This window comes from Bos javanicus, chromosome 10, assembly GCF_032452875.1.
Source record: "Bos javanicus breed banteng chromosome 10, ARS-OSU_banteng_1.0, whole genome shotgun sequence".
NCBI lineage: Eukaryota > Metazoa > Chordata > Mammalia > Artiodactyla > Bovidae > Bos > Bos javanicus.
The window spans coordinates 34,580,134-34,856,844 of record NC_083877.1 but is presented as its reverse complement, the minus strand read 5'-3'; the positions used below and the strand labels follow the sequence as shown (position 1 = coordinate 34,856,844).

At 41.6% G+C, this 276,711-nt stretch overlaps 1 long non-coding RNA gene across 1 annotated transcript; it reads left to right on the top strand.

Moving 5' to 3' along the window:
• The first annotated feature begins 43,934 nt into the window (after positions 1 to 43,934).
• LOC133255415 (uncharacterized) lies at positions 43,935 to 163,564 on the top strand. The gene is made up of 3 exons (XR_009738935.1): positions 43,935 to 44,293; positions 155,620 to 155,745; positions 163,512 to 163,564. It is a non-coding gene; the product is annotated as an uncharacterized LOC133255415 (long non-coding RNA).
• Positions 163,565 to 276,711: the final 113,147 nt, after the last annotated feature.

Sequence of the window (276,711 nt, the reverse complement as noted above, 5' to 3'; positions counted from 1 at the left end):
GCATAGTGGGAAAAAACAATCCTTTTCAAAATGCAATAGTCTGTACAAATTCAGAAGGATCAATAAACCATTGTTTTAAAGTTTGCAATAAAAAGCACTAGGACAAGACAGTATGATTGAATGAGGAAGGTGGGGATAGAGGCAAGACCTCTCTGTGTATATCTATCTGTACAGATTTGGTCTTGTAATCATGTAAATGCATCATCTTTACAAAAGATAAAAATTCAGTAATATGCCATCTGAAGAGGAAGACATGTTTTAGATTTGACTATATACAAAAAGATTCCAAGTGTTAAATGATGCTATGAATTAAGTAAAAATTAAATGAAAATATTTGTAATGTATATATGACCAAGGAGATATTAATATATATTCATAATCTTTTCAACTCAAAGAAAACTGTGCGTAATCCAGCAGAAAAGTAGACACAAGACACAAAAGATAATTTACATATAAAATAATACAAATGACCATTTAATCAAAGGAAAAATCAAAGACCAATCTCACTAGTGACAGAATAAATAGAAATCAGTTTATCAATTTGGCAAGGATTAAGAAGAAAGATAACACACAGTGATGGTATTGTAATAAGAAGGATGATTTTATAGTAAACAGTGAAAAAGCCAATGACAAAAATGTTTCTATTTTGCAATAAAAAATACATGCCTATATATTTGGAACAAAACACCTGTACAGAAATATATTAGGATGTCAATAATAGTTATATCCTGTTGGCCATGAATAATTTATATTTTTTGCTTTTAATTTTAATGTATTTTTCAAAATTTCCATGACAAACATGTACTATTTTTATAAACAGAAAATGTCATTAAATAATAATGTGAGATAAGAATCTAACTTCCCCTGAGTCCGGATTTCCTCATACTCTCATACCTCCTCCTCTTCATAAAATTCAAATTAAACTTTATTTCCTGGGGCTGTCCTCACTAAAGAAAACTCTTAAATATTTTTGTTTAAATGATTTTTAGTTTTTAAAATTAGTATTTATTTTAAATTATTTTGCAATTAGTTATAATAATGGAACAGAAGTATTTCCCCTGTTTTTATTGTGCAGCATGGTTTTAGCTGCATTATGAATTCTTTAGTTCAGACTGGGCCCCTGTCCTTTGAACAAACATGTTTGGACCTCTCAGCAATGAATTTAAAAAGAAACTTTTGGGATACAACCCATTGGTGAGTAGCTGGTGCTTCCAGTTCCTGTACTTTGAATTTCTGTTCCTTTATTGTTCTTTAAAATTCAACAGGTGACTTTGAAGGTGTCTTCTTGTCTTCAGTATGAGACTGGACACTGCCCTGGAGGGACAAGTGTACACATGCTAGACAAATGGATCATTTCCTGCCCTTCCTAGAGTATGCACTAGGCAGTCAACAAATGCCAGTAGAACAAACTGGAAAAGACTCTTGGTTTGGAGGCAGGTAGAGCATCAGGTAGTTGCAGAGAGGAGAGCCCATGCTGACAGGTTACATTCCAGCAGTTTCCAGGTGAGGGCCGGGCATTGTCTTTCTGGTCCCTTCACCTGGATCCAACAAGCAGATTGCATTTCGCTTCCATGGAGAAAGGCGGGGAGCTCAACTCTCCAGTTTCCCCTTAGTCCTGTTTGGTTTCTCTCACAAGCGCACATTGAGACATTGAACTCCTGATCCAGGGATGGGCTGCTGCCTGAACTCTAGGTATGTGTCTCAGATTTGATCCTTCAAGGACACATCCCTCCCAAAATTAGTTGGCTTTTCGATGGAACATCCCTCAATTTCAAAGCCCCTTCTCTTTCTCTGTCAAATTGTTCTTTCTAAAACTTAACAATTAGAATTTAGCTAGCAATAACATAAAATTTAATTTTTATGATGTTTTGAGGGATACTCAGCTCTCAATTTACCTATACTTTATATTGAGGAGATTGACTCTGTCCTCTTAATAAAACTGAGCCATAAAAACCTCTACATCTTCCAAAAGTCAGAACCACAGAATTCTGCAGGAAACATTCCCAAGGAGCAGGGGGACTCCCAGGAGAAGGCGATCTTTGCCTTCCCTGGCTGAGTAGTGAGAAAGGGGCATGGGCATTAGTGGAAATCATAAATATCTATGTTATGGAGAGTCTTGCTTGTTGGCTGGGCCACAGTGAAAGGGTCTGTGTGCTAGTGCCTAATAATGGCTAACAGACATTTCTTTAAACATTTTATTTTTCTAGACAGAAACCATCAATATGCTGGTCATCAATATACTGACAGGCTTTGCCTCTGCCCATGTTCTGGCTGATATTGATAGGTAGGCAGAGTAGGATGAGGTGGGTGGGGCAGGCTTACTGGATCCAGTACAGCCTGACCTCCTCATGGTGGTGTCTGCTCTTACTCTATTAGTTGAAACCTTTTTGGGATATGAGTCCTTTTGCTTCTGTAGTATAAGGAGCTCTGATTAATGTCCCTCCAATGAGCTTGTTTGTCTCTTTATAAATAATCTCAGCCCTCAGTTATTTCGTCCATAGGTTAAACCTTGTGGGCTTATCTATCTCAATTTGGACTTCTTCCTGGGGTTTGGCAACATCCCCCTTTGCAAGTCTTCTTCAGATCACTTTCAGGGGTCTCTTGTTGTCTCTCCCACATTGCTAATTAAAATGCACAAGGAAATCTAAAGTGAGCAAGCACTGACCTTGGGACACCCTGCTGAGCACCTCTTACTGAAGACTTGTCTGACAAATTCACCTTTCCTTCATAATCTTTTGTTCATATTCAAGCCATGTAACTTGCTTTCCCTGCCAACTGAACCATGTTAGCAATTAAAATTTCATGAGTTGCTATATGAAATACTGCAACTTGGGTCCAAAAATGCAGCATCTGCTGTGTTTCTTTTCTCCTATCATATGGTTACCCTTTCTAAAACAAAAAAACACAAGATATCATGTTGTTTTGCATTCTTTGTCCTTAAGCAAGTTTTTTTGGTTATTTCTTGAGAATTCCACTGCCCTGGATATATCTACAAATCATATTTTAAACCGTCACTACCCTTACTTCGTTAATTACAGACCTACAAGTGCTGCTTAATTTCAGGATAAATGTTCAGATCTTTCAGTTCTGACTCCTTCCACCCCTCTATAAATTCAGAGAAATAATGAAACCTTTCACTGGTTTCTTACCCAGGTCTTTGAACATCCCAAACTACTTATTACCTGTGCCCTTTGATTTGTAAATGTTCAGGTTGTCCAACCACTGCTTTTTGTGTTATTTTCCATCAGCTCTATTTGTAGAGTCTTTGAAGTAATACCATGGTATCCAATTTCTTTTATTTAGAAAAGTCTTTATCCGAGAGCAGTGGTTTTGAGCTAGGGCTGCACATGAGACTCCAGGGTGGAAACTTAAAAACACAGGTGCCCAGCTACACTCCTCACAAGGTCTTCTGAGTGGGTAGGTTTGGGGTGGACTTTGGGTGTCTGCATGTTTTTAAAAGCTCCTTAGTTGAATTTTAAGGGCCCCTGGTTGAGATCCACATTCCAGAGTGAGGCCCAGTTCTGTAGGGTCTAGATGAGGCCCTGGTCCTTGGACCCGGATCCTGGACTCTGCCTTCTATCACTGGAGGAGGGTCCGTGTGAGCCGGAACATGGGTGTGAGTCCGTGTGAGTGGGTGTGGGGGGAAGGTGAAGGGCAGATAGGAAAGGACGGCTTTCTAGGTGGAGAGAAGAACAGGATGAATGACATGAAGGCTGGGAAGCAGGAGCTGGCTGGTGGTGAGGGAGGAGCTGGCCGAGATGGACCTGAGTGGGGGCTGCCTGATGGGGAGCAGTGGCTGTCCAGGCTGGATGTAGGTCAGGGCCTTGACTTCATGTCGGAAGCAGCAATGGAGGCCAGGCCTGTGCTATTGCCAGGAAAGAGGCTGCAAATCCTAATGATGTCACCTGCAGAAATAAAGCCAAGTCCAGTCTTTATTCTTGTCATTATTTCCAGGACATATTATAACACCCAGAACTTTCTGAAGCCATTAAGAATGCACTTTGCTTTTCATGCCCTTTCTTAAGGGGATTATAATACTGACGACTTCTTTCAGCCATTTTGCCCAGTGGCCTGGCTCCTGTTACTGTGATCCCCTGGGCCACTGAACTTTGCCCCAGGACCCCTTTTTTACCTTCCGGCCAAGGCAACCAACGATGGCAAACTGCAGGCAAAGGTCCCTGTGCAGCACAGGGTCTCAGCCACTGCCTAGTTTATTTTTGTTGAGTTTATAGGTTCCCTTTATAAGATGAGGAAGGACAGGATAAGAAATGAGGAGCTCATTTGTATTTTAATCTTTCCCCAAATGTACTTGGACAGACATTACTATCTACATTTTATGGCCAAGAACACTGAAACTTGAAAGAGGTTAAGTTACTTGCCTGCAGTCACAAAATAGTAAGTGGTGGAACGAGGGTGGAGAAACCAAGTCTCTCTGGCCCCAGACCCATGCTTTTCCCATTACACCACTTCAGCCGGTCTTGGTCTTGGTCGGAGTCTTGGCCAGGGGCTGTGGAGGCACGCCTGGTGAGGTTAAACTTTATTTGCATTTTTAATCAGACAGGAGTCTAATGGCATGTCTAGGCTTATTGGAGGATTGGGGGCAGATTTCAAGCAGCGTAAGTGCAAGTAGTGTCTGGGAGGTTGATAATGAGGCAAGAAGAATTGGGGCGGTTGTAAGACCAACTTCGCCTGCTTTGCATTTTTGCCCAGAGCTGCGGTAGCACCTGGGGCTGTTGTTCAAGCAGAAATAGCAGCACTCCCTTGGAGTTCCTAGCATCTGCTCTCTCCAATCTCATCTTCCTGCTTGGCAGAGGAGGAGAGGGAGGCAGTTGCAGCTCTGGAGATGTTTTTGAGTTGTCCCAGGTAATCCTTCTCTCGGGATATTTCTGGCTAGTACTTCCCTTTCTCAGCACTTCGGAGAACAACAAAGGGATGGATGAGCTCAGAGCAGTGTTGTGTCTGACAGTGTTGTCTGGCCTACCAGGTGTTGTGAAACAGTCTTCTAATAAATCTCCGAGCTGCTGGAATAGGATCTCCATGCAGGTGGGGTAGACCTAATATAGTGCCTGACACAGAGAGAATGCTTTTGAAATATTTGTTGAATAAACACAGGTGTTCTAGTTCCACATGGGCTTTTCTTCAATGGTTCTACATCAAAGAGCTATCTCTAGTTCTATAGGCAGAATAGAGAGGATCTAGATCCATTATGGGCTTCCCTCGTGGCTCAGACAGTAGGGAATCCACCTGCAATTCAGGAGACCTGGGTTCGATCCCTGGGTCAGGAAGATCCCCTGGAGAAGGGAATGGTAACCCACTCCAGTATTCTTGCTTGGAGAGTCCCATGAACAGAGGAGACTGACGGGTTAGACACAACTGAGAGACTAACACTTTCACTTTCAAATCCATTATACCACTCTTCTTTTCCACTGTTAGCTTTCTTATTTTACCACATGATCACTTGAGGGTCCCTTTGTCACTTTGAGTTCTCAAACCAATTCCTTTGGTATATTCTTGCATTTTAATCATGCGATAGAAAAAAGTGAGGTAAAAAGGAAGGAGGGGTGGTCAGCATCCCTTGGTGACTTTTGAGAACAAAAAATCTCAGGCCCTATCTGCTTTGAGGAACTCCTCACCTGTGGCCAGGCTAGGGCACCCTTGGTTGGAAAGGGCAGGGCAGGGGCAGAATCCCCCTCACTGAAGGCTGGGCATAAAGAAGATGAAGACAGGGCTTATCTCTCCTTGGAGTTCAAGTGTCTCCTACAGACAGGCTGTAGTCTGGGGAGTGTGGAGTAGTGGTAGGGATGGTGTGTTGCCATTTGCTCTTTAAAACCTTCAAATTATTCATTCCAGGTGTTTGAACTATTTGGGGAGTGGGGGTCAAAACCTGGGAAAATGAGAATGTTTGATCTTTATTTAGACCTAGAAAATGGGGCTTGGTGGTGGAAGGGGGTCAGAGCCTCTGAACTTCTTTGGTGCAGTTGGGCTGTGTTGAAAGTGAGAGAAAATGCACAGGGGATTACTTAACCACGAAACATAATTTGGCCTCACAATTAGTTTATAAGGTAAAGCCTTATATTTAAAGAGCACACCCCTTCCTCAGTATTAGGGCTAGGTTACTCTTTCCTATTGCCTAGAGATTCTGAGTGGTATCCTCTGAAGTGAGTTTCTTTTATTGGAATTCTTTTAATCTAATGCTTGTGATAAAAGACTATAGGGTTTTGAGGTGGGCATTATTAAGTGAATTCCTTCTCACTGAGTTGTCAAAGACAGCCAAAGAAATCAGAAGTCTTCAAGAGTTAAGTTGTTAGCTCAGAAAAACCAAGCAGAGCAAAGCAAACCAAGGGAAAGCAAAGGCAAGCAGACCCAAAGCACAGCTCTGATACTTACTCACTGTGGAATGGAATTCCAGAGGGCCACACAGTACCTTAAAATGTAAACTAATACTAAATTCCACTCTACATCAAGCTTGCCAAGTGGTCACTTTATTCTCGAAATATCCAGTGCTGGGAAACTCACCATCTTTTATCTAAAAATCAGTATGACCATGAGATAGAATTTTTACTCAATAAATCAAAGTTTGACTGTTTTCCTGGCTTTTCCTCACAAATTTACCAATTGATCATCTAATTTCTTTCGGGCTTGACAGTTCTGTAAGTAACATGTTTGTGAACCATGTATATTTTTATCATTCTGTATTCTGATGCTTTTACTAAATGTATTTGTGAACACTTGCCTATGTCACAATATATTTTTCAGAAATGTGCATTGTAATGACTGCAGAGAGTTCCATATTATTATTATTTGTATTGCCCTCTTAGTTTTTAAAATTATACTGTCACAACAGCAAATTCTGATTTCATCTCTTGTTATTTCCTTAGGTTATTTTAGACTTGAGACTACTGCATCAAAGTGTGTGAAAATGAGAAATCCTAACATCCTAAAACATTTAGGATTTTAATGTATATTGTGTTTCACATGCTGCTTCAAGGACATAGAGGTTTGTGTGCAGAAAGTTTAGTTGAGTACCCTCAACATTTGTGAGAGGGCCAGCAGAAGGAAGAGGAAAGGCAGAGGAAGCAGTGGGGCTGTAGTGCACTTTGATAATGACCTCAGCTCATCCTGGGGAGCTCTGGAACTTGGGGATCCCTTTAGAATTGTCTCAGATTGAGGCGAGTGGGCCAAGCCTTTGTGCCATTATGTTGACCACTTATTGGCTACAGGTTGACTCTTGTGGGTGGGGTTGTTCTTAGGTGAGGTCTCTCCCTTTAGCCAAGGGCAATTCCTAGAGAAGGACTCAATTGCAGGCTGAGGGTAGCTAGCAGTCTTGGCAGCTGGGGGATGAGTCCTCAGAACTGAAGGGGAGAATCTGGTGGTGCAACACAGCATCCACCGAAGTTATCCCTTGCACTTTCTGCACACCTGGTTTCTTCTAAAAAAAATTCATCCTACCTGGGAATAGAGCCCATAGGATTCTGGTTAGCCTCTTTTCCTTGGGAAATGTACAAGAGAAATTTTAATGGGTCAAACTACAGCTCTTAACCATAGAGCTGTTCTCAGCACACCTGAGGTTCATCGAATCCTTTCTCTACAACCCACTGCTGATTCTCTTCCTCCCTCGCTAGCAGGTCTGCTGGCTCAGGGCACATACCGTGTGGGCGACCCAGATACTCATCTTTGAAGGAGCTGAGCCCCTGGTCATTGTGCTCTTTTCTCAAGCATGACTACCGCTGTTACTTATTTATCATTACAGTTGGTTAGGAGGTTAGCAAGAGATGCCACATAGGTCTTTCTTGGTGCCATGCGTACTCCTCTCCTTCCCAGTGTGTGGCAACAGCCCAACCTTCTTCTGATGGCCAGAGTCAATTACCCCTGCAAGGATGATGCTGATGCATTTTTCTGCTTGTTGAACTCTTGTTACAAGAGGTCCAAAGTGCGACTGTAGCTTAAAGTTTAATGGATTCTTGCAGTGACCATGGTGGGAGTATTTCTGTTCTTGGAATCAGAATCTCTAGCTCTGTAGAGCCCAGAGTTTTGGAGTTGAAAGAAAGAAATTCCCTCGGTAACTCATTGGATGGGATGGTAAGTGGGATTACCCCTACTGCTATCCACATCGTGTGTTCTATATAGAGAGGACACAGTTCTATACAATTCACATTGATTAGGGGGTTCACTGCATTCTGCAGCATGACACCATATCCTTAAGTATTACCTCTAATGTGGTGCTTCAGTGATTTGTTGTTCAGTTGCTAAGTCATGTCCAAATCTTTGCAACTCCATGGACTGTAGCATGCCAGGCTTCCCTGTTCTTCCTATTTGCTTAAATTCCTGTCCATTGAGCCTGTGATGCTATCTAACCATCTCATCCTATGCCACCCTTTTCTCCTTTTGCCTTCAGTAGCTTCTTCAAATGACTATTCTTTCACTCTGTAAAGTCAAGAGCTTCTCATACTGTGGTGCAGTATGAGACAAGATAGTGGAGCCCATGGTCCTGTGTTTAATACTATTTCTCCCTTGTTTTAGGTTCCTTAGTATGATGAGATACTATGTGGGATTCTGTGTTTGTGAACTAAACATGAGGTAAGCCCTTACACAGTGATGCCAGACAAGACTCTATGAGCAAGAAAGGAAAATCCATACAATGAGTATGTGTTGATTTCATTCAAGATGGATTATTGGCCCTTCCATAGAGAAAGTGGTTCAAAGTAATTAGTGCACCACAGAGTAGCTGGTTGATCTTCTTGAAGAATGGTTCTGTACCAGGGGCTTGGCAGTAATCTTTGTTTGTGCCAATCTGGTTACTTAGCAGCAGCAGGAGATAGGTCATCATTTTCATAAACAGGATTCCTGCTTATCCTCCATCCCTGCCATCGTGACCTCTTTGTTCAAATGTCTGTAAGACCAGCACGGGTGTGGCAAATGAGAGAGGCTGTTGACATCAACTGGCCAAGTTATTCCATCCACTTGACTGTAAAGTGCCTCTTCATGATGAGTGCTCTTTGGTGGACATTAACATGGGGTCCAGAGATCTCACATTTAACGTCCAGTTCCATGCTCTCTCCTAGACCTCTTGTCCCTCATCTTTTAATCTCTCTCCTTTCAGGCCACTAACCAATCAGCCGAGTTACTGACCACTGACCGTAAGTCTGTATGTATTTCACAAAGTGAGTGATTCTGTGCATCACCGGAAGCTCACTGGGAGAAAATCCCCTCTCTTCTCTCTCTCAGGGTCATTCTTGAGTAGGACTGAGAACACTGAAGTCCATTTCCGGTTTGCATCTATACATCAAGCTGACTCATTTGTTAACAACATTTGACATTTTTTCTCCTCCGTCAGCTGGACATCAGGAACCTCTGTGCAGCTAAATGTGGTGCACCAGAGGTGAATGGCTCTGTATCCACCAGTCTTCAAAGTACTGGGACATTTCCTTTTCCTCAGTTCATGATTATTGGAATAGATAGCCACGGACCCTTTGGAGAAGACTAAGGCCATCACTACCTTACACACCTGCTGAGCCATTGCAGGCTTGCTCCTTCTGAGTACTTTGGCCTCTCCTTCAGTCAGAAGGTGAGGCATCTGATAGCTGGTTTAGTTCTGGAAACTGGGCAAGGGAATCACAACTTTTTATTGGGTGATTGCCCTTAGCCTCCTGATCATTCAGTCTTGGACTATCCAGATTGAGAAACACTCTTGTTGACAGCCCATCTTTCCTGCTCTTAGGGATGCTATGTTCTATTAACCATTCCATTGCTCCCTGCATGTCTGATGTCCCTGGCTCCCACTCCAGTTTTTCTGCCCAGTACAATTATTGCATTCATTTTGTTTCTGACACTTAAGCGCTGTCACTTAGCCTCGATTGTGTTTATTATTTCCTTTGATCTCCATTGGTCTCTGGGGGCCCAGCCCTGTAATAGCACTGATACGGCCCAGCCTAGACAACAGCACCACTGAGCTGCTTCTTGCTACTGCTGCTCCTCCCAGCACATCCCTCATCACTGGCAGATGCAGTGTGGTCCCAGCCTGCCTCCTGCAGTATATAATCTGCTGGTTGTTTCCAGTTTCCATTGTCTGCCCCACCTCTTGTCTACCCCTTTGAGCCTTTGATTTCTTCTTCCATAATATATCCTCGTGGTCTGGCTTTCTAGTTTTACTTACTGTGAACCGTGCTTCCCAGGTGGTACTAGTGGTAAAGACCCTGCCTGCCAGTGCAGGAGACTTAAGAGATGGGGGTTTGATCTCTGGGTTGGGAAGATCCCCTGGAGGAGGGCATGGCAACCTACTCCAGTATTCTTGCCTGGAGAATGCCATGAACAGAGGAGCCTGGTGGACTAGAGTCCATAGGGTTGCAGAGTCAGACATGACTGAAGCAACTTAGCATGCACACATGTGAACCATTACTTTTTTCTAGTTTCCAAGAGCCATTCTAGCAAAATGTTAATAGCATCTGCGTGGGTGCTCATAAGACAGAGTGCTTTCATATGCAACGATCTCTCTCTCTTATTCACACTTATCTTCCACTCCCCTTGTTGAATGTTGTCTGGGACCTGTGGCCCTTTTGGGGTATGGTCTCTTTCCTCTCCTTGGAGGCCCAGCGGTTTCCTGGCTAGTTTCAATGTGACTTTCTGGTAGCCAGAACTAAAGAGATGTGCCTAGATCCTGAGGGACACCATGTCACTTTGCCAGATGGAGACCCTTGTATTTTTTTCAAGTAAGAGAAGGATGTTAGTTTTTCACAGGGATTGTGTATCAGGTCAATTGTGTATCTCCAGGAAAGTAAAGTTTTCTTTTTCATCTGTGCAATTAGCATCCTTTGTAACTCCAAGGGTACCACCCTTCGCTAATTTCCCTTCTGCAGTAGCAAGCTACATTTTAGCTGTGCCTTCCACTCTAACCTTAAATAGCCAAGGGCATCAATAAATCATTTTTTTAACCTTCCTCCCTTCTTACTCCATTCCTGGTACCTCCCTCCCTTAGGGTATGCACAGCTATTTGGAAATTCTTGGAAAATCGCTGCCAGCAGGCTGGCTGCTCCAAACAGTTATTGGTTTGTTGTCTATCCAGTAAATAGAAAACTTGGAAACATTTTAGAGAATTTCTCACCTTTTCTACCTTCCAGTGTCTGTAGCAAGGCCAGCCTGGGACTCTATGCCAGAATCTGAACACAGGAAATAAGCTTAGGAACCACCTAACTCTGTTGGTTCTTGGGCATTCTTGGGACGGGAGAATGTTTCTGTCTGGCCAAAAATACTGAACTGGCTGCAGGCCGTGGAGGGCAAGGCGAGGACAGCTCTCAAGACAGAAGCAAAACTGTACCCTGTGTTCCGGGTCTGCCGTTAAAACAAAACAGGAAAAGACACACATCTTTCAGCCCTGTGTTAATTCTAAGTGAAGATTAAATGCTGTAAAGGTCACACATTAATGAAGGAACTTTCTCCATGAGCTGCCAAGATGCGGTTGCCTTTCTGTTGAGAAAGTTAAAGTTCATTCTCTGGGATATTTAGGTGGCTACTCAGTTCAACAATGCAGTATCTTTCTTTCTTTTCCTTTATATTTGACCCTGTTGCCCTTAACCCAAGACAAGGCAAATTTCTCCTATTTCTGAGATTGTATCACACCTGGTTTACCAGAATGGCAGACTCTATTCTCTTTGGGAAGAGGTGGTATTTGGTTCCCTCAAATTGTTGACGGGACAAAAAAATTAGGATATCTGAAGGCCAGCTTTACTCTACAATTCTTTTTATCCGAGCAACACTTTGAATCAATATTTTCTGGGAGAAGTAACATGTCCTGTTCACAAAAGACATATCAGAGACTATTTGACCAGAAAAGGCCATTCCATTTTAGAATGAGGATGTTGGTTCTCTCTTGTTTAGAGGGCTTTCTATTCCCATAAGATTTTCAGTTAAGCCTTAGCTGGAATGCAGTGGAATCAGCCCAAATCCTCAGCAAGCCCCAATGAAAAATGTCTCTAGGGACCTGTAATAATCATGTAAAGGATGCAGAGCCATAGACCTATGAGTTTTCTCCCAAGAGCTTTGCTGATATTGAGTGAGGAAGGGTCCTGCTGTAGCTGATTCATTATGAAAAGTGAAGGAAACAATGGAGGACCCCAAACCAACACTCTCTGCAAATCTTTACCAATGAGAAGTTCTTGGGGAAGGGAAGAATGTCTTTTCTAGTTTTAGAGTGAGTATAACAGATAATCCTCACCGATCCTTATTTGCCTAACTACTGCATCCTATCTGATCAAGGTATAGTTCTAGGCTACAAATCCCTAAACCTCCATGGATTGGACCATGCCCAGTGACTGCCAGTTGATATATTTAGATCTCATTGATTCTAAATTCCCAAAGGTTTTGAGGCTGCAGGTGAAACTCAGCAAGAACAAGACTCCTACAGCCCAGCTTTGGCCCAGATCAGGCCAGAGAACTGAAGTTCTTCTATTAATGAACAATTTTATCAGATTTCCTTTTTATCTCAGTTGTGCTTCTGACTCCACCTTTCCATGTGGGTTCCAGCAAGATGGAGAAGATTAGGGTTGGCTGATGCTTCAAGGCAAACATTACCTTTATTTGACTCTAGAAAAAAATCGATCTCTCCCTTCTCAACTGAGTAGCTGAGGTTAGGAAATATTCTAATTGAAGGAGAAAATGTTGTCACTGATCTCAAAATGTGGACTCTCCTCTCTGATTATTGCTTCTTAACTGCCATCTCTCCTTTGTCCCTACATACTCAGCCCACTTGTTTTCTTGTTTCATGAGTGTGTAAATTCTCTTCTGAAGTTGGAAAAACTCTGTAGAGGAACTGTTGCCTGTAGAGCTACTGTAGCCTATGCCAGTGTAAAAGCAGGCAAGGATCTGGGGCTGGGTTGGGTCAGCGTACATATTTATAACCAGGATGGTCAATAGCAGAGTGGCTAGAGGGACTTTGCAAATCTGAGCATGAGGAGAAAGGATAGCAAAAGTCAAAACTGGAGTGATATCTAATGTCAGGTTCACGGGTATGGCAAGACCTCACAGTGAAGATGAATTGTCAAAAGGATTAGGACGAGAAATCAAATGTAGGTCCCCAAAGGTGCAAGTAGGGAAGAACTGATGCTCTGAGGTCTAATTTCACATAACCTGGACTGTATATAACAGAGTCAGGCCTATTGGAAAGGGGGCCCGGCAGACAGGATTATGACTTCAATGCTTAGTCCCGAGCCTCTGCTTGATCTGGGAACTTCTTCCTGGATGCAGTGGACCCCCTTTGCCCTTTGGACTCTAGATTGTGGTCAGTGACTTCAATTTTATCTAATACCGTGGACTGCTTAAGCAGCCAGCTTTTTCTTAAGTGCTTTGTGTGTTAGTTGTATTTCCCTAATGGTGGCAATGGAGTTATGTTATCTTCTTTAGAATCTCTAGCGGAACCTAGCATCCTCCATGCTCAAATAACAGATAGCAGAACAGTTGAACTATGGCTTCATTACATCAGCCTGTGGTTCCCTGTGCTTATTTTTGCTGAGGGAAGTTACCCTCCCCCCATACACACATACCATGGTACCCACACTTATGAAGAACTGTGGAGAAATTCTGGATGTGGAGGAGCCAGGCCACTTGCTCAGGACTCACCTTATTTTCTAGGATGTGCCTTGAATGCTGTGCATGTAGGGTTTACTTGCTATGTGCCACCTGCCATACCATTGGCTTCCAGAAGCTCCTCTGAGGCTTGTTCACCCCAGTGATTGCCTTAGACCTTTGGACTTGTGCTCTCTTTGGGCCTCTAGGCCTGACCTCTGAGCTGGGAGTGCGTTCCTCTCCATCCCTTCAGCCTCTGACTTTGGATTTGTCTTCAGGACTTTGAGTAAGTACATCTTCTCCACGTAGTTTCCTTCGGCCAGTCTTTGCAGTCTGACGGCAGTCACTCTTCATCAGTGTTTCTCAAATGGTAATCTCTACTAGAACTAACTGAGAAACTGGAGAAATGCATGTTCCTGCCTGGTTCCCACCCTAGACCAGTGGAATCTCTGGGGTTGAGCCCAGAAATCTGCATTTTAGCAAGCCTCCAGGTGGGTTTTCATGCTGCTAAAGATTTCACTCATCCTTTGGTCAGTCCTGCTACTTCGGGATGACTCCTAGGTTTTGCCCCTCTGGCTTACCCTGTTCTTCAGCTGCCCAGGACCTGGCCTTGGAGTGCCCTTCTCTTGGTGTGTCAGACAGCCTGCTCCCCACCTGTAAGAAGGCTCCTAATCCTGTGGATACCGCTTTAGCTTGCTTCGCATCTCTGGTCCCACTCTATCCTCAGTCACCCTCTGGGGGAACCCACCTCAGGCTGGAATGTATGTCAGCTGCTCTTGGAGGGGCCAGTGCTGGACTGGAGTGGGAATGCATTAGCTTGTTTTCCTTCCACTAGAAAAGGGATGTTGACCATGTGACCTCCAACAAGGTAATTGGAAACAGACCACAGCCTCAGTCACGAACAGGAAAAATTTCTAGTGTCCATTTCCAAAACAGGAGTGAGGGAGCTGGGAAGGCATGGCCCCGTTGTTGAACAGGAGAGCAGATAAAACTATCATGGGCTTTTTCCTGCTTGGTTTTCTGCTTGTAAAAGGATGAGGAAATATAGAGATTATAAAAATATAAAGGCAAGTTTTGCCAGTGCTTCCATGAAAAGGCCTTTTCAGTCTTTAATTCTGATGGGATCTCAACACAGGAAGCAAGAGGCAAGGGGGGCCTGGGCCTCTCTGGGGATTTCCGGTTCAGCCCCCAGGTCAGAGGTGGGAGAACGGACCCCGGTCAGTTCCTGCTGCTGCTGATGGTGCAGCCAGGCTCTTCACTGGCTGGGGTGGTGGGGGAACGTGTGCCTCCGCGCCTGGGGTGCTCGTCATCTCTGTGTCGTGTGGCCTGGGAGGCAAGAGGGCATTAGGAGGTCTGTCAGCTGAAATCCCGGTGGAACTCCATGTTTCAGAAGCCTCCCCAAAGAGGATAGCTTTGGCGCTTTATTGCGGTGTTGTCAAATCCGAGGTTAATGCTCTCGGGAGCGTGGTCTGTCTTTTGTGTCTCTGCCTGTCTTCCTCCAGCCTGTGAAAGCAGTGCAGAGCTAGAAACTCGTTTCCAAAAAGGGCTTCTGAGAAAGTTTCCAGATGAGACTCTTTGCTCCCTGCTTGTTTACAAACTGGCTTATCAAAGGCTGCAAATGGAAAGGGGAAAACATACATATTCAGAACAATAGAGACAAATGGGGACAAATAAACCTGTGAGATCGGAGGGCCACTGGTCGTGAAGGAGCTCGCAGGATGGGGACGGCGGCCCGTGATGAGGGCCAGCTCTGGCTTCTCAGAGTGTGAAAGCCTGGCCCGCTTGTCCTGGAGCATTTGGGTCTTTTCTACCCATATGACAAGTAGCCTGGGGAAGGCTGTGACTTTAGCTTTGTATACCATGCAGAAACCTACCATGATTCATGCATATGGCTGGTCCTCAAAATATAATTGCTGAATACTTCCTATTGCCTTTTAATGGGCTTTGGGGTTCATTAACCAGCTCAGAACTATGCCTTCTTTGTTTCATTCATTCACTCATTTGGCAAACATGACATATTGGTTGATAGGCTTCCCTCGTCTTCCCTCCTTGCAGTGATGAGTCAGAAGTACCCCAAGGACAAGGTCTCCTGGCCTCTTCCCAAGGGGGTGGTTCCTTCAGGTTTGTGGGCTATCGTTCCTGTGCACAGAATGATCGAATATGTGCATGAATGGATATGCCTGACACAGAACTAGTTCTCTGTAGAGTATTGCCTTATTCCTCATGTTTTTGTGACCTTTGCCAAACATGCTGCCTGTTTTATAAGCAGCAAGTATCCATCTTTCTCTGTAAAGAAAGCTTTAAAAAACAACTAGCCTCAAGATGGTTTTTATCCCTACTGTACTAAGAGAACAAACCCCTCCATCTAGAGCATTTCCAGCTGTTTGGGGTTACTTGGCACCCCAAGTAACCCCAAAGGTTACTGTAGCAGAGAAAGGTCAGGGCTAGAGATGTATGGTTGGGGGTTTGTAGTGAGGGTAAAGTCACTAGACTGGTGAGATCACTAGGGGAATGACAGAGAAAGAAGAGAAAAGAGATCGACAGACCAGGGACTCTGTAACATTACGTGGCTGGGGAGACAGGGAGAAACAAGCAAAGGAGACCACGTACGAATGGCCAGAGAGGTAGGAAGAAAACCAGAGCTCTGTGTGTTCTGGAAGCCAGAGGAAGAAAGTATTTCAAGGATGAGCAAGTGGCCATCTGCAGAGTATGCTGCTGAGAGATGTAGAAAGATGAAGATGCCATGGTTCTAACCAAGCTAACTTCTTAGTGACCTTGGGAAGACCATTTTGGGTGGAGAACTGGAGGTGACAGCTCGATGGGAGTAGGCTCAAAGAGTTCATTAATAAAATGGAAGAAAGCAACTTCAAGGACCTCCTGCAGGGCAGAGTTCTCCATCCTGCTTGTATTACCTTCTCTTATGTTTTCTCTGAAATTTTCTATACATTTCTAGTTGATGGGACTATGGATCCAGCTCCGTGAGAAAGCTTGCCATCAAATTTTGGGATTGTAGCAGTTATTGCTGGAGAAGACAATGGCACCCCACTCCAGTACTCTTGCCTGGAAAATCCCATGGACGGAGGAGCCTGGTGGGCTACAGTACATGGGGTCACTAAGAGTCGGACACGACTGAGCGACTTCACTTTCACTTTTCACTTTCATGCATTGGAGAAGAAAATGGCAACCCACTCCAGTGTTCTTGCCTGGAGAATCTCAGGGATGGGGGAGCCTGGTGGGCTGCCGTCTATGGGGTCGCACATAGTCAGACACGACTGAAGCGACTTAGCAGCAGCAGCAGCAGCAGTTATTGCAAGGCTTTGAAAAGAAAGACTCAGCCTTTAGAAGGATACAACATGCTAACATAGGACGTTAGAAATCATCCAAATTGAGTCCCTGTATTTTACATAGAGGAGACTGAGGCCCAGACTGGGGAGGTAACACATCTAAGGTCACACAACTGCTTTGCCTCTCTTCTTCCACCCGAGCGCACCTGGCTGGTGAATATCTGAGCTTTTAGAAAAGGTTACTGGTGATAAAGTTTTTATTTTTACCATTTCCTTTGGACATACCTTTTGAAGCTATCAAATTCTCTTCATAAATAAATTAAGCTACTCAGATTGCAGTGTAGACCAGTTTTCCATGTAAAGGATTATGCCTACCAAGTTTCAAAAATCTGGGAAGACCCTCATCTGACAGCCCATTCCTTAAGAAATGAGGGAAATCCTGTGGCCTACAATGGGCTCCTATTCAGAAAACCCTGATCTCAGTCTTCCCGTCTTCCTTCTTGAGCTTTTCTGTGATGTCAGCGGAGTCCTTCGGCCAGCTTCCCTGGGTTTCTTCCTCCAGAGATGGCAGCTGGCTATCTGCCTCTTGCCAGTTGGTGCTGTCATCCTTGGAGGGGGCCCAGGTTGGACTATTTCATGTGATTAGAACTGCCTGGTGTTAAGGGTGTGCATTCAACGTGCATCACCTACTGGGCTCTGATCCAAAGGGAGCAAAAGAACTTGCCTCCTCCCGTGCAGAGTTACAGATGCTTTTTCTTTTAAATTGAGGTGTAATTGACATATAGCTGTAGTAGTTTTGGGTGTACAACATAGTGATTTTATATTTGTAAACATTGCAAAATGACCACCACAATAGGGCTAATTACCAAATCTGTTATAAACTGTTTGTTACACTTTTCTTGTGTTGAGAACTTTTAAGATGTACTCTCTTAGCAACTCTCAAAAATGCAATATGATTTTACTAACTATAGTCACCATACTGTACATTACGTCCCCATAACTTACTTATTTTATGACTGGGAATTTGTACCTCTTAACCCCTTTTACTCATTTTGTCCACCCCACAACCCACATTGCTCTGAAAACCACCAATATGTTCTCTGCATCTATAGATTTGCTTTTTTTGTTCATTTGTTTTGTTTTTAAATTCCACATTGAAGTGAAATCATACGATATTTGTCGTTGATTTATTTCATAGATTCTTAACTGAGTACAATAATGAGCCTTCAGGAGATCAGCCCTGGGATTTCTTTGGAAGGAATGATGCTAAAGCTGAAGCTCCAGTACTTTGGCCACCTCATGCGAAGAGTTGACTCACTGGAAAGGACTCTGATGCTGGGAGGGATTGGGGGCAAGAGGAGAAGGGGACAACAGAGGATGAGATGGCTGGATGGCATCACTGACTTGATGGACGTGAGTCTGGGTGAACTCCGGGGGTTGGTGATGGACAGGGAGGCCTGGTGTGCTGCGATTCATGGGGTCGCAAAGAGTCGGACACGACTGAGTGACTGAACTGAACTGAAAGGATCATGAACGGTAAGCTGAGGCCTGGCTGCTGAGTGCTGAAGGATGGGCAGTTGGGGAAGAGCTGTGTGGGCAGGGAGAGTTTCAGGGAGGACTGGTCCCTCTGCTGGGCTGCCTTCAATGGGGGAGGGGAAGAGGGTGAGGGAGAGGGGGAGAGGGAGGGAGGGAGAGGGACTCCTCGGCTCAGGCCTGGGTCTTTGAGGCCCTAGAACATAAAACAATGGCCTCTTCAGTAGAAACACCAAAGACAGTTGATGGCTGATGACTTGCTATACTTTAGCATGACAATCTTAGGACTTCAGTGTCAGAAAGCCCTGGAATGATGACTTGGGTCAGCCTAGTCCATTCTCTGCAGACGAGGACGCTGGGATGGCTCAGCTGTTTTGTGGCCTCAGTCACAGAGCTGCCAGCAGCAGGCCCAGAATTGCTGGGAGCCGGGGGACTCCCTGCATGGCTGCACCTGCATCCCTGGGTCATGGTGTCCTGGCACAGCTGCCCCTTGGGTAGAGCTCAGCAGAGAGTGGCCCTGGGCCAGGGGGGATATTTCTGGGGGCCTAGAATTCTCTAACTGAGAGTTAGGAGTCACTTTTTTGTAGGAACCTGCTCCCTGCCATGGTCTAACTCTGTCTTCTCTCTTTTTCCATTTTTTCATTAGATTCATTTCCATTATAGGTTATTACAAGATATTGGGTATAGTTCCCTGTGCTATACAGTAGGCCCTTGCTCTTTATATACTTTGTATATAGTAATACGTAGGTGTTACTCCTAAATCCCTTATTTATCCCTCCCTTACCCCCTTCTCCCTTTGGTAACCATAAGTTTGTTTTCTTTGTCTATGTGTCTGTTGCTATTTTGTAAATAAATTCATATGTATCCTATTTTAGATTCTACATATAAGTGATATCATATGGTATTTGTCTGAATTCACTTAGTATGATAATCTCTAGGTCCGTCCATGTTGCTGCAAATGGCATTATTTCATTCTTTTTTATGGGTAAGTAGATACATATCTCACATCTTCTTTATCCATTTATCTGTTGATGGACATTTCCATGTCTTGGCTATTGTAAATCATTCTGCAGTGAACATTGGGGTGCATGTTTCTTTTTGAATTAGAGTTTTCTCTGGATATAAGCCCAGGAGTGGGATTGCAGGATATATGATAACTATTTTTAGTTTTTTAAGGATGACTCTGTTTCCTCTTAATGAGTTTCATTTATCATCCTGAAGTAGCCTAACTGTTCTTTACATTTTTCATTCCTAACATTCCCCTTGGTAATGAACAGGAGATGCAAGCTATGGAAGGAGATCCCCTTATTAAGCAGAAAGCAGCTGTCACCTCCACACTTCTCTTTGCACAGAGGTCCTGGGATAGTGTCTCAGAGCCTCTGCCCTTTCACTTGTAGTTGAGGTGCCATCTGTGACAGGTGTTGGGGTGGAGAGGTTGGGAAGGGTCCTGCCTGTTATCTAATAGCAGGGGCATCTGAGCAGGCTGGCTGGACCCTGAGAGCTAGTTGTCATATAAAGGTGCCTGTGATGCATCAGCTCTCAGGGTGGTCAATGTATGTTCCATGACCACACAATGCTTGACTTTGGACATCCAGAGAAAAACAAGTGCCCTCTTTGTCTTTGAGTTGCTCTTCTGGGCCATAGGGGAGCCAGACGCACACAACAGAATTTATGCTGAGATGCAGTGATAGAGGCCAGGCTGTCCCTGGGCACAAGTATGAAGTCTGCAAACTGTCATCAGGTCCCTTTCTTTTTGGGTTCCTGGCCACTGGTATTCTGGTTCCCTGGTGCTCCTGTTCCTCCCTTCTCTTTCTGTTTCCCTTCCTAGTGAGGCAGTAGAGGTGAACGTTAGACATTCACACTCAGAAACAGGTGTGCAGACTCCACAGAGACATACCCCTGCCTCCATGCCCCAGTGCTGTTCACCAGAGAGGCCAGGTGGGCTTTGGCAGGGAGTGAAAGCTTCTGCAGCTGCAGACCCTCCAGTAATTGCCACAGGGATCCCTGCTGGACTGACACAGGGCCCAGGAGCAGGACCTTGTCTGAAGGGCAAAGGGTGTGTGCCCTGGAGAAGGCAGGAGTGGGAGACAGGGACCACAGACCTCTCAGTCCACAGGCTCCACATCGGCAAATGGGGAGGCCGGGACACTTAAGATGTAAGCAAGGCAAGACACTGAACTACTCAAGGGTTGTTTTCAGCCCCCTGTTAGAGTGGGAGGAAGAATATTAGGTATGAAAATGGTAGAAGGTTAGTGCTTGCTATACTGCACTTCCTTGGAGGTGAGCGTTTATGGAGGTGAGTGTTCATGGAGGGGAGTGCTCTTAGAGGTAAGCGCCCTTGGAGGTATGCGTTCATGGAGGTGAGTGCTCTTGGGCACTGCCTTCACAGCTGAGCTGAGACCTGCAGCTGTCCCCTTGCTGTCCTGTCTTACTCGTCTGATGACTTCCATTTGCTTTTCCATAAACAGTGTTCTGTGGTGTGAAGACACTCAGGCCAAGGCAAGGACATAGTCACTTCAGTGACTCTGCTCCCTGGGGCTCTCTGCTGAAATTTGGCATGAACTCCACCATCAAACTGTGATGTTATCACTTTCCCCAAAGCTGAGGCCACCTAGTTCTTGTGCTAATAGAAAGCTCCCTTCCTGAGCAATGGACTATCATTCAGAGAAAGCTTTAACTATGTGGTGGTTTTGAGTGCATTAAGATCGTGCTCTTAAAAGAGTGAGTGCACAGATGAGTGAGGAAAATCTGGAGGCAGGGGGAGAGGTTGAGGAGGAAAACCACAGTGGACTTGGGTTTCATAAGAGAGTACTTGTGAAAGTGACAGGGAGGGGGAAATTGGCCAGTCTTGCCACGGCCACATAGTTGAGATGTTACACAGGGTTTGGGTCATAGTGAAGGTATCTTCTCATGCACATGGAAACACGGCCTCACGTCTGTGCAGATGTTCTCAGTCCCCAAACACTCATCCACCTATCATGGGTGTGCATCTCATGCTCGATTTCATCCCCTCCTCTGTTCAGGGGTTGGATTTTCAACTGTTTCCCCGAACATTTCCTCACTTGATCTCTGTAACTCCTCCTCCTGTCATAGGAATGGCGGTTGATGATTTTATCTTTTTAATTGTATGTGCAATGACAGTGTAATTTTTAACATTCCATGATGGGTCTAAGAGATTTCCCCAGTGGCTGAGAGGTAAAGGACCCACCTACCAATGCAGGAAACATGGATTTGATCCCTGGGTCAGGAAGATCCCCTGGAGAATGAAATGGCAACCCAGCCAGTATTCTTGCCTGGGAAATGCCATGGACCAAGGAGTCTGGCTGGCTACAATCCATGGGGCTGCAAAGAGTCGGACATGACTTAGCGACTGATCATGCATGCATGCACGATGGATCTAATCTTGCTCCAGCACCCTTGCCTAGTTAGGTAGAAAAAAACCTATTTTCCTAGTGTTTAACTTGCCAGTTAAAGTACCTGAGACCATTTTGGTTGAACGGTGTCTTTCAGTTTAAATCAGTGCCCTTGAGTGGAACGGTTCTTTGAAGCAAATTCTCAGACTTTTAGATCTCTACTCCTACTTTTTTTTTCCTTGTCCAACAAGGTAGTGCTGGGGGCTCATGGGTGAGGGGAGGGCTTCAGATGCATGCCAGTGGACTTGCTGTGACCCTGGTCCTTTTGGCCCTCTGCAGCCAAGTAGGAGATGGTCTGGTCCTGGGTCCCTGTGCAGGGCCTGTTACTGCTGGTGGCCTTCCAGTATCGTGGAACCAGCGGCTGATGAAGCCCGGGTCTGGCTCTTTGCTACGTCATATTCTGTTGAGAGTCTAGCACCTTCCTTTCCCTCAGAGGCTTGCCTAGGACCTTCTCAGCAGATGGGATTTTCTCCAGAGCTTATCCTGCTCTCTCTGACTTCATTCCTTCCTTAGCCCCCATGTGCTACGTCCATGAGCTGTCATTAATCCTGGTGTTCTCCCACTTCGGAGCTATCTTTTGTGAAAAGGGAGGTGTAATGGGTTCAGCTGTGTCCCTGCTCCCACTGCCCCCACCCAGAAAGACATGTTGGAATCCTAACCCCCAGCACCTCAGAATGTGACCTTATTTGGCCTTTGGGTCTTTACAGAGGTAATTAAGTTAAATTGAGGTCATTAGCATAGGCCCTAATTCAGTATGACTGGTATCCTTATGAAATGGGATGAAAAAGTTGGAAATCTAAACACAGAGACACAGAGAGAGGGAAGAGGACGTGAAGATACAGGGAGAAGGCGGCATCTACGAGTCAAGGAGAGGGGTCTGGAACTGATCCTTGCCTCACAGTGCTCAGGAGGCACCAACACTGCCGACACCTTGACCTTGAACTTGTAGCTTCCAGAACTGTGAGATGATGCATTCCTGTTGTTTAAACTGCCCAGCGGGTGGTACTTTGTTACCGCAGCCCTGGAAAACTAATATAGGAGGAATTGACTTCTTTTTTTGGTTTTGTTTTGTTTTCATCCCTAATGAGTTAAGCAGTCCTCCAAATTCTAGTCGTCAATTCTCTGTCAGTATTGGTTGTTGACACTCACTGGTAGATCTACTTGGAAACTTTGAGGGCTGGGATGAGCTAGAGATTGATGCTATTCATATGTGTTGAGCAAAGTAATTTAGGATGGACTAGGAAGGACCAGGCTTCTCTATGAAAAAATTTATTTATCATTGTTTTGGCTTAGAATGATTTCCACTTAATCCAAGTTCTGCCTTAATCAGATCCGTGCTCTTATGTTTCTTAACCAGGCTGGCAGGACCACAGGCCTCAGTAGTTTGATCTCAGGTCCAAAGCAATGCTTCTCCAGGTTTTGGCAGCTAACCAGAGGGATACTAAGTGAAAATGTGACCCACATCACCCTCCCCATCATAAAGGGTGCTCAGGCCATTATGAAAGCCAGGGAAATATTGAAATGTGAACTTTGGAAACTCTCTGCCCAGGGATGCCTGCTTGATGCTGGTGTGATGACTGGGCCACTTCCAGGTATATCCAAGATGGAGCTCATTCTGCTTGGCCATCCGCTTCCACAAGAGCTGAGCTTAAGCTGTTTCTCTTCCCAGTGCTTCTGTGGCTTCTTGAGTTTTCTGAGTATTTCTCCTGAATCTTGCTGATGGAGGAAGTAACACTAAAAGAGTAGATAGAGACTCTTGATTCAAAAGAAAGAAAGGGTGGAAACTCAGAAAAGCAAATTTGGTGTCAGATGACATCTAAGCAATCATGTGCCCCCCCCCCCCCCCCACCTTGATTTTACTGATGCTGGGATGAAGTTCCAGATGTCAGGTGATTAGCCCTGTGTCACAGAGTAGGTCACTAAGTAAAGTATGTTCTGTCTGTAAAACGGGGGTGATAACAATGCCTCTGTCCTGACTACCCCATGAGCCTGTAGAGCTGGTCAAAGGAACACAGCTAAGCATCTTGTGAATTATAAAATTCTCTGCGAATATAAGCAAGCTATTTCCACACCCAAAAGGCAGGTGCCTAATCCACTAGATATTTCTCTCAGGATCAGCATAAAATGACCAGTTAAAAGAGCAGATTATCAGGAAAAAATATCAACTTGAAATAGAGCCAGTATGGGATCTGTGCCTCATGTGGTCTAGAAAAGTATTCAGTTACTGTTTCTTTGATTTACCTGTTTGTGGGAGTTGTGTTCTTGCTTTGTCATGTGATTAAGCCTTTCTAATTCCTCTTCTGTTCTTCAGTAGCAGCTATACAACTTGTAATCTATTTTTCTGTTGTTGCTGACCATATCAAGCTCACACAGTAGGAACTTAAGGTAAAACCTACAGGCAGTATAAATACCAGCAACAGAGCCTTCACTGGCAGTCCAGTGGTTAAGACTCTGTGCTTTCAATGCGGGGGACGTGGGTTCGATCCCTGTTTGGAGAACAAATATCCCGCCTGTCACATGGCCAAAAAAAATATTAGCAGTAAGCATAAAACCAAAGAAGTGAAACAATCCACCAAGATTTCGCAACAATGTTATCTTTTAGAAGGTTGATGGAAATTTAACAAGGTAGCCTCTGGTTTAGACTTGGTGCACACAAGCCTGGCTTTGACAACTTCTACAGTTTGTGCCTTCTCTGGCCTCTGTATCTTCACCTTCCAGGTCTGTCCTCTGCAAATCCATTAATCCTGTGGAATGGTCTGCATTATTTCCTCAAATTACACTGTGTATTCTAACCACCACCTTTGTTCAAATCATCAAACCACCACCTCAACCCGAGACCCCCTCTGCTGTGGTGGGTTTCATCAGTGCCTCTTTCTTTTTAAGGTCACAAAGGCTTCCTCCAGACCCCCTTCCAGGGGCCTCAGGCCTCTTTGGAGGATCTCTGCCTGTATCCTGCACGTGCCTTTAGCTTAGACTGCCTCGTGCTGTGCTGTAAGTTGTCTATTTGAACAGCTGTTAGGCTCAAATTGTAAAGAATCCGCCTGCAATGTGAGAAGACCCAGGTTCAACCCCTGGATAGGGAAGATCCCCTGGAGAAGGGAATGGCTACCGAATCCAGTATTCTTGCCTGGAGAATCTCATGAACAGAGGAGCCTAGTGGGCTACAGTCCATGGGGTTGCACAGAATCAGACATGGCTGAGCAACTAACACTTTCCCTTTCACATTTCCATAGACTACATGGCCCTTAGAACTGTCTTCTTACCTGTGTACCACAGGGTCTGGCACAGGTCCTGCACACATGTCAGGAGCACAGTCATTATTTATTACTGTTGATAAAAAGTCTGAACTAATAGTCTCCTTTGATAAGAAAGAGTAATGAGGGATAGACAGTTGCTATCTCTAGATAACTTCTAGAGAGCAACCTGATATATGACCAGTGTGAGCTAGGTGGAAGGGTTATGTGTGTGGGCCCTGGAATCCAATTGTAAGACCATTTTCTTTTGCTTCCAAACATGTGTAAGCATTAGTCAAAAACATTAAAAAATCATGTGCCCCTCCTCTTTAATAATAAAATTTCTTTCTTCCTAACGCAGCATTCAAGTTGTCACATTCACTGGCCCATGAATTTGAAATATCTTTTCACTTAGGCATTAGAAACAGACCTAGAGGAGAATATTGGACCCATTTAAAAGAGCTTGAAACAGCAGATATTTTTCTGAAAACCTGTTTTTAACCCAGCAAAAATGTTATGTCTTCCAAGGTAGTAAACATGTCTCTCACAAAGAGAATTTGTAAGTGGTTCTTTTATTGTTTGTTTTCCACCATTGTGACCAGAATCATATTTGAATACTATTATCCAATGAGGAATTTTCTTTTTTTAACATTTATTATTTTTATGTATTTATTTGGCTGCACCAAGTCTTCCTTGTGGACACGGGGTCTCTGATCTTCCTTGAGGTGTGAAGGATCTTTAGTTGCAGCATATGGGATCTAGTTCCCTGAGCTGGAATTGAACTTGGGACCCTGCCCTGGGAGTGCAGAAGCTTAGCCACTGGACCATAAGGGAAGTCCCAGGAATTTTCTTATGAGACAAAGTCTAAGCACTTAGGCCATGCTATGCTGAATTTTCTAAGGGAGCCCAAGTTTTCCAGGTATTTGAGGCTCAGGGAATCAGAAATAAGTATACTGATGGCATGAACTTATAAATTGTCCTTTCACAATCCAAATGCACCTTCTATTACATAAAATTTTCTTTTTTCTCAAGACCTTCGGGATCTAAATTAAATGGAAGAATTATACGCGATTCTTGAGTTCATTTGCCAGTCTTTATTTGATAATGCTGCCAGCTATACCTTATTTTAAATAGTATTGTGAGATACCTGATAGATGAAGTTAGACAAAGAACAGCATAGCTCCAGAAGAGGTAGCTGCCCATCACTGCTGCCCACTGGCAATAGGTGGATGCCCAGATAGGAATTCAGCTGCTGGTTGGCTTGCAGGATACACTGCAGAAAAATACCTGCCAGCTCTCCTGCATTCTGGGTGGCAAGTCAGTCTAGTCCAGATCCAGACATTTGGAAGAAGTGAACTTTTAGCTACAGTATAATGAAATTCAAAGTGTTTCACCCAGTAGCTCTTGAACAGCTATGAGCCCCTGACTGCTGCATTTACAGGTCAATTTAACAGGTGAGGAGAGATGGAGATGAATAAAACTGCTCTTAGGGAGGCTGTTCTGGTGGGATCCGTTCATTCTCCACCTAGACCCCATTTTGCTATCCCCCTGTGCAGGGGGCACATTCACATTTGTGCCTTAGCAAATGACAGATGATTTAACAATGGATCATAGGAATGGATCATGAGCCAGTTTACCTCTCAAATACCAAGAAGTCCTGCATAGAATATTTTCCCCCTCAATTTGTTTCTGGGATGAGATGCTCAAGAGTCAGTTTGTCTTGGTGGTCTAGAAGGCAGGGGGTCTTGTCTTGGCTCTAGGACTCATGTTGAAAGCAACGCTTCGGGTAGTCACTGTGCCGTCTGGACCTCACTTTCTCCATGTACAGAATGTGTTTGGCTTTGGAGGAGGCAGCGCATTTGGTCAAATGTAGCTGAGCTTGAACTGCTTTTGCCAGTGATTGGAGTTCTTAGTGATGCAGGGCTTCCAGTAGTTGAAACCTGCTGCTAATCACCCCTATTCAGAGACCCATCCACAAAGTGTCTGCATCCAAGGCTCTGTGAGAAATCTAGCAGCAGCCTAGGCCCTAGGGAAAGGTTTTCTTCTTTTTCTTAAAGCACATTTGAGTAAGGAACAATACTGCTCATTCTCTCTGCTCCTCCCACCTGGCCCAGGCAAGTGAGTGCTCTGTGTTTTACTCCCTGCCCCTTTCAGGCAGCTGGAAAACAGCTGAAAAAATGCAATAGCAGCTCTGCATGGAGTGGGATTGCCTTCGAGCTATCCCATGCTCAGGCCTGAAAAGCATTTTTAAAGCCAGTCATCTTTGGCAGGAACTGCTGAGATTAAGTATTGTTGGGAAATTTCTGATTTTAGTTTTGAGTCTTCCTCTCTTATGTTCCTCCCTTCAGGAAAGCAATGCAACCGGAGAAGCAAATTTGTTTACTTTCCTGAGGTTCTTCCATCTGTAGAGTGTTAGTGGCCTGTTTGTTATGCTCCTGGTTCACTGCCAGACAGAAGGGAGGAAATTGGAGGTATAGGTGGAAGGATTTAAAAAGACAATAATTCAGCCAAATAAAAGCCACATAATCAGGCCTGGCACCTATTGGACTAGAGTCTGGGCTTCCCAAGTGGCTCAGTGGTAAAGAACTCGCCTACCAATGCAGGAGATGCATATTCAATCTCTGGATTGGAAAGATCCCCTGGAGGAGGAAATAACAACCCACTCCAGTATTCTTGCCTGGGAAATCCCAAGGACAGAGGAGCCTGGTGGACTACAGTCCATGGGGTTGCAGAGTCAGACACGACTGAGTGATTGAGCGCACAAATTGTCTGTGGCATAGTGTTACTGAGCCAACAAGGGAAATTAGCATTCCATGTTCTCTTAATCAGCACATCTTATCACATTTCTGACCGATGACCTAGGTGAGCTCAGGTATTCTGATTTCCCCTAATTCTTAAAGCCTCTTTCTATGTTGCAGCTGAGTTCAGTGAAAGGATGGACGAGCATAAGCATTGCAGCCCCAAACATTGGAGCTCATGGAACTTTCTGGCCTCAGTTCAGAGTAACTGAGATTGCTATGACATTTGTGAAGCTGCGTGTGAACAGATCCTGCTGAACTCCTGTGTTTTCTTATAGGATGAAAACTCATTTAAGATAGGAAATAGGTCCCTATAGAAAATATGACTCTCAGAGCATATTTCCTAACTTCTGGGGTAGTGGTCTCTGGGCTTCTCATCTGTGTCAGAGAGGGAATGGTTTCCATCCTAGCTGTCACACTTGAGATAGTGGCACTTGTTAAATTTGAATCTGTTTGAGGCTGAGGCCTCATCAGTGGAGATATGGACAGTAGCCAGAGTCCCTCTCACTTTTACCCCCGTTTGCAACATGAGTTTTGGAGGCAATTCATGCATTGGTAAATGGATTGGGGACAGTGTTTTAAGAGTTTTAGAGTGAAAATTATCCTTGGAGGTGATTGTATCCAATTTCTCCACCTCCCTATGCAGAAATGTTTTCTTTAAGAGGCCTAAAAAAAAGGGTAATCTCTATTTAGAGTATTTAGATATTCTTTTAGGGTATTTAGATACCCTAAAAGAAAGGGTATCTTCTATTTGAAATCCATCAGCCCTTATTAGGGGCTTCAGCTAGAATGTGTCCATATGGCAGAATGTATATTGATGTCCAAGGAGTGCCATAACATGATAGGTTAAGATGTGTTTTAGACCCTTCTCTTTGCCTCTAGGCATTGAAGAACTCTCCCAGGATGTTGGTTCCTCTGTTTGTAGAATGATGTCATCATAATTTAGCTGCTTCATCAGTTCCCTTCTCCCCAAAAGGTTGGCTAACTGACATCTTTGTGGTGAATTAAAGTAAATTTTGATTGTGGTTGGCAGGTAGGAGTCACAAGGCTACCATGTTTGGTTGAACATTTTCTTTTTAACTAGGAGGATAGACAATATTGAGGAGGAGTTAGGACTTAACTAGCAGGGACTTCTGCTTGCGCTGTGAAAATAACTTAAGAGTTGTTGTGAGGCAAATCTAGGCCATAAATAATGCTTTTGTCTGTGAGCAAAATGGCAGCACGTTGAGGTGGTGATACAGTTCAAGGAATCCTAGACTTGCTGTCTGAAGGCATGGGTTCTTGGAATGAAGCTGTTCCTTATTAGCAAGTCACAACATCACTCAGGCTCTGTTTCCTCATCTGTCAAGTGTAGATAATAATACGTGCCTCAACCATTTCATGGATTTGTTCTGAAAATTAGAAAAGATATAGTGGAATTTCATCTTACATGAGGATTCTGAAGTCAGTACCTATGATGAAAACCAAATATAGCACAGTTTATCCTTATGACTAAGGAGATTCTGACACAGTATATTTCCCATCTTCAGGATGGGTCATGGTTTCTTGAGTTGAATATGAGATGAATCATAAAAGAAACTGCCTGGAACAGTGACTCTGAACTGCTGTGTTAAGCCCAGAGGTTGCTATATGAGGAAGAGCAAACTAAGGTGCTATATTTTTCCCGTTTGTCATTATATAATGCTGTTCTTTGTCTTTTGTTATAGGCTTTGTTTTAAAGTCCGTTTTGTCTGATATGAGTATTGCTACCCTGATTTCTTGTTATTTCCTTTTACATGAAATATCTTTTATTTCTTCACTTTCAGTCTGTATGTGTCTTTAGCCCTGAAGTGAGGCTCTGATAGGTAGCCTATTGAAGAGTCTATTTGCTTATCCAATCAGCGCCCCCTCCATGTCTTTTGATCAGAGTGTTTTGTTCCTTGACATTTAAAATAATTACATTTTATTAATTGTTTTCCAGTCATTTTTATAGTTCTTCTGGGTTCATTTCTTCTTCCTTTTGATTCTTTCTTTGTGGTTTGATGATTTTCCTTATTAGTATGCTTGTTTCTTTCTTTTTAGTTTTATTTTTTGTGTATTTATTGTACCACTTTTCATCTGTGGTTACCATGGGGTTTATATGTGTTGACCTATAATTATATCTATTTGTTTTAAACTAGTAGTCATTTAAGTTCAAACACATTCTAAAAGATCTACATTTTTTACTCCACGCATTTTGTGTTTTTGATGTCATATTTTACATTTTCATGTTTCTCTCTTAACTCTTATAGTTGCTTTTACAGTGTTTTCTTTTAATCTATGTACTGGTTTATTAAATGGTTTGTCCTCAGTCCTCACTATATATTTGCCTTTCCTAGTAGGATTTTCCCTTTCTTATAGCTTCTGCCTTCTTTGCCACTTAGAGGAGACCCTTCAACATTTCTTTAAGAGCAAGTTTAGTTTTGAGAAAGTGACGACTTTAGATTTTGCTTGTCTGAGGAGTGTCCTAGGTTACAGGGTTTTTCTTTCAGCACTTTGACTATGTCGTGCTATTCTCTTGTGGCCTGCAAAGTTTCTGCAGAGAAATCAGCAGATAACCTCATGGGGACTCCAACTCTTCGTTTTTCTCTTGCTGTCTTTAGAATTTTCGCTTAGTATTTAACTTTTGCCATTTTAATTATAATATGTCTTGGGGTGGGTCTGTCTGGGTTTGTCTTGTTTAAGAGCTTGTGTACTTCCTGTTCCTGGATATCTGTTTCCTTCTCTAGGTTGGGGAATTTTTCAGCCATCATTTTCTCAGATACATTTGTAATCTCCTCTTTCTCTTTCCTTCTGGGATCCCCACAATACGAATGTTGGTATGCCTGGGTATGTTGGTATGTTAATATTATTCTAGATGTCTCTTAAATTGCTTTTACTTTTTTGGTTTTTCTTTTTGCTGTTCTGATTGCGTGATTTCCATTATTCTATCTTCCAGATCACTTATCATTCTTCTGTATCACTTAGTCTGCTATTTATTCTTTCTGATGTGTTTTTTATTTCAGCTATTGCATCATTCATTGCTGATTGATCTTTTCTTATATTTTCTAATTACTTGTTAAAATATTCAGTTTATAGCAATCCTTTTCCCTAATTCAGTTAACATTTTTATTATTTTAGCAATGTTTTGAATTTTTTATCTGGTAAATTGTTTATTTCTATTTTTTTTTTCAAAAGTTTTCTCTTTTTCAGTTGAGAGTAGTATTTTGCCATTTTGTTTTGCTTAACTTTCTCCTCTCATATGAATTTAGTTATCTATTGTGGTCTTAAAGGTATGTTCTCATGTGGCAATGCCCCTGATGGACTGCCTATGTCCACTGCCTTTGGTGTGCACTTTTACCTATTGCCTTGGAAGGGGGTCAGGCTGGAGATGGAGAGGCTAGAGCAGCACCAGGTGTGAGGTGAGACCTCCATTATGCTCTGTGGCTGTCCTGCCCTATTAGGGATTGGGGCGGTCTGACTCCAAGTTGCTTGAGCAGAGTTGCTGAGGGTTGAGTCCAGGCTGGCTCTGTTCCCTCTAAGTGTGTGTTTTCCCTTTCCTTGCACCAGGATCTTTGCCTCAGAGGAATGGAGTGCTGATGCAAATAGGGCCCACATGTAGACAGAGACCTGATGAGCTACCCATGTTGGTGTCCATGGCACTGAGACACAGCCTCTGGTACAAGTCTCCTTTAACCCTCACAGCAGATCATGCCCCTGCCTCCTCTGCCTTGTTGTGGAACTGCCCTCGGGGCTGGCGGGGGCCTGCATGGACACTCAGCCTGTGTCAGGAGACCAGCTATGGCACAGAGGCCACCATCAGAGATCTGGATGGCTTCTGAGGCACTGTCTGACAAAGCACCAGCAGTGGCCATCACTGCCCCACCCAGGCTTTCCCTCAGGGCTGGGTCATCTCTGCACCCCCCACTTGAGTCTCTTCCTTAGTCACGGGTGCCCTGGATCCAGTGCCATGCTGTGGTATGGAGTGAGCAGGGCCAAAAAGCTCACTCAGCTTCCTGAGGGCCATTCGTGACCAGCAGTGGTGGACTCTCCAGGGGAGAGGGTCCTTCAAGCAGCCCCACTTGGAGTGCAGCCTCCAACATGCAGACCGTCAGGACTGCGGGCTGGAGCTTGGATGGCCGCCCAGCTCTCCTCAGTGTTTAGGCTTCCTGAACCAGGACACAGATCACGGGGAAGGCAGGGAGGCTTTTTCACTCTCCCATTTTCAGAAGAGTCAGGTTTCATTGCTTCCTTTATTTATTGCTGACTTATTTATAAAATCTTATGGGCTTCTGATCAGCCCCCGTTTTCTTCCTCTCCTTTCCTACTCCTTTTGCCCCTCTTTTCCTTTCTTCCCCCTCCCTCCTCTTTACACCTATTTCTTTGTCTCCCTTCCTGTTTCCTTCATTTCCTTGATAAGCTCCCTCCATCTGCTTTAATCATTAGATTAGGTGTAGACATTCAAGGTGCGAAGGGATTTCTTCCTTTGAAGGGGACATCTTTCCACAGTACCCTGTGGGGTCCCTGGGACTTCATCCCATCAGGCAAGTAAATACCACCCCCTTAAATGGAAAAGGCTTAGCGCTGAAAAGATGAGGAAGTTATAGGGAACTGAGACGTGGACATCAAACTAGGACCTCTTTTTTTTTTTTTTTTGGTTTTATTTATGCCCATTTTCTACCTGTGATGAGAAAGCAGGGTATAACCAGGACAAGCAGAACAGTAGTTGAACATAAACAACAGTAGAGAAACTTTTTTTTTTCCCCCATGGAACTAAAAGGTAGGCTGATGTTGAATTCTCTTTGCCTCTTGGCTTTGGCAGGGTAGGGAAGAGGGAAGCCCAGGTTAGGTGTTTCAGGATGTCCAACTCATTGCAGGAACATTTCTCTTGTTCTCTGACTCTGCTTACCTGTCTGTGAGCCAATCAGCTTTCCTTGAACTCTTCCTACTATATCCCCTATATGAACAACAATTCAGGATTTTCCACGACCCAGAGAATAACAGTTGGCGATAGAATTGGGAGGCAATTGCCAGGAATTTTTATTTGTAGAGAAATCTCTAGAGAACCTCTTCTCCATCTCCACCCTATTCCCATTCTGATTGGCCCAACATCCATGGAACCCAGTCCAAGAAAATGGGTGAGTCTGTCCCCCAAAGGCCTTATAACTTAGAGTAAGGGAAAGTCTGGAGCTGGACTTCCATCTCCCACGCTGCCATCTGGTACAGACTGGGTAGTGTCCCGTGAATGAAGCACCTGCAGCATGTCAGAATCGCTAGGACACTAATCCTGACATCACCTGGCACATGTAGAGCTGGGATCCCCTGAGCTGTGAGCTCATTCCCAAGGGCGGAAAGAGGTGGGTTATTTGTGTGTTTTCTGTCTATACATGGCTGCTCCAGGCCTGACCTTGTGGAGGCTTCTTGGCTTAGCGGGAGGTGATATCACTCAGCACTTCCTGCAGCTGCTATAGCGTGAGGAGTCCGCCCCAAGGCCCTAGAGAGGAACAGCCATTGAGAGCCAGTGTGTGTGGGCTTCGCAACCCGAAGATGACTCTGCTTGGGGAGGCAGGACAAAAGTGGCTTTCAGCATATCAAATGGGTGAACAGGGGTAGCCTGAGTGATAGAGAATCAATGTGACCCTGAAGCATGTCCACGTCTCCACCCTAACCCTCTGGGGTGCAGTCCACACCAGGCCAAGCCCAAAGTCTCTTTTGAATCCAAGTGGTCTACATGATCTGCTGAGTTGTTCTTACCAAAAAAATCCAATATTCCTCAATACTACCACTGAACTCAAGTTGTTTTTTAAAATTACGATCTTATAAATAGTGTACAAATTAAAGGTCTGATGTTCTAGGACTTCATTTTCCCCAGTTGATTATTGACAGAATCTCAGTGTGCAGAACACCTAGTTTACATTAAACACACAAACCAAAATAGAAGTACACTCAAACATATTTGACAAAGGCTGAAAAGCACCGCCTTTTGGACATTTGAACTGCACATCAGCATATTAGAGGATCAGAGAATCCTGCTGACATTTTAAAAGTCTAGTGTTTATCTGATGTATTTGACCATGCCACTTTCTGGCACATATGTTTCAGCTTATGGAATATAGCATTCCACAGTCTCTTCTCCAGGACATTCTGTCTTGGTGAGAAGACAAAGCTGCACATGGATATTCCTTTGGAGGCTTTTTTTCTCTTCTTACCTTAATTTCATATTCATTACATAGACATTCATAGGATCCATGTATTTCTTCACTCACTTCTGCATCATAGGGAAAATACACTAAGTGTTTCCTGAAGTGCAAGCCTTGAAGCATGCATGCTGGTGAACGAGGCTTGGTTCTTATCTCTGAGGACCTCATGATCCAGTTAAGAAATCAGGGGAACCATTGGAGATGAAGTAGTCAATGGTGTAGAACCTGGTGCTCAGGAGAGAGATCTTGCCTGGAGCCATAGGTCTGGGTGGTGTGAGCAAAGAGATGTGATCAAAACCATGGAGAGGGAGGAAAACATGTAGATGGGAAGAAGATTGGGACAAAGATGGAATCCCAGGGGTGGATAAAGGAAGAAGAATTTGTGAAACACGCAGGAGACAGAGGGTGGAAGGCAGCCTCCTTACCATTCGAGCAAGTCTGGGCTCTGAGCAATGGGATGGGGCGTTGGATTATCTCCCTGGGCAGGGAAAACATGGAGGATAGTTGGTGGTGTGTGGTTGTGTGTGTGTGTGTAAGGTGGTATAGTTAATGAGAGGTAATCTGGAGGATATTTCTACTTACAAATATAAACAAATATATTGAAGTCTGCACCAGAACACAGGGCAGTAGCTAACTGAACACCCTGACCAGAGAGGCTGCAAAGCTGGGTCTGCTCTGTGGATGCATGGAGCTCTTGGTCACAGCCTTGGGGGTGAGCTCCAGGGGAGAATGGGGAGGAAGAGGAGCCAAGAGAATTTGTCTTTGAAGGCAGGACTCATGAGGGTACCAAAATGTAACAAGTGTGACATAAACCGAAAATAGCACTGGGTAAAAAGGCAGCAGACAGGAGAGTCATCCATCTTTCCCTAACAAAAACCATTTTGAAGAACCACACACCAAAGCTTAACAATGCTGGGCATATGGCAAATGACAAATTAATACTATATTATCATCATAGTATTAAAGAGATCCATATTAGCTGTTCTTGAGGTGTAGACATCTTTCTTGGGGACAGAGGTGGCATGCAAATTCAATTTGGATGTTTTTGCAAAAGCAGGAGTAATTTGTGAATCTTCCTCGCAGTGTAACCTTCCCCGTCTCCTTTGACTTGGTTGCTGTGTAGAAATTAGTAGTGTTGATAAATAAGACCCCTTCCTTGGTAGATGTTTTAAAAGCAAACCAAAACTACAATAATACTGCCCCCAAACCCACCCCAAACCTTAAAATATCTCTAGCATCTCTAGCTGTATCATCATAGTCCTGTCTCATTGCCCAGGGATGACTGCGTGCTTTGTTGCAATTTTACCCTCCTGAATATTCAGATAGCTGGGCTTATATGAGACAGCTTTAGATAGAATTGATGAAATGACATCTTTTCTGGTTCTGGCAAGTTCTGAGAGACTAGTAAGGCTCTTGTACTCAGTGGGGCCCAGTTGTGCCTTTGTCTTCCTCCTGGAGCCAGGCAGTCCAGTCCCTGAGCTTGGGGGTCTTAGGTTGGTCTGGGCTCTGCTTCTCAGGATCTTTCCAGGAGTATGGGCTGACCCCCTGCAGTGGCAACCTCTAGTTGTCAGAGCAGCTAGCTGACAACTCAGCTGGATTAGACCTCAGTCCTCACTCTTTCCTGAACCCTACAGGGACTCAGATGAAGCTTTCCAAGTTGCCTTGGGAAACCTCCTTTCTTAGGTTTGAGGGGAGGGACCCCCCACCCACATGGAGTGAGGCAGGGCTCATGGCATGCCACAACTATCTCCAAAATCTCTCACTTCATCTCCAATAACCCTGACCTGTTTATATTTTCAGAGAGGGTGAAGGGTTAAAAAAAAGGATTATGCAACTAGTTTCAGAATACCTCCTTTGATCATTTTGCATTATGTTTGGAGTATATTCTATCCCTTGCCTCAGTACTTCATTCAGAACCTTCAGGAATCAAAATCTCCAACTCAACCAAAATCATCAGCCTGGAATTCCCTTCCTTCACCTTCTCCTAATGGGCACCCACTCATTCAGCCCTCAGATCTCAGGCCAAGCATCCCTTCCTCCATGCCTCTGTGACTCCTCACTATTATAAAACCTCCAGGTGTCAGTAACCTTTCTTTTGAGTGCTTATCACAGTTTCAGTCTGACCTTTGTATGGTTATTTGATTAGTGTTTGCCTACTCATCGCTGTATTGCTGGCAAGTAGTGGTGCTCGACAAATATTTCTGGAATGAATGGATGTCTGTATTACCCACCAGACTGTGATATCTGTTGAAATCCTTCCCTCAGACTTCAAGAGACCCTTGTAGTTGCTGCTGAATAACCTTTGTAAGTCCTAATCTACTCTCAGTGGCTTTCCGTAAGATAAGAACACTTCTTTTCTAGCTTCATTTCAGCGTTTGTTGAGTATGTATTACATCCTCGGCCAAATTTAGGGTTATGATCTGTACGTTTATTTCATTGGTCTTCAGAGCAACCCTATATGGTTGGCATTAACACCTTACTTTACAGGTGAGGAAGCTGAAGCTTAGAGAGGTTAAATGACTTGTCCAAGGCATTCGAGTAAGAAATTACAAATTTGAATTTGCCCCCAGGTTTGTCTGACACCAAATCTGTTGTATTTTTATTACTCTACTACTAGTATTTCATATGTCTATAGTTAGGGATGAAATAATGTGCTATGAACAGATGTAAGAGGTAACCATAAAGTGAACTACTGATTCTCATCTTTGAAACACAAAACCCAAGGAATGTCCAGGAGAACTCTTTTTCATGTTGGAGGGTGAATGCTGCCCATCTGTGTTCAAGCCGTTGACTCAGAGTTGAACTCCTGATTTTTCTGCATCAGGTTTTGCTGCTGTTGTTCAGTCACTCAGTCATGTCTGACTCTTTGTGATCCCATGAACTGCAGCATACCAGGCTTTCCTGTCCATCATTGTCTCCCAGAGTTTGCTCAAACTTGTGTCCATTGAGTCAGTGATGCCAACTATCTATAAGATATGCTATGCTAAGTCACTTCAGTCATGTCCGACTCTGTGCGACCCCATAGACGGCAGCCCACCGTTCCTGGGATTCTCCAGGCAAGAACACTGGAGTGGGCTGCCATTTCCTTCTCCAATGCATGAGAGTGAAAAGTGAAAGTGAAGTCGCTCAGTCGTGTCTGACTCTTAGCGACCCCATGGATTGCAGCCTAACAGGCTCCTCCATCCCTGGGATTTTCCAAGCAAGAGTACTGGAGTGGGCTGCCATTGCCTTCTCCAATCTATAAGATAGATATTTCTATATCTATAAGATCTATCTATAAGATAGATCCAACTATCTCATCCTCTGTCATCCCCTTCTCCTTCTGCCTTCAGTCTTTCTCAACATCAGGGTCTTTTCCAATGAATCAGCTCTTCACATCAGGTGGCCAAAGTATTGGAGTTTCAGCTTCAGCATCAGTCCTTCCAATGAATATTCAGGGTTGTTTTCCTTTAGGATTGACTGATTTGATCTCCTTGCTGTCCAAGTCTTCTCCAGCACAATTTGAAAGCATCAGTCCTTTGGTGCTCAGCCTTCTCTATGGTCCAGCTCTCACATCCATACATGACTACTGGAAAAACCATAGCTTTGACTCTACAGACCTTTGTTGGCAAAGTGATGTCTCTGCTTTTTAATACACTGTCTAGGCAGTGGCACCCCACTCCAGTACTCTTGCTTGGAAAATCCCATGGATGGAGTAGCCTGTTAGGCTGCAGTCCATGGGGTCGCTAGGAGTTGGACACTACTGAGGGACTTCACTTTGACTTTTCACTTCCATGCATTGGAGAAGGAAATGGCAACCCACTCCAATGTTCTTGCCTGGAGAATCCCAGGGACTGGGGAGCCTGGTGGGCTGCCATCTATGGGGTTGCACAGAGTCGGACACGACTGAAGTGACTTAGCAGCAACAGCAGCAGGTTGCTCATAGACAACCTAGGAGTGGTTGCTCCTTCCATCCAAGGAGCAAGCATCTTTTAATTTCATGACTGCAGTCACCATCCACAGTGATTTTGGAGCCCAAGGAAACAAACTCTGTCACTGTTTCCATTTTTCCCCCATCTATTTGTCATGAAGTGATGGAACCAGATGCCATAATCTTAATTTTTTGAATGTTGAGGAAAGTCTCAGAATTGACTGATTAGATTTTAACTGAGTATCAAGCAGATAGCAGTGTAGATGATTGAGTGCTGAAAATATCTGTAAAAAAAGAACATATTTTATTAGTGAATCATAGAATATTAAGGTGAAAGGATCCTCAGCTCTTATTTCATTGAACCATTTCAAGCATGAAGTGAGTAGTTGGATTCGGAGGTATTTAGGGCTTGTAAATTGTTCTAAACAGTTGTTCCCAGTTCTAAAGCATTTGTGAAAATGCTAAGTAATACAATTTTCTGCTTTGTGTACTATACATATGCTCAGTCCAGTGTGAACTCTTATACCCCACCATGGGGTTTAGCCATTGTTTGGACACTGGTGAGACTTATGTTCCTAGAAGCGGTCTTGGCCATATTACAGGCAACAGCTCCTCAAATCACTGTACAATTGTAGTCACACAGTTTGCTAGTTTCCTTGGTTGAAATGAATGACTGTACTTTCTAGTATTTAAAAATAAATTGTTACAAATTAAGCAGATGCTCTGGAAAAAAAAAAAAAAACCTGCCTGACTTTTACTAAAGTGTGGACATATCAGACCCACTAATGTGTGATTATTCACTGCATTGACACATCCCTGGACAACCTGCAACTTCTTAGATGAGCTTGATGGAAATTCATGCGTATGGAACTTACACCATAGTCAGGCAGAATTGCTCTCTTTTAAGCATGGAATTCTGTGTGGGTTTTATTTTTATTTCACCTAATCCTCACATCCTCACAATAGACTTTAAGGAGATATTAATGCCTTTTGACAAATGAGGATCCTGTGACCTAAGAACTAATTTACCCTAAATCGCATACCACTGAATGGCAGAATTTGGATTCAAGCTCAGGGTTTCTGGTCCAAAGTGTCGTTGGTCACTCATTCCTGTCCGAATCTTTGTGACTTGTTGGACTGTAGCCCACCAGGCTCCTCTGTCCATGGGATTCTTCGGGCAAGAATACTGGAGTGGGTTACCATTCCCTTCACCAAGGGATCTTCCAAACCCAGGGATTGAATCTGAGTCTCCTGCATTGCAGGCAGATTCTTCATCATCTGAGCCATCAGGGAAGATGAACTGAAATCTGGTCCAGAGTTCAGTTCAGTTGCTCAATTGTGTCTGACTCTTTGTGAGCCCATGGACTGCAGCACGCCAGGCTTCCCTGTCTGTTACCAACTCCCAGAGCTTACTCAAACTCATATCCATTAAGTCAGTGATGCTGTCCAACCATCTTATCCTTTGCACCCCCTTCTCCTCCTGCTTTCGATCTTTCCCAGCACCAGTGGCTTTTCCAATGAGTCAGTTCTTCGAATCAGCTGGCCAGAGTATTGGAGTTTCAGCTTCAGCATCCAATGAATATTCAGGACTGATTTCCTTTAGGATGGACTGATTGGATGTCCTTGTAGTCCAAGGGACTCTCAAGAGTCTTCTCTAGCACCACAGTTCAAAAGCATCAATTCTTTGGCACTCAGCTTTCTTTATAGTCCAATGGACTGGAATGGGTAAATTTAACTCAGATGACCATTATATCTACTACTGTGGGCAGGAATCCCTTAGAAGAAATGGTGCAGCCATCATAGTCAACAAAAGAGTCCGAAATGCAGTACTTGGATGCAATCTCAAAAATGACAGAATGATCTCTGTTCGTTTCCAAGGCAAACCATTCAATATCATGGTAATCCAAGTCTATGCCCTGACTGGTAATGCTGAAGAAGCTGAAGCTGAACAGTTCTATGAAGACCTACAAGACCTTCTAGAACTAACACCCAAAAAAGATGTCCTTTTCATTATAGGGGACTGGAATGCAAAAGTAGGAAGTCAAGAAACATCTGGAGTAACAGGCACATTTGTTCTTGGAGTACAGAATGAAGCAGGGCAAAGGCTAATAGAGTTCTGCCAAGAGAACACACTGATCATAGCAAACAGCCTCTTTCAATAACACAAGAAAAGACTACACATGGGCATCACCAGATGGTCAACACCGAAATCAGATTGATTATATTCTTTGCAGCCAAAGATGGAGAAGCTCTATACAGTCAGCAAAAACAAGACTGGGAGCTGACTGTGGCTCAGATCATAAACTCCTTATTGCCAAATTCAGACTGAAATTGAAGGAAGTGGAGGAAAACCACTAGACCATTCAGGTATGACCTAAATCAAATCCCTTATGACTATACAGTGGAAGTGAGAAATAGATTTAAGGGACTAGATCTGATAGAGTGCCTGATGAACTATGGATGGAGGTTCATGACATTGTACAGGAGACAGGGATCGAGACCATCCCCAAGAAAAAGAAATACAAAAACAAAATGGCTGTCTGAGGAGGCCTTACAAATAGCTGTGAAAAGAAGAGAAGCAAAAAGCAAAGGAGGAAAGGAAAGATATACCCATCTGAATGCAGAGTTCCAAAGAATAACAAGGAGACATAAGAAAGCCTTCCTCAGTGATCAATGCAAAGAAATAGAGGAAAACAATAGAATGGGAAAGACTAGAGATCTCTTCAAAAAAATCAGAGATACCAAGGGAACATTTCATGCAAAGATGGGCACAATAAAGGACAGAAATGATAAGGACCTAACAGAAGCAGAAGATATTAAGAAGAGGTGGCAAGAATATACAGAAGAACTGTACAAAAAAGATCTTCACGACCCAGATAATCATGATGGTGTGATCACTGACTTAGAGCCAGACATCCTGGAATGTGAAGTCAAGTGGGCCTTAGGAAACATCACTATGAACAAAGCTAGTGGAGGTGATGGAATGCCAGTTGAGCTATTCCAAATCCTGAAAGATGATGCTGTGAAAGTGCTGCACTCAATATGCCAGCAAATCTGGAAAACTCAGCAAAGGCCTGGAAAAGGTCAGTTTTCATTCCAATCCCAAAGAAAGGCAACGCCAAAGAATGCTCAAACTGCCACACAATTGCACTCATCTCACATGCTAGTAAAGTAATGCTTAAAATTCTCCAAACCAGGCTTCAGCCGTACATGAACTGTGAACTTCCAGATGTTCAAGCTGGTTTTAGAAAAGGCAGAAGAACCAGAGATCAAATTGCCAACATCTGCTGGATCATCAAAAAGATCAGGAAGTAACAGTTAGAACTGGACATGGAACAACAGACTGGTTCCAAATAGGAAAAGGAGTACGTCAAGGCTGTATATTGTCACCCTGCTTATTTAACTTATACGAATAGTGCATCTTGAGAAATGCTGGGCTGGAGGAAGCACAAGCTGGAATCAAGATTACTGGGAGAAATATCAATAACCTCAAATATGCAGATGACACCACTCTTATGGCAGAAAGTGAAGAGGAACTAAAAAGCCTCTTGATGAAAGTGAAAGAGGAGAGTGAAAAAACTGGCTTAAGTCTCAACACTCGGAAAATTAAGATCATGGCATCTGGTCCCATCATTTCATGGCAAATAGACGGAGAAACAGTGGAAACAGTAGCTGATTTTATTTTTCTGGGCTCCAAAACACTGTAGATGGTGATTGCAGCCATGAAATTAAGACTCTTACTCCTTGCAAGGAAAGTTATGACCAACCTAGACAGCATATTAAAAAGCAGAGACATTACTTTGCCAACAAAGGTCCATCTAGTCAAGGCTATGGTTTTTCCAGTGGTCATGTATGGATGTGAGAGTTGGACTGTGAAGAAAGCTGAGCGCTGAAGAATTGATGCTTTTGAACTGTGGTGTTGGAGAAGACTCTTGAGAGTCCCTTGGACTGCAACGATGTACAACCAGTCCATCCTAAAGGAGATCAGTCCTGGATGTTCACTGGAAGGACTGATGTTGAAGCTGAAATTCCAATACTTTGGCCACCTGATGCGAAGAGCTAACTCATTGGAAAAGACCCTGATGGGAAAGATTGAGGGCAGGAGGTGAAGGGGATGACAGAAGATGAGATGGTTGGATTGCATCACTGACTCGATGGACATGGGTTGGGTGAACTCCGGGAGTTGGTGATGGACAGGGAGGCCTGGCATGCTGCGATTCATGGGGTCACAAAGAGTCGGACACTGAACTGAACTGAACTCACATCCATACATGGCTACTGGGATAACCATAGTTTGACTAGATGGACCATTGTCAGCAAATGTCTCTGGTTTTTAATATTCTGTCTAGGTTGGTCATAGCTTTTCTTCCAAGGAGCAAGCATCTTTTAATTTCATGGCTGTAGTCACCATCTGCAGTGATTTTGGAGCCTCACCCCCCCCCCCCCAAATATGGTCCAAAGCTCCTGTCTTATTAATAGGTTAGACTGCTGAGAAATACAAATACCCTCTTGCATGAACACAGTTGGAGGTTCAGGGAAAGCTAGGCTCCTAGGGCTCCCTGCACAGGCTCAGTTCAATTCAACGTTCTGCCTTTGACTAACTGTGTGACCTTGGACATCTTACCTAACCTTTAGGTGTCTGCTGCAAACTGAGTCAAATAACAGAACCCATTTTATAGGGTTATTGTGAGGCTTAAATATATATAAACTGTATAGAACAGCACCAGACACATAATCGCCCCCAGTACATGTTAGCTATTTATGACCTACAGTTCTTTGCCCACTTCCTCTGAGCTCTCACTCTTCAACTACAGCAGGCCTGTGTCTCTGGGGTGAGAGCACATGAGAAACATTTTGTTCTTTGGTACATTCAACTTTCAAGGGAGCTGTGGCCTAGTTTATCACAGCACAGACCCGTTGTGTTTTGAAGGCAGGATTTTTGAGTGTTTTTGTGGTAAATTTTTTTCCTGCTTGTGTTTCATGTTGGCAATAAAAAAAAAAAAAGGCAAAACTAGTTTGCTTTTCTTCATTGTTGCCAGCTGATGATCAGGGTTGATGACTGCCAGGCAGACCGAGGGCCAGCCTCTTGTTTATTTTTAAAATCTCCATTTCACAAAAGCCAGTGGCTACTTTTCAGCTTCTTCACTGACTTTTCAGGAGATGATCTGCATTTATCCCAGGGCTACAGAGGGGTCTGTGCTCTCTTCAGGTTCCTGGACTCTGAGTTTCTTGTCTCTGTAATCTCCCTGCCTGGACTGTCTGGGCAGGTAGTGGGCACTCACGGGGTCTTTCTGGAATGAAGGAAGGAAGGAAGGAACCCACATTCAGGGCATCCCAAGCCTGTTTCTCCTGCTGCTGCTAAGTCGCTTCAGTCCTGTCCCACTCTGTGCGACCCCATGGACTGCAGCCCACCAGGCTTCTCCGTCCATGGGATTCTCCAGGCAAGAACACTGGAGTGGGTTGCCATTTCCTTCTCCAATGCATGAAAGTGACAAGTCAAAGTGAAGTCCCTCAGTTGTGTCTGACTCTTAGCAACCCTATAGACTGCAGCCTACCAGCCTCCTCTGTCCATGGGATTTTCCAGGCAACAGTACTGGAGTGGGATGCCATTGCCTTCTCCTCAGGGGGGCACAAATTTCTCTGGTCCAGAGCAGAGAGAGGTTCGGTGCTTTCTTGGCAATTTGTTTCATCACCAAAAGCAAGGATTTTGACAATGGAGGAATATCAAGAACTCCCAGTCTCACAGTTTCCTCAGTTCATTGCCAGTAACTTCTGAAAGAAGCCCAGTGGGTTAGTCCAGGGTACCTGCCTTCTTTACCTCTTGACCTCAGTGTGGATATTTTTACCAGGCAGCCTCTGGGGCTGTCTCTCCCCCTGCCCCCCATCTAGTGTCACCCCATGACCGAAATGACTGACTGCCTTCATTCTATCCTGTTACATCACCATGACTCATTTTTTCTTGAGAAATGGTGCTTGCTTAAAGCAAGTGCTAACTGGCCTGGGTTTAGAAGGGTCCTTCACTGGATTAAGCAAGTGATATTACTATCTTATTTATATTGCTTTCTCGTGGGTGGTTATTTAGTTTAGACTTTCTCTGAGGCAGGAATGGCTAAATTGTCTGCAAAGAACATTTTGTTTCCCAAATAGGAATTCCACGGCCACCACTTATCTCAGCAGGAACCATATATTTGTGACGACACAAACCAGATTCTTCTCAAACTGTGTAATTTTATTGGAATTTTTGCAGTTCCTACGGTAACTTAATACTGACGTTAGGTTTCTTTCCTTGATGATACCCTACAGTCTCCTCTTGGAGCTTGGATGCTGACAAGAGATGCTCAAGCTGGCTGAACAATATAGAATGAAAGTTTGTAAGTGGAGAAGGCCCCACCTAGATTAAGAAATACTGAGATGTATGTTTGAGTGGGATGGGAAAATGTCCCAAATGGTTATACATTGGATTCAGCTAGACCATTTGGATTACATTTATTTACATGGAGAATGATAATTAGGGGGAGTTTGGAACCCCATTTCAGCAGGCTCATGGGCTCATATTGTTGATCCACGTCAACAATATCTTGTTGATCCACAAGATTAAAAACCTCTGATCTGTCAGATGCTTATTTTACAGATAAAGAAACTGAGGGGAATTGATGTATTTACACAGTCAATAAGTGTCAGAGCCAGAATTAGAGTCTCATTGTGATATATTCTTCCTTTCCACCAACACTTGCTCAGGCAGGTCAGCACCCCCATCTACCCTCCATGTGGCTCTATTATCATTAACTGCTCTAAAGTACCCTGGGATACAGAGATCAGATAGAAACCATCTACATCTGGTGCAAGTTTTATTCAGGAGCCCATCCCTTCAGTTCTAATCAAGATTAGGTTCTTCTTGGCTAAAGGAAGCTGAGCTTGTCCTGATCTTTCCTTTTTCACTAGTCACTCCCCTCGACCTCACTCCCTTTCCCAGGACCCTGGTCCTCAGAGCCAGCCATATGGATCTATGGGATCAGCCGGGTCCAGCTGACTTCAGTGCTGGTTACAAGCCCAGGTCCAGGCAGAGGCAGAAGAGAACTTGGCTAGAGGGAAAGTGGGGGTTTGCACTCAGTGTTAACTGGGAAGACTGCTTCAAGCCATCCAAGCTCCAGAAAACTGTAGCAAAGCATAACAGAGCAGCTATACCCAGGTCAAGTGCTGGGAGCGGCAGGACACCCCCAGCCCCAACTGCATCTTTCCTGAGTGAGCTGTCAGACAGTGTTGCTAAAGACCTGGGCTTAAGTACCCAGCTGTGATGCCCTGGCAACTGGTTGGAGGGTGGAGGCCAGATGGCCAAGTTCTTGGGGGTAGAAGAGAGCCCCAGGCAAGGCCACCACGAAGGCCCAGGAGCTCTCATCCTTGGGATGGGATTTCTCTGCCTGCAGCTAGGGTTTCCAGGCACAGAAACTGATGTAGGTAATAGCATTTTGTCTTTAAAGAAGAAATGACTCCAACTTAAAAAACAAGTTTTAGTTTTGATTTTGTTTCAAAAACCAAAAACCTAGGTCTAAAAAGCTGCTCAGGCACAGACTAAACTTCTGTTTTTCTAGAAATTTTGGCTGCTCAAGTTATGAGTTTCAGATTTTATTTTTGGTCATAATCTAAATGTTTGAATAATAATAATAATGGTAGTGTTGATTGTGCTAGCGCATTTTATGATAATCTTGACAAAAATCAAGAAAAACAGCCCATATCCTCACAAAAATGTAATTTTATTTTGAAATACTCAAAGTCAGAAAGATCAAACGATTCCTCATGAGAAAGTGGCCAAGCTAGGCTTGAAGCCTCAGCTTGTTAGACAAGACAGCTATTCTTAGGACTCTTAAAATGCCCCCTGGCAGCCACCCACTGTTTGCCTTGAATGTTTAAGAGGAAGGGGGGCATCAATAAACTCACACAACGTTAGTATTTGGATTCAGAATGGTTAGAATTACATCATACCCTGCAGTCTCAATGTGTTTTTAATTTAGTTATCTCATTTGTCTTTTCTAACCAAGTCACTCTATCCTATTCCTATGCTAGAGAAGAGGATCAGACCAGATCAGTCACTCAGTCGTGTCCGACTCTTTGTGACCCCATGAATCGCAGCACGCCAGGCCTCCCTGTCCATCACCAACTCCCGGAGTTCACTCAGACTCATGTCCATCGAGTCAGTGATGCCATCCAGCCATCTCATCCTCTGTCGTCCCCTTCTCCTCCTGCCCCCAATCCCTCCCAGCATCAGAGTCTTTTCCAATGAGTCAACTCTTCGCATGAGGTGGCCAAAGTTTGAAAAAGCTGAAACTGGAGTTGCAGCTTTAGCATCATTCCTTCCAAAGAAATCCCAGGGCTGATCTCCTTCAGAATGGACTGGTTGGATCTCCTTGCAGTCCAAGGGACTCTCAAGAGTCTTCTCCAACACCACAGTTCAAAAGCATCAATTCTTTGGTGCTCAGCCTTCTTCACAGTCCAACTCTCACATCCATACAAGACCACAGGAAAAACCATAGCCTTAACCAGATGAACCTTTGTTGGCAAAGTAACGTCTCTGCTTTTGAATATGCTATCTAGGTTGGTCATAACTTTCCTTCCAAGGAGTAAGTGTCTCTTAATTTCATGGCTGCAGTCACCATCTGCAGTGATTTTGGAGCCCAGAAAAATAAAATCTGACACTGTTTACACTGTTTCCCCATCTGTTTCCCATGAAGTGATGGGACTGGATACCATGATCTTAGTTTTCTGAATGTTGAGCTTTAAGCCAACTTTTTCACTCTCCACTTTCACTTTCATCAAGAGGCTTTTGAGTTCCTCTTCACTTTCTGCCATAAGGGTGGTGTCATCTGCATATCTGAGGTTATTGATATTTCTCCTGGCAATCTTTATTCCAGCTTGTGTTTCTTCCAGTCCAGCGTTTCTCATGATGTACTCTGCATATAAGTTAAATAAACAGGGTGACAATATACAGCCTTGACGTACTCCTTTTCCTATTTGGAACCAGTCTGTTGTTCCATGTACAGTTCTAACTGTTGCTTCCTGACCTGCATACAAATTTCTCAAGAGGCAGATCAGGTGGTCTGGTATTCCCATCTCTTTCAGAATTTTCCACAGTTTATCGTGATCCACACAGTCAAAGGCTTTGGCATAGTCAATAAAGCAGAAATAGATGTTTTTCTGGAACTCTCTTGCTTTTTCCATGATCCAGCGGATGTTGGCAATTTGATCTCTAGTTCCTCTGCCTTTTCTAAAACCAGCTTGAACGTCAGGAAGTTCACGGTTCACATATTGCTGAAGCCTGGCTTGGAGAATTTTGAGCATTACTTTACTAGCATGTGAGATGAGTGCAATTGTGTGGTAGTTAGAGCATTCTTTGGCATTGCCTTTCTTTGGGATTGGAATGAAAACTGACCTTTTCAAGTCCTGTGGCCACTGCTGAGTTTTCCAAATTTGCTGGCATAGAGAAGAGGAAAGTTCCTTATTATTAGAAGCTCAAGAGGTGACTTGCCTGAGGCCACACTCAAGAGGCAGAGAATACACTCACATCTCACCACCAGCTCTTGGGTCTACTTCCCCCTCCATTATACCAAACTGTCCTTCCCTGTGATAAGCACCATGGAGCAAATTGTAGAAATTGACCAACAAGGGACCCCGCCTCCCTTGGTCCACACTCTTTACAATTCCATTTTGCTGCTCTTCATTAAGAAGTGGAAGGAAATTGGGTCATACTTGTAGTGATGTGGGTGAACCTTGTTGTTCAGTCGCTAGGTCAATTCCAGCTCTTTGTGACCCCATGAACTGCTACATGCCAGGCTTCCCTGTCCTTCAGAACCTAGAGTCTGTCATACAGAGTGAAGTAAGTCAGAAGGAGAAAAACAAATATCATTTATTACTGTATACATATATATATATATATGGAATCTAGAAAAATGGTACTGATGAGCCTATTTGTAAGGCAGGAATAGAGATGCAGGAAGAAGGAAATGGCAATCCACTCCAGTATTCTTGCCTGGGAAATCCCATGGACAGAGGAGCCTGGCGTGCTCTAGTACATGGGGTCACAAAGAGTTGGACACGACTTAGTGACTGAATAACAGCAACAAGCAGAGACACAGATGTAGAAAATGGACTTGTGGACATAAGCAGGGAAGGAAAGGGTGGGAAGGAGTGGGTGGGATGAATTGAATTGCATTTGCATGCAAGCAAATGGGTATTCCTTTAAGCATTTTGGGGTGGTTTGTGACACAGCCATGGATGACAGATGCACACTGACCACTGGCTTTGGTACTTTGAGACTGCAAAGTGACTAAGATACATGCTCTTCTTTTGGAGCTTGTCAATTTATGTTCCAATCTACTAATTTTGTTCATATCATTAATACGCAAGGAGTAATAGTTTTAGGACAGGCCAGGTGAAAATGACAATTGAGATGCATTGGGGAAAGGTGTCCATTTATTTTCCTGGACTACTTTGTTGACCGTCATCCTGATTTAGACTCTCCCCCTTGCCCTAACCCTGGCCATCATTCTAACACAACTCCTCCCCTACCCTATTCAACTGAAGCAATTTTTCATGACTGGTTGGACACAGAGCAGACAGGCAAAACACAAGATTATCTGGATACTAAGCTCTGAGTGTTTTCTTAGGTATCTGCATGCAGTGTGGGATAGGGAGGAAGCTGGGCCTGAGGTGAGGGAGAAGGTGATGCCAGATCCACTTCTTATTGTTAACCCACAGTGTGTTTTCAGACAGTCCCGTCATCACACAGAGCCCTGGGGGTGAAGATAAGCTGTTGAATTAAAGGTACTCCTTTGTAACATGAACCCAGCCCACCTTGCCCTACGAGCCTTGTGATTCTGAAAATCTCCAATGAAGGTTTCAGCCAGGCTCTCCCAGGTTGGCTGAGTACCACGGCCCTTGGCAGCTTGCTGGTGGCACCTCCTTGAGAAAGAAAAGCATGTCCTGAGTGGCAATGGGGTTTGCAGGCAGGTTATTTGAGAAATGTCCTTTTGGAAGAAATTGAAAGTGCCTCAAAAATGTAGATGGAAATCTGCCGCTGAGCCTGGCCTGCAGCACAGCTATACATGCTGTGCTGAAATACACACCTCCTTCCCTGCCAATCCCACAGTCAGATAGGAGGCCCCTCATTCTCTTCCTCAAAGGGAAATTTCTGAACACCAGGCCTGTTACTTTATTTCTGAATGTCATCATTTCCCAGTTATTTTGGTCCTGGGATTGTTTATTGAATGTTGATGGGTTATTACTGCCTCCTGTGTGGCCTCCAATGGCTTCCCACTCAGGGCCCCCAGTGCTGTGGCCTCCCAGGCCTGTCCTTGGCACATGCTGGTAAGGGAATTATGATTGAGGCCCTCAGGGCCTTCCCTCTAAAGTTGCCTTCAATTTTATCCAAACTGTGGCACATGCTGTCACCTCCCTGTAGGAGCTGGGAGCAGAAAATACCTTCAGGGGTTACAAGCAGGGTGATGCTGAAGCCATCAGAATGTATCTTATTTTAAAAAGGAGTCTTTGTAGCTGTTCCAAGATGATATCAAACCAAATATGATCTTCATACAATTGTGAACATTTTCCTTTATGAGTAATTCAGATCTCCTTGTTTCGAGGTGGGTCAGCGTCATATTCCTTCGTGTTCGGGATTGATGATGTAGGGCTGTCTTCTCATGTTGCTTACAAAGGCTACCAGGGACCCTCTGGTGGGAAGACAGACATCAGAGAATAGGTTTCTTTTTTTTCACCAGTGCTTTTCTGGGTCTCTGTGTTGCTTACATAGCTCTTGGAGTTGGGTGAATCCTGTTGGAAGGGCAATTAGTGACTCTAATAGTTAGGGAAGCTTTCCCTGAGTGTGGGTGAGCTTAGCAAGGAGAGAGAGCCTCACAGGTCCTGGTGTGGCGAGCACAAAGGTCCAGACTTTCGGTAGTTCTTGGTGCCATTTTCCAAACACTCTGCTCTTGTCTCCAAGCTTAGCCAATGAGCTCGGTTCACAGAGACTTGAGGTGGGGCACCCATCAAGGCCTCCATCCCTCCATCTCCACTTTCACTTCACTTTGACAAACGAGTCCACGAGAGAAGTGATGACGGAATGATGGCATTGGGGATAATGATGATGATGATAATGAGCCCTCTTGGCCGGTTATCACTTTATTACCACTCAGTTCCAAATCCATTGTTCATGGTCCTGCTTGTCCTATTGGAACATTTCTTCCTTTCTAGCTGCCAGAGAGCACTGGCTTTCTTCTCTCTTTTTGGCGTGCTATTTTTGGACTGCTCCTAAGACAGCATCTAGAAACCCACACGTACCTAGCTTCCAGCTCGTGGTTCCCCAGCTGACAGCATCTCATCAGGAGTGAGGTTGCCTTCTCGTGGTTTGCTGCCCTTCTGCCTGTTGACAGTTGGCAGTTGTGGTCAATAGCTTCCACCCCATCCATGGTCGGCAGCCATGCCCTCTCCAGTGAGGTCTGAACCTCAACTTTGGGGAAGGGTCTGCTCCTTCAAAATTCTTCTTTCCTTTGGTTCTGCAATATTGTGACTTATAAGAAGTAGATATTTGGCCATTCCAGGGATCAAAATATATTTCTCATATATATTTGGTCTTCACCCATCATTCCTGACTCACAGCTCCCCAAACCCTGATTTCTTGTCCTCAATTCCTGAAATGCTTCAGAGTTGTAAAGGTAATATGGGAGTCTTGTTATGCATGACAGGCCCATTTCAATAACTGGGTTTTTGGTAATAAGGTGACTTTCAGAAAGCACCTAAGGATGGAGGCTGTTTGCCAGGGGAACGCACATTGGCTAGAAGGTTGGAATTTTCAGTCCCATCCCCTGATTTCCAGCAGGGGAGGGTGACTGAAAGTTGAATTGATTGCCAATGGCCATGACTTGATCAGTCATGCCTGTGTAATGAAGTCTCCGTAAAAACCCGGAAGGACAGTATTAGGAAAATTTCGGCATCGGTAAACACATGGAGATGTGGGGCACCTGGAGAGGGCTCAGAGGCTCCACAATCTTTCCCCACACTTTGCCCTGCATGTCTCTTCCATCTGGCTGTTCTTGAGTTATATCCTTTTATGATAAACTGGTAATCTAGTAAGTAAAATGCTTCTGTGAGTTCTCTGAGCCACTCAAGCAAATTATTTGAACCTAAGGAGAGGGCTGTGGGGGCCTCTGAGTTATAGCTGGTAGGTCAGAAGCACAAGTGATAACCTGGACTTGTGATTGGGGTCTGAAGTGGTAGGGGTGGGGAACAGTCCTGTAGGACTAAGCCTTAACCTCTGAACTCTGATTATATCTCCATGTAGAGAGTGTCAGAATTGAGTGGAACGGTAGGACCACCAACTGGTGTCCGAGAATTACTTACTTGCTGGTATGGAGGAAACCGCTTCGCCCCACATTGGGACTGAGCCTCAGAATCCCTTTAGGTCCTCTCACTTACACCTGGGGTGTGGTTTACAGTTCTCTTTTATCCTCTTTTCATAGCTAATGCCCTGTAGATAGTTAATGATGGTTTATATTAGCCTTCTCTGTCATATTACCATGGGGTTTCTGTCTCCTGATGGGACTCTGACTGCTCCATCCTTTTACCAGATCACCTCATTGAATCCTAACAATGTCTTTCTAAGGCAAGTGTTCTCAAGAGTCCTGTTTCACCAGGGAGTAAACTAATGCCCAAATGGTAGTTTTCAGATTCCAACCTAAACTCCTGATTCCACAGTGAATGACCTGGTTCAACACAAATTCTTTTCATAATTTTTTGAGAAAATCCACAAGAAGTCCTGAGCCTGTCATTGTCCTGTCAGCCTCTTCTTCGTTACTTATAAAACTGGCACAATATTTGCCTCAGACCACACCAAGGGCCTCTGCAAAACCTTGGAGGAGAAGAGTTGCAAATGGTATTTATAATCCTGTTCAAGAGAATGAGTGAAAATAAAAACTTCTGAGCCGAGATACGAGGCTGCACCTGGCTCAGCATGTCTTTGTTCGAGTTTCCCACCCCAGTGGGTCTGAGTGAGCCTTCGGGGTCCCCTTTGGTGGCCACAACCTCCGGCCAAGTGGACATTTGAAGCTCTGAGAGGGACTCTTGAGTAGGAGCCTCGGGCTGTAATCTTGGAGTCCTGGTGTCTCCCACCACTCTTCACCCTTGTGTCACCGCGTCTCTCTTTGCATCTGGCCTTAAGTGAAATTCTCAGAGCTGCTGCTTTGCCCCTTCTGTTGGGTGAGAGACCCCTGGCCCACCTGTGCCTGAGTAGGCTGGCCGATGGGGCTGCACAGCCCCGGTACGGAGGAAGGAAGGGTAGGATTAAGGTCCACTGATGGCCCTCAGTGGGGGCTGGAAGGGGCATGTTCCCTGGCTTTTGCTTAAGAGGGAAACAAACTGAAAGGAAACCTGGACAGGGAAAGGATATGGGTTAAATCTAATCTTTTGATGAAAGAGATTAATTTTTTTTCCAAGAAGAAATTGAGTCTCTTTTGGAAGAAACAAGAGCATGAGGTTTATTTTCTCTCTAGGGAGACATTTGGAAGCTCAGTGTCTGTGTTTTCCTGGAGAGGAAGGGGGAACCTTGAAGCATTGTAGGGCTGAAGTCATTAAAAATACTTTCACCGTGTAATGTGCATTCTGAGAATGCTGGGCTTGTCTTTCAAGCATGCAGGGAGGGGCAGACGCTTCCCTCTCACTGTGGGGGCTCTGGCAGCAGGCTCCTAGGTGAGAATCCTACCCCTTGACAGGCAGGAGGCTGGTGTATTAGGAGCCTCTCCATTGGCTCCATGATTGGCTTTCAGGCACAGATGCAGAGCAGAACAGAGGCCTCACCTTAAGGTGCTGCCTCATCATCTACCAGTTACATCATTTCAGGTGAATTATTTTCATGTCTTTGAGTGTTGGCTTCCCCATCTTATGGGCTTCCCTGGTGGCTCAGATGGTGAAGAACCTGCCTGTAATGCAGGAGACCTGAGTTCAATCCCTGGATTGGGAAGACCCCCTGGAGAAGGGAGTGGCTACCCACTCCCGTATTCTTGGCTGGAGAATTCCATGGACAGAGGACCCTGGAGGGCTACAGTCCATGGGGTCACAAAGAGTTGGACATGATGAAGCTGAGTGACTATCACTTGCCCAATGTTATAGATTAGAAAACAGATACTCAGAGAAAGCATATCTTGCCCACCAAAGTCACACAAGTACTAAGATTTAGTCCATCTATAAGCATTTGATTCAAGTATTAAGGTCCTAACCATGTTGGAACACTGCCTATCTCAGGGCCTCCAGGAATTGAAGGACTATGTTCTAAGTAGGAGGTTAGATTACTTTCAAAAGAGACTTATGTCTCTAAAAAAGTCATAGAATTATTTGTAGTTCCTATTAGAACTAGAGGCTGAGCTCAAAGTAAAGGCTCAACTCAACCTGAAGTTTTTGTTTATTCTCCCAAAGCCACACAGGGCATTTCTTATGGATTTGCATACACTTTCCCTAGAATTTGGATATAGTACTTTCACAGCCCCTTTGTAGAATTCTAATGAATGAACGAAGGTCTGCACCATCTTTTAGAATCTTGACTTTCAAATCCTTTCACTGACCGTATTTTCACTGTTTTCTTCTTGGTCTTCAAGGAAATCATGCTCCTCCCTGCAACATGTCAGTATGTAATGTTTAGCTCTGTGTGTTGAAGAGATAGAATCCATGTATTTACCAAATTATATGGGTTTAATTATGTAATGCAGACATAGTGCAAATGTTTCTTGAAGGAATTTGTTCTAATCTCTAAAATTAGATCAAAGTGCACGCAGGCACAAATGCATATACTCACGTGGCTTGGCTTTGTTTCTCTGTCTCTAAGGCTTTCCTCTATTGATTGACCTAGGGAGGCCTGGAGTGCTGCGATTCATGGGGTCGCAAAGAGTCGGACACAACTGAGTGACTGAACTGAACTGAGTGTGTTCTGAGTGCTTTCCCTAAGGACAAGCACTATGACTTCGATTCCAAATCTGTACACTTGAACAACTAATGTGTATAGAGAAGTGGTTGGTTCATATTAATACTTGTTGACCTTGCAATGGAAAGTATCTTGGAATTTACCTAATCTAGCGTGACTCAAACTTGGTTGGTCCCAGAATTCTCTGCATATTCTTGGGCCTGAGTCAGAACTTTGGAGTCAGAATCTCCAGGGAAGCTGCCTGATAATCTGTATTTTGAACATGCCAAGTGATTTTTGTTACTACACAGGTTGAGGAAACTGATTTTCTCCACTATTACAAAGAGTATAAAAGTTTCTTCCACAGTATCAACAGTGATTCCTGTTTCATCTCTTTGCCTTTAAGAGAGACCAACTCATTTTAATCTATGGATGGATGGGTTTATTATAAGGACACAGAACATACTTTTGGGAATCCAGCAGTAGGCAATGAAGTACAGCCAGTTCTCAGAGAATGAAGGCTCTATGGTCTTTCATTTATGATGCCCTCGATTTTCTCTGTGCATCAAGTCCATTTTTCTTTTCCCACTGGCCAGATTTCCCATGACTTCAGCTTATCCATGGTCCTTAATACCCCCTTGACCCTGAGTCACCACACCCTCAGATCTGTGCCCAGGGTCCGATGGTTCAGTGTTTCTTTTTCCCAGTTCAATATTTCTGAGAGATCACTTACAGGCTAAGCTCAGAGTTCTGAGCCCGGTTATCGGAGATAGTGTTGCAGGCAATCCATGGATGCATTTAAAAATAACACTGCAGATATGGTTGGGGAAGGGCAAAATATGGTAATTTTGATATTTGATTTATATGACATTGGAAATGTATTTCTAGGTTGTAGATAACATTTGTTGAAAAACCTCATGGATTTAATTTTGCACTATTCGGGAGAAGTTTGAAACCAGTTTGCACTATGGCTTATTCAGTTGTAGACAAATACTCTTTGGAGTTGTGAAACTAGAGGTATGCAAATAGATAGCTGCATGTAATGAAAACAATATGAGAAAAATTTGAATGGTAATAAGATTTTGTGTAGTTACAGAGTTTACAGTTTCCACTCCAGTTTGACTTCAGCTTGGGGGGTTTAAAGGGCCCTTCCAGAATGTACCTGGAAGTTATGAGAAAGATCAGAGACGTAAAGGCAATAGTCCAGGTGAGACTTGCTTTTCATAATGTTCTCTGGTCTTTAGAGTGGATCAGAAGGCTTTCTAGCTCTTTTTTTAACTAATTAATGTATTCACCTGCTTCTGGTCTTGGTTGCTGCACTCAGGGTCTCTACTGTGTCATGTGGGATCTTTCCCTGGGGCGTGTGGGCCCAGTAGGTGCAGTGTGTAGGCTTAGTTTCTCTGTGGCATGTTGAATCTTAGTTCCCTGACCAGGGATTGAACCCACACCCCCCAAATTGCAAGGCAGATTATAAACCCTTGGATCACAAGTGAAGTTTCAGCATTCTAGTTCTTAAAGACCAAGTTAGAAATTCAGAATCAAGCCAATTTCTCTCTTTTGGTCCCAATTTTCCAGTCCAGATGGACTGCTTTCCCAAGGAAGAACTTAGTGCAATATGACTCCCTTTGAAACACTTCTGCTTTTTTGGTGGGGGTGGAGGGAGTGGCTTTCATGCACGTAATATGGCTGTCAGCTCAATCTCTCACTGAGTAAATGTTTAAATCAAAATAAACTTCTCTTCTGTCTGATCTCAGACTTACCATTGTTCTGGGAAATGTTGCAGAAGCTAAGACAATGTTCTCTCACTAAAAATAGCTGTGTCAGAAACTAAGAGTTTTGTCAAACACTTTTGGAGGTTTTGGCTCCAATAGTTCAAGTGACGTCTGGTGACAAGTTCATTTCAGTCCCCAAAGATAAAAATATCATTTAGAGGGAGAAAGAAGTGACTCTTTATATTATCATTCACATTCTAATTGCTCTTTATTTTCTGCCCTTTCCTTTTTGCATGTCCTCATACCTCTGGACTGCAGAGGCTTGAAAAGGAGGTCCATCTCAAAAGAGATGGATTTTCTTCTAGTTGAAGGTATGGTTGGCTGTTGTGGTTAAAGCTCACTATAATGAATTTTTGGATTTCTGAGGTTTTAAATTATATAGATCTGTTTTTAAATGTGGATATTTGAATCTGGATACTCTGTCAATCACTCTGGTATGCTTGTGAAGTTTACTAGTTTCTTACTGTCATGAGGGCTATGAAAGAAACATAAGGCAAAACTCTGGGTCCTTGTTTGGAGTACATTAAGGAACATAGATATTTAAAGAAGGAAAATTCTGTAATGGACAAATAGATTCACAAGGTTTCTTGAGGGAGTGATGAGATTATAAAGAAGTTTCACACACTCTCATTTATATGAAACCTATTGTTGGATATCTTTTTAATCAGGAAAGTACACATTAAATTTATAATACTTTCATTTAAAAATACCTGAAAATATTTTCTCTACCAAGATTTTTAGAGGTGTGGAGTATGAGAAAATGATCCAACTTTTTCTCAGGAGGTTAAATTGTTGTAACGAAATACAAGATTTGTGAAGACAAGACATGAGCCTGTCATGTTCTCTGCTGTTCCCTAAGGGCCAGCACAGTGTGTATTACCCAGTAGGTACTTGGTGAATACTTGATTAAATGAATTGTGTCCATGTGGACAGTGGCTGTGATGTGGTGATATGGGGGCCAGTTTGAACAAAGATACCAAGACGGCTTAGCTTGATTAGAAGAGATGATGGGGATTACAGAGGTGGTTAAAAGTAACATTGCATCGTTAGGGAAAGATCAGACGATAGACAGGTTTTTTTTTTTTTTTTTTTTAAAAGAGTGTATATCAAGACAGGCAAAGAGAGCCAAGAGTTTCTGAACAGGAAAATAATAATGAATACTTTTAGGAAAAATATCTTGCAGTTTATACAAAAGTGAGTTGGAAGGATCAAAGAGGACATTTGCTTCATTTGTGGGCTAGTGAGGCAGGGACCTAGGTGATGAAAGCTGAAATATACCTCAAAGCCATCCTAAAGGGCAGATGCTAGGACCTAGTGAGAAAAATTAAAGGGTTGAAAAAAGAAGTGGAAAGTAAAGTCTGGGAAACTAAAAGAGTGGGGTTAGTATTATATTAAAGGGAAGGGGACAATTAGAAAGAGGAGCTATTTTGCATAGATGAGCAATTTGGGAAAGAAAGGTGCCTGGATCAGTTCATGCCTGGAGCAGTGGCAGGATATACATATGCAATGGTTGGGTATATATTGGGTTGGCCAAAACATTTACTTGGGATTTTCCAGCATCTTATAGAAAAATTTAAATGTACCTTTTGGTCAATCGATATAACCTGACAGAAGTTGGAAGTCCGGGTCAAGTTTATAGATCCAAGGGGCATCAATGTGGTGGTGACAGATCAAGACATGTAAGGGTGGAGGGAGAAGAGCAGAAGTCAGGGATCCTAGGCATTAGCCTGAGGGCAATGGCTGGTCAGCCTGGATGAAATTCACCTAGTGGCTCCCTTGAGAGTAGGGTGCATTTCCTACTAATCTTTGCATCCCCAGCACAAAGTACCATGACTGGCTAAGAGTGGGAGTGCTCAGTAACTATTTGCTAAAAGAGTGCAATTCCTACCTATGCTGTATTAATCCATGGCAATCTGAGAAACTCAGCAGGACCCATGTCTGAAGTCCTCACCGAGGCTGTGATCAAGTTTAAAGCAGAGGACGCAATTTTCTTTTTAACAGCTTCGAGGATCCATTTGATCTCTCCTCCATGTGCCACTTTTTTTACTAAGTGAAAAAGAATAAACAAGACGTTAGCAAATCTCTGATTTGTACTGTGTTTTGGATATAAAAGAGCAAGTTAAACACTGTCATTTTTTTTCTTAAACAACAAAAAGAAAGAAACTCAACAGCAAACTTATTAAGGATTTACAGCATGCTAGGTGTTGGGTGGGCCCTAAAGAAACTCAGTCCTCCTGTCCAAGATGAGAATCTAAGTAGTAATAGGGTCTTTGAAAACCAGCTCCAACCCCATTCCTCAGGCTGTACCATTTGTGTCTCGTTGGCTGGCATCTTTTTTCCACTGTGGAGTGACAATATTGCATTAAATCAGCCTTTTAATTCATGGCCCTTAGTTGTGACCATTCCAAATGTGCACATGCGAGAATAAACCATAATATCACATCTCCAATAGATCATAATCATACCTACAGTCAAAGTACGTTAATTTGAAAACCTTCTGGACATAGTGATTTTTCTAGAAATATGCTCTGTCGCCTCAGACTCTTTGCAGCCACATGGATTGTAGCCTGCCAGGCTGCTCTGTGCATGGAATTTTCCATTTTCAGGAAAGAATTTTCTAGGCAAGAATACTGGAGTGGGTTGCCATTTCCTATTCCAGGGGATCTTCCTGACCCAGGGCTTGAACCCACATCTCTTGGATCTCTTGCATTGGCAGGTGGATTCTTTCCTGCTAGCTCCACCCGGGAAGTCTCCAGATGTGCATGTGTGAGAATAGCCCATAATATCACATCTCTAATAGATCATGATCATACCTACATTTAAATTACACTAATTAAAAAAAACCACGGAATGGTTCTTACAAATTGGAATTTCTTCAAACCCTTGCTTTATTAACTATCTATAATCCCGTCAAGTAGATCTTGACAAAGTCTTTGCTTATGGAATTTGTAAAGTCCAGAAGACCTGCCAGAGTATTTCCTTAGTTTTTCTTCTTTCTTTATTCCTTACCAGGCTTTGAGGGGAGCCTGTGAGTATAGGTTTTGTATGACAGCTGTCTTGGGTGGATGTGAAATTTTAAATGGTGTCTTTCTTTGCAGATAGGTTGGCAGACAGAATACACTGGCAAAATAGACAATTTCAGACTCTCAGCCTAGGGCAGGAAAGCCCGTTTTGAATTGCTTGTTCTTTCTTCCTTTAAGGGCTGGTATCTCAACATTCTACTAAGCACCCGATTAGTTGGGATGAATTTATTTGCCACTTCTTAAAGAGAGATTTTTGGTGTGAAAAGGTAAAATCAAGGAGTTTATTATTTTATTAAATGTTCTATTTTTTTCCCCCTTTGACAAGAGAGTAGATTCACAGTCCAAAATCCTTTGACAGTCTTGGTCTTGGCCTCTCTTCTTAGGGCTTGTTTGTCCTATTTGTCTCTGTGTTTATATTATCGTGGACACCCTGGCTTCATTCTTCCAAATAGCATGTGATACTTTCAGTTCAGACTTGGCCCCTGGCCCCTGGAGAGCTCAAATGCTCAGTGGCTATATAAAGAGGTGTATTAGGCAGTTGAAAGGGAAATGCTTCTTTGGGCCAGGGCTCTCCCTAAACATTATACATTGCTATCTTTTTCTTCTCTCCCTTTTCCCTGGCTAAACAAGCACCATGAGCTTCATTGGAGGACCTATATGATTACATGGCATATATTTGTGGTGTCGCTAAATTGGGGCATGATTAATGACTCATAGTACCTCAGGAGTTGGTTGCATCTGAAAAGCTAAGTTTCCTTTGTACATTCTACTTTGGAGGATAGAATGTGGGTAGATGCTGGAAAGTACCTATAGGGTATCATTCATTCACTCAAGGCATGTTTACTGGGTACCCACCTTTGGTCAGCTATCTAGGGATTCCAAATTGAAGCACGATTCCTTTGGCAGTGTGGCATGGCAGAAAGACCTTAGGATTTAGAGTCAGAAGACCTGATTTGGGTCTTGGTTTTGCCACCTATTACCTTAGAAAACCATTATGAGTGTAGCTTATAGGGGTGCAGAAGTAGTGGTTAATTTGGCCTGGGATGGCTGGGGAAAGGATCAGAAGGATGAATTACATTTGAGTCTCTTCTCCAAGAATCACTGAGAGTTCATCAGGTGGACAAAGTGAGGAGGGGATAGATTCTAGGTAAATAGAATAGTGAACGGAAAATCATATATGATGAAAATATGCAGCATCTCAAGAGGACAGTGAGCTGTCTGGGGAGGTCAGAGCCCCCAGTGTATGAGGAGACACTATTGAGGATATTGCTGCAAAGGTAGATTGGCACTAGATTGTGAAAGCCCTTGAATGCTTTGAGCAGGAGTTTGGACTTCAATCAACTGCCAGGAATGCTCTAGCCTCAGTATTAAATGAGATAGGTCACATGATCCCATTTGCACTTTGCTCTTGGCAGCAGCACTGAGGTGAATTGGAAGGGTTGGGTCTGGAGGCGAGGGAGGAAGATGGCATTCTCTCTAGTCCTGTTAAGAGATGAGACATGATTGCTTCTCATGTCTGTTTTTAATAAAGCACCACTAACGCTTCTGCTACAAGGCAAGTCCAGTGAGTGTGTGTGTGGGAGTAGTGAGAGAATGTCTGAGAGAATAAGTAATAACCGGCTGATTATCTGGTTGTATTGTGGTGGCTGAGAAGTCCCAAGGCAGAGGCTGCAGAGGTCCTGAGGATCTCTGGTGTCGGGTATCAAAGCCCTTGGTGGTCAGGGCCCCGCCACCTTTCTGAGGGCAGCGTGCTATCTTCTTGGGGTCCCTTGACCCAGATAGTACAACTGAGCACTTAGTTTTCTCTGTGTGAGCCTTTGATATTCATTGAAGTCAGAAGATCTTCTATTTGTAGCAGCCAGAATGTTACTCCTCATTTATGTTCTTTTGTCATTGGGCTCCATGGGATATCTATTCTCAGCAATAATCTTAGTTGTGCATTTGGCAGGAAACCCCTTTTCTTAGATTGGTTGAACACAGCTGGTACTCTATCAGGCCCAGAGAATAAAAGTATTGATAACCATGATGCCAGTCAGAGCTAACTGATAGAGAAATAATATTGTTCTGTGTAAAAGAAAGGAAAGGACCATTGGTCTGGCTATTGTGAAGTGGTGGTGAAGTGAGTATTTGCTGCAGGGTCTTGAGAAGACTGAATGGTGTCACCAGGGTCAGTGAAATGTTCTATTGTGGTAAGCAGATGGGAAAAGGAATGAAGTAAACATAGGCTTTCCCTGGTGGCTCAGAGGTAAAGCCTCTGCCTGCAGTGAGGGAGACTGGGGTTTGATCCCTGGGTCAGGAAGATCCCTGGAGAAGGAAATGGCAACCCACTCCAGTATTCTTGCCTGGAAAATTCTGTCGGCCCCAATCCATGGGGTAAACATAGTCCCCTGCAAATGTATGACTTTTTATGTGAAGGAAATGCTGTATGTGGCAGGAATTCTGGGCCAACTCTCAGGAAATATTTCCATCTTAAATTTAAACCAGTGAGGTAATTGCTATAAGGGAATTTTTCAATAGGTTCAAGCTACAATGAAGGCATTGGAGAAGGGAATGGCAACTCACTCCAGTTTTCTTGTCTGGAGAATCCCATGGACAGAGGAGCCTGGTGGGCTACAGTCCATGGGGGTCACAAAGAGTCGGACACGACTGAGTGACTAAGCATGCACACATGCACGCACAGTGAAGGCGTAAAAGAGGAACTTATCACTTAGACTTGACATATGGCAGGAATCAGGGGAGGCTTCACTGAGGAGGTGGCTTTTGAGGTGGATTGAGTAGGACAGTTAGGCCAGAAGAGGGTGGGAGAATATTTCATACATCTGCAATTTCTGTCTCTGTAAATTTGCATGTAAGATGTGGGGTAGGGGGACAAATGCAGTCTTTTGCATGTGAATTTCTAGTTATCCAGAACTATTTGTTAAAGATTATTCTTTGCCTTTTGAATTATCTTGGTCCTTTTGTTGAAAATCAAGTGAACATAAATGTGAGAGTTTACTGGATACTTAATTCTATTCCACTGATTTATGTATCTATCCTTATGCCAGTACCATATTGTTATGCTTACTGTAGCTTTATAGTAAGGTGTGAAATTGGAAAGTGTGAGCCCATCAACTTTGTTATTCTTTTTCAAGATTGTTACAGCTATTGTAGGTTCACTGCATTTCCATATGAATTTTAGAATTAGCTTATGGATTTCTGTGAGAAAAGTCAGCTGGAAATTTGGTAAGGACTACATTGAATCTGTAGATCAATTTGGGAATTTTTCCCATCTTACCGATATTGAATCTTCTGATGCATGAACATAGGATGTCTTTCTATTTATTTCAATCTTATTTAGTCTGTTAACAGTGTTTTGTAGTTTTCAGTATATAAATTTTGTCCATACTTTGTTAAATTTAAGGAATCTTGTTAAATAAAATTTCTAAGAATTTTATTCTTTTTGATGCTAATTGTAATAGAAATATTTTAGATTTTTTCATTGCTAGTGTATAGATATACAGTTGATTTTGTGTTTTGATCTTGTATCCAGCAGTGGTGCTAAACTCATTTCTTAATTGTAATAGTTTTTTAGTGTGTTACTTGGGATTTTCTATATTCAAGATTATGTCATCTGGATATAGATGTACGTCTTCCTTTCCTGCCTGGATGATTTTTGTTTTTCTTGTGTGATTGACTTGGTTAGAGTCTATAGTACAGAGTTGAATAGAAGTGGTAAGAGTAGACATCCTCGTCTTATTCCTTATCTTGAAAGGAAAGCATTTGGTTTTTTACAGCTTAGCATGATAGCTATAGACGTTTTTATAGCTGTCTTTTGTTAGGTTGTGGAGAAGGAAATGGTAACCTACTCCAGTGTTCTTTCCTGGAGAATCCCAGGGATGGGGGAGCCTGGTGGGCTGCTATCTATGGGGTCGCAGAGTTGGACACGACTGAAGCGACTTAGCAGGTTGTTAGGTTGAGGAAGTATCTTTCTGTTCCCAGTCTTTGTGTCTAAGTGTGTGTGTGTGTTTTAGTCATAAAAGTGTTGGATTTTATCAAATGCTTTTTATGAGTCTATTAAAATAATCATGTGATTTTTATTCTATTGGATGTGGTATATTACATAAACTGATTTTACGATGTTAAACCTTGCATACCTAGGATAAATCCCACTTTGTTGTGGTATATAATAATTTTTATCTGTTGCAGGATGCAGTCAGTTAATATTTTTTAAAAGGAAGCTTGCATCTATATTCATAAAGGATATTCACGTGCAGTTCTGTCCTTGTAATATCTTCACCTGGCTTTGATATCAGGCTAAAACTGGCCTCATGGAACGAGTTGAGAAGTTTTCCCTTCGATTCTATTTTCTTCTTATTCACATTTTGTGAAGGATTCATGTTAATTCTTTAAATGTTTGGCAGACTTTACTGATAAAAGCTGCACTTCTGGTGAAGCCTGCTTTGGTAAAGACCTCCACTTTTCTTTGTGGGAAATTTCTTGTTTACTTAACTCAATCTTTTTATTTGTTACAAGTTTATTCAGATTTTTCTATTTCTTGAGTTCAGATAATTTGTGTCTTTCTAGGAACTTGTTCACTTCAGCTAAGTTATCTAATTTGTTAGCACTGAAGTTTTTCATATTATTCCCTTATATCACTTTTTATTTCTGTAAGATTATAAGATTCTATAAGATTTATTTCTGTAAAGTTTATCATTACATTCCTAATGTTAGTAATTTGAGTCTTCTCTCTTTTTTTTTGTGGTCAGTCCAGCTAACAGTTTGTTAATTTTGTTGATCTTTAAAAAAAAAAAAAACTTTTGATTTTAATTAATTTTCTGTATTGTTTTTATTCTTCATCCCATTTATTTACACTTGAAGTTTTTATTCTTTCTCCTTTTCTTTGCTGTGTTTCATTTGTTCTTCTAGTTTCCTAGGGTGGAAGGTTAGATAGTAGATTGATTTTTTTTTTTTTTAAACATAATCATTAAGAGCTATAAATTTCCTGCTAAGCATGACTTTAACCACATCCCATAAATTTTGGTAATTTGGGTTTTTATTTTCACTCAAGTGCTTTCCAATTTTCCTTGTGATTTTTTCCCTTGACCTGTTGGTTATTTAGGAGTATGTTTTATTTCCACTTATTACCCAAGCTTCTTTTTGTCATTGATTTTTAATTGAATTTCTGTGATTAGAGATATAATTTACATGATTTCAAACTTTTAAAATCTATCAAGGATTGTTTCACGACCTAGCACACTTATTTCTGTAGAATGTTCTATCTTCACTTCAAAAGAATGTGCATTTTGCTGTTGCATGGAGTGGTCTATAGATGTGTTAGGTCTACTTGATTTATAGTGTTGTTGAAGCCTTCTCTGTCTTTGTTCATTTTCTGCTCCATTTTTCTCTTCTCTACTGAAAGGTCCTCAGTTATAATTGTTGAGTTTTCTAAATCTCCCTGCAAATCTCCCTGAAGCTTTGGCTTCATGTGTTTTGGGATTCTGCCTATCCCAAAGGAGAGGATGAAACTTCACTGGAAAAGTGCAAGGAGAGAATTGTATGGGATTTTATATCTTGTTTTGGGAGCTGGACACATTGCTCGGTATAATTGTTGACAGTCATTGAACTGAGCACTTAAAATCTCTGCATTTTGTTTTAAGTAAATTTACCTCAATTGAAAAACTTACTTAAAAAGAAAGAGAAAAGTAAAAGGTAAAAGGATAGAAAAAGCATATCATGCAAATAGTGGCCATGAGAATTGACTATACTAATATCATGAAAGATTATAAGACAAAACTATTATTTGAAATAGAGACATTTAAAAATGATAATAGTTTTCTCCATTAGGAATATATAATAATTACAAATGTTGGCACCTATGTATTTCTTATTCTGATCACAATAGATTTTTGGCTTGTTCTAGATTTTATAATGAATGTAACCATGCAGAATGTATTCTCTCATGTCTGGCTTCTTTCTCTCCACACAGTATTTTTAAGAGTCATCCACGTTGCTGTGTGTGTCAGTAGTTTATTCCTTTTTATTGCTGAGTTATATACCCTTAAATAAATATAACTTAATGCAGCTCCAGATTTGCCCTCTCCAGAGGAGCTGATCATGTTTTCTCCACTTCGGATGAGACACTGAGGAAACTTCAAGAGCTTTAGTTCTTTCCTTACTGTGCGTGCTCAGTTGTGTCTGACTCTTTGTGACCCCCTGGACTATAGCCCACCAGGCTCCTCTGTCCATGATATTCTCCAGGCAAGAATACTGGAGTGGGTTGACATTTCCCTCTCCAGGAGGTTTTCCTGACCCAGGGATCGAACCTGCATCTCCTGCATTGGCAGGTGAATTCTTTACCACTGAGCCGCCTGAGAAGCCTGTATCCTTCCTGACTTTGATCTAAATCATGAGGGCAGCTCTTGGAGCTTGGGGGAGGATGGATGACATGGGGAACTTGGAGTGTCCTTGTTACCCCCACATCCTCACACATCTCAGCCACACAACTGGTCTCAGGTATGGTGTAAGAACATACTGAATTAAGAGACAGAGGGTGTCCTGTCCTAGCAGTGTTCTAGCTGCATCAATATCTAGCTGAACAAGTTGTATCCCTTTTCCAGATCTTCTTTCCCCTCTATGTAATGAGGAGCTTGAGTTGGTTATCTCCAGAGTGCCTTCCATCTCTGATTCACTATTCAGTTGTTAGTCAATGATATCTAGTTTGAAATAATTTATGAATCACTTTTTGTAGAAGTAATTTAGACTCTTTTGCAATGGGCTTCCTTTGTGGCTCAGATGGTAAAGAATCTTCCTACAATGAGGGAGACTGGTTTCAATCCCTGGGTCGGGAAGATCCTCTGGTGAAGGGAATAGCAACCCACTCCAGTACTCTTGCCTGGAGAATCCCATGGACAGAGGAGCCTGGTAGGCTGCAGTCCATGGGGTTGCTAAGAGTCGGGCATGACTGAGCGACTTCACTTTCACTTTTCACTTTCATGCATTGGAGAAGGAAATGGCAACCCACTCCAGTGTTCTTGCCTGGAGAATCCCAGGGATGGGGAGCCTGGTTGGCTGCTGTCTATGGGGTCACACAGAGTCAGACACGACTGAAGCGACTTAGCAGTCAGTATTCTTGCTTGGAGAATTCCATGGACAGAGGAGCCTGACAGGCCACAGTCTATGGGGTTGCAAAGAGTCAGACACAACTGAGCAATTAATAATTTGCAATGGTAACCATCCCCAAACAGAACAACAATAAAAAGCAGAGAAGTGGGCCTGGAATCCTAATTTTCCCACCCCACAGTTATGTTGGATACCTAGCCTCCATTATTAAGGAAGACTTTTGTCTTCCCCAAAGTCTCCCCACTAACAGTGCATGAAGGAATCAGTCTGTCAGGAAAACCAGAAATCAAATAACTTGATTAAAGAAATTAAGATTCTTAATGTCTGCTCTGGCTTTTATAGTCAGGAGTTTCAAAGACAGTTTAGAGTTAAATAGAAATGGATAATATTTAAGGATATATTTATGTAGGAAGTAGTGACGATGGTGACCTTCACTTTGCCATACAGCAGAAACTAATACAGCATAGTAAAGCAGCTGTACTCCAATAAAAATTTTTAAAGAAAGAAGTAGTGAGAAAGTACTGGCTATGGTTAGATGTGATCTGGATTTTAGTTTGGCACTTCCATCTGTAAGATGTATTCCCTTGGTTTCATTCCTTACCCTCTATGAACTACAGTGTCATCTGTGCAAAAAGAGAGGGGCTGAACCAGGCAATCACTAAGGTACAACCCCTTTTTCTAATGCTTGGCATCAACAATCATAATGTGAAAAGCTGCCAAGACCCACGGCAAGGTGCACTGACCAGTCCAAGAGCAGCCTCCAGAAAAGCAGCCTCAATGTCCAGCAGCATAGAATTAGTTAAAACCACAGTGGCTAATTCATATAATAGAATGTTGAACTGTGGAAGACTATATGAGGGAATGGAAAAATGTCCATGACATCTTATCAAGTGAAAAAGTAGATCACAAAACATTATTGGTGTTGCCTACTTTAATAAATGTGTATATATATATATAATCTGAAATAGTGGGCACAATCTGATTATCTCTGAATGGTGGTTAAAGGAACGTTTTCATTTTTTCTACCTATATTTTAACAAGAAATGCACATATGTCACATGTTAAGGATAACAAAATTATTTTTTAATATGAGAAGCAGTAAAAAGTAGTTTTGGGTTAATGTTCCTGCTTTAGTGTCCACATGAGTTTGAGTACTATATTGATCTGAGAAGTGTAAGGAAAAGCCTTTAATATTTGCAGAGCACTTGAAGGGTAGAGAAGGTGTAGGAATAGACTGCCTACGTGAGCCATCTGATTTTTTTAAAAAATTGATGTACAGTTGATTTACAATATTTTCATTTCTGGTGTATAGCAAAGTGATTCAGTTATATATATAGAATATATTTTTTCATGTGGTTTGTTACAGGTTATTGAATATATTTTTCTGTGCTATACAATAGGCCCTTGTTGTTTATCTATGTTATGTATGGTAGTTTGTATCTGCTAATCCCAAACTCCCAATTTATCCCTGCCCCACCCCTTTCCTTCTTAGTAACCACAGTTTGTTTTTTATGTCCCTGAGTCTGTTTCTGTTTTGTAAGTAAGCTCATTTGTATCATGCTTTAGATTCCACGTGTAAGTGATATCACATGGTGTTTGTCTTTCTCTGTCTGACTTACTCCTCTTAGTGTGATTATCTCTAGGTCCCTTCATGTCGCTGCAGGTGTGTGCCATCTGCTTTGAATAACAGGCCTTATCAAGAAGCGAGGATGGCTTCTTCCCTCCAGCCAGGTGTAGGAATGTCTCTGAGCTGAGAGTCTTCGCTTTGGAGCGGGGTTCCCTGACTCCTCATCCCCCATCCAGTGGGCAGAGCTATGCTGGCTCCCCTGTGGGGACTCAGTGGGCCCTCCCAGAAAGATTAGCAGTGTTTTAATGGTGACGTGTTCCAAACAGATTTCTCACTGGTATGCAACAAAGCTGATTATCTAAACCTGGCTCCTCCTTTTATAAGTTGGAAAACTAATGCTCAAAATGGTTAATTAATCTCATCTTCCAGCATTAATAGCAGAGCTGAGATGAAAATCTAGGTTGCTTTATTCTCTGGGCAGTGACTCTCCCATATCCTGCTTCCTTACTTTGACATCTCAGCACAGCCAGGAAATATACCTGGAAGTGGCAAAAGAGACCAGGAACTAAGGTGATATTCTGGAAAGCTCTTAAGAACAAACATTTCTCTGTCTACATAACTGAAATGATAAAAGAGACACAGTGAACTTCCTCTGCATAAAACTTGCTATACTTTTTTTTTTTTTTACTATTAATTGTTACTTCCCTTTAAAAAGTATATTATTCTCATGAAATCATCATTTATCATCAGCCAATTGTAAACAGCCATCAATACATGGGGGTGAGCTTGCTTGAGAGGAATTCTTGTGAAAAAGACGGGAATTCATTACATTTCCCAACACCAGTTAGTGTTGAAACTCAGCTTGTATGTTATCACTCCTTTTCTGAGCTATGGGTAAATAGACAAAGTGATATTGTCTCAGTCACAAAACAGTCTCACCATGCTTTAAGACCATAACCAGAATCCTCCCTTGTCATGGGCATCACTTAAGATATTGACACTTGAGAGCACCCAGAGAGGTGCACTCAGAGCCTTGTACATCTGCAAACTCCACACAGCAGTGGGCCCTTGGGAAGAATTCAGAGCATGTGTCCAGACAGAGGAAGTGTCAGGTGTGTAGAAAAGCGAAGAGAAGGCAGGATGAACATAAAAGGATGAAATTTTCAGAGAGGGAAAATGGACCCAGTCTAAGGAGGACATTCTTAATAATCAGCAGTCTCCATCATGGAGGGTCTGTGACCATTGCTCAAAGACATTGGAGGGAGATTTCCTGCCCTGGAAGGGTGATGGGGGAAGTGGTAGAGGCTTGAACTATACCATCTTTATTTACCTTCCAACCATGAGAGTTTGGGGCTTCTGCGGTGGCTCAGATGGTAAAGAATCTGCCTGCGATGCAGGAGGCCACCTGCAATGCAGGAGACCTCGGTTTGATTCCTGGGTCCAGAAGATTCCCTGGAAAAGGAAATGGACATCCACTCCAGTATTCTTGCCTGGAGAATCCCACTGACAGGAGACCGGTGGCCTACTGTCCGTGGGTCTCAAGGAGTCGGACACGACTGAGCAACTTAAGCATGCATACAACCATGAGAGATTACAACTCTAACAGAGATTTCTAAGCCAAGGTCAGAGATAGCAGACATTAGAGTCAGGAGGAAAAAGGGAAACACCATTGTTTGGGTTAATAAGAATGGCAGGAGACCACAAAGAAAAAAGGATCTTGAGGTCTTACTGACTGGCTGTTTTATGCAGATTCCTTCTCCTGGCTCTGGTTCACAGGTTAATTCCTGCATGTCGAGTTCTTTTTTTTTTTCCACAAAAAGGAGTAAAACCACAATGAAGCACATTCTGAAAATAGTTTATTATATCTGGCCTGATAAATCACTACTTTATTCGTTAGATATAGTCCATCTCTTAAACTCTAGGAGGATTTCTGATCAGTGCCTGGCCTCTCTGTTAGCCCTTATCAAACATGTAGTGCATACCTAAGAAGATGCATTCTATCAAAACCCACGCCTGGGAAACCAAGAGGAGTAGATCTATTTGCAGGAAGTGTGTTGCAGCTCCCTCAAATTTTTCTTAGAGCTTACCAGATTTATTTGGCTACAGAGAGACTGAGAGTTCAAAGAGAGTTTCCATTCTCAAACAAAGTGCCCACATTTACATGAGGTAATACACAATGTTTCTCAGGCATTGAACTTGATTACTCGCTTGACTATGAGCACCAGAGAATCAAGAAGAGAATGAAATTTCCAAGGTATACTTTTTATATATAGTCTTTATCAGATGTGAACCCCAACTTGTACATCAACAGTTGTCTCATAGATTGAATGAAAATAAATGTGTATAAATATTACTCCCAAAACATTTTGAGCTAGTAATTACAAACTGTCAAAGAAATTATAGTTACCTTTTATTAAGGATGACGTTATGTGGATTTCTGTATGGACTGAAGAAGAGGATCCCTGTCCTTGGGGTTATGTTAGGTCTCAGCTTAGAAGATTTACATAAAAATGTCCATCACTCCATAGACAACACCCTAGAGACACCCAGGTTGTTATGAAAAAACTCAGTGAAGCAGATGTTTAGGTCATGTGCCATAAATGAAGGTGGTAAAAGAGTGTCTGCTCATGAAAAAACAAAATAAAAAACTCCTAACCTCTAATAAACTGGTAACACAGAAAGAGAATCCTGGTTATTCAGGGCTCAGGAAACCATGAATGCATAGGCTTGGATCTTTTATTATTACATGGACCTCTGGGTTAGATTGGGATTCAAATGAAGCAGGTGTTGAGAAGAAGGCAGAAATCAAATGAGCCAGTAGAGCTAATAGTGTGTCATGCTGGCATGTCGTGAAAGTCCTCCAAGTTTATTTTTGGTGAATGGGTAGAAGGTTAGAATCTATTTATGGGACTCAGTTATTACCCAGGAGGAAAAGATGTTCTTTAAAGCAGGAGCAACATAAATATCTATGAGTTTATTGAGTCATTGTTTTCCCTGCTGAAGGCCGATTTTAGAATCTCCCACAGGGACCTCCACCCCAACTGGCGAACCCATGTGGGGAAGTACAGCTTCTTGGGATCCTTGTTATCATCTCCTTTCCCAGCTGCCAGGACTGTGGGATAGGATAAAGAGTTATAATAATGATGATGTTTAATGAATATAATAATAATAGCTTCCGTTTTGAGGATTTACTATGTATCAAGGGCTGTTGAAGAAAAAGTTTGTGAAACAGAGTTCTGAGTGTGAACTTTGTGTTCATATCTTATGACGGTGGCAGCTACTGATGACATATCTTTCTATTATAAGCTTTAATAAGATTGTTATTTCACACACGATGCTGATAACTTCATAAAATTCCATGTTTAAGCTCAAATAAAACTACCATTTGCTCGACCTGAACATTTCCTTGTTCATTTGTGTAGTGAACACTTTTGTGAGAAAACAGGACCTGGCCAGTTTTCTTGTTCTGTTCCCACTGAGTGTCCACTGCTCAGGCTTTAATGTCCCCAGGCAGTACCAGCCTTCTGCTAGGCAGAGGCAGAGACAGAGAGACCTTACGATGCTTCCAAGGATGCCCTGGCATTGCTACAGACCTGGCAGACTGTATGTGTGTGTGTGTCTGTGCGTGTGTCTGTGTGTGATGGAGAGCACTGGGCTAGGAACTTCCCAAGCACAGCCAGCTCTTTGTCGTCTTGTAAGTGTCTTCTCTGTAACCCAACAAGTGTGTCAGCAGGAATAGGCTGTGCATAAAGCCTGGGCTTTCTCTTTGACTTTAGAATATAAGTGGGAATATTTTAGAGCCCACTTTGATGGCTGAGGTGTAATGCTAACACTGACTTTAGAATGAAACTTACTTGAGTATGTAACCTCTCTAAGGTTCTTGCATAATAGGGGGATAATGCTTTCTACTCTGGAGCTTCCCCAGAGGTGCTAGTGGTTAAGAACCTACCTGCAAATGCAAAGATATAACAGACATGGGTTCAATTCCTGGGTTGGGACGATCCCCTGGAGGAGGGCATGGCAACCCACTCCAGTACTCTTGCCTGGAGAATTCCATGGACAGAGGAGCCTGGTAAGCTATAGTCCATGGGGTTGCAAAGAGTTGGACATGACTGAAGTGACTTAGCATGCATGCACACCATCTACTTCACATGTTTGAGGTGTGGATTAAAGGCGATTAAGTGGACTGTTCACTGATCCCTTGATTACCCAGCTAGCTCTCCCAGTTCTTATAGATCTCTACCATTATATTGCTTCCTTACATGAGTTCTTTGTTACTCCTTGTAAAATGCACTCTATCCTTCTATCTATTAACTTCCTGGCACCTTACTCTGCTTTAGTTGTCTTTATGGTATTTATCATTACTTAAAACATATATCTATGTTTTCTTTCTTTTAAAAAATTATTTCTGTCTTTCCCACTAGAGCACTGGTTTTATGAGGGCTGGGACTTTTTAGTTTTGGGGCTGGGGACCTTAAAGTGATGGGCTGGGGACCATCAACAGATGTGTTGAATGAATAAACGGCTGGATAACATGACTGAATGTAAAATGCTTTGTGCAATGACTGGTACAAAATGAGCGCTTGATGGATTGAAGTTCCAGCTATCAATTACATGTAAATTGGCACTGAGTAGAAAGATCTTCTCTGGGGAGGGTTATCATTTCTACTTCTGGATGAACCAGACAGAACATGAAGGGTCCCAGGGCTGATGACGGATGTATCATCATTTAGAGAGTGTTATTAGGCTTTGATGGTGTTGGGTTCAATAAATGGGATCTGGAGAAATTCCCTTACTCTCCACACATGGAAGCCAGGCTGTGCTTGCAGGTTACAATGGGATATTAGGAGTGCTCATTTGGGAGGGCACCATGGCCAAGCAACCTTGGCCTTCTCCCTGGTACATGTCATCTCTTCTTGCTTTCCCTTCCGTTACGGAGTAGGGAACGGCCTTTTGCTTTGATGCTTCCCTTTGTGCCTAAACTTGCATAGCAGATATTTATTTAAAGTGTTGGCTACAAGTTAAGTCACAAATACAATTGATCAATTTGAACCTGTCTATTGGAGAAGGAGATGGCAACCCACTCCAGTGTTCTTGCATGGAGAATCCCAGGGATGGGGGAGCCTGGTGGCTGCCGTCTATGGGGTCACACAGAGTCGGACACGACTGAAGTGACTTAGCATAGCATAGCATAGCGTTCCCTGGCTTCCGTACTTATGATAACCTCAACAAGTCTTCAGGGTGCTGTTTTATATTCAGGATGATATTTTAATTTATATCCGAGCAATAATCCTTGCCTCTTCCACTTCGTTCCTGTAGACACAATTCAAATGTTTCTTTTTATGTTAGGGTACTTGAGAAGCAGACGCCAAGATAATGTTAAACATTGCAAAGATTTTCCTGGGGGACTGCTTGTGTGAAAGGACTTAGGGAGGGAAAAGCTGGGGTTAGCAGTCAGGTCACAATGTGACCCTGAGTTGGTGAAAGGGATCAGCAGAGAAGATAGGTAGAAGCTGGCTACACTGCTCTGTAGTCTGAGGAGGCACCTGGGAAGTTCTTGTGCCCAAGTTAACCGACAAAAGGGTATATTGTCACCCAGAATGGAGTCCCCATCAGTGGCAGGGAGCAGCTCTCAGAAAGAGGACTTATGGTGCGAACACAGCAAGAGACTTAAAAGTGTTGTAGTTGAGGCCCTGGGTCGATTCCATCCCCAGTAGAGAAGGTCTGCAAGACACCTTCTCATGGCTGCTGTACTCCGTGAGGCTAGATCGTGCTACAACCACCCCTTAAGCTGGTAGCTTTGCAGTGTGGTACCAGGCTGCCAGGTGGGAGAGCTGGTATCAGGCCTCTCACTCAGGAAAATGCAAATTAAGTGGATACACAGACATGATAATGGAGGGTACTACTCCTTCCAGCAGCAACCCTGGCAACAGTGATTCTCCAGTATTTCCTGACCCAAGAATGAGTCACTCAAAAGCTGGTCCATGTCTTTTTGATTCCCCTATGTCTTTTCCCTAGGACACAAGCTTCTGCTCAATGGGGCTGTGTCAGTACTAGTCCTGATGGTTATAGCCTTAAAGACCCAGAAGCACTACTCTGTCTCAGAGATGAATCTTGGTGTATAAGTCTTCCCACTGGCCCAATATCTTTCTACCATGATGTTTCCTCTTAAAGGGGCTGGTAGCCTTTTCTTGTCCTGGGCTTTGGTTGGGGAGGTAGTCACCAAAGTCTACCCTGATGATGTTCCACTAAGGAGAATCTCAAAGACTGGGACTTGCAGTGTCTTTCCCCTTAGAAGGACCTTTGGGTTTCTTCTGAAAATTTCCTCTTCCTTTCCCTAGAACCTGACATTTCAAGATCAACAGTTTACTTCTGGGGGGAAATGATGAACACATGCTTCATGACAGTCCTACTATACTTACTGAGAATGAGAGCAGTTGAAATAACATCGCAGACAAATATTTTCCATAATCTGTAGAGAGTAATGATAACTGGAAGGGAAGTTACTTGGCGATGGCACTAGTTTTCCATTTTTGGAAGCATGCTCATGTGCTCAACTTTGAAGCCTCAAACCTTTTCACTCTTTCCCAACCTCTGGTCGAGGTGGCTTCTCAGAACCAGGCAGTTCTCCTTGTGAATATTTGTGGAGCTGATTTCTGCTAAGTTCCTTTTATTTTCCTAGAGTTTTGGTACAATGGGACTAGGTTTAATGGAAAAGAATCAAATGAATAGCTAATTTAATTCCCCAGAGCCCACTCTTTTTCTGGAACACTGACTGTCTAATTTGTCCATCGGAAGGCACAGCTGTTCACAGGCAGCCTGTGTGCCCCAGAACAAATGAGGAGAAGCCTTCCTGTGAACTTCAGAGCACATGCTGGATGTGGGTGGGAGGTGGACTTTGTTTTTCATGCTTTTAGAGTTTGTTGCTCCCCAAAATGGCTGTAAGTGGAGATGAAGGAATGACTTGTGACTAATTTCTCTTGGGAGGGTAAATATCTCCACTCCTGACCCCAGCTTGTTGCATCCTCCATCTTCCCACTGCAAGTCTCATAGCAGCCTTATGACAAGGTGGGTGTTTGTGATCCAGTTCACTCAGTCCTCCCGGCGATGGTGTTTTTTCCATGATGGGGCTGATGCTCCGCCAGTGGAATCCCAGTGAGCTAAGAGAACAGGCGGTATGTGTCAGGTTGTTTCAGCTGAGGAAGTCATTGGCCTTGGCTTAGCCTTATAAGGCTGTGGTTCCGGTGGAAGTGAGGCTGTCTGAGCCTGAAAATTTGAAGTGCTGAGCATTCCCAAATGACATCTGTAGCCTTTCCAACACACATTTGGCTTCCTTGGTTTCTTGCAGCCCTTTGATTGTGCAATCAAACTTGGCAGGTTGTTTGTCCTGGGAAATCTGTACATTTTCAACTTGACATCTCAAAAATAATCACTGAAGCATTTTTATTTGGGTGGTTTATCGTAAAGCAGTGCCACTCCCACTGGCATTTCTTATAACCAGTACAAGGAGAGTGACAATTCAAAGGAGAAAAGTGTTAATGACAGGGTGGCTGGCTTTGGAATTGGATGGACCAAGGTTCAAGTTCTGATTTCTTTCTTTTTTATTTTTTTAACTTGTTGAAGGATCTTAGATCTTCAGGTGCTCAGCTTAAATGTCTGTAAAATGGAGAAAAAAACCTCAAACTTGCAGGGCCGTTGTGAGGATTGCTGCTGCTGCTGCTGTTGCTAAGTTGCTTCAGTCGTGTCCGACTCTGTGCGACCCCATGGACGGCAGCCCACCAGGCTCCCCCATCCCTGGGATTCTCCAGGCAAGAACAATGAGTGGGTTGCCATTTCCTCCTCCAATGCATGAAAGTGAAAAGTGAAAGTGAAGTCGCTCAGTTGTGTCTGACTCTTAGCAATCCCACGAACTGTAGCCCACCAGGCTCCTCCGTCCATGGGATTTTCCAGGCAAGAGTACTGGAGTGGGGTGCCATTGCCTTCTCCATTGTGAGGACTAGATACAATGAAAACCAAAGCTACCGCTGCTGCTGCTGCTAAGTTGCTTCAGTCGTGTCCGACTCTGTGCGACCCCATAGACAGCAGCCCACCAGGCTCCTCTGTCCAAGGGATTTTCCAGGCAAGAGTACTGGAGTGGGTTGCCATTGCCTTCTCTGGAAAACCAAAGACTTAAGGATATAAATGGACTCAGTAAGTTTTGCATTGGATTGGCCAATGCAAATCGTTTGGGTTTTGCCAAAGCATACGAAAAATCTGAACTAACTTTTTGGCCAATCTAATATAAATAAATATGTGATGTGTGTGTGTGTGTGTGTGGTGATGGTCCTAGTGTAGAGATGGGAGTGGCTATAAGCCAATTGGATATGTTAGGAATCTCAGCTCACTTTTTGATCTTCAATAAATCACATACACATACTCACACATTCTTACATGCACACTTAGACACACCACATGCGCATATGAATGCACACATTCCTTGGGAATCTCTACATTACTCGTGATAAACAGTTTGCTTCTGAGGTTGGTCCAAGGCTACATGTCTGTGAGTTATTCCCCAAACCTCCATACTGTCTAGAAATATCTGAACTGGGTTCCATGCTGATATTCACAGAAGCAGTCTTAGACTTTTCCTTTCAGCCATCAACTGGTAGCAGGTACAATTAAAGATGACCAATTGCTTCTACCTCTCTCCCTGTTGTCTAAGATCTGAAGACAGAAATTCTGAACCCAGTTTGAGACATCTGGGAAATATTTTTTTCCATTTCTTAGAATACTTCCCTCTCATTGCAGCATATGTTGTGTCCAAATAGAATTTATGATGGGTCTTCTTTGGCATAGTGGAAAAAGATACAGTCCCTTTCATTATGAAGCCTCCTTGCCAAATAGTGGTCACCAGCTCCTTAGCATATTTAGTGAAGGCCCTGATGCCTCATAATTATGCAGTGGAGCCCCAGGCAATATACTGATAACTCCTGCCAGGAAGAAACTTTGCAAATTTGACTTGTCATTTCTTTTAGCTTTAATATGTTAAACTTTAAGTATTAGCAAAGTGATTAAGCAAAATATCTATTAATAATTCGCTATATTGCAGGCACTGTTGAAAGGCTGGGAATACAATGATGGACATGATAAAGAAAATTGCTTTTTAGGGAAACTATAGTCCATGAATTGTGGCCATGAGGTGAGGCTATAGAGGGGAGGCAAGGCCAGATCACCAAATCTCCTAGGACCTGATGCCGTTGTGGAGAGTTTGGATTCTATTCTGATGTACTAGGGAATGTACTAAGGATTTTTAATGCTTGTAATGGGGGAGGGAGGTCAGCATTTCATCTTAGAAGGATCAATCTGGTGACAACAAAGAATATAGGTTGGAAGGGTGTAAGTCTGGAAGCTGGGAGGATATTTGGGATTTGTTGCTGTGATCAGTTTAAAAGGGGATAGTGGCCTCAACTTTGGCAGTGGAAATAGAAAGGAGTAATAGACTGAAAAGATTATTTAGCAGATAGAATCAATGCATGCTTGTGCGTGCTAAGTCACTTCAGTCGTGTAGGATTCTTTGCAACCCTATAGATGGTAGCCTGCCAGGCTCCTCTGATGAACAGGACTTAGTAATTTATTGGACGGACAGACTGAAGAAAAGAAAGAACAGGGAAAATGCTAAGTTTTTTTACTTAAGCAACCAGTTGTATGGTGCTGCTGTTGACTGGCACAGGGAGCAGAAGAAGAGCAGGTTTAGTGGAGAGAGTGAATTGCGTTGTATGTAATTGGATGTATTGAGCTTGAAATGTCTCTGAGATCAAGGGGAGGTGTTATATTGATTCTCTCTTTCATATTTTTTTTTTTGCCACTTGGCTTGTAGGATCTTAGTTCCCTGACCAGGGGTCAAACCCTTGCCCCCTGCAACAGAAACACAGAGTCCAAACCACTGAACCACCAGGGAAGTTCCTCAAAGGGAGATGTTGAATACACAGAGGGCTATTCAAATCTGAAACTCTGCAGACATATCAAGCCTATAAATATAGATTTGGAAGTTTATCAACAAATAGGTGGTCACTTAAGCCATGAGGATTCACCTACTAAGAAGGAGTGGAGTGAGAAGCAGACCAAGGGCAGATCTCTGAGGAATATAACAGGTCAGATGGGCAAGGGCAGAGAAACAGCCAAAGGAAACAGAAATGAGAAGCCAGAGAAGCAGAAGAAGGATGGGGAAGTGGAATGCAAGAGGGTGGGGAAGGGAAGGTTTCAGGGAGGTAGTGGTCAAATGTGTCTAGTGCAAGTTGGGGGTCAAGGGAAAGAGATAGAGATTGAAAGTTTCCTTTGGGTTTTACGAAAGGGGTGGTGGTGGTGGTTTATCTTGGCAATAAGTGAAGAGTGCTGAGGGAAGCCAGATTCTGTGGGCTGGTGGGAGGTGAATAGGTAGAGGAGGATGTGAGGGTGGTAAGCCAGGGCAGTAGTTAGAAGGGCAAGGGAGAGAGCAGGCTTCTCCTTCTCTTTATTCTTTCTGCTTCTTTTTTCTAGTTAGGGGAGACTTGAGAGAATCTATATGTTACCCAGAAGGAGCTCCTGGGGAGAAGTTAAACTGTGAGAGGGCTACCTGATGGGGGGATTTGGGTTGAGAGGGAGAGGGGAGGTCCCAGACCACCTGTGGAAGAATTAACCTCATAAGGGGGCACTTTTTTTCTTTTTCTTTTTTTTTTTAATGTGGAACGTTTTTCAAAGTCTTTGTTGAACTTGTTACAATATTGGTTCTGTTTTACCTTTTAGTGGTTTGGCTGGCAAGGCACATGGAATCTTAGCTCCCCAACCAGGGATTGAACCTGTGTCCCCTGCTTTGGAGTCTGAACAACTGAACCACCAGGGAAGTCCCAAGGGGAGTTTTCTACTATTTTAAAAAAAGGGAAAAGAGGATTATACAAGCTGGTACTGGTGACTGAAAATGTAATTTTTTCTGTCCTCACTTCTCCCTCCTCCAGATCATGGATTCTTACTCTCAGCTTTATCCTTGTATTTATATATGCTTTAAAAGAACAAGGATTTATTTACCTGGGCAATTCCCCTTGCATTTTAGGTCCTCAGCTAGTGTCTTTAATGACTTAACTGTATGTTCTAGAGGGCTGGGCATGTGTTGGCTCACTTGGTCATGAAGGGAGTATCTTATCTTTGCTGAACCAGTAGCTAGGGCTTAGTATAAAATCCGAGGCCTCAAAACAGAACAAAAATGAGATTAGGACCTGACCCTCATTCATCTAGTGTTCTAAATGGCTGTGCAAATCAGCCACAGACACCAGTCAGCAGTTTGTGTGGGTTGGTGCTTCATCCTTCATTCTTGAAAAATACTTTGAGCTATTTTCAGCTCACGAAGGGAAGGGAGTCTAGGTTAGTTTTGCTTACTTTTTCATTGCTCGAGCAATTTGAAAGCATGTGAAATATAAGACTTGTCGTTTGAGGAGTGGTTTCCTTTAAAGTTATCTGGTTGGCTTGAATCTAAGCAGATTTATGTCTTAGGGTAGGACTATTCCAGGGCAGTGGCACTGGGGCAAATGATTAGCTTCTGTCTCTATATGTATATGCTTATATGTGTGAAATTGGGCAACAATGCGTATTAAGGGCAATGCTGAGGGGAAAAAAGGTGCCATGGTGCGACCTTGGTTAGTGTCCTGAACCGATTGTGAAGGATAAATACTGAACCTCAGGTGTCTTTTCATCCTCAGCAGGCAGATTCGCCTCCGTCTCTCCATCCCCCTGTTGTGTGATTTGGGCTTCACCTAAAACATCCGGCCCAGACAAGGACTCTCCAGACCTTGAGGCACTCAGCCCTGGGAATCTGTAACCAGGGGAGATTATTTTTGGCTGTTGTCTGTGATGCCCAGACACTCACATATTCTGGTTTATTTGGTCTAGGCTGTGTTCAGGGGACAGTGATTAAAAAATTAAAAAAAAATCTTTCTAAATGATTCTGATATGCAGCTAAATTTAAGAACCACAGCTCTAAACCACTGGGGCTTTTCAGAAATTGGTTAGGCTCCAGATCACAGATTCCAAGAGGACCACAGATAACTGATGAGTTCTTAAAAATACATTCTACTGTTGGCAAGTTATTGCAGAATGGACTCCTATACATATGTGTTTCAGGAGTGCATTCATGTTTATTTCCTGGACACCCTTTAGGGTGAAGGGTTCATTCATTACTATAATTGCCTGCGATTACTATCCTACATTGCAGGCTTATTCACTAATGTGGCAGTTGGGACAAAACAAAAAGGACTATCTCTAGGGGAAGCGATTTGTTTTCCATGTAAGTGGCCTCTGTGTGTGGAGAAGATGGAAACTAAGGAAATGTACCTTCGAGGGTCTGAATCTCATTTCAGTGGGGCTTGTTCTGGCAGTCCAGTGGTTAGAACTCTGCTTCCCCTGCAGGGGGCGTGTATTCAATCCCTGGTCAGAGAACTAAGATTCCACATGCTGTGAGATGCAGCCAAATCAAGTGAATAAATAAAATAAAACCAATTAAATAAATAAATAAAACATTGCTTAAAGGTGAATTTAGAAATGGTTTATTTGCAGGATCAGAGTTCCTGAGGAAATGGGGGTGAGAGCAGGACCCCATATGTACCCCAGAACATGGAGTGTGATATGTTCAGATTCTCTACTTCCTAATTCTAGCCTGCCTGGAGAAATGAGCCAAGCAACTGTGCAATAGCCCAGATTTTACTTGGTAGCATGACTCTTACTCTTAAAATCTGTATAAACTCTACAGGAAAGAAAATTGTAGTTACCTCTATTGGAGCCAAATGTGATTTTTTTTTTTTTTTCTTTTTTGGTGAAATAAGTAAAACCAAAACACATCTGCTTAAGTTTCCATACTCTAAGAGATTAATCCAGCAGCAGTGTGGCTCTTGGAGAGAGTACCAGAGAGGACTGAAAGTCTGAGAAGGCTTCTTTGTGAACTGAACAAATCTGGTCATGAACATGACACCTAACTTCTCTCCTTTTAGCTTTATCCCACTCCTGAATTTTCTTTGATTCCTTCAAAGATTTACTAAAATGCTATTGAGAAAGTCTTAGAGTTTTATCATTAAGAACAACTTCAGAACTGGTGGTTTCTTCAGAAGAAAGTCTCTATGGAAAATAAGAACTTTTCCTCAGTGGACAACTTCTTTCATTGCTTTAAGTTCCAGATTGTTTCTGAGGTAACTAAGTTATTTTCCCTTTCTACTTTGTTATGTTTATGATTGTCATTTTCTTGGCCTTAATTCTTCAGACCCATATTAGCAGTTTTTAGAAGTTTTGAGGTCATTTTACAGCTCTTCCCAGCCTTTCTTCTAGGAATTACACTAATCTATCTCACGTGATAGACGTGAGTCTGCGTGAACTCCGGGAGTTAGTGGCGGACAGGGAGGCCTGCTGTGCTGCAATTCAAGGGGTCGAAAAGAATCGGACATGACTGAGTGACTGAACTGAACTGAACTGATCCCTCAGATACTCTTGGAGAAGGAAGACATATTAGTGCATTAGAACTTCTCCTTCACACAACTTCGATTCCTTTGGGAGTCTAGTACTAAACATGATAAGGACCAGTCCTCTTTGTGAACGTGGTCAATAAAAAAACACCTTCCTGATGTAAAGGAGAAGGAAATTTCACATAGGAAATTTGGGTGTCATTTAATAATCTAACCCACGGTGCCTCATGAACTGTCTCCTGGCAGCCATTCAACCTCAGAACTTTCTATAGAAGAAAACATGAGCAGAACACTAGTCTCTTAATTCATTAAGCTAGAAACATTAGCTATTACAGTTTACAGGAGACCTTTTACATTTTTTGTGACAGGCTCAATGATTGGGGTTCGAGGTTTCTGGGTTTCAGTCTCAGAAAAACTGTGGGACCAGGCAGCAGTCTACAGGCACACCTCATCTTAATTGTGCTTCACTTCATTGTGCTTCACAGATCATGCATTTTGCACAAACTGAAGGTTTGTGACAACCCTGCATCGAGCAAGTCTGTTGGTGCCAGTTTTCTCAGCATTTTCTCACTCTATATCTCTATGTCACATTTTGCAATATTTCACACTTTTTCATTATTATTCTGTTTGTTATGGTGATCTGTGGTCCATGATCTTTGATGTGACTATTGTAATTGTTTTTGGGGTGTCGCAAAACACATATAACACCATGAACTTAATGATAAATGTGTGTGTTCTGACTGCTCACTGGCTGGCCTTTCCCTCTTCTTGAGCCTCTCTATTTCCTGAAACACAGCAAACAATATTGAAATTAGGTCAATTAACAGCACTATAGTGGCTTCTTAGTGTTCAAAGGAAAGGAAGAGCTGCATATCCCTTGCTTTAAATCAAATCTATAAACGTCCAAGTTTAGCAAGGAAGGCATGTTGGAAGCTGGTATAGGCCAGAAATGAGGCCTCCTGAACCAAGCAGTCAGGCAAGCTGTGTTGCTAAGTCACTTCAGTCGTGTCCGACTCTGTGTGACCCCATAGACGGCAGCCCACCAGGCTCCCCCGACCCTGGGATTCTCCAGGCAAGAACACTGGAGTGGGTTGCCATTTCCTTCTCCAATGCGTGAAAGTGAAGTCGCTCAGTCGTGTCCGACTCTTTGCGACCCCATGGACTGCAGCCTACCAGGCTCCTCCATCCATGGGATTTTCCAGGTAAGAGTACTGGAGTGGGGTGCCATCGCCTTTTCTGCTCAAAGGAAAAGTTTTTGAAGGAAATTTAAAGTGCTGCTACAATGAACATATGAATGATAAAGTAAAACAGCCTTATTGCTGACACTGAGAAATTTGTAGTGGTCTGTATAGAAGATGAAGTCAGCCACAACATTCTCTTAAGCCAAAGCCTAGTCCAGAGCAAAGCCCTAACTCCCTTCAATTCTTTGAAGGCTGAGACAGGTGAGGAAGCCGCAGAAGAAAAATTGAAACAGGCAGGGGTTGATTCATGGGGTTTAAAGAAAGAAATCATCTCCATAACACAAAAGTACAGAATAAAACAGCAAATGCTGATGTAGAAGCTGCAGCAAGTTATCCAGATCTAGCTAATATAATGAATGAAGGTGGCTACACTAAGGAACAGATTTTCAATGTAGACAGAAGAGCCTTCTATTAGAAGAAGATACCATCTACGACTTTCACCGGTAGAGAGGAGAAGTTGATGTCTGACTTCAAAACATCAAAGGACAGGCTGACTCTTATTAGGCCTAATGAAGCTGCTGACTTAAAGCCATTCTTAATTACCATTCCCCAAGTCCCAAGACCCTTAAGAATTATCTTAAATCTATTCTGCCTGTGCTCTATAAATAGAACAACAAAGCTGGGATAGCAGCACATCTGTTTACAACATTGTTTACTGGTCATTTTATGCCCACTATTGAGATGTGTTGCTTTGGAAAAAAAGATTCCTTGCAAAATATAACTTTTCATTGACAAGGCACCTGGTCACTCAAGAGCTCTGATGAAGATGTAAAACAAGATTAAGATTGTTTTCATGCCTGTTAACACAGCATCCATTCTGTAGCCCATGCATCAAAGAGTAATTTTGATTTTCAAGTCTTGTTATTTGAGAAATACATTTTGTAAAGTTGTACCTGCTATAGATAGTCATTTCTCTGATGGTTCTGGGCAAAGTCAATTGAAAAACCCTATGGAAAGAATTAGTTACTCTAGACATCACTAAAAACACTGTGATTCATGGGAAGAGGTCAAAATATCAACATTAACTGGAGTTTTAAAGAAGTTGATTCCAGCCATCCTGCATGACTTCGAGGAGTTCAAGGCTTCAGTGGAGGAAGTACCTGCAGGTGTGGGGGAAATAGCCTGAGAACTAGAAGTGGGGCCTGAAGGTATGATTGAATTGCTGTAATCTCATCATCAAACTTGAGCAGGTAAGGAGTGTTACTACAGAGAAGCAATGAAACTGGTGTCTTGAGATGGAATCTACCCCTGGTGAAGGTGCTGTGAATATTGTTGAGATGACACCAAAGGATTTTGGATATGACTTAAACTTAGTTGATAGAGCAGTGGCAGGGTTTCAGAGGACTGTCCCTCATTTAAAAAAAAAGTTCTACTGTGAGTAAAATGTTATCAAGAAGCATTGCATGCTACAGAGAAATTGGTCATGAATTGATGAGCTATACTTCATTGTTGTCTTATTTTTAAAATTGCTGCAGCCACCCCAGCCTTCAGCAACCACCACCCTGATCTGTGGACAGCCATCAGCACAGGGTATGACTCTCAAACAGCAAAAAATATAACTTGCTGAAGGTTCAGATAATGGTTAGCATATTTTTAGCCAGAAGATTTTTAGATTAAGGTATATACATTGGTTTTTTAGACATAATGCTATTGCACACTGAATAAACTAATGTAGTGTTAATGTAACTCTTATGTGCACTCAGTTCAGTTCAGTTGTTCAGTCATGTCCGACTCTTTGTGACCCCATGAATTGCAGCACACCAGGCCTCCCTGTCCATCACCAACTCCCGGAGTTCACTCAAACTCATGTCCATCGAGTTGGTGATGCCATCCAGCCATCTCATCCTCTGTGGTCGCCTTCTCCTCCTGCAGGAGGTTGGATCTCCTCGCAGTCCAAGAGTCTTCTCCAACACCACAGTTCAAAAGCATCAATTCTTCGGCACTCAGCTTTCTTCACAGTCCAACTCTCACATCCATACATGACCCCTGGAAAAACCATAGCCTTGACTAGACGGACCTTTGTTGGCAAAGTAATGTCTCTGCTTTTGAATATGCTATCTAGGTTGGTCATAACTTTCCTTCCAAGGAGTAAGCGTCTTTTAATTTCATGGCTGCAGTCACCATCTGCAGTGATTTTGGAGCCCCAAAAATAAAGTCTGACACCATTTCCACTGTTTCCCCATCTATTTCCCATGAAGTGATGGGACCAGATGCCATGATCTTAGTTTTCTGAATGTTGAGCTTTAAGCCAACTTTTTCACTCTCCTCTTTCAGGAAACCAAAGTTTTTGTGTGACTTCCTTTATTGATGTTCACTTTATCATGTTAGTCTGAAACTTAACCCTCAATATCTCTGAGATCTGCCTGTAGTCACAGGAAATACATAATTCAAGGGAAAAAAGGAACTTGCAACAAGGTCAACTTGTACCAAACTGATGAATTCTTGACCTTCTCATTTTCTCTTTTGAGCCTGTTTGAACTGAGAGTTTGGGATAGATCTGACCTTACCAGTGAAGATTAAGTGGCCCAGTTGTGAGGGTTGGAGGTAAATAAATCCATATCCATGTATTGCTGCAATCATACTGTTTATGCTGTGGACCCTTTAGCAGTTGGAGGAGCCTACAGTACCCTTCTCAGAAAAAAATTAAAAAAAAAAAAAAACTCAGTGTGTATGCCCAGGAGTGGGATTGCTGGATCATCTGTAAAGTTTAAAAATAAAATAAAGTTAAGAAAAAAAATTAAAAAAAAAAAACAAAACTTAAAGTATGTAGGATTGCAAAGGAGAATACTTTTTTATTGAAATATAGTTTAAAAATGTAATATAGCAATATATGTGCTTCTTCATTAATGCATTATATGATAGTGGGTTTAGCAGCTGTGGTTAATTTCAAATTAGTGATGCATAAATGTATTCTGAGCTTTCTGTAGCAACTGTAATATGATACATGTGTTTATAATGTGTGAGGTTTCATGAATTCACAGAAGGTAGACTATGTGAAGACAGTGGAGAAAGATGGCCATATGTAAGCCATCCTTCTTTCTTTAGAAGAAACCAATTCTGCCAAAATCTTGATCTTGGACTTTAAGCTTCTAGAATTGTGAGAAAATAACTTTCTATTGTTTAAGCCATTTAGTCTGTAGTACCTTGCTATGGCAGCCCTATAAAATTAATACAATTGATAAAGCTATGCAGCTGTTGTTTCTCCATGGTTTCACTAGTAACCAATTCTTGGGTTCCTTTCTTCAGCTCAGAAGAGGAGGATGTTGATAGAAATGACCTCCTACCTGTAAAAACCATGGGCATTTTTGGACAGTGGTTCTTAACCACTTAAGATCATAGACCACTGTAAGGTCATAGACAGACTTCAAGGATTCTTTTTATATTATTTTTTCACTTTTCTAGCAGTTCAGTTCAGTTCAGTTCACTCACTCAGTCGTGTCCGACTCTTTGCGACCCCATGAATCGCAGCACGCCAGGCCTCTCTGTCCATCACCAACTCCCGGAGTTCACCCAGACTCACATCCATCGAGTCAGTGATGCCATCCAGCCATCTCATCCTCTGTGGTCGCCTTCTCCTCCTGCCCCCAATCCCTCCCAGCATCAGAGTCTTTTCCAATGAGTCAACTCTTCGCATGAGGTGGCCAAAGTACTGGAGTTTCAGCTTTAGCATCATTCCTTCCAAAGAAATCCCAGGGCTGATCTCCTTCAGCATGGACTGGTTGGATCTCCTTGCAGTCCAAGGGACTCTCAAGAGTCTTCTCCAACACCACAGTTCAAAAGCATCAATTCTTCAGGGCTCAGCCTTCTTCACAGTCCAACTCTCACATCCATACATGACCACTGGAAAAACCATAGCCTTGACTAGACAAACCTTTGTTGGCAAAGTAATGTCTCTGCTTTTGAATATGCTATCTAGGTTGGTCATAACTTTCCTTCCAAGGAGTAAGCGTCTTTTAATTTCATGGCTGCAGTCACCATCTGCAGTGATTTTGGAGCCCCCCAAAATAAAGTCTGTTTCTAGCAGTAGGGCCCAGAAATTCCACAAGATGCTCATAGGTTTGCAACTTTCTTAAAATATGTAACCAGCATTTTGGAATTTGTACATTCTGAGCCACTCTGCCTTGGCTCCAACTATTCATGGAGTGTGCCTAAGGCTTTTGACCATCTCTGCAGTGAAGTTGTCCATTTACACAGTCCTTATGCGTGGGGCTGCCCACATGCTCTGAGGAATATATGAAAGTTCATAAAGCGAAGTGAATGCATTTGTTTAGTTGTATGTTAAGAATAAAGCATGGTATTATGTGAATAAATGTATAAGGCAATATCCCTAACTTCATATGTTGTGAGAGTTTCAAATTGCAACTCTTTTTGAATTGTATAACCTGTGGGTCCTGGTTTTTTTGACTGAGGCCATATAGATAACTTGGCTCAGAGGTTAAAGCATCTGCCTGCAATGCGGGAGATGTGGGTTTGATCCCTGGGTCAGGAAGATCCCCTGAAGAAGGAAATGGCAATCCACTCCAGTATTCTTGCCTGGAGAATCCCATGGATGGAGGAGCCTGGTGGGCTGCAGTCCACGGGGTCGCAAAGAGTCAGACATGACTGAGTGACTTCACTTACCTTATATAGATAACTCTGCTATTTCTGACCCTGTGAACTGCTTTGGGCTATCCAAGCCTATGACTGCCTATGTAGGTCCATGGAGCCTCACCTTTTTCACAAGAGTATCTTTGTATAAGTAGTTTCACCATTGGCTTATTGGGAGAGGAGAAAGAGAGAAGGAGGGAGATGGGGGGAGGGAGAGAGAGAGAGAAAATCTGACAAAACCAAGTGCTGGTGAAGATGTAGAGCAACTGGAACTCTCATACATTGCTGATAGAGACATAAAAATTATGCAACCCTTCAGAAAATAGTTTGGCAATTTCTTATAAAATTGAACATACATTTACTATATGGCTATCAATTGCGCACTTAGGTATTTGCACCAGAGAAGTGAAAACAGGTTTATATTAAACCTGTATGCAAATTTGTAAATTATGTAAGAGAAGGTTTATTCAAAACAACCTGAAAGTGTAAACCATCCAAATGTTCTTCAGTCTGGGAATGGATAGACAAACCATGGGGAGTTCATCCAACAGAGTGGTGCTCAGCAATAAGAAAAGGCAAACTATTCATATGAAAAAGGCTTGGCTAAATCTCTACTTCCAGACTCCAAAGGCTCCATAGTGTATGGTTCCCTTTAGGTGATATCTGGAACAGGTAAAGTTGCAGGGACAGAGGATAGTTGGCATTGCCAGGGGTTAAGAGTGAAAGGAGGATCTGACAACCAGTGGGCATCACCAGGGATTTTTTTTGCAAAGGAATGGCCTTGTATCCTGATTTCAGTGGTTACACAACTCTGTCAAAACTTAGTGAGCTGTAAGCCAAAAATAACTGATTTTTACTGTATTCAAACTTAAAAAAAAATTTATAAAAGCAAAGAAAAAGAAAAGAAAGTATCTCCTGGCTGGAGCACAGCTTATTTCTGAGCCAAGAAGGGAGCTTGAGGTCACAAGGGGACATTCCTCTCGCTACTGCATATTCTATTGGCTTTAACCAAACTCTTGGTGTGGACAGGCAGTGGGAAGAACATGGGCATTTTCAGGGTGCAGAAGCCCTAAAGTCTGACACTGAAAACTAGAAATAGAGATAAACCTCAGGAAATGACAGATGTGTTTAGGAGGACAAATTGGTCTTCTCAGAATGAAGTCAGGGACAAACACTTTGGCATTCCCTTGTTGGGTAAGAACAATGCAAGTCAGGGCTCATTGTGTTTGGCTAAGAGATTTGAAAAGCTGCTGGGAGGCTTCCAAAACTTGGACCCTTCTCCATGTCTTTCTTCTTTGTTGGCAATTCAGTGAGTAAAGTCTGTGTCTGTAAAGGGAATTAACTCTTGGGGAAATCAGGCAGCAGATTTTATTAACAAGTGGTTTTGTAACAGTTGATGGGCTCTGCTTTTACTCTCAAATGTCATGTAGGGGAAGCAGCATGTTATTGTGGAGAAAACAGAGGGTTTAACTTTAAGCTTACTTGGGTTACAACAGGCTTTGTGATCTTGTGCTAGTTACTTACCTTCTCTGAGTCACCATTTCTTCCTCTTGGATAAAACGTTGTGAAGATCAGAGATGAGGTTGCCTCACCTATGCACACACAAACCCACCCACCCTATGAAAGGGTTGGGGAAGCCATCATTAACTAATATTCATGAGGAGTAGTTCAGAGTCAAAGCCACATTCACAGGAAGTACATCCTTTCCTGGTATGAGATGGCAGATGGTGGTGAGGAGTGTCTCTAGAAAAAATACAGTTCCCATCACAGCATGGTAGCATGCATCTTAGGTAACTGGTGAGCAGTTCACTGTAACTCTTTTCAGTGGGAAGCTGGGCAGGAATGAGTACCTGCTATCCTGCCAACCCCTGGATCAAGATCTACTCTTTTGCCTTTGGGTTTGGCAAAGTGTGAGCAGAAAGAACCCTCCATCTCTCTCCTGATCAAGCTTGAGGGCTACAGTTTGGAAACCTCCATTTTTGTGGGGGAAGCCATTCGGTAGAGATACAGGAGTGGCGAATCAAGTGAGTGGGTTATCAGAGGAAGACAGAGAAAGCACACGAGCACACCATGATGGGGTATGGTGCTTTCTGACCCCCACTTCTGTCTCTAAGTCTTCTTTGTTTGGTAAAGGGCAACAAAGAGAAAAGAATGACAACCCTCATTCATTTTGTACTGAACTGCTCAGTGTAGTGGTCTGAGTGATCCCACATCTTCATTTGCTTATTTACACCCTGTTTCTGTGGGTTGGGTCTGAAAAGGCTAATGAGGTAGCAGTACTTGGTGACAGGGACCTTTTCCAGTGTGTGGCCATTACCATCATCACATTCATTAGTGTATAACCAGCACTCACTACGTGGCAGCTATGTTTGAAGACTTTTAAACATTCACCTTATGTTTCATCCTCACATGAACCCCAGGTGTGTATTTTTATTTTAGAGGTTAAGAATGTAGATGAGGCACAGATGGGTTAAATACCTTGGATCTGATCACACAGTGAGAGAAGAATGTAAACCCAGGTGATTTGGATTAAGAACGCATGCTCTTACACACCATCCTGTTCACAGAGCCCCAGCCACATCCAGCCCATATGGGAAGTGGCATGAATTAATTTCAGAAGCTCCAGATTTGGTTTTGAGACCATGAGGATGGGTGTAGCAATAATTAACAGCTTGGAAGTGAGCCTAAAAACGCGTAGTGAGCCTAAAAGTGCTGTTTTTTATCATCAGCACTGACATTGTTGTTCATTGTTCTGTCCGTCTCTCAGGAAGCCCAGTCTTCATTCCTGGTTATTTTTGTGTTCTCTCCATGGCTATAGCATAACGAATCACAGTTTCTATCTAGATGAACTTTTCATTAAAAGCAGTTGGTTTAAAAATAAGTAGAAAAAAAAATCAGATATTGTTTGGGATTGATGATCAGATAATATAACAGATTCCACCCTCAACTGAAATGATCACCAAGAAAATAGGCAGTCCTTTTAAGATTCTGAGGAGCTTCAGTCTTTACTTATGTAGAAAGAAAGGCATCAGTTTGTTTCTTAAGGCTGTTTGAGCATCACATTTCTCATAAAGGATTCTTGGTGACTGTCTGATGTCCACTCACTTTGTGTCTGGTGAGTTCAGAGCAGCAGACTTGTGCAGGATAGCCCATCTCTTGAGGAAGATGCTAGAGGAAAACCATAGAGAGTTCAGTATGGACACAAAGCCCAAATAGAGCAGGATTTAGAGTGAATACCCTGACCATCAGTCCAAGGCCTTCCCATCTCAGGTCTGAAGTCCAAGTGTTGAGAGGTAGTTACACTGCCCTGAAATTTTCAGAGCCTTGAGGACAGAAGTCCTGTTGTGTGATCTATGGGAGGCTGTTGTCAGAGGCTTTTACCTTGGCAGATTAAAGTTGCGTTCAAGTTTAGGCCATTCCTCCTGATGGGTTAACACAGAGATGTAATTCCTTTCTTTTGAACTTGCAGGCAAGCATTATATACCAAGAATGCTTTGGTTTTTACCTTTGTCTAAGGTCTACTTTACAAATAAAACAATAATCAAGCTATGAAGGGCTACTGGTATTTCCTTCAAAACACTATTATATAAGAATTTTTGTTGCCATGGAATATTTGACATTTTGCAAAACTCCCACTGGACCTACCCACAAAGAGCTGAAATTTCCACAGCTTTTGGAAAGGATGCCTTGTTATCAGTGCATTATCAGTGAGGTTTTGAAGTGATTTGTTTTAGTTTTCAATTGCTGCTCTTCTTCCATAATGAGTATATTTTAAAATTTATGGATGTATGTCTGTTTAATGTTTCACCTTAGTGTTACTGAGATATTATTACCATTTTGATTTTTTCGTGCTTCTCTTTACCTTTCTTCCATCATTGAGATCTTTCCCTTAGTAAGTAGAAATTGGTGGTGTAGATGGGTCACAGATCTTTTTGGCTCAATCCATAAGAACCATTGGGTGGAACATGGTGTTAAGGTTCCAGTATCAAGTTATTTCTGTTGATATATTCTTGCTTTTCTACCAGTTGTTCTTCTGGGTTTGCATGTGTGAGCAGAGTGGCTAAGTCTATGAGTGTAGGGCCAGCAGGGCAAGGCAGCAGGACAGCTTCTGCCAGAAATAACAAACAAAAAAACCCAAGCTAAACTACCATCATTACCACCACCACCGACAACAACAGCAATAGCAAGAAACTCCAAAGGACATTTTTGTTTGCTGCAGAAAGACATTCTTTTAAATAAGAACCAAAGTCTTAATATAGCTTCTTCTTGAAAATCTGGAGACACATGTTGTACTGTGTATACAGTGAAATCTAGACTTGATTCTTGTGATGATGCTTTGAGGCTTTTCAGTTGGCTTTGTCCAGCTGTGAATCCTGCTGCTCACTCATCATCCCACACTTTGGCTGGCAACAACAAGAGATGCACAGCCATCTCTGTGCCTTTGCTGAGGCTGTACCCTTGGTGTGGGGTACATAAAATGTCTGGCTCTCTCCCACATCTCTAGATCTCCATGTACCTGCCTGCATGTCTGCAGACACACATGGACACACTCCTTGACTGTCTGATGAGTTCCAACACATCCTTTAAGATCAAGCGCAGCCTTTCGGGATTCTCTTATAGCATTTATATTCTAGTCCATGTTCAGGTTCAGAGCTGTTTTTCTTCTTTGTTCCATTGTGCAACTAGATCAAGAGTCTCCTCTTTTTTCCCCCCTGTAAAATGGCAGCAGCAATCCCTTTTGTCAGATGAATGTTATTAAATATTTGTGGGAATCTTCAGATAAATGAGTCAATGTAATGAAAGGAAAGTTTTGTGTATTTTGACCCACAATTTGGCCAAATCCTTTTTTTTTGAATTGATAAACTTTACTTTTTAGACAACTTTTTATTGAAATATAGTTAATTCATAATGTTGTGTTAGTTTCTCATGTAAAGGGATTCAGTTATACATACATACATATATATTTTTATACTTTTTCTATTATGGTTAAGATATCAAATACAGTTCCCTGTGCTATACAGCAGGTTCTTATTGTTTATCTGTTTTACATATAGTGGTTTTATTTGTTAATCCCATGTTTTAAATTTATTATTCCCGCGCCCTTTTTCCCTTTTTGGTAACTGTAAGTCTGTTCTCTGTCTGTGAGTCTGTTTCTCGTTTGTAAATGAGTGCATGTGTGTCATATTTTAGATTCCATGGATAAGTGATATCATATGGTATTTGTCTTTCTCTTTCTGACTTACTTCACTTAGTACGATAATCTCTAGGCCCATCTCCATTGCTGCAAATGGCATTATTTCATTTTTTTATATGAGCCAAATCCTTTCTTGCCTTTGTCTCTGATTTATGTCTCTGTGTGTGTGTGTGAGAGGAAAGGCCTAATATGGAACGTATGGATGTTGTTTCCTGCTTGCTCCTCAGTAAGTCAAATGGATCCTGTGGTATTTCCATTTTATTCCATGCATTATAGAAAACACTGGCTCTTTAATTAGTGACACATTTCCGGTGAGCAACATCCCTGGGAGGGACAGGTTGTTAGGAAATGTACAAGGATGGATAGTAGGCCTGTAAAGGTTGATTAGTCCACTTGCAACAGTCTGTACTTTGCAAGGTGAGCAAGACAGATGCTTGTCTCCATTTCATGTAAAAAACATTTTCCTTGGATTTATATACTGAACCATGTGACCCATATATATATATATTTTTTTACCCTAACTGCCTCACCCCATGTGTTACCCATTACAGATTCTGAAGGTCCAAACACCAAAGTCAGTGTGTCAGCAGAGGTCCTATGCAGATAAGAGGTTGTTTTGAGTCCCCTCCTCTTTGGGGCTTCCGTAGGCCCATCTGACCACTGCACACAAGGTGCCCTCCAGAATCTGGAATGGGGTTCTTGCGCTCTGAATGCAAATGCTAGGAATTCAAACTGGATCTCCAGCTTATTTCTTCAGGGCCTTTCTCTTAGTTAGAATCCCATACTAGGAGGCATTCTTTTGTTTTCTAAAAAAAAGGGAAAAAATATTTTTTTAAAGTTTGAGATTTTTCTTTATTCACGAAACAGTTGTGCATCTTATGTGGACTGGGTACTATGCTGGCTATGAAGGATATAAAGATGAACAAGAATAAATCTTTGTCCTTCAAGGGCTCCTGTCTGCCCCCAAGAGAGAGTGGTGTGCGGAAAGCCATGACACAGATCTGGGTCAGTTGTCATGGGGGCTCACCTGCCATGTGAGTCCAGGAGAGGCTCATGGAGGAAGTAGCAGTTGAGTTGGGTTTCGAAAGGTGAGAATAGTGTTTCGTTGGTTTTAATCTTATACACATAAACAAAAGATTAGCTTTTTTTATCGGAGAAAAGAGAAATCAACATATCAAATTCGAACTTGTATTTGGCAGAAGGTCAACAATAAGATTTGTTAGATAATTCCAATTCAGTTGTCAAATATAAGCCACTCAGCCATTATAAGCAAATACTGATAAGACATGATATTTGGTTTCCTATCTAGGAATTCACCCCAAATATGAAAACAAAGATAAGAGATTTCAGGACCTGCTTAATGACTTTTAGCAGAATATTTTGTAACACAGACAGTGCTCACTTTGTAGAGTTCTGACATGTATGGATTTCAGTTACCACGATTTACTTAAATCACACTAGTCCTCCCACAGCACAGTTCCCGTTTCAGTTACCATGGTATAGTAACATGAAGAATCGCATAAAGAGCAAACCCCACTGCTACCTCTTCAGCCTAGATGTACGTTATAATGCAGCCAATCACGTTGGCTCCTTGTCATTACCCATCAAGCAAAATTTTACAAAAATGGGTAATTAAAGAGGAAACTGGCCAACAAAGATAAAAAATACAGCAGAGAACAAAATTGGATAATGCTGGAAGTGAAATTCAAATCAAAGATAAACAGAGCTAAAGAAGCAGTCACTGACTGAGAGTTGATTGTGCCACTAAGGCACTCTAGAAATGCAGTCAGAGGAACTTAGTGAAAATGAACTTACAAAGGAGGAGAGTGTCTGAGAAGAAAAGGATCAAGATGTTCTAGAGGAAGTGACGCCAGCGAAAAAAAAATGTTCACGTTAAAGGAACTCTTGGAAATATTTCATAATATTGAAGGCACGAAGAATAAAATGTTGGAAGCTGACCCAAATTTAGAAAAAATTAGGACAATTTGTCAAGGCAGAGAAAGGAAAAGCTCACTCTGTAGTTATGCTATGAGTGAAAAAAATCAAACTCGGTTCAATCTCAAGCGGAGTTTGTTTTTACAAAGAAATAAAATATTTTAATTTTTTAGTTGAAGTACAGCTGATTTATAATGTGTGTTAATTTCTACTGTATAGCAAAGTGATCCAGATATACACACACATATGTATATATACAAATATTTTCTTTTTTATCTTCTCATGGTTTTTCACAGTTTACTGATATAGTTCCCTGTGCTTTACAGCAGGACCTTGCTGTTTATCCAGCCTATGCACTCTAGATAGCCTCTGCTAATCCCAAACTCCCAATCCTTCCCACCCCGTTGGTAGCCACAGGTCTGTTCTCTCTGTAAGACTGTTTCTATTTCATAGATATGTACATTTATGTCTTATTTTTAGATTCCACGTATAAGGGATATTATATGGTATTTGTCAAAGAAATAAAATATTTTAATACTCAATGATTCTAAGTTTTAAATTATGGTATACTAAGTAAATATTCATTTTACTCTCTTTTCATGTCCTATACTACTTATAACCAATAGTGAAGAAAGCTTTAAGTGTTGACAAAGCTTTTTTATAAGCTATGGAATAATTTTAATTTTTCCTATTGATTATTTGGATCACTTTGCATGGTCAACCTGCACAGTCACTTTTATAGTTCTGTGCACCATATTAAGCAGAAACGTCCTAAATTTTTAAAAGTCCAAAGACACTAATTACCAGTAAAAGTCCGTAGCAGGGAAATAGATGAATTTGCTTTTGTCAACTCCATTCTTAGAGGTTCTAGCTATTAAGTAGGGTGCTTTGGTGTTATATTTCAGAACTGTTCCATTTCACAGGGCAGGGGACACTTCCTGGGTGCAACACTAATCTCGAGAAGTTGTGTATAAATTTTGCAGCATGAAGTGTTTTCATAATTTTGGCCTCCTCAAGACTTTCTCGGTTGCTATTTGGACATGTTATTGGAGTTCAGCTCCATGCAGGGCAGTTGTACTCTTTTCTTTGGGTAGAAAAAATTTAATGGTGAGATTCAGTTTTTAATTGTAGGCCATATATGGGGAGAAGTCACTAGGTTAGTGAAAGCTGTTATAAGGAATGTTGGTTTTTGCCTGTTCAGGGTCCATTCCCCAGGATGTTGGTAATAGTCCCCTGCTTTGAGACTTGCATTTCCTCTTCGACACAGTATTGTTGGGAATCTCTTAAGGGGCGTTACACTTTCTTAACCTTTCTCCCTGGGATTTAAGGATTGAACAGTATGACCATTGTAGCTGATTCTCTCCAGACAAACATACCCAACAGTTCTGTTCATTAATTTTGCTCCTTATAATGACCAGAACAGCCTTAATTCCCTTTCTTTCTCAATCTCATTATTTAATTTTCCTCTTATTTTGTAGGCTACCAAATTTTGTTCACACAATAGATTTCCAATTTTTGGTCCAAATTAGTCAGAATTAGTTTCTTTGCTGGTTTTAGAAATGTAAATTCGTTTGCTCTTAAACTTGGCCTATTTAATTTGTAAACACAAACTTTAAAATCTTCATGTAAAGGAGTTGTGTTTCCAAATCGTGAGCTATGTTTCCAAATTTTAATAAATCAAAGACTAGGAAACATCAGAAACACTTTGCTCGATTCAGTGGATTTCTCCTTGTTTCTTGAAATGGAGAACTGTGGTGGGATACCAGGATCAAACTCACAAAAAAGTAGATATAAAAAAGAGCAGCATGCATGAAATTCATTATTTTGTTCAGTAGATGTCCAACTGAGATGAGAAATATACATTCTCCCACAAATCTCTTTTGTTTATTGCATTGTTTTGTGAGCACTTGCTATATAGCAGGCACTGTTCCAAGGACTTGGGATAAATCAGTTAACAAAATGGACACAAATGTCTGCTGCTTTGAGCTCCTGTTCTAGTAGGTGAAGACCTAAAGGGAACTCTTCTGGGCCATTGTTATTTTGATTTTGGGTCTATTAAGTATGATGCATTTGTTGTTCACTTGCCCAGTTGTGTCTGACTCTTTGCGACCCCATGGACTGCAACACACCAGGCTTCTCTGTCCTTCACCATCTCCCAGAGTTTGCTCAGACTCACATCCATTGAGTTGCTGATGCCATCCAACCATCTCGTCCTCTGTTGTCTCCTTCTCCTCCTGCCTTCAATCTCTCCCAGCATCAAGGTCTTTTCCAATGAGTAGGCTCTTCACATCAGGTGGCCAAAGTATTAGAGCTTCAGCTTCAGCATCAGTTCCTTCAATGAATATTCAGGATTGATTTCCTTTAGACTGACTGGTTAGATCACCTTGCAGTCCATGGGACTCTCAAGAGTCTTATCCAACACCACAGTTCAAAAGCATCAACAGCATAGGTCAAGTAAAACTTTACTTGAGATTTTTGACTTTTTGCCTCAAATAGAAATCAAATCCAGACTAATAACTTTCAGAAGTGCTCAATTATTTTCATATTTCTGGCTTGTGCAACTATTTTCCCTCTTGTCAGTCATGACCAATATTGAAAAACAGGCGGGTCTAGCCCAGGTGAATTTGGAATATCACAGAAATTCAGCAGTGTCTGGTGCCTGGAGCTTCTTGTTCAGAAAGCATTGAGTGATGGATATTACTGGTCTGAAACTGGATTTCTCACTGGAAGGTGGGAGTGATCCTGCCCTGGGGGATGGAAAGCTCCTTTGTCCTCTCTGCTTTCCCCAACTTCTGGGATGAGGAAATGAGTACCCAGAAGATATTTACTGGCTCCATTTCATAATATTAAAGGCAAAGGGATGGGTCCTTTAGCATTTGATGTGAATTCTAACATCTCTAACTGCCTTTGGCTGGTAAGCCATAGCTATTGAAGGGAAATTGAATGTAAACAATTCTATTTTTCTGAAGCTGCCAATCAAACTCCATTATGAATCCCTACAGAAATATGTTTTGAAAACAACTCGCTGCTCTGCTTATAGAAACATGTTATTTGGAAACTATTCGGTGGAAGCTGTGGTATCTGATGTCCACAGCATAAGATGGGGTGTCAGTGAGCACTGTGGCTGGTGGAAAATAGGAGACAGAAGGAAATCAGCAGATGAATACTCTATTTGTTCTCCCAGCAAACAGTTCAGAGGCACTGTTTTATGTAGTGTGTCTGTGGACACTCTGCATGGATCAGTGATAGGCTGTGTCTCTTCATGATGCAGTAGAGGCTCAGTGGCCCATCACCTCATGCTGGTTCCCCACCCTTCGTTTTATCACTTCTTTCACTTATGGAATTGTGTTTTCAAAAAGCATTAGCATGAAAGCCTTGCTTCACGTAGTGTTTCTAGAATACTCAAGTTATAAGAGAAGGTGATCTATTTTTTCCTAAAAAGATAGCCCCTTGTCTTCAAACTACTGAATAATCCATTCTTCCTCCATGTATATACAGCACTGTTTCTAGACTCTGATCTGTTCCATGAGTTTATTTGTCTTTTTCTACAGTGTGACCAACTTTTAATTTCTATGGCTTTAGGGTTTGATATCTGGTAGGTTCTAAATCGGAGAAGGTGATGGCACCCCACTCCAGTACTCTTGCCTGGAAAATCCCATGGACTGAGGAGCCTGGTGCGCTGCAGTCCATGGGGTCACTAAGAGTCAGACACGACTGAGCGCCTTCACTTTCACTTTTCACTTTCCTGCATTGGAGAAGGAAATGGCAACTCACTCCAGTGTTCTTGCCTGGAGAATCCCAGGGATGGGGGAGCCTGGTGGGCTGCCATCTATGGGGTCACACAGAGCCGGACACGACTGAAGCGACTTAGTAGTAGATAGTAGTAGGTTCTAAATAATTCTTAAATTTATTATCAGCTTCTTTCCTTCCCTCATGTTCAAAGGCCACCTCCTCCAATTTTATTTTCCTGTTTCAGCCTCCCTCTTTTTCTCACCCTAAAACCTATCACTGAGTCTTCTGACTTAGTGCCAGGATTTCAGCCAGATTCATCTCTTAATTGGAAATTTTTTGTGATTTGAATATTATAATAATTGGTAACACAAACGGGTTTGCTAGTGAACTCCTTTTTCCATGGAGATAGAACCTCTGATTTACCTGTTCATACTGTTTTCAGAATGGCAATCTCACTCCCTGGCATCTAGGTTTGTCGATATTACTAAGTTCTGTTTGCTGGGGTATAAACTGAAATGTTGTGTAGCAGCTTCTGAGAAACTTCTTCAGGGACAGTATGGGTGCCCTTTCCTTCATCCTTCCTTCCATCCTGCCACCTCAAGTGTCCCGGCCACCATCTTGGATCACCAGGCTTAGGTTACGCTCAGAGGGGCAATAAGGTAGAAAGGACTTGTGTTTCTGGTTTTGTCGAGAACCACTCCAGCTCCGGACCTCTTACACTGAGACATCCATCAGCGTTTATATTGCTTCAGACACTGAAGCAATTTATTTTTTTTATTTTTATTTTTTATTCTTCCAATTTTATTTTATTTTTAAACTTTACATAATTGTATTAGTTTTGCCAAATATAAAAATGAATCCGCCACAGGTATACATGTGTTCCCCATCCCGAACCCTCCTTCCTCCTCCCTCCCCATACCATCCCTCTGGGCTGTCCCAGTGCACCAGCCCCAAGCATCCAGCATCATGCATCGAACCTGGACTGGCAACTCGTTTCCTACATGATATTTTACATGTTTCATTGCCATTCTCCCACATCTTCCCACCCTCTCCCTCTCCCACAGAGTCCATAAGACTGTTGTATACATCAGTGTCTCTTTTGCTGTCTCGTACACCGGGTTATTGTTACCATCTTTCTAAATTCCATATATATGCGTTAGTATACTGTATTTATGTTTTTCCTTCTGACTTACTTCACTTTGTATAATAGGCTCCAGTTTCATCCACCTCATTAGAACTGATTCAAATGTATTCTTTTTAATGGCTGAGTAATACTCCATTGTGTATATGTACCACAGCTTTCTTTATCCATTCATCTGCTGATGGACATCTAGGTTGCTTCCACGTCTTGGCTATTATAAACAGTGCTGCGATGAACATTGGGGTACACGTGTCTCTTTCCTTTCTGGTTTCCTCAGTGTGTATGCCCAGCAGTGGGGTTGCTGGATCATAAAGCAGTTCTATTTCCAGTTTTTTAAGGAATCTCCACACTGTTCTCCATAGTGGCTGTACTAGTTTGCATTCCCACCAACAGTGTAAGAGGGTTCCCTTTTCTCCACACCCTCTCCAGCATTTATTATTTGTAGACTTTTGGATCGCTGCCATTCTGACTGGTGTGAAATGGTACCTCATAGTGGTTTTGATTTGCATTTCTCTGATAATGAGTGATGTTGAGCATCTTTTCATGTGTTTGTTAGCCATCTGTATGTCTTTTTTGGAGAAATGTCTATTTAGTTCTTTGGCCCATTTTTTGATTGGGTCGTTTATTTTTCTGGAGTTGAGCTGTAGGAGTTGCTTGTATATTTTTGAGATTAGTTGTTTGTCGGTTGCTTCATTTGCTATTATTTTCTCCCATTCTGAAGGCTGTCTTTTCACCTTGCTAATAGTTTCCTTTGATGTGCAGAAGCTTTTAAGGTTAATTAGGTCCCATTTGTTTATTTTTGCTTTTATTTCCAATATTCTGGGAGGTGGGTCATAGAGGATCCTGCTGTGATGTATGTCGGAGAGTGTTTTGCCTATGTTCTCCTCTAGGAGTTTTATAGTTTCTGGTCTTACGTTTAGATCTTTAATCCATTTTGAGTTTATTTTTGTGTATGGTGTTAGAAAGTGGTCCAGTTTCATTCTTTTACAAGTGGTTGACCAGATTTCCCAGCACCACTTGTTAAAGAGATTGTCTTTAATCCATTGTATATTCTTGCCTCCTTTGTCGAAGATAAGGTGTCCATATGTGCGTGGATTTATCTCTGGGCTTTCTATTTTATTCCATTGATCAATATTTCTGTCTTTGTGCCAGTACCATACTGTCTTGATAACTGTGGCTTTGTAGTAGAGCCTGAAGTCAGGTAAGTTGATTCCTCCAGTTCCATTCTTCTTTCTCAAGATCGCTTTGGCTATTCGAGGTTTTTTGTATTTCCATACAAATTGTGAAATTATTTGTTCTAGCTCTGTGAAGAATACTGTTGGTAGCTTGATAGGGATTGCGTTGAATCTATAAATTGCTTTGGGTAGTATACTCATTTTCACTATATTGATTCTTCCAATCCATGAACATGGTATATTTCTCCATCTATTAGTGTCCTCTTTGATTTCTTTCACCAGTGTTTTATAGTTTTCTATATATAGGTCTTTAGTTTCTTTAGGTAGATATATTCCTAAGTATTTTATTCTTTCCGTTGCAATGGTGAATGGAATTGTTTCCTTAATTTCTCTTTCTGTTTTCTCATTATTAGTGTATAGGAATGCAAGGGATTTCTGTGTGTTGATTTTATATCCTGCAACTTTACTGTAGTCATTGATTATTTCTAGTAATTTTCTGGTGGACTCTTTAGGGTTTTCTATGTAGAGGATCATGTCATCTGCAAATAGTGAGAGTTTTACTTCTTCTTTTCCAATTTGGATTCCTTTTATTTCTTTTTCTGCTCTGATTGCTGTAGCCAAAACTTCCAAAACTATGTTGTATAGTAATGGTGAAAGTGGGCACCCTTGTCTTGTTCCTGACTTTAGAGGAAATGCTTTCAATTTTTCACCATTGAGGATAATGTTTGCAGTGGGTTTGTCATATATAGCTTTTATTATGTTGAGGTATGTTCCTTCTATTCTTGCTTTCTGGAGAGTTTTTATCATAAATGTATGTTGAATTTTGTCAAAGGCTTTCTCTGCATCTATTGAGATAATCATATGGTTTTTACTTTTCAATTTGTTAATGTGGTGTATTACATTGATTGATTTGCGGATATTGAAGAATCCTTGCATCCCTGGGATAAAGCCCACTTGATCATGGTGTATGATCTTTTTAATGTGTTGTTGGATTCTGATTGCTAGAATTTTGTTAAGGATTTTTGCATCTATGTTCATCAGTGATATTGGCCTGTAGTTTTCTTTTTTTGTGGGATCTTTGTCAGGTTTTGGTATTAGGGTGATGGTGGCCTCATAGAATGAGTTTGGAAGTTTACCTTCCTCTGCAATTTTCTGGAAGAGTTTGAGCAGGATAGGTGTTAGCTCTTCTCTAAATTTTTGGTAGAATTCAGCTGTGAAGCCGTCTGGACCGGGGCTTTTGTTTGCTGGAAGATTTTTGATTACAGTTTCAATTTCCATGCTTGTGATGGGTCTGTTAAGATTTTCTATTTCTTCCTGGTCCAGTTTTGGAAAGTTGTAGTTTTCTAAGAATTTGTCCGTTTCTTCCACGTTGTCCATTTTATTGGCATATAATTGTTGATAGTAGTCTCTTATGATCCTTTGTATTTCTGTGTTGTCTGTTGTGATCTCTCCATTTTCGTTTCTAATTTTGTTGATTTGATTTTTCTCCCTTTGTTTCTTGATGAGTCTGGCTAATGGTTTGTCAATTTTATTTATCCTTTCAAAGAACCAGCTTTTGGTTTTGTTGATTTTTGCTATGGTCTCTTTTGTTTCTTTTGCATTTATTTCTGCTCTAATTTTTAAGATTTCTTTCCTTCTACTAACCCTGGGGTTCTTCATTTCTTCCTTTTCTAGTTGCTTTAGGTGTACAGTTAGGTTATTTATTTGACTTTTTTCTTGTTTCTTGAGGTGTGCCTGTATTGCTATGAACTTTCCCCTTAGGACTGCTTTTACCGTGTCCCACAGGTTTTGGGTTGTTGTATTTTCATTTTCATTCGTTTCTATGCAAATTTTGATTTCTTTTTTGATTTCTTCTGTGATTTGTTGGTTATTCAGCAGCGTGTTGTTCAGCCTCCATATGTTGGAATTTTTAATAGTTTTTCTCCTGTAATTGAGATCTAATCTTACTGCATTGTGGTCAGAAAAAATGCTTGGAATGATTTCTATTTTTTTGAATTTACCAAGGCTAGCTTTATGGCCCAGGATGTGATCTATCCTGGAGAAGGTTCCATGTGCGCTTGAGAAAAAGGTGAAATTCATTGTTTTGGGATGAAATGACCTATAGATATCAATTAGGTCTAACTGGTCTATTGTATCGTTTAAAGTTTGTGTTTCCTTGTTAATTTTCTGTTTAGTTGATCTATCCATAGGTGTAAGTGGGGTATTAAAGTCTCCCACTATTATTGTGTTATTGTTAATTTCTCCTTTCATACTTGTTAGCATTTGTCTTACGTACTGTGGTGCTCCCGTGTTGGGTGCATATATGTTTATAATTGTTATATCTTCTTCTTGGATTGATCCTTTGATCATTATGTAGTGACCTTGTCTCTTTTCACCGCCTTTGTTTTAAAGTCTATTTTATCTGATATGAGTATTGCTACTCCTGCTTTCTTTTGGTCCCTATTTGCATGGAAAATCTTTTTCCAGCCCTTCACTTTCAGTCTGTATGTGTCCCCTGTTTTGAGGTGCGTCTCTTGTAGACAACATATGTAGGGGTCTTGTTTTTGTATCCATTCAGCCAGTCTTTGTCTTTTGGTTGGGGCATTCAACCCATTTACATTTAAGGTAATTACTGATGAGTATGTTCCCGTTGCCATTTACTTTATTGTTTTGGGTTTGAGTTTATACACCGTTTTTGTGTTTCCTGTCTAGAGAATATCCTTTAGTATTTGTTGGAGAGCTGGTTTGGTGGTGCAGAATTCTCTCAGCTTTTGCTTGTCTGAAAAGCTGTTGATTTCTCCTTCATACTTGAATGAGATCCTTGCTGGGTACAATAATCTGGGCTGTAGGTTATTTTCTTTCATCATTTTAAGTATGTCTTGCCATTCCCTCCTGGCTTGAAGAGTTTCTATTGAAAGATCAGCTGTTATCCTTATGGGAATTCCCTTGTGTGTTATTTGTTGTTTTTCCCTTGCTGCTTTTAATATTTGTTCTTTGTGTTTGATCTTTGTTAATTTGATTAATATGTGTCTTGGGGTGTTTCTCCTTGGGTTTATCCTGTTTGGTACTCTCTGGGTTTCTTGGACTTGGGTGATTATTTCCTTCCCCATTTTAGGGAAGTTTTCCACTATTATCTCCTCAAGTATTTTCTCATGGTCTTTCTTTTTGTCTTCTTCTTCTGGAACCCCTATGATTCGAATGTTGTAGCGTTTAATATTGTCCTGGAGGTCTCTGAGATTGTCCTCATTTCTTTTAATTCGTTTTTCTTTTATCCTCTCTGATTCATTTATTTCTACCATTCTATCTTCTAATTCACTAATCCTGTCTTCTGCCTCTGTTATTCTACTGTTTGTTGCCTCCAGAGTGTTTTTAATTTCACTTATTGCATTATTCATTATATATTGACTCTTTTTTATTTCTTCTAGGTCCTTGTTAAACCTTTCTTGCATCTTCTCAATCCTTGTCTCCAGGCTATATATCTGTGATTCCATTTTAGTTTCAAGATTTTGGATCAATTTCACTATCATTATTCGGAATTCTTTATCAGGTAGATTCCCTATCTCTTCCTCTTTTGTTTGGTTTGGTGGGCATTTATCCTGTTCCTTTATCTGCTGAGTATTCCTCTGTCTCTTCATCTTGTTTAAATTGCTGAGTTTGGGGTGTCCTTTCTGTATTCTGGCAGTTTGTGGAGTTCTCTTTATTATGGCGTTTCCTCACTGTGTGTGGGTTTGTACAGGTGGCTTGTCAAGGTTTCCTGGTTAGGGAAGCTTGTGTCGGTGTTCTGGTGGGTGGAGCTGTATTTCTTCTCTCTGGAGTGCAATGAAATGTCCAGTAATGAGTTATGAGATGTCTATAGTTTTGGGGTGACTTTGGGCAGCCTGTATCTTGAAGCTCAGGACTGTGTTCCTTTGTTGCTGGAGAATTTGCTTGGTATGTCTTGCCCTGGAACTTATTGGCTCTTGTGTGGTGCTTGGTTTCAGTGTCGGTATGGAGGCATTTGATGAGCTCCTGTCAATGAATGTTCCTTGGAGTCAGGAGTTCCCTGGAGTCAGGGTTTGCACTTAAGTCTCCTGCTTCCGATTATCGGTCTTATTTTTACAGTAGTTTCAAAACTTCTCCTTCTATACAGCACCATTGATAAAACATCTACATTAAAGATGATAAGTTTCTCTACAGTGAGGGTCACTCAGAGAGGTTCACAGGGTTACATGGAGAAGAGAAGAGGGAGGAGGGAGTTAGAGGTGACCCAAATGAGATGAGGTGAATCAATAGTGGAGAGAGTGGGCTAGCCAGTAGTCACTTCCTTATGTGCACTCCACAACTGGACCACTCAGAGATGTTCACGGGGTTATACAGAGAAGAGAAGAAGGAGGAAGGTAACAGAGGTGGCCAGAAGGATAAAAGGGGGAATGAAAAGGAGGGAGACAGATCCAGCCAGTAATCAGTTCCCTAAGTGTTCTCCATCGTCTGAAACACACAGAAATTCACAGAGTTGGGTAGAGTAGAGAGGGGTTAGGGAGGAGACACAGGCGACCTGGTGGAGAAAAAGGAGGGTCCAAAGGGAGAGAGAGCAGTCAAGCCAGTAATCTCACTCCCTAGTGAAAAATGGGTCCTGAAGATTGGGTCCTTAAAGGTACAAAATTGGTAACAAATACATAAAAGCAAAAATTAGAAATCTAGAGTAGAGTTTGGAATTTCAAAAATACGATGTTAAAGAAAAGAAGAAGGAAAAGAAAGAGAGAAAGAACGAACAAACAAAAACAAACAAGGTCGCGAAAATTATAAAGAAAGTACAGGTACAAAATTGATAACTAATACCAGAGAGCGAAAATTAAAAATCTAGCGTAGAGTTTGGAATTTCAAAAATACGATGTTAAAGAAAAGAAGAAGGAAAAGAAAGAGAGAAAGAACGAACAAACAAAAACAAACAAGGTCGCGAAAATTATAAAGAAAGTACAGGTACAAAATTGATAACTAATACCAGAGAGCGAAAATTAAAAATCTAGAGTAGAGTTTGGAATTTCAAAAATACGATGTTAAAGAAAAGAAGAAGGAAAAGAAAGAGAGAAAAAATGAACAAACAAAAACAAACAAGGTCGCGAAAATTATAAAGAAAGTACAGGTACAAAATTGATAACTAATACCAGAAAGCAAAAATTAAAAATCTAGAGTAGAGTTTGGAATTTCAAAAATACAATGTTAAAAAAAAAAAAGAAGAAGAAGAAAAATAAAGAGAGAAAACAAACAAACAAATACGAACAATGTCACAAAAATTATAAAGAAAATACAGGTACAAAATTGATATCAAATACCAAAAAGCATAAATTGAAAATCTAGAGTAAAGTTTGGAATTTCAGATATACAATGTTATATAAAAGAAGAAGAGAAAGAAACAGAGAAGAAGAAGAAAAAAAAAAAATCACAGAAATTATATAAAAAAAAACTATAGGTACAAAATTGATAACATATACCAAAAAGCGAAAATTAAAAATCTAGAGTAGAGTTTGGAATTTCAAAAATACAATGTTAAAGAAAAGAAGAAAAAAACAAAAACCAACAACAACAAAAAAAAACAACAAGGTCAAAAAATTATAAAATATATATATATGAAGTTTGCTGAAGAAGAAAAAAATAGGGTCTTTTTTTTTTTTTTTTTTGCAAAGTAATAGGTTATAAAAGTGAAAATTAAAGGAACAATAGAGGACTTAAAATTTTTTTTTTTAATTAAAAAAAAAAAAGAAAGAATGATCGTAAAAATAATAAAAATATATCTAGGACTTTTTTGTTTCTTTTTTTGTGGGTGTTGTGGGTTCAGTTCATTTTTGGCTAGTTCCTTGGTCAGATTTATATTTCTCAAGATCTATAGGCCCCTTCCTATGTAGTCCGTAGTAACCACAGGGTTTTGATCTATTGCCTGTAGCTTCCAAGGCGTTTCCCTCTGTTATATCTTCTTCTGTTTGCTAGTCTCTTCAGTATCTGGTTTCCGCCCTGACTCAAAGGGCACGGTGGAGGACACTTTTTTTTTTTTTTTTTTTAGGCTTACTTGTTCAGTCGCGCTGTGGGGAGGGAGGGAGGGAGGGTGCAAACAAATAACACTGGCTTGGGCTCGCAGTGCCTCAGCCACCCTGGGTCTGCCCCCCCTCACGGTGCGTGTAGCCTCCCTGTCCACACTGCTCGGACTCTAGGTTGTTCCGCCGGGAACAATCCGAGGCTGGCCCTGGGCTGCATGCACCTCCCAGGTCCAAGCCGCTCAGGTTCAGGCACTCGGGTAGTCCTCAGAGGCACAGACTCAGTTGGGCCTGCGTTTTGTACTCTTCCCAGGTCCGAGCGCCAATTTGCTCTTCCCAGGCGAGCGCCAATGCTGCGACTTATCGCCTCCCCGCCACTCGGTTATCTGGATGTAAAACCGGCGCACCTTCTCAGGCAGATGTTGACCGTCCAGACCCCCAAGAAGTTTTAGTTAGCAAAGAAGCCTGCTTACAATTTTATAGATAATGTCTCTCTGGGGCTGCGATTGCCCCCTTCCGGCTCTGGCTGCCTGTCACCGGAGGGGGAAGGTCTGCAGCCGGCTATCTCTGTTCAGTCCTTTGTTCCGTGCGCGGGCCTGGCGGTCTTAGGTTAGGGCTGGCTTTTCGCGTGGTAGGTATCCCACAGTCTGGTTTGCTAGCCCAAATTATTTCGCTCAGATAGCGCTCAGGGTATTCAGGCCAGATTCTTACTCTCAGCGATGCAGCCCACGCCGCGCCTCCCTGCCCAGCCCCGATTCGCTAATGGCGGATGCAGGCGTCTGCGCTGCTTCTCTGCTGGGGGAGTTACCGTAGGGCTCGCAATCTGCGAGTGTTAAATTGTTTATTTATTTTTTCTCCCTGTTATGTTGCCCTCTGTGCTTCCAAAGCTCGGCACAGATTCGGCAGTGAGAAGGTTTCCTGATGTTTGGAAACTTCTCTCTTTTTAAGATTCCCTTCCCGGGACGGAACTCCGTCCCTCCCTCTTTTGTCTCTTTTTTTTTGTTTTTAATATTTTTTCCTACCTCCTTTCGAAGAGTTGGGTTGCTTTTCTGGGTGCCTGATGTCCTCTGCCGGCATTCAGAAGTTGTTTTGTGGAATTTACTCGACGTTTAAATGCTCTTTTGATGAATTTGTGGGGGAGAAAGTGTTCTCCCCGTCCTACTCCTCCGCCATCTTGGCTCCTCCTCTGAAGCAATTTATTTAGCATTTTCTGGTTCATAGAGAAACTGAATCTGTGCTAATACGTTGGAGAAAAGAGATGAAGACTATAGGGTAAAAGGAAAGTATTGGCCAGAGGTGCAAATTAAAGTTTTCTCTCCTAATCTTACTGAGAAATTTAGGGACCTTAAAGAAAATTCTAACTTGGTTCTAACATGACCTTTGTGGACTGTGAGCAAGCCATGTGATAAATCAAATGACCAAAAGGCTAAGAAAGAGTCACCCAGACCTTATTGCAGCCTAGAAGCTTAGAAACCCTCACTACCATCCCCATATGAGGAACTCCTGAATGTTTCCCAGAAGTCAAACACTGTTTTTACATATTTTCTTGAAAAAGGGGAGTGAAAAGAAAGAAGTTTTATGGTTAAGTTCCACTGGGTGAGACTGGTTGAGAAGTGCTTTATTACTGTTTCTGTTGAAGGACATGCACTTTCAGTTACAGAAAAATGGAAAGGAAGTGCATTAGTGAGGGTTATCTCATTACTATAAAATCAGGTCTCCTTTTTCTGTCTCTGTATGTTGTCATCTCAAAAATGAGCTCTCCCTACACCAGAAACTAACACAACATTGTAAATCAACTATAATTGTTGAAAATGAGTGCTTTCTTCCAACTGTAATGCTGGGCTCACTGATGAGAGATGATGCTGACATAAGCCTACCTCTGAAAGGCTCAGGAAACCTCCTCTGACATACAGGATGGATTTTGTCAAGTGAAGGGAAAAGTGTCTGGCTCTGGGGTTTAAGGAAAAGGAAGTTTATATCTCCTCTTTGGAGCATATGTTTATGTGGACTCATCCAAGGGCTTTGATCTCCCACATACCTGCAGATCTGCCTACACAGAAGGTTCCAAGAAATCAGAACTAAATATTTTCTATTATCAGAGTGAAAGTATCAGAGACATGGGGAAAGAAAGGGGTAAAGATCCACTGCTTGGGACTCTGAAGAGTTCATTCAAGTTTGGCTGGTGTAGGAAAAACGACAAGGGTCAGAAAAAATGGATAAATGAGGACTAATGGAAAAAACGCCAAAAGTGAAAGCAAATGATGGAATGTTTGTTTTGGTGATTATTTTGTTTACCTTCTGTTAAGAGGTTATTAGATTTTATTAGGTTGAAAGATTATTTTGTTTACATTCTGCTAAGAGGTTATTAGATTTTATTAGGTTGAAAGATTATTTTGTTTACATTCTGCTGGAGATAAGAGATAAGAACGAAGAGATCACAATAAAAATAGGACAGGCTCTGCACACACTGGAGGGTGGTGGGCAAGAGGGAGAGGTCCAGTATTCCTGTGGTTGCTTTCCCATCACCCCCACTCCTGTTGCACACCACTCCCCCAGGGCCTCCAGGTTCAGCTGTTGCTTCTCAAACACTCTCTTTAGTGGTAGCTGTGAAACCTGAGAGGGTTAGCTTGTCATTCCACCCTTACAGTGAGAGATTAACTAGCTAGTAATGGCACCCCACTCCAGTACTCTTGCCTGGAAAATCCGATGGACGGAGGAGCAGTCCACGGGGTTGTGAAGAGTCGGACACGACTGAGCGACTTCCCTTTCACTTTCCACTTTCATGCATTGGAGAAGGAAATGGCAACCCACTCCAGTGTTCTTGCCTGGAGAATCCCAGGGACGGGGGAGCCTGGTGGGCTGCCATCTGTGGGGTCGCCCAGAGTCAGACATGACTGAAGGGACTTAGCAGTTAGGGGTTCAGGGCCTGTGGGAGTTGAACTCAAGATAGATACGTTAAAAATGTGTTTTTACTTTTTCACTGAGCCACGGGGTTTATGTGGTCTCAGTTCCCAGACCAAGAATTGAACCTGGCTGGGCCCTGCCTTGGAAGCACAGACTCTTAGCCACTGGACCACCAGAGAAGTCTCACAGATACATTTTTTTTTAAATTTTATTTTATTTTTAAACTTTACATAATTGTATTAGTTTTGCCAAATATCAAAATGAATCCATCACAGGTATACATGTGTTCCCCATCCTGAACCCTCCTCCCTCCTCCCTCCCCATACCATCCCTCTGGGTCGTCCCAGTGCACTATGTTTTTATCAGCAGGAAATTTTAAAACTAAGCCACTGCTGGGTAAAAACAGAGGGAAGCCAGGGCAGTGCCCATCCAGTTGGCAGAGAGCCAAGGGCAGGGTGAATAGTAAGATACAAAACGGTGGGATGGGGAAGATCAAAGGCAATATAGGTTGATATCAAGGCTGCTTTAGATTCAACATTTGGTTGAGAAAGCATTTTTCAAATTCTCAGCCTTTCATTTGTTCATTCACGCCTTTAAAATGATGGGCTTTCGGGATAATTAGTATCAGGGATCTCTTTTTTTTTTCTCATGGGTGTGGTTCAGTTTCAGAGCTTTAGAAATCATATAAGAAGCAAGAGGGCTGAAAAAAATTACTTTTATCTTAGTATTTGGGAAGGTTTCAGCTTGATCTTAGGGTACTCTCAGAGACATGTTGGGACCCCTGGTAGGGCAGAAATGTAATTGCACAAATGCCTGATGAGCCTCCCAAGATAAAACTCACCCCCCCACCCCCCGCCCCCCTGCAAAAAAAAAAAAAAAGAGTCAACTGGATACACTTGATCTGGTAAAAGAGATTCAGTCCATTGGCCATCAGAGGGGAGAAGGAGATTTATGAATGATTTGTATTATATGTGGCTTTTTTCTGTCCCAGCTTTTCATGGAGTACTGTCTGTGTCCTAGGGGAATGGGAAAGAGGGTGAAAATTGAGTCCTTCATGAAACTCTCTATACCATATCCTCGCACAGCAGGATTGTGTTGGTATCCAACTGGGCAACACAAGTCCACAAAAGAGATATATATCCCACTTGGGTGTGGTGTAAGTGGACTGAGGACCCAGTGGACATGCTTTGGAAACTTCAAGGATATCAACCTATTTGTTCTGGCAAAGCTTGGAGGAAGTTGTCTTCCAGGGAGGCAGCTGCAGTGCTCAACAGAAACCACAAAGGAGCCCAGTGGACATAAAAGAACCCCACAGATAGGGGACTGCACAGGAGAGAAGCAGAAGGAAAATAGGAGTACAAGACCTGACTTGATTGTGAACAGAAAAAGATTTCCTGGGGCCTCAGATTCTTCTTGAGAGGGAAGCTGTTAAAGACACTGGAGTGATGCAAAAGTCAGTGAAACAAGTGTGTGTGTGTTAGAAAAGAAAGAAGAGAGGAATTTTATTTTCAGTTTTCTTTAGAGTCTGATAAGTTATATATTTATTTTCATTCCAACACTCTTTTTTCAGGTTCACAATGACAGTGATTGTCAAGGGTTACCCAATGGAGAGTGATGGAAGAATTCCTCCTTAGGCAAGAAGAGTGTTGTGTAGCTGACTTCCCAGTGGGTTGGGTAGGTTGGAAGAGCCTCGCCAATATTTCTGTTAACCTTCCTACTTCTGGTGTGAGTGTGTGCATGTAATGTCTCACTGATAAAGTCACTAATCACTAAAAAGTCTTGGGAACATTCTTATCTCTAAAAGGGGAATTTTATATTCTTATTTCCAGAGCTATAGGGTTATAGGACCCATCTCTACAGCCATGGATCCTAGATAACTACAGCTCACAGTTATCTGGTTACCTGTGGCTTGATGCAAGAGGTGCTAAATGAGGTCAACATCATGGACTGTATCAATCCCCATACTGTCCTCTTTACCTCTTTTACCCACAAGTACCATAATGGCAGGAGACTCAGCAAAGCAAGTGTGCATGTGTATATGTGTGTGTGTGTGTGTGTGTGTGTGTGTGTGTGTGAGTGGGGAGTAGGTTTACCAGATAAGTCATCCTACTTTAGGACTGCAGGTCTGTGAATGTCTACCTGACAGGTTTATCTTCATATATAAATGGGCATGCTACCACAAATAACATCAGTGCAATTAACTGAGTACTTATTATTTAAGTACTTTATAGAGACTGTATCATTTACTCCTTCCAGTAGCCCTATTGTGCTGTGCTGTGCTGTGCTTAGAAGCTCAGTCATGTCCGACTCTTTGCACCCTCATGGATTGTAGCCCACCAGGCTCCTCTGTCCATGGAGATTCTCCAGGCAAGAATATTGGAGGGGGTTGCTATGCTCTCCTCCAAATAACCCTGTTGATAGGTATTAATATTGTCTTCATTCTACAGATAAGAAAATAGTGGCTTAAGATATTGAAATAATTTGCTCCAAAATACTTAACTAGTAAGTAGCATATTTTAGAATCCATAATTCTAAAACCTGTGTTCATAATCATTGTGCTATGCTACCTCATTCTTTAACAGTGATTTTTTTAAATAAAAAATATTCTTTCTTATTAAGTACCAGTCAGTCTATATAAATATATGGATCAACAAAAGGAGGGTAACATTAAAAAAACGCTTCAGTTCTCCCATTTTTTCCTCTTGCTCTCTTTCTCCATTTGTGTGGTTTGAGGTGCTTTGGTGAGATATTTCACGATTCACTTTGGTTGACAGCTGGATTAACCAAGTGCAGTGAGGACATGAAGGGCTATCTCTAGGCCACCTTCGGAGGTGAGGCAGAGACAGGGTCAGCTCGCAGGGTGTCTCGGCTGCTTATACAACTACTGAGGAAATTGGACAGGACAGGTCACATTCTGCCAGGAAGCTGAGTTTGGGGCTGTTTATCCCACAGCAGAGAGCAGAGGGCAGCAGGAATGTGAATCATTCACAACCCTGTGAGCTCCCCTGGAGGCTGCATCTTTCCAGGTTGCTGAGGAGTGTGTGAGGGATGACAGAGGGACCTTGCAGTCCTCACCGGGAGCTGTTTACAGGCCATGCTGTGTCCCCTGGTTCTTGGTTCCTGCTTATTGGAACCCACTCTTTTGTACCACCATTGTGAATTGCTGTCTCTGTGTTCTTTCTGGCAGGTCTTTCTTGACCCCTTTAGGTTAGGGCTCCAGAACTGGGGGTCTCTCCAAGCAGAAAACTCTCGGCACAGCCCTCTAATTTGTGAGAGAAATCACAAGCCTCAGTGAAGACGCACGCAAGCTTCCCAGTTTCTGGAGGGTCTCAGCAGCAGGGTCTGTCTTTGTGGAGTCTGATGCTCCCGCTGGAATGTGCATCTGAAGCCAGGAATGAGGGCTCTGTTCTTGGCACACAGTTCACTGGGAAAGCAGTAAATGTCCTCTCCACTGAGACATGAAATGTCAACAGAATGGGAAGATTGGGATTAAGCTGGGCTCCTGGTAACTGGTAGCAACAGAACAAAATAACTTCACTAAATAAAAAGAGGCAAGAGGACGAAATTGGCACCCTTTCCCTGGCTGTCACTGACGGCTTTGGAGGAAAGATCTGAGATTCCTGGGCTGTTATCTCTTCAGCTATTCTCTTGATGTTGTAATCTGTCTTCCTCAATCATGGTACTTTAGGATGCTTTGGAGGTCTCAGCTGCTGAGAGCTTCTCTGCCCACCTGTTGCCCTTATATTGTATTGTGTAGGGAGTGACACTTGTAGGAGAGTTTTTCAGACTCTTTGTACTATCTGATGTACTTTCTCTAAAAGGGGATTCCCGGGCCTCTTATTGTGCCTATGGAATCAGAGGATTTGTGTTTGGTACTTAGGAATCTGCATTTCAACAAGCTCTAGGAGATTCTTGCATTCATTAGAATTTGACAACATTGATATTATATTTAAAGCACTTACCAGATGCCGGGCATAAGAGTGCTTCACATTGAGGATCTCGTTTGATCTTTGACAAACAATCATATATGGTAGTTGTTCTTATTTTATAAGGAGGAAACTGAGGCACTGAGCAGTTAAGCAACTTATCTGAGAATACACACTAATAAGTGGTAGAGGCAGAATTTGGACCTCGATGTCTCTTTCTGCCTATTTACATAACACAGCATCAAGAAGAAATGTTGAAGAGCATGCGGTGATACTGGAGAGAGTCAAGGTGAATCCAGATGTGCAGAGACTGAGAGGGAGAGTGAAACATGTGCACAGATACGACTAGTGATGATCTTATGAAAAGTTTGAAAAAATGGATGGGCATTATAAAGTCAGTTTTCCCTTAACTACATTAATTGTACTAAAAGTATCCCGATTGGATCATGTATATGACTGGCTGAATGCAGAAGAATAACTGATGATTTCTGGCCTAGAGAGCACTAAGAGAATGAGGAATACTGAGGACTCCCACTAGGTAGAATGGGGTAACCAGAGCCTTAATCGAGTTTGATTTTTTCCTACATTTATTTTCCCATGTTGCTAAATAGTATTGACTTTGACCTCCACAGTCTCAGAATGCCTTGCCCACTATGTTTTTAAGTTTTGAAGTTCTTATGGATATCTGGCTGTCATATTATAGATCCAGACTCTAAGCGATGGGGATCCCAGGGGTGTTTCATGTTTTTTCTAGACCCAGGTTGGCACTTACGGTACATCCTCATAGTAGAATTGTTCATTAGCTCACTGAAATGAAAGTCTGAGCCTGGAGGACTGAATTTGGGTCTGGGTCTAGGGTCACCTTGGGATGACTGTCCTTATATCTTCTCTCACTCTTTCTTGGTTGCCATCACCATCATTTTGGGAAATATTTAGTTCTTACATATTGAACATTAAGCAAGAGAAATCAAAAGAAGCAGCCTGTTATCCCCTCTCCTCTTCCCTCTTTCCATTCCCTGTTTGCATCTTTTTTTCCTCTGCCCTTCCAAAGCAATTATATTAACTGTTCGTGTCATAATCTTGGGTTTAGACAAGGAAACTGAATGTCAAGTTAATCAGCAAAGAAGTAATTTCTTTTTAGGGCAATATTCCTGACTCATCTGATAGAAATTTAAAAACAAGTGAAAAGATACTGTCTTTTCGTAACATTGTGAAATCTCCCTTAGGTCCTGCATAACTAGTACGAAATAGAATACTGAATACAATAGATTTTGGAGAGATCCTAGCTCCGTCATCATTTGTGGGTGTAGGTTGGAGAGCCAGTCTGTTGGATTTCTCAAGCACTTTTCTAATGACATCAGGAATCTAAAAGGTGCACAGGATGTATGTGTGTGCACACTCCCACCTACACACGCTTTTACTTGAATAACCCAAGCTTCCTGGATGAAGGAAGAGAAAAGCAGATTTAGAGATTCATATCCATCTTGCGGATGTGCTCTATGAACACAGATAAATTCCTCACATCACTTTGAAGAATTCTCTTTTGTGCATCCTGCTTTGTAAAATGAGGATCTCCAAGAGTCTTCTTGCTAAACTTCTCTGTACTGCTCATTACTTGCTCTCTTTATAGAAAATGTTCAACCAACTCAAGTGTTTACAAGGATTATTTTACAGTGAGGGGTGGTCAGGGTCTGTCTTCTCAGGTCCACAGGCAGAGATGCCTTCGGGAAATGACATACCTTAGACACTGTTTGCCATCATTTAGACATTCCATCTCACCCTGTGATGTGGGGTGGAGGGCACTGAATTGGAAGTTGGAGACCCACGGCTCTGCCATTAGCCTGTGATGCCAGCTTAGGGCAAGTATATTTCCTCTCTGAGAATTAGTTTCGTCTACTGTTTCCAGTGTCTTTCCCTTCCAGTCCACCTCCATCCAAATGCCGGAGGGATTTTTCTGAAACATGGCCAGAATGGTAAACATCTTTGTTTTCATAGCTACCTATAGCCCCAAAGAGTGACTTCAAACCCTAGTTGTGACCTGAATCAACTGCAAAGCAAATTATAACTTCTGAGCGTGAAACGCAGGAATCCAGATTTACTTAAAAATACCTTTTAACCCTCTGAACCCCTGCCTCCCAAAGATATTCAGATCTGGATATAGATTCCCATTCTAGCTGCATAGCCTTCAGTATCTACTGCTCTTTTTTCAAAGCAATCTGTTCTTGGACCTCGCTTGGATCTCTCCAGTTCTTGGACTGCCACCCTTTACCACCAGTGAGCCCCAAACACAGACCAGCTTCTGCTTTTGCAGGGCTTCCCAGCCTCCCAAAAGGAGAGGAGGAAATCCCTTCCTGCATTATTAGAGTACTTTGTCTTAATGTTTTTTTGGTACAATTGGTGTTATGCTTTAACAGACTTATTCATTTTTATGTCTAGTTCCCTAAAAAGAATGGGATCTCCTTGAGAATAACAATATCTTAAACAATTTTGTGCACCTTGCACCCTCCACCAACATTATCATTAGCTGCATACTAATTGTTTTAATATTACAATTGCAGGTTATACAATGTGTAAGTCCTCCGTCCTTACACCTCTTTAATAATTTTTTAGTTACCATGTTTATTTTTTCAAGTGAACTTCATATTCATTTAAAAATTTCAACAACAATGACAATAGCAGCAATAGCAGCAAATAACATTTCAAAACAATAATGACGAGAGAAAGCTTGGATGGAATTGCATAATATTTATGTGTGTGTCACTTAGTCACTCAGTTGTGTCTGACTCTGCAACCTCATGCACTGTGGCCCGCCAGGCTTCTCTGTCCATGGAATTTTCCAGGCAAGAATACTGGAGCAGGTTGCCATTTCCTGCTCTAGGAGATCTTTCTGATCCAGGGATAAAACCCATGTCTCTGGGATCTCCTGCATTGATGGGTAGATTCTTTACTACTGTGCCACCTGGGAAGCCCCATAATATTTATAGACCAGCTTATAAATAATTGGCATTATTTTTCCATCTATGACTATTGCATAGTTCTGTATGTATTCAACACTCTTTTTATTTCCTTCAGGAATTTACAGTTTCCTTTTTTTTTAAATCTTAGATTTATTCTTAGTTTATTCTTGATGCATTTATTCTTAGTTTAGTACTACCTTTTATGAATTTTTCTGTTTTATGCTGGGGTGCTATTGCATTTGTTCTGCCTTGTAACTGATCACCTTCAGGAAATCTAATGGGTTCTAATGGTCTCTCAATTAAGTATTGTGAATTTTACAAATGAATAATCACATCTTTTGCTAAGAATGTTTTATCTCTTTCTTTATAATATTAATATCTCATTTTACAGCAGTTCTTTGTCTGGTTATATAGACCAGAGCTTAAATGTAAAATGATGGTGGTGGTAGCAGGCATCATTGTCTTTTTCCTGACCTGGAGGGGAGTGCCTCTACTATTTGAGTCTTATGTATGATTGTCAGTAGATATAATCATTATCATTTTAGTGAAAAAGTTTTTTTCCAACTTCACTATGACTTTTTAAAATGAAGAAATGAGTTAAAGGACATTTGTCAAATGTCCTTTATTCATCTGTCGAGATGGTCATCTGTTTTCGTTTGGTCTCTTAGTGAATTATACGGTTCCTAATATGGAATGATTTTTGTATTCTTGAAATAAAACTTACTTGGCCATTTTGAATTACTCTCTTAATACTTAGCTAGATCATATGACACACTATATTTATGACCTCTGTGTATCATACAAGATATTAATATTTATATAATGTATGTGTGTATGTCTGTGTTGACTTTGTCAGGTTTCAGATACCACGATTCTATCAACTTCATAAAATTGATTAGAAAGTTTTCCAGCTTTTCAAATTCTCTGAAACAATCCAGAAAACTCAGGAATTATATACCACTTAGGGGTGGTGATTTTTAAAATAGTATTCTTTCTATCTTTCCAATTTCAATTGGCATATTAGTTGAATATGTCTTGATGGGTCATTTTTTTCCATTTAAATATTCTAGAGAATTTTCTAATACACTGACACTCTAACAGGTATTAGCATCAAGTTATATGAATATTCCCTTATAATATTAATTTGTTTCTTAGCCATACTTGTATTCCTTTTCTCTTTCCTAAAGTCATTTTTATTAATATTTTCTTCCATTTTCTGTTCAGATTATTTTCTTTCTTTCTTGTTTAATATTTAAGACATTTCTAAAACCAGTTTTTTCTTTGAATAAATTTTGACTGCACACTGAGCATTTTGATATGTAGTTCTGTCAATATTGTTATTTTTCTTCCTAAAAATGCTGCAACTGTGATTTGATTTCCTCTTTGACCCAGGAGTTATTTGGGGAAGTGTTATATCAGCTCCTTTCTAACACTGACCCTTTTCTTGCGGTAAAATGAAAGGCACAGTGAATGCATTTTAGCCCCGGGAGATCTGGAGGGAAGTCTAGGCTGAGACAAGTGCTGGTGCAGGCAGCGTGGGTGAAGTGCTTGATAAACAGTCTGGGGATTCCTCAGTGAGGACGCAAAAAATAAGGCAGTAGATGCTAAAAGGAAAGTTGGGTGGCAATAAAAAGCAGACTCCAAGATGTAATCAAGGGCTGGCTGTGGTTCTAGCTTCTGTGCTGTCGTGGTAGATGGATGCGGTCCATCGCTTGTTGGACCATCTTTCCTCTGGGATTAGCAGCTGATGAGTGCTGCTGGGGACATCAGCCATTGAAAATCATAGCACTGATCTCCCACCTCTGAGTGTACAGCAGCTGCTTGGGAGGCCAGTGAGACAGGGTGCACATGCCCCCCAGGCAGTGGAGCCCTTAACTGAACCTTCCTTCTTTTCCCACCTGCAGGAACCTCCACTTAGGAAGGTCTGAGAGTGGGCTCTTCCCTGTTAGTGGGAAAAGGTGGAAAATCTGGGTAACAAATTTTTCTTTCTCTTTTTTGAAACCTATATTACCTTTATTTATATTTTTCTATTCCTTTTTACCAGTTTTATTGATATAATTGACATATAGCATGAATTTAAGATGTACAACATAAGAATTTGCTATATACACATATTGTGAAATATTCACAAAATTTGTAAACATCCATTACCTCACATAGTTACAAATATTTTTTCTTATAATGAGAACTCTTAAGATTTACTCTCTGAAGCAACGATCAAGTATACATTATTGTTAACTCTAGTCACCAGGCTGTATGTTACATCCCCAGGACTTGTTTACCTTATAACTGAAAGTGTGTACTTTTGACCACCTTCACCCATTTCTGCCCTCCCACATACCCTGTTCTCTGTTTCTGTGAGTCATGATTTTGTATTTTATTTTTATTTTTTAAAGATTTTTTATTGGAGTATAGTTGTGACTCAGACGGTAAAGCGTCTGTCTACAATGCGGGAGACCTGGATTCGATCCCTGGGTCGGGAAGATTCCCTGGAGAAGGAAATGGCAACCCACTCCAGTACTCTTGTCTATAAAATCCCGTGGATGGAGGAGCCTGGTGTCCCTGGGGTCGCAAAGAGTTGGACACGACTGAGCGACTTCACTCACTCACTTGCTTATAGTTGCTTTACGATGTTGTGTTAGTTTCTACCGTACAGCAAAGTGAATCAGTCATATGTATATTCCCTCTTTTTAAAATTTCCTTCCCCTTTGAGTTACCACAGAGCATTGGGTATAGTTCCCTGTGTTATACAGAAGGTTCTCGTCAATTATCTATTCTATACATAATATCAGTAGTGTATATATGAAAATCCCAGTCTCCCAATACCCCCCTGAAATTTGTTTTTATAGATTCTACCTATAAGTGAGATTATACAGTATGTATCTTTCTCTGTCTGAATTTTTCACTTAGCATAACACTCTCAAAGTCCAACTATGTGGTCACAAATGGCAGGACTTTCTTCTTTTTTATGGCTAAATAATATTCATATATATCATATTTATACACAAACACACACACACACACATATATGCTGCAATGAACATTGGTATGTAGATATCTTTTAAGTTAATGCTTTTGTTTCCTTTAGATAAACACCCAGGAGTGGAATTGCTGGATCATATAGTAGTTCTAGAGGGATGGTATGGGGAGGGAGGAGGGAGGAGGGTTCAGGATGGGGAACACATGTATACCTGTGGCGGATTCATTTTGATATTTGGCAAAACTAATACAATTATGTAAAGTTAAAAAAAATTTTTTTGAGCACCCTCCCTTCTGTTTTCCATAGTGGCTGCACCAGTTTACTTTCCTGCCAACAGTGCATAGCACTTCCCTTTTCTCTACATCCTCACCAACACTTGCTATCTCTTATCTTTTTGATAATAGTCACTCTAACAGGTGTAAGGTGATAGCTGTTTGTGATTTTGACTTGCATTTTCCTGATGATTAGTGAGTTGAGCACATTTTCCTGTACCCGTGGGCCATCTGTATGTCTTCTTCAGAGAAATGTTTATTTAGTTTTAGTGCAGGAGACATAAGAGATGTGGGTTTGATCCTTGGGTAGGGAAGATCCCCTGGAGAAGGGAATGGCAACTCGCTCCAGTATTCTTGCCTAGAGAATTCCCATGGACGGAGGAGCCTGGCAGGCTACAGTCCACAGGGCCATAAGGAGCTGGACGTGACTGAAGCAACTTAGCACAGCACGATAATCAGTGATGTTGAAACCTTTTCATGTGCCTGTCGGCTATCTGTATGTCTTCTTCAGAGAAATGTCCATTCAGTTCCTCTGCCCATTTTTTAATCGGATTGTTTGTTTTCTCTTTTCTACTTGGATGGCATCAGCAGCACCAGTGCCTTTTGCCACAAATGACAGAGCAACTCCCTTTGGCAAAGATGGGCTTCATTTTTTGGATTGTTCTTAATGTTCTTCCTTTTTGGTATGGCTTAAGCACTGCCTGTGTACGTCTTGACAGGTAAACCTTCAAAATGACAGGCAGCGGCTTGGAGGAGGCCTGAAGTAAGTGAAATGTGGGATCAGCCTGTGCCCCTTTCTTCATCACAGGTGTCAGCATTCATTTTTTGCTTTCTCTCTTTCATCTGGGACAGGCTGGCTGTGTACTAGGTGTGGGGGGAGCATGTCTGCCTACCTCTTTCCTGCTGTTTTCCATTTACTGGGTAGACAGTCTCAGAATTCTGGCGGAGGTGGTAGCCATGCTCTTGCCCTGTTCGATGGCTTTGGAAGTGAGAATCCTGGTTGTTCTGACTTGTGTTGGCACTTCTGTGTTACAGACTCAGAGCAGGATGTCACATGATGGCTGGCGCCCCTCACCAGATATAGCCTGGATTTTAGTGGTAAGGTCATGTCCTTTGGTCTGAAATCAGCCTAGACCTACATGAATCTTGAGACAAACTTTATCGGGGTAGAAGTTTGGGGAAGTTTATTATCAGGCCCCATTCTCTTCTTTGTAAGGTATTTTCTCCAAATATGATGGTGCCTCTTTTTCCCTTTTAGATAATTTATTACCTCCATAAATTGACAACTGCCTTCACAACATTTGTTAGACTCACCCATCCGGAGGCAGTGTTTCTTCACTGTAGAAAGTGCTAGTGTCTCCTGATTCTCATCTTTCAATTACTAGAAAGCCTTGAGTTTTATCTGGGCCCCTGACTGCCCAGAATAAAGCACTGCGTTTGTCTGGCTTCAGATGTCTACTTCCGTCCCCCACCCTCCATCCCATGGAACTGAATGTGGATGTGCTGGGTGCATCTTGGGTCTTACAAAGGAGGACTGCAGAGTAGGGATGACAGAACAGTGAGAGAGAAGGAGCCTGGGTCTCAGACTCTAAGGGGCTTCTGTATCAGCTCAGCTTATGCTCAATCTCTGAGCTCTGTTCTAGCAGTTGAGCCTGATCCTTATCAGTGGCCATGGACATGGGCTGATGGTGCCTTATTGGCGAGGCAGCACCTTTTTTGTGAGAGGGACTCAGTAAAGGCAGGTGTCTGTCTTTATATTGCTGCACTGAGGGGGCTCCCCACATACTTGTCAATATCTGTGCCCCAGGACCTTTTTTGCACTCTATGATGACAGTCTTCCCACCAAAGTTCTCTATTTCCGAGCCTCCTCTAAGGCTCACCCAACATAGCACCTGTAGGTAGGAGAGAGTCATCTTCCTTTTTGAGCACAAATTTTGAGCTGCCTTTTAAAACTGTGTTCTGTATATTGACTTGAGAATTGATAATAATCTCTTTCCTTGCATACAAAAATCAAGTGTTCTGTTTCTATAAAAAGCAGTTGTAATTTTAAGTGCAGTTCTTCTCTGGCATGAGATATATCAGGTTTCGATAAGTAATCAGAGACCACTGTTTGAAAATAAGTTGTGTGAAACAGGTTTGGGCCAAGGTTGGCAAACTATTACTGGAAAGGGCCAGATAGTAAATGTTTGAGGCTTTGCTGGGCCAGTAGGATCTCTGTTGAAACTGTTCAACTCTGAAACCATTGCAGAGTGAAAACAGACACAAGCAATACATATTAATAGGTGCACGGCCAGGGCCCTGTGCCTGAGAAACTTTATTTACAAAAACATGTGGCAGCCTGGATGAGGCTGGTAGACAGAGTTTGCTGACCTTTGACTTAGGGACTTTTAAAACTATTCCCTTTAATGATTTTGCTGTTAAATTAGGAGCGCTGTCTACCAACAGGCAAACTCCCCATGAAGGCCCTTTGCTATAGACACTTGCCGATACCAGCAAGGGAAGGGCCAAAGCTTGTACTAAGAGTCTTGGCTCCTGGGTGTTGTGGAAATATTTTGGGGGAAAGTAGGCTTACTTAGGACAACACAATCTGAATTATCAGTTTCTTTGTTTCTTACAGAATGCCACTTAAAAGTTTTAAATCTTACTTCTGGCAGCTCTGTGGCAGATGTGGAGCCTGAGAGAGTGTTTGAAGATTTGTACATTGTCTTTGCATTCAAGGTCACAATTTTAACATATGCCTTCCAAAGTGGGAACTCAAGGATTATTTTTTTGGCCCTTTTCCCCACAAGGGAAGAACCAGAGATGGTTGAGCATTTTTCTGCTTTCATTTTTATTTAGCAGATCCTGACAGGAAAGTGGCACACCCACTGGGAATTTAGCAAAACCGGAGACCCGTGCCATAATATGGGGGGATTTATGGACATGCTTTCTGAGGTATTTTTGTAGTACAGTGTCTCTGTGGTTTTGGAATGAGGAATGAGATGTTTATTTTCCTCTTGGCAACGTGTGCCCACACTTTGATTTCAGTTCCTTTAAATTCAACAAGTCTTCACTGAATACTTTGTATGTGTTCATTCCCTATAGGTTGAAAGGGGGAAAAATGGGACATGGATCCAGGCATTTCCTGAGAAAAGGGGGCTTATGGGTTTTGGCTTGATGTCTTATTTCCCACTGTTTGCATAGACGTGGATCCTAATATAGAATAACCATCATGGGTTTTTTCCCTGTTGTTTTATTTCCACATGAAATGAGAACACATGCAATCCTATGTGCCCTCAATCCATCCCAATTGGTTGGAACTCTGCAGGGCATACCTTTCTTTCAGATATGTTTTAGGAGCATGTGGTTTTTTTCTAAAATTCAATTTTTGTCACAGGTCCCCTTAGAGGAACATTACTCTGTGCTAGCGAAGGGATTCAGTATCACCTCATCAAACTCCTGCTTCAGACCCAGAGGAAACAGAGCATGTGGACACAAGATAACCCCCTCCTCAAACAGGGCGCCCTTTGAAAGCCAGCACAGCACATATTCGAGGTGCTTTCCTACCTACCTTTCCTCTCCCAAGCCATATATGGTAGAGGAGCTGGGCTGCTTTCAATAAAAGGAATTCTTTGATGTAGGAGACTGAACTGGGCTGTTTTTGGCCTGTGGTAGGAGGGAGTCGGGGAAAGGGGAATGAAAGTTCATGGAGGAAGCTGTAGCCTTTAGGTCAAGCTGAAATGTGACCCTCAGAGCTTGCCAAGTCCATGAGGGAACATAAGTTGCCTTTGGACGGCTTCTCAACGGCCCCTCTGTGGTCTTGAGTCCCAGGCCTTAGTGAGACACTCTGTGATGTGAACGAGGAGGGTCAGCCCACACAGCAGGGACCTGCCCTATCCACACAGGAGGCTGACCAGTGGCATCTTCCAAGTAGAGACTTGGGGAATGGAAACATATGCACGGAACTCTTATCCCAATGCCCTGGCTACCTAGATCTGATAATTTGCCTTATTTTTTTCTACCAGTAAAGAGGAATGCTGACTTATTTTTTAAAGTTCACACTCCTATGGAGTCCACTGGGGCAAATCAAACTATCTTTTCTTACCTAATTTTCAAGCTTTCAGACCTCCCTGAATCCTGCTAAAATATCTCAGAATGTTTTTGACTGATCCTGAAACTCTGAACATGACCATTGCTTTCTCTGACCCAAACTCTTGTTTATTTAATCCTCTTAAAAGTTAGAATTATTGCCAAACCATAGTTTTTGTTTGATTTTATGTTTTGCATTCTCCCAGGGACACTAGCAGCATCAGTTTTAAAAGGGGCCATGTTTATGGTTATTGTCCAGTCGGCTTACTTTTCTAGTTCTCAGGCAATGACCTAAGACTGTTGTGTTTGGGTTCCCAACACTACCGAGAATGTTGACATTTTAAAGTCCTTCTCAATATTCTCTCTGTCTCTGTTGCATACACAAACATGCTCACTCCATACTAAAGAAAAATGCTTTTGAAAAAGAGATTTAATTTTTATTTTGCTTTTGTATCACTAGTGCATTTTTAAAGCAATTTTCTCTTTTGAACTTTAAAATTAGTTTCTGGAACCTCGAAATTTGTGGTGTCATATTGGTGGCCAGTCAGGATGTTTGGGAGTTTTGGGTCAACAACCAGCATGCTATTTCAATTTGGTTCTTTCCCAGGCCTCTTGAGTTTGGAACACAGGTTAAAAGTCTTTTGAGTCCTGGTCTCATTTTCTCAGGAAAGTTTCAGGGGGAAAAACAAAGATTTTGGTATCAGAAGGACTCAGGCTAAAATTCTCACTCGCATTCTCTTTTGTAAACTTGGAAAAGTTACTTGATTTCTTTACATCTCAATTTCCTCATGTGCAAAATGAAGAAAAAAAAAAACAAAACCCTGCTTGAGATCCTTCTGAAGATTCAATGTAGTCATATTTATGAAGTGGCTGGCCCAGTATCTGACATTTAAGGGCATGAGAGGTGTTTTGCTTGCTCTTCCTTGCCTCCCTCCTGGTTCCTCTACTTGTTGCTCTGTGGATTGTGACCTGGCTAGTCCATCACTCTGTAGTAGCTCATGTGAATGAAGAGAAGATGTTGAGACTTGGCATATGAGGTTGCATGGTCAACCAAGGTAGGGGACAGAATTCTTCCTGGACATGCTGAACACAGGGAAGCAAGCTCACGGTTATATCAGGCACCCTAAGGCCTTTCCTTTGTATATTTATCCATGCCAGGGATCAATAGGGAGACTGTTGACTCATGGATCCCAGGAATCAACAAGGAGACACTACCACACGGGATTGATTAGCTGAATGGGGCTTGGCTGCTGCACACAGAACAAGAATGAAGGGCAATGCCCATCACTGCTGATGTGGTGAACACCATGGAAGGTACATAGCAGGTTACCTATCTGAGAGCCCACCTGTTCTCTATGGATATTCCTTACTTGAGGGATAGGAGAAATGACAGCACAGTGTTTTCTGGAGGCAGGAGGTCAGATTATAGCAGCTTTAGCAATTCCCTCAGACCGTTTGCTTCCCAGGTGGCTCAGTGGTAAAGAATCTGCCTGCCACTGCAAGAGACATTGGAGACATCAGTTTGATGTCTGGGTCGGGAAGATCCCCTGGAGTAGGAAATGGAAACCCACTCCAGAATTCTTGACTGGAAGAGGAGCCTGGTGGGTGACAGTCCATGGGGTCTTAAAGAGATTTAGTGACTGGACAACAGCAACTAAATATTCAATGTGGTGTGATCATACTTGAGAGAAGATTTGATGGGTGAGCAGCATTGGGTGTTTTTTTTTTTAAATAGGACTGACACATTTTTGGCTTTAAAGAGTTATGTTGAATGAAGAAAAGAAGAACTCTTTCCCCCAATGCTGGTATCCTCTTCTACCAAAGACCATTTACACCATGTATCTTTTCTTTTCATACTTTTTTTCACTCTTCCTATGTAGGAAGGTATCAGCTAGCAGGCCATCAACCACTGTACTGAGTAGTATTCTGAGAAGAGTTTATACATAGGATCTAGCCCATATTTACCCAACTAGATGGTTTTTCACTAAGGTCCCCTTCATACTTCTTGACCTTTGAACTATAACTCCAGTGGTTGTGACTACCAGCCTAGATTGTCTTAGCTTGCTTATTTATATGGAAGCATAATTGACAGTCCAACACACCACAGACCTGGCCTTAAAATTAATGAAGACATTCAAGAAAAATTAAGCTGGAATCAAGTGAAGACATTAAAAACTGAAGGATGTCACCACAGCACCAGCAGCATATTAGTGAAGGTCACCAATGCTCAAGGCTCTTGGCTACCTCGTATTGATGTGTAGACTAAGAATGTTGATTAGACTAACAGACTTAAAAAAGCATCTTATAATGTAGGATCCTATTAAGTAAACTGAGCTTGTGAAAGATCCCCAGATAGCTGTTCTGCCCATCTATTCATGAAAATATACACATGAAGTGACTTGATTTCTGTGTATAGATGATTGCCCAAGAAGATGTTGGACATGTGGGACTCTTTGTAACCAAGAAAAGAATGTACTCTGAGAAAATTCTGGCAGAGGGCCCTGTATAGAAGGAAGTGGTGGTCCTCAAAGACACTCTGAAGAGTCAGAAGGGAGAGGAAGGCTTGAGGAGGGTGGAGCAGGGCAGAGAAGACTTAGTGAGCTGGTACACATTATGGGAGGAAGGCAAGAAGATACCAGGTTGTCATAAGGAGAGTCCTTGAAAGCCATTTTTTCAGGCCCTGTGAGATGGACTAATGGGAGATACTTTCTGTTTAATGGAGAACATTTCAAGGACTTCCTGACTTGCTGCATCTATCTGTCACATTAGTGATTACACTGTTCCCAAGACACCATGATAGATCCTGAGGTTGTGAAAGGTATGCATTAGACTATCCCTTCCTTACTCCTTGGAAGGAAAGTTATGACCAACCTAGATAGCATATTGAAAAGCAGAGACATTACTTTGCCAACAAAGGTCCATCTAGTCAAGGCTATGGTTTTTCCAGTGGTCATGTATGGATGTGAGAGTTGGACTGTGAAGAAAGCTGAGTGCCAAAGAATTGATGCTTTTGAACTGTGGTGTTGGAGAGGACTCTTGAGAGTCCCTTGGACTGCAAGGAGATCCAACCAGTCCATTCTAAAGGAGATCAGCCCTGGGTGTTCTTTGGAAGGAATGATGCTAAAGCTGAAACTCCAGTACTTAGGCCACCTCGCACGAAGAGTTGACTCATTGGGAAAGACTCTGATGCTGGGAGGGATTGGGGCAGGAGGAAAAGGGGACGACAGAAGATGAGATGGTTGGATGGCATCACCAACTTGATGGACATGAGTTTGAGTGAACTCCGGGAGTTGGTGATGGACAGGGAGGCCTGGCGTGCTGCGATTCATGGGGTCACAAAGAGTCGGACACGACTGAGCGACTGAACTAAACTGAACTGAACCTTCATAGAGCCAGTGACATCTCTGAGGAGACCAGAACTACACAGAGATAGGCACAATCTTATCTGCTGAGTAATGGAACTTCACAGAAAGATGGTTTGTGCAGCAACATGCTATATAGAAGATGAGTCAGCATGGGAAAAAACCATTGTCTGAGTCACTGCTTGACAATCTTTTTCTCTAACAACGAGCTGTTTTTCAAATGTAAACTGCATTTCACGTTTCTCTGAAATGACCAAAGACCACGTTTTGCTTTTAGAAGGGAAACTTACAGTACAGCCGGGAGTGGCTTCTAGGTTTCCTTTTCCCCTCTGTTCATAAAGGCAATGGTGGGGTAAGAAAGAAGAGGGCTCTGTGTCCAGAGATGCCATATGATGTGGGCGGCAGAAGCCACACTGAACTCTTGTGCAGCAAAAGTAGAGATACTTAGACATTATTGCCTGGGCTAAACAGGTGTGAACTATTCTCTGGGTGCTTTTCCTCTTGAACTTTCCCTCTTGCTACCAAAGCCTCTTATGGTCAGTCTCATGAATTTACACATTTATTTATTCAGCACATATTTTGACCTCCAACTATGTGTCAGGTAGACCATAGAGTACTAGGTAGCCAAGAATATATAGGCTCAGACAGTCCCTGCCCTCAAGGAACTTTAGTGAGGGAGATATCATTGAAAGTGAAAAGTGAAAGTGAAAGTTGCTCAGTTGTGTCCAACTCTTTGCAACCTTATGGACTATACAGTCCATGGAATTCTCCAGGCAAGAATACTGGAGCGAGCAGCTGTTCCCTTCTCCAGAAGATCTTGCCAACCTAGGGATCAAACCCAGGTCTTCCACGTTGCAGGCAGATTCTTTACCAGGTGAACCACCAGGGAAGCCCAAGAATACTGGAGTGGGAAGCCTATCCCTTCTCCAGCAGATCTTCCCAACCCAGGAATTGAACTGGGGTCTCCTACATTGCAGGTGGATTCTTTACCAGTTAAGCGATCCATTAGTTCAAGAATAATTACACACATTATTTTTATTGTGCAACATTGCTGCCTAAAAATTATAATTAAGCCAATTATAAGCCCATTTACTACATCCACAGCTAATGAATATGGGTGGTTATTTTCCAAGAGCCACAGATGCATCATAATTGTAGTACTGAGATGACAGCTGCACTGGCCAAGTGCAGAGTGTGATGAGAGGATAAAATGGTGACTGTCCTAGCCTGAGGGGGCTGGGAAAAGCTTTTCTGAGAGAGTGACTTTTAGTAGAAGATTTGCAGAGTGAATAGAAATCCAGTGGGAGGGACTTCTCTGGTGGCCCAGTGAAAAGAATCCACTTTCCAATGCAAGGGATGCAAGTTCAGTCCCTGGTCAGGGAACTAAGTTCCCACATGCCACAGAACAACTGAGCCCATGAGCTGCAACTGGAGAATCCAAGCCATGACTTGAGAGAAGCCAATTCACCACAATAAGAACTCATGTGCTGCAACTGAGACTGACACAGCTAAAAATAAATAATAGATATCTTTTTGGAAATTTGGTGAGGGGAAAAGGAAGTAGAGATGAAGAATAGAAAGTGGTCTAGGCAGAGGGAACAATATGAACAAAGGCCTTGGGGGTCTTTGAAACCAGTACTGGTATGGATTTGTAAACCCTTCCAGGGGTGTTTTAGAGTGGTCCCCTTATTCCATTCAAACAGAGTTCAAAATGCCTTCAGTTGCCCACTCTATGTGCTGTCAACCCATTCCCAGCCCCTGCTTTTTCCTCATCCCCCATACTCTCAGCCCTCTTCCTGGAATGTCCAGTCATCCAAGACCGTCTGCATGCAATACTGCCTCTTCCTTGACCTTGGTCAGCAAGCTTTGGTAGGAGACATGTGTGTCTAGACAAAAGATTGGTCTTTGTGAAAGTAAGTGTTCCAGGTCTGACTCAACCTGACCCAAAGCCAAGAAAGAGATAAGGTTGATGGAAAAGATCTCCTTAGTGAACTGCAGTAAAATAACAGCCCAGAGGCGAAGGCGCACAACAGCTTTGGGGTTTCCTGGGGCTGCTGGCCCCAGACAGGCTCTCGAAAGCACTCGAGGATAAGAGGTAGGAAGGCTATGTCATTTCCTCTCTGCTACTTGTATTTTAACATTTGCCTGCCTCTCACACTAATCATGATTCCCCACACCCACGCTCCAGTCACCCTATAGCTTTGGGGGATAAATACTATTCCTCTTACATGGGATAAATGTTGAGGTGACATTTATAGGACTGAAGATTATTCAATCAGCTTTCCTGGTGGTACCCTTTTAAAAAAAATCCTTTCAATCTCAGAATGTTCATTTATAAGATGGTTGGAAAGATGAGCCTATGTTGTTACTGAGAGGACTTAGAGTATAAACAATGGATTATTAATGATATGGAATGTTAAATATTAAAGAAGAAAATTCCCATGTTTCCAAGCATCCCAGGTGGCCATTACCCACAGTGGAGGAGGAACCACCAATGTAATAGTAAAGAAGTTGGGCTTCCCAGGTGGTGTGGTGGTAAAGAATCCCTCTGCCAGTGCAGGAAAGGCAGGAGACGTGGCTTCCATCCCTGGGTCAGGAAGATCCCCTGGAGAAGGGAAAGGCTATCCACTCCAGTATTCTTGCCTGGAAAATTCCATGGACAGAGGAGCCTGGCGGGCTATAGTCCATGGGATTGCAGAGAGTCAGCCATGACTGAGCATGTAGGCATGCAATGTAATAGTAATCTTGCAGTTTTTTTTTTTTTCTTCCCAGAAATAGAAGATATAAATAAGATTTAAATCAGTAGCCAAGAGACAAACTTTGGTCTTAATTTAATTGAGAGAAAAAATTTTAAAGCAACATCTAACCTTTTTGTAATGTTCGGAGCCTTTTCAGTACAGAAGCATACCTCAGAGACGCTCTGCGTGCAGTTTCAGGTCACTGCAGTAAAGTGAATATCCCCGACTTCTTTACTATTACATTTACTTCTTTGCTATTACATTGGTGGTGCCCTAAGTGAGGTCCTGTGAGTGCACATATGATGACAACTCCTCCACTGTGGGTAATGGCCACCTGGGATGCTTGGAGTGAGTCACATGAATTTTTGGGGTTCCTAGGGCATATAAAAGTTGTGTTTATATTATACTGTAGTCTATTAAGTGTGTAATAACATTATATCTTAAAAAAAAAACAGTGGCCACCTTAGTTGAAAAGTAATGGGCTTGGAAAATGGTACCTATAGACTTGCTGAATTCAGGGTTGCTACAAACCTTCACTTTGTGAAAAACAGCATTTTTGAAATGCAATGAAACATATCAGACTTAGTGCTCAAATGTCATTGGTACCCACATCCTGCACACAGAACCACATGACAGACTCTTATTTTAGGGTCATTTGCTTGTTTTACTATCTGATACTTTATGATTTATCATCTGCCCCCTTCTTCCACACTTGAATGTAAGCTCCAGATGGGCATTTAGGTCATCTCTGTTGCCTTCAACAGTGCCTGGAACATGGTAGGTACAAAGAAATGCAGAAATGCTTGTTTATAAATAGTTTTAATCAAATAAATGTGTTTCTCCTAAAGCAATGAGAGAGAATACTTAGAAAACTAAAAAAAATTTAGCCTCTCAAAATATGGCCTTTCTGGCCCTATTTCTCCTTACAGGATGTCACCTTGGCCTTAGAGTGGCCTAATATGAGAGTCCTTTATTCCTAGCAACCATATGGGAAGCACAGAATCAAACCACCTGGGAAGAGGGTACCTCCCTGGGTGTTGGGTTCAGGATTGTGCCTAGGCCTCTGATCCTCAACCTCAACCATCACAGGTCTCGTGGCTTCAGTAAATGTGGTGCCAAGAAGCCCTCAAGGCAAGAGGGAAGCACGGAAGGAGCTGTCTTTCAAGGCCCGAGGCCAGCCAGCCAGACCCAAGAGTAACCTCCAGGCAGGACTGGTGACCCTGCAAGCGTGTCCCCTTCAAGCCAGCAGAGTAAAGGCAGATAATGTACTTGGTATTTAAAAAGCAAAACACTGATGCCAGAATTTTAGGACATTTTGGTGGCACCTGTGAGGCTTCCCTCGTGGCTCAGTGGGTAAAGAATCTGCCTGCAATGCGTGAGTTCTGGGTTTGATCCCTGGGTTGTGAAGATCCCCTGGAGAAGGGAAAGGCTACCCACTCAAGTATTCCGGCCTGGAGAATTCCATGGACTATATAATCCATAGGGTCGCAATGAGTTGGACACGACTGAGCGGCTTTCACTTCACTTCACTCGGTGGCACCTGTAACCATAACCCCGTTTTACCCTTCTATTTACAGTGCCATAAAATTTTTGCTTTCTCCACACCAAAGCAAAACAAAAATATGGAGCATGTCAAAATTGTGAGTGACCCAGGGAGAGACATAGTGGTCTTGGGTTTCTGTGTTCTGGTGTTCTCTCCTGAAGCCCAACCTCTCCACAGCTCCAGAGCTGATCTTTTAGCAGGGACTGCAGGAGTTGGGCTGACCACAGAGCAAAGGGAAAGCAGCTTCTGATCCAACATATGGAGGGTCTACCTTTTCTCCCCCTGGGTCTCAGGGTCCTGAGCTGGATAAACTTGTTTTGATGGTGAAGATGGGTAGCTTCTCTAAGGCTCCCCTCAGCATGAGGTTGGAGACATGCTTTGCCCCAGAGCAGAAACTTATCAGAATCCTTGGTTTAGAGCCTGAAAATGTAGATCTGTGCACATGTGTGTATCTATTTGCTTATGGGAAAGGCCAACTTTGTGTGAGCTTTCAAAATGCCTGCTGACAACAGTCTTGTTTGGAGGATAAGCATCAGTGAAGCAGGACTCATGGACAGCATTTCCCAGAAAACGTGCCACAGATTCATTGCCTTTGTCAGAGGTGGCGGCATGTGTGAAAGCTGTGATGACACATGGGGCAGGGTTTGGTATTTGCTTAAAAATAGCTGAGGGTTTGGTTAACCACAGCAGAGCTGGGGTAAGGAGTGGTCCCTCCCCCTCATGTTGCCTCCCCAGATGATTCAGGGTGGTCCCAAACTCAGCATCAGAAAGCCAGATCTCTGCAGGACACCTGTTGTCAAGCAACAAGAATCATTCGACGTCAGTCATGGACAGTGACCAGAGAGGGCAGGGCAGAAAGGTGGAGCTCCAAGGCCTCAAGGAAGCTGCCACAGCCTCATGCACACAGCCTTATGCTAGAGCTCTGTCCCTGATGATCTAAAGAGGCATATGGTTGACAGATGCTATTTACAGCCAGGACTAAACCAACTCAAAGAAGCAAAATTCTATGTAGTCCAGTCAGAAAGAAAACATTTAAAAACACCAGCAATCACCATGCTCATGCCATTTACATATTTGTGTTTGGAGTTCACTTCTGAAATTCACCTTTCCCTGTGGGCTGCCCTTTTGTTCAGCATTGTCCAAAGCTTGGCATTAGAAGGCAATTTCATCAGAGTAATTGTTGCCTGTTGCCCCTAGCCATGGAGAGGGATAAGAACACAGACAGAGGGGCTGGGTCCTACTCTCGAGAATGGGGGTTCTGGTCTCTGTGTTGCAATCCTTCAAGCAGAGGTTCTTCACCATCACTCCTCTGACTCCACCCAGGGCTCTGGTGGCCCAGTCAGCCTGCAGGAGTGGAAAGAGCAGGACTGGGACTGGGATACCCAGGGACCAGCTGGAACTCTGCTCTGTGACTACACAAGTCCCATTACATCTTTGTGTTTCAGTTTCCTCAACTAAGAAAGAAAGGCAGGGACTGATGACCATGATGGCATTTGGTAGCTCAGGATGGAGCCTGCCGTCCCCCCATCCAATACTTTGTCTCCTCCTTGTATGAATGTCTGCCTGCCCAAAGCCCTCTGGGCAGAATGCATGTGTGCTAAGTCACTTCAGTTGTGTCTCACTCTTTGCGACACTCTGGACCATAGCCCATCAGGCTCCTCTATCTCTCTAGGCAGGAATACTGGAGTGGGTTGCTGTGCCCTCCTCCAGGGTCTCTTCCAAACCCAGGGATTGAATCCATATATCTTACGTCTACCTGCATTGACATGTGGGTTCTTTACCACTAGCACCACCCGGGAAGCCCAGGCACAATGATTCCCTGTAACAACTGTGGTGACTTCTAGAATTGTCTAGCATGTGACCTGATTCTCTTCTTATTGTGTCTCTCGGGAAAGGTCCAAGTATACAGATGTAGGGGCTGGGGGTTGGGAGAGGACTGAGGAGTTGGAAAGAGAGCCTTATGCAGCATAATGTGCTCTTCCTGTGGGAAGAGGTGTCAGCTGATTAACCAAAATTGCAGAATTTTGCAAACTAATGTGTTTTGACTTTGGTATATTTCTAGCACTTTGTGTAATGTAGCTGATATGAAGAAGCAAACTTACAATACTTCAGTTTCATAGACTTGCAAATTATCATCTAAACCCACTTACTAATCCCTCTCCATGGTTTTCAAACTTTGAAGGATGTACAAGTGATCTAGGAAACTTCTTTAAAAGTTTAATAAGCAGAACAGTTTCCAGAATTCTCAGGGCTTCACTCTTTCACCTTCAGAATCTGAATGTACAGGATCTGACTGGTGCCTGTGGTCCAGCTTGAATCAGACTGATTTACCTGATGCCAATTCATGGGAATAATAACGTAGCAACTTTGAATCCACATGTGTGTTTCCTCATGTTAGGCTTAGACAAATAAGTCCAAGGGGATGTAAAATGATATAACCTTGCAAATGCAGACTCTAATAATTCTGTGTGTGACCATGATTGGCAATTTTATTTCAATATGTCCATTAGTGTCCTCTGCAGTAGGTATTCCCCCAGGGGATTGTCACTCCACCCCTTGTTCTCCTCCTTCCTATCTCTGTATCTTCCTCCATCTGACAGATGGAAATGCAGTTAAGGGTGAAGACCAAGAGACTAGTAGCTTTCCTTTTTCCTGGACCTTATCCTATTCATCTGGGAATGGGGGTAAATAAAATTCCTTCCCTTCAAGATTCTTGTTGTGAGTAAGTTTATGCATAGACTACAAGGAAATTGGCTGCAATCCAAGGCTTTAATCTGCCCATTTTGACTATTAGGGACCATTGCCAAGAAGCATCCATGATTTGAATTATGTCAATGCCAATGCAGAATGGCTCAAGAGAACCCATGTGGAAGGCTGGATCAGGCCCATGTGTGCAGAAAGGCTTAGTGCTCATTCTTCTTCTCTAGCATCACTTCTGCCTCACCAAGAGACAAAATGAGCCATTATCATTGAATTATGAGTTAGGGGATGAATGTGCAGTGGTGTTGGGATGGGGGAGAGAGGGCTCTAAAAAGTGAGGATCATTCCAGGTACCGCTTTCTGAATTAAGTACCGTAAAACTTGGCATTAGATTTGATAATTCTCTTTGTTCCATTAGGACACCTGGCAGGGATGTAGTGAATGATCATCTTATTTTGAGTTGATTAATTCCAAAAGCCTCAATTTATAAATGTCTGCACCAAAGAGCAAGCAGATAAAAGTGAGAATTGACAGATGGAGAATCAATCCTTTGATGTCAAGGACCAAATGGCCAAGTCCTTATAACTGGTTTTCCAATTGGCCCTGCCAGGCCTGGTGGAGCAGGGCACTGGGACTTTGAAGAGGAAAACTGGCCTGTTTTGCAGGCCCCCACCCAGGCTCGACTCACACCCAATCTCTGGGGACCTGTTGGAAAGGTCAGACTTGGAAACCACATAGACATAAGGTTGGGGTCTGTTTTAGACCTTTCTGGAAGTGAAGGTGGGTTCCTGGGTGGTTTATAATACAGTAACTTTTTAGAGAGATGAGAAGTTATGCAACTTTAATATACACACACAATCTGGAAACTATATCTAGGTTGGCAGAAGAAACTGCTGTCTCATCTTTGAGGGGTAGCCTGCCTGCACATCTGGAGGTTTTTAATTTCTTGCAAGGAATTCGTATTGGGTGCTTGAAAAAGCCATCTGTGCATTTTGTATGGGCCTTGTCTTCCCATCTAGACAAGAGCCTTCTTGAAGAACAGTGATTTTGTCAGATAACAGTTTACATCCTCCACTGTACTGAGCACAGTGCTTGCCAAAAAAATGGCGCTCTGTGATGTTTGAATTGATGCACAATAAACTTGCTGTCTCTTAGTGTCCCAGTGGGTCCGTGCAGATGCACCAAACAGATGACTAGGAGATGTCTTTGACTCTCTGTGTGAGCTGAATTCCCTGCGAAGCAGATACTGAGATGGAGTTAGAAGTGCAGGAGGCCTGTGGAGTGGAGGCTTAATGCCTGTAAAAGATACAAGGCGGGGAGAAACAGGATTGAACAGGGAAGGAATTCTGAGACCAATGCAGAGCCCACACCTATGAAAGGAAAAGTTGGGGAGGCAGGATGGAGCAATACAATGCAGATGTGACAGTGTCTTGAAAAATCCAAAAAGGAGCTCCTGAGAAAGAGATGGCCATTGCAGGAGTCCTGCCTTGGGCAGAAAGGAGCAGGCCCTAAGATCTCTGCTGTGTGCAGTCATGACTGAGCTCTGTCTGCGAGATCAGTATTTTTTCAGCACAAAGGCAGAGTAACAGACCCAGGAGGGCCAATAGTTGGAGGCTGTTAGCTGCCTGCACTTATAGCTGAATCCTTCCTTGAAGAGAGGTCCAGACATATAGACCTCCACGGCTGCACTTTTTCTCCCTTATTTCTCTATCTTGCCCCGTTCTACCCATCCAGACCAAATTCTTCACCAACTGCCATTACATTTATCTTGAAGGTAGTTTTCAGTTTGGTTTATTTCTCCATGTATCCTCCAATAGCCCAAGTAACATCCTCTCCTTTAAGCTCATGGCCAATTTCATAAGCATGTGACCAGTCACATAGGGACCCACACTCTAAAGGACATTTCACTTAGGTTTTAATGCCCAACATTAGCCATCTTGAAGTTCTTAGCTATAATTTTACATTTGAATTTGTATTTTGTAAGTGAAGTCAAATGGTACAGTGGGGCAGGTGCTGGCGGCTTGGAGTCTTGGCTCACACATAAACCCAACTCCTGCTGCCTCCCCCACATCCTCAAATAATTATTGGCTACTCACTCCCCTGTGCCTGGCACCCCAGACCCTGCCTGGTCTCTTCATCCCTTCTACCTCTGATAGGGACCCTTTGGGGAGGTTTGGGACTGAATATGAGATCTTGAGACAGGAAATGAAGATGCTCATTCCTATGCAGGACTGGCAGTGCCAAGGTGCATTTGGCAGGTGACTCAGTGAGAGCGAGTCCACTCACCCCCAGTCTATGACCTAGCATGTCCTGGCATGGAGGGTGCCGTACTTTTGAAGGTCACCTTTTGCTATGAGTTGGGAGGCAGGCCCGTGAACAGGGGAGATACCTGGCTCACTCCCCAACTCCTAGCTGGAGCTTAGCACTTTAGTCTGGAAGATGGCAGGACATGACCCCCAGGTGCCTGTGAGGGTCACTTCATGCTATTTCCATGCCCAAGGGAACATGACAACAAATAAAAACCCCCAGCACAGGTTAAGAGAGAGAGAGACTGCAGAAGAAAGGAAACAGCTTTATACCTTTAAAACCATTTTCTGTTGTTGCTGTGGTTGTTGTTTAGTCACTAAGTCATGTCTGACTGTGACCCTACAGACTGCAGCACACCAGCCCTCCTTGTCCCTCACTGTCTCCTGAAGTTTGCCCAAGTTCATGTTCACTGAGTTGGTGATGCCATCCAACCATCCCATCCTCTCTTGTCCTCTTCTTCTCTTACTCTTAATCTTTCCTAGCATCAGGGTCTTTTCCAATGAGTCAGCTCTTCTCATCAGGTGGCCAAAGTATTGGAGCTTCAGCTTTAGCATCAGTCCTTCCAATGAGTATTCAGGGTTGATATCCCTTTGGATTGACTGGTTTGATCCCCGTGCTGTCCAAGGGATTCTCAAGAATCTTCTCCAGCACCACAATTCAAAAGCATCAATTTTTCAGTGCTCAGCCTTCTTTATGGTCCAACTCTCACATCTGCATTCTGAAAAGAACTCTTTATAAAAACTCTCATATTTTAAAAAGAACTTTTATCCTTCTTTGTGAACAAAGGGCTTCACTGTGTCATTTTGCACTGATTCTTACAAATGAAGTAGCCAGTCCTGCCTGGACCACTGCAGTAACATCCTAGTTGTCTTATGACATCCACCCAGGCTCCCTCCAACCTGTTCTCCACATCAGAGTCAGTGCCTCAAACCCAAATTAGATTAGGTTACCACCTCTCCCAGTCAGAGCCCTTGACTAGCTCCCCAGGGTCACAGGGTGGAGTCCTGTGGGGCCTGCAGTGGATACTAGCCCTGCTCGGCACAGTTACTACACTGGGGCTGTTCCTCTCCCCACCAACTGTGCCCGGCTTGCTCTTTCCCAGGCAGTGCTGTTGGATTGCCAGGAGCGCCCTGAACCACTTGCTGTGAAGAATCAATAGTTCAGCTCCCCTCTTCTCCCCGGCAGTGGGGCAGACCTGAAGTATGTTGTATGTCGTCTCTTGGAGGTCCTGGTTGAACTGGGCTCACGTTATTGCTTTCCTTCCTTCCCTCTCTCTTTCCTCCTTCCTCACTGAGTGCTCTGGAATCATTAATTAACATACCCAAACCCCATGTTTGTCTCAAAAATCAGTTTCTCAGGAACCCAAACTAGACCAGTTCCATCTACCCTCTAGTCTCACAGCCCTGCTCTCCTTCTGCACCTTTGAGTTTGCTGACCATGCTGTGTTCCTTCCCTCCATGGCTGCTCTACAGGCTATTCTTTTTGAAATGCTTGCTGCCCATTCTCTGTTTCATGGTAGGTTTGATGCTCTGCTTCTTTTTTTTTTTTTGCCAGCTTAGCTTGGTTTATGAATTTGTATTAATTATTAATACAATTATTTATTAATTTTGTATTAATTTATTAATTTCATTAATACTGTCTTTTTCTTTTTTATTATTAATACTATTTTGAAAGTTTTTTTTTTTTTTACTTTACAATATTGAATTGGTTTTGCCATACATCAACATGAACCCGCCACGGGTGTACATGTGTTCCCCATCCTGAACCCCCCTCCCTCCTCCCTCCCCATACCATCCCTCTGGGTCATCCCAGTGCACCAGCCCCAAGCATCCTGTACCCTGCATCGAACCTGGATTGGTGATTCATTTCTTATATGATATTATACATGTTTCAATGTCATTCTCCCGAATCTCCCCACCCTCTCCCTCTCCCACAGAGTCCAAAAGACTGTTCTATGCATCTGTGTCTTTTTTGCTGACTCGCATACAGGGTTGTCGTTACCATCTTTCTAAATTCCATTTATATGCGTTAGTATACTGTATTGGTGTTTTTCTTTCTGGCTTACTTCACTCTGTATAATAAGCTCCAGTTTCATCCACCTCATTAGAACTGATTCATATGTATTCTTTTTAATGGCTGAGTAATATTCCATTGTGTATATGTACCACAGCTTTCTTATCCATTCATCTGCTGATGGACATCTAGGTTGCTTCCATGTCCTGGCTATTATAAACAGTGCTGCGATGAACATTGGGGTACACGTGTCTCTTTCCCTTCTGGTTTCCTCAGTGTGTATGCCCAGCAGTGGGATTGCTGGGTCATAAGGCAGTTCTATTTCCAGTTTTGTAAGGAATCTCCACACTGTTCTCCATAGTGGCTGTACTTGTTTGCATTCCCACCAACAGTGTAAGGGGTTCCCTTTTCTCCACACCCTCTCCAGCATTTATTGCTTGCAGACTTTTGGATCACAGCCATTCTGACTGGTGTGAAATGGTACCTCATAGTGGTTTTGATTTGCATTTCTCTGATAATGAGTGATGTTGAGCATCTTTTCATGTGTTTGTTAGCCATCTGTATGTCTTCTTTGGAGAAATTTCTGTTTAGTTCTTTGGCCCATTTTTTGATTGGGTTGTTTATTTTTCTGGAATTGAGCTGCAGGAGTTGCTTGTATATTTTTGAGATTGTCAGTTGCTTCATTTGCTATTATTTTCTCCCATTCTGAAGGCTGTCTTTTCACCTTGCTTATAGTTTCTTTTGTTGTGCAGAAGCTTTTAAGTTTAATTAGGTCCCATTTGTTTATTTTTGCTTTTATTTCCAATATTCTGGGAGGTGGGTCATAGAGGATCCTGCTGTGATTTATGTTAGAGAGTATTTTACCTATGTTCTCCTCTAGGAGTTTTATAGTTTCTGGTCTTACATTTAGATCTTTAATCCATTTTGAGTTTATCTTTGTGTATGGTGTTAGAAAGTGTTCTAGTTTCATTCTTTTACAAGTGGTTGACCAGTTTTCCCAGCACCACTTGTTAAAGAGAATGTCTTTTCTCCATTGTATATTCTTGCCTCCTTTGTCAAAGATAAGGTGTCCATATGTGCGTGGATTTATCTCTGGGCTTTGTATTTTGTTCCATTGATCTATATTTCTGTCTTTGTGCCAGTACCATACTGTCTAGATGACTGTGGCTTTGTAGTAGAGCCTGAAGTCAGGCAGGTTGATTCCTCCAGTTCCACTCTTCTTTCTTAATATTGCTTTGACTATTCGAGGTAGTCTAAAATCTTCTTAAGAGGAACATTCATGTCCCTTATTGCTTTCCATTTTTTTTTCTTCAAAGCCTAGCTCATTGTTGGTACCCTGTAAATATTTACTAAGAGCCAAATGAATTCAAAGATATCTTAAAATTGTGACAAGACCACTCACCTCTGATAAGAATACTGAATCATTTAAGCTGTGTGACCCTGAGCAAGTTCCTCATATTCTCTGAGCCTCAATCTCCTCATGTGAAATTGGAGGTAAAAATAGCCCATATGGTTTAGGGTTCTTGTAAGAATTAGACAAGGTAATGCAGATAAAGTGCTTAGGAAGGCTGACACACAATAAGTGCTAAATAAAATGTTAGGTTTGTTTCTATTTGTACAGTTTGTGAAGATTAAGGATTACCTAGAAGGATGGTTATGTGGCAGAGAACAGAACCTATGAGAAAAGGTAAAAAGGATGGAATCAGGGTACCTGGGGAAAAGAAAGATGAGGGATTATGAAGTACCACATCAAGAATAAATAGGAGTCCGCAGGAAATTATGATGGGCTCTAGTTTTCCAATCTTCACCCAATATGGGATATGAGGAAATTTTAATAAATAGCAACATGTTAGCTGTGTCAGTTGTCAGGGGCCCAAGTTTAATGCTGTCTCCGACTCACTTCCTAACCATCATCTTGATGACTTGGCCACAGTTACTCTACACATTAGTGTCTCTGTGTTGCAAGAGGTTTATAATGTGTCACTAAAAACTGAAATTGGTTTCTATTCTGGTACAGTCGGCCAATGGCACACTCTGTCTTTGCGTGTTTTCTGTTTCATGTGTTCTCCAGATGAGCAATTAACATTCCAATGCGCATTTCAGTACTTTTTCAAAGAGGAGGAAATGTAAGACAGTGGAACATGCTTGTGACATGAATTTTCTGATAGAATTAAAACGAGGTGAGTGAACAATTGCCTAGGCTTAAATTTCTACAGCCTGAACCTTATTTCATTTTTACCCATGTATTTCAGTTGTGCATTTATTTAATATACATTATATTTATTTTTTGTATTTGAACATTTAATATTTATATCCTACTCTATGTGTACTTATTAATTATTCAGACATTTAGTGACTATTTATTAAGCATCTTCTAGGTGGAAGGGGTGATGTAAAGATTCAGGGAAGAATTGGAGATGTTCATTCTGATCAGAGTGAAGAATTTAGAGCACAGACAATTGCTCCCTTGATTAGGTGTTATTAAGCATTTGCTCTATTCCAGGCATCTTCTAGGACTGGTGATATAGTCTTCAAAAAGTGTGGTTTTTCTTGGAGCTTGCAGTATATAATTTTAGATTATATATGGGGTGTGTGTATGTATGCTCATTTGCTCAGTCATGTCCAACTCTTTGAGGTCCCATGGACTGTAACCTGTCAGGCTTCTCTGTCCATGTGATTCTCCAGGCAAGGATACTGGAGTGGGTTGCCATTTCCTCCTCCGGGGATCTTCTCTACTCAGGGATAGAACTTGCATCTACTGCATCAGCAGGCAGGTGCTTTACCACTGGCGCCATCCACCTAGGAAGACCAGACTATATGTGGTAAATTCCATGGAAAGAGGATTACCAAAGCACTCGTCAGATTTAGAAAGGAAAGAGCACATCCATCCAGGAAACTTCGAAGGAGGAGGTGGGTCTTAGAGAAAAGATAGGAGTCTGCCAGCAGACTGAAAGTCCTGAGCTTGCCAGGTGGAGAGAGAGCACAGAGGGGATAAGATTCTCAATTCCGCCATGCAATTCTCTGATGATCCTGAGGGTCCTACAATTCAACTCAATGTTGACATTATTAGGCCCACAATTTAAGGGCTCAATACCACGAGACTGCTGCCACTACAGATGCCAATAGCAAGTCCAGGCTGTTACCTGTGCTTCTGACCAACCAGTGATAGGTCAGGAGTTCCTCTGAGTTCCTCCTTGGGTTTGATTGCTTTGCTAAATAGTCTCACAGAACTCAGGAAAGCCCTTGACTCACTAGATTACTGATTTATTACAAAGAATAGTAAAGGATATGAAAAAACAGCCAGATGAAAGGATACATAGAGTACGGTCCAAAGCAGAGGATCTTTTGTCCTGTGGGATTTAGGCCCAGCAAGGTAGTGCGTGGAGGTGTTCTCTTTCTCCATTTTGGAAGCTCTCCGAACCCCATCCTTTTCTGGGCTTTTATGAAAGCTTCATTACCCAGTCAGGACTGATTTAGTCATTGGCCATTGGCTATTGATTCCAACTCCAGCCAATCAATCCCTGATGTCTCTACAGGTCACTGGGAAAAGACTGAAACTTCTAATCTTCTCATTGCAAGGTTGGGTCCCCAGGCAATCAGACCCCATCCTTAGGTGTTTTCCAAAAGTCACCTTGGACAACAAAAGACAGCTTGAGTGTTCTTTTCACTTGGAAAACTCCTAGAGTTTTTGGAGCCAGGTGCCAGGAGCAAGATCAAAAACCAAATGCATATATATATATAGTTATATATCACAGAAAGCTGGAGGGTTTGAATCCATAAGCCACCATCTAGGTCATTGTAAGTCATCTATTGAAGAGTTGACTGTAAAAAACAAACAAACAAACAAACAAAGGAGTGGAGAGAGAGAGTGCAGAGTCTCTCAACCTCTGCTCTATTGACTCTCTTGACATGGGCTGGATAATTTTTTGTTGTAGGGGCTGTCTTGGGCATTGTTTAGCAGCAGATGCCAGTAAATAGCCTTCTCACAGTAGTTAAATGTCTACAGATACGCTCCACTACCACCCCCTGCCCCCCAGCTTGAGGATCACCAGAATAGACGGAGATCAGGTTGTGGGGGCCCTTAACTACCATAGTAAGAAGGACTGATTTTAATTGGCTATAAAGGGCCCAACAATATCAACTAAAGAATTGAGTTGTTGGGTTTGTGTATCAGATTGAAATTAGGAGACACTAAAAGGGTGATGGCGAGGTTATTGAGAAGAGCTGGTAGGAAGGGATTCACAAAGTCATAAAAGAAAGAGAAAAAAAAACAAGATGGTACAAATTATGTTACTTGTCTACTGTTCCTCCATTGTGTCCCAGTATTTTGCATCTGTTGTTCATTCTTCTGATTGTTGAATGCTAAAATTTGCTTTTTGAGGAGAAATACTACACAATGTTGTAAAGGTAACCTGGAATTGTTTCTCTATTTTAGGTGGAGCAGCTTTTTTGTTGTTGTTTACAATTATTTAATTGGAGGCTAATTACTTTACAATATTGTGGTGGTTTTTGCCATACATTGACATGAATCAGTCATGGTATACATGTGTCCCCTCATCCTGACTCCAAATTCTGCTGCCCTTCCCACCCCATCCCTCTGCGTTGTCCCAGAGCACCGGCTTTGTGTGCCCTGCTTCATGCATCAAACTTGCACCGGTCATCTATTTTACATATGGTAACATACATGTTTCAATGCTATTCTCTCAAATCATCCCACCCTCTCCTTCTCTCACATAGTCCAAAAGTCTGTTTTTTACATCTATGTCTCTTTTGCTGTCTTGCATATAGGGTCATAGGGACACTTCTTCCTTGGGAAAGTGAAGGACAGAAAACTGTATAATCATCCGGCTTGTCTTGGGATACTAGGAAATTGAAAAGCAAATGATTTAGTCCCTTCTGGGCTCCCTGGTGGTAATTTTATGCTGGCAAGACCTGAAAAGATGTGCCTATCCCTAAAACTGTAAATTCAGCCATCTTTATAGAAAACTCAGGAAGTGAAACTCTCCATCCATTCTATGGTATATGGTATCTCTGTGTGTGTTTGCACAATTCCTTCCTCAGACCTTATACAATTAGGGCTTGAACTGACTCTCTTTACCCCTGAGTTCTCTGTCTCAGAGGGGTGGTAAGCAGGAAATATGGAAACCTGGTGGTTTCCAAGCCCAGTATTTCTGCTGATACACTGCAGGATATTGGGCAAAACATTTAGCCTCTCTGTGCCCCTGCTTTAGGTCATTGAGAATGAGGAAGCAAGATTCCATGAAGCATTTAACTTTTAAAATTGGTTGTGGTCAAAGAGATTGAGTATTCTGGCTACTTGACACTCCCTTAGTAGTTCTCTCATTTCTAAGTCATGATCAAACTTTGATTTGTGATGGAATCAACAGTCACGTAGTACCTATCTGTGGCTTGACCACAAGTCTGATCTTGAACTTGGACATGAAGGCCTAAATCTTAGGCTTTCATGAGATTTTTCCAAGTCTTTCCTGAGACTCTGCTTTTGGGGAACAAGGTGCATGATGTCAGAAAAAAAGAAAACACTGAACAATCTGGAGGACAGAGTCAGCTTCTAGAACTTAAAAGCAGCTTGCTTTGTTTTACACTTTGGAAAGGACTTCCCTGGTGGCCCAGACTACAATGTGGGAGACCCAGGTTCAATCCCTGGGTCGGGAAGATGCTCTGGAGAAGGAAATGGCAACCCACTCCAGTACTCTTGCCTGGAAAATCCCATGGATGGAGGAGCATGGTAGGCTACAGTCCATGGGGTCGCAAAGAGTCGGACACGACTGAGCAACTTCACTCACTTGGGGAGGGTAGTAACTCAACATATAATGTTTACGTGTTTCCTAAGTGCCAACAACTGAGCAATCCACAGAACAAAGAAAGCACATGAAATTTCTATTGTCATGGAAGTTACTTCTAGTGGGAGGAGACAGATAATGAATATTTGTGGGGTTTTTTGGTGGCAGTAGGTGATAATATATAAATTACAGTAGAGGAGCAAGGATGATGAGAAGGCTCAATCTTTTAGAAAGGGTGGTCAGAGGAGGCATTTCTTTCTTTCTTTTTTTAATTAATTGGGCTGCCCTGGGTCTTAGTTGTGGCACGTGGGATCTTTGATCTTCATTGCATCATGCGGGCTGTTTTAGTTGTAGCATGTGGGATTTAGCTCTCTGACTAGAGGTGGAACCTAGACTCCCTGCATTGAGAGCTCAGAGTCTTAGCCCCTGAACCACCAGGGAAGTCCCAGAAGAGGCATTTCTGATAAGGTGTTGTTTGAGCAGTGACCCGAAAGCAGTAGAGAAGGAATGCCACAGTCATGGGGGAAGAGCACCCAGGGAGAGATGCAGAGAAAGCCAAGTGTGTTTACAGAGCACAGGAGGCCTTTGCTTGGGGCTCAGTGGCCATGAACAGGTTGACCAACATCCTGAGATGCTGGGATACAGGCAAAGGGGCCCAGTGATATAGCTGTGCCTTTTTGCTTTTTCCATTCCCTCCTCAAAAATGCACAAAAACACCAGTTGCCCTATAGCCCACTGAAAAAAGTTAAGTGGTTCTTCTAGATAGATCAACCAATTTGAAATGAAAAATTAATGGAGGAAATTATGAATGATGTATCTTTGTACCTATTAGAGAGGGAGCCACTACAAGTGGAATGGGGGTGAAGAACTGGTGACTGAAAGACATTTGAGATTTGTGGTTACCATCTGTGAATATTAGTGCCAAGACCCTGTGAGGCTTCAGAGGGCCCACTAGGCCCACAGACTCTGGAGAAGGTTGACAATAGGTAACACGTGTCTCCGGAGAAGGCGATGGCACCCCACTCCAGTACTCTTGCCTGGAAAACCCCATGGATGGAGGAGCCTGGTGGGCTGCAGTCCATGGGGTTGCAAAGAGTTGGACACGACTGAGCAACTTCACTTTCACTTTTCACTTTCATGCATTGGAGGAGGAAATGGCAACCCACTCCAGTGTTCTTGCCTGGAGAATCCCAGGGATGGGGGAGCCTGGTGGGCTGCCATCTATGGGGTCGCACAGAGTCGGACACAACTGAAGCGACTTAGCAGCAGCAGCAGCAGCAGGAACACGTGTCTCCAAGTCCATGATGTGTAATTTCCTCTTAGAGCAGGGGGCCGTGTCTTCATTTACTGGCACCTCTCAATACACAGTACTAGACAGATCATCAGCACATATTCAGTGTTTATTGAATGAATGTGTTGTAGTAATTGTATCACAGACTCAGGAATCTGGGGAAGCGGGGGGAATTTGGGGAGCTTCAGGTTCTGGCTTTTGCTGATTAAAGTATGACATTGCTTGAAGGCCAATATGAAAAGTATCTTCTAAACTAATGTCAGGATGGACTCAGTAGTCATAAACCAAACATTTACTATAAACTGAGATTGTGTTCTGAAGAGGATTTGTTACCAGAGTTGCAGTAGTCACAGGATTCTGATCTCATATCAACAATGACTTTTTGATGATCACATTCATGGAACATCTGTATCCTTGCCAAAATTGAGAAACACATTAGAGACTATGGTTTACTCCTGTGCTTGTATAGCCTGTAAGATCTCACTGTCTGGTGGAATATTCTAGCTGCCTTTCTTGGGAGATGACTGTGTATTTTACACTTATCAGTCTCTCTTGGAAGATCTCAAGTGAAGGGCATTCCACAAAATCACTTGGAAAAAGTCAGAAAATAATGAAAAAAGTGAAAGTGTTAGTTGCTCAGTTGTGTCCAACTCTTTGTGACCCCATGGACTGTAGCCTGCCAGGCTCCTCCATCCATGGAATTTTCCAGGCAAGAATACTGGAGTGGGTTGCCATTCCCTTCTTCAGGGGATCTTTCCAACCTAGGGATCTAACCCAGGTTTCCTGCATTGCAGGCAGATTCTTTACCATCTGAGCCACCACAGAAGCCTTCTTTATTTATTGTCCGTAATTCCTCATGCTGTAATTATACTCTCATCATCATTATCACCACTACTACTGCCGTTTTGATTTTTTTAATTGTTTATAGTAACCTTTAGTTATTTTTCTTCCAGATATATCACTGAATATCCTCTTCATTGGGTAAGTTAATTGATTGCTGGTTTTGTTTCAGGAATTCAAAATTTGAATCCTTGGTTTAAATTTTGTCTATAGGAGTAATAGTCCATATGGTCATACAGAACTGACACTGCAGTTCTCCATTGTTCTGCAAAAATTACATCGCACTTGTTTGTTATTGTCTGAAATCTCCTACATGTTTTGTGAACTTGGGCATGTTACTTAGCCTCTCTGAACCTTATTTTTGTCATATGTAAAATGGGGAAAATAATAGTAACCATGTCAGAAATTGTCATTAAAATTGGCTGAGATGGTATATGCATACCTCCTAGCCCTGTATCTGGCACAAATCTGAGGTTCGATAATCATGATCTGGAATCATTAGCTATGATAATAAATAGAACTGGAAAAAAAAAGGTAATATACAGTATACATATATTATTTACACTTCTTAAATGTGCATGAATTCAAAGAACTCTTAAGTAGATAAGGTTTCCAGAAATAGGATTAATCTCCACATTATTGGACCAGGGCTGGCAACTTAGCTTAGTGAATTTTGAAGGCTTCTAAACACCTACAATGGGGGAGACCTGGGTTTGATTCCTGGGTTGGGAAGATCCCCTAGAGGAGGGCATGGCAACCCACTCCAATATTCTTGCCTGGAGAATCCCCATGGACAGAGGAGCCTGGCAGGCTATAGCCCATGGGGTCACAATGAGTCAGACACGACTGAGCGGCTAAGCACAGCCATGGCACAAACACTCCTCATATTTAATATCCCAGTTACTCTGTTAGTCTTCCCTTAGCATTATCACCAAGGTTTTGGTTTTTAAAGTCTACATAAGACAATCTCTAGGTCCATCCATGTCACTGCAAATGGCATTAGTTTTTCTTTTTCATGGCTGAGTAATATTCCATTATATCATACTGAGTGAAGTCAGACAGAGAAAGATAAATATCATGATACTGCCTATATGCGGAATTCAAAAAAAATTGTACAAATGAACCTATTTTCAAAACATAAATATTCACAGATGTAGAAAACAGACTTACATTACCAAGGGGGAAAGAGGTGGAAGGATAAATTGGGAGACTGGGATTGACATATACACACTGTTGCTGCTGCTGTTGCTAAGTCGCTTCAGTCGTGTCCAACTCTGTGTGACCCCACAGATGGCAGCCCACCAGGCTCCACCGTCCCTGGGATTCTCCAGGCAAGAACACTGGAGTGGGTTGTCATTTCCTTCTCCAATGTATGAAGGTGAAAAGTGAAAGTGAAGTCGCTCAGTCGTGTCTGACTCCTAGTGACCCCATGGACTGCAGCCCACCAGGCTCCTCCATCCATGGGATTTTCCAGGCAAGAGTACTGGAGTGGGTTGCCATTGCCTTCTCTGCATATACACACTACTATATATAAAATAGAAAACTAATAAGGACCTACTTATAGCTCAGGGAACTCTACCCAATACTCTGTAATGACCTATATGGGAATATAATCTAAAAAAGAGTGGTTACATATGTATGTATAACTGATTCACTTTGCTGTACAGCAGAAAGCAACACAACATTGTAAATCAAATGTACTCCAATAAAAAGTAATTTTAAAAAGTCATCATAAGGAGAAATCTCTGCAACTATAATTAGACGGCTGTATTGGATAATTTAAAGACCTCACTTAACTCTGAGATTCCATGACCCTCAACCCTTACATGGTACCTGTAGTTGGTATAGTGAATCATACCTATCACTGTAGTCATTTTATAGCAGAGCATATTGATATGTAGAGAGAAAATAGTCTTTCAGTTTAAGTTCACGCACTTCATAGGTGGTATTCACATTCAGATTTGCCTGACAATAATGATTTCTGTAAACACTATGTTACATTGTCCATAACAGAAGACATTTTAACCCCTCAAAAATATGCAAATTTTATTTTAGACTATCAATACAGTATCATTATAAAATAATGGAGATTTAAAATAAAGCACCAAACATTTTATATACTATTTGAGGGTATGGATGGGGCCTCCCAGGTGGCACTGGTGGTAAAGAACCCACCTACCAATGCAGGAGACATAAGGAACATGAGTTTGATTCCTGGGTAAGGAAGATCCCCTGGAGAAGCACACGCCAACCCACTCAAGTATTCTTTCCTGGGAAATTCCATGGACAGAGGAGCCTGGTGACTTGCAGTCCATAGGGCTGCAAAGAGTTGGACAAGAGTGAAGTGACTTAGCACACATGCATGGGGTATGGGTATATTCAGTTTAGTTCAGTCGCTCAGTTGTGTCCGACTCTTTGTGATCCCATGAATTACAGCATGCCAGGCCTCCCTGTCCATCACCAACTCCCAGAGTTCACTCAGACTCACGTCCATCGAGTCGGTGATGCCATCCAGCCATCTCATCCTCTGTCGTCCCCTTCTCCTCCTGCCCCCAACCCCTTCCAGCATCAGAGTCTTTTCCAATGAGTCAACGCTTCGCATGAGGTGGCCAAAGTACTGGAGTTTCAGCTTTAGCATTATTCCTTCCAAAGAAATCCCAGGGCTGATCTCCTTCAGAACGGACCGGTTGGACCTCCTTGCAGTCCAAGGGACTCTCAAGAGTCTTCTCCAACACCACAGTTCAAAAGCATCAATTCTTCGGCGCTCAGCCTCCTTCACAATCCAACTCTCACATCCATACATGACCACAGGAAAAACCATAGCCTTGACTAGACGGATCTTTGTTGGCAAAGTAATGTCTCTGCTTTTCAATATAATCTATCTAGGTTGGTCATAAGTTTCTTTCCAAGGAGTAAGTGTCTTTTAATTTCATGGCTGCACTGATTTTGGAGCCCAGAAAAATAAAGTCTGACACTGTTTCCACTGTTTCCCCATCTATTTCCCATGAAGTGATGGGACCAGATGCCATGATCTTCATTTTCTGAATGTTGAGCTTTAAACCAACTTTTTCACTCTCCACTTTCACTTTCATCAAGAGGCTCTTTTGTTCCTCTTCACTTTCTGCCATAAGGGTGGTGTCATCTGCATATCTGAGGTTATTGAGATTTCTCCTGGCAATCTTGATTCCAGCTTGTGTTTCTTCCAGTCCAGCGTTTCTCATGATGTACTCTGCATATAAGTTAAATAAGCAGGGTGACAGTATATAGCCTTGACGTACTCCTTTTCCTATTTGGAACCCGTCTGTTGTTCCATGTCCAGTTCTAACTGTTGCTTCCTGACCTGCATACAAATTTCTCAAGAGGCAGGTCAGGTGGTCTGGTATCCCCATCTCTTTCAGAGTTTTCCACAGTTTCTTGTGATCCACACAGTCAAGGGCTTTGGCATAGTCAATAAAGCAGAAATAGATGTTTTTCTGGAACTCTCTTGCTTTTTCCATGATCCAGCGGATGTTGGCAGTTTGATCTCTGGTTCCTCTGCCTTTTCTAAAACCAGCTTGAACATCAGGAAGTTCACGGTTCACATATTGCTGAAGCCTGGCTTGGAGAATTTTGAGCATTACTTTACTAGTGTGTGAGATGAGTGCAATTGTGCAGTAGTTTGAGCATTCTTTGGCATTGCCTTTCTTTGAGATTGGAATGAAAACTGACCTTTTCCAGTCCTGTGGCCACTGCTGAGTTTTCCAAATTTGCTGGCATATTGAGTGCAGCACTTTAATAGCATCATCTTTCAGGATTTGAAATAGCTCAACTGGAATTAATATCAAGGTTTTTAGCTACTGGGTTTTTTTTTTTTTTTTTTATTGCTTTATAGACAATCTGACAGTCATGAGTCACAAGCTAAGAATAAACAGTTTAACTTAACATTGCTTTTTAATTAAGGCTACAATAAATTTAACCACATTAAGACATACATAATTTCTACCGTATTTGCTCCATAATTGGCCATACATTCATGGGTGTATGTTTACATTTAGCATCCCAATGATTGCATTTACTATTGCTTTTCAGGAAAATTATAACGTTTCTTCTCTCATTGCTTAGTTCACCAGTACTAAAAATTGGTCTCATCATGAATCGTTTTCCCTGGTGCTATGGTCTTTTTCATTGTTACCATCATCACCATGCATATATTCACACTCATATCTTAGATATTACTCTCTGGTAAGTTTGCCAAGTCCTGGGCAGTACTGGGCTTTTCTATACCCCAACCTAATGCTTCAAGGTACCTGTGCTTTGGTCCTGTTGGATCATCTCCAGTGTTAATTTCAAATACTTGCTCCTTTTTTCCCCTCTAGGTTATGGGTCAGTCCATGAATCTTGTTCAGAAAAACAGAGTTACTGATTAGAGTTAGTCTCAGAAGGTTCCCTGGTTGGCTCAGCTGGTAAAGAAGCAGAAGACTTAAGAGACAAGGATTCAATCCCTGGGTTGGGAAGATCCCCTAGAGGAGGGCATGGAAACCCATTCCAGTATTCTTGCCTGTTAAATCCCATAGACAGAGGAGCCTGGCAGACTATATAGTCCATGGGGTTGCAACAAGCTGGACATGACTGAATGCATTAGTCCCAAAGACCTGGGTGATCAGGAACCCTAGAACCTGAAGTTTCCTGGGGGGCAAGGTAGAGAGAAAAATAACCCATGACTCTTTCTGAGGAGAGTGATATTATCCTATATTGTACTGGCCTCAGGAAGGGGAGAGGACTCAGAGAGATTCCTGGACCCTGACCCTGGGCAAGTGTTATAGGAAGATAGGAATAGGCCAGACACTTCCCTGCTCCTTTTGGTAAGTGTTCTATTACCTTTCACTCCATGTCAACCCGCAGACCAACCGGCCACTGAAAAGTTCATACAGGAAGTTTAGGTTTCAAGATCAGTTTTAGGAGTAGCAGTGTGAGAGGTATGAAGACTGCCCTGCCTTTCACTGAACCCTCCTGCCAAATATCCTCTCATCTGTTTTCTGTTGTCTGAAATTCATTTAACAGATGTCTTTGATTGAACAATAAGGGATTAAAGGCTTAAACTTGCAATTATGATAAATGATGAGTCTTTTGTTGAATTCGGGGAAGGGGTTAGAAAGGGACTTTGGAAATACAGAAAAAATGCCGGACCTTCACAATTTTCTTGGGCCAGCCCTGTCTATTTTTATCTTGGTAAGAACCTCTGTGTAACAGTTTTTTTTTTTTTTAAAGAAAAAAATGGTTCTTTAGTTTCTGAACCTAATCACAAGTCATCACTGCCTATCTCAACAGTCTTTTCCACACACTTACATTGTCATCAGTGGATAAGTCTGACACATTAGATGGCTCACAGAATTTTTTTCTAAAAGTTTTTGTTCAGAGATTTATGTTACCTCTGGTAGGTGGCAATGATATCCAGTGTACCAGCTCAGTAAGTCCAGTAAGAGAGTAATTTAGGGTCTCATCTAGAAAATTGAGATAAAAAAAAGGGATTTTAATCAAGGGAAAAGAGGGGTGTTTTCCCTGAATTATATGAACCAGAAGAATATTTTGCATTGAACTTAGCATTTTGTGTTCAGTCATTCAGAAAAAATACCCATTGGCACCTGTTATATTTCAGAAAAGTACTCAGTGCTGGAGTTAGTGATGAACAAGGAAGATGTGGTTCCTTTTTGCACAGAGCCATCATCTAGTGGCTTGAAGTGGAGCCAAAAGAGTCCCTGAGATCATCTGGTCCAAACCTCCTCATTTTTCAGATTAGAAATGGAAGCACCAAGATGTAAAGGAAATTGCCCTTTGTCTCAGCTGGTTAGTGGCAGAGCCAGGACTGTAACTGGCTCTTACAACTTCCAGACTGATTTTCTGGTGAAACTAACCTGGTGAGTTAGGACAAGTCCACAGGCTGTGGCAGCAATCTGCTCTCACTTCCCTGTGGCCCGAAAGGGACCCTGCCCTTCCCTCAGTCTCATGGATGTCCAGAAAGTTGCTTAACTGTTGCGTTAACTTGTTTGTGATGGTAGAGCATGTTGTCGTGTGATGAGGGGGCAGAACCATGGAGCATCATTCATTTGTGGGGAAAGTTGTCTTCCCCCTAACCACTCCCTCCCCCAGTGCATTTCTGGGCCTGCCTGAACAGAAGATCTTGGCTAACTACTGGGTGTTATTAAAATTATAATTAAAGAGGTAACAGGAAAAGAGCATGTTCCAGTACCATACAGAAGAGTCAGCACTTTCACTGGATAATGAATTCTTTATACCTCACGTTATTACTCAACTGAAGGGAAACTGTAATACTGTTGTGTCTGAAACCAATACAAATACGTTGCAGGAAGGGGACCCCCTTGCAAGGCCCAAGAGTGGGCTCTTGTATAACACTTGGAAATGAATTGTCAGAAGACACAAGTACTGACGGATCAAAAGACTCTATAGGGAAGGGGCGCCTGGGCAGAGAGCAGCAGGGTAAGGGGGCTGGGAGAACTGCTCTGACATGTAACTTGCAATCTCAGGTTTTATGGCAATATGATTAGTATCTGGGTTGTCTCTGGCCAGTCCTCTTGCTTGGCCCATGTTGGGTGACTCAGGGTCCTTCCTGGTGGTGTGTTCATCTCTCAGCCAAGATGGAGTTCAGCATGAGGGTTTCTGGGAGGTAGGCAGGACATACACCTCCTTTTGGCCCCTCTCGAATTCTTCAGGGTTAGTTTTACGAGACATACTATGGACTAATATGTCCTCCCTCCTTTTGATCCCTCCCCAGTTCTCCTGGTTAGTTTTTCACTTGCAGCATCATGTTCTTTCTCGACCTCCTGTTGTGAGACAACTCAGGCAAGCATTATCATCATATCTGGCCAAGGCCAGTGGTTTCAGTCAGTGGCTCCCTAACAGAAATTCTCATTTAATAACTCATTTGTTGCTTAAAGAACTACATCTTAGAACAACAAGAAGGTAGGTGATGATCTTGTATCATCATACAATACAATCATATTGTATATCCTGCTGCTCTTTTTCAAGACTTTTGCTGGCAACTTTCAACTTTTTCTAAAAAAAATTATCTTTTAGAGGCGTACATATTTCTGGAAAACTGCGGTTTGAAGAATTTATTGGGAATATTCAGACTTGTTTCATGTGGCCACAGGAAATGCATTTTCATATGGAGGGTTAGGAGTTCTTCCTGTAGGCTACCCAGAGTCACCAGGAGGAAGAGTCCTTCCCTGAGAGGCCCTGATGCATTTCACTGATAACCTTTGCCAGTGTGTGTTGCTGCTCCAGGGCTTGAGCCCAGAGGCCATGTAATCACCGGACCAAGGCTGGCACTCCCTCCTTTCTCTCCTGCTCAAGGAGGCATATTCGGACAACTTTCCCAAACTCACTTGACTTCTGAATCCTTGCTTTCAGGAATTTCCAATTAATAATTCATGGAACCACGATTCTTTAGGACAAAACTTGGGAAACCATGACAAATACACCTGAGCCTGGGTGACTGTGATGATGTTGCAGGATTAACTTTGCAATGGTTCAGTTTTTAAATGAGATATGGAATTCACAAAATTGCGCACTTTAATGTTTACTGTCAGTCTAGCGTTGGTGTTGGCACAGACCTCCAGGTGAATGAAAGTGTTAGGTCTCCCCCCTTTGATTCTGAAGATGTAGAAGCAATGGTGAGCCCAGGACTGAGGACAGCATGTCCATTTCTGTCTCACAAGACTCACCCCAGGGAGCATGTCCCTCATATTATCTGGGCTTCCTCAAGCCTGTGCATTCCTTGATGCCTCATTTCCCATCAGTATGTGGGGGAAAGCAGGCAGAAAGATAGTCACTCAATAAGTTAGTCATGTCGGGAAACTTATCTGTTTCAGGCACTAGTTCCTTCCAAGCACGGGGTGGTATACGTGTGGTCCAGCTTACAGACTAAAACTGTTTCCCAGTACTATCACGAATATTCAGTGTGTGCTATTTCCAGCTTGTCGTTTGTCCATTGGCTTGTGAAACTACCATCTTAGAGAGCAAAAGCATTTCTACTCCCTTGGGCCATTTCCTCCTGACATTCTTTGCTGATTACCTCTGTAGCAGCTGTAATCAGTTCTTTGCACGGTCAAAGCATAAGCTGATTGCTCTTCGTCTTACCAGAAACAGACCAGCCTTGTCTGGTCCCAACAACATGCCTGTGGGTGAAGTTCAGGGATATAGGGTCACAGTTTGTTAACTGTGCTTAACAAATCAAGTTTCGGCAGCATGATGATCTAGAGGTGTTATGATGGGGTGAACTGGTGAAACTATAAATATTTAATCCATTGCTCAACCTCTAGCAGGAATGAGTCTAAGCCAACCCAGACTTACAAGAAGCAGCGAGGTTATTAAAGATTCATTGAGAAGGAAATTCTATAGTCACTCTCTTCGCATTTTGTTAGCTACAAACTGATGTTCCCTGGTGATGAAAGGATAACAGTTCACCATCTTCACACAATTTTCCTTGCTACTGCTGCCAAGTCGCTTCAGTCATGTCCGACTCTGTGTGACTCCATAGACTGCAGCCCAGCAGGCTCCCCCGTCCCTGGGACTCTCAAGGCAAGAACACTGGAGTGGGTTGCCATTTCCTTCTCTAATGCATGAAAGTGAAAAGTGAAAGTGAAGTCGCTCAGTTGTATCCAACTCCTAGTGACCCCATGGACTGTAGCCCACCCGGCTCCTCCGTCCATGGAATTTTCCAGGCAAGAGTACAGGAATGGACGACTTTAGTGGACCCAAAAGTTTTCCTTAGAGTCCACTAAAGTAGTCCAAACACATTGTGTGTATGTATGTGTATATAAATATGTGTATACATATTATGTATGCCTGTATTATACACTGGGCTTCCCAAGGGAAGCTAGTGGTAAAGAACCTGCCTGTCAATGCAGGAGACATAAAAAGCACAGGTTCGATCCCTGGGTCAGGAAGATCCCCTGAAGGAGGGCAAGGCAAACCACTCCAGTATCCTTGCCTAAAGAATCCCATGGACAGAGGATCCTCGCAGGCTACAGTCCATAGAGTCTCAAAGAGTTGGACATGACTGAAGCGACTTAGCATGCATGCACTTATTATATATGATATATATTATAATGTATTTTATATACATACGTTTTATATCTATAGGTTATATATATTTTTCTATAGATATTATAACAGTATAGGTAACATATATAATATGTATATATAGAATAGGTAATATAGGTAACATGGGTAAATATAGGTATAATAACGGATATGTACATAGTATATATCTGCATTATACAGATATGTACCTATCTATACATATATAGAGATTATGCATATATGTATATATATATTCTATATATCTCAGTTACCATTAGGCACTGTGGTACACGTGCTTTCATGTATTCGGAGAATATAAAAGTGTAACAGTCTGCCTCTAAGGGGCATTTAATCTATTTAAAGATATAAGACATATGCAAGACTGCATTGGAGTCCTGGACATGAGCTGGAATGATCATGGAAAGCGTTATAAAGAAGGTACATCTAGGATTGAGCATTAGACTACTACTGCTGCTGCTACTTCTTTTAACAGTGATTGAATACCTACCGAATCCCTGGTAGCTTCTAAGTACCTTTACATACCTGCATAGGTGCTTTTCGCATGTGTTTGATCGTCACAATATAACACTATAAGGATGAAAAAGGAGAAAACGGAGGCATAAAGAGTTTAAAAAATTTGTCCAGTTCACACAGCTAGTTAGTGGTGGAGCTAGATTTAAATGGAAAGCATTTAAAAGCAAAGGCACAGGTTCTAGAGGGATTTTAGTATGCACGGAGAGGAGCCTGACCCGCAGAGCGGCGGTGGCTGCAGTGTTTAATGGAAAAGGCTTGGTGAGGGTGGTGGCGGTGGTGTGTGCTCAGTGTAATGATTGGCACGATGCCTGGGAGAGAGTTAAGTGTTTGTTGAGTTATTGACTGCATGGTTAGAGAGAGAATGCTGGAGAAAGTAGGCTGTTATCAGATTGTGTAGGGTTTTGAATTACAGTCTAAGTGGTTTAAACTTAGTACTATGGATAATAGCTTCTCTAGAATGCATAAATTTCTTGAAAGGCCAACATGCTAGTTCATAAACATGTGTCATTCTAACTTGTATTTTCTCTTTTTCAGTGCTTTCTGCAGAATGTCTACAAACGATAAACTGAAACTATGTTAATGAAGCCTATTACAAAAGCATGCTTTCTGTGTTTTGTTGAGACTTCACTGCAAAAGTAAGATGCTAGCTCGATTTTCCAGGTCAGTCTTTGCCATTATGCCCTAAGTCCTTTCTAAACGCATGTCAATGGGCAAAGCTTTAGGAAGTCAAATTATAGATATGGTGTGCTCCCTCCCCTCAACTCCTGCCACTGGCTGTGGATGACTGGACTTCTGATGGGCGTTGTGACGTGGGACTGCATTGTCCTGGGGGATGTCAAGAGTACAAAACATGTAGTAGAGGGTGTAGGAACTGAAAGATCATCCTGAAGAGAAGAACCAAAGAGGATGCAACAATTTCCATTGTACTAAAATGATGAGAGAGCAGGAATAATACATAAGCAGAATGTATGATGTAGAAAGAAATTATTTTATGTGTGCCTTGAACCCAAGTCTTTGGATTTCAAATTCAGTTCTGGATACTTTCTAAAATTCTTAAGAAAATGAAAAATCCTACCACCCTTTCCAGAATTCATTCTCCTTGTCTTCTCTGCTTCATTTTATGTACACACTCATTCACTTTTTTTCTGAAACTCTTTCCACTGAAATGCAGTCCTCTCCTGATCTCTTTTTTCTTCTCCTATGACTCCTTTTCTTTTCTTAAGCTCCTCTTCCTCTATGTCCAAGGCTTTTCTGAAGCATGTTTCTCTTCTGTTTTTCTGTCCATGTAATTTTATCCATCTTCAGGGAAGGTTTTAGGCCTTCCCTGGTGGCTCAGACAGTAGAGTTCACCTGCAATGAGGGAGACCTGGGTTTGATCCCTGGGTCAGAAAGATTCCCTGGAGGAGGGCATGGCAGCCCACTCCAATATTCTTGCCTGGAGAATTCCATGGACAGAGGAGCCTGGTGGGCTCCAGTCCATGGGCTCGCAAAGAGTCGGACACGACTGCGTGACTCTCTTACTTTCTTTCAGGTTTTCATCTTATATTATTTGCATAGGGTGCCCCCACATACACACACAGTCTGGACACCCTTTCTGAGCTCTCAGGGGGCTCTCATTTCCAATTGTTTGCCCCATACCTCCAACCAGATGACACTCCACCAATTAGAAAAGGTTCCATGAAATCCCACGGCCATGCCTTTCTTTCAGACTTTATTCCCTCTTCCCTGACATCTGCATGCCCAATGGATTTCACATGCTGCTGCAAAAATAATACCTAAAGCACAACTCTGCTTTTATCACTTCCTTGTCCCTAAATCTTAGTGATTCCTCATATACCAGGAAAAATTCATATTCCTTAGCTTGGTACTTTTGTCCATCTTTAATATGATCCCAGTACATGATTCCAGAATATTTACCTACCTTAGAGGCTTTTGCAAAGTAGAATTCTTTCTATATCTCTTCTAGTTTTCAAAATTCTATCCACTTCTCCTAGATTTCCCAAAGTGCTGCCTCTGTCATAAAGTATCAGCAATTCTAAATTATATTGATGTATCTATTTATTTTTGGCTGTGCTGGGTCTTCATTGTTGCATGGGCTTTTCTCTAGTTGCAGTGAGCAGGGGCTGATCTTCATTGCAGTGGATAAACTTCTCATTGCGGTGGCTTCTCTTGCTGTAGCATTGGCTCTAGGGTGTGTAGGCTTCAGCAGTTGCGGCGTGCAGGCTCCAGAATGCAGGCTCAGTGGTTGTAGTGCATGGGCTTAGGTGCTCCGAAGAATGTGTGGGATCTTTCTGGACCAGGGATCGAACCTGTGTCTCCAACACTGGCCGGTGGATTCTTTACCACTGAGCCACGAGGGAAGCCCCCAAATTGATACATCTTTTCTCTAAATTTTCATTATTTTTTGTGACTATGTTAAGGCAAAATTATTGAACATTTCTTTTACTCTTTCTATATATTCCTAATATTGCTAATTTGAATTTGCTCCCACACAGGTGTCAAAGTTCACTGTATATGGTCTGCTTGCTCTCAGGTTCATTCTTTACCTTTTCTTACTCTGCCCTTTATCACAGAGGCTGAACCTGTGGGCTGTACAGCCCAAACTCCTGGGTCAACTGGGTGGGTTTCATACTTGGTAGTACTGGCATCAGAAACTGGGGTCTTCTGACCCCCATGCCCTGAGAGATGTCTCTAGGAGAAATGTATCTTCTCTGAGGCTTCAACTGAAACTTATAGCTCCAGCTTTGATAGGTGGTCCTTACTCCTGAGTTCTGGAAACACAACCTTCTTGTTCTTCCTGCCTAGGGATGGTGGTGCTACCAGCTATTTTCTATTTCAGTATTGCTTCACCATCCTCTGATGGGCTTCTGGCTCTTCCATCACCTGAGTAACCTAATCCCATATATTAAATTGACTTTATTTGAAATACAATGGTTTCTGTTTTTCCCGGGGTGGTAGATAGTAGATGGTTCTTCAAACTATTATCCTGGGATAATAGTTTCCCAGCAAACTATGTCTCATCCTTACATTTTCCATAGTCTAGTTCAGTAACTTGCATACTGTAGGTGCCAAATAAATGTTTACTGAATAAATATGCATAAATTAAGGAAAAATTTTGTTTAAAAGTACCATAAGTTAATTTTTAGAGAAATGACAGTACTCAGAAAAATTTAAGAGGCACTAACTGTTAACATCAACTCAATGGACATGAGTTTGAGCAAATTCCAGGAGATAGTGAAGGTCAGGGAAGCCTGTGTGCTGCAGTCCACGGGGTCGCAAAGAGTCAGATATGACCAAGTGACTGAACAGCAACAAATTATTCATATATTAGCCATCAAGATATACCCAAAATGAAAAGTTAAGGACAGTATCCTTGTCACTAAGAATTAATAAGGCTACTGGGAGACTTAAAAAGGGCACTGAATTTTGTGTTAGAAAATTTAGTGGACTGGAAAATACCAACTTAAAATATTTCTTTTTTACTTCTCCTGTGCTTTGAAGAATGCTTATTAAGTGAAGGGGCTCAAATTGTTCTTAAAATTAGCCATCCAGTCTCTTTTCAAGCTCCAATATTAGTATTCTCCAACTCACCCCTAGGAGATGTTAAGAAGAAGATATTAGAATAGTTAACGTGTTAATTGTTGTGTTGACTTTGAATATTTTCTTCTTTGACGTCCTTAAATCCAGAAGAACTCATAGGTTCTCTGAGTCACAGTCACTGTCCTTGTTTGTTAGGGCTCCCTCTCCTGAGCGATACAATTATATGAATGAATGAATATGCAGGAATATAGAGGACACAGCTGGAAGGATGGTGATGACCCAGTGCTTCTGGAAGCATGCCCACTGCCAAGGAAAAGTGAACTTGTGGTTTAAATTCTTAATAGAATTCCCTGCTCTGCCTTTGCATTGACCCAGGGGCTTGAACCTTCTCTCCCAGCCTTAATTTCCTAATTCATCAGAAAGTAGCCCAAGTGATAGAAAGAATTCTGTTGGAAAATGACTTGATAAAGTAAAGGATGAGCTGGAAGGGTGAGATAATTTAACCACTGCCATAGATGGACACTGCACACAAAACTGAAAACTAATGCATTTCCTTCAATGTGTTTTTTATCAGCAATTTTTATTGAAAGCCTATTATGTTACTGGCACTGTGATCAGGACAATAGGTTGAAAGAATTTGCTGCCAGTCTTCTGCATTTCTTATAGGAAAATAGTACCAAAAATAATTTCTGAAAAGATCCATAAAACAAAGATTGGAATAACCAATTTGTTTGTTCATATTCTTGGAGTTGAAAGCAAGGGGAGAAAGCACACATTCTGCCTCCTGAAATTATTATTTCGTATTGCTTTGCCTGCAGAGATGGCCAACTTTTTGTCCCTGTAACAATGCATGTTGTCTAAGTCTCTTCAAAGTGTTTCCCTGAATCAATAGGGAGCATAGACATTTACTAGGAAAAAAGAATGAAATTAGAACACTTCCTAACACCACACACAAATATAAACTCAAAATGGATTAAAGGCCTAAACGTAAGACCAGAAACTATAAAACTTTTAGAGGAAAACATAGGCAGAACACTCGATGACATAAATCAAAGCAAGAGCCTCTATGACCCACCTCCTAGAGTAATGGAAATAAAAACAAAAGTAAACAAGTGGGACCTGATTAAACTCAAAAGCTTTTGTACAGCAAAGGAAACTAGCAAGGTGAAAAGACAACCCTCAGAGTGGGAGAAATTAATAGCAAATGAAACAACTGACAAAGGATTAATTTAAAAAATATACAAGCAGCTCATACAACTCAATGCCAGAAAAACAAACAACCCAATCAAAAAGTGGGAAAAAGACCTAAACAGACATTTCTCCAAAGAAAACATACAGATGGCTAACAAACACATGAAAAGATGCTCAACATTGTTCATTTTTAGAGAAATGCAAATCAAAACCACAATGAGTATCACCTCACACCAGTCAGAATGAGCATCATCAAAAAAGTAAATGCTTGAGAGGGTGTGGAGAAAAGGGAATGCTCTTGCACTGTTGGTGGGAATGTAAATTGATACAGTCACTATGGAAGATGGTATGGAGATTCCTTAAAAAACTAGGAATAAAACCACTGTATGACCCAGAAATCCCACTCTTAGGCATATACCCTGAGGAAACCAAAATTGAAAAAGACACATATATCCCATTATTCATTGTAGCACTATTTACAATAGCTAGAACATGGAAGCAACCTAGATGTCCATCGACAGATGAATGGATAAAGAAGTTGTGGTACATATACACAATGAGATATTAGCCATAAAAGAGAGCACCTTTGAGTCAGTTCTGATGAGGTGGATGAACCTAGAACCTATTATACAGAGTGAAGTGAGTCAGAAAGAGAAAGATAAATATCATATTCTAACACATATGTACGGAATCTAGAAAAATGGTACTGAAGAATTTACTTACAGGGCAGCAGTGGAGAAACAGACATACAGAGTAGACTTATGGACATGGGGGGAGGGGAGGAGGGGGTGAGATGTATGGAAAGGGTAACATGGAAACTTACATTGCCACATGTAAAATAGATAGCCGATGGGAATTTGCTGTATGTCTCAGGAAACTCAAACAGGGGCTCTGTGTCAATCTGGAGAGGTAGGATTTCGGGGGAGATAGGGGGGTTCAGGAAGTAGGGAATATATATATATACTTATGGCTGCTTCATGTCAAGGTTTAACAGAAAACAAAAATTCTGTAAAGCAATTATCCTTCATTAAAAATATAAATTAATTAAAAAAAAAAGTTTGTTTCATCTGGAGAGAGGGTATCTTGGGAGGGAAGTCAAAGACTCTGCCTAGAGGGCCGGCCCAGGAATAATTTGTTCATTGTTGAGTGCATCTGGAAATCTGCTGAAGCTTCAGTTTTAATAGGATTTTTTTTTTCTCCCCAAAGGAGACTGTATCCATGGCTATTCACCTAAAAGGCACATGGTTTTGATATTAGATATTTGGGAAGGCTTGCTTTCTTTCCCCACAACTGAGGAACCTCACTGCCTTCATCAAAATGATAACAGTAGGCTCAACTCAGCAGCCTGAGACCTCACACCTTACTTGGCATCTCTGGTTTTTCCCTAGTGACTTTGGGATGCGTCTAATTTCATATCTACAAATGATACAGCTTGCACATGCTTATGCAGAATTGCTTATATTGAGGTCACTGGATCTTCATGGCTCTCCTAGTTCAAGGGAGAAGACAAAAGGACTCCAGGACACCCAGGCAGGATTTGGCTTTTCCTCTGCCAGATCATGCATTTAATGAATATCTCCTGAGAATCTTCTATATACCAGGCCAGTGCTGCTTTTAAAGACAAATAAGTCAGGGGAGTTAGACTTAAGGAATTGTGACAGTAATATTAAATTGTCTTTGAAAGTGAAAGTGGCTTAGTTGTGTCCAACTCTTTGCGACCCCATGGATTATATAGTCCGTGGAATTCTCCAGGCTGGACTATTGGAGTGGGTAGCCTTTCCCTTCTCCAGGGGATCGTCTCAACCCAGGGATCAAACCCAGGTCTTCCACATTGCAGGCGGATTCTTTACCAGCTGAGCCACAAGGTAAGCCCAAGAATACTGGAGTGGGTAGCTTATCCCCTCTCCAGCAGATCTCCCCAACCAGGAATCGAACTGGCGTCTCCTGCATTGCAGGTGGATTCTTTACCAACTGAGCTATCAGGGACTTATGATTAATTAAACTACACAGCCTGATCAGGCTAGTAGTTGATAATTTTCAGCATAAGCTAAAGGATAATGGGTTTAGAAATCTACTTGTAAATAATTCTCTTCATATGGTAAGGTCAAATTTATGAAGAGGTTAAAGAGTTAACCCTCGTGGTGGGGAGAGGGTGTGTTTCATTGATGAAAGACCCTTTTTTCCAAAAATCCTTTCACCCCTCATGTTCCCACAATATTTTTTCAGTTGTTTCAGGCAATAAAAATATTTAACATTGCAGATTTTTTTTTTTTTTTTGAGTGGCCAATTCATTAAGCTTAGTAAAATGGCAGCTCAAACTACTTATCACTTTAATCCTAAAGCTCTAGAATTTTCCTTTATAAGCCTGGGAAGGTTGTATTCTTCCTTCCTATCATGTGATTCTGCTTCCCTTAGGCTCCTGTATTTTGCCATGTAGGAGAACAGGAAACTAGAAATGGTGGGTGAGAGCTTCCTGAATTCTAAGTGGAAGGGGAAAGAGTTGAAATAGTTCTCAGAGTGGATTCAGTTCCCTGATTTCAGAGGTGAGGAAATTGGAATCGAGAGATACTGAGATGACTTGCTCAGGGCCGTGCAAGAGGCTCATGGCTAAACGAGGACCATGGAGAGGGCATCTGTATTTCATGACTACTGCCCCTTCCACTTCACGGCCATCCATCAGTAAGCACTGGTTCATCCCATTCTACTCATCTCACACATCTGTTTCTCATCATATTTATCTCAGCTGTGTTAGTTTTTCTCGAATTCTTTACCTCACTCTCACATCTGGAACACTTTTCTTTCCTTCCTCTTCTCGCACACATTACCGAGCACCCATTATTCTTCAGATAATGCACTCAGTCCAGACCTTACAAACACGAGGAACACCGTGCCCGTCTCCATGCTCTTTCCACATAGCCACTGGCCATCCCATCCTTGGAATGTAATACATCTCTGTGACTGCCTTGCCCACTCTTCTCTGGCATTCACAGTCCAACCCTCGTGCAAAGTAGCCTCATCCACTCCCTCTTTTCTGGCACTTAACTCTGCACTGCTAGTACCTGTGTACCTGTCTTGCTCTCTTACTTAAAGATGAACACTCAAACACTAGCATGGTTCCTATCACATAGTAAGTTTTATTCTTAACAAATGCTGGAAGAGTGATTGAATAAGGAATGGATAAAGGAATGAATCCATCATTGATTGCTTTTGGAGCTGTTTACTTCCCCTCTCCGGGAGTTACCTTCCAGCCACTCTTAGCAAATCAGCACATTTACTATTATTTGTGGAGCATCTATGACTTTTGCTGTTGTTCAGTTGCTCAGTCGTGTCTGAAGGACAGGGAAACCTGGCATGCTGCAGTGCATGGGGTTGCAAAGAGTCAGAACCATGGCTTACCAAAAGCCAATTTAGTCCCCATTTGACAGGTAAAGAAATTGAGCTGCAGAATAAACCAACATGCTCAAGGTCACATGGCCAGCAGATATGTGCTGAAATTTGACCTCAAGACTAACTCTAAACAGATGAACTATGCTGTATTACCTCACATGTCTTATGCTTATATGAATATATTCACTTATTACTTGTAAAATTGAGATTCTTTAATTAAAATACTGTCTGAAAGATACTTTTCTCCAAGCCACACTCATCCTTTCTGCTGTAAATGTAATCACTGTCCTCCACTTTACTTTTTACAGTGCTTAGATGATCACCATGTTCCTTATGCTATATGACTTTCAAAGATTAAGGTAAATATCATGTTGTATATTTTCTGAAATTTATAGGTGTATAATGAACATTTTTTATGATAGTATGACATAAAAAGTCTGAAATCTCTGTTTTTGAAAGAGGGCCAAGTTGAACTCTGTGCAGTTAGGTAATCCACCCAAGGTCTCACGAACTATGGTGGCATAATTTTGACCACAACTGGGGAAAAAAATGGGAAGTAAATACAATACTTACTTCTTTCAGTATTAGACCTTTCTGAGTCTTAAATAATGAATTGTATAATCTAATGGAGCTAGAAGATGTGGTCTCTCCTAAGACAAACTTCATTTCTAAAAGGGTATCTTTAAGATCAAAGAAACTTTAAAACTCAGCTGTTAGACCACAATGGTAGAATGATAGATAATCCCATCAGTAACACAAGCAGCAACCAACTGCTTGTACTGCTGCTGCTGCTGCTGCTAAGTCGCTTCAGTCGTGTCCGACTCTGTGCGACCCCATGGACAGCAGCCCACCAGGCTCCCCCATCCCTGGGATTCTCCAGGCAAGAACACTGGAGTGGGTTGCCATTTCCTTCTCCAATGCATGAAAATGAAAAGTGAAAGTGAAGTCGCTCAGTCGCATCCAACTCTTAGTGACCCCATGGGCTGCAGCCTACCAGGCTCCTCAGTCCATGGGATTTTCCAGGCAAGAGTACTGGAGTGGGGTGCCATGGCCTTCTCCAAACTGCTTGTACTAAGACGTGATAAAACTGGGCTACTCAGGAGTAAGATCTAAGTTTCTCCCATTATCTGATTTCTTAGTAACAGCCAATGGGATGTTGATGCCAGTTTCCAATCTTGAATTTCAATTTTTATTTTTGTTATCTATGGAAAGCAAAGAAGAAGTAAAGAGCCTCTTGATGAAAGTAAAAAAGGAAAGTGAAAAAGTAGGCTTAAAACTCAGCATTCAGAAAACTAAGATCATAGCATCCGGTCCCATCCCTTCATGGCAAACAGATGGAGAAACAATGGAAACAGTGACAGACTTTATTTTGGGGGACTCCAAAATCACTGCAGATGGTGACTGCAGCCATAAAATTAAAAGACACTTGCTCCTTGGAAGAAAAGTAATGAGCAACCCAGACAGCACGTTAAAAAGCAGAGACATTACTTTACCAACAAAAGTCCATCTAGTCAAAGCTATGGTTTTTCCAGTAGTCATGTATGCATGTGAGAGTTGGACTGTGAAGAAAGCTGAGCGCGGAAGAACTGATGCTTTTGAACTGTGGTGTTGGAGAAGACTCTTGAGAGTCCCTTGGACTGCAAGGAGATCCAACCAGTCCATCCTAAAGGAAATCAGTCCTGAATATAATATTCAATGGAAGGACTGATGCTGGAACTGAAACTCCAATACTTTGGCCACCGGCTGTGAAGAACTGACTCATTGGAAAAGACCCTAATGCTGGGAAATATTGAAGGTGGGAGGAGAAGGGGACGACAGAGGATGAGACAGTTGGATGGCATCACTGACTTGATGGACATGAGTTTGACTAGGCTTGGGGAGTTAGTAATGGACAGGGAAGCCTGGCGTGCTGCAGTCCATGGTATCACAAAGAGTTGGACACGACTGAGCAACTGAACTGAACTGATCTATGGGAAAGCTCTGAGGTGACAACTGAAGTAAACCCAGGGATGTCCAAGTCTAGGAAAGAGAGCTACCCTGACATGGTAGAGGTGAAGCATGATCCTGTTGAAGGAAACCTCAGTGCAGACAAATTTAACTTAAATTGTTGGATTCTAAGAGTGACTCATATTTTGTATGGAAGACAAACCCAGAGATAAGGCATTTAATGAGAATTTGCTTTGATAGATCCCTAAACTATCGCTGGTTACATAGCTCCACAAAAGCACAGAAACTCTTAGGTCTTCAAATGTATGTGTCCAACAGAGAAAGGGAGATAGATGTTTTTTTTGTTTGTTTTATTTTGTTTTAATTGTTAAATGGATTAAACCTTGCTTCTTGACTAAGTATGAAAGCAATCGTAATTTGGCCAATGTAACCCATAAAATATTTCCTAGTTAGATATTATGTAAATAAATCTGTAAATCATCTGTAAATATTGCTGAAGAATATGCTCCCTCTTTGTGCCAGGATTTATTTTTGCCTATTTATTTTTGGAGTATAGTTGATTTACAATATTGTGTTATTGTTGTGTGTATAGCAAAGTGATTTGATTATACAAAGATAAGTATATATCTATATTCTTAAAAATTTTTTTTCCATCATAGTTTAAGATATTGAATGTAGTTCTCTGTGCTATACAGTAAATCCTTATTGTTTATTTATAGATAACTATTTTAATCAGTACCTTTATGGTCTCTGATACTAAGGTACTGCCGTTGTTATCATTTTGGTGGGTGTGTCAGCTGACCCCATCAGACGCCAGGTCAGCAGGTGCTAAACAAGGATGATGCATCCGTGAATACTAACAGAAGGGGCCCCTGGTCATAGTCCCAGAGTGGAGTGGTGGGTGTAGAGGAACGGTTGCCAAGTGGGGAGGACCAAGGAGTCTAAGTTCCCTGGTAGTGTGGGGACTGGAGGGTTATATGCAGGATCTGGGCATTATTAACTTTTTGGCTTATTTATACTCCATGTGTGTAAGTGTGCATAAGCATGTGTGGGCTTTGTCTTTCTTTCAATATTTTAAATGGTCTTTTGCACTTTAATTCTGCACTTTAGACCATCAGATGCTAGAAAAGTATGAAGACTGGGACGTTAGTATCTCTCATCTGCCCAGCTGGGTTACTGCCTTAACTCCTTCACGGGCTTGTCCTTCATGTACTTGCTTTTTAGTCCTGTCATTTTACGTCATTTCTTGAACATCTGTCAGTTAACTGCAGTACTTGGAAATACCTTGATGATATATAGGAAGAAACTAGTAACTTTGCTTTTAATTGCTGTTTTCTTATTTCAGTGCTGTCTCTCCATTGTTGTGCTGCAGTCATCTATATGTAGACTCTGCCATGGTTACCACTAGGTACATGGACTGTGCAGAGGTCTGTGGGCCAGGAGCTCATTTGTAACACTGCCCATACCTTATAGCTTTCTCTGGGTCTCCAGATTCCTGGGATAGAAGTAGAATTTTTGCCCCATAAAAAGAGATTAAACCTCCCAGTATGCTGTTGTTTTGTCGTTTTTTTTTTTTTTTAATTTTTAGAGTATAAGTAGATCATGGTATTTTCTTTTTTCATTGTTATACTTTGCATTTTATTTTTTAAAATTTTTCATGGCATTTTCTTAATCAACAAATGAAAAATACTTTTTAAATATACATGCCCCTATGTGAACAATAGATTTCAATATTTGAAATCATGAACTAAGCTTTTAGGTATAAAATGTGATTTTCATAGGATTTCAGATTCCAATGCAACAAATATTTGTTAAAAGGCATATTTGTGTAAAGCAGGGAATTTGCCTCTTATGGTCTGGTGTTGTGTGCTGAGGACATGAGTTGGTGCTTACAACCCAGACTGTGGATAGTGCCATGAGAACCATCTTGCAGGTGAGATGCCATGACACCAAACTGGCAGTAGTAGGGAGCATCCACCCGAGTGTGGTGTGTCATCCTTTGACCCAGGAGAGGTAACTTGACATGCAGGAACACACCCTCAGTTTGGAAGGAAATGTGTTTGGGATTATCCCTAGCTTATTAGAAAACAAAATCTTTCAGGGAAAGGATAACCAAGTTCATTCATTCATTTATTCAACTACTGAACGAACAACTTAATCAATATAGAAGTCACTTTTTGTTCAGTTGCTAAGTCAATGTCCGACTCTTTGCGATCCCATGGACTGCTGAACACCAGGTTCCCCTGTCCTTCACTATCTCCCTTTGCTCAAATTCATGCCCATTGAGTCAGTGATGCGATCTAACCACCTCATCCTAAGAGCCAACTCACTGGAAAAGACCCCCATGCTGGGAAAGATTGAAGGCAAAAGGGGCGGCAGAGGATGAGAAGGCACTTAGAAATAGAGAAATGAGTGAGTTATTTTCCTGTGCTTTCAAGAAGTTTACCTTATAGTAAGAAAAACACACTTTAACAAAGACTTACTTAAATGTTACATTCAAATTGTCATTGTTTTGAAAGCAGACCAGTGGGGTGCTATGAGAAAATATGAGGAGACACTTAACTTGGATATTTTGAATATGTGACATTTAGGCAGAAATATGAGGGATGAAATTAGCCTGGTTAAGGTGGTGGGCTGGGGTGGGGAGAAAGTCATGATTCTGGCCAGATCTTGGCATGTGATAAGGTCCTGAGGCAGGCAGGTATGGTTAGGAAACTAAAAAAAAGAACAAAATAGACCTTGGTGCATGTGAATTAAGTAACTTTATACTAAGAACAATGGAAAGATTTTTAGCTGGAATTCAACACAGACAGATCTATGTGTTTCAAGAAGAGGGTCTGCCTGCTAGTGGGAAGTGGGTTGACATGTGGTGAGGAATGCGGAGATAGCAGGAACGAGGCAGTTCTGTGGTTCAAGATATTTTTGTCAAAGGCCTCTTTGCAGTGAATATCTTTGCCACAAGAATTTTTGCCTGAATATACTCACTGCATAATTAATTGGCCAGAAGGCAATATTGTCATAAAAGAAAAAATAATAAAACAAAAGAGGGGGGGAATGAAAAGGACATAAGCATAAAAAATAAATAACAAACATGAAAGTCATCATTGCAAAATACAGAATATTTGAATACATTTAAAATGTATATAGATCCATTGCAATACTGCACAAATAACTGATTTTATTTTATGATTGTACCTAAACACTTGTCTTCAAAGTTTTTCATTCATAATATTTTATACTTTTTCTTTGATTGTTAATTTGTCTCTTCGTTTGGTATTGCACATTTTGTTTTTCACTAAAATTTCTTTTGTTAGTAAAGAGGTAACAACTCCAAAGAAGACATACAGATGGCCAACAGCCACATGAAAAGATGTCCAATATCACTAATTATTAGAGAAATGCAAATCAAAATTACAATGAGATATCGCCTCATGCCAGTCAGATGGCCCTCATTAAAAAGTCTACAAATAATAAATATTTGAGACCCTCAGTTTTTTTCAGATTCATGCAGTATAAACATGGGAGTACTGAATCAATCAAGAAATGGAACCAAACTGTAAATCAGTTCTTTTTTGCAGCAACAATGCCTTATGGCCAATGAAGTTACACAGCGAAAACGTTTGCAGCAAAAGTGTTTGCGGCAGAGTTCACAGCAAAGAGGCTTATGGCAAAGTTACCGTCCATACATTTCATCAGTGTAAGCTAGGGATGATGCTGATGCTTTATGTGCCCACTGTGTTTGGCATGCTCCATCAGGATTAATTGGTACTCAGCAAGATGTATGTTTCTGGGTGGCTTCTCAATGTTAAAGTGAGAATAAATTCTGGCACCCAGTCCTCTGAATCAACTACATATCTCTCACTTGTGTTGTATTTAAGGATGGGATGTATAATTCTACATGTTTCCTTAGTGCTTGTGTGTGCTAATTTGCTTTAGTCGTGTCCAGGTCTTTGTGACCCAAGGACCGCAGCTCTTCAGGCTTCTCTGTCCATGGGATTCTCCACTGGAGTGGAGTGGGTTGCCATGCCCTCCTCTAGGGGACCTTCTCCACCCAGGATGGAGCTTGCGTCTCTTGTTTCTCCTGCATTGGCAGGCAGATTCTTTACCAGCATCGCCACCTGGGAAGCCCCTCCTTAAAACTCGTATTGTGCTGTGCTTAGTTGCTCAGTTGTGTCCAAATCTGTGAAACCCCACTAGGCTCCTCTGTCCATGGGGATTCTCCAGGCAAGAATACTGACTGGAATGGGTTGCCATGCTGTCTTCCAGAGGATCTTCCCAACCCAGATCGAACCCAGGTCTCCCACATTGCAGGTGGATTCTTTACCTTCTGAGCCACCAGGGAAGTCCAAGAATACTGGCGTGGGTAGCCTATCCCTTCTCCAGGAGATCTTCCCAACCCAGAAATCAAACTGGGGTCTCCTGCATTACAGGCGGAGTCTTTACCAGCTGAGCTCCAGGGAAGCCCACTTAAAGCTTAGGACTCCGCAAAATATAAGGCAGCAGCTTCTATGAGCCCTGGCTTTTGTAATAGGCAGTAAAATTTTGATTATTTAACAGCCATCTGGCTGCCAACATTTTTGCTTTTACAATTTTTTTTTTTTTGGACAGTTAGCGTGCCTTGCTTTGGAAATGCCATATCTGTTATGCAACATCAGAGTGACTAAATGAGGCAGGACTCCCCACACAGGGGTAACACTCCCAGTTTGGATGAACACATGAGGGTAAAGATCAGATGCCCCCTGACTCTGCAGGGTCAGGTGTCCTGTCTTCCTGCCTGTGCTCTGAGTGCTGCTGCCAATGATGTAAGCCACTCAGGTGCCTGATGTCACTCAGGTGCCCTCTGTAAAGGCTACTGCTGCTGCTAAGTCACTTCAGTCGTGTCCGACTCTTCGCATGGACTGCAGCCCACCAGGCTCCTCCGTCCATGGGATTTTCCAGGCAAGAGTACTGGAGTGGGGTGCCATTGTCTTCTCCGTCCATAAAGGCAGAGGCATCTAATTATGTTACACCAGGTTTTCTTGTACTTGGATTGGCTGTGAAAAACATAATATAGTGGAATGACTACAAGCTTTGGAGGTAGATATAGCTCAGTTCTGCTGTGTGGAGCTCTGTAACATTAAGCATGTTACTGAACTTCTCTGAGCCTGACCACCCTGACCTGTGGAAAGGGCCTAATGATAACGCTACCCTTTGGGGATTCCCATGAGGACCAGTTGTGATGGCGCAGGCAGTATCTCCCACAGGGTTTTCCTACTGCAGGCATACGATAACTGTGAGTTTCCTTCCCCATATTAATCATGTAATAACTAGCTTGCCTGATGTCACCAGGGGCCCCGGGCCTTTTGTGGTAATGGGACCGTCACCACATCCTCATTTTTTGTAGCTGATTTGTGTGAATTTTACTTATCTGTGCTGTTCCTTCCCTCTGAGGGCACAGATAAGCAAATTTTCAGTAGAAGGTTGAGGTGGATAAGACTGTAAGCTCTGAGAATATCTGACTATAATTTGTAGACTGTTGGTAACATAATACAACCAGCTTGGCCTTTGGACTTTGACAAGTGTGTAAGAGTCTTGCTCTCAAATAGTTAAAAGAGTGTGCTGTGCCATGCTAAGTTGTGTCTGATTCTTCAAACCCCATGGACTGTAGCCCACCAGGCTCCTCTCTCCATGGATTCTCCAGGCAAGAAGACTGGGGTGGGTTGCCATGTCCTCCTCCAGGGGATCTTCCCAACCCAGGGATCAAACCCAAGTCTATTAAATCTCCTGCATTTGCAGGTGGGTTCTTTACCACTAGCACTCCCTGGGAAGCCCAAAAGAGTGTATCCTTTATCTATCAATGTATTGAAATCTCCTCCAAACTACGATCACCTTGCATGTCTTCAGGTTAATAGGTCCATGAATGTGTCAACTACATTCAAAGAATCACCTTTTCATTGAACTTAAATGTACCCTTTGCTACCTTCAAGTCATGCTTTTTGGTTTCCATATTTTCTTGTATTGGGGGAGAAATTCTTACTCATTTATCCCTGTTTTCATTTTAGGTGACTGAGCTCCGATAAAAGCACACAACCTGGGTTCAGCAGATTGACTTAGAGTCTCAATTCTGCTACTCATCCTTTGGATAGAGGTGATTTCTTTGAGACTCTATTTTTGCCCATGTGAAACAGTGATGATTCTGTTTACTCTGCTCCTTATCTACGCTGGCTGTGAAGATGAAAGGATAACATTGAAAGGTATGTGAACTGTCAAGCATCACACACATGATTTTCATCACACACCTGAATCACCACAGAGATTAAAAAAAAATTCTGATGTCTAATGAGTCAGAGTCTCTGGCTGGGGTTGGGGGCGGTGGGCAGCAGGCACTTCTATTTGAAAAAAACCTATCAGTATGTGCACCAAGGAATGGTATTCACTGCCCTTTTACCATATAGGATGACATCACTATTCACAATGTTATAGACTTCATTGGTCTTAACAGATGAGCTGGCATCCTTCAGGCTCATTTTCAGCAGCAGCTCTTTACCTCTCCCACTTTAAGTGATTTTTCTCAGCCCCTGGCTCATCCATTTCCTCCATGTGCATCACCTGCATCCTCTTCCAATAGCCCAGTTCTCCAGTCACATCAGACTAGCTGCTGAACACTCCATTCACTTCCCTGGCTTTGATTCTGCTCAGTGATTCCCTGAGAGCATGTCTTACTGGGTGTGGGGACCTGGTCTTCTTGTAGCACTAATGGAGACATAGATGCTTCAAATAGGAAGTGATATTGTAAGTTTTCAATTTATCTTCTGCTTTATAGAGGAATGCTATGCTATGCTATGCTAAGTCACTTCAGTCATGTCCGACTCTGTGTGACCCCATAGATGGCAGCCCCCCAGGCTCGGCCATCCCTGAGATTCTCCAGGCAAGAACACTGGAGTGGATTGCCATTTCCTTCTCCAATACGTGAAAGTGAAGTCGCTCAGAGTCGTGTCCGACTCTTCTCGACCCCATGGACTGCAGCCTACCAGGCTCCTCCATCCATGGGATTTTTCAGGTAAGGGTACTGGAGTGGGGTGCCATTGCCTTAAATACTTATGATCAAAGAAGCTAAGTGACTTTTTTGAAGTGACACATCTAGTTAATGAGAGGGTCAGGATTAGAATTCAGGTCTCCAGACCAGTACTCTTTATATGACTTGTTGTTAGTTGCTCAGTTGTGTCTGACTCTTGGCAACCCACCAGGGACTGTAGCCCTCCAGGCTCCTCTGTCCATGGGATTCTGCAGGCAAAATACTGGAGTGGGTAGCCACTCCCTTTTCCAGGGGATCTTCCTGATCCAGGGATCAAACCCAGGTCTCCTGCATTGCAGGCATATTTTTTTTTTTTTTTTTTACCATCTGAGCCACCAAGGAAGACCCTTCTAAAAATATTAACTGAACACCTATTAGGTTCTAGGCACTGGCTTGGAGTTGTACTATAAATATGTATCAATCATGCCAAATACATAGCATTTGTCTCTTGCACTTATAATTTAAACACAACCATTTTTAGTATACATAAATACACAGTCAATCTTTAAGTCTTTTCAGGATACTATCTCCTATAGTATATTCTTCTCCTTCCCATAGCCCAATCACATCTGCCTTGTATTACACATTTGACCTGAGTTCCATGAGGTCACGGCCTTCTCTTCAGGGACTTCAATTCACTCTTATCTGCCAAATTCAGATTATTAGCAGAGGTGGGGCTGCTTCTGGTCCCTTTTCCTCAATTTCAGTACTCATGAACTGCTGCCTAACTGCCATTCACTTAAACTGCTGGAAATAGTAGTTTCTAGCTATATCTTTCAGAGAAGGCGATGGCACCCCACTCCAGTACTCTTGCCTGGAAAATCCCATGGATGGAGGAGCCTGGTGGCCTGCAGTCCATGGGGTCACTGAGGGTCGGACAGGACTGAATGACTTCACTTTCACTTTTCACTTTCATGCATTGGAGAAGGAGATGGCAACCCACTCCAGTGTTCTTGCCTGGAGAATCCCAGGGATGGGGAAGCCTGGTGGGCTGCCGTCTATGGGGTCGCACAGAGTCGGACACAACTGAAACGACTTAGCAGCAGCAGCAGCTACATCTTTGGGCTTCAAGTATTGTGTCCTGACCCCATATCTGCAGGATTCAATTACCTGAAGTTTATTCTCAGTATTTCACTTTGGGAGAAATTTGTCAAATATATCAAAAGAAGAATTTGTTTAAGGATTTTATTAGGATTTACAGAGCCTTGTTTGGGCCAGTGCATAATCTAATCTCCAAAGGTATCCTATTTACAGCTATGGAGTCATGCAGTTAATCTCTCAGTTCAGATTCCAACAGAAAACCACTAAGTATATGGATTAAAGGTGTAGAGGAGTAAGTGTAGAAAACTGATTTCTCTTTTCGGCCCTCCTGATTCAGTTTGGTTTAGGAACAGAGGTGCAGGGGTTGGAATTGCTGATCACTAGAGAGTTCTTCCTGAAAATTGAAAGAGTGGCCCACACTTCCCTGTTTGACAATCCAGTATTTGAAGGACTCTGTTGAGTAATGTGTGCCAAGTTCATTCTTTTCAGCATTTCTTCTGTGTCTTTGCCTTCATGAGGCCCCTTTACTTCCAGCACATCAGCAACATCACTTTGGAAAATGAGCAATAGTGATGGATCAGTACTACATGTTACAAGATCACGTGTTGATTACTGTCTATGGTAGTGAAGAAAAATGAGGAAATTCATGATCTCTGTGTTTCTAATACCAGAACCTATCAAGTGTTGTGTAAAATAGGCCTTTCATTAAAACCACTGCAACTAGATTGTGAGTTTTAAATCTTGAAAGATCTGTAATTCCATCTAAAGGGATCAAAACTAGGCAAATACTGAAGATTGGTGTAAACAGTGGACATACTAACTTTTAAGCTGTTATTTACTTTTTCTTCTTGAAAGAAAGACCCGTGTATTTGTAGTTACTGTTTTCTGCTTTGGAAGTTTGTTAAAACTTGATCTTTAGCCACATTGTCTCATGCTTTTCCCATGCATTTTTAAAACTCAGTAAATACTTATTGAATACTTTGAGTGCTCTAAGCATGATTCTAGGTGCTGAGGAAACCATAATGGACAAGTGGGTTCTAGCCAGTGCAGGAGGGTTATATAGAAGACTTAGTAACCTTGAAAAACTCATGACAGAAGTGATGAGTGGAAAACAGAGAAAGAAAAAAATGGAATGAAAAGGGAAATATAACCACAGGTTGTACATTTTATTAAAAGGATAATATAACATTTTATAGACCTTTATGCCATTGGATTAGGAAAAACTAGATGGGTATATGAATTTTCAGAGAAAAATATATGAAAATTGACTTCAGAAGAGATTAAAAAGTCTAAATGATTCTATAACTAGTAAAGGGATGTAACCAATTATTTAAAATCTTCCTGCAAAGAAAATACTAGCCCCAATAATTTTAAAGGTGAGTTCTAATAATCTGAGGAACAGGTAATTCTAAACTTTTAGATAATAAAAAAGAGGAAATATTTTCTCAGTTGACCTCATAAGGTGACTAAAAACTTGGTTCTAAAACTAGACAAAGACATACAAGAAAGGAAAATTACATGGCAATTTCAATCATGAACATAGATAAATTAATGGAAGTGCTAAATAAAAATATTAGCAAACTGAATCTGGTGACATATTAACAAAATAAAAAAAAGAAAATAAAACAAATTAGATGTTTTTCAAAAGGCAAAGTGAATTAAACATTAGAAATTATATTATTGTGATCACCATCTTAAAGTTTGAAGTGAATAAAAATATGGTAACCTTGATAAATGCAGGAAAAGCATTTGATAAAATCCAACAACCATTCATTATAAAAATGTATAGCTAACTAAGAAAGCAACATTTCTGAAGCTATTTAAAAGTAATCACAAAAAGACTTCCAGCAAACTTAATACATAGTGGCAAAATGTTAAAAATGTCATTTTTTAAAAAAAATCAGGAACAAGACAAAAAATGCTAAGTATCACTGCTTCAAACAAAGGGTAAAGCATGAAAAATAAAAACATGTAAAAAGATTAGGAAAAAGACAAAGTGTGTCAGTAATTTCAGATGAAGGAAATTTTTGAATAAAAATATGAAGACTCTATTGGCACACTTCAGAGATATTGAAGATTCAGTTCCGGATCAACACAATAAAGCAAATATTGCAATAAAGTGAGTTGCATAATTTTTTGTTTTTCCAGTGCCTATAAAAGCTATGTTTATACTATACTTCTATTAAGTATGCAATAGCATTATCTCTAAAAATACAATTTTTATAATACAATTAAAAATACTTTATTGTTAAAAATTGCTAGCCATCATCTGAGCCTCCAGCAATTTGTAATCTTTTTTTCTGGTGCAGAGTCTTGCTTTGATATTGATGAATACTGACTGATCTGGGTGGTGGCATGCAACATTGTTTGATAGCTGCTGCTGCTGCTAAGTCGCTTCAGTCGTGTCCGACTCTGTGTGACCCCATAGACGGCAGCCAACCAGGCTCCCCCGTCCCTGGGATTCTCTAGGCAAGAACGCTGGAGTGGGTTGCTATTTCCTTCTCCAACGCATGAAAGTAAAAAGTGAAAGTGAAGTCGTTCAGTCGTGTCTGACTCTTTGCGACCCCATGGACTGCAGCCTACCAGGCTCCTCTGTCCATAGGATTTTCCAGGCAAGAATACTGGAGTGGGTTGCCATTGCCTTCTCCATGTGCATTTCCTACTCACTGTTTGATAGCATTTTTACTCAAAGAAGAACTTTTTTTAAAACTGAAGTCCATCCTCTCAAACCCTGCCATTGCCTTACTAAGTTTATGACATATTCTAAATGCTTTGTTGTCATTTCTACAATATTCCCAGCATCTTCATCAGGAGTAGATTCGATCTTAAGAAATTAGTATCATTGTTGTTCATCCTAAAGAAACATCTCCTCATCTATTTTGATCATGAGATTGCAGCAGTTCAGTAACATCTCTGGGTTTCACTTTTAACTCTAGTTCTCTTGCTCTTTCCATCACATCTGCAGTTATTTCTTCCACTGAAGTCATGAACCCCTCAAAGTTACATAGGGTTACTGGATATTTGAGGGTTGGAATCAACTTCTCCCAAACTCATATTAATGTTGATAGTTTGACCTCTTGTAATGAATCACAAGTGTTTTTAATGGCATCAGAATAATGAATCTTTTCCAGAAAGTTTTCAATTGACTTTTCCCAAATCCATGAGAAGAATCATTGTTTATTGCAGCTGTAACCTTACAAAATGTATTTCTCAAATAATAAGACTCAAAAGTCAAAATTACTCTTTGATTCATGGCCTGCAGAATGGATGTTGTGTTAACAGGCATTTTCAACATGAATCTTGTACATCTTCATCAGAGCTCTTGGGTGACCAGGTGCATTGCCAGTAAATAGTCTCAACAGTGGGCTTAAAATACTCAGTAAACCATGTTGTATACAGATGTGCGATCATCTGTAGAGCACTGGTATAATAGATTTACAATAATTCTTGAGACCCCTAGGATTTTCAGAATGGTAAGTATGCATTAATTTCAACTTCAAGTCATCAGCTGCACTGGCTCCTAACAAGAAAGTCAGCCTATCATTTAGCTTTAAAGCCAGGCATTGACTTCTCTCCAGCCGTGAAAATCCTAGATGGCATCCTCTTGCAATGTTTTTTCTACATTGAAAATCTCTTGATTAGAGTAGCCACCTTCAATATCTTAGCTAGACATTGCATTTTTTCCTTAAACCTCATGAGTCAACCTCTGCTAGCTTCAAACTTTTCTTTTTTCTTTTTTTGTTTTTTTTTCACTGTCATTCTGCATTTTATTTATTTATTTTTAAAATTTATTTATTTTAATTGGAGGCTAATTGCTTTACAATATTGTGGTGGTTTTGCCATACATTCACATGAATCAGCTATGGGTGTACATGTGTTCCCCATCCTGAAACTCCCTTCCACCTCCCTCCCCATTCCATCCCTCAGGGTCATCCCAGTGTACCAGCCCTGAGCATCCTGTCTCATGCATTGAACCTGGACTGGTGATCTATTTCACATATGATAATATACATGTTTCAATGCTATTCTCTCATCATCCCACCCTCACCTTCTCCCACAGAGTCCAAAAGTCTGTTCTTTACATCTGTGTCTCTTTTGCTGTCTTGCATATAGGGTCATGCTGCTAAGTCACTTCAGTCATGTCCGACTCTGTGCAACCCCATGGATGGCGGCCCATCAGGCTCCCCCATCCCTGGGATTCTCCAGGCAAGAACACTGGAGTGGGTTGCCATTTCCTTATCCAATGCATGAAAGTGAAAATGAAAGTGAAGTTGCTCAGTCATGTCCGTCTCTTAGCGACCCCATAGACTGCAGCCCACCAGGCTCCTCTGTCCATGGGGTTTTCCAGGCAAGAGTACTGGAGTGGGGTGCCATTGCCTTCTCTGATAGGGTCATAGTTACCATCTTTCTAAATTCCGTATATATGCATTAATATACTATATTGGTGTTTTTCTTTCTGACTTACTTCACTCTGTATAATAGGCTCCAGTTTCATCCACCTCATTAGAGCTGATTCAAAGGCATTCTTTTTAATAGCTGAGTATATTCCATTGTGTATATGTACCACAGCTTTCTTATCCATTCATCTGCCAATGGACATCTAGGTTGCTTCTATGTCCTGGCTATTGTAAACAGTGCTGTGATGAGCATTGGGGTACATGAGTCTCTTTCAATTCTGGTTTCTTCAGTGTGTATGCCCAGCAGTGGGATTGCTGGGTCATATGGCAGTTTTATTTCCAGTTTTTTAAGGAATCTCCACACTGTTCTCCATAGTGGCTGTACTAGTTTGCATTCTCACCAACAGTGTAAGAGGGTTCCTTTATCTCCACACCCTCTCCAGCATTTATTGTTTGTAGACTTTTTGATAGCAGCTATTCTGACCGGCATGAGATGGTACTTCATTGTGGCTTTGATTTGCATTTCTCTGATAATGAGTGATGTTGAGCATCTTTTCATGTTTTTGTTAGCCATCTGTATGTCTTCTTTGGAGAAATTTCTGTTTAGTTCTTTGGCCCATTTTTTGATTGGGTTGTTTATTTTTCTGGAATTGAGCTGCAGGAGTTGCTTATATTTTTTTGAGATTAATTCTTTGTCAGTTGCTTCGTTTACTATTATTTTCTCCCATCTGAAGGCTGTCTTTTCACCTTGCTTATAGTTTCCTTCACTGTGAAAAAGATTTTAAGTTTAATTATGTCGCATTTGTTTATTTTTGCTTTTATTTCCATTACTCTGGGAGGTGGTGCAAAGAGTATCCTGCTGTGATTTATGTCAGAGAGTGTTTTGCCTATGTTTTCCTCAAGGAGTTTTATAGTTTCTGGTCTTACATTTAGATCTTTAATCCATTTTGAGTTTGTTTTTATGTATGGTGTTAGAAAGTGTTCTAGTTTCATTCTTTTACAAGTGGTTGACCAATTTTCCCAGCACAACTTTTAAAGAGATTATCCTTTCTCCATTGTATATTCTTGCCTCCTTTGTCAAAGATAAGGTGTCCATAGGTGTGTGGATTTATCTCTGGGCTTTCTATTTTGTTCCATTGATCTGTGTTTCTGTCTTTGTGCCAGTACCATACTGTCTTAATGATTTCAGCTTTGTAGTATAGCCTGAAGTCAGACAGGTTGATTCCTCCAGTTCCATTCTTCTTTCTCAAGGTTGCTTTGACTATTTGAGGTTTTTTGTATTTCCATGCAAATTGTGAAATTATTTGTTCTAGTTCTCTGAAAAGTACTGTTGGTAGTTTGATAGGGATTGCATTGAATCTATAGATTGCTTTGGGTAGTGTACTCATTTTCACTATATTGATTCTTCCAATCCTTGAACATGGTATATTTCTCCATCTATTTGTGTCATCTTTGATTTCTTTCATCAGTGTTTTATAGTTTTCTATATATAGATCTTTTGTTTCTTTAGGTAGATTTATTCCTAAGTATTTTATTCTTTTTGTTGCAATGGTGAATGGAATTGTTTCCTTAATTTCTCTTTCTGCTTTCTCATTGTTAATGTATAGGAATACAAGGGATTTCTGTGTGTTAATTTTATATCCTGCAACTTTACTAAATTCATTGATTAGCTCTAGTAATTTTCTGGTGGAGTCTTGAGGGTTTTCTATGTAGAGGATCATGTCATCTGCAAACAGTGAGAGTTTTACTTCTTCTTTTCCAATCTGGATTCCTTTTATTTCTTTTTCTTCTCTGATTGCTGTGGCTAAAACTTCCAAAACTATTTTGAAAAGTAGTGGTGAGAGTGGACATCCTTGTCTTGTTCTTGACTTTAGGGGAAATGCTTTCAAGTTTTCACCATTGAGGATAATGTTTGCTGTGGGTTTATCATATATGACTTTTATTATGTGGAGGTATGCTCCTTCTATTCCTGCTTTCTGGAGAATGTTTATCAAAAATGGATGTTGAATTTTGTCAAAGGCTTTCTCTGCATCTATTGAGGTAATCATATGGTTTTTATCTTTCAATTTGTTAACATGGTGTATCACATTGATTAATTTGCGAGTATTGAAGAATCCTTGCATCCCTGGGATAAAGCCCACTTGCTCATGATATATGATCTTTTTAATGTGTTGTTGGATTCTGATTGCTAGAATTTTGTTAAGGACTTTTGCATGTATGTTCATCAGTGATATTGGCCTGTAGTTTTCTTTTTTTGTGGCATCTTTGTCTGGTTTTGGTATTAGGTGATGGTGGCCTCATAGAATGAGTTTGGAAGTTTACCTTCCTCTGCAATTTTCTGGAAGAGTTTGAGTAGGATAGGTGTTAGCTCTTCTGTAAATTTTTGGTAGAATTCAGCTGTGAAGCCATCTGGTCCTGGGCTTTTGTTTGTTATAAGATTTCTCATTACAGTTTCGATTTCTGTGCTTGTGATGGCTCTGTTAAGATTATCTATTCCTTCCTGGTTCAGTTTGGGAAAGTTACAGTTTTCTAAGAATTTGTCTATTTCTTCCAAGTTGTCCATTTTATTGGCATGTAGTTGCTGATAGTAGTCTCTTATGATCCTTTGTATTTCTGTTGTATTTTGTTGTCTGATGTGATTTCTCCATTTTCATTTCTAATTTTGTTGATTTGATTCTTCTCCCTTTTATTCTTGATGAGTCTGGCTAATGGTTTGTCTATTTTATTTATCTTCTCAAAGAACCAGCTTTTAGCTTTGTTGAATTTGGCTATGGTCTCTTTTGTTTCTTTTGCATTTATTTCTGCCCTAATTTTAATGATTTCTTTCCTTCTCCTAACCCTGGGGTGCTTCATTTCTTCTTTTTCTAGTTGCTTTAGGCGTAGAGTTAGGTTATTTATTTGATTTTTCTCCTGTTTCTTGAGGTAGGCTTGTATTGCTATGAACCTTCCCCTTAGCACTGCTTTTACTGTATCTCATAGGTTTTGGGTTGTGTTTTCATTTTCATTCATTTCTATGCATATTTTGATTTCTTTTTTGACATCCTCTGTGATTTGTTGGTTATTCAGAAGTGTGTTGTTTAGCCTCCATATGTTTGTATTTTTAATAGTTTTTTCCCTTGTAGTTGACATCTAACCTTACTGATTGTGATCAGAAAAAATGCTTGAGATGATTTCAATTTTTTTGAATTTACCAAGGCTAGATTTATGGCCCAGGATGTGATCTATCCTGGAGAAGGCTCCATGTCTCCTGCAGCTTCCTCACCTCTCTCAGCCTTCATGGAATTGAAGAGAGTTAAGGCTTTGCTCTGGATTAGGCTTTCGCTTAAGGGAATGTTGCGGCTGGTTTGATCTTCTATTCAAACCACTAAAACTTTCTCCATATCAGCAATAAGGCTGTTTTGCTTTCTTATCATTCATGTGTTCACTGGAGTAGCACTTTTAATTTCTTTCACATTCATAACTGACTGGTGCAAGAGGCTTGGCTCTTAGCTTATCTTGGTTTTTGGCATGCCTTCCTCGCCAAACTTAATCATTTCTAGGTTTGATTTAAAGTGAGAGACATGAACTTTTCCTTTCACTTGAATGCACAGAGGCCATTGTAGGGTTATTAATTAGCCTAATTTCAATATTGTATCTTAGGCATTAGGGAGACTTGAAGAGAGGGGAGAAATAGGAATGTAGTTGGTAGAGCAGTCAGGGCACACACATGTTAAGTTCACTGTCTTATATGGGTGTGGTTTATTTCTCTGCCTCCATCTCCAATGACAATATCAAAGATCACTGATCAGCATAATAAATATAATAACAAAGAAAAAGTTTGAAATACTGTGGGAATTGCCAAAATGTGATGTAGAGACATGAAGTGAGGAAATGCTGTTGAAAAAGGGTATTGATAGACTTGTTCCATGCTGGGTTGCCACAAAACTTTAATTTGTAAAAAATGCAATATCTGTGAAATGCCTTAAAGTAAAGCACAATAAGACGAGGTATGTGCATTGTTTATGGTTGTATCTCTGGTATGTTAAGGTCCTTGGACTCTGAAATGTAGCTTACTTGAAGGGAAAGAGAAGTTTCAGGGTTCATATATATTGGATATTAGCAGTTGTCAGGCTCAGTGCTATATGTTTATTTAAAATAATAGTAATAATAATTATTATTATTATTATTGTAGCCACCATTTATTGAGCACTAATTCTCCAGCCAAGAACAGACTAAATTTTCATGGGTAATACTTCTAATTCTGACACAAACTGCAAAGTATTATTCAAGGTATGTGCATCCTTATTTTACAGATGAGAAAACAAACTCAGGGAAATAAAGTAACTTACTCAAGTTCACACAGCTAGAAATGTACAGAACTGACATTTCAGAAAGGATCTTTTGGACTCTGAACCTGTGTACAATAGAACAGGCAGCTTCTGCAAGGTACTGAGCTTGTGTCCTGTTGATGTCCTTGATGTTCAAGAAAATAACTTTCATTTGGAGCCCAGGTCAAATACTTGTCTCACAAAAGGATCAACTCTTCTTTTTTTATTTTTTAATTTTCTTAGGTACCTGTTGGGCTTCCCTGGAGGCTCAGATGGTAAAGAATCTGCCTGCAATACAAGAGACCCAGGTTTGATCCCTGGGTCAGGAAGATCCCCTGGAAAAGGGAAAGGCTACCCACTCCAGTATTCTTTCCTGGAGGATTCCATGGACAGAGGAGCCTGGTGGGCTATAGTCCATGGGGTTGCAAAGAGTTGGACATGACTGAGCTACTAACACCACACACATACACAGCACCTGTTTGTTTATTTGGCTGAGCTGGGTCTTAGTTGTGGCATGTGGGATCTTTGATCCTCACTGTGGCATGTGAACTCTTAGTTGTGGCATGTGGGATCTAATTCCCTGACCAGGGATCAAAAACTCAGGACCCCTGCATTGGAAGTGGAGAGTCTTAGCCAATGGACCGTCAGGGAGTGCCAAGGATCAACTCATGTTAAAAATTAGGAATATCGGCCTGATTAAAGCAGCTATCACTTTCCAGGGTTTTGGGTTCACTCTGCTTTTCCTTCTGGGACCATAAGGAACTGTCTGGGTGTTAGAAAGCATAGAGGACATCAGTAGTAGTTTTCTAGGACTTCCATAACAAAATAGACAGACTGAAGACTTAAAGAATAGAAACTTATTTTCTCGTCATTCTGGGGCCAAAAACTCCAAGATCAAGGTATTTGTAGGTTTAGTTTCTTTTGAGGTCTCCCTTGGTTTGTAGAGGGTTGCCTTCTCATTGGACCTCTCACATGCTTGTTTCTATGTGTTGTCAGTCTCCTAAACTCCACTTCTAATACGGACACCAGGCATATTGGATTCGGGCCCATCATACCATCCCAGTTTAACTTAAGTATCTCTTTGAAGGCCCTGTCTCATACAGTCACATTTTGAGGTACTAGAGTTTAGGATTTTAACGTAAAGAATTTGGGGTGGGGCAAAATTCAGCCTATACCACCATCTAAGGGGAATAGTAGGGTGGATTTGCAGCCTTAGACAGACTGGATGCTTTTAGGGTACATGTGGTAATGAGTCCTTAAGGACATTCCTCTCTGGACAAAGAACAGCAGCGGGCAGCCCTCCAGGTTCCTGGGCAGTTAACAAGAGCATGGTGGCTCACACTTCAGGCCCAGAAAACCACTCTCACTGGAGTCACTGATGAAAAAGCAAATGCAAGGTCAGCTCCCCTCTGAGAACAGAAGCCATCAACAGGATATCCCTCCCTTCTTGTTTTCCCTTCATCTTTTAGAAACCTGCCAAGGCTTGGTGAGTGGGAGCTTCAAAACACCCACCCAGTCAGCCATGCATTCATCAATTCACCAACTCCGATAGGACAACATGAACTTAAAATCCGTCCCAAATTCCCAGATGGGTTTAGAAAATAATAAATCTTTGACATTTCATGAAGCCTTCTTTAAAGTCATGTTTTGGTATCAGAAGCCATACAGGGGCCAGGCAGAGGAGCGCATGGGAAGAAACCTGCATAATAGTTATACTTGACATCACTGATTCTACCTTTCCCCTATTCTTAGCTTCTCCCCATGTTGCTTATAAAACAAAAACAGAAATTTCTCTTTGGAAGATAAATCTGGAGGCATCCTTGAACCCAACCCAAGTGGAATTTCCATCAAAGCCAGGACAATTTAACTATTGATCAGCCCTTCAGTTTGCTCAGGAAATACTGAAACTGTCTTTTCCTGCTGAATGGAGACCGTGGCTCTCTAGGGAACTCCTGTAGTCACCATCTGAATTGATATTGATCATCAGTCTCAAATTGATTAACTTGTACATGGTTGTATATATATTGATTGATTGCAGTTTTTTAAATTGAAGCATAGTTGATTTACAATTTTGTGTTAGTTTCAAGTGTAAAGTGATTCACTTGTACATATACATATATATTCTTTCTTACATGTTCTTCTGTTATAGATTATTATAAGATATTGAATATAGTTCCATATGTTATACATATGGTTTATATTTTATTTTATTGTCATTGTTATTTATTTCACTGTGCTGGGTCTTCATTGTGTCATGCTGGATCTTAAGTTGTGGCATGGGAACCCTTAGTTGTGACATGTGGAATCTAGTTCCTTGAGTCTTTTATGAAGCAGCATTTTCATTATAATTAAGTTTTATGTTTTGTCTCCAAACTTTCACACTGTATTCTTTGACATATGGATTATTTAAACATTTATTTTCTGAAGTAGAGTTATTCTTTGGTTTTTATTTCTAACTTTACCATATAGTAGTAAAATATATTGTCTAACACTGATTTTTTTGACCTGAGACTTACTTTTATGGAGCAATATTTTCATTATAATTTAGTTTTATGCTTCATCCCCAAAATTTCATTCTCTGTTCTTTGACATATGAATTATTTCAAGATTTTTTTTTTCAAAATAGTACTATCCTTGGTTTTGATGTCTAAGTTTATCATATAGTAGTAAAGTTCAGTTCAGTTCAGTTGCTCAGGCATGTCACTCTTTGAGACCCCATGGACTGCAGCACGCCAGGCCTCCCTGTCTATCACCAACTCCCGGAATTTACTCAAACTCATGTCCATTAAGTGGGTGATGCCATCCAACCATCTCATCCTCTGTCATCCCCTTCTCTTCCTGCCTTCAATCTTTCCCAGCATCTGGGTCTTTTCAAATGAGTTAGTTCTTTGCATCAGGTGGCCAAAGTACTGGAGTTTCAGCTTCAGCATCACTCCTTCCAATGAATACTCAGCACTGATTTCCTTTAGCACTGACTGGTTGAATCTCCTTGCAGTCCAAGAGACTCTCAAGAGTCTTCTCCAACACCACAGTTCAAAAGCATCAATTCTTCAGTGCTCAGCTTTCCTTATAGTCCAACTCTCACATCCATACGTGACTACTAGAAAAACTGTAGTCTTGACTAGACAGACCTTTGTTGGCAAAGTAATGTCTCTGTTATTTAATAAGGTGTCTAGGCACCACCCTTATGGCAGAAAGTGAAGAGGAACTAAAAAGCCTCTTGATAAAAGTGAAAGAGGAGAGTGAAAAAGTTGGCTTAAAGCTCAGCATTCAGAAAACTAAGATGATGGCATCTGGTCCCATCGCTTCATGAGAAATAGATGGGGAAACAGTGGAAACAGTGTCAGAATTTATTTTTGGGGGCTCCAAAATCACTGTAGATGGTGATTGCAGCCAGGAAATTAAAAGACGCTTACTCCTTGGAAGGAAAGTTATGATGAACCTAGATTGCATATTCAAAACAGAGACATTATTTTGCCAAAAAAAGTCCGTCTAGTCAAGGCTATGATTTTTCCTGTGGTCATGTATGGATGTGAGAGTTGGACTGTGAAGAAAGCTGAGCGCCGAAGAATTGATGCTTTTGAACTGTGGTGTTGGAGAAGACTCTTGAGAGTCCCTTGGACTGCAAGGAGATCCAACCAGTGCATTCTGAAGGAGACCAGTCCTGGGATTTCTTTGGAAGGCATGATGCTGAAGCTGAAACTCCAGTACTTTGGCCAACTCATGTGAAGAGTTGACTCATTGGAAAAGACTCTGATGCTGGGAGGGATTGGGGGCAGGAGGAGAAAGGGACGACAGAGGATGAGATGGCTGGATGGCATCACTGACTTGATGGACGTGAGTCTGAGTGAACTCCGGGAGTTGGTGATGGACAGGGAGGCCTGGCGTGCTGCAATTCATGGGGTTGCAAAGAGTCGGACATGACTGAGTGACTGAACTGAACTGAACTGAACTAGGTTGGTCAAAACTTTTCTTCCATGGAGCAAGTGTCTTTTAATTTCATGGCTGCAGTCACCAGCTGCAGTGATTTGGAGCCCCAAAATATAAAATATGTCACTGTTTCCACTGTTTCCCCATCTATTTGCCATGAAGTGATTGGAGCAGATGCCATCATCTTAGTTGTCTGAATGTTGAGCTTTAAGCCAACTTTTTCACTCTCCTCTTGCACTTTCATCAAGAGGCTCTTTAGTTGTGCTTCGGTTTCAGCCATAGGGGTGGTGTCATCTGCATATCTGAGGTTATTGATATTTCTCCCGGCAATCTTGATTCCAGCTTGTGCTTCATCCAGCCCAGTGTTTCTCATGATGTACTCTGCATATAAGTTAAGTAAGCAGGGTGACAATATACAGCCTTGATGTACTCCTTTCCCTATTTGGAACCAGTCTATTGTCCCATGTCCAGTTCTAACTGTTGCTTCTTGACCTGAATACAGATTGCTCAGGAGACAGCTCAGGTGGTCTGGTATTCCCATCTCTTTCAGAATTTTCCAAAGTTTATTGTGATCCACACAGTCAAAGGCTTTGGCATAGTCAATAAAGCAGAAGTAGGTGTTTTCCTGGAATTCTCTTGCTTTTTCAATGATCCAATGGATGTTGGTAATTTGATCTCTGGTTCCTCTGCCTTTTCTAAAACCAGCTTGAACATCTGGAAGTGCATGATTCATGTACTGTTGAAGCCTGGCTTGGAGAATTTTGAGCATTACTTTGCTAGTGTGTGAGATGAATGCAATTGTGCAGCAGTTTAAGCATTCTTTGGCATTGCCTTTCTTTGGGATTGGAATGAAAACTGACCTTTTCCAGACCTGTGGCCACTGCTGAGTTTTCCAAATTTGCTGGCATATTGAGAGCAGCACTTTCACAGCATCATCTTTTAGGATTGAAATAGCTCAACTAGAATTCCATCATCTCCACTAGCTTTGTTCTTAGTATGCTTCCCAAGGCCCACTTGACTGCATTCCAGGATGTCTGGCTCTAGGTGATTGATCACACCATCGTTATCTGGGTCATGAAGATCTTTTTTGTATAGCTTTTCTGTGTATTCTTGCCACCCCTTCTTATTATCTGCTGCTTCTTATTATCTTCTGTTAGGTCCATACCATTTCTGTCCTTTATTGTGCCCATCTTTGCATGAAATGTTCCCTTGGTATCTCTAATTTTCTTGAAGAGATCTCTCGTCTTTCCCATTCTATTGTTTTCCTCTTTTTTTTTGTACTGATCACAGAGGAAGGCTTTCTTGTCTCTCCTTGCTATTCTTTGTCACTCTGCATTCAGATGGGTATATCTTTCCTTTTCTCCTTTGCCCTTCACTTTTCTTTTTTTCACAGCTGTTGTAAGGCCTCCTCAGACAACCATTTTGCCTTTTTGTATTTCTTTTTCTTTGGGATGATCTTGATCGCTGCCTCCTGTACAATGTCATAACCCTCAGTCCATAGTTCTTCAGGTACTCTGTCTATCAGGTCTAATCCCTTAAATCTATTTGTACACTATTTATACACTTCCAGTGTATAGTCATAAGGGATTTGATTTAGGTCATACCTGAATGATCTAGTGGTTTTCCCTACTTTCTTCAATTTAAGTCCGAATTTGGCAATAAGGAGTTCATGATCTGAGTCACAGTCAGCTCCCAGTCTTGTTTTTGCTGAGTTTATAGAGCTCTTCCATCTTTGGCTGCAATGAATATAATCAATCTGATTTTGGTATTGACCATCTGGTGATGTCCATGTGTAGAGTCTTCTCTTGTGTTGTTGAAAGAGGGTGTTTGCTATGACCAGTGGATTCTCTTGGCAAAACTTTGTTCACCTTTACCCTGCTTCATTCTGTACTCCAAGGCCAAATTTGCCTGTTACTCCAGGTATTTCTCAGAGAAGGCAGTGGCACCCCATTCCAATACTCTTGCCTGGAAAATCCCATGGACGGAGAAGCCTGGTGGGCTGCAGTCCATGGGGTCGCTAAGTCAGACACGACTGAGCGACTTCACTTTCACTTTTCACTTTCATGCACTGGAGGAGGAAATGGCAACCCACTCCAGTGTTCTTGCCTGGAGAATCCCAGGGATGGGGGAGCCTAGTGGACTGCCATCTATGGGGTCGCACAGAGTCGGACTTGACTGAAGCGACTTAGCAGCAGCAGCAGCAGCCAGGTATTTCTTGACTTCCTACTTTTGCATTCCAGTCCCCTATAATGAAAAGGACATCTTTTTGGGGTGTCAGTTCTAGAAGGTCTTGTAGGTCTTCATAGAACTGTTCAACTTCAGCTTCTTCAGCATTACTGATTGGGGAATAGACTTGGATTACTGTGATTTTTAATGGTTTGCTTTGGAAACAAACAGAGATCATTCTGTCATTGTTGAGATTGCATCCAAGTACTGCATTTCGGACTCTTTTGTTGACTATGTTGCCTACTCCATTTCTTCTAAGGGATTCTTGCCCACAATAGTAGATATAATGGTCATCTGAGTTAAATTCGCCCATTCCAGTCCATTTTAGTTCACTGATTCCTAAAATGTTGATGTTGACTCTTGTCATCTCCTTTCTGACCACTTCCAATTTGCCTTGGTTCATGGACCTAACATTCCAGGTTTCTCTACCATATTGCTCTTTACAGCATCAAACATTACTTCCATCACCAGTCATATCCACAGCTGGGTGTTGTTTTTCTTTGGCTCCATCCCTTCATTCTTTCTCGAGTTAGTTCTCCACTATTGGGCACCTGCCGACCTGGGGAGTTTATCTTTCAGCGTCCTATCTTTTTTGCCTTTTCATACTGTTCTTGGGGTTCTAAGGCAAGAATACTGAAGTGGTTTGCCATTTCCTTCTCCAGTGGACCACGTTTTGTCAGAACTCCCTCTCATGACCTGTCTATCTTGGGTGGCCCTACATAGCATGGCTCATAGTTTCATTGATTTAGACAAGGCTTTGGTCCATGTGATCAATTTGGTTAGTTTTCTGTGATTGTTGTTTTCAGTAGTAAAACATGTGGTCTAACACTGATTTTTTTTTTTTTTTACACCTTAAATTTGCTTTCAAGAATCACTATTTTCATTATAATTTTGTTTGTGTTTTGTTTCCCAAATTTCACTCTGTGTTCTTTGACATATGGATTATTTTTTTATATGGATTATTTAAACATCTTTTTCCAAAATAGAGTTATCCTTTGGTTTTGATTTCTAACTTTATTGTATAGTAGTAAAATATGTGGTCTAACACTGATTTTTTTGACCTGAGACTTGCTTTGTGATCTAGAATGTATTTGATTTTTATAAACACTTTATGCATACATGGAAGCATATGTATTTTCCAAATATTGGGTGCATGTTCTAAATATTTGCACTAATTTAACCTTTTAATTTTGTTACTTGATTCTTTTCTATCCTTACTATAATGGTGAGATGGGTTAGGTTGTAATGAACTGCCCTGCAATTAAAGTTTACTTCTGACTCATACTCACATGATCTTTATTAAGGAATCAGGCTGACAGGATCCAACTCTGTGCTTCCATGATTGACACAGCAGGGAAAAGGCTTCTGCAGTGTCACATTGGCCACTAAATGCTTTTGCCTAGAAGTAATACACATAAGTCTGTACACATATTTCTGGCCAAAGCAAGTCATCTGACCAAAAAGGCCACACCTAACTTCAAGGGGTGGAAAGTGTATTTCTACCCTGTAGTATGAGGGAGGAGAATTGGAATTTTGGTGAAACAGCACTAATGACTGCCACACTTTTTGATTTATTTTGTCTGTTTTATTGATTACTGGAGAATAGGGTTTAAATCTCCTGTCACAATGCTGAAGTAATCAAGATATCCTTGTATATTCTGCTCATTTTTTCTTCATATGGTATAATCCTATCTTCTGAGATGGCTATGTGTTAACATTCTAATGTCAAGGGAATTGTGCAGTGATAACTTTTTGCCTTTCAAAATCTTTTTGTCTTAATCCCATACTCTTTTTTATTAATAGAGATTCACAATTTAGTGTATTTAGAGAGCCTTATATATAATCTTGCTCTTTCTATTGTCAACCTTTTACATTCCTTTTGTCTTAGGCATGTCTCTTATGAAAAAATTAAATATATATACATATGAATATTTATAGAATATATATTGATATATATCTGATTATATCCATGTATATGAAAGACATTAACCCTAAGGTTCAAGAAGCCTAATAAACTGTTTGCTGACTATATATTAGTTAGGATTCTTGATCCTGGGCATTGGTACCTTTCATCAGTTCTGAAAAGCTATTAGTCATTATATCATCGAACACTTCTTTGCCTCCATTTTTCTCTTTTTTTTTCCTGAAACTCTCATTATGTGTATGTTGAATCTTATATTCTACCATATCTCTTAAACTTTTATATTTCCCTTCTCTTTGTTTGTATGCAAATGCCTTCTAGGTTTTTTCTCACATCTGTCTTCTAATTCACTGATACTCTCTTCACCTGTATCTCCTGAGAGGAATCTGTGTCTCATTCAGAAATGCAGATACTCTCAGAGAAAGTATTAGCTAAAGCACTAACTTATTCTTCTGTAATCACACTTTCATATTATTTCTGGGATATAGTTCTATTTTATGTGCCAATTAGCTATAATTAGGAGAAATGTTTATAACTTTTATCCAGTATTTTTACATATTCTATCCCAGGATATACTCTGGATATAAAATAACACTGCATAAAATTCTACAAATATGTTTCACCATATTGCCAGAAATGGAATCTGAATTTCTCTTAAACTTATCCTATTTTGCCTAGCAATTTGTTTATGTTTATAATGTGATCTATTGTTGTTAGATTTCATCCTTATCAGCAAAACTTCATGATCTGATTCATTTGGAAGTCCCCAAATTAACTAGTGTACTTGAACCATATTTGTTGAATGTATGATTTCAGTAGTTACTGGAACCTTCTCATATTACCCAAGACATGATTGTGGGGAAATACCCAGAAGAGGCAATGCCACAGATTTAACCATTAAGAACTCACACAGCTAGTTAATTGGGAGAAAATACCTGTTCAATTCCCAGTCTTTCTTTCATCTTCTAGTAGACAGCATCTTAGGGTTGAAGAAAACAAAATATTTTCTCTAGATGCTGACGGAATTGTACAAAAATTTGTTTTCCATGAGTTGTTTCACATTTAAAATGATTTTTTAAAAGACTATTAAGATTGTTTTCAAGTTCCAGACCACAAAAATTAAAATGCAAATAAATCATAGCATAAAGGAAGACACTGAAAGTGAGATGGCAAACAATCTTAGAAAATTATCCTCCCTCTCCTCTTCTATCTCATCTCATCACATAGCAGCTGTTTCTTGGTCATATAAATTCCAGTTGAATGTGAGCCTTCCAATTTTTCCAGATTTAGTCAATTAAAGAGTGAAGTTCCAACATCTACATAATATTTGTTCCAAATATGAAGATTTATTATGGTTAAGAAAGGGCAACATACTAGCAACATCTTCTAAAAATGGCCAAGATACTCAGAGACTAGATTAGTTGCACTACTTCCCTCATTATATGATTTACAGACCTAGAATAAGGTTTACCTCAAAATGACTGTCCCCTCAGTTTCCCAAAACTGCCAAACTTGGAGCTCTTTTCCATGTATGACAGAGCAATAAAATGTTCAAGACTACAGGTATGACAAAAAGAAAAACTTTCCCTAAGATTGGGAAAGGTTGTTGCCCAGTTTAAGGATCAATTTTTGACCTGAATGAACCCAGAGTGAGATATTTATTAGGACTTCAGTTCAGTTGCTCAGTCATGTCTGACTCTTTGTGACCCCATGGACTGCAGCGCGCCAGGCCTCCCTGTCCATCACCAACTCCTGGAGTTTACCCAAACTCATGCCCATTGAGTTGGTGATGTCATCCAACCATCTCATCCTCTGTCGTCCCCTTCTCCTCCTGCCTTCAATCTTTCCCAGCATCAGGGTCTTTTCCAGTGAGTCAGCTCTTTGCATCAGGGGGCCAAAGTATTGGAGTTTCAGCTTCAATGTCTATCCTTCCAATGAACACCCAGGACTGATCTCCTTTAGGATGGACTGGTTGGATCTCCTTGCAGACCAAGGGACTCTGAAGAGTCTTTTCCAACACCACAGTTCAAAAGCATCGATTCTTTGGCACTCAGCTTTCTTCACAGTCAACTCTCACATCCATACATGACCACAGGAAAAACCATAGCTTTAACTAGATGGACCTTTGTCGGCAAAGTGATGTCTCTGCTTTTTAATATGCTGTCTAGGTTGGTCATAACTTTCCTTCTAAGGAGTAAGCATCTTTTAATTTCATGGCTGCAGTCACCATCTGCAGTGATTTTGGAGCCCAGAAAAATAAAGTCAGCCACTGTTTCCACTGTTTCCCCATCTATTTGCTAAGAAGTGATTGGACCAGATGCCATGATCTTAGTTTTCTGAATGTTGAGCTTTAAGCCAACTTTTTCATTTTCCTCTTTCACTTTCATCAAGAGGCTCTTTAGTTCCTCTTCAGTTTCTGCCATAAGGGTGGTGTCATCTGCATATCTGAGGTTATTGATATTTCTCCCAGCAATCTTGATTCCGGCGTGTGCTTCTTCCAGCCCAGTGTTTCTCATGATGTACTCTGCATATGAGTTAAATAAGCAGGGTGACAATATACAGCCTTGATGTACTTCTTTTCCTATTTGGAACCAGTCTGTTGTCCCATGTCCAGTTTGAACTGTTGCTTCCTGACCTGCATACAGATTTCTCAAGAGGCAGGTCAGGTGGTCTGGTATTCCCATCTCTTGAAGAATTTTCCACAGTTTGTTGTGATCCACACAGTCAAAGGCTTTGGCATAGTCAATAAAGCAGAAATAGATGTTTTTCTGGAACTCTCTTGCTTTTTCGATGATCCAACAGATGTTGGCAATTTGGTCTCTGGTTTCTCTGCCTTTTCTAAAATGAGCTTGAACATCTGGAAGTTCATGGTTCACGTATTGTTGAAGCCTTTAATGGCTTGTAAAAGAGTCCACAGGGTTTCTCCTAGGATGTCTGCTCTCTTTGCAGGAACTAATGAGGTAGCTTCTATCTGATAAAGATTTGTATGTTTCAACTTGTCCTTGTATACCTGGCTCCTTGTGTACCTGTATGTCAGTCACAGGAATCCATCCTTGAGGTGAAGCACTCCTATTGTACGAATTCTCATGCTTAGCTTTCTCTCTTTTATGATGTGATATCAACTTTCTTCTAAATTGATTATTTTTCCAAAGTTCTATCTTTTAATATTACATTTAATATTTCAGTAAGTTCCCATCAACAAAGTTTGAACTTTCTGGCCTTGTGCTCATGGTCTGCAAATCTGAGCCTAAACTCCTGGGCATTCTTCCTCATACTATCTCTCATGTTCTCTGTTTTCCAATTTAATTACTTACTCTTCCCAATAGATGCCCCATATTTTCTTTTCTTTGTGCCAACTGTTTATGCTGCTATCACTTTTTGGGGGATTTGGAGAAAGTTTATTAATATATATGGGGAGGAGTGGAGTAGGGAGTTAATGGGGGGAGAATAAAAGATTGTCCACCCATTGAAAGAGAAGTTGTACAAAATCCTGAGCCCTTCTTCAGTGTACATGCCCTGGCCTGATACCATTTTTCTTTCCATACGGGAAGCCTCTTATCCTGTAAATTCACCTCAATAAAGAGCAGAGACTCATTTTTAATGTTTTCTCCCTGGGTTTGGGGAAAAGTGAGTGGCATGGAGCTCACACAGATCATGTACTGGCCCAGGCCTGCTAAAGCCATTTGCTTCTCTTTGGATAGTCATTCAAACCTCTTAGGCATTTGCCATTCCACCCTCCATCCCCAAAGTCAGAAGCCAGGGGTAGGCCCCAAGGAATAGGAGCATGGAAATTTGCCCCATGTTTATAATCTTATAATCTTCTTGGGTGAAAGGAGAGAATGGGAGGCCCTTGGGGTCATTCCTGCATATAACTGTGCATTCAGGGTCTAGAGATTTTTATAAAGATGTAAAAAGAAAATGTGATGTATGGGAAATATTCACAAGCCCTATTTTTTCCCCATGGCTACTGATTTATTTATTTCCTACATTTTTCTTCATTTTGTAGGATGGGCTCTTGGCTCTAGTTCAAGCACATTGCAGAGGAATGGTGGAGAGGGATTGTGGTTAGCTAGGTTTTACTGAAAGACAACAAAGAAATCAAATCCCTAACTTGGCACTGGCCCAGACCCCTTCCATCGGATACTGGTTTGCTAGTAGCACAAAAGACCCATGCACAGGGGCTTGAAAATGTGGTCAAACCTATTTACTTTTCAGCAGAGAAGGAAATTGGAAACAGAAGTCTGGCTTGCCATTGAGAGGCAATTTTGAGTTAATTAATCAAGTGAGGGAATCCAATGGCCAGAAAATGACAGCAACAGAGCCAGTTTTGCATGGGGCCATCACACAGGGCCTCAAGAGAGTATAGTAATTTGACTTTTGTGAGGTCCCAGAGGGAGCTGTTTACCACCTCAACATACCTGGTTGAAAGACTGTAGAATGCAGACTTTTTTTTTAAACTTGTTTTTGTCTTGTACTATCACTAGTGGTTAAGAAATATTATGCAAAGGTCGCTGTATAGTGCCAGTGGTACTAGGATAGAAATACATGTGTATTAATGATAATGACAACAATTAGGATAAATGAAACAATTAGGATAATAATAAAATGTTAGGAAAAAGTTGTAAAGCCTGAGAATGTGAAATAAGGTGCCAAGGTTCTATTATAATGATAAATGATAATCATAAACTAATCTTTCTACTAGTTGGCATGTTCATTAAAGGCAGAGGGCATGTTTTACTGAACTTTGAGAGCATCAATAAATGAATGAAAGGCTCTTCTAATACATCTTCTTGCCTTTTGCTATGCTCTGAATTTGTCCCCTCAATACTCATTCCTAAAATGAAAGTGTTGGGAGGTGGGGACTTAAGATGTATTTAGATCACGAGGGTGGAGCCCATTATAAATGACTCCAGAGGGTCAGCTTATCCCTCTACCATGAGAGGACACAGTGAAAAGGTACCACCTACGAACTAGGAGGTGGGTGCTCACTAGACACTGAACTGGTTGTCGCCTTGATCTTGGCCTTCCCAGACTCCAGGACTGTGAGGAGTAAATTTCTGTGTTTTAAACCCTCTAGCCTATATATTTTGTTACAGCAGCTTGAATGGACTAAGTCATCCTTGAGCTGTCCTTTAACAGATGTGTGCCTGATAATATTCTTAATTATTACTCATCTTTTAAAGGTCTTTGTGAGAGAATATTCCATAACCAACTCAGTAATTTATATTCCCAACTATTTTATTTTTAAAGTTCTTTTCACGTTCTAACCTAGATCTTATCTGCTATTTTAAAAAACCTTTGTTTTTTTTTTTTTTTCACATTCAATACTTTTTATTTTTTATTTTTTTTTAAACTTTACATAATTGTATTAGTTTTGCCAAATATCAAAATGAATCCGCCACAGGTATACATGTGCTCCCCATCCCGAACCCTCCTCCCTCCTCCTCCCCATACCATCCCTCTGGGCCGTCCCAGTGCACCAGCCCCCAGCATCCAGCATCATGCATCGATCCTGGACTGGCAACTCGTTTCCTACATGATATTTTACATGTTTCATTGCCATTCTCCCAAATCTTCCCACCCTCTCCCTCTCCCACAGAGTCCATAAGACTGTTCTATACATCAGTGTCTCTTTTGCTGTCTCGTACACCGGGTTATTGTTACCATCTTTCTAAATTCCATATATATGCGTTAGTATACTGTATTTATGTTTTTCCTTCTGGCTTACTTCACTCTGTATAATAGGCTCCAGTTTCATCCACCTAATTAGAACTGATTCAAATGTATTCTTTTTAATGGCTGAGTAATACTCCATTGTGTATATGTACCACAGCTTTCTTATCCATTCATCTGTTGATGGACATCTAGGTTGCTTCCATGTCTTGGCTATTATAAACAGTGCTGCGATGAACATTGGGGTACACGTGTCTCTTTCCTTCTGGTTTCCTCAGTGTGTATGCCCAGCAGTGGGGTTGCTGGATCATAAGGCAGACTCATCAAGAAACAAAGGGAGAAAAATCAAATCAACAAAATTAGAAACGAAAATGGAGAGATCACAACAGACAACACAGAAATACAAAGGATCATAAGAGACTACTATCAACAATTATATGCCAATAAAATGGACAACGTGGAAGAAATGGATAAATTCTTAGAAAAGTACAACTTTCCAAAACTGGACCAGGAAGAAATAGAAAATCTTAACAGACCCATCACAAGCACGGAAATTGAAACTGTAATCAAAAATCTTCCAGCAAACAAAAGCCCCGGTCCAGACGGCTTCACAGCTGAATTCTACCAAAAATTTAGAGAAGAGCTGACACCTATCCTGCTCAAACTCTTCCAGAAAATTGCAGAGGAAGGTAAACTTCCAAACTCATTCTATGAGGCCACCATCACCCTAATACCAAAACCTGACAAAGATCCCACAAAAAAAGAAAACTACAGGCCAATATCACTGATGAACATAGATGCAAAAATCCTTAACAAAATTCTAGCAATCAGAATCCAACAACACATTAAAAAGATCATACACCATGATCAAGTGGGCTTTATCCCAAGGATGCAAGGATTCTTCAATATCCATAAATCAATCAATGTAATACACCACATTAACAAATTGAAAAATAAAAACCATATGATTATCTCAATAGATGCAGAGAAAGCCTTTGACAAAATTCAACATCCATTTATGATAAAAACTCTCCAGAAAGCAGGAATAGAAGGAACATACCTCAACATAATAAAAGCTATATATGACAAAACCTTTGTTTTGTGCTGTCCTTCGTGAAGCTGGAACATGTCACCTTCTGTCACATAAAATGCTCTCCTTAAAAAGTGAATGGCCTTACTGAGCCAGTACTGTCCTCAGGCAGGGAGACGACTAGACCACCATCCATAAAATAGTCAAGTGTGCCAACATGAATAACATGTATGCAACCGGTTCTAGAGAAGCAGCAATGAAAACCATTCACATGACTATGTACATGGATATTTCCTTGGACCAGAGTGCTATTCCTACTGTTGTTGATGCTTTACCTCTAAATATGTATATTTTATTCTTGCAACTTTTTAGTTTGAAAATTTTCACACTTAAAGACCAAGACCAAGAAAGGCCTGCATGCATGCCTAGTTGCTCAGTCGTGTCCAACTCTTTGCGACCCCATGGACTGTTCCTCTGATGCTGGGATTTCCCAGGCAAGAATACTAGGAAATTTCCTTCTCCAGGGGATCTTCCTGACCCAGGGATTGAATCCTGTGTCTCCTGCTGAGCCACTTGGGAAGACACAGGCTAAACTTAAAGGGGATTCCTATATTTTCTTCCTTGACATGAGTTCAGTTTGATTTTACTTTCTTTCCCCCTCACCTCTCTTTTTCTTTCTCAATTTTTTTCATTACTTATTCTTTCAGGAGACATTTTAAACAATTATTAAAGTCATTTACTCCATTACAATTTAAGACCACAGCTAAACAAACTGCACCTGTTTATAACCATTGTAATATCTAAGAACTTTCTGGCCCCACCCAGTGCTTCCTCTCTTGTTTTTCTGTACTATTGGCAAATAAGTTGGAGACATTGCACCGCTGCTGCTAAGTCACTTCAGTCGTGTGCGACCCTGTGCGACCCCATAGATGGCAACCCACCAGGCTCCCCGTCCCTGGGATCCTCCAGGCAAGAACACTGGAGTGGGTTGCCATTTCCTTCTCCAATGCATGAAAGTGAAAAGTGAAAGTGAAGTCGTTCAGTTGTGTCCGACTCTTAGCGACTCCATGGACTGCAGCCCACCAGGCTCCTCCGTCCATGGGATTTTCCACGCAAGAGTACTGGAGTGGGGTGCCATTGCCTTCTCTGGGAGACATTGCACACTTGCCTCTAAATATTTCAATACTTTTTTCCTAAGAAGAAGGGCTTCCTTTTACATAATCAAAATATAAATATCAAGATCTGAAAGTTTATCATGGATACAATATTTAGTCTAAAATCTGCAGCCCATGTTCAGGTTTGCCAATCTTTTTTTTTTTTTCCCTGCCAGGTGTGTGTATGGTGATTTATATTTCAGTGTATTAGAAGCAGTGTATTATGGTGATTTATAGTTCAGTGTATTAGAAGCATTGTATTATTGAAACAATGTTTCAGTGTATTATTGTTCCAACGATCTTCTTTGTAGCTTTTTTTCCCCCAGCCTGGCCAGTGTTCAAACCAGGAGTCCACATGGCATTTGATTGTTATGTCTCTTTAGTCACTCTGACTCTGGAACATTTCCTCAGCCATTTTTGACCTTGACATTTAAAAGAGTACAGACTATTTTGTAGAATGCCATTCAATTTGGGTTTTCTGATGTTTTGTCCAGATTAGTTCAGACCGCCATCCATAAAATAGTCACAAGTTTTACACTTTTGACCAAAATGCCAGAAAAGTGATGTTATGTCTTCCTCAGTACAACCATAAGGAGACACATGATGTCAGTGTGCCCCAGCGCTGTGTTTAAGGGGATGCCTGCCAGCTTCTCCACTGTAAAGCTACTATTTTCTTCTTGTAATCAATCCTAAATAATTAATGGGGAAATACTTTGATACTGTGTAAATACTTTGTTTCTCATAAGACTTTCACCTGCTTAGTTTTAGCATCTACTAATACCATTTTAACCATGCCATCCCTTCTATAGTTTTTACTTGGAATTCTACTGTCAAGAGTTACTTTCTCTTCATTTTATGTATCTATTTTATTTATTTATATTAGCATAGACTTATAGGTTCTAATTTTATTCACTAAGTCCATTTCTATCCTTGCTTATTTCAGTGCTCAAACTGTGCCAACTTTGGCCTGTGGGAACCAGTTCAAGCTGGCTCCTGTGGTCTCTGACTCTTGATTTTGAATAGTAGCCATTCTTTTCAGTACTTGAGATAGCTCTCTTCCATGGCTTTCCCCCTTTGTGGAATTTTCCCACAGTGGTAAACAACAGAAAGGGGACAGTAAGTCTGGGACTGGACTTCCTGGATAGCTCAGTTGGTAAAGAATCCACCTGAAAGGCAGGAGACCCTGGTTTGATTCCTGGGTCAGGAAGACCTGCTGGAGAAGGGAAGGCTACCTACTCCAGTATCCTTGTGCTTCCCTTGTGGCTCAGCAGGTAAAGAATCCACCCATAATTCAGGAGACCTGAGTTCAATCCCTGGATTGGGAAGATCCCCTGGAGGAGAGAAAGGCTACCCACTCTCGGATTCTGGCCTGGAGAATTCCATGGACTGTATAGGTAGGTCAGGTTCTGTCATTGACAGGTAGGTGGCCTTCAGTTTTTGAGCCTCGGTTTACTCATTTGTAAAATGCAGCTAACAATAGTGTCCTGGGTGGTTGGGTGGTATCAAATGAAATATTGCATAAGAAATGCCAGACAGGCTTCAAAACTTCAATCCTATGTGAGATTTATTATTGTTTTTATTATGCTTTTCTGATGAACATTATATAAACCTTATGTTAGCAATAAAATACTTTGCATGATACACCAGGCAGTGGCCCAGAAACAGGCATACTTTTGATAGATACTGAAAGTCTGGATATTATAATGAAGTCTTTCAGATCAGTTCCATATTTGAGAGGACTTCATATGCACTATTTTCATTCCTTTGATGAAATTCCACATCTTGAGGCATGGAATAGTCTTTGTAGACTATTACTCTCTTAATAGATCCCTGCCTTTCATTTAAGCATTGGCCCTGCCTGCTGTACAGTTCACTAGAAAGGCATCCGCGCGCGCGCGCGAGCACGCACACACACACACACACACACACACACACACACACGCATTAGTCTTGTTTATCCCGTCCTGTCTGGAAGCCCAAGAGATTGCCATGCATGTGGGGCTGCTTGGAGTAGCCTCATCTCCTGAGAGGAGAACAATTTTTGTTGCTTTTTCGTTTGTTTGTTTGCTTGTTTTCAGCGTGGCCCTTATCTTATAGTCTCAGAAAACCCTTGGAAAACTTGCTACACTGGGGAAGAGGCCTTTGTGTCTTAGAAGTTAAGCTTTTCCTTGAAGAATTTTGGGCTAACTTACTATCCAGTGAATAAAATTGTCTATTACTTGGGTGCAAACATATATACCATTATGAGGAAAAGGGGATTAGATATGATAAGTGTGCATCACAACCAGAAACCTTCCTCTACTTGGGGAGTCCTAGTAGGACCGAGAGTTTGTTTCATACCACCCGAGTTGTACTTTGAGTTCTGGCAAAAACCTAAGAACCCAAGGGCAAGTGCCCCTCGGTATTGCCAGGGCTTATTGGCTATCAGATTAGTCTCTTGCCAGACTCTAGCTTCTGGGCTCAAGTTGGAGAGGTCTGAGCAAAATTTAGGTCAGGTCCTTCACTTTCACAATTTGCCTAAGCCTAGTAATTATTCTTGCAACTACTTTGAAAGTGTATGTGTTAGAGAAGTTTAAAGTAGGAAAAGCCTTAACATTTCCAACCTGGAAAAGATTCCTGATTTTCAACCTACCTACCCTTCACAAATTCCATGCACTAATCAATCTGTTAGAGGGTCAGTGATAATCAGGCCAGGTCTGTGGTGGAGTTTCTACATTTAATAACCATATTGACTGATCATGAACTGTGTATGTAGTGCTTGTAAGGGATATACCAATAAATGTCAGAGGTAGTCCAATCCCCGAGGGAGCTTTGTGTTTAATCTCTTACTCTTCCATATAATCACTTTGATTAGGCTTGACCAAGACAATTCTAGTCTTTGGATCTTTTGAATCTATTGGCCGAGTCCCTGAGGATGGGAAATTTTCTGCTCCCATTTTTGCATGCTTTAAGAAAATATTTCTTTTTATTTATTTATTTTAATTAGAAGAAAATTAGTTTACAATATTGTGATGGTTTTAGCCATACACCAATATGAATGGCCATAATAGGTATACATGTGTCCCCTTCATCCTGAACTGCCCTCCCACCTCCCTCTCCACTCTACCCTTCCAGGTTGTCACAGAGCATGGCTTTGGGTGCCCTGCTTCATACATCAAACTGGCACCAGTTATACATTTTACATATGGTAATACATATGTTTCATTGCTCTTCTCTCAAATCATCCTACCCTCTCCTTCTCCCACTGAGTCCAAAAGTCTGTTCTTTACATCTCTGGCTCCTTTGCTGCCCAGTACATAGGATCATTGGTACCACCTTTCTATATTTCATATATATGCATGAATATACAGTATTAGTCTTTCTCTTCCTGACTAATTTCACCATGTATGATAGGCTCTATATTCATCTGCCTCATTAGAACTTGACTCAAATGTGTTCCCTTTTATAGCTGAGTCATATTCTACTGTGTATATGTACCAGAACTTCATTATCCATTCATCTTCTGATGGACATCCAGGTTGCTTCTGCGTCCTACCTATTGTAAAGAGTGATACAATGAACACTGGGGTACATGTGTCTTTTTCAATTCTGGTTTCCTCAGCGTATATGCCCATTAGTGGGAGTACTAGGTCATAGGGTAGTTTTATTTCTGAGAAAACATTTCTGTTTCCTTCTTTTCTCCATGTAGTTACTGTCATTCAGGATTGGGAATGTATGAGAAATGATCACTAGCAAATTGGAGAAAGGGACTCTTGAACTTCCACATCAGTTTCTTGCTCCACTACCCAGAAATACACTGTGACTGTGGTAGATTGAAAAACAATAGCCACACATTTTGCAGCTCCTCCCATCATAGCTGAGTCTATTTTCCCACCCTTGGAATTTAGGTTGGATTTGTTTTGCAGAGTAGGACTCTTAGCAACTTGATACAAAGAGAGACTTATGAAGAGCTTGTGCATTGGACCTTACTCTCTTGCTGCCTTTGGAACCCTGTAACTGCCACCTACAGGGTGGCAGGGCTGGTCTGCTGAGCAGGAGAGATGTGTGGTCTAGCAGCACTCATCACCCCAACCAGTGAAGTCCCAGAAGCAGAGACAACTTAGCTGGCTAGTGAAAGTGTTAGTTGCTCAGTTGTATCCGATTCTTTGTGACCCCATGGACTGTAGCCCGCCAGGCTCCTGTGTCCATGGAATTCTCCAGGCAAGAACACTGGAGTGGGTTGTCACTTCCTACTCCAGGGGAACTTCCCAACTCAAGGATCGAACTTGCATCTCCATGTCTGATTGCCAAGGCATGAGTTATCCATACTGAGACTGGGTGAAGAACTGCTGGGTTGATTCCAGCCAGAACTGCCAACTCTTAAGAGTGGTGAAGCTTCTCAGGTGGTGCTAGTGGTAAAGAGTCCACCTGCCAATGCAGAAGACAGAAAAGATGTCGGTTTGATCCCTGGTTTGGGAAGATCCAACTGCAGTATTCTTGACTGGGAAATCCCATGGATGGAGGAGCCTGGCAGGCTACAGTTCATGGGGTCGCATAGAGTTGGATATGACTGAAGTGACCTAGCATGCAGGCAGAGAGTGGTGTGCTAGGTAAACAATTGTCTTAAACTTTTTATTTTGACTTGAAAAAACTGAAGAGTCAGGTATATTCTTCACCCAACTTTCCCTAATGATGGCATCTTATATAGTTGTAGTATATTATCAAAAGCAGGAAATCCACCTAAGTACATTGCTGTGAAGCAGAGTAAGCTTAGTTTTCACCATGTTTTTAAAACATCAGCATTCATTTATGTGTGTGTGTGTATGTGTAGTTCTATGCGGTTTTCTTCCATGTATAGATTTGTATAACCATCGCCATCTCTACAAAAGCTCTTTTTCCTGCTCTCTCTTTGTACTGGCACATACCCCCGCCACACTCCTACCTTTGTCTCTGGGCAACCACTCATGTGTTTATCATTTCTATTGTTCTGTTATTTCAAGCATGCTATATAAATTGAATCATACAGTATGTGTACCCTTTTGAGGTCCATCCAAGTTATTGTATGAATCAGAAGTTCATTCTTTTTTATTGATAAGTGATAGTTCATTGTATGAATGTACCAAGTTTCTTCTAGGAACTTGTTCTTTGATAGATCTATGGTTTGCAAATATGTTCTCCCAGTCTTGAGCTTATCTTTCCATTCACTTAACAGGATCTCTTGTGGTAAAAATGTTTTTAAAGTTGATAGCATCCAATTCATTAATTTTTCTTGTATGCATTGTGCTTTTAGTATCATATCTAAGAACTTCTCACCTAGCCCAAGGTCCTGAAGATTTTATTGTTTTCCTCAAAAGCTCTTATAGTTTTACATTTTACATTTAAGTCTAGGATCCATTTGAATTAATTTTTAAATGTGGTGTGAATTTTAGGTTTATGTTCACTTTTAGTTTACATTTGTCTCAAAACAGTTTATTGGGAAAACAATATGTCCTCCATTGAACTGCTTTTACACTATTGTAAAAAGAATCAAAATTATTGTAAATGAAATTAATCAAATTTCTTGGTTCTCTATATTGTTCTATTGATCTGTCTGCTAATTTACCAATACCACACAGTTATTATGTGACTATTGTTAAGATGACTATGTGCTAAGTCACTTCAGTCACGTCCAACTATTTGCAACTCTACAGACTGTAGTCTGCCAGGCTCCTCTGTCCACAGGATTCTCCAGGCAAGAATACTGGAGTGGGTTGCCATGCCCTCTTCCAGGGGATCTTCCTGACTCAGGAATGGGACCCGAGTCTCCTACATTGGCAAGGGGGTTCTTTACCACTAGCACCACCTGGGAAGCTCACAATATGGTAAGTCAGATGGTAAAGAATCTGCTGCTCCTCTGCCCATGGGATCACAAAGAGTCTGATACAACTGAGTAACTAATACTTTCATTTTCAATGATTTTTCTTACTCAATTCTTTTTCTTTCCAAAATTGGTTTAGCCATTCTAGTTCCTTTTCCTTCCCATATAAATTTTGGAATGCGTTTTTCTCTGCTTACATGGGATTTTGATAGGAATTGCTTTAAATCTAAGAAACAATTTGGGGAGAATTGACCTCTACTACACTGAGACTTCTAACCTGTGATCACAGTACAGTAGTCATTCTGTACCCATGGGGTTTGATTCCAGGACTCCCACAGGTAGCAGAATCTGTAGATGCTCAAGTCCTTTATATAAAATGGTATAGTATTGGCATATGACCTGTGCACATCATCCTGGTTATTTTAAATAAGCAGTCTCTAGATTACTTACAGGGCTTCCCCAATGGCTCAGCAAATAAGGAATATGCCTACAATGCAGGAGACACAGGTTCAGTTCTTGGGTCAGGGAGGATCCCTTGGAGGAGGGCATGGCAACCAACTCCAGTATTCTTGCCTGGAGACAAGAATACTCTCTCCTGTCCTCCTGTGGACAGAGAAGCCTGGAGGGCTATGGTCCAAAGTGTTGCAAAGAGTCAGACATGACAGTGACTAAGCCCACATACAGATTACTTATAATACCTAATACAAGATAGATGTTACTTAAATAGTGTGAATATGATGAAAATAATTTGTGTAAATAGTGGCAAATTAAATTTTTGCCTTTTTAATTTCCTGCCTTACTTTTTCTGAATATTTTCAATCTGTGGTTGGTTGGAGGGGTAACTATATGTATCTGTCCAGCTGTTTATAGTTTTGCTTTCATCAGAATTTTATACATTTTAGTTTATGGAACTGTACAAGTTTTGTTAGGTAAGCTACTAATTTTTTCAATAGTTTTCATACAAAAATAGATGACTGACAGCAAAAGCAGGAAATGAGCAATTATGCCTTATTGTGGCCTTGACAAGATAGATTGTTTAAGTCAAACATCTTTTAGCTCTGTGGGCCATTATACCACTCATATAAGTGATTAAAAGTTAACACTGGTGATAAATTATATTTTTCCTTATCATGTTGATATATTTATCAACATGATTTATCCCCTGCTTTTACCTTGTATCTCATTTTTTAAAAAGAGAGGGGAAAAACAAGCAAAAAAACCTTTAAGTGCTTAATTATTTTTTAAACACAAACTCAAAAAAAGAGGCTAAGATCCAATGATCTGGAACTAACAGAAACCTACATTGGGAAACAGAGGGTAAAGGTGATTGGTTCATAGGCAGCAGATTCTTTATACAAACAGTGGAGGCTGAGCTTTAAAGGCCATTTGGTGATGAAGGCATTGCTCACCCCACAAAAGGCAGAAATTTGAGCTGGGCTTCCCAGATGAAGCTGAGATCAGTGTTTACAGCATCTGGCAGTCAACAGACATGAAAAAATTCCACTAACTACCCATCATTGGATCCTGCTTTCCTGTGGTTCTGGGATGGAGAAGAGACATCTGGGTTAGAATGGGAACCAGGCCCTGTTGCACATAGCCGTGATGTTGATGTGACATTACTGGTGGTGGTTGGTAATGAGATACATCTCAACTTCGTGACGCGTATCTGGAGTGCCAGGGTGATATTACCAACCATAAAACCACTTGACAGAGAGGGGAGTTAACCAGAAACAAATCTCCCAAGCAAGATGAGTTTTCAGACAAAAATGACAGAATACACAAGGATGCTTTGTGTCATCATGCTAGTTAGCAGACTCAATAATCTACAGACACTACACATAAGGAACCAGAAACCTACAAATTTGCCTACAGATTTTATGGTGAGGAACTAGAAATAACGGTGCAATGTGAAAATATGTTAACATAATTTGCAATCATCAAATAAGTCAGAGAGAAAGTGAGAATGAAGGATTATTAATCAAAAACAGTAAGATATTTAAAAATTCATCTAGAAACCTGAGGAGTGGAAAGTGTATTCATTGAAATAAGAATTGTGGCTGATACGGTAAACTAGAGTCTAGTCACCTGAGTCAAGACCAGCATTGAGACAAGGGAGTCAGCCAGGATGCATAATTTTAGGAGGCACACACTGACAGGTAAAAGCCTTGAACTTGCAAGACTCTGCAAGTGAGTGCTTCCTTTAAATGTGCACTGTGGGATCATGCTTGTTTCGCCCTTGTCCCAGGTCTGATAGATTTGGTTGAAGAGACAGTTAAGCGTAAGATGGTAAAAACTAAAGGAATGACCTGGAAGGCAGATGAAGAGGTTTAACATATGAAAAGAGAAATTGAGAGACAAAGAGGAAAGCTCCAGGAACTAGAGAATAAAAAGATCAGCAAAGAAGAAATACTACAAGAGATAACCCAAACTTTCCCCATAACTAAAGATATTAATCCTTCAATTGAAATAACTTTGTCTTTATAAATGAGACTTTGAACTATTCATTATTCATTGATGAAACTATGAAGAGCCCAGACTTCTGACTGTCCCCTGATCCAGTTTAACTGGACTGAGAAAATTCTAATTAATCTCGAGGTATTGCCCATTGAAGAGGATTGTCAATGGCTCTGAGGGATTATGCCCTGAGTTTCACTTGTCTGACTAGTAAACATTCCACAGATCCTAGTATTCAGTTGCTTCTGAGCAGCAATGGCTCAGTGGTGAGTTGACTGTCTCATCACTCCTTGGGGAGATTCAAGTCTAGTTTGCAGCTAGTAGCTTGAAATTAGGCTGAAGCATGTTTGGGAACCATTCCGTCTATAGGTCTTTCTTACTTAGAATTGTGTACAAATGTCTTTAGCCCCCTGTCCCTCCTTGCTGTCATCTGCATCCTGTGACAAGGGAAATCTCTGTTTCTCGTTAGATTACAACATTAAATAGCATAAATTGCTCAATAAGGAGAGTAACACTCTAGTCCTTAAAGCTCTATGCTTTTCTTTGCTTCTTAAGTAAATATGTAGCTAGAGGCAGGAAGTCTGTTCATTTTGGTCCAGTACACAATTAAAGAGATGAGTCACTGGTAACTTCTGTATTCACATTAGCCCTTATGCAAATTTAGGACTAAATTACTTCCCTTGTTTAATGGGTTCATCACCACAGCAGGGGTAGAATAAACAAAGGCTCAAGTCGTGAACAACACTGGGGCAAGTAGAAATCCTTAGCATATAGGAGACAGGGAATTTTGAAAAAATGGTATGAGTAGCCTGGCCAAGGCTTTTTGTTTATTTCAAGGTAATTAAAATGTTCTGAGTTTGAAGGAGAAATAATGCTTTGGGACTTACTAATTTGGTATTTATTTTTAAATTAAGGGTTTGGCATCTCTTCCCAGGAGTGGGTAATTTCTTTTGTAGTGTCTGTATACAGATAACAACAATCAAAATAATCCAGTCTTCCATAGATATGTGTCTGAGAAGAACTGAAGACTGTCACATTGTACGCTGGGGCTCAGCAGATGCTCAGTGAAACATCTTACATGGAAAACGTAGAGTCTAAATTAGGACACTGTAGGATTGGGTGTGTGCACGTGTGTGTATGTTTGCAGGAAAGACAAAGATACAGAGGGACAAAGTAACAGAGGCAAAGGGATAAGGAGACCAAAAGACCAAGAGAAAGAGACAAAAGCAGATAATTCATGAGAATTCAGTTAAAAATCAGGAAGCTGAACTAGGTGAGAGAAAAATTGCCTGGTGATCATTAAAGTTCAAATATAAGACATAAAATAAAGACTGTTTGCCAGGTACCAAACATAATGTATGTGTGTGTTAGATGCTCAGTTGTGTCCAGCTGTAATCCCATGGATGATAGCCAGCCAGGCTCCTCTTCCATGGGATTCTCCAAGCAAGAATACTGGAGTGAGTTGCCATTCCCTTCTCCAGGGGATCTTCCTGACCCAGGGATCAAACCCAGGTTTCCTGCACTGCAGGCAGATTATTTACTGTCTGAGCCACCAGGGAAGCCCACTGAACAGTAGCCTACCCAGGCTCCTCTGTCCATGGGATTTTCCAGGCAAGAGTACTGGAGTGGGGTTGCCATTTCCTTCTCCAGAATATAGTATAGAGTTTGTAAAAAGTATACAAATGCATGGCTCCTTTCTAAGTAGCAAGAGTGGGATATGGAGAGAAGAAGTAAGTTTGGTTGTGGTCATGTAATATGATTATACAGGATTAAAGGACAGCACATTGCAAGGTCAACCAAGATCAACTAACTTTTCCCCATTAGATCCCAAGACCTTACCTTGGCTGCCTAGGATGCTTGCTATGCTGGGCTGTAGCAGGAATCACCAGTGGAGCCTCACAAAAACTTAAAGATAAACATCTATCTAAAAGTTCATCTTCCCAATCACGCCATCTCTAATAGGAGATAGATCGTGGGCCAACTAAAGAGCATACTCGTTTCAGACTCAGTTAATATGATAATATTTATACTAGGATTGAGTTTTAAATCTCACAAATTGCTTTCACTTACAGCATCTAGTTACATCTTTGGCATGTCTCTGTGTGGGAGATACTGTTGTTTGACAAACAAGGAGACTGAAGCACAGACATATTGAAGTATTTGCCCAAGGTCACAGAGCTAGGAAATGGCCAAGCAGGGCTTGAAGTCAAGTTCAGGATTCCTCTACTGTGCCACGTGTCTGATTGCCTGACATATGAAAAGTCATTTATGATTCTGCATTGTGTTTAATTTCCTATTACAACTGTGTTAACAAAGCAGTGCTAGAGACCAGGTTTACAGAAGATAAGTTGGCCTAAAGCTTAACATTCAGAAAACTAAGATCATGGCATCTGGTCCCATCACTTCATGGGACATAGATGGGGAAACAGTGGAAACAGTGTCAGACTTTATGTTTTGGGCTCCAGAATCACTGCAGATGGTGATTGCAGCCATGAAATTAAAAGACGCTTAATCCTTGGAAGGAAAGTTATGACCAACCTAGATTGTATATTGAAAAGCAGAGACATTACTTTGCCAACAAAGGTCCGTCTAGTCAAGGCTATGGTTTTTCCTGTGGGCATGTATGGATGTGAGAGTTGGACTGTGAAGAAAGCTGAGCGCTGAAGAATTGATGCTTTTGAACTGTGGTATTGGAGAAGACTCTTGAGAGTCCCTTGGACTGCAAGGAGATCCAACCAGTCCATCCTAAAGGAGATCAGTCCTGGGTGTTCATTGGAAGGACTGATGCTGAGGCTGAAACTCCAATACTTCGGCCACCTCATAAGAAGAGTTGACTCATTGGAAAAGACTCTGATGCTGAGCGGGATTGGGGGCAAGAGGAGAAGGGGGTGACAGAAGATGAGATGGCTGGATGGCATCACCGACTCGATGCACATGAGTTTGGGTGAACTCCGGGGGTTGGTGATGGGCTCCTGGGGTCACAAAGATTCAGACACGACTGAGCAACTGAACTGAACTGAACTGAACCATATCCAAAGTCTGTTGGAGGTGTATAGCAATCCATGAAAGTGGAAGTGTTAATCGCTCAGTTGTGTCTGACTCTTTGTGACCCCATGGACTGTACCCCACCAGGCTTCTCTGTCCAAGGAATTCTCCAGGTAAGAATACTGGAGTGTGTTGCCATTCCCTTCATTTTCCCCACTCAGGGATCAAACCCAGATTTCCTATGTTGCAGGTGGATTCTTTACCACCTGAGCCATCAGGGAAGCCCAGTCACAGCAACCCATAGTAAGTGGTTTTCTGTTTTCTTTTTCCCTGTCAGGACTTTTTCAGCGGGCCAAGAGGTTTGGTGACCTTATGCTGCAGTCCATGGGGTTGCAGAGAGTCAGAGACGACTCAGCAACTGAACAACAATGAGTTAAAAATCATTGCTGCATAATCATTTCAACGTAACAGCTTTCAGGGAGGCTGTTCTGAGTTCCATTTAAGATTCTTTCAGTGCTGAGTGAAGTGGGTTGCTGTCCTGTCACACTTTGTACAACCAGAAGCAGAATGAGTTCCCTGGCCAAACATGGAGCAGTGAGGCTGGGCTGGGCGGGGCTTTTCTGTGCCTTGTTTCTATATTTGGAGGAAAATGGCTCAGAAGACAATACAAGAGTGTGATGCATGTTTTCACCTCAACAACGGTGGTTTGGGAATTAGAACCTCATTCTATTTGAAACTTTCAGCTCCATAACTTCAAATTTTCTGTTTGAGACCCAGTAATAGACTCAGAGGACTTCCCTGATAGCTTAGTTGGTAAAGAATCTGCCTGTAAAGCAGGAGACCCCAGTTTGATTCCAGGGTAGGGAAGATCTGCTGGAGAAGGGAAAGGCTACCCACTCCAGTGTTCTTGGGCTTACCTGGTGGCTCAGTTGGCAAAGAATCCACCTGCAACGTGGGAGACCTGGGTTGGATCCCTGGGTTGGGAAGGTCCCATGGAGAAGGGAATGGCTACCTACACCAGTATTCTAGCCTGGAGAATTCCATGGACTGGACTGTATAGTCCCTGTGGTTGCAAAGAGTCAGACACGACTGAGTGACTTTCATTTTCACTTTCAATAAACTCAGAAACAGAAGCTTTGAGAGCCAGAGAAAATTTAAGGGAGCATAGTCATTTTGAACTTGGACTTACATTTCATATATTAAAGATGGAAATAATGACTGAATAAGTGATTAAGATAACATTTGGTCTCTTCCTTGGCATTGCAAATTAAATTGCCTCCGTTAGTATTTATTGTATGGTTGTTTCTTTCATATTGATGGACATTTATGATAAAGAAGATTGGACAGTTGTTTTTCTCTTTGATTCAAGTTTATATTCTTGGATAAATGACTCTCAAATAAATAATTTTACCTATTTGAATCTCCTGTGGGTAAGGCTTTGGCAGAGCTATCACTAACCCTGGCACTTAAGTCCCTCTAAACCATTGTGCTTGCTGCTGGATACTTCTTAGAAAATCAGATTTCAGAAGGGTGGCAAGTTCCCTATGTCCGAGGAGTCCGAATCCATTTTCTCAAGAGGGCTGCATGAATGTTAAGGCATCTCAGGTTTGTCTTGCCAGAAATCTGAATCAGAAGAAACAAGTTCATGCTTTTCAATTCTGTTATCAGTTGCGTTTCTAGGTCTCCACTAAGTGATTCAACGTTACCGTGTAGGCATTATAAGGAGATCAAATCAGTCAATCCTAAAGGAAATCAACCCTGAATATTCACTGGAAGGACGAATGCTGAAGCTGAAGCTCCAATACTTTGGCCACCTGATGCGAAGAGCTGACTCATTGGAAAAGACCCTGATGCTGGGAAAGATTGAGGGCAAAAGAAGAAGCTGGTAGAGGATAAGATGGTTGGATGGCATCACTGACTCAATGGACAAGAATTTAAGCAAACTCTGGGAGATAGTAAAGGATAAGGAAGTAAATGGGGTTGCTGCAGTAAACGGGGTTGCAAAGAGTTGGTTATAATTTAGTGACTGAACAACAGAATAGGTGTTATTGCCTGCATTGCCCAGACTGAGGATAAGGACACTCAGAATCATGTCCTGTGTGTTGGCTTACAGGTGACAGAGGCCCGATTCCTTCAGACATGAAGACTTCTCACTCTCTGCTACCCCTGTGGAGTCAGGGGAGCTGCATGTGGTCTGAGGACAAATGAGCTCTAAGACACTAGAGAACCTTGGCTTCTTCCAACATTATTTTTCTAGAAGGCTGGAGGAAAAGTATCCCTAGAACTTGACCATCACACCATTGGTTTTTCTAAAAAGCAGGCTTCTAATGCAGAAGCTGGGGGAGAGGTTTACAGGGCCTTACCTTTCTTATTGGAGAGGAATTTAAGTCATTACAAAGCATGATGTAAAATATTCCCCAAGGGATGCTTCTGGGAGGAAATGGAGTTGGTAGGTTATCTGACTGACTTACCAAGTAGACAGTTGAATCGAGAGTCATATTACAGAGCTGTTTCAGGGTACAAAAGGTTTTCTTAGCTGGTGAATTGAATAGCCAAAGAAGAGGGGGAGAAGAGAGTCAACTCTGCAGGGAAATGTTCAAGAAACAACAAAAGCAGTCACAAGATGCTACTGGGCTTGGCAATGAACTGCATTTCCATAGTCGTGATAATAATCATGATAAAACTACCGGGAGGCTACGGAAGGAAGAAAGGTGTAGTCATGGAGAGGAGACGGTGATGTTTTGGTCTCTGACACCATCACTCTTATCCAAAGTCTCTGTACTGTGAATGCAGTTTCTGGGTAAAATGTCACCCCTAGAGAGCAAACAGCCCAATTTCTAGATGATTCAGGAAAGTTGTTCTATTTTGATTTTTAATACTTGAGGCCATTCAATCCTTAGAAAGTAAGCTGTAATTTTCAGCATATATTCTGAAACTAGAAAAATGCTTCTAATACAGTTTATCCACAACTTTAATTTAGAAAACTAACCAAAGGGATCTTACTATAAAACTTTTTGCTCTCTGTCAAAGAATATTAAATCTTTAGTTTTTAATTGTAGTATAGTTGATCTACAATGTTGTGTTGCTGCTAAGTCGCTTCAGTCGTGTCTGACTCTGTGCGACCCCATAGACGGCAGCCCACCAGGCTCCCCTGTCCTTGGGATTCTCCAGGCAAGAACACTGGAGTGGGATGCCATTTCCTTCTCCAGTGCATGAAAGTGGAAAGTGAAAGTGAAAGTGAAGTTGCTCAGTCGTGTCCGACTCTTAGCGACCCCATGGACTGCAGCCCACCAGGCTCCTCTGCCCGTGGGATTTTCCAGGCAAGAGTACTGGAGTGGGGTGCCATTGCCTTCTCCAATGTTGTGTTAGTTTCAGGTATATATTTATATACAGAGAGAACAGAATATATATGTATATATACCTTTTAAAATTATTTCCCCTTAAAAATTATTATAAAATATTGAGTACAGTTCCCTATACTTTGCAGTAGTTCTTTGTTGTTTTTCTATTTTCTATGAAGTAGTATGAATCTATTAATTCCATACTCCTAATTTATCCCTTTTCCTCTTCCTCTTTGCTAATCAAAAGTTTGTTTTCTATGTCTGTGAGTCTATTTCTGTTTTGCAAATTAGTTCATTTGTATCTTTTTTTTAGATTCTGCATAAAAATGATATCATAGGATATTTGTCTTTCTCTGATCAACATAAGTTAGATCTCTAATTATTGACATGGATAAAAAAAAATCTGCTTTTACAAATGCATAGGTTGCAGTAAACTTTTTTGGATGGAAATTTGAGTCAAGAAGTGCATTGAAACATGTATAATATCATATAGGAAATGAGTCACCAGTCCAGGTTCAATGCACTATACTGGATGCTTGGGGCTGGTGCACTGGGACGACCCAGAGGGATGGTATGGGGAGGGAGGAGGGAGGAGGGTTCAGGATGGGGAACACGTGTATACCTGTGGTGGATTCATGTTGATATATGGCAAAACCAATACAATCTTGTAAAGTTAAAAAAAAAAAGAAAGAAGTGATCGGCTATGAAACAAGTTGGCTGTATATTGTCAGGTCACTTTCTGTCTCTGGGTCTGTTTCCTCTTTGGTGGAATGAAGTGATTGACCTCTAAAATCCTGACAGTTTCCTCCAGCCCTACAATAAATGGTGGCAAATATGGAGACCTCCATGTTTCTATAGGCCTGCACTCCTGACCTCAGTTTGCACAGGGTCTCCGGGACTCCTGGTCCCCTGGGGTAGCCCCTCTGACCCAGCCCTGTGGTAGTACCTTCCAGAGCCAGTTGTTCCCAGCCAGAGGACAGGGACTCCACAGCAGGCCTCTGAAGGAGAACGAGGGGCTCCAAGAAGCTGAAGCCGGGTCTCTACCACAGACATGAGTGTTGTGTAAGCGATGCTTGCGTCCCAGCAGGCTGACTTCCAGCAGCACTTTTCTGGGGAAGCAGTCTTTGTTGTTATCAGGAAAAACAGGCCAACAATATTCTTGCATGTTCACACTTGGCCCTCCATCTGGACAAGGGAGTAATTTGAACTTGCAGAGGGAGTGTTTATAGAAGACAGCCAATGAGAAGGGTCTCTTGGAGCCAGAGATAAACAAAATGGCAAAAGCCAAAGCTTTTCAGAATTCCACTGTCAAGCCACGGGCCAACTGATGCTTCTGGGAATGCGTCCACCTACCAAACTGAGCGCCTGCTGGTTTCTCAGCCAGACTTTTTAACTGCCTGCATTCCCCTCCGGGGCTGGAGAAGCAGTGTGGTCACTGGGTGTCTACAGCCTATGCTGTGCTGATAGAAGCCTGCTAGTCGCTCATCATTTGAGCACCATGGCTAATTGTAGTGCTGCTTCCACACGTTTAACAGAGGGGAGGGCTCCCTGGCACTAGGACTTGAGGTCTTGGAGGGCCAAGTCCCTCTAAGGGGGTGGCATTGCCATGATGCAGATGCTTGAGGGCTGGTGGTTTGGTGTATACAGTCATCCATGGTGATGGTAGGAGACAGGGGACAGGCTGAGAGACAGGGGGTGGAATATTCCTACCCACTGTTCTAGGACCAACCATCCTGGCTCAAGATTTTGAAAGAAGCCTCTATTTATACTTTTCCCTTTTACCTTTCATACTGAGCCTCATTTTCCTGCATTATCCTCTCTGTACTTCACCAGAACAGACTACTTCCTGTCACCAAAGGCCCCCAGGGTTTCCCCATATCTGTACCTTAGCTTGCTGCTGCTGCTGCTAAGTCACTTCAGTCGTGCCCGACTCTGTGTGACCCCATAGGCGGCAGCCCACCAGGTTCCCCTGTCCCTGGGAGTTTCCAGGCAAGAGTACTGGAGTGGGGTGCCATTGCCTTCTCCCGTACCTTAGCTTAGGGTTTTTTATTTCCCCTGTAATACCTGTTTCTTCCTTCTTCAGTCATGAGTTTCTGATTCCCTCCAAATATTAACTTTATGTTTTTGTTTTTAAAAAACTTATCTTTCCCCCCATTACTTCCATCCTCTGAATGTCTTTGAATTGCCTTTAGATTTAGGGCTTCTAGCAGGTGGAGCTTATGTGAGGCAACTAGCCTCTCTCCCCTCACTGCCTACACTGGCTTCTGGCAGACCTTCAAAGGGATCATGTCACTGTTGACCTTTTGGGAGAAGTCTTGCTTTACTCCTGCGGTTCCCCCACTTAGAATGTTCTGCCCCCTGACCATCCCATCACACCCCTTTGCCTGGCTAAAGTCTACTCAACTTTTAAATGTCATCTTTAACATCACTGTATCAGAGAAGCCTTCTAGAACCCCCAGGCCAGCTCATATCTGCCTGTTAGGTACTCTCATAAGACCCTGCAGATCCCTTCGTAGTGTTTATCATTATCTTAATGAATTATTTAATTCTATGCCTATTTGCTTGATGACTATTCCCCAGGCTAAATTAAAACCTTTATAAAGATAGTACAGTCCTTGAATTCTTAGTTCTCAGCACAGGGTTTAGCATGTGGTAGATTGTTTACTGAATTAATGTTTGTGTGGATTGTGTTTCCTCTACTTGACTCTTGAGTTTCATCACAACAGATGACTGATCTTTGCTTCCAGGGTCAGGACTGGGGGCTTATGGTTGGACCTGGGATTACTCTTTTATGGTGGTAAAATATGCATAACATTTATCATGTTAACTATTTTAAAGTGAACAATTCAGTGGCATTCAAGACATTTAAATCTGAAGCCATCACCAGTCTTGGGATTTTTGTAACCAGAGCTGAGTATGAGAAAAGCTGGAAGCAAAGGAGAATCAGAGTACAAGGTCAAAGAGAGCTTTGGAAGTTAAGGGAGAAAAGAAAAATGCAATAGGTTAAGTCTATGAAGTAGGTCTTGCATAGGAAAATCTAGATGCCTGGGGAAGGGATGTGAAGTGAGGTCAGGGTGCAAGTGGGTACCAAAGAGACCCAGGAGGCACATGTGGCTTGTTGTGGAGGTGTTGGGATACTGAAGTGGTGGGACACCAGAAACCATGTCTCACTCACCCTCTGTACCTACAATCTCCCATAGTGTTTGGCATAATGAACATTTTAATTTGCAATGAACTTGGGCTTAATAGTAATGCGGTGGGACAGTCAGGGTAGAATGGATGTTAGGATGTGACTGCTGTCTTCTTGGATGTTTAGAATCATCTGTTGCCTCAAGCATGTCCTTTCACTCACCTCAAAAACTTTGGCTCTGCCATTCTTGAAGGGCTGTTTCAAATTCTTTATTTTTCAGATAATAACAACATAGGGGGAAGTAGAAGGGTGTTGAGATGAGAAATCAGGTTTGCCAAGTGCCTGATTTTTACCCAAGGAGTGGGTGAGCCAGGGAAACAGGAGGCAGCTGGTTGCTAACCTCTGGCAAATCTGACAGGCTGTGACCTCCCTTGCCCCCTTCCTCCCTGCTGAACTTGGTGTTGCAGGAATGGTGCTAAACTAAGGATCTCTTGTGGCCTCTGATAGATTTGACTTTTGTTCTTGCCTGGAGAATCCCAGGGACAGGGGAGCCTGGTGGGCTGTCGTCTCTGGGGTCGCACAGAGTCGGACACGACTGAAGCAACTTAGCAGCAGCAGCAGCAGCAGCCCTTTGACTCCACTCACATCACTGATGGACTTGGACTCAACTTGCCAAAACCTTAGGATGGAAAGAACATGTCCTGTCACTGACACTGGAAGTGCAGAGGGGCCAGAGAATACTTCCTGGGGAAGGAAGAGAGAGGAATGGCTACCATTCCTCAGCCTCCTCCCCTCTGGAGTTGGAACACGGCCACAGCTGTGTGCTGAGGCAAGATCCCCTGAATGAGAGAGGAAAAGGGGACATTCCAGGTAAGAAACACTAGAGATAAGTGTGTGAAGGTGATATTAGCACAAGAATTATAGGGGTAGGAGGAAATGGGCTTGAGGTGTGCAGAAGAAACAGTAATCGGAAATAGGGTTAAGTATTAATAAACAACTTTTGGCCAGACATTGAAGGACTTTTAAAGCTAAGCAGAGACATAGAGATTTGATGCAACCAGTTGTAAGGGGCCTTGGAAAGCCTTTGAGAATTTATTTAACAAATTTTAAATTTATTAAAAAATTTTTTTGGATACTATTATATTTCAGACACTAATGTAGGCTTTGAGTATACAACTGCAGGTGAGCCTACCTTAAAGAGTTTACTGTCTAGAGAGAGGGAGACTGTTAAGCACTGGATAACTATAATACAGGGCCTACTTGAAAGGGATAGGTTAAAATTAGTCTAGGGACTAATGGTTAGGACTGTGCTTTCAATGCAGTAGGCATGAGTTTGATCCCTGATCAGGGAACAAAGATCCCACATGCCAAACAGCATGGCCAAAAAATAAAAGTAAATAAAATAACAATAAGAGTTAAAAAATAATTTAGAATATTAATCTAAAGATGTGAATGGATTAGAAGGAGTAAAGTCAGAATCATGAAGGCCTTTTATGAAGCTTTTGAAGTACCTGAATACCTAAGTTAGATTATCTTGGATGTGTGGTGGTGGAAAACAGGAAAGAATGTGAGATTCTTACAAGAAATATATACAAGAGAGAAAATATACAAGAAAGAAAGTGTATTTCAAAGGAGGGTTGACAGTACCTGCAGCATAGTTTAGCACTAGTTTGCATTCAGTATTAAATTTAAATGAACAAATGCAGATGTTTGTGATTCTGGATTTCTAAGGAGGTGGCAGAGAAAAATAGCTAAATTTTGAACTCAGGTGGTAGAGAGGATGTAGATACCAATGACTGAACAAAGAAGCTGGGGACAAGGGAAAGATGGGGGATGATGGAAATGAAGGGAAAGGAAGAGGTTGCATTTGGCTTATGAAGACGTGTTGAGTTTATAATGATGGTGAGGCATCCCATAGGAAATGTCTAGTTTGTAGATAGAGAATAAAGTGAGCAAGCAAGGAGACAAACACCCCTTGAGGGAAGTCTTGGAGATACATGTTAGAACAGGCATGTAGATCCTCATTTGGAGTAATTAGTCTAGTAATAATAATGGAATATATCAAATTGAATTCTCTGAGAGAGAAAAATAAAACTATAAAAAAGGAGTGAGAGCTAAGGACCATGGCTGGGAAATTACTCACACTTCTCTCCTGATGACTGATGTCAGGTCTGTCTTGCTGCTGGACTTCTTGGTTGGATGAAGCAGGAGCGGATTTTTCCCCTGGTTGCTCCCAAGTTCAGCCTTCTCCCCTGTACCTGCTAAGGTTGCCTGCTCTGTTGCTGCGGCTACATCTCAACCCAGATTTGCACACAAGTATCTGAAACTCAGTGATTTCCAGCCTCTTCTTTCCAGCATCTGGACCCTGTTCCAGGGCCACTGAGCTATTGGTAAGGTCCTAATTTACATTGGGTTGAAACCGTCTGCTCAAAAATGGCCTCTGACCATACCGCTTCCAGAAACCTGTATTTCACCACTCCTTAGAGATTTCTGTTGCTATTCTTTGCACATCAGGCCAGATGGCCTGGACCCAAAGGCTGGGACACAGAGACACGCTCGGCCTGTCCCTCACTCCACTGATGTTCACATGTCAAGCTCTGACCTGCCCTGCGATTGTCTTCTGCCTCTTTCCCCACTGGCTTCCAACTAAAATGCTGGCATACCTCCAAGGCTAGGGCAAAACAGAGGGTGTGTAATTCTTGCCATGACCTTCCTCTGGGTCCAAGAGAGAACTGAGTCTTAACCAAGGATGACATAAGTTCATCTAAATTATTTCACCTCATTTTGTTTTCTGTGGTCATCTCAGCAGACTTTGAGGAGAGCAACCTTTTCTGCGATGTCCCCACCCAGCCGGGAACTAGTGCAGGCCTTTGTGAAATATTGTCTACTTCTTTTTGACTCTTTATAACTATTGGAAAATTCATGAAGGCCTGTCACAAATGAGGTGACGATCTAATTTGGAAGCTTAACTATTCAAAAGAATTCAGCATTCCAGAATGGAAACAAAAGAGATCATCATGGAAACTAAGAACTGTTTTAGATTTACTGAAAGAGAAAATGTAATAACATTTTTTATTAGTTGTGAAATTTTCCAAGTGTTCTGATTATTCATGGTCTGTAAGGTAACCTGCAAATTTCATGCAAAGATGGGTTTGATAAAGGACAGAAATGGTATGGACCTAACAGAAACAGAAGATATTAAAAAGAGGTGGCAACAATACGCAGAAGAACTGTACAAAAAAGATCTACATGACCAAGATAATCACGATGGTGTGATCACTCACCTAGAGCCAGACATCCTGGAATGTGAAGTCAAGTGGGCCTTAGAAAGCATAACTGCAGACAAAGCTAGTGGAGATGATGGAATTCCAGTTGAGCTATTTCAAATCCTGAAAGATGATGCTATGAAAGTGCTGCACTCAACATGCCAGCAAATTTGGAAAACTCAGCTCAGCAGTGGCCACAGGACTGTAAAAGGTCAGTTTTCATTTCAATCCCAAAGAAAGGCAATGCCAAAGAATGCTCAAACTACCACACAATTGCACTCATCTCACACACTAGTAAAGTAATGCTCAACATTCTCCAAGCCAGGCTTCAGCAATACGTGATCTGTGAACTTCCTGATGTTCAAGCTGGTTTTAGAAAAGGCAGAGGAACCAGAGATCAAATTGCCAACATCCGCTGGATCATGGAAAAAGCAAGAGTGTTCCAGAAAAACAACTATTCCTGCTTTATTGACTATGACAAAGCCTTTGACTGTGTGGATCACAATCAACTGTGGAAAATTCTGAAAGAGATGGGCATACCAGACCACCTGACCTGCCTCTTGAGAAACCTATATGCAGGTCAGGAAGCAACAGTTAGAACTGGACATGGAACAACAGACTGGTTCCAAATAGGAAAAGGAGTATGTCAAGGCTGTATATTGTCACCCTGCTTATTTAACTTATATGCAGAGTACATCATGAGAAACGCTGATCTGGGAGAAGCACAAGCTGGAATCAAGATTGCCGGGAGAAATATCAATCACCTCAGATATGCAGTTGACACCACTCTTATGGCAGAAAGTGAGGAGGAACTCAAAAGCCTCTAGATGAAAGTGAAAGAGGAGAGTGAAAAAGTTGGCTTAAAGCTCAACATTCAGAAAATTAAGATCATGGCATCTGGTCCTATCACTTCATGGGAAATAGATGGGGAAATAGTGTCAGACTTTATTTTTTGGGCTCCAAAATCACTGCAGATGGTGATTGCAGCCATGAAATTAAAGGACGCTTACTCCTTGGAAGGAAAGTTATGACAAACCTAGATAGCATATTAAAAAGCAGAAACATTACTTTGCCAACAAAGGTCCATCTAGTCAAGGCTATGGTTTTTCCAGTGGTCATGTATGGATGTGAGAGTTGGACTGTGAAGAAAGCTGAGCACTGAAGAGTTGATGCTTTTGAACTGTGGTGTTGGAGAAGACTCTTGAGAGTCCCTTGGACTGCAAGAAGATCCAACCAGTCCTTTCTAAAGGAGATCAGTCCTGGGTATTCATTGGAAGGAATGATGCTAAAGCTGAAACTCCAATACTTTGGCCACCTCATGTGAAGAGTTGACTCATTGGAAAAGACTCTGATGCTGGAAGGGATTGGGGGCAGGAGGAGAAAGGGACGACAGAGGATGAGATGGCTGGATGGCATCACTGACTCGATGAACATGAATTTGAGTGAACTCCAAAAGTTGGTAATAGATAGGGAGGCCTGGTGTGCTGTGATTCATGGGATCGCAAAGAGTCGGACACGACTGAGTGACTGAACTGAAGTTGTAATAGGAAAATATTTGCCAATTTTGTTTACATAAAATTATTTTTTTGGTAATATGTATTTCTGAACCAAAATTCAGAATGAATAAAAGAATATATGCTGCCGCTACTGCTGCTAAGTCGCTTCAGTCGTGTCCGACTCTGTGCGACCCCATAGACGACAGCCCACCAGGCTTCCCCGTCCCTGGGATTCTCCAGGCAAGAACACTGGAGTGGGTTGCCATTTCCTTCTCCAATGCATGAAAGTGAAAAGTGAAAGGGAAGTCGCTTAGTCATGTCCGACTCTAAGTGACCCCATGGACTGCAGCCCACCAGGCTCCTCCATCCATGGGATTTTCCAGGCAAGAGTACTGGAGTGGGGTGCCATTGCCCTCTCCAAAAAGAATATATAGTAAAATAAAATCTTCTCACATCCCATCCCCTAGTTTCCCAGTTTCCTGACTCATGCTAACCATCTCATAACTATATAATTATATATATATACACACACACATATATTTGCCTCATATACTTTTTCCAGAAGTGGTCTGAGTGTGAAAGCACACACATGTGCACAAATAAATGTACACTTATCATCTCTTTTTACTACAAATAGTGGTACATTGTGCAATCTGCATTGTGCAATGTTCTGTATTGTTATTTATTAAATTTTAACTGAAGTATAGTTGATTTACAATATTACTTTCAGATTACAACATAGTGATTTAATATTTACTCCATTTAAAGTTGCCAAAAAACAATCACTACATTTCTGCCAGCTGTATAAGATATGCTTGTTGCTTATTTATTTTATACATAGTAGTTAGAATCTCTTAATCTTCTGCCCCTCACTTGGTTCTCTCCCTTCTCTCTGCCCACTGGTAACCAATAGCTTTTCTCTGTACCTTTGAGTCTGTTTCTGTTTTGTTATATTCATTCTTTTTTGAAAAGTCCGTCCATGTTGTGGCAAATGGCATAATTTCCTTATTTTTTAATGGCTGATTGGCTTTTATTTTATATATACATATGTGTGTGTGTGTTGTGCTGTGTTTGGTTGCTCAGTCATGTTGGACTCTTTGTGACCCCATGGACTGTAGACTGCCAGGCTCCTTTGTCCATGGGGATTCTCCAGGCAAGAATATTGGAGTGGGTTGCCATTTCCTTCTCCAGGGGATCTTCCCAACCCAGGGATCAAACCCAGGTCTCCCGCATTGCAGGTGGATTCTTTACTGTCTGAGCTACCAGGGAAGCACATACATACACACATACATATATATATATGTATACATATCCTGTTTCTTCTTGGTCACTCATCAGTTGATGGACACTTCCATGTCTTGGCCATTGTAACTAATGCAGCTATAAGCATTTCATGTGTCTTTTCAAATTAGCATTTTCATTTTTTTTCTGAGTATATATCCAAGAGTAGAATTTCTAGATCATATGGTAGTTCTAGTTTTAGTTTTTAAAGGAAACTTTATACTGCTTTCCATCCTGGCTCTGTCAGTTTACATTCCCATCAACAGCGTACTACAGCTGCCTTTATTCCACATCCAAATGTGTTATCTGTAGACTTTTTGGTGATAGCCTTTCTGATAGATGGTTGATAATACATCACTGTGGTTTTGATTTGCATTTCTCTGGTGATTAGTGATGTTGAATATCTTTTCATGTGCCTGTTGGCAAACTGTGTGTCTTTTTGGGAAAAGGTCTTCTACCCATTTTAAAAATCGGATTGTTTCTTCTTTTTATTTTATTTATTTATTTATTTTTTACAGTTTTATATGCACAATTCTTCTTTTTAAATATTGAGTTGTGTGAGCTCATGATTTATTTTGGATATTAACCCCTTATTAGTCATATCATTTGAAAATATTTTCTCCATTCCATACATTGTCTTTTTTTTTTTTTTTTGTCAGTGGTTTCCTTTGCTGTGTAAAATGCTCCTGTTTGTTTCCTGTTTGTTTATTTTTGCTTTTCTTTCTTTTGCCTTAGGAGATAGATCCAAAAAAATATTGCTATGATTTATTCCAAAGAGTGTTTTTATATTGTCCTCTAGGAGATTTATGGTTTCACATCTTAGGGCTTTAATTCATTTTGAATTTAGTTTCGAAAATAAACTTGTGTGAGAAAATGTTCAAATTTCATTCTTTTACATGTAGCCATTCAATTTCCCCAATATCACTTATTGAAGAGAGTGTCTTTTTTATCCTGTAAATTTTTGCTTCTTTTGTGGTAGATTATTGGTGGCTCAGACAGTAAAGCATCTGCCTGCAATGCTAGAGACCCAGGTTCGATCCCTGGGTGGGAAAAAACCCCTGGAGAAGGAAATGGCAACCCACTCTAGTACTCTTGCCTGGGAAATCTCATGGACAGAGGAGCCTGGTAGGCTACAGTCATGGGGTCGCAGAGAGTTGGATACGACTTTACAGTCTAGGAGCCATAAGTGCAGCTTATGCAGTGGCAGCTGTGCGGTGCTGGAGCGGCTGTGAGGAGATACTCCATGTCCAAGGGCAAAGCAGAAGCCCCAGTGGGACAGTAGGAGGGGCAAACTTGCATTTAGAATCAAACCCCTTTTCCGCCAGAGACGCTCAGAGGGCTCAAAGAAACCTTGTGCGCACAGGAGCCAGGGACCCCACAGAGACTGAGACAGAACTGTGTTTGAGCGTCTCCTGTGGAGGTTCGGGTGGGCAGTGTTCTGCCACAGGAACAGGGGCTGTGGGTGTGGCTATGGCATAAGTCCTCTTGGAGGAGGTTGCCATTAACCCCACTATAGAGCTGCCAGAACTTACATAGGACTAGGAAATAGACTCTTGGAGGGCACAACAGAACCTTGTGCCCCAGGACCTAGGAGAAGGGAACAGTGACCCCAGAGGAGACTTGCCTGTGGGTATCCGGGAGTCTCCAGTGAAGGCATGGGTTGGTGGTGGCCTGCTGCAGGGTAGGGAGCACAGACTGTAGCAGTACATGCCTGGGATCTTTTGAGGGAGGTCACCATTATCTTCATTACCTCCACCATAGTTTGGCCTGAGGTGGCAACCCACTCTAGTACTCTTGCCTGGAAAATCCCATGGATGGAGGAGCCTGGTAGGCTGTAGTCCATGGGGTCATGAAGAGTCGGACTCTTACTGGGCGACGTCACTTTCACTTTTCACTTTCATGCATTGGAGAAGGAAATGGCAACCCACTCCAGTGTTCTTGCCTGGGGAATCCCAGGGATGGCGGAGCCTGGTGGGCTGCTGCCTGTGGGGTTGCACAGAGTTGGACATGACTGAAGTGACTTAGCAGCAGCAGCAGCAGCAGCAAACAGTAGGGAGGGAACACAGCTCCACCCATCAACAGAAAATTGGATTAAAGATTTTCTGATCATGGCCCCGCCCATCTGAACAAGACCCACTATCCCCCTCAGTCTGTCTATCCCATCAGGAAGCTTTCATAAGCCTTTTATCCTTCTCCATCAGAGGGCAGACAGACTGAAAACTACCATCACAGAAAACTAACCAACATAATCACGTGGACCACAGCCTTGTCTAACTCAGTGAAACTATGAGCCATGCCATGTTGGGCCACCAAGATGGACAGGTCATGGTGTAGACTTCTGGCAAAATGTGGTCCACTGGAGAAGGGAATGGCAAACCACTTCAGTATTCCTGCCTTGAGAACCCCATGAACAGTATGAAAAGACAAAAAGATATGACACTGAAACATGAACTCCCCAGGTTGGTAGGTACCCAAAATGCTACTGGAGATCAGTGGAGAAATAACTCCAGAAAGAATGAAGAGACAGCACAAAGCAAAAACAATACCCAGTTGTGGATGTGACTGGTGATGGATGTAAGGTCTGATACTGTAAAGAGCAATACTGCATAGGAACCTGGAATGTTAGGTCCATGAATCAAGGCAAATTGGAAGTGATCAAACAGGAGATGGCAGGAGTGAATGCTGACAGTTTAGGAATCAGCAAACTAAAATGGAGTGGAATGGGTGAATTTAACTCAGATGACCATTGTATCTACTATTGTGGGCAAGAATCCCTTAGTAGCCATCATAGTCAACAAAAGAGTCCAAAATGCAGTACTTGGATGCAGTCTCAAAAATGACAGAATGATCTCTGTTCATTTCCAAGGCAAACCATTCAATATCATGGTAATTCAAGTCTATGCCCCGACCAGTAATACTGAAGACGCAGAAGTTGAACAGTTTTATGAAGACCTATAAGACCTTTTAGAATTAACACCGCTCCCCACCTCCCCCCGCCAAAAAAAAAAAAAATGTACTTTTCATTATAGGGGACTGGAATGCAAAAGTAGGAAGTCAGGAAACACCTGGAGTAACAGACATATTTGGCCTTGGAGTACAGAATGAAGCAGGGCAAAGGCGGATAGAGTTCTGCCTAGAGAATGCACTGGTCATGGCAAACAATCTCTTCCAACAACAAAAGAGAAGGCTCTACACATGGACATCACCAGATGGTCAACAACAAAATCAGATTGATTATATTCTTTGCAGCCAAAGATGGAGAAGCTCTATACAGTCAGCAAAAATAAGACCAGGAGCTGACTGTGACTCAGAACATGAACTCCTTATTACCAAATTCAGACTTAAATCGAAGAAAGAAGGGAAAACTACTTGACCATTCATGTATGACCTAAATCAAATCCCTAATGATTATACAGTGGAAATGAGAAATAGATTTAAGGGACTAGATCTGATAGACAGAGTGCCTGATGAACTATGGACTGAGGTTTGCAATATTGTACAGGAGACAGGGATCAAGACCATCCCCAAGAAAAAAGATGCAAAAAAGCAAAATGACTGTCTGAGGAGGCCTTACAAATAGCTGAGAAAAGAAGAGAAGCGAAAAGCAAAGAAGAAAAGGAAAGATATACCCATGTGAATGCAGAGTTCCAAAGAATAGCAAGGAGAGACAAGAAAGCCTTCCTCAGCGATCAGTGCAAAGAAATAGAGGAAAACAACCGAATGGGAAAGACTAGGGATCTCTTCAAGAAAATTAGAGATACCAAGGGAACATTTCATGCAAAGATTGGCTCATAAAGGGCAGAAATGGTATGGACCTAACAGAAGCAGAAGATATTAAGAAGAGGTGGCAGCAGTACACAGAAGAACTGTACAAAAAAGATCTTCACGACCCCGATAATTCCAGTGGTGTGATCACTCACATAGCACTAGACTTCCTGTAATGTGAAGTCAAGTGGGCCTTAGGAAACATCACTACAAACAAAGCTAGTGGAGGTGATAGAATTCTGGTTGAGATCTTTCAAATCCTAAAAGATGATGCTGTGAAAGTGCTGCACTCAATATGTCAGCAAATTTGGAAAACTCAGCAGTGACCACAGGACTGGGAAAGGCCAGTTTCCTTTCCAATCCCTAAGAAAGGCAATGCCAAAGAATGCTCAAGCTACTGCACAATTGCATTCATCTCACACACTAGCAAAGTAATGATCAAAATTCTCTAAGCCAGGCTTCAGCAATATGTGAACCGTGCACTTCCAGATGTTCAAGCTGGTTTTAGAAAAGGCAGAGGAACCAGAGATCAAATTGCCAACATCTGCTGGATCATGGAAAAAGCAAGAGATTTCCAGAAAAATATCTATTTCTGCTTTTTGACTATGTCAAAGCCTTTGACTGTGTGGATCACAACAAACTGTGGAAAATTCTGAAAGACATGGGAATACCAGACCACCTGACCTGTCTCTTGAAAAATCTGTATGCAGGTCAGGAAAGCAACAGTTAGAACTGGACATGGAACAACTGACTGGTTCCAAATAGGGAAAGGAGTACATCAATGCTGTATATTGTCACTCTGCTTATTTAACTTTTATGCAGAGTACATCATGAGAGATGCTGGTCTGGATGAAGCATAAGTTGGAATCAAGATTGCCAGGAGAAATATCAATAACCTCAGATATGCAGATGACATCACCCTTATGGAAAAAAGTGAAGAAGAACTAAAGAGCCTCTTGATGAAAGTGAAAGAGGAGACTGAAAAAGTTGGCTTAAAGCTCAACATTAAGAAAACAAAGATCATGGCATCCAGTCCCATCACTTCATGGCAAATAGATGGAGAAACAGTGGATACAGTGGCAGACTATATTTTTTTGGGCTTCAGAATCACTACAAATGGTGACTTCAGCCTTGAAATAAAAAGACGTTTACTCCTTGGAAGAAAGTTATGACCAACCTAGATAGCATATTAAAAAGCAGCGACATTACTTTGCCAACAAAGGTCCATCTAATCAAGGCTATGGTTTTTCCAGTAGTCATGTATGGATGTGAGAGTTAGACTACAGAGAAAGCTGAGTGCTGAAGAATTGATGCTTTTGAACTGTGGTGTTGGAGAAGACTCTTGAGAGTCCCTTGGATTGCAAGGAGATCCAACCAGTCCATCCTAAAGGAGATCAGTCCTGAATGTTCATTGCAAGTGTCAGGAAGCATTTAACAGAGGGCTTCCTGTGTGCTGTTTTGGATCTGTCAGGAATTTTCTGTTTGTTATTAATTCCTGAATATTCAGGAATTAAGAGGAGAGGCAAGCCTCTCCTGGGGGCTAAGGAATCCAGGCATTTCCTTCGTTAGTTTTTCTATATGGTGATAAGTACCCTATTCCTTTTTATGAACCATATGGTAAAAGTGATTATTTACAACCCTCTCTCTTTCATATGGATGACCTCATGTTTCCTTGTAAGTTTTGATTTTATCTCTGCTGAAAATAGCTATCTTGTAAGACAGTATAAATATCTACACAATGTTGAATAAAACACCTTTGATCCATCAGAGCTTTGGTGCCCATGTCTTGCTTGCTTTCTCTCTCTCCCTCTCTCTCTCTTTCAGGCTGATCCCCTGGAGCGCAGAGGCTCTCTGAATGCACTTTCCTGCCCGGGTTTCTGAGACCCTCTCAAGAAGGTGCTCTGCACCTTCACCCCATCGAGAGGGCGCCTGAGGCCTTCATGAACAGAGCAAGCCCCGTGCAGGGGCTTTATTGGCTTTCTGCATAAACCAAGGAATATCAGCCTCTTTCTCACTCCTTTACTTTCTTATCAGTCGACTCTAGACCACCAGGTTCTGGTCCATTAAAGGACCTCAACAGGAAGGACTGATGTTGAAGCTGAAACTCTGATACTTTGGCCACCTGATGCGAAGAGTTGACTCATTTGAAAAGACCCTGATGCTGGGAAAGATTGAAGGCAGGAGGAGAAGGGGACAACAGGGGATGAGATGGCTGGATGGCATCACAGACTCAGTGGACATGAATTTGAGTAAACTCCAGAAGTTGGTGATGGATAGGGAGGCCTGGTGTGCTGCAGTCCATGGGGTCACAAATAGTCAGATATGACTTAGCGACTGAACTGAGCTGAACTGAACTAAGCCATAAATGAATGGGTTTATTTCTGGGCTCTCTATTCTCTTCCACTGATCTATGTATCTGGTTTTGTGTGTGTGTGTGTGTGTGTGTGTGTGTGTGTGTGAGCCAGTGCCATACTATTTTGATTAGTAAACTTTGTAATATATTCTGAAGCCATCAGTATGATACCTCTGGCTTTGTTCTTTTTTTTTTCCCTCAAGGAAATTTGGCATTTTTTGTTTTAGTACAATTAAAAAAATTTTTGTTCTCATTCTGTGTAAAACATCATTGGTATTTTGATAGAGATTGCATTGAATCTATAGATTGCCTAGGGTAGTATAGTCATATTGACAGTGTTTTAAAGTACACTTTTCTTGATGCATAAAATATTCTAAAAAGTTAAAAATAAAAGCTTACTGAATTGAGTCAAAAAGTAATATACTAGGATTGCTCGTTTTTAAAAACAATGGCAAGGAATATATTAAATCCTCCAAGAAAAAAATGCCTTTTGAAGAGAAAATAAAGCTTGCTATTTTATCTATAGTAATATCTGAATTGTAATACATATTTGCTTAAAATGAAATAAGCTGGCTAGTCTTTGTGCTTTTTTTTCTAACATCACCAATATAGTATTCAGAAAGCAATAGTTACTTAGTAAGTAATATTATCTGACTCTACAGATTACTTTATGGTGGATTATTCTCTATTCATTTGCCTAATAGTTTTCTATTCTTGTGCTCATACATATAGTTGGATTTGGGGACTATATAGTGCATTACTAAAAATCTGTTATTCAGTTTAACGTGATGACTAGGAAAACATCACATGAACAGTCCAGGAAAAAAGCCAAACAACCCACACCATTTGCCACGAAAAAATATGATTAATTAATTGGTTAGCTTTTTGGCTACCAGAAAACTGATATGGAATCACTTGTGATGCCATATCTTGCTTTTTATTTTCCAGAATGGATTCTGATTTTACCATTTGTTTCTAATGACATCTTGATACTTTATGTGTACCATGTCATGTGCTGAGAATGAATAGCATTTCTTCACTTTTATGTTTAAATAGTAAGTTTTGGGTTTCTGCAAATTACTTTATATGTTATGAAAACATAGACACTAGAATTCTTACTAAAAGGGTTTCCTTCTTAATGGAGAAGAAGGATAATGGAAATTGAAAACAAATGTTACTTAGGCATTTTACTGCATTGTAGAATTTCCATTTGGCTACACATTGAATTGTTGACCAATTTGGCTCATGAGTCAGGGATTCTTCATTTTAATAAGAAAGACTTATAAGAGACGCTCTTTCTTATAGTCCAGACATCTGCTGAATTGCCACAGTCATCTTAACATTCCACATTCCTTGCCTGGGTCACTCTTTTATTTTAGTTCAGTGAAATCCTGTTATTTAAAAAGAGGCAATGAAAATTCTGAAATTCAGAAAAAAAAAACTTAACCAAAGCCTCTGAGAAGGAGAAAAGCTGGACAACAATGTGATGCAGAAATGAGTGTTGGTTAAAGAGATGAAGCCCTCACATTGTGACCTTTGACAAACACACTGACCATGCCGCCTCAAGAAAAAATTCAGAATCTTTATTTGTCACCAGCATCTTCACCTCTGATATTCTCCTTTATTCTTTTAACAATAAACTGGAAGATTATATTTGCATAGGCCTCCCTGTGGTAGATGCATTCTGGCCACTCTCCAGTTATTTAGAGAATACCGTTTTAGAGCAGAGGTTGGAACACTTTTCCTGTAGGACCAGATAGTAAATATTTTGCATTGTTTACTATTATAGACAGTAAATATTTAGACCATATTTAGGGGCCATATGGTCTCTGTTGCAACTATTCAAGTATAAAAACTGAAGAAATTCAATTCCAAAAGAGAATGTATATAAACAAATTAATGTGGCTGTGCCTAATCCACATTTTTTTTAACAATCAGAGAGCGAGTGAACTTGGCTCAGAAACTGTAGTTTTCTGACTCTTGACTTTTGAGAATGGGTAACTTTCTCGTCGTTCATTATTGCTGTTGTTCAGTTGCTCATTTGTGCCTGATTCTTTGCGACCCCAGGGACTGCAGCATGCCAGGCTTCCCTGTCCTTCACCATATCATGGAGCTTTCTCAAACTCATGTCCATTGAGTCAGTGATGCCATCCAACTGTCTCATCCTCTGTCATTCCCTTCTCCTCCTGCCTTCAGTCTTCCCCAGCATCAGGGTCTTTTCCAATGAGTCAGTTCTTCTCATCAGGTGGACAAAGTATTGGAGTTTCAGCTTCAGCATCAGTTCTTCCAATGAATATCCAGGGTTGATTTCCTCTAGGATGGACTGGTTTGATCTCCTTGCAGTCATTCATTATTAATTCATTAATGAATTCAGTAAGAAAGAGTTTGTTGATTACTTTTTCATAGCCAGGGACTATGAATAACTGTATTCTAAAATTTTACTTTGCACTAACAGAAGAGAAGCAGCAAAGCATACTTACCAAGCAAATAGCAATGGTAGCAATATCTGAAAGAATTAATGTTCATTTAAAACTGAGTATTGGTCTGCGTTTATACTGAAATCAGTTAACCCAAAGCATAAAGTAATTCTATATATGGTCAGAATGCCATTAGTCTATATTGAAGGTCTGCTTGAATATAGTAGAGCAGGATTAAATATTGTGTGTCCATCTCACATTACTCAAGGGTTTGTGTACTTGTCAAAAGAGGTAATGAGTATGATGACATGACATAAGAATATTTATAATAAAATACAGTGATAGATTTGAAGTCTATTTACACATTGACATTAAGGATAAAGTATACTTACACAGAAATAATTTGTGTAGCTTACAATGCAGAGGTGGTACTGAGTCAAGTTTTTAAGAGTGTTCCAGGTCCTTGAAGTTGGTATTGTTTAAGCCAGCTTACTTTTTTATTGTTCAATATGTTTTCCCCTCAAAGATAAAGTGTTTGTAGGAGAAGAAAGGGGGAGAAATTTCCATTTCTGGTTAAAATGAAGAGGGCTGGATCACAGTTTCCAGAGAAGAAAAGGCAGAACATTGGTCAACCTTTTCCATGAGTTCAGAAAAACTTGATATAAAACTTGATATCAAAATTTGACAAAGATACTATAAGAAAATCAATTTCATAGGCTAAGTCTCTCATGCTCATGGATATAAAAATGATAAGTAGAAGAATTAATCTGGTGATCTATGAAAATAATTTTGTATCATGACCAACTTAAGTTTATTTTAGGAGTGAAAGATTGGTTTAATACTTTAACACATTTACCACATGAACATTACAAAGGAGAAAAAGCTATATAATCGTATCAGTGGATACAGATAAAATTAGATAAAATTCAACACCCATTCATGGCTAACATAAGTTTAAAAAGACTCAGCTTTTACATAGTGATGGGAAATATTATTATATAATTATGAAATATTAAGACATAGTCAGCATAGCATGGGGAATAAAATAATGACATCAATTATCACCATTTTGGTTTAACATTGTACTAGAAGTCACCAGTGCAATGAGTCAAGAAAAATAAAAGTATAAGAATTGGAAAAGAAATAAACTGGTATTATTTTTGTATATAGAGGATTTAATAAATCTACAGAAAAACTATTAAAACTAATATTAAAATTCAGTGACTGAATACAAGGGCAATATACAAAAATTAGTTGGATTTCTGTATGTCTTAAAATATAAAAAACAGTTTAAAAATATCAAAAACATTGAATACCTAAAAGTAGATGTAAGAAAAGAGATACAAAACCTCTAACCAGAGTTTTTAAAAACTTACTGAGAGAAATTAAAGAAGACTTAAGTAGGTGGAGTTAAATAAATTCTTTGCTCATGGATTGGAAGATTTAGTTCCATATGACTTCCTTAGAGGGGAGAGGAAGAAGTAAATGTTTTTTTAAAAGTTAGCCATGTGTAAGGAAAGATGTTACATGTTTCATCTGTAAAATTTGAATAGCCTCAGTTCAATATAATATTTGTTGAGCAGTTAAGTGTTAGGCACTTGGAATTTAGAGATGGATAAGGAACTGTCCATACCCCCCAAAACCTCAAGAAGTAAATGCATGTGGGTGTATATGAACTGGGAGAGCAGCCGCTTGGCACAAATTCAATAGTACCATACATGGGATTAGTGAAGGAAAATAGAAAGTGTACGGTGCTGTGGAAATACAGTAAGACAACAGTGCATTTTACAGGAAGCTGAGGGGTCTGCAAGATAACAGGATCGTGATATTTGTTCTGGCTTTTAAATGTTTGCTTATTTATTTGTCTCCGCTGGATCTTAGTTGCAGCATGTGGGATCCTCGCTCTTCACCACAGCATGCAGGATCTTTAGTTGTGACATCTTGGAACTCTTAGTTGCAGCATGTGGGATCTTGTTCCCAAAGCTCGAACCCAGGCCCCCTGCATTGAGAGCACAGAGTCTTAGCCACTGGACCACCAGAAGTTCCTGTTCTGGTTTTTAATAGGTGAATAAGAGTTTTCCAAGTGGAGTGTGTGTGTGTGTGTGCGCACACACGTGCACCCAGGTGCGCAGACTGGGAGAGGAGGGTTGGGAATTCCAGGCAGAAGGATTTGCATGAAAATGGCACAGGAGAAGGAAAATTTCTAGCTTGTTCAGGGAATATATTTATGTTACTAAGACATAAAGCATGGGGTATTATAATGGCCTCAAATGAGATTGGAAAGGTAGGCTAGGATCCTTTATGAAGGGCATCCAGCCCCGTCAATCAGCTTTTCTATCCATGGGCTAGCTTTCAAACTGGAAATTAGAATTACTAATGAGTAAGTGTGAATGAGAATTATTCTAATATATGTTTAATGTGCAGTGTCCAAGGCCCTACCTATAGAAATCAGGATTTGGTAAATACGGAGGCTCGGATTGACCTCCAGGCCTCTTGAATGGTAGTTTGAGAACTACCTTTGCAGGCAGTTTTCCAGGGAGGTGTTTTATAAATAATCCTAGCCAGGATGTTGAGAATGAATTAGAGTTGAGGGAGGCCGGAGTGGGCAGCAAGGGGGATCTGAGACAAGAGGGGAAATGAGAAAATTATTGCAGTGAGTCAAGTGAGAGATGACTTTAATGAATCACTTGTTCTGTAATTCATATTTTCGTGCATCTGTGGCTCCCTTTGTGGTGAGTGGCCTGAGTGTGGGAAACTAACCTTTGGGTGTTTTGTAGCCTCTGGTACCCAGCATGATACCATATCATTCCACAGCTGGTGCTTTTGAGTGAGTGAGGATGTGGCCTATCCATTACAGCAGAGTTTGGTGGGGCATTTGTATTTTATTTTCTGGGTTTCTGTTTTCTCATCTTGGGTATGTTGACACCACCTTCCAGGTGATAGTACCCCAGGAGTCCCTGAGTCTTCCCAGGCTTGCTTTTCTGCAAGAATTCTGCCCCAAACAAACTTCCAGGGCATTGATACAGCAATCGGAGCTGATGTAATGATGTATTCTAATCAGTCTTCTGCTGGGCAGCATGTCAAGATGCAATCATGATGAAAAGTTGAATAAATCTGAAGGTTAAAATTCTGGTGACTGCTTGCTCGTTGATGTACTATCAGTGTGTCTAGCTCCATGCCTGGCACATAAGCATTCAAAGAGTAGCTGATAAATTCATGGTGAGATATATGAATGAATAAATTAGTTCCAGGGTAGGCAAGCCTTTGAGCATATTGAGAATGTTGAGCATTCACCCAGGGAACCAGCAGAAAGTCTGCTCTGAAGGCAGTGAATAAGAGGGTGACTTTCAGCTGTGAGGCTACCAGTACCTCTAGCGCAAAGGAGCTGAAAGAGGTCCGATGAGCAACATAGATCTGAACACCAGAGTAGAGGGTGTTCATTCTAGACTGTTCCCTGGACATACACACCCTCCAGGCTTTTGGAAATGACAGCTTATATTTGAGGCTGGACATTACTTAATTTATGGATATCTGCTGGGTTGGGTTTCAGATATTTCCTAGGATTTTGGAGCCCAACATTCATTTTTTGCACTTAGGGGCAAAATAATGAAGATATAATCCAGGGCAAAGCTCTGCCTCTGGGAAAAGATATATGCATAGGATCCCTAAGTAAGTGCTGGAGACAGCCAGGGTTGGTGTGCTGACAATTGGCAAAGCCGGCTTGGCTCTGGTTAGGTGAACAGGCAGCCAGGGAGACCTGTGTAGGGTCTCTGCATCCGTGGACCCCAGCTTCTACAGGAGGGGCTTGAAACCTCCATGAGTCTCTGCTGATGAGCATTATCTGTGGCCAGTTCAGGAAAGGGATTAAGTAAGAGTTTCTTCCTCTTCTCCCTGCTCCCCAATTTAGACATTGATATGGTAAAACGATCATTTGAAATGAAAACCCCTTAATGAATGTTTAACTTTCTCTGTTTTGCCACAAATTATTTTAACATTCCTTGGAGTCTCTACCCTCCTCCTTATTTTAAGAACTTTCACATTTTAATGTCAAAACAACTCCAAGAAGTAGGAACAGTTTGCCCATAGAGCCTGGCTCTGGGAAGCTAACCTGTTTTGCAGTCAGACTCCTGTGGTTGGGGTGTTTAGGGTCAGTTTTAATGCTCTGTGTCTTACATCAGCACGGAGTTTGGTTTTCCATTTTAGAATCTATCTCCAGTTTCCTGTAGATTGAAAGTCAGCCATCAGCAGTATTAGTTTACTCTCCCTTCACAAGTTATTTATCGTCTGGTGATTTACTTGTGATCCTAGGGATACTTTTTTTTTTTTGACTGATATGAGCCCCACTTTCTCCATCTGCAAAATATGGACAATAGTGTTGCCTTCCTGGTGAGCTTGCTATGAGGATTTCATTGAGTTAATATGCTGAAAGCACTTAGCTCAATACCTGGCACACAACTGTTACTCGGTAAAGTTGGCTTTCAATTTGGTTCATTCCTTCCTCATAGAGACGCTGAGCCAAATGCAATATGACTAAATATAGACAGTCACCACTCTTTCATGAAGAACAAATTCTGTATGATTTTAATTGTGTTATATTTAGTTGCCTAAATGTATGTATGTGCTTGTGATCCCCTCTCCATCAGACTGCACTTTTTTCTGGGTAAGACAGTATCTTTTGAAGCATAGCACACATCATGGAACTGACCACATATTCACACTTAATAACCAGTATTGGGTTAAAAACAAAAGAGCAAGAATCAGAAAGACATGACTGTTGACTCCTTGGCAAGTTAACTCCCTGAGTATGAATGCCCACCTTGTAAAATGGAGTTGATAATGCCTATGTTGCTGGATCAGCCTGAACATTAAGAAGGCCAGTGAACATGGCAGTTCAGTTGCTCAGTCGTGTCTGACTCTTTGCGACCCCATGCATCGCAGCATGCCAGGCCTCCCTGTCCATCACCAACTCCCGGAGTTCACTCAGACTCATGTCCATCGAGTCAGTGATGCCATCCAGCCATCTCATCCTCTGTTGTCCCCTTCTCCTCCTGCCCCCAATCCCTCCCAGCATCAGAGTCTTTTCCAATGAGTCAACTCTTCACATGAGGTAGACAAAGTACTGGAGTTTCAGCTTTAGCATCATTCCTTCCAAAGAAATCCCAGGACTGATCTCCTTCAGAATGGACTGGTTGGATCTCCTTGCAGTCCAAGGGACTCTCAAGAGTCTTCTCCAATACCACAGTTCAAAAGCATCAATTCTTCAGCGCTCAGCTTTCTTCACAGTTAAACTCTCACATCCATACATGACCACAGGAAAAACCATAGCCTTGACTAGATGGACCTTTGTTGGCAAAGTAATGTCTCTGCTTTTGAATATGCTATCTAGGTTGGTCATAACTTTCCTTCCAAGGAGTAAGCGTCTTTTAATTTCATGGCTGCAATCACCATCTGCAGTGATTTTGGAGCCCCCAAAAATAAAGTCTGACACTGTTTCCACTGTTTCCCCATGTATGTCCCATGAAGTGATGGAACCAGATGCCATGATCTTCATTTTCTGAATGTTGAGCTTCAAGCCAGCTTTTTCACTCTCCTCTTTCACTTTCATCAAGAGGCTTTTGAGTTCCTCTTCACTTTCTGCCATAAGGGTGGTGTCATCTGCATATCTGAGGTTATTGAAATTTCTCCTGGCAATCTTGATTCCAGCTTGTGTTTCTTCCAGTCCAGCGTTTCTCATGATGTACTCTGCATGTAAGTTAAATAAACAGGGTGACAATATACAGCCTTGACGTACTCCTTTTCCTATTTGGTACCAGTCTGTTGTTCCATGTCCAGTTCTAACTGTTGCTTCCTGACCCGCATATAGGTTTCTCAAGAGGCAGGTCAGGTGGTCTGGTATTCCCATCTCTTTCAGAATTTTCCACAGTGTGTTGTGATCCACACAGTCAAAGGCTTTGGCATAGTCAATAAAGCAGAAATAGATGTTTTTCTGGAACTCTCTTGCTTTTTCCATGATCCAGCAGATGTTGGCAATTTGATCTCCAGTTCCTCTGCCTTTTCTAAAACCATCTTGAACATCTGGAAGTTCATGGTTCACATATTGCTGAAGCCTGGCTTGGAGAATTTGAGCATTACTTTACTAGCGTGTGAGATGAGTGCAATTGTGCAGCAGTTTAAACATTCTTTGGCATTGCCTTTCTTTGAAGGCAATGGGCAGCAATGATTAGTCAGGCGCTTGGCCCTTGGGGTGTGTGCTAAATAAATGATAGTTTATAACAATTAAGGAAGTGGTTGAGAGCATATCATTCTTTAAACCACTATATGTTTTTGTCCCTACTGCACACTCACTCTATTTTCACTGATAGGAGGAAGCTGTCAGAGCCTTGTCTTTTGGAGGGAGCTCTTCCCTCCCAGGATGAGATCAGAGCCCTGAGGAACACACTGCATATATATTGATAGGCTCTTAGGGGGTCCCTGGTGTTGGCCAATGAAGTGTCCACCCTCAGCCTCCTACTCCAGGCACAGCCATTTCCAAGGTGACTAGGAAAACAGTCTTTTCAAAATGTTAATCTGATAATGCCACTCAACTGCTTTTTAAAAATACTTATTTATTTATTTGACTGCACTGGGTCTTATTTGCAGCATGTGGGATCTTCTTTGTGGCATGTGAGCTCTTAGTTGCATCATGTGGGATCTGGTTCCCTGGCCAAGGATTGAATCTGGACCCCCTGAATTGGAAGCGTGGAGTGTTAGTAATTGGATCACCAGAGAAGTCCCTGCCCCAGTGCTCTAAAGCATTTAGTGATAGGTCATTGTTCTTGGGATAGATAGAACTCAAGGCCCACCACTGGTCCTATATACTTTCTTCCTTCCTCTTAACTTTCTCTTCTCTTCTCTCAGTGCTCTGTGCCCCAGGACCTTTGAACATGTTGTTCCCTCTGTTTTGAATGCTCTTCTATCCCCTCATTGACTTGCTAACTCCTGCTCTTCCTTCAGATCTTAACCAAAAACTTGCTTCCTTGGGGAGCCTCCTGTATCCATCTGAAATGGTCAGATTCCAGTATTGTAGAACTGCTACAATCCCAGTGTTGTAGCATTCCAGCATTGTTCTTGCCTTAGATTCCCATCTTTGTAACAGTATTTACAGATACTGTTTTATATGGTAGTCTCAAACCCAACTGGGATCTTACATTTGTTTTTATGATTATCTGATTGCTGTCTGTTAACAAACATGTATTACTCACAGTTGTGAAGCCTAGAAGTCCAAGGTCAGGGTGCTAGGACAATCAGGTTGTAAAAAAGATGAGAAAATATCCTTTGTAGTTGAATACTTCTCATACTGTTCTCACATGGTGGAAAGGACTAGAGAACTCAGTGGCTTCTCTTTTAGATGAGCGCTAACTCTATCCAGAAAAGCCCTACCCTAATCACCTCCCAAAAGTCCCACCTACTAATACCAGTACTGTCACCTTTAGCGGTTAGTATTTCAATAGATGAGTGCATCTTTCACAGGATACATTCAGAGCATGGCACTGTGTATCTCCTACATTGAACTGTGGGATCCATCAGTGAAAGAGCCATTTCTCTATTGCACATTATTGTATCAAAGGCTCCTATCCAGTGGGCTAGCCCGGATATGGCCCTGTCAGTTACTAAACTGCTATCTGTGTACTGGCATGAAAGCAGGTCCTTCCATACCAGCAGGCAATTATCTGACCCCTGAAGATCCTGGGTGTCTCTTCTGCCATCCAGCTGCTCTGTTCATTCATTTGAAAACCCTGGACCTCCCCATAGTCTGGCAACAAAACAAGTGAATCCTGGCACAGGGAAGCCCTTCAAATCCTGCTCCAGGATGCTGGCGGTCATTCATATCATGCCTATGTTAAGTTCATTCTTGACTATCTGGAATGACACTGTGTATCGCTCCTAGGAACCATAGAGCAGCTACATGCTAAGCGCTTGATGAACATTTATTGCATGAAGTGGATGGTTGCTGAGAGGAGACACAGACAAGGCTACAGAGTGGGACTCAGCTTGTCCTGCAGCTGTGGCTTGAGCTGCACCGACTTGCTCCTTTGTTCCAAAGGGTCCCAGTGCTTCCCCACCAGAGGCCTTTCTTCTGACTGTGTTCACCATTCCCATAATGACTGGGTTTTGAGGGCTGGTATTGGTACAGCAGTAAAGAATCTACTTGCAGTGAAAGAGATGTAGGAGACACGGGTTCAATTCCTTGATCAGGAAGATCCTCTGGAGGAGGAAATGGCATCCCACTCCAATATTATTATGTGGGAAATTCCATGCACAGAGGAGCCTCATAGGCTATAGTCCATAGGGTTGCAAAAAGTCAGACACAGCTGAGTGACTAGCACAGCACAACATTCAAACCAGGAAATGCTACAATTGTGAAGGGGGGAAGAAAAAGAGGAGCTGAGAAAAGAACAACTTAAGACAAGGTCAGATTCTCTCCTTCTGTAAACTCTTGAATGTTTGTTCCACAATGGATGAGTTGACAGGGATAAGGAGAAATGCCTCCTCCAGACATCTCTGCTTTAAGTCAGCCCTTTTATTTCCATATATTAAAATAAATGCTGAGACAGTTTAATACATTTCTTTATTTCTTGGGTCAGGAAGCAGGACAAACTCAGAGCCATAGTGTCCTGGGGGATGTGGGGGAGAGGACAAAGTGAAGCATAGTTTTGTGCCTGTGTTAGAAACTGTGCTAATTATGAAGGCGAAGACAGAGGACAGGGAAAAAATTCAGACTCTACCTCAAAGAAATCTCTATTTCACAGTTCTGTGGGACAAAGTCCCTTTAGCTGAGCCCTGCTGGCCTTCTATGGCGTCTGGGAGTCCTACAGCAACAAGATTTGCATCAAGGCAAGGGAGTGGCTGTCCCCAACTCTCAGGCTTTGACTATGGTTGACTAAGATGGGGAGGAATGGTTGGAAGACATAGGGATATAGAAAAAACTTTCAAAAGTTAAGCAACAGCATCCATGCAAGGGAGTATGCCTCAGGTTAAACCTTACTTGAATTTTATTCATTAATTTTTTAATTATTTTCAGTGGGGGTAAAAAGGTGGATGACATACCATTTTTACTCTCAAGGACTTTGGTTTATAAAGGAAGATAATACACATAAATAATAACATTAAGTAAAGTAGGGAAGAGTCAAGGACCCAAGGCATTTAGAAAGAACGGATTATTTTATATAGAAAAAGACAATGCTTCATGGGGAAGGCACCATTTAGGGTATGAAGAGTGTGTAGGACTTGGACATAGTACCGTGGAGAAGTGACTACTGTGAGTGTTTAGCAAACAAGTGATCTGACCAGAGCTATGACAGTGGAATGCCGGAGGGGTTTAGAGTGGAATGCAAGAGAAATGGTAGGAAAGAGGAGACAATTCTATTGGTCAGAGCCAAGATCAATATTGTATAGGAACCTGGAATTTTAGGTCCATGAATCAAGGTAAATTGGAAGTGGTCGAACAGGAGATGGCAAGAGTGAACATCAACATTTTAGGAATCAGTGAACTAAAATGGACTGGAATGGGTGAATTCAACTTAGATGACCATTATATATACTACTATAGGCAAGAATCCCTTAGAAGAAAAGGAGTAGCCATCATAATCAACAAAAGAGTCTGAAATGCAGAACTTGGATGCGATCTCAAAAACGACAGAATGATATCTGTTCCTTTCCAAGGCAAACCATTCAATATCACGGTGATCCAAGTCTATGCCCTGATCAAAATACTGAAGAAGCTAAAGTTGAATGGTTCTATGAAGACCTACAAGACCTTCTATAATTAACCCCCCCCCCACCCACCCAAAAGATGTCCTTTTCATTATAGGGGACTGGAATGCAAAAGTAGGAAGTCAAGAGATACCTGGAATAACAGGCAGATTTGGCCTTGGAGTACAAAATAAAGCAGGTCAAAGGCTAACAGAGTTTTGCCAAGAGAACGCACTGGTCACTTCAAACACCCTCTTCCAACAACACAAGACAAGATTCTAAACATGGACATCACCAGATGGTCGATACTGAAATCAGATTGATTATATGCTTTGCAGCCAAAGATGGAGAAGCTCTATACAGTCAGCAAAAACAAGACTGGGAGCTGACTGTGGCTCAGATCATGAGCCCCTTATTGCAAAATTCAGACTTAAATTGAAGAAGTAGGGAAAACCACTGGAACATTCAGGGATGATGTAAATCAAATACCTTATGATTATACAGTAGAAGTGACAAATAGATTTACGGGATTAGATCTGATAGACAGAGTGCCTGAAGAACCATTGACAGAAGTTTGTGACATTGTACATGAGGCAGTGATCAAGAACATCCTCAAGAAAAAGAAGTGCAAAAAGGTAAAACAGTTGTCTGAGGAGGCCTTACAAATAGCTGAGAAAAGAAGAAAAATGAAAGGCAAAGGAGAAAAGGAAAGATATACCCATCTGAATACAGAGTTCCAAAGAATAGCAAGGAGACATAAGAAAGCCTTCCTCAGTGATCAATGCAAAGAAATAGAGGAAAACAATAGAATGGGAAAGACTAGAGATCTCTTCAAAAGAATTGGAGATACCAAGGGAACACTTCATGCAAAGATGGGCTCGATAAAGGACAGAAATGGTATGGAGCTAACAGAAGCAGAAGATATTAAGAAGAGGCGGCAACAGCACAAAGAAGAACTGTACAAAAACAAATCTTCATGATCCAGATAACCACAATGGTGTGACCACTCACCTAGAGCCAGACATCCTGGAATGCGAAGTCAAGTGGGCTTCAGGAAGCATCACTACGAACAAAGCTAGTGGAGGTGATGGAATTCCAGTTGAGCTATTTCAAATCCTGGAAGATGATGTTAAGGAAGTGCTGCACTTAATATGACAGCAAATTTGGAAAACTCAGCAGTGGTCACAGGACTGGAAAAGGTCAGTTTTCATTTCAATCCCAAAGAAAGGCAATGCCAAAGAATGCTCAAACTACCACACAATTGCATTCATCTCACACACTAGCAAAGTGATGCTCAAAATTCTCCAAGCCAGGCTTCAACAGTACATGAACCATGAACTTCCAGATGTTCAAGCTGGATTTAGAAAAGGCAGAGGAACCAGAGATCAAATTGCCATCGTTTTTTGGATTATAGAAAAAGCAAGAGAATTCCAGAAAAACATCTACTTCTGCTTTATTGACTACGCCAAAGCCTTTGACTGTGTGGATCACAACAAACTGTGGAAAATTCTGAAAGATGGGAATACCAGACCATCATACCTGCCTCCTGAGAAATCTGTATGCAGGTCAAGAAGCAACAGTTAGTGCTGGACGTGGAACAACACTGTTTCCAAATCAGGAAAGGAGTATGTCAAGACTGTATATTGTCACCCTGCTTATTTAACTTCTATGCATAGTACATTACGGAGAAGGCAACGGCAACCCAGTCCAGTACTCTTGCCTAGAGAATCCCATGGGCGGAGAAGCCTGGTGGGCTGCTGTCTATGGGGTCACACAGAGTCGTACACAACTGAAGCAACTTAGCAGCAGCAGCATAGTACATCATGTGGAATGCTGGGCTGGATGAAGTACAAGCTGGAATCAAGATTCCCAGGAGAAATATCGATAACTCAGATATGCCATAACCACCCTTATGGAAGAGAGTAAAGAAGAACTAAAGAGTGTCTTGATGAAAGGGAAAGAGGAGAGTGAAAAATCTGGCTTAAAACTTAACATTCAGAAAACTAAGATCATGGCATCTCGTCCCATCACTTCATGCAAACAGATAGGGAAACAATGAAAACAGTGAGAGGCTTTATTTTCTTGGGTTCAAAACCACTGCAGCCACAAAATTAAAAGACACTCCTTGGAAGAAAAGTTATGACCAACCTAGACAGCATATTAAAAATCAGAGACATTACTTTGCCATAAAAAGTCCATCTAGTCAAAGCTATGACTAGACAGACCAAAACCCATAACCAGTGGTTTTTTCAGTAGTCATGTATGGATGTGATAGTTGGACTATAAAGGAAGCTGAGCACCGAAGAACTGATACTTTTGAACTGTGGTGTTGGAGAAGATTCTTGAGAGTCCCTTGGACTGCAAGGAGATCCAGCCAGTTCATCCTAAAGGAGATCGGTCCTGGGTGTTCATTGGAAGGACTGATGTTGAAGCTGAAACTCCAATACTTTGGCCACCTCATGCGAAGAGCTGGCTCATTTGAAAAGACCCCAATGCTGGGAAAGATTGAGGGTAAGAAGACAAGGGGGTGAAAGAAGATGAGATGGTTGGATGGTATCACTGATTCAATGGGCAGGAGTTGTAGCAAACTCTGGGAGATAGTGAAGGACAGAGAAGCCTGGCATGCTGCAGTTCATGGAGTTGCAAAAAGTCGGATATGACTTACCGACTGAGCAACAACATGGTCTGCTGAAGGTCTGAAGGCTGACTCTTGGAATCTAGGAAATGACTGGTCCCCGTCTGTCAAGAACTTTTCTGGTTTTAGCATGGAGATTCCCATGTCTCAGGAAACCACATCAGTCCCAGTGAATTAAGACAGTTGTTCATTCTGTATATGTCAAACCTCACTGATTAGAACACCTGCCATAAACTTTTTCCATACATACCTTTTCTTGCCTTTTTTTAAACCAAAGGATCAAACCTTTTCAGCTGAGGCAAATGTGTGTGAGAAAAGCAATATTGTCCACAGGCTACTCAGCAGCCCTACTGTGTGTGCAGAGAATGAAATTCTATTTGGATGTGGCTGATCAAATTTGCCACCCTCCGCGTCCCTCCACCTGAGGGCCAATGTTCATATCTGAAAGTAGCAAAGTGGGCTCCAGCTTTGATTAAACAATGAACAAAGCATTCATGTCTGGATGTTTGCAGCTATTAGCTTGTCATTATTAGGTGTTCTTTGACTGTGTTGTTCACCTGCTCAGAACATGGGCCTTGGTTATGGGTGACTAACAGAAGAAACACCAAGGAATGCCAGGTCTGCTATGTTATTCAAGACTCAACTTGAAAGTAAATGATGAACAGGTGGCCCACAGTCCAAGTGGACATGCTCAACCAAGTTCCCCCCTAAGTTAATGTAAATAAGCTGTCAATTCTCCTGGTTCTTCCATGGGTGGTGACTCTTAGGAAAACTTGTCAGAATCATCTAGAGAGATACACGTTAGAGGCTTTTGATATGTTCAGTTCCAAACCAGGCTGTGTAGGAGAGCCAAAAGAAAAATTAAAAAAATAAAACTAAGCTCTTATTCCAAGAGAATCAGAATTCAGTCACGAGATTAGAGGTGAAAACATGTGGCTAAACTAGAGAACAAAGTCAAGGAAAATCTGAAAAATCTCCATATTGTAAAGCATGAAAGTAGCTGCTCCAGGAGGGTGAGATGAACTAGGAGAGTAGCACTGACATGTATACATTTCCATGTGTAAAACAGATAGCTAGTAGAAAGCTGCTGTATAGCACAGGGAGCTCAGTTCTGTGCTCTGTGATGGCCTAGGGATGGTGGGGTAGGAGGGAGTCTCAACAGGGAGGGGATATATACATACATATAGCTGATTCACATTGTTGTAGAGCAGAAACTAACATTGTAAAGCAATTATAGTATAATTTAAAAATTAAAGAGTAGCTGCTCCAGGAATTCATAAGACAAGGTGTGTATACGGGCAGATGAAACCCATGCAGACTTCAAGGAGGAGGGGGACTTTTGCTGGGCCTTAGAGAAGAGAGAGGAAGTAGTGTCTGGGCGGAGTCAGCATCAGTGAAGCCTCAAACCTCCTTCTCTGCTGGAGCCTAGCTTCGTTGCTATCACGGTGCTTTGCTTTATCACTAACGACTTTGTTTGAAACATGATCTCTCCCGAGCTAAGCAGAACAGAAGATTCAGCTTGCTCCTCTGCCCTGCAGTCCCTCCTAGACTGATAGCACCTCTAGTTTGTTTCTCAGTCAATTTCCAAACTTTCAATCCAGCCATGTGCCATTGGGTAGATATTCATGTCACGGGTTTTTGTGTTGTGTTAAAGATGACAAGAGCTGTGAATGTTTATCTTTGTTTCTTTTTTCTCTCTCTTGTATGTTTGCTGAAGCAGAGGAATTGGAATAATTTCTCTAACAATTGTTTACTTTCCAACTCCACTCAAATGAAATACAATAGACATTACTCTTCATCCTGTCAGTGCTCATTTTCTCAGATTATAACAACAAGAAACATGGGATTCAGGCTGACCCTGTTTGGCTATTTCCTCATGATCTGCTGTGTAGGGAGTGACGCTCTTAGGCCTCAGCTGAGGCAAATGGCTTTGCGTGGGGTGCCTCATGGCTTGCATTTAACAGCCTGAAAAGCAGAAGCAAAGAGTCCTGAGTGACTCACTCTGATTTCCTTGTGGGGACCCAGTTTGTAGCACTTTCTTGGTAAAGCAAACCTCTTTAGAACATGTCACAATCACTGCATACTTAATTTCTTCAGAAAGGAGGAAAAGCAATTGGAAATGTAACTAATTGGGGAAGGGCTTGAAAACAGGGAATGTGCCAAAGTGAGTGGTAAGAGCCTGCTTAGAGAGAGGGCTGGAGATGCAACTCTGAAGGAAAGTGGTAGACCAGGCAGCATCCCTCTTTCAAAGAACTGGAAAGAGGCAAGCTGAAGACTCCAGGACACTTTGCATGTAGTGATGAAATGCCATCTGCTGCTTGTGCGTATCTTTCACTATACTTGCACAGTTGGGGGCAATGGTACAACTCCTCCCTGAAGGCGGATGTTGCAACTTTTGTGTTGGTTTAGTTTGACTGCCATGGAAAAAGATCAGAGGTAAAAGATCTCTGAAGGGTCTGGACTCTTGCTTGGAAATCACCAGGGCCGATGTCCCTAGTTTTGACTTAGGGTATCTCTTCCTATTCATGCTCAGCACCTGGTGTGTAATGAATTTGCTGATCGAATGAATGACTGCATGGGACTCCATAAAGAAATGTTCCTTAAGGGAAAGGAGATGAATAACAGACTTGCTCTGGTCTTGACAGTTCTTGTTATGAAACATCTCAAACAAAAAAGTCAGTCAAATCCTTTAGCTGCCCGTTACTACCTTCCCCATCCCCCCTTTCTCAGTCTCCAAGGTTAAGCATGGTTGGGTAAGTGAGGATAACTTGCAATGTCTCAAAACATGACAGAGTGGGTCAGTCATCAATGTAAATGTTTTTGCTGAGCCACTATTTTTTTAGTGAGTTCAGTAAATGTAGCTATGGCCACAATGCATGGAGTCAAGCCTAGCCTTCTCTTTTAATTATTATTATTAATTAGTTAATCTTTAATTGGAGGATAATTACTTTAAAATATTGTGTTGATTTCTTCCATGCATCAACATGAATCAGTCACAGGTATACGGGGGAGGTCCAAGCTTCTCCTTCTCCATCTGACTTCTGCATTGCTGCCTGCTGAGGGATGAGGGCATTAAACATTCATGGCCTTCTTGTTTACTGCAGGAGCCATCCTGCTGCTTCATTACGCTCCTGTCTAGAACTGCAGAGAGGAGATGCTGGGACTTGAAAAGTTGCATATGCTGACGTGTTTGGTGTTATGTTATTGCTTTGTAGACAGTCTTGTGCTGCTCTGTAAGTTTGTGAAAAATCATGTTTCACTGCCTTAGGGGGGACCAAGCCAAACATTTGGTAACTTTCTGCCTAAGTTTGGAGGCTTCTTAAGAATGAACAATGCATGCTTCTCAAAAGCATTACTGCTAAACCTGGGTGGTAAGGTTTTCCTTAGCTTAAATACAGGCAGACAGATGGACACATACATGTGAGGAAAGTTGGGGGAACCCCTGACTGAGATATAAAAATATGGTCAAAATAGGTTTTCTTATTGAGAAAGTGATGCTTTCTAACTGTAATGCTAGAGAAGACTCTTGAGAGTCCCTTGGACTGCAAGGAGATCAAAGCAGTCAATCCTAAAATAAATCAGCCCTGGGTATGCATTGGAAGGACTGGTGCTGAAGCTGGAACTCCAATACTTTGGCCACCTGATGCAAAGAGCTGACTCATTGGAAAAGGCTGTGACACTGGGAAAGGGGTGGCAGAGGATGAGATGGTTGGATGGCCACACTGACTCAATGAACATGAATTTGAGCAAACTCTGAGAGATAGTGAAGAACAGAGAAGCCTGGTGTGCTGCAGTTCATGGGGTCGCAAGGATTCATACATTACTTACCCGACTGAACAACAACATGCAGATATAACTCCTAAAAATAATGAAAGAAAGAAATATGTAGCTTCAAGCCAGTTGGAGATATAACCTTGAACAAGTCAGTTCTGACCTATTTATCAAGGGCTTCCATTTAATCCTGGCTGGATTTAACTCATCTTTGTGATGACATGGGGTAGATGTAAGTGTGTAGCTTGGCTCAAGGTAGGAACCTTATCTTCTGCATCAAAAACTGAACAGGAAGAATTGAAAGTTCAGGGCCAAAGTTTAATGCTTGGGCTCAGGCTCAATCTATGAATAACGCTGGATTTGTGTCTACATTTTGCCAGAGAAATTCAATGCTTTTTCAGTAATTGCCAAACAAAACCAGCTCACAATTTAGGGTTGGTCAAAGTGCCCCTGCCCTGCTCTACCTCTTCAGAAAGGTCTTCCTAGGTACTTGTTTGAAATAGATCCCATCTTGTTGGCCTGAAGTTATCACATAGGTATTATGGCAAGATTATATTGTCCTTCAGGAAATTTATTTACTTCTAACAGAATAAAATGAAACATACATCCAGTGCCTGGAGGCATCCACTTAGCAGGTAACCACTGCAATGAAAATTAATCTCTACCTTTAGCAACCTTGGACTATAAAGGAAATGGCAAGAACAATGCCTCTGAAGGCTGCCAGACCAAAAGGATGAGTCTTGTTCATTGTGAAAAGAGCATCCTCCCTGTCTGGATGTCTGTTTTGATTAGGAATCATAGATTTTCTTCTGTGAACTGTGATCTGGTTATTAAATCATTTCCGTCCTGAACCTTTGGCCTAGGCCAGCTGTGAGGAGGCATACCTCTGCCAGTGGCTAAGCCTGCTCCTACCCTGGCCATGAGCACCTGTTCTAGAGCACTGCAAGCACACTTCTGATGCCATTTCTGAACCTGTGTGGCTGTCTGGCATGTGGATGGTGAAGAACAGAGAAAACCCTCCTCTTAGCTGCTTCCAGCAGGGCTGGTTGTGACTCATGTTTAATCTTTGGCTCATGGAGGAAGGATGCTTCATGAGTCTAGCAGAGCCTTTCCATGTGAGCATGACCCGAGCTGGTCATGGATCCTGGTTTACTCTGTGCTGTTCACTGGATGGGTTTCCTGTGTTGTGCGAGTCAGAGAAGCCCATGTGGACCCTAACACATGGGAGCTACAAAAAGGCTGCTCATGCATTATCTTTCTATATATTTCTTTCAGACCAGTCTGTGTGCCTCTCCAGGCCACACTTCTGATCCAGAATCCCAGTAACCTCCTGTTGGCCTCTCAGAGACCTGAGGGTTTCTCATGCTGTTTCCTCTACCTGAAACAGTCTTTGCTAGCTACTTTTCTCTTGGTTGGATCCTTCTTTTCCTTCAGGTCTCAGTTTCTTCTGAAAGGCTTTCTCTTCAAAGCCACCACCACAGTGTTGGTAATTTTCCTATCAGGGCTCTAGGCTCATTTTCTTTGAAACTTTTATCATGGTTAGTTATGATGCATGTGTTTACTGGTTCACTGCCTTTCTTTCCAGATAGAAAATATACTACCAAATCTCTATTTACTCATTGCTTTCCATCTAGCACTTAGCATATGGTAGGCTGTCAATAAAAAAAATGTTGATTGGATGGGCTAGTGTTGGTCCGAGAAGATGGAGAGAACCCTACTTTAGTTTTCCTGCAAAAGTTTAGGAAAGAGCTTTGCTTTTTTTCCCCTTGGCAGATTAGGAGAGTAGAGAGTAGAGTTAGCAAAAGAGGGAATAGAAAGATACTTCCATCAAGACTTTCATTGTTGTCCAAGAAAAATATTAGGAGGCTAAGCTAACACTTTTGTGCCCAGACATGCCTGCCCCCACCAGTCACCTTGCCAACATTTCTCACTCTGCCTGGCTGTGCTGGTGCCAGAGCCCCTGTCTCCCTGTATGGGTAACTCTCAGAGTTGACTAGAGAATTGTTGGCACCTCACTTTCCCCCTGGCCTCTTCACAGCAAGGATTAATCATTCCTGAGAGACTTGTTTCTGTGCTTGATTGGTTTTGATAATTCTTGGTGCCTTCAGCAGGGCAGGCCCTTTGCACAGAGCTCATGGAGGGCCAAGTTGCTTTCCTGTCATGTAACCTAAGTTGTTCTCAGTAACATCAATTCAGGTCCTTTAAGTTCCATTCAGCCCAATCCAATCTTTTCTGAGCTCCTACTGTGGAGATAAATGGTGGTTGCTGGTGGTGGTTCCCTGAGCCATGTTAAGGGTATCTTCCAACAGGTGGCAGTGAGCTTGGCTGGTCTCCCTGGGAACCTCTGGTTGCTACTGCACAGTTCTGTAGATCCCAGGGTGTTCCAGGCAGGGAGAGTGGTGCTCAGATAGCTTGTTCACCTGCAACTTCCAGAGGGGCCAATTAGGACACCACCCAAGTAATCATCTGAGCCAAATAGACTCATGAATTTTTTTTCTGTATTTTTAAATTTATTTTTTAATCGGAAGAAAATTGCTTTACAATGTTGTGTTGGTTTCTGCAGTAGAGTAACACAAATAAGACATAATTATACATATATCTGGAGAAGGCAATGGCACCCCACTCCAGTGCTCTTGCCTGGAAAATCCCATGGGCGGAGGAGCCTGGAGGCTGCAGTCCATGGGGTCGCTAAGAGTTGGACATGACTGAGTGACTTCACTTTCACTTTTCACTTTCATGCGTTAGAGAAGGAAATGGCAACCCACTCCAGTGTTCTTACCTGGAGAATCCCAGGGATGGGGGAGCCTGGTGGGCTGCCGTCTATGGGGTCACACAGAGTCAGACACGACTGAAGTGATTTAGCAGTAGCAGCATACATATATCACCTAGAGCCAGACATCCTGGAATGTGAAGTCAAGTGGGCCTTAGAAAGCATCACTATGAACAAAGCTAGTGGAGATGATGGAATTCCAGTTGAACTATTTCAAATCCTGGAAGATGATGCTGTGAAAGTGCTGCACTCAATATGCCAGCAAATTTGGAAAACTCAGCAGTGGCTACAGGACTGGAAAAGATCAGTTTTCATCCCAATCCCAAAGAAAGGCAATGCCAAAGAATGCTCAAACTACCACACAATTGCACTCATCTCACATGCTAGTAAAGTAATGCTCAAAATTCTCCAAGCCAGGCTTCAGCAATACGTGAACCGTGAACTTCCAGATGTTCAAGTTGGATTTAGGAAATGCAGAGGAACCAGAGATCAAATTGCCAACATCAGCTGGATCATCGAAAAAGGAAGAGAGTTCCAGAAAACATCTACTTCTGCTTTATTGACTATGCCAAAGCCTTTGACTGTGTGGATCACAACAAACTGTGGAAAATTCTGAAAGAGATGGGCATACCAGACCACCTGATCTGCCTCTTGAGAAATTTGTCTGCAGGTCAGGAAGCAACAGTTAGAACTGGACATGGAACAACAGACTGGTTCCAAATAGGAAAAGGAGTATGTCAAGGCTGTACATTGTCACCCTGCTTATTTAACTTATATGCAGAGTACATCATGAGAAACAATGGGCTGGAAGAAGCACAAGCCAAAATCAAGATTGCTGGGAGAAATATCAATAACCTCAGGTATGCAGATGACACCACCCTTATGGCAGAAAGTGAAGAGGAACTAAAGAGCCCCTTGATGAAAGTGAAAGAGGAGAGTGAAAAAGTTGGCTTAAAACTCAACATTCAGAAAACTAAGATCATGGCATCTGGTCCCATCACTTCATGGAAATTAGATGGGGAAATAGTGGAAACAGTGTCAGACTTTATTTTGGGGGGCTCCAAAATCACTGCAGATGGTGATTGCAGTCATGAAATTAAAAGACGCTTACTCCTTGGAAGGAAAGTTATGACCAACCTAGATAGCATATTCAAAAGCAGAGACATTACTTTGCCAACAAAGGACCGTCTAGTCAAGGCTATGGTTTTTCCTGTGGTCATGTATGGATGTGAGAGTTGGACTGTGAAGAAAGCTGAGCGCTGAAGAATTGATGCTTTTGAACTGTGGTGTTGGCGAAGACTCTTGAGAGTCCCTTGGACTGCAAGGAGACCCAACCAGTCCATTCTAAAGGAGATCAGTCCTGGGTGTTCTTTGGAAGGACTGATGCTAAAGCTGAAACTCTAATACTTTGGCCACCTCATGCGAAGAGTTGACTCATTGGAAAAGACCGTGAAGCTGGGAGGGATTGGGGGCAAGAGGAGAAGGGGACAACAGAGGATTAGATGGCTGGATGGCATCACTGACTTGATGGACATGAGTTTGGGTGAACTCCGGGAGTTGATGATGGACAGGGAGGCCATCATCACAAAGAGTCAGACACGACTGAGCGACTGAACTGAACTGAATTGAATACATATATCACCTCCTTCTTGACTCTCCCTCTCCTCCTGCTATCCCACCTCTCTAGGTTATCACACAGCACCATGTTGGGCTCCCTGTGTTGCATAGCAACTTCTCAGTTAGTTCAGTTCAGTTGCTCAGTTGGGTCCAACTCTTTGTGACCCCACAGACTGCAGCATGCCAGGCCTCCCTGTCCATCACCATATTCTGGAGCTTGCTCAAAATCATGTCCATGGAATCGTTGATGCCATCCAACCATCTCATCCTCTGTTGTCCCCTTCTCCTGCCTTCAGTCTTTCCCAGCATCAAGGTCTTTACCAATGAGTCAGTTCTTCACATCAGGTGGCCAAAGTATTGGAGCTTCAGCTTCAGCATCAGTCCTTTCAATGAATATTCAGGACTGATTTCCTTTAAGATTGACTGTTTGGATCTCCTTGCAGTCCAAGGGACTCTCAAGAGTCTTCTCCATCACCACAGTTCAAAAGCATCAGTTCTTCGTGCTCAGCTTCCTTTATGGTCCAACTCTCACATCCAAACATGACTACTGGAAAAACCATAGCTTTGAATATATGGACCTTTGTTGGCAAAGTAATGTCTTTGCTTTTAAATATGCTATCTAAGTTGGTCATAGCTTTTATCCATGGATCAAGCGTCTTTTAATTTCATGGCTGCAGGCATCATCTTCAGTGATTTTGGAGCCCAAGAAAATAGTCAGTCACTATTTCCATTTTTTTCTCCATCTATTTGCCATGAAGTGATGGGACTGATGCTATGATTTTAGTTTTATGAATGTTGAGTTTTAAGCCAGATTTTTCACTCTCCTATTTCACATTCATCAAGAGGCTCTTTAGTTCTTCTTCACTTTCTGCCATAAGGGTGGTGTCATCTGCATATCTGACATTATTGATGTTTCTCCTGGGAATCTTGATTCCAGCTTGTGCTTTTTCCAGCCCGGCATTTCACATGATGTACTATACAAATAAGTTAAATAAGCAGAGTGACAGTATACAGCCTTGACATACTCCTTTCTGAATTTGGAATCAGTGTTGTTCCATGTCCACTTCTAACTGTTGCTTCTTGACCTGTGTATGGACTTCTCAGGAGGCGGTAAGGTGGTCTGGTATTTCTATCACATCAAGAATTTTCCGTAGAGTTGTGATCCACAGAGTCAAAAGCTTTGGCATAGCCAGTAAAGCAGAAGTGGATGTTTTTCAGGAACTCTCTTGCTTTTTCTATGATCCAACAGTTGTTGGCAATTTGATCTCTGGTTCCTCTGCCTTTTCTAAATCCAGCTTGAACATTTAGAAGTTCATGGTTCACGTATTGCTGAAGCCTGGCTTGGAGAATTTTGAACATTACTTTGCTAGTGTGTGAGATGAGTGCAATTGTGCGGTAGTTTGAGCATTCTTTGGCACTGCCTTTCTTTGGGATTGGAATGAAAACTGACCTTTTCCAGTCCTGTGACCACTGCCAAGTTTCCCAAATTTGCTGGCCTATTGAGTGCATCACCTTAACAGCATCATCTTTCAGTACTTGAAATAGCTCAGCTGGAATTCCATCACCTCCACTAGCTTTGTTCATAGTGATGCTTCCTAAGGCCCTCTTGACTTTGCACTCTGGGGTATCTGGCTCTAGGTGAGTGATAAGACCATCATGGTTATCTCAGTCATTAAGATATTTTTTTCATAGTTCTTCTGTGTATTCTTGCCACCTCTTCTTAATATCTTCTGCATCTACTAGGTCCATACCATTTCTGTCTTTTATTGTGCCCATCTTTGCATGAAATATTTCCTTGGTATCTCTAATTTTCTTGAAGAGATCTCTCATCTTTCCCATTCTATTGTTTTCCTATATTTCTTGCACTGATCACTGAGGAAGGCTTTCTTATCTCTCCTTGCTATTCTTTGGAACTCTGCACTCAGGTATATCTTTCTTTTTCTCCTTTGCTTTTAGCTTGTCTCTCTCTCTTTTTTCTCAGCTATTTGTAAGGTATCCTCAGACAACCATTTGCCTTTTGGCATTTCTTTTTCTTGCAGATGGTCTTGATCACCACCCCCTGTACAATGTCACAAACCTCTGTCCATAGTTCTTCAGGCACTCTATCAGATCTGTTTTACACATGATAATGTATTATGTCAATGCTACTTTCTCAGTTCATCCCACTCTTTCCTTCCCACACTGTGTCCACAGGCCCATTCTCTACATCTGCATCTCCATTCCTTCCCTGCTGAAACTTTTTAATATACCTTTCTTCCTCACTTCTCTCAACTCTTGTCTCCAGTTCAGTTTTTATTTTTTCTTCTCTGCCTTCTTTGTAAGGGTGCACATCTGCACATTCAGGATTATCAGTCCCCACATGGCCTTTGGGTTTCCTGGTGGGATCTGTCCCAAGTCAGTGATGCTGCCTCAGTGCCATACTCATATTTTCTTTATTTCAGTTCATTTTCAAGGGATTATTTGTTATAAGTTTACTATGATTTCTTTCAAAAGACTTAACTGATACCTTGTATGGGCCAGATACTCTGAGCCTTGCCTTCAAAATTATTCGTACTGAATTGAAGAAGACAGATGCTTAAATAAGTAAATATAGAGCAAAGTCTCATTGTTGCTGCTTTTCATGTATGTATATATGTGTGTATATGTACATACAACAGTGATCTATGGGGGCTGCTGTCAGACCCGGAAAATGCCCAAAATCTTGAGTTACATGGTTCTTTCTATTATATTTCTAACTGGTAAAAAAAAATGTTTTTTATTTGGCTACACTGGGTCTTAGTTGTGGCTTGTGGTAGCTTTGTTGCGGCATGTGGGATCTAGTTCCCTGACCAGGGTTCAAACCTGGGCCACTTGGATTGGGAGTATGGAGTCTTAGCTGCTGGACCTCTGGGGAAGTCCCTGACTTGTAGGAATTTAACTATTTACATTAGGGCTTACAAATTGTCTACACAACTCAGGTAGAATATGTAAATGAAATATGTTATAGGGCTTTGGTGTGTTGGGGAGAGCAGGCCCAGGTGAAGGAGGTCAGTGGCAATTCTGAGTGACTGGATTATTGCTACTCAGGAATGAGGAATCACTCTTACTGGATCTTTTGCTTGTTCAAGAGACCATGGAAAGTCAGATTTCTCATGTGACATTTCCCAAAATTTATATCATGCTAGTGGCTCATCCAAACCACACCCCTGCCACATCTGAATGAATATAGTCACCAATTCATAAAACTGATTTGTCCCAGGCATGCAGACTTCTTTATGAACAGTTTTAGCTCAACTGGAAACCACATGGGCTGTTGTTATGGGCTTTCAGCCACCACATGTCAGTTCATCTCCTGTGATCCTGATGGCCTTTGGTCCTTAGCTGTCACATGTCACTGTCTATGCTCTGATGATCCATTATCCTCTGGAAGATCCATCTGACATGTTACTATTCACATGATGGAGGCCTCAGAGGATGCCTCCTAACATCATTCGGAGGCCTGTTGTTGTTTTGCACACCCTGTGTTGCTTTGGTTTCCATTTTCTCTTCTGTTCCTTATGTTGAATTCTGCCTTCAGTGAATTCTGCTGTAGCATCTCCTTTTTCTCATTTCTTCTCTCTTCTGACCTCCTGGCAGAGGCTGGTCAGTTGTTTATGAAAACTATTTCTTCTTCTTCCTGGGCACTTGGTGAGATTGCATTTCCCAGCCTTTCTTGTGACTGACCAGTGGAGTTTTTATGGACTGACCCCAGATATGTCCTGTGTCCAGCTTTCTCCCCATTCCACCCCCTGCCCCTCCCTTTCTTCATCCAGAGGCTCGATGCAGATAACCATGACAACTGTAAAAGCCAAGTGTTGAATATAGCAGGGCCACAAAATAGAAGAATCTTGGATCCTTGTACCAATACTTGGGTGGTGGGAGGGAGGCTTCCTGGTGCTCAAGAACTTCTGTTTTCTACTTTAGATGAGTGAGAAATTAGCTGCTCCTGCATTTGAGTCATGATCTGTGTAGGGGGACATTATCTGTTTGGGGGTGTTTTAGTGACTCTCAGATGTCTGCTAGATTACAAACAGTATAGATTTAAAGATACTGCTCTGTTTATCTTTTCTTAGCTGGATTCCTAGAACCTGCACATAGAGGCAGACACAGCAGAGGTGCTCAGGCAATGCTTCAGGAATGAAAAAAAGGGAAGGGGAGAAGAGGGGAGGGACTGGTGCCATGCAAGCAATCATACATGGTTGCTTTAGTCCCAAGACTAAATCAGTGCTGGGCCCCACATTGAGCATCTGAGTTAAGGGAACCCTTTCTGTCCCCTTCCTTGGAGGACTGCTGTCATAGATCACCCAAAGGATAATGTTGTTGAATTAAGTGCATTAAAAAGTAGCTTGCCAGATCCTCAGAATATGTAGGACTTTCCTAGGAGAAGCACCTGAAGAGGTAAATGTGGTGAAACTGGGGCAAGAAATACAAAAAGAAAAGCAGATCTATTCAATGTTGTGGAAGTATTTCCAGCCAGTTGCTCTGTGCTTATCTGTATTGGGGTCACGTGCCCACAAGGAACGTTACCTGCCCTGGGGATGTTTGTCTTGACTTGTTTTACTGGGAAGGTGAGGTGAGGTAGGAGGCCAGAGGAGTAGAGGATCTTAGAAGCCACCTATCAGAGAGAGTTTTAAAGTCATATCTGATTTTTAATAAATTGCATAGAAAGTGAGCAGATTGTGTAGAAGGAAAGGGGGAAACCCCTCTTGTCCGAGCTGTGTCATTGTGGTGTTGAGCAAATTTGTATTTCTGCAATCTCAAGCGGGTGTCGACAAAACCCTTCTAACTGGGGGACAAAAACTGCTTCCTCTGTGCCTTTTTGAGTTGCCTCTGTGCCCTTTTTGAGTTTTTATGCACCCCCCCCCATCATTACACACAAGTTGCAGAGCTGCAAGGTTGGGCAGTGACCTTGTCACCCTTTCAAGTCCTGCTCAGCATTGCACAATTACAGTGTAATAGAGAGCATCTGTGTCAGGGTCTGCTGGGAGCCTTCCTGTTTGGTTGAGCTTCAAACAGCTCTTTAGATGTTCTTTTCAACTAGTAACATTTAAAGTGTACAAATGAGCATCTGAAGTTATTTTCACTTGAATTACTTTTAGAGACTGTTTTTTGTTGCTGTTTTTAAGAATCAAGTTAAAAAAAAAAAAAAAGTACCTATTCCCACCATTACTTCATGCCAAAATACTTCAGACTTGTCAGAGTAATCTACAGTTGGGCACAGACCAAGCTTAAAAATGTTGAGCCCAAAGGGGGAAAAAAAAGTGTTTGTGAGAGTTATGAACAGATGGAGAGAGGCTTTATTTTTAATTAGGGGCTGATTGAGGATGGAAATCTGCATGTAATCTGAACTGCTGCATGCCTCCTGGTGGACACTCCACCGGGAAACAATGTGAACCTCTGTTGGAGCTTTATCTGAACTGCAACTCTGTTTTCCATACCTCAGTTGTCCAGGTAACCATAAAATCAGAGGCAAGGACTCAACTTTAAGGGAGTTCTTAGCTCGAGGTCAGGGAAACTGTCTCCAGCTCCTGTGGGTATAAAGAAGTGGGGAGGAAGAGAGACAATGGATATTGCAAACTGGAATGGCTTTTTCCCTCAGAACTAAATGCTTGTTTCTATATCTGGAGCAAGTGCCCAGAATTCTTCTTTCTCTTCCTTCTGCCTAATGGATGAATCTTTGCTCAGGGCATTCTCCTAGTTCCCTGGTCATCTTATAGCTTCTCAGAGGACCAGTTAGGCATTTACACTAAAAAAGGCTGCTCCTCCCCTCCGAAGCAACAAGCTACACTTGGTAGCTATTGTCATAAATGTGTGCAAACTTATTTGCTTTTCTGTCTTGAAAGTTCACATCATTTTCTTAACCCACTTTGTAAGACCAGAGCCAAAAATGTACTTTGTCTCATCAGATATGGGCTTTGCCTGCCTGGTCCTGACTCTTCTGTGTATCAATATTTCTTGGCAAAGGTACTTCCATTACACACTGCAGCCTGGGACTGAAGATAAAAGTGCCCTGACACTTAGCAATTATGGATGAACTAAGTCTAACAGAGGAGAATAGATCAGTGATTTAGGGGTTGGGATGAGGATGATAAATGTACAGTTGTGCTTTGCTCAAATCTAATCCTCCTGTCTACACTTTTCTCTTTTTGAAATGAGTTCTCTCTAAATAACATGGGATGTGGGAAGAGAGGATGATAAGACATCATTTGAGAGAAATCCATCAGTGTGCAGACAAACCTTGAGAAGGATTAAAAAGGATAATTTCTGGCTCATTGTAAATTAATTCAACAGTTTTCTTCTTTTAAGAGTTTGGGAAACATTTGTAACTGAATCCAATCTAATTCTTTCTCAAAGATCTGAGAAGAAATTCAGTCTGAGTTCTGGAAGGAGGGTGTCCTTTCTGTTGCGGAAGGAGGTGAATAGGAAGACAGCTTTGGATGTAGTGCAGGGAAGGAGAAGGGGAGAGGTGTGAAGCCTCCAAAAGAAAATCTAGACTCAACCTACTTTTAAAAATGACTTGTGAAAGTTTTTTTTTTTTTTTTAATTCTTATTTTGTTACTTACTGTCAGTGGTCTGAGGCCAATTAACTTATGGTAGGTAGCATTTTAAAAAAAAAGGTAGGTTTAAAAAAGGTATAACAGGAAAAAATAAAACCTTGGGAAGGAGAGGAAAACTGTGATCACATTCATCCATTAAACATTTCTTTGTTTATGAAATTGAAACCAATTCTCATATTGTTGTTCTCCTTGCCCAACTTAAAAATAATGATCAGTCCTTGTGGTATCTGGGGAAGGTGAATCTAAAAGATATATTCCAGATGTAAAATTCAGATTGTCTTGGCAGGTAATTCAACCAAAGGCATTTATTCTCCCTGGTTTTCGAAGCCACTCTCCTGGAAGGACACACCTGAGAGGAGGCAGATGCAAAGCAGGCAGTCAGAGGAATAAGAAAACCCAGGCTGCCCTTTTGAAAGAGAGGGGGAAAAAAAGAGTCTTGTTTGGGCATCTATAATGGCAGCTGTACCCAAAGAGGGAATTTCAGGAAGACTGAGGTCAGAAGTGAAGAGAGTATTTTCATGTGGGATTGTACCTCAGGAGCAAAGTGGATGTATCTTTTTGGATTTGGGGTTATAACATGGGTGATATTCAAATATCAAACCGGAATTTTATGGATCAAAGCCACATTCTGATGCATTAACCAGATAATTAAACATTTTAAACAGTGAAAGTAAGGGCTATTATTTTCACCTATTAGTCAGTCCACAATATTTACTAACCTAGTAATGTTTAGAGACTAGGCAGCCAGTGGGCTAGAGAAATTTAGATTTCAGCTTTGAATACCACTTTCTGCTTTTTAATAATCTAGTCAAGTCTTTCAAGTCTTCTTTGAATGTTCTCTTCATAATCTGGACATTTTTGCTTTACTGCTCCTTGCATTTATTATGCTTACTAAGAGCAACTCACTTTAGTAAGAAGAGATCCTTGTCTGCAGGCTGGCACCTGGGACTCTTGTAACCAACAAACTGAACCTAAGTTTGGAACTTGAGGCTAAACATGGCTGTAAGAATGAGAGTCAGTATTAATTGGGTATTTATTATGTGATTAGTGTTAAGTGTGTTACCTATTGTGATAGTTTTATGTGCCAGCTTGACTGGGCTAAGGGATATTCGTATAGCTGATAAAACATCATTCCTGGGTTTTTCACTGATGGTGTTTCTGGAAATGATTAGTATTTGAGTCAGTGGATTGAGTAAATGTGATTCACCCTCACCAGTGTGGGTGGGTATCATTCCATCCATTGAGGATGCAAACAGAACAAAAAAGTGGAGGAGGGACAAATTCTCTCTTCTCGAGCTGGGTAGTCCATCTCCTCCTGCCCTTGGACATGGGAGTTCCTGGTTCTTGAGCTTTTGACTGTTAAAAGCTGGTTCTCAGGCCTTCAGGCTGGGACTGAATTATACCACCTGCTTTCCTAGTTTACCAGCTTGCAGGAATGTGTTGTGGCACATCTTGGTTTGCATAATCACATGAGCCAATTCCCATAGTAAATCCCCTTCATACATGTCTGTATATGCTATTACTTCTGTTCCTCCGGGAATACATATGTACTCTCTCTATTAATCCTCAAAGCGGCTCCATAGATAGAACCATTATTATTTCTAGTTTACATATGGGAAAAGTGAGCCCTAAAGGGCTTGGCAATTTGCATGTAGATATACTGTTGACAAGTAGCAGGGCTGGGATTAGAATCCTCTGTCTCACTTTAGAACTTAAACTGGACTCTGGTGTGTGAAATTACTTCTACTTTTATGATGACTGATTTAGAAGACACCATTTGCCCATAAGACATATTCAGATATATCCTCTAAACTGGAGATTGAGTTCTGTGTCAAAGTTCAGTCAATCAGGTTATAGAGTGTTAAACTACTGACATAACCCCTTCTTGAAGAAACTCTAAAGGCAAGTGAGAATCAAATAAAATACTGGCACCAGAATGAGTCCCAGTTGACAGCTTCACCTTTGTTTCTCCTAAGAATGTGCCTCAGTTTAATTTACTTCTACAAATATTAATTAAAGAAATAAGTATCCAGTCCAATACTATGATAAGTAATTCAGTAATAGTGTTAACGAAAGCAAGTTAATAAAAGCAATACATGCTTGAAACAGGTAAACATAGGAGATCACATTTGAGTCAAAATAAACAATATAATTCACTTAGCTCCCCAAACAATTTTGTGTTAAAATGTCCCACAGAAGGAGTTTCTTTGGTTTCTGGGTGATCTGATAAAGGGATATTTTTTAAATATCTGGCTTGAATAGTTGCTTCTGCCCACCTGTTGGTCTGCACGTCACAGGCCTATGAGCCTTCAAGACTGAAGAAAGAGCCTGGAGTTGGTGACAGAGACATTAATGGTTTAATGGATAGGAGGCTCTTACATGTCTGAAGCAAAGTACTGGAGTGACACCCCACAGTGTATATTGGATGGTGGGGTAGGACATGGTGGCAGTCTTGACTCCTTAGGTTGAGGTGAAATGGAAGGGGTAGAACTGATGTCAGGGTGGCTCATCAGCTACCAGGGAAACTAGCAGAGAAGCATGTTGGTCACTGCCCTTTGGATAAGAACAATCACTATCTGGGCCTGGGAAAAGTATGTAGGAAGGTCAGTCTTATGAGTGGGGTGTAAATGAAGCAGGTACTGGTCAAAAAGGGAGCAAGAGAACAGCCATCTTGGCTGGTCTGAACATATACCACCACTGAGTTCACCCTAGAGGGAACTAGCTGAACCATTCTCTGAGCCTCTTACTTGTTACTCAGTAAATATGAGCCCTCAAAAGGATAACTGTTAGGTTAGTTTAAGGACATCGCTGAATGGCTCCATTGAATCAGATAAATTAACAAAGGGCTAAGGGTTTTGAACCTTCCAAGAAAGAAGTATAACCACTGGAATTTATAGAACATATTTGTTTCTGCTGCCTATATTAAAATAACATTTGATGAAGATTTTTTAAAGCTTAAACTTTTACTCTTGATTTAAAAAAACAAACAAAAAACCTTATTAACAAACCACACTTTGTGAAGTGACACTTGAAATGTTTCTGGATTATCCTTTAGATCATAGGGCTTCCCTGATAGCTCAGTTGGTAAAGAATCCACCTGCAATGCAGGAGACACTGGTTCAGTTCCTGGTTCGGGAAGATCTGCTGGAGGAGGGATAGGATACCCACTCCAGTATTCTTGGGCTTCCCTTGTGGCTCAGCTGGTAAAGAATCTGCCTGTGATGTGTGAGATCTGGGTTCAATTCCTGGGTTGAGAAGATCCCCTGGAGAAAAGAAAGGCTACCCACTCCAGTATTCTGGCCTGGAGAATTCCATGGACTGTATAGTCCATGGGGTCACAAAGAGTCTGACACAACTGAGTGGCTTTCACTTTAGATCATCATCTGCCTGTTTAAATATACAGTCCCTAAATTTCTTCGATTGAATTTATTGAATTCGATTTTCTTCGGTTGAATTTTGGAATCAGTGTCAGTCTGCAGGGGCTGTTATGAAGGTATTTGACTTTGTTGTTGTTGTTGTTGAAGCCTCTGTGGGTTGTGATAAGGTATCATTTGGATGGTGAGTTCTGTGTGTCAAGGGGAATGGACTCTGAATTCAGACCCAGTTGCTAGCGAAGCAGACTTGTACAGGTACAGTGTGCTAAATTGTGCTAAATTCAAGGGGGGATGTATTAACAAGTACAAGAACTGACAAGGATGGTTCTTTTTATATTGTGATCATGATCATATAAGGGAGAAAACTCAATGCAGGAGGAATGCCTAATTGTTAAAGAAATTTGTGTAGACATGATATGTGATATGGATTTTCCATCCTGTGCTTCTGTTTACTCATCACAATCAAGTGAATGAATTCTAGAACCTTCTTTAGTTATTAATGAGCTTGTTTGGAATAAAATTTGAGCACTATTTATGAGCAATACCATCTCCTGCAAGTAGCCATTATTTCTGAGTTTTTTGTAAATTGAATATGAGTCAGAGTTTACTCTTGCCTTTTAAGGAGAGGTCTAAAAGATTCAGCCTTTGATTGTCATTTTATGAGAAAAGTTTTCTGTTATTATATCACTTGAAAGTGAAAGTGAAGTTGCTCAGTCGTGTCCAACTCTTTGCGACCCCATAGACTGTAGCCTACCAGGCTCCTCTGTCCATGGGATTTTCCAGGCAAGAGTACTGGAGTGGGGTGCCATTTCCTTCTCCAGAGGATCTTCCTGACCCAGGGATTGAATCCAGGTCTCCTGCATTGCAGGCAGACGCTTTACCGTCTGAGCCATCTCTTACTGATCAATAAATGGGCCCAGGACATGCAACTCTTAAAGGTTCACCTCTACTTTTTACCCTCAGATTGCCCTGAGCCCTTGATTGGAGAATTTTTCAAGGAAGGAGACAGCTTGAGGCCTGGAATGGTTTCCTTGCAATGTTTCTGGAAAGGGTAAAATAACAGCAGAAAAGCCAGTGTGTGAAATAATAGCTTTCCAACTTAATTATTGTAATAAAAATAAAATCGATCTAATTTATGGAGGTCCTCCTAACTTTCCCATATTTTATGTACATTCTCTCTCAATGTAACAATTTCTGTAAGGTAGTTGGTGTTATTATGATTTCATGGATAAGGAGGCAAAATCTTCTTAAAGTTAGTTAGGTAAGTTGTCTAAGACCACAGCTAGTCTGCCTGCAGAGCCTTTTCCTAGTCTGAGGATATTGCTTGTAACCATAGACCTGCTATTCATTGAAAATAGTCATTTGGACACACACACACACAGTCTCTCTTGAGTTTAACAGCATGCTCCCAACATGATAACTATGGCACATGTCACATATTCCTATTATACCAGGTAAGTTCTAGTGTGACACCACTATAATCTGGGTGGAGAAGTACTGTTTGTATGTAGAGATCAGGATGCAGAAACTCCCTGTTAAGAGCAAAGAGCAGAAGCAAGCCCACTGGATTGGAATAGAAAACATTGCACAGTACCTAGTCATCTCATGGTTGTAAAGGAGCTGATCAAACTCAGTGCAAAAAAGCAGGGTGTACCATCAGAAGCATCCAAAGCATTCTCTTTTTCTCTCTGAGATAGTCAGTTATTTACTCTACTCAGGTTGCAAAGGTATATCACTATGAGTAAAACCAGGCTGCTTAAAGGAGCAAAGATACATCCTCTGTTATTAATACCAATCCAGGAAGTACAGAGTGGCCACTGTGTGTACTCTTGAGTTATATGAAAAATAGATTCAAGGGATTAGATCTGATAGACAGAGTACCTGAAGAACTATGGATTGAGGTTCGTGACATTGTACAGGAGACAGGGATCAAGACCATCCTGGAGAAAAAGAATTGCAAAAAAGCAAAATGGCTGTCTGAAGAGGCCTTACAAATAGCTGTGAAAAGAAGAGAAGCAAAAAGCAAATAAGAAAAGGAAAGATATACCCATTTGAATACAGAGTTCAAAAGAATAGCAAAGAGACATAAGAAAGCCTTCCTCAGTGATCAGTGCAAAGAAATAGAGGACAACAATAGAATGGGAAAGACTAGAGATCTCTTCAAGAAAATTAAGAGATACCAAGGGAACATTTCATGCAAAGATGGGCTCAGTAAAGGATAGAAATGGTATGGACCTAACAAAAGCAGAAGATATTAAGAAGAGGTGGCAAGAATATACAGAACTGTACAAAGAAGATCTTCATGACCCAGATAATCATGATGGTATGATCACTGACCTAGAGCCAGACATCCTGGAATGTGAAGTCAAGTGGGCCTTAAGAAGCCCACTTGAACAAAGCCCACTACAAATAAAGCTAGTGGAGGTGATGGAATTCCAGTGGAGCTATTTCAAATCCTAAAAGATGATGCTGTGAAGTGCTGCACTCAATATGCCAGCAAATTTGGAAAACTCAGCAGTGGCCACAGGACTGGAAAAGGTCAGTTTTCATTCCAATCCCAAAGAAAGGCAATGCCAAAGAATGCTCAAGCTACTGCACAATTCCACTCATCTCACATGCTAGTAAAGTAAAGCTAAAAGTTCTCCAAACCAGACTCCAACAGTACATGAACCGTGAATTTCCAGATGTTCAAGCTGGTTTTAGAAAAGGCAGAGGAACCAGAGATCAAATTGCCAACATCCATTGAATCATCAAAAAAGCAAGAGAGTTCCAGAAAAAATCTATTTCTGCTTTATTGACTATTTCAAAGCCTTTGACTGTGTGGATCACAACAAACTGTGAAAAATTCTTAAGGAGATGGGAATACCAGACCACCTGACCTGCCTCTTGAGAAACCTATATGCAGGTCAGGAAGCAACAGTTCAAACTGGACATGGGACAACAGACTGGTTCCAAATAGGGAAAAGAGTACATCAAGGCTGTATATTATTACCCTTTTTACTTAACTTATATGCAGAGTACATCATGAGAAATGCTGGGTTGGATGAAACACAAGCTGGAATCAAGATTGCTGGGAGAAATATCAGTAACCTTAGATATGTAGATGACACCACCCTTACGGCAGAAAGCAAAGAAGAACTAAAGAGCCTCTTGATGAAAGTACAAGAGGAGAGTGAAAAAGTTGGCTTAAAGCTCAACATTCAGAAAACTAAGATCATGGCATCTGGTCCCATCACTCCATGGCAAATAGATGGGGAAACAGTGGAAACAGTGTCAGACTTTATTTTTTGGGGCCCCAGGATCACTGCAGATGGTGCCTGCAGCCATGAAATTAAAAGACACTTACTCCTTGGAAGGAAAGTTATGACCAACCTAGACAGCATGTTCAAAAGCAGAGACATTACTTTGCCAACAAAGGTCCATTTAGTCAAAGCTATGGTTTTTCCAGTGGTCATGTTTGGATGTGAGAGTTGGACTATAAAGAAAGCTGAGCACAGAAGAATTGATGCTTTTGAACTGTGGTGTTGAAGACTCTTGAGAATCCCTTGGACTGCAAGGAGATCCAACCAGTCCATCCTAAGGGAAATTAGTCCTGAATATTCATTGGAAGGACTGACGTTGAAGCTAAAACTCTAATACTTTGGCCACCTGATGTGAAGAACTGACTCACTGAAAAAGACTCTGATGCTGGGAGGGACTGGGAGCAGGAGGACAAGGGGATGACAGAGGATGAGATGGTTGGATGGCATCACTGGCTCAATGGACATAAGTTTGAGTAAACTTCGGAAGTTGGTGATGGACAGGGCGGCCTGTCATGCTGCAGTCCTTGGGGTCACAAAGAGTTGGACACGACTGAGCAACTGAATTGAACTGAGTTATATGAGATAAAAACAAGTTTAGGTTTTGTCTGTGGTGAGGAAAAGGGATCTAGTGAATATTTCTTTATCTCTTATCCGTTTAGGCAAGATTATGTTTCTCTGCACATTAGGCTGCTGTAGTGTGTTGTAACTTATGTAGATCAGCTTTTCAAATTTCTCAGCTGATTGCATCTTTTCCATTCCAGTTGCCTTTTCATATATAGCCCAATACTCCTTCCATCAGCTCTTCAATCAACTGTTCAGTTGACATGTACCTAAATGTCTTCCTCACAGGGCAAAGGCAGCTACCCTTCTGTTATCTTCTAGAAGATTAGACAAAAGAACAGAGGGAACCAGATCCCATTGAGAGAGACACCAGCTGGACTAGTGCTTTTCACAGGGAAGGGCCTGGGGTCAGAGCTGTGGAGCTGTCAGAGTGTAACCTCACATCACAGTGCAGGGGCTCTGCTATGCCGTGGGAAATCCCAGGAGCCCTGCTGGAGGTGAATGAGTCACTGGGAGCCTATTTCTGCTGCTGGAGTCCTGATCTGTCAGGAAGTTGGTTGTCACGCAGACACGTTCCTAAGTGTCCATCGATGACTGAGCCCCACAGAGGACTCTGCCCTAAGTTCCTGTCACACAAGCCAAAAATAAGCTGAGGAACTATATCACAAACTATGTGAAAAATGCTTCAGAGAAAGCATTTGCATTTTTTGTTCATAAGTTGAATTAGAACCCAATCTCTGGCTTAGCTTTAACCCCAGCTGAATTCCTTGCTTCAAGGTTTTAGTGTCTCTGGCTTGATTACAGGAGAGAGAGATCATTAGGAGTTATCTTAGCAATGAGGGGTTCTGCATTTGCTTACACTGTATAGTCTGTCAAAGTAGAAAACAAAACTGTGTATTTTGGATTTCCCATCTATTCTTTCTCAGTGATCTGATATAAAGTCCATTTAAGAGTATTGTCCTTGGACTAGGGTTTAGTCTTAACCATCATTCTCAATACTCAAAGTAGCTAGAAAAGCTTCTTCTTTTACTTACTCGATCCACTTGATCAACGTTAGCTGGTGCTTCACTCAGAGCAGTGGTACCCCATGAGGCATGAGTTGAAGACACGCAGATTGACCTTGGTTTTCCATTGTTTTGATGTATTGACAGTTAATGAATGATTTTGTTGATGAATATGTAAATGTTCACACTTTTGAATCCTACTGGTGTTCCTTTCCAAAACAATTATGGAAGAAATTGAACCTCAGATAACAGTAACATTAGATCCATTGCATTTAGGGGGAAAAATGGCGTAGGTTGTGCTGGGGTTGAGGATATTAAAAATAAATCAGCTTTGTCCCCACTTTCATAAAAATCATAGTCTACATCAGGTGGTATCATGTGAGTTGAATTTGTGGGTTGAGACATAAAAATAGTTAACCCTAGAACAAAGGAAGAAGCCACAAACTACATAATGGATAACCAAGGTGGGGGTTGATTAGACTGGATGGAGAAAGATTTTGAAGATGACTGAGAGGTGACCAAGAGACTGAATTTTAAATAATAAATGGGGTCCCATCACATAAGGTGATGAAGTAAAAGGAAAGAATATGAACATAAGCACCTAGAACATGCATAAAACCTTTAGAGAACTATGAGCATTCAAGGTTTACTAAGAAAATGAGGTGTGACAGATGGAGATGGGACCAAAAACGTCAGTGAGAACAAGATTCTGGCAGGGTTTCTATACCAGTACTTGGAATTTTTAAAAACATATATTTATTTCTTTGATTGTGTTTGGTCTTAGTTGTGATGCTCAGGGTCTTCGTTGTGCATTCAGGATCTTTTGTATCAGTGCAGAGACTCTAGTTGTGGCCCTTGGACTCCAGAGTGTGCAGGCTCAGTAGTTATGGTTAGTAGGCTTAGTTGCTCTGTGGTATGTGGGATCTTAGTTCCCCAACCAGGAACGGAACCCATGTCCCTTGCCTTGCAAGGCAGATTCTTAACCATTGGACCACCAGGGAAGTTCCCAGTACTTGGAATTTTGAACTTCAACTTTGGATTTTAGGAAGGAAAATTTTGTGACACCGGCTGCAATTTCTATTGCTGACTTGCCATCATCAATTTTAAGGTAAAAAAAGACTAGAGCATGCATCTGGTCCCACCTTTCACTTTTCTCACATCTGAATGGGATGTAGAAACTGTGGGAACTCATCACAAGAAAATATAAAAACAGCCTTTCTAATATGATTTCCTACTCACTTATTTTCCTATCCCTAAAAAATATAAGCCAACTTTACTTCATTTGATAATACTGAGGCACTAACCAAAATTGATATTGACAACACTAGAGTGTACAGGCAGCAGGTGACCTCTATCTTCTCATTTTGTGGTTTCTTCCAACTTCACCACTGAACTATAAAAAGAAGTTGAGAGGCCACTTGATGCCAGAGGTAAAACTGCTGTAGGTGGAGACAGAATGGAAATGCAAAACAGGGCTCAACATTTCCCCCTCCCCAGGAAAATGCAGACAAAATTGTTTCCTTAAGACCTTTGATCTAAAGAGGGTCCAGAAGGCCCACCATGTGTCCTTGCCTGGTGCAAGGGAAGGAGCTCAAGGCCTGGAGTTGAGGCTGGTGTCCTAATACAGTTTTTCACATTGAAATGTATAAACTTGGACAAGTCTTTTGATTTTTTAGAATCTATGATGTTCTTGTATTTAAATTGCATGGAACACTAACTGCTCTACTATATAAGTTTGCCAGGGCTACCATAACAAAACAACATAAGCTAGGTGGTTTAAACAGCAAAATTTTAGTTTTTCTCACTTCTGGAGGCTAGAAGTCCAAGATCAAAGTGTTGACAGGTTTGCAGATGGTCACTTTATCATTGTATCCTCATTTGGTCACATCCCTCTGTCTGTGTCTCTGTCCTAATCTTCTCTTCTTATAAGGACACTAGTCATATTGAATTGAAGTCCACCCCAATGACCTCATTTAACATTACTCCTTTAAGGACGCTGTCTCCAAATATAGTCACATTCTGAGGTACTGGGTATGAGGATAACACGTGAATTTTAGGGGGAGGACACAATTTAGCCCATAACACCTGCTTACATTCTGGTGGTTGTTTTTAAGGGACCAGTAAGATGATGTCATTTGGGTAAGCATAAATCTTATTGTGAATCCAGAATATTTGTGATTATGGTTGCCTTTGGTTATAGCTCTACAGTTGACTGAGTCCTCCTTTTGGCCTAATGACCTATTTTCTTTACTATCCTAGAAAGCTGGTGGAGGTCTCTGGGGTTAATTTTTCCTTCAGGTATAAACCCACCTACTTTTGATTATGCACACATGCATGTTATCCTTTCTCCTATTTTATTTTAACCTATGTTGCTAGATTTTACACATATTCATTTCTTCTCTGCTTATGAGCACATAGAATACTATACTTCTGAGTCCCTTTATATCTTCCCCACATTATGAAATATAATGTCATTCTAAGGAGATGGACAAACTTGTAAAGAAAGTAGTGAGCCTGATAGCCTTAGAGAAGACCATGCGTTAGTAAGAGGTTAGAAGAGATCACACGGTCCCACAACGGAAGTTTTGGACACAGGGTCCACAGCCACCACTCCTGGGATCTCAAGTGCCAGGAGAAGGCTGCCTATCTGTTCCTTTCATATGGCTGTGGGTGAACCTCACACATTGACTTTCTCTCTTTACCAGCTGGTATTTGTCACCTTCAGCTCTCTTCAAGCAGCCTCCTCTTGCCATCAGACACCACTCAGGCAATTCTGTAGTCAGTAAACAACTATTTGTAAAATCTGCCTTGCTCTTTAAATTCCTCTTGCAATTGTTATTTGTATTCATGGTCTATCTTCAAATCGTTGCTTAATAATTTCTTTATATTAGGGGACATATTCGTTGCATTATAGAAGGAAAATGCAGTAAAAATCTGAAACTATACACTACTGTTGGGTTGGGCATATAACAATACCCATTGAGGTGTGCAATAAATATTAGGTAATTAGACGGTGGGTAAATGGTTATGTGGGGTCGCAAAGAGTCAGACACAACTGAGCAACTGAATTGACTCACTGAAATTGTTATGTAGATGTCACAAAATATTTTAGTAATACTGGGGGAAAGTGGTTAGGAACACAGGGTACTGTTTTATTCATATTTAAAGTAAAGAAGCATAGGCTCCTACTATAAACATTCACTAGGAGGTTTTTAGGGATAGATTCAATTTGGATAGTAAGGGATTCCTGTATTCAACTTAGAAATTTAAAATTCGTGACCAACTTTGATTTTTCATAATGGTGTATGCAACTTGTTTATGCCAGGGAAAGAATAGGAGAGAATGCTCGTCTATCAAATATCTTTCTTATTTTCTCATTTTCTGAAGCATATTTAATAAGATTTGTGATTGGAAAAAGGTGAAGAGAAGGAAGAGGATGGAGAATGGAACTGCTTTATGGTGTGTGCGTGTGTGTGTGTGTGTGTGTGTGTGTGTGTGCGCTCGCTCTGACTCTGCAATTCTATGGACTGCAGCCCGCCAAGCTCCTCTGACCATGGGATTTCCCAGGCAAGAATATTGGAGTGGGTTGCCATCTGAAGCTCCAGGGGATCTTCTCGACCCAGGGACTGAATCCACATCCCCTGTGTCTCCTGCATTGACAGGCAGATTCTTTAAAACATCCTCAAAATAACTAAGGACAGCCTTGACATTGTACATTGAAAAGGTATTAGTGGAGAGTATATACAGTGGGTCCTTTTCAACAACTCAAATATTCAGCCTGATTTTATTATTCACTTTCTGCAACGAAACACACTGGCTTAGAAAGTATACTCTTGCAAATTCTGTTTGAGAACCTTATGGAGTTTATACTATTAATAGTCTCTATGCTTATTTTACTTTATTCTTTTCTGTGTACATTCCCCAGTCTCCACTTGTGGAAAACACTTATGGGAAAATATGACAGCAGTAAATATATTCAATGGTTCTCACATGACTAATAAGTTAATAGCCTATTTTGAGTAGCTGCAATTTTGAGTTTTGCCAAGGTTTTTCTTCCCTTTTCAGTCTTGCTTAACTTCAAAATAGACTTGTTTGACTTTGAAGAGATGGCCCTTTTGTCAGACTATAAGCTTCTCAGCTCCTCAATGAATGATTTTGTTGAATGTGTTTGAGGTCAGATTTTGTTTGTCTCCATTTCATTTGTTTTTGATTATTTTATATTCTACCTCAGCCTCAATTCTTCTCCGATTGATAGACTCAGCAACAACCTTCTACATTGCCCAGTATAGACTGTAGAGAGGAAGTCTGACATTACCTTAAGCAAATATCGTAAACGGCTCTCTGAGGCAAGATTTGTGGATAGGAAAACTGGTTATTAAAACTCAAGCTTTAGAAGATCAGGTAGTTTCTTGGAAAGGAATATATAAAAGATTGGATCAATTTCCATTTAGGAAACCAACTTAAGAAAGGGTCCTTAGCCATAGGAAAGGGTACTTCTTGGGAAATTTTCCTAATTACTAGGCTGTTGTTCTGTTTATTACGCCATATAGTTAAGGAATCTTTGTTTCCAGTTCCAAAGAAAAAATTTTATTGAGTCAGAGGTGAAATAGTCATAATATGGAATTCTGTTTACTTTTCTCATACTATTTTCTAAGATATTTTATTTTTGTCATTCATTTATGAACCAGTTTGGTGAAGTGGAAAGAACATTGGACTTAGAGCCAAATAATCTACAAAAATCAGCTGATGTATTTTTCCCTGAAAATATGGCTCTTGAGGAGACAATGAGATATTGTAATTGCATGTACTTGTAGTTTTTATCAAGCTAGAAATTTCACAGATCCCTTTAAGCCTTGATATCTTTCTCCATAAAACAGAAGGGTAGGGTAACAACTGAGCAATCTCAGGCTTTCTCACTCTCACATTGTTTTTTGTTTTTTTTTTAAACTGGAAGAGGTAAGTAGAGTCAGATGTGATATTGAGATTTATAGTAAGAAGTGTGTATTTGGTCTTCATTCAAGTTTATGGCACAGAGCTCCTAAAACCCTTGGAGTTCCCAGCACTGAGGGTAATAAAGGTGTCTTTTGTTATGTTAATGAGATGACTTCCTAAGGCCTGATCCAGTTGCCAAGGAAACCAACAAAGAGAATTAGGGGTTGGAACTTTCATTCCCTCCACACCCAACTTCAGGGAGGGGAGGCAGGCTGGAGATTGAGTTCAGTCACAACCAATTGCTTATGATTTAGTTAATCATGCTTCTGTGATGAAAGTGAAAGTGAAGTCGCTCAGTCGTGTCCAACTCTTTGCGACCCCATGGACCTGTAGCCCACCAGGCTCCTCCATCCAGGGGATTCTCCAGGCAAGAATGCTGGAGTGGGTTGCCATTCCCTTCTGCAGGGGATCTTCCCCACCCAGGGATAGAACCCTGGACTCCCTCACTGCTGGCAGACTCTTTACCGTCTGAGCCACCAGGGAAGTTATGTGATGAAGCCTCCATTAAAACCCCGTAAGATAGGGTTCAGAGAACTTCCAAGCTGGTGAACACCTGGAGGTACTGGGGAGGTGGCAACATACAGAGGGCAAGGACGCTCCAAGCGCCTTCCCACATACCTTGCCCTATGCATCTCTTCCTCCTGGCTGTTCTGGAGTTATATCCTTTTACAATAAACCAACAATCTAGTAAGTGAATTGTTTCTCCGGATTTGGTGAAAATTCATCAAACCCTAGGAGGTTCTATAGAGGTTTTCACGTCTATTAGCTGGTGGCTCAGAAGCACAGGTTATGATCAGGAGTTGGGATGGGCATCTGAAGTGTGATGAAGTGGGTGTTCTTGTAGGATTGAGCTCTAACCTGTGGGATCTAATGGTATCTTCAGGTAGATAGTATCAGACAAGTGAGTTAAATTGTAGGACACCCACCTGGTGGTATCTGAGAATTGCTTGGAGGTGTGGAAAAAACCCATCCACTGGGACTGGGTGCAGAATCCCAAGATGGTATAAAAAAAAAAAAAAAAAAAAATCCTTTCACAAAAGAAGAACTGGAATAAAGAGGCAAAGTGAGTGGCCTGACTGACTAGAGATAAGAGATGAGCAATCAAACACTTTGCCCACTCAGCAGTGTTTTCCTCTGGTGTCTCAGATGCTGGCAGAAGGAGCTTTGTGTGACCCTCATACTTGGACAACCTTTCACTGAATGCAAATGATTTTAGGATAGAAAGCAGCAGGTCAGACCTCAGCTGTGTCCCAGAGGAGCTTAGCTTTTTTTTGCTGAGAAAAACTAGCAAAACAACTTCCTTGGGTATAATGGAAATGTTGGAGTTCTGAGCTGCTAGCACCTGTGAAGAGTTGCATGGTTCATGGGCAAGGGGGATTATCTTTCTAAGACTTGTTAATTGTTCAGGAAGTGGGTCTATGAGTTTATTTCCTTTTAAAACTAATGGCTCTTATCATTTTGATCCACGAACTGCTTTGAGAATTTCATGATGGGTAATAAAACTATTTTACAAAAATGCATTTTGAACCAACACAGAGAGTTTTTGTAAATAATCTCAGTGGGTCCAAAAAAAAAAAAAAAAAAATCCCCTGGTAGCCATACAATAGGTCTCTTAGGTCATTGGTCCTGAAAATTTAGTACACAAAGGAATAACACTAGGACAACATTCTCAAAAATTCTGATTCATTAGATATTAAGGAGCTGGTCCTCGTATCCTGAATTTTTAAAAGCCAGCAAGAGAACTCTGATTCAAGCCAACAGGACTCAATATTAAGAAACATTGTCACAGGGGTCCCTGGCTCTTAGTTAAGAGACACTGTGTCAGACTGTCTTAGAATTCCAGTGTTCCCAAATACATTCCCCAAATTAATATCATCTTTCTCAAATTCAGTCTGAAAAAGGGAACCCAAGTCCCCATCAAATGAATTAGCCACACTGGAGCAAAACCCAAACACAAAGTAGATTTTTGTCCTGACTGAGCCACTTTGGCTGGCTTCCTAGTCGGGCATCAACCAGTTGTATATTCAGTTTCCAAGTCCCTAGGTGACAGGATGCCTGGCTTCATACAAGTATGGGAACTTACCAGCTGCAGGGTACAGTACAGGAACTCTCACATAAGATTGGGCTGGCCTTGGTGAGACCATTCTGGGTTTACTCTGAAGCACAGCATCAAAAGAGTGGTTACAACTGAAAGTTGAGATCAGAGCCAGAGAAGTGATCAGCAGATCTCTGAGCAAGGCAGTAAGGCAATTCTGTCAACAGAAGGTAAAGCAAGGTCTCAGCAGGACCGACACTCGGTAACAACATTTGAGTGGGATGGAGCAAGCAGTTCAGGATGGAGGCTGTGAACAAAATGAAGTTGTTGGTCTTATCACATCCTGACCAGCTTAAACTTCCCACTAGACTTGACTGGGCACAAAATATTCCCTGTGGACATTTGCTGATGAATGCTTCCTAACAGAGGTTCAAGAAATAAAAACCCTGTGGGTGGTAAAATTCGTCCCTCATCTTCTTTCTGATGACTGTTTCTTAAAAACGAATTTAGGCAGAAATCAAGAATAACTCTTTGTATGTCTTTTTCATTAGCAATCTTCTTTGTTAGGGTATTGTTTAGTTCGGGAGTTGGAAAATGTTTTATCTGCAGTGCCAGATAGTAAAATGTTTTAGGCTTTGTGAACTACAATACAGTCTCTGTTGTATGTGCATCATTTTTTCCTTTTCACAATCCCCTAATAATGTGAGCACTATTCTTGGCTCTCTGGCAGTACAAAAACAAGGCATGGACTGGATTTGGCTCCCAGACTGTTGTTTGCTGACCCTCCACTAGATTGTCTCAGTGATAAAATAAGATTATTTTGTTTTTACAGGGCATTTGATATTTTCTGATAGTAAGTATAGTCAATGGAAAAAGTTTGCAGTTATCTGTTCCCCATTGAGAATATAACCCCTCCATTGTATACTGATAGGAGAGCCTAAAGCCATAATGTATGAGAAACAGTTTTCTACAATAAGTCCCCCTATAGCCACCTAACATTAAAATCTGTAAGGGAAGAGTTGAATTTTAACTGGGTTTCACTTGACATAAAAATTCAGACTTGATGATCTGTCCTCTTTAGGCTCTAATTTTTAAAATTAACTCATATGATTTTGGTTCATTATATTTTAAAAATATATGCATATTATGAATTAAGTAGATGATTATTTCACTGTCTGAGTAATACCATGAGATTTAAGTCCAAGTAGACGTTTGAGCATAAGATTATTTTGGTTATTAGCAGTGCTGCCTTAACTGTTGCCACGTAATGAGACTAAAACAAGGTAAATTTAGTAAAGGCCAAGTGATGTCACAGTTCTGAAGTCCTTTAATAGAGGAAAAATAGTTGGATATAGGATCATCACATAACACGTGGTATATAGTACCAAACTAGGACAGTCCTAGACAAAAATGTTCCATATCCTTGTTGGAGCAGAAGAGGTTCAGTTTCAGCCCTGTAGTATTTCAGTCACATCCAGTTACTGCTGTTAATTTGAATATTTGAATTTTGGTGATGATATATTTGTAAATTTGTATGTAACTTGTCCTGTTATGAATATGTATGTATGTGTATGTTCAATATAGATCAATCCTAAAGGTATTAGGCTATTCCTGTGATCAGTATGAAAATGGGAAGAGCCAGGAACAAGGCAGGTGCAATCATGATGGTTAGAGTGAGTTTGTGCTGGTTGACACAAAGATGCCCTATTCTCTGGGCTGATACTTCCTATGTTGGGTCAGTGACTGGCTGAAATTTAGCCTCACATGTCCCCTCTACTGGGCACTCTTGTTCAGAGGAATGCTCCTGCCCTGAGTGAAAGAGAATGAACTTGAGAGATAATGTGTCCATATAATCTTTGAGACCTGGTAGCCAATTAAATCTGGGGATCAAGTATTGCTCCCCACTTCTGGCTTTGGTTGGTAAAGAATCCGCCTGCAATGTGGGAGACCTGGGTTCGATCCCTGGGTTGGGAAGAACCCCTGGAGAAGGGAACAGCTACCCACTCCAGTATTCTGGCCTGGAGAATTCGTATAGTCCATGGGGTGGCAAAGAGTCCAATATGACTGAGCGAGTTTCACTTTCACTTCTGGCTTTGGTGACTATTGTTTTAAAACACTATCTGATTCATTGAATGCTTCACACCAGTCACAATAACTTAATATTGACTTTGGGAAAACTTTGGTGTGGTCGAGAGAAACAAAAGCCCAGAAAAGAGTATTTAAAGAGGGAAGCACTGGCAGCAATAGGAAGGGACAAGATGTCCACTACAAAGTAGAAACCTAAGAAACTTAACTTCTTCTTTCCTGTGTGTGTTCATTAGGGGGTGTCATAGGCATGAATCCACAGTGTCCCCTACTGCCTCTTTCAGGGTCTGTGCCAACATGGAAGAGCGTGGTCTAGTGTCACCTGGATGGAGGATGTTTTAATGCCAACCTCCCTAGAGGTGGACTTAAAGCTGTGATGCTGAGAAACAGGACTCAAAGTTGAGAAGAAGAACTGGAAGATGCTTCCTTGGGCATAGGGAAATGGGACACAGAGACTAAGCAGAATTTAGCTGATCATCCCTCTCTTCACTTCTCAACAGAAGCAGTTAGAGATATTAGTTTTGTGCTGGACACTTCTTACGTCTTGCAAAGGAAAGATGACAGTCATATAAAAGAATCAAAGGCAATATTCTTCATCCTTTGATTGAAAGTGAAAGTTGCTCAGTCGTGTCTGACTCTTTGCAACCCCATGGACTATACAGCTCATGAAATTCTCCAGGCCCGAATATTGGAGTGGGTAGCCTTTCCTTTCTCCAGGGGATCTTTCCAACCCAGGGATTGGACGCAGGTCTCTTGCATTGCAGATGGATTCTTTACCCGCTGAGCCACAAGGGAAGCCCAAAGAGGCTTTAAAGGAGGATCAATCAGGGCCATTTTTTTTTTTTTTTTTCCAGTATGGAGAGGAGGAACCAGATATGCTTAGTGGAAAGGAAAGCAAATTCAGAGGCAAGAACAAACAAGTGGAGTTCAAACACAGCAGAGGTTAACAGCATCTCACAGCTGGTGAAATAATACTACTCTCTTAGTAAATGTTTCCATACCAGAAGCCCCAAAGCACCTAGAGCCTAGAGGTGTGCTGCCCCCTTAGTGGGGGCTTCTTAATGTTGAGCCAGGCTTTTGTTTATTGAGGCCTGATTACTTTGATTCTTTTCATCTTGAGTTCACAGGCTTAGGCAAAGCTGAGCAGCTGGTATGTATTTTTGTCCTCTTGTGATGGTGAGCACTTTAACTATTAGTCTTTGAAGCCTAAAAACACATGGCAGTAGCTTTTACCCAATGTCCTGGAGCCCTTAATCAAGTTGATGTTTTGTTTGGTTATGTTAGAATAAGATTTAAGGACAGTTTGCATGTCATCCTTGCCCTATAATTGTAGTCATTAAATGCAGCCCCAGACAAGGTGTTAAACATTCTTGGAGATGGTTTAGTGATGAAATACCAGGTCTTTCTGACATTAATGGTCTTTGGTGGGACTGACTTAGTAATAGCCATGTAATGGGTGACTTATGGCACTGAAATACTAAAAGGGCCAATTACTGCATGAAGATGGACAAACCTTTAATATAATGATATATCTGTCCCTTTGTTGTTTTCATATATATTAATGCAGAATACTCATCAGGGCAGTGGCAAGACTAGCTCAAAGTCATGTGACAGCTCTGCCTTAGACGATGACCCAGGCTCCATGGTGTAAGTGGGCCTGTGGGTAATGAGTCAGGTTGTCTGTTGGCATCTTGTTTTCACCACTGGTTGAACAACCTTGGGCAATTGCTTTAACTATTCTCTGAATGTCGATTGATTCATTATAAAATTGGATCATACTGGTATGTTCTTGTTACAATGGGGATCATTGGAGAGAGCCATTTGTAAATTACATAAGTTAGGCATAAAGTAGGTAGAATATTAGTTTATTTATTGTTGTTGGACCTGTTACTCTCTTGCACTCTATCTGGATTTTTTTTTTTGATTTTATTTTCATTCTATAATTTTCATATATATAGCATTATAATTCAACATGTATATACACTACAAAGTGATCACCACTACAAGTCTAGTTACCATCCATCACTGCACAGTTCTATTCCCTTCTGTCA